Here is a 288,358-nt window from a genome sequence, read left to right as displayed (position 1 = left end):
CCCCTGAAAGAATAAGGAAAACATTGTACATTGAACAGCCTTTTAAAAGTCAATGCATCCTCCAGGGGGCAGTCTCCCTCCATACGAACAATAAATGTAACCGTTTTAGGGAAGTTAAATTCTTTATGCTGTTCCATGTTTGGAGACCAGTTCCTTTGGCCTTCCAGGTCAAGCGATAATGTCAAATAACTAAAAACTTATTAATGACTTAGTGATAATATTGCAAGGATATCAAGGAGGAGGAGCACCAGCTGAGGAGCAGGGAACGTTGAGAGCTGGGGACATTCTCCTTCAAATGAAGATTTAGTAGGAGTGTTTTAAATCCTGAAGAATATAAAATAAAGCTAACAGGGTAAAGGATATAAAATAATGTTAACAGGGTGAAGGATTTAAAATAACAAATAACATTAATAGGGTAAAACTGTTTTCAGTGTCAGGAAAATTGCTTTGCAAAAGACACATTTAAGAAAATTGACAAAAGGAAACAGTAGTCACTTTTTTTTATACAGTCAATGGTCTATCATTTGTCAGTAAGGCTGATTAAGGCAAAGTTATGAAATGTTTTAAAGGATGACTGAATAAGTACTTGAAGGGAAAAGCTTTTACAAGGTTTTGGGAACATGCAGAGAGTGAGATTAACTGAATCTTTGTTTTTGCAGATAGCCAGTACAGGTATGATGGGTGCAATGACCTTCTGTGTACAGTGAGACAGGGGAGATGGGGGTGTAATTGGTAATGCAGAGGCCAGGATAATGCTCTGAGATGTTCAGTTCCAGCCAAGCTGGTGGGATTTATATTCAATGAATAAACCTGGATTTGAAAGCTAATCTCAGTGAAGATGACCATGAAAATATTATCGATTGTTAAAAACCTATTTGATTCACTCATTTCCCTTATGGATGGAAAGCTGCCTTCCTACCCAGTCTGTCCTGCACGTGATTCCAGACAAGCAGCAATGTGGTGGAGTGGACGACCCTCCAAAATAGCCCAAACGAGTCACTCACTTCAAGGATAATTAGCAATAGTCAACAAATGCCAACATTGCCAACACCCACTTCCTAAGAAAAAATCCTTTTAAAAATATTCTATGAAGTTTTTTTTTAACTCATGGGATCTGAGTGCTATTGTTGGGAAATCAATTATTGCCCACCCCTCAGTATCCTTCAACTGAGCTATTTCACAGGGCAGTCTGCTGTGGGTCGCATTGCTGTGGGCCTGGAGTCACATGTAGGCCAGACCAGGGAACGTTAGCAGATTTCCTTCCCTGAAGGACATTAGTGAACTAAATGGGGTTTTTTATGGAAATCAACAATAATTTCATGGATCATCATTAGACCAACTCCTATTTATTGAATTCACATTTCACCATCTGCCATGGGGTTAGATTCAAAACAATATCCATCAGACTATCAGGTGTGGGAGCAGAATTCGGACATTCAGCTCATTGAGTCTGCTCTGCCATTCAATCATGGCTGAATTGTTTCTCAACCCCATTCTCCTGGCTTTTTCCCATAACCTTTGATCCCCTTACTAATCAAGAACCTATCAATCTTTGTCTTTAACGCTCAGAACATTGGCCTGAGGTTCTGGGTTACTAATCCTGTAACTATGCCACAACCTTCTTAGGAAGACATTCAAATCAATTTGCTGAAAATACTGAGTTGGACAGTACAGTTATTAATGTGGGGGTAGCAACTTACAAAGAAACATTGAATGAAAGAATTCAGTGCGGGAATGTGAGATTATCCACTTTGGAGCCTAAGAAAAGATGTAGAGGTGCCTGACTTCACCTGACAAAGGAGCAGCGCTCCGAAAACTTGTGATCTCAAATAATCCTGTTGGACTATAACCTGGTGTCGTGTGAGTTCTGACTTGATCCTAAGAAAGATCAACCAGGTACTTTCCAAACAAAGAGAAGCTGAGAACAATCAGAATGGAGTGATTGAGGTAGACAAGTCATTCAAAAACTTGATGGAATATTGATCTTTACCTCAAGGGTCTGAAATAGGAAGAGGAATTCAGCACAGAGATATTTGGGAATCCTAGTGCATAAAACACAAAAAAAAAGCATCTAAGTTCAGTGACTAATAGGGAAGGCAAATGGAATATTGACTTTTATTTCAAAGGAAATGGTATAAAAGCACAGGAAGGTCTTACTAAAACCGTGCCAGGCACCAATTCAGATCACAGCTGGGATACTGTGAACAGGTTTGGTAACTTTAACAATATGCTGACATTAGATACAGGCCGGAGAAGGTAGATAGCAGGGATGGAGGGACTGACTGCCGAGGAGAGGTTGAGCAGGTTGGGATTGTACGTGGAGTTTAGAGGAATGGGAGGGAACCTTGTTGAAGGCGCAAAACTTACAGGGACCTTCGGGGGTAAATATGGGGAGTTTGTTTCCTCTTGTGGGGGAGTGTTGGACCAGAGGGCGTAATCTCAGAGTAGTGTGTTACACACTTAAGGCAGAGATGAGGAGGAATTTCTTCTCTCAGAGATTAGCCAATCTGTGAAATTCTTTACTATGAGGGCTGTTGAGAGTGGGTCATTCAGTATATTCAAGCTGAGATGGACAGATTTTTAATCAGGAAGGGAATCGAGGGTTACAGGGAGAAGGTAGGAAAGGGGAGGGTTATCAGATCAGCGAGGAGAAAGTGAGGTCTGCAGACGCTGGAGATCAAAGCTGAAACTTTATTGCTGGAACAGCACAGCAGGTCAGGCAGCATCCAGGGAACAGGAGATTCGACGTTTCGGGCACATGCCCTTCTTCAGGAATGAGCAGAGAGTGTTCAGCAGGAGAAGATAAAAGGTAGGGAGGAGGGACTTGGAGGAGGGGCGTTGGAAATGTGATAGGTGGAAAGAGGTCAAGGTGAAGGTGATAGATCGGAGTAGGGTGGAGGCGGAGAGGTCAAGAAGAAGACTGCAGGTCAGGAAGGCGGTGCCGGGCTGGAGGGATTCGGCTGAGACAAGGTGGGGGGAGGGGGGATGAAGAAACTGGTGAAGTCCAAGTTCATCCCCTGTGGTTGGAGGGTTCCCAGTCGGAAGATAAGACGCTCCTCCTCCGACCGTCGTGTTGTTGTGGTTTGGCGGTGGATGAGTCCAATGACCTGCATATCCTCGGTGGAGTGGGAGGGGGAGTTGAAATGCTGTGCTACAGGGTGGTTGGGTTGGTTCGTCCGGGTGGCCCAGAGGTGCTCTCTGAATCGCTCCGCAAGTAGGCGGCCTGTCTCCCCAATATAGAGGAGGCCACACCGGCTGCAGCGGATGCAGTAGATAATGTGGGTGGAGGTGCAGGTGAATCTGTGGCGGATATGGAAGTTTCCTTTGGGGCCTTGGAGAGAAGTGAGGGGGGAGGTGTGGGCGCAAGTGTTGCACCTCCTGCGGTTGCAAGGGAAGGTGCCGGGAGTGGAGGTTGGGTCGGTGGGGGGTGTGGATCTGACAAGGGAGTCGCGGAGGGAGTGGTCTCTACGGAAAGCTGATAGAGGAGGGGAGGGAAATATATCCTTGGTGGTGGGGTCCGTTTGGAGGTGGCGGAAGTGACGGCGGATGATGCGCTGTACATGGAGATTGGTGGGGTGGTAGGTGAGGACCAGTGGGGTTCTGTCCTGGTGGCGGTTGGAGGGGCGGGGCTCAAGGGCGGAGGAGCCTCCACACCCTTCCTGTAATGTGATGACCAGAATTGAACACAATATTCCAAGTGTGGCCTAACCAAAGTCTTATAAAGCTGCACCATGACATCCTGACTCTTGTACTCAATTCCCCGACCAATAAAGGCAGCATGCCGTACACCTTCTTTACCACCCTGTCTCCTTGTGGGGCCACTTTCAGGGAGCTATGAACTTGAACCCCAAGATCCCTCTGTACATCAATGCTGTTCAGGGTCCTGCCGTTAATTGTATAATGACAGTTGTACACCCTTGCATCACTACCCTCTGCCATTTACAGGATGTAAGCCTTCTCCACCGACCATGGCCCACTTGCGACTGAAACTGAATTGTGGTTATTCCGCATCAACTGGATTGTTCAATGGTCCCTACTCCCTGTAGGTTTCAGCTTATCCCTGCTGCCCCTCCAACTTCCTCCAAGTCCCATTCCCCTGATCTCCCGGTCTGGTTACACCTCAACCTACAAATTCCCTTTCCCAAACCTTCCCCACTGCCTATCGCTCTCCATTATTGTCAGTTCTCGTGGTCCCAGACTGCCCTTAGTATTGTTGTATTGCCAAATAATATTGACCAAGTCTGCTGAGGTAAGGTGAAAACAATTACTTTTATTAGCAAACATAACAACAGTGACAGAGTCTAACAGAAATTAGGCTTTGAGGCTATTGGAGAGCAAGATTGTGATCATAGGATGCTACGTCATTCCCTGTGCTGATGTAAACTGTTTTCTCTGTCTGTGTCACTCTGTAACTCCATGTACCCAGGCCTCTTCCAGCTCCCCTGTGTTATTTAAAACAGTTAGTGTCTGAAAGGATTACCTGTCATGACAAGATAAACTCCACACATCAGGCTATAATGGACTGGCGCTGGGAGGAGATAACCAATTCTGTGCTAAATCCACGTCAGTTCTGACAAAGCCTAACTAGACTCATGCCATTGACTCTATTTCACTCTCCATAGCTGCTGCAGGACCTGCTGAGTTTCTCCAGCACTTCCTGTTTTTGTTTCAGATCTCCAGCATTCGCAGTTCTTTGTTTGATTTCATCAAGCTGCTAATTGTAATGTGTAATTACTTTTAAGTCTAGAATCTTGGAATCATAGAATCCCTATAGAGCAGAAAGAGGCCATTTGGCCCATCGAGTCTGAGGCTGCAGAAGAAATGTTATGCAACTCAGGTGTACATAACTAGCTACTGAGTCTTAAACATGCAGGTGAACATATAAAATGGGAGCAGAAGTAGACCATTCTGCTCCTCGTACCTGCCCTTCCATTCATGGAAGATCTGTTGATGCTTTGAATTCCACATCCCCATCGACCCCCAAAACCTCTTAACACTTTAATGCTGAGCCGGGTATCACTGCTGCAAAGTTCCAGTGAAACTCAATGCAAACTGAAGGAACAGCATCTCATCTTCCAACTAGGCATGTTACTGCCTGCCGGTCTCAACATTGAATTCAACAACTTCAGATAATTTTATTTCATTTATTTTATTTATCTTTTTTTATATTTTTTTCACTGTTCTGTACCTCTTATTTCTTGATTGTCTCTCTTTATCTTGCTCCCCACTCTCTCATTACCTTTTTCCTCTCCTCTTCCCCCTTTGCTACCCTTCTCCCCTGTTTTCCATTTTGCCTCTGCTTCACCCATTCCCCCCCATCTCCCACATATTTTGTCACATAGCCCTGGCTTCAGCCTTGGTCATTCCCAGCTCCTATCTCCCTATAATCTCTCTGTGCACTCTGTCATTGTCACCTCTTTATTGCTACCTTTTCTTCTGGAGCCATGACTCACCTTCCCTCAGCCTCGTATAAATACCTCCCTATTTCTCCTCTTTTTTTCAGTAAAGGGTCAGTTAGACTCGAAACGTCAGCTCTTTTCTCTCCTTACAGATGCTGCCAGAGCTGCTGAGATTTTCCAGCATTTTCTCTTTTGGTTTCAGATTCCAGCATCTGCAGTAATTTGCTTTTATCCAGGAGTTAGTTATAGTTCTTCCGGTTAAAGGGATCAAAGGTTATGGGGGAGAAAACAGGAACAGGGGACTGAGTTGGACGATCAGCCATGATTGTATTGACTGGGGGAGCAGGTTCAAAGGGCCGAATGGCCTACTCCTGCTCCTGGTTTCTACATTTCTATATATTTAGTTAACAATGGATTATTTGTTCTTTGTTGTCAGGGTTTTCATAGAAGTATAAGGCCATTTAGCCAACTGATTCACACTGGATAAGTCCCCTCCCACCACTTGGTTTCTCACCCTATCAATATGTACTCCAATCCCTTTTTCCATTGTGTGTTTATTCAATATATCTATTTTATTCACCTCAACTACTTACTGTGATATTCAGTTCCACATTCTCACCACTCTCTGAGTAAGGAAGTTTCTCCTGAATAGATTTTTTGGTGATTATGTTTTATTGTGGCCTTCTTTCTGCTCCTGCCCACGAGGGGCAACACCTTTTCCGTGTCTAACCCATTGAGTCCTTTTGTAATCTTAAAGATTGTTTCTTTTGGCCTTTACCTTTCTAAAGATGTGGAAGTGGGGGTGTTGGCCTGGGGTGGACAAAGTCAGAAGTTACACGACACCGGGTTATAGTCCAACAGGTTTGTTTGAAATTACAAGTGCCTGATGTAAAGTCCAGTGAGCCTTTGTCAAGTGAAGCAGCGCTTTGAAAGCCTGTGATTTCAAACAAACCTGTTGGACTATAACCTAGTGTCATGTGACTTCTGATTTTGTAAAGAAGTCCTGATGGTTTTAACTTTCAGTTCAACTTGTGCATGTTTTAACAGTTGTGATATAACAGTAATGTCACCTAATATTTATAGAAGAGTAAAATGATATTTCTCTTGCCCAGACAATTCTTATCTTCCTTAATATAGTTTCCAACAACTGGGAAGTGATGGACAGGTGGAGACGGAGGTCAAAGTAACAGTCCCATCACTCCCATCGAAGTGGTCTATCTTGCCATGGGTTTGTTGATGTCTTTCATTCTCACAGCATTCCTGCCATCCAAGGAGGCAGGAAGAGGCCCAGCGTTCCCAGTACGCAAATTAAAATAAAAATCCACAGGAAGATACGGTCAATCACCATGCCAACGTACTTCCAGTCTTCCTTCACCTGAAAATCAGAGAACATCATCAATCCTGAGTAAAAGGGCAAACCACAAGGAACACAAGAAAGTATTGCTTTGGGACGGAGGCTAACAACCCGTGGGAACCCTATCCTGAACTGCCCGATCTCAGCAGTGTCAACACTTGCGATGACTCGACACAAAACAGGAGCAAGGCGAACATTGAACCATAGGAAATAAATAGTCCAGTTTCAACTGAGCAACCTATCACTGAACACAGAATATTTCATTCAACCAATAAGGGATCATCTTTTCAACTACATAGGAAGGTTTAAGCTCGCTTGGCAAGGGTGTGAAAACTAGGAGATAATAATAGTGATACCACATACACAGAATACCGGGTGAGACGGATAAGCCTAGGGTAGGAAATAGGATCAAGAGTGTGTTGCTGGAAAAGCACAGCAGGTCTGGCAGCATCCGAGAAGTAGGCGAATCAACGTTTCAGACCTGAGCCCTTCATCAGGAATCATCCTGCCTGACCTGCTGTGCTTTTCCAGCAACATACTCTTGACTCTGATCTCCAGCACCTGCAGACCTCACTGTCTCCTAGCATAGGAAATAGCAAATTATCAGTGAGTTCTGCGGAATTGAGAATGTACTACAATCACTGTGAGTGGATGCACAGAGTGTGCTGAGACCATAAACCGTCCAAGCAGCCCATCTGCTCTGCCAGGCAATGAGATCATGGCTGTGATAATATTCAGCTGCATTTTTCTGACAATTTCCTAAAGCCCCTTGATTCCTTTCCAGACTAAAGACTCTCTCTCAGCCTTAAATAAACTGAACAGCCCAGCTTTAACAACCCTCTGTGGTAAAGAATTTCAAAAATTCACCACCTCCTGAGAGAACTCATTCTCTTTAGCGCTGCGTAATTACATTTTGGAACACATTGGTCAATAAGAGTTTACAGACCCAGATTGCCAGGTATAAATATGATGCTATGGCTATCATGGAGCTGCTACTCAAAGAAAAAGTGGACTGGGTGTTAAATACCGAGAGACAGGGAATGTCCCAGAAAGGTCAAGGACAGAATCAGTATGGCTTTGGTTAAGAAACAAAAAAGGTACAATCATATTGCCCACTGCAGTCTATGAGCTACTGACTAGTGAGAAATGTACAGAGGAACCAATCTGCAAATACATTTCAGAGAGATGCAAAATTATAGAATGGGGGCACTTTAATTATTTGCGTGTAATCTGGGATAGCAGTAGAATAAAGGGAGAGAAGGGATGGAGCTCCTGGACTGCATATCTCCAATTCAACAATAAAGGCGATATTGATTCATAGGAATGAAATGGGGGGAGTGTTTAGAGACAGTGATCTTTATATTGTAAGGTCTGTAAAAAGACAAAGAACTATCCAGATTAAGAATAGTTAACAGCGGGGAAAGTCAACTCCAGAAAGGATCCAGCCGAGGTACATTGTACCACTGGTTGGCAGCAAACAAGGAGCTAAATGAAATACAACCTTTAAAGAAATGAGAGTTCAGGTGCAGCCAAGGAAAATTCCCTGGAAGGAGAATGGCAAAGCAAACAGATCCAACAATCCAGATGAGTAAAAGTAGAAGGATTAAAATGAAGATGAATATAATGCTTTTGTCAGAGTCTGGCAGGAAACAAAGCAAAATGCTGCAGATGCTGGAGATCTGAAATAAAAACAGAAAGGCATAGAGGCCCTCAGAAAGTCTGGCAGGTTCTGTGGAGGCAAATAGTGTTAATGTTTTGAGTCCAATATGGCTTTACTTCAGGTGGTTAAAATTGATAGGGAGGATGATAGCCTGTGTACACCTACAGGTGATTAGGCACTAACACTGGGAGGGATATACCCAATGAAACTGAGGGAAAAGAGAATTATAGTTTGTAGAGTTACTGGCTATAATTCCTCAGTCTTGCGTTGACTTAGGTTGATGACACAGCACTGGGGAACAACAAAGTTTACATCTTTGTTCAAAAATAGTGTGAAGTTGAGTCAAGCAACTACAGGCCAATCAGATTAACCTTGGCAGTGGGGAAACATCTAGAAATATTAATTTGGGACAACACCAAAAGTCACTTGAGCAAATATGGTTTTATTAAGGACATCCAGAATGGAGTTGTTAAGGACAAATGATGTCTAGTTAAATTACTTGAGAGTTTTTTGTTAGGGGAATGCTGTGGATGTGGTGCATATGGACTGCCTAAAGATATTTTTTATTTATTTGTGGGATGTGGGTATCCCTGGTTGGGCCAGCATTTATTGCCCATCCCCAGTTGCCCCTTGAGGAGGTGGGGGTGAGCTGTACTGTGCTATAATGTTCTATGCTCTATCCACAAATTTCAGTTAAGTGCTTCTTCTCAGTTCTGGTGCTGTGCCCCACAAAGCCTTTCCACCTTGATCACTCACACAATTGAGAGTTTTGACTTTGTCAACTTTGAATAACCAATGCTGGTTTCTCATCAAACACTCTATTTCTTAAAGTTTCACAAAGTAAACCCTTTTTCTAACTGAAGCAGCTTGTTTCCTTAACTGATCTGAACAATCTCCTTTCTCGGGGGAAAAGCAATACCTGCATCTAAGTTTAGTCGAGTTTCTTTCAAGTCATCCAAATGCTTTCCAACTCTGTTTTTCTACATTAAAATCAATCCTTGCTTATTCTAAACACAAAAGCAAGCTAATGTCTTTCAATATTTTCTGCTCCTGCCATAATCCTGCTCAAAATAAACTTCCATTAACACTCCTGGAGGCCAGGAGAAAGTGCGGACTGCAGATGCTGGAGATCAGAGCTGAAAAAAGTGTTGCTGGAAAAGCGCAGCAGGTCAGGCAGGATCCAAGGAGCAGGAGAATCGACGTTTCGGGCATAAGCCCTTCTTCAGGGATCTCCTGGAGGCCATACAGGTTTGAAATGGTGGATCTGAGAAGAGTGACCAAGGTAATTTTTAAAGCTCAATCAAAAAAATTAACAATCATCACATATGACTAGTTTGAAATTAAAACTCTAAAAAAATTGACATTTATGTATAGAAATCACACACCTTTCATGACAATAGAGGAAAGATGTATGAGAGTGGTTTCAGGGATGAGGAACATCAGTTATATGTATAGATTGGTGTCCATAGAGAAGAGAAAGCTGTGACGAGATTTTATAGATTTTAAGATTTTAAGATTGAGGGATCAGGACAGAGTAGAGGAAAACAGTCCCTGGTCACAAAGGAATCGTGAACCTGAGAGTCATGATAGGGCGGGCACAGATTTGAGATAATTTACAAAAGCAAATTAATTGTTGACACCAAAATTGGAGGTGTAGTGGACAGTAAAGAAGGTTATCTCGGAGTACAAAGGGACCTTGATCAGATGGGCAAGAAATAGCAGATGGAGTTTAATTTATGTGAGGCACTGCATTTTGGAAAGGCAAATCAGAGCAAGATTTATACACCTATAGTAGAGCCTGGGGAAGTGTTGCCGAACAAAGAGACCTTTGTGCAGGTTAAAGCTCCTTGAAAGTAGAGTTGCAGGTAAATGGAATAGTGAAGAAGGCGTTTGGTATGCTTTCCTTTATTGGTCAGAGTATTGGGTACAGGAGTTGGGAGGTCATTTTGCGCTGAAAAAGACATCAGTGAGGCCACTTTTAGAACACTGCATTCAATTATGGTCTCCCTGTGATTGGAAGAGTGTTGTGGAACTTGAAAGGATTCAGAAAAGATTTGCAAGAATGTTGCCAGGGTTGGAACATTTGAACTCTAGGGAGAGGTGGCACAGACTGGGGCTATTTTCCCGAGAGTTTCAGAAGCTGAGGAGTGACCTTATAGAAGTTTTAAAAAATCATGAGGGGCATGGATAGGATAACTGGACAAGGTCTTTTCCCCAGGGTAGTGGAGTCCAAGGCTGGAGGGCATAGTTTTAAGGTGAGAGGGGAATTATTTAAAAGGGACCCGAGGGGCAACATTTTCACACAGAGGGTGATGCTTGTATGAAATGAGCTGCCAGAGGAAGTGGTGGAGGCTGGTACAATTACAGCATTTAAAAGGCATTTGGATGGGTATATGAATAGGAAGGGTTCAGAGGAATATGAGACAAGTGCTGGCAAATGAGACTAGATTAATTTGGGATATCTGGTTGGCAAGGACAAGTTGTACTGAAGGATCTGTTCTCATGCTGCACATCTCCATGACTCTAATTGATGACAGAAGGAAAACATTGTGGTGATTGAGATCTGTAATGCTCTGCCTAAGAGGGTGGTGGAGGCACGTCAAATCGAGAGGGATTCAAGAGGAAATTGGATTATTATTGGAAAATGAGGGGAGATGGTCAGTGGCGAGACCTTCGGTGTGTTGCTAGTTCTGAGGACTGATATGAATAGAATAGCCCTTATTGTCACTTGAACAAGTTCAATGAAAAATTTGTAATGCCGCCCCTCACGCCATCTTGTACCTCCTGTACCATGTAACCATTCTGTTGGTACAGCGAATAATCACTGTCCCGAGGATAATCTGTTGAACTGATTCTTTAACCACAACACTGGTGGATAACAATTCACGCAGCAGCCACACCAAAGGGAATCTCTAGCAATGTAGCAACTCTGCTGAAAGCCAGACAGTGGTATAAGAGAATTACTATAGAATGACTCCCTTAATGCAATGATAAATCTTTCAGTTTGTAATTATACATTATGTCTGTGGCACCAATGTTGTACAAATTTAGCACACAGTCCTCTGTAGTAAATTTCAGACATTAATCGGTCATTTTACCTCTTTTAAATCTTCCTTGTTTAATGAAACAACCTTAACATTACACTGAATGCTGCTGGCCCTCAAAAATCCAGTAAGAACTGAGGAGAAACACTGTTAGCCAATGAAGGGTGGCAACCCATAACCACAAGGAATATTTGAGGTGAACGGTATTGATAAATATAAGAGAAAGATAAATACAAAAGACAGACAGATGTAGAAGGTTATGCTGATGGTTTGAGAGGTGACCATACAGGATTCTTAAGAGGCTTGACAGGGTAAACGCTGAGAGGGTACTCCCCGTCATGGGAGAGTGTAGGACCAGAGGGCACTGTCTCTATATAAATATAAAGAGGTGCCAATTTAAGACTGAGAAGAAGAGGAATTTCTTCTCTCAGAGGGTTATGAGTATTTGGAACCCCTTGCCACAGAGAGCTGTGGGGGCAGAGTCCTTGTGCAGATCTAAGGCTGAGATCGATAGATTCTTGATCGGTCAGGGAATCAAGGAGAAAGGGCAGGAAAGTGAATGTGAGAGATGTTGTCAGATCAGCCAGGATCGTATTGAATTGGGGGGGGGCCGAATGGCCTACTACTGTTTCTATTAGTGGGCGGCACGGTGGCACAGTGGTTCGCACTGCTGCCTCACAGCGTCAGAGACCCGGGTTCAATTCCCGCCTCAGGCGACTGACTGTGTGGAGTTTGCACGTTCTCCCAGTGTCTGCGTGGGTTTCCTCCCACAGTCCAAAGATGTGCAGGTCAGGTGAATTGGCCATGCTAAATTGCCCGTAGTGTTAGGTAAGGGGTAAATGTAGGGGTATAGGTGGGTTACGCTTCGGCGGGTCGGTGTGGACTTGTTGGGCCGAAGGGCCTGTTTCCACACTAATGTAATCTAATCTAATCTATTTCTTGTGGCCTTGAGATGAAGAGGGTGGAAAAAGACTTGTACAGAGTAGAATCCTCAGTGCAGACCAACTGGACGAAATGGTTCATTTCTGTGTCACTGATATTATGTAGAACTTTGTCAGACTTTGTGATATGATTCACAATCTCTGCTTTTAACCTTGAGAACCATAGATATTGTACAGGTCAGAGTACTGCTGAACTACAGGGAGCAACGCAATATCTTGGTTATTATATTACAGTCACCTTACAGCACAACACAAACATTTTTTAAAATCCATTCACAGGATGTGGGCATCACTAGCTAGGCCCAGAATTTATTACCCATCCCTAATTACCCACAGGGCAGTTAAGAGTCAGCCACGTTGCTGTGGGTCTGGAGTCACATGTAGGCCAGACCAGGTAAGGATGGCTGTTTCCTTCCCAAAAGGACATGATTGAACCAGATGGGTTTTTTTTTTCCTGGCAATCAACATCATTAGACTCTTAACTATATTTTTAAAAATTGAATACAAACGTCACCATCTGCCGTGGTGGGTTTCAAACCCGGGTCCCCAGAAAGTTACCTGGATCTCAGGACTAACAGTTCAGTGGTAATACCACTGGACTATCATCTGAATTTCTTTGCTAAAGTCAGATAGAACTGAACTGCCTTCAATGATCATTATTCAATGTTCTGATCCAACAGACGCTTTGACTCAAATTTGATCTGATGTAAGGTATCTGTACAAAAGATTCTGAGAAGGGAGACTATTTCTGGAGACTGGTTAATGCATATGGCCTCTGCTACACCAGGCTTTATGACAGCTCATTATATTTGACTTAGGAAATGGTTCAATCCCTACTGGAGGGCACAGAGGGCATTTGATTCTGCCTGGTCATGACAATCATCATTTTCTGATACATTATATCTTGCTCAATGCTGTCTAAATATACTTTCCAACTGCTGTAGGAAATTCAATATATTTCTCAGTCCATTTAGCATAACAACTCTCACCTTAAAAAGGGTAAATTGATCTTGGAGGATTACAACGTAGGTTTACAAGAATGATACCTGGGCATCAGGAGTTATGTTATGAGGAGAGGTTGTACAAATTAGGCCAGTTTTCTTCAGATTTTAGAAGGTTATGGGGTGATCCAATTGAAGCTTTCAAGACGTTAACAAGACAGGGTGGATAAATAATTTAGGGATTCTAGAACTAGGGGATGTAAACTGAGAATGAGGGCCAGAGCATTCAGGAGAGATGTTAGGAAACATTCTACACATACAGGGTGGGAGAGATTTGGAATTCTCTTCCACAAATGGCAGTGGATGCTGGAGCAGTTGATAATTGTAAATTGGAGATAGATGGGTCTTTTTAAGGGATTTTAAGGGATATGAGCCAAAGGCAGGTCTATGGTGTGAGCTCATTGAAGGGTGGGACAGGCACGAGGAGCAGAACACCTGTTCCTATCTCCTATCGTCATTTGGCCTTGGTGTCATTTGCTATTGGCTGTGAATAGGTTGCGAAGGGCATAATGTCACATTTGATCTTTGGGTGAATTTAGTTCAAGATAACATCAAATGATTAATCTGGAAATGCGATATCATCACTGACAAGGGAGAACAAAGCATGAGCTAAGAAATTAAAATTTTATCCAAGGATTAACATTTGAGAAGTGGGCTTAAACACTGAACATTTTAAGATGGTGTTTTCCATAATTTGTTTGCAGATCCCTCAGATAAAGATTAGGAGACAGTTTATCAGACATCAGACTTGATATAGTTCTTTACTAACAGGCTCCACATAAACGATGTCCTTCAGAGCTAAGTTGTCAACCTTGATGTGGATCGGTGTAATGTAGCACTTTGTGACCAGGTTCATTGTCCCTGACAGGCTCAGACTGACAAAGGCAAGATGACAAGTTGACAGCAGATTGCTTTCAGAGCATTTTTATTCATGGAACATGCCTGTTGCCGTGAATTAAACCAAAATGCTCTTTTACTCACACTGCCTTTACACTTCCTGTTGTGCTGCTCCCATAACTAACAGGAGTTTGGTGGAACCCCAATAACACAGGTTAGGGCACAAATCAAGGGGGAGAGCCAAGATCACTCAGGCGGCAATTACAGGGACCAAAATGTGTCCCTGTCCAAATAGACCTCTCCCATGGAAAAATCCATCAAGGTTACAGAAAGAGAAAGACTTGCATTTATATAGCACCTTTCATGATATCAGGAGGTCACAAAATGCTTTATGCTCAAAAACATAATCACTATCAAATGCGGGAAATGCTGTAACCAATTTCTCCACCAGGTCCCACAAAAATGTGATATAGACCAGATTATTTATCTCTTAGTGACGTTTGTGAGAGATAAATATCAACCAGGACACGACAGAGAGCTCCATGCTTTTCTCACTCCTCTGGGAGTGTCTACATAACTGTTTGACAGTTCCTCTGACAGTGACGCACTCGATCTGCACTGCACTTGAGTAATTACCTGGAAGATGTGATCAGTTCTCTGGAGTGATGAAAAATATGATGTTCTCCTCAATACTAAGTCTCTTACGACCTTCATCTAACCCCATCAACATTTCCCTTTTGCTCCCTTCTCCCTCATGAGTTTCTCTGGCTTGCCCCTTTAATGCTTCAATCTTATTCAACTCAACCAAACCCTGGCAAGTTCCACGTTTTCACGGCTGAAGTTTCTCCTGATTCCTTACTGGGATTCTGCACATAATCATAACATTGTTACAGTGCCAAAGGAGGCCCTTCGGTCCATTGCATCTGCACTGGCTCTCTGATTGAGCGTTATGACCTAGAGTCAATCTCTTGCCTTTTCCCCGTGACCTTGTTCATTGTTGCTTTTTAAATAATTATCCAGTGCCCTCTTAAATGCCTCAGTGGAACCCACCTCCACCTGATTTCCACACCACTCATTGTGTGAATTTTTTTTGTCACATTGCATTTACTTCTTTTACAAATCACTTTAAATCTATGTTCTCTCATTCTCAATCATTTTACAAGCAGAAATAGTTTCTCCCTATTTATTCTGTCCAGGCCCTTCACAATTTTAAAAACTTCTATCAAACCTCCTCTTGCCCTCTCTGTATTACTCCAATCTTTCTTCATTATTGAAGCCTCTGCTCCATGAAATCACTTTCATAAACCTTTTCCTTCATTCACTCATGGGACGCAGGTGTCACTGGCTGGGCCCAGCATTTATTACCCGTCTCTTGTTGCCCCTTGAGAAGGTGAGAGTGAGCTGCAGACTGTGTGCTGTAGGTAGACCCACATTGTCCTTAGGAAGGGAATTCCAGGTTTGTGACCCAGTAACGCTGAAGGAACAGGAATATATTTCCAAATCAGGATGGAGAGTGGCATGGAGAACTTGAAGGGAGTAGTGACCCCATTTACCTACAGTCCGTATTCTTCTAGATTGAAATGGTTGGGGGTTTGGAAGGTGCTGTCTGAGGTGAATTGCTGCAGCGCTTCTTGTAGATAGCACACACTGCTTCTGCTGAGCAAGAGTGGAGGAGGGAGTGGATGTTTGTGGGTATCAATCAAGCAGGCTGCTTTGTCCTGGATGGTGTTGAGACTCTTGAGTGTTGTTGGAGCTGCCCCCATCCAGGCAAGTGGGGAGTATTCCATCACACTCCTGACTTGTGCCTTGTAGATGGTGGACAGGCTTTAGGGAGTCAAGAACAAAGTTATACACTTCAGGATTCTGGCACTCTCTCTTCTATCTCATTTCTGAAATCTGGAGAGTAGAACTAGGCTTACTTGACACTGACATTTTTTACAAACTCACCGACTCCCACAGCTACCTGGATTACACCTCTTCCCACCCTACCACTTGCAAAAATGCCATCCCAGATTCAAAATTCCTCCACCTCTGCCGTATCTGCTCCCAGGAGGACTAGCTCCACCACAGAACACACCAGATGGCCTCCTTCTTTAGAGACCGCAATTTCCCTTCCCACGTGGTTAAAGATGCCCTCCAATGCATCTCGTCCACATCCCGCACCTCCGCCCTCAGACCCCACCCCTCCAACCGTAACAAGGACAGAACGCCCCTGGTGCTCACCTTCCACCCTACCAACCTTCGCATAAACCAAATCATCCGCCGACATTTCCGCCACCTCCAAAAAGACCCCATCACCAGGGATATATTTCCCTCCCCACCCCTTTCCGCCTTCCGCAAAGACCATTCCCTCCGTGACTACCTGGTCAGGTCCACGCCCCCCTACAACCCACCCTCCCATCCTGGCACTTTCCTCTGCCACCGCAGGAACTGTAAAACCTGCGCCCACACCTCCTCCCTCACCTCTATCCAAGGCCCTAAAGGAGCCTTCCACATCCATCAAAGTTTTACTTGCACATCCACTAATATCATTTATTGTATCCGTTGCTCCCGATGCGGTCTCCTCTACATTGGGGAGACTGGGCGCCTCCTAGCAGAGCACTTTAGGGAACATCTCCGGGACACCCGCACCAATCAACCACACCGCCCCGTGGTCCAACATTTCAACTCCCCCTCCCACTCTGCCGAGGACATGGAGGTCCTGGGCCTCCTTCACCACCGCTCCCTCACTGCTCCCTCACGCCTGGAGGAAGAACGCCTCATCTTCCGCCTTGTAACACTTCAACCCCAGGGCATCAATGTGGACTTCAACAGTTTCCTCATTTCCCCTTCCCCCACCTCACCCTAGTTCCAAACTTCCAGCTCAGCACTGTCCCCATGACTTATCCGACCTGCCTATCTCCTTTTCCACCTATCCACTCCACCCTCTCCTCCCTGACCTATCACCTTCATCCCCTCCCCCACTCACTCATTGTACTCTCTGCTACTTTCTCCCCACCCCCACCCTCCTCTAGCTTATCTCTCCATGTTTCAGGCTCTCTGCCTTTATTCCTGATGAAGGGCTTTTGCCCGAAACGTCGATTTCACTGCTCCTTGGATGCTGCCTGAACTGCTGTGCTCTTCCAGCACCGCTAATCCAGAATCTGGTTTCCAGAATCTGTAGTCATTGTTTTTACCATACTGCAGCTGAGTTCTGATTATAGTCCAATTCTTCGTGAATATCTTATAGTTCTGGCCCCTTATTTTTTAAAGATTTGTGAGTGCATACCCTGAGACCCTGCTGTTTGTCTTATCACATTTAAGCTTATCTTCTAAACAATATGTGCCCTCCTTTATGCTGCCAGCAATATATATGACCTCCTGTCAATACTGAAAGTCGTTTCCATTTACATACCATTCTGTCATCATAAAATGTCTTTGTCATTGTGTTATTGATAAGGTTTGATTAGAATGTGAATGACAAGAAAAAACTGACTGAATCTATGTCTATATCGAAGTTCAATAACATAACTACTTACAAGAAAATCAGCATTCTCTGCTCGTAAGTGGTTTGCAATGTAATGAATACTTTCCACTGCCAATTTCAGAGCTGGGGTTAATGTCGCTTTCTTCTGCTCTCTGCGCTTGGCTACTTTTGACTCTCGCTTTGTGCCTGAGGCTGTTCTCTTGACCTTGTTCCCATGTTTGCCTTTACACAAAGATGGAGCTGACTGGGGTGTATTTCCATTCTCATGGCATTGCGGAGTCTCTCTGGGTTGCCCATTCGAGCAGGGTAGATCCTCATGTAGATGGCTGTACTGGATCCTGCGGGACCTACAGTGGATATTGGCCTCTGGCGAGTCATCCTGCCTGCAAATGTATTGAGGACTCAATGACCTCCCCTTGGGCTGTTCCTTGATACGGTGATGAGGGAGATTTGTGGGTGAAGAACATGGATAGTGAGGTTGGGACTGGTCTTCCTGGCAGGATTGTGATGGGCACTGTGCTTTGGGCTTGCCCTGGTCTTCCTGAAGATAACACGAAGTCGTCAATGATGGGTTAGTACCTGATTGTTGGTCTGATCCTTGGACCAAGATTTGGTTTTGCTCTTCCTTACCTTTGGGAGGGTACATTGGAGAGCTCGAGGCTTCATGTATCGGCATGATCAGTTCATTACAGTTTGTGATCACAGCCATTGGCCGTTGCATGAAGAGAATGCGAGGAAGAAAATCCAGAAAGAACCTTCGGACCCAACCTGGCATGGTGTGTGTGTGGGGGGAGCGATGGTGAACATTCAACACAAACACCGTGATAACAATGGATAGTGTGACAAATATCATTGTGAAGAGAAGGTATTCCCCAATCAGAGGGATGACGAGGGATGTGGACGGAATAATCTCCGTTATAAGGAGTAGGAAGACAGTCAGAGAAAGTAACACAGAGATACAAAGTGTGATCTTTTCCCCACAATCTGAGGGGAGGTAAAAGACCAACACTGTTAAACATGATATAAGCAAACAGGGAATGATGAGGTTGATGGTGTAGAACAGAGGGAGGCGCCTTATCAGGAAGGAGTAGGTAATATCTGAGTAGACTTCGCGACAACATTCGTACTTTTTGATGTTGTAATTCCCAACTGCACTGATAATGACCCATTCCCCACTTTCCCAGTAGTCCTGCTGGTCTACATGCCTGGCCATGCTGACCAGGTCTATCTTGGCTTTGTCAAATGTCCATGATCCAAACTTCATAGTACAGTTCTGCTGGTCAAACGGGAAGAAGGTCACATCAATACTGCAGGAGCTCTTGTAGATGGCAGGAGGAGTCCACTTGATCCTGCCGCTGTGGAACAGGTGGGCCTTGGTCAAGTGGGTGATGGCAAAGTCTCCGTCAGCACTGCAAGTAAAGAAAGCCAGGACTGAGATTTGTCCTAATTTTTCTTTACATATGATTTCTGTTATTAATATATGTGTCAGAGTATGTCAACTTAAACACTTTTCACTGTAGATTTTATAAAAATACAAGTGACAATAAATTACTATTCGATTCTATTCTCGTACCTTTCCCGATCACAAAACAACCTGAGCTAGTTCTGAAAGCAAAAAGCAGAATGTTTAAGAGAAATAACAGGAGAGATAGAATAGAATCCATACAGCATGGAAGCAGGCCATTCAGCCCATCGTATTCACACCGACATTTGGTCCAACCAAGTTGGTGTTTTCCTCCATTCAAGCAATACCTGTTTCCTAATCCCACGTACTCGCTCCACTCCTATGTTCCTCTCTTTAGGAACTTAGTAGCATTAGCACCAAGAAGAGTCCACTCAGCCTGTCCTGCTGGTCAATTAGCTAATAGCTGCTATGCACCTGAACCCTAGTTATCCCACCTACACTGCATGTCGCCCAATGCCTTTAACAGGCATTGCCATGTACCACTGCGGTTTGAAAACTCCAGTATCTACAGGGAAGGAGAACATTGAGATTTTCCATTGTCCTTTGTATAAAAGAGTGCTTCCTGATTTCACCCCAGGATTGTGTCCTCTGGCTTCATAAATCTAGGGCATCATGGACTCTAATCTCTCCTCAGTGAAATCATTTCTTCACATCAATTCTATTAAATCCTTTCAACATCTTAAAACTTTTTATTAGATTATGCCTCAATCCCCTGTAGTCAAGGGAGTACAAAATAGTTCTATGCAACCTGTTCTCCCTAACTAACTTCGCCGGCTGAAGGAGCAGTGCTCTGAAAGCTTGTGATTTCAAATCAACCTTTTGGACTATCACTTGGTGTCGTGTGACTTCTGACCTTGCCCACCCCAGTCTAACATTGGCACCTCCATCACCTGACTGTCTAGACCTTGTTATTCTTCTGGATGGAATGATAAGATTTTCTGTCTCTGTTACATTTTTGCTTTTAGCCTTTCTTTATATAAATCAGGAATTACAATAACAAATATGCATCACAGAGGAAGCCTCTTCAGCCCATTGTGTCCATACTAGCTCCTTGAAAGAGTAATATAATCAGTCTCATTCCCCTGTCATTTCCATGACACTATGAGCTTTACTGTTTTAACTTGTTTATCTAATTTCATTTCTGCAAGTTACTAGTGAAAAGGTTCCTATGTCCTCACCCTCACAGCTCACTGAGTGAAAGGCTGAACTGTTCTTGATGATACTTCAGTGGAATTATTCCTGAAATGTTTGTGTCACTTCCTGAGAGCTCAAATTCTCGGGATCTAATGTTGGGAAAGGTTTTGTTGCCATTTAGGAAATCCTCAAGTCATTCAGGTTGTCATGGTGATTTACTCCTAAGAATTATATTTGGGGCGGCACGGTGGCACAGTGGTTAGCACTGCTGCCTCACAGCGCCAGAGACCCGGGTTCAATTCCCGCCTCAGGCGACTGACTGTGTGGAGTTTGTATGTTCTCCCCGTGTCTGCGTGGGTTTTCTCCGGGTGCTCCGGTTTCCTCCCACAGACCAAAGATGCGCAGGGTCAGGTGAATTGGCCATACTAAATTGCCCGTAGTGTTAGGTAAGGGGTAAATATAGGGGTATGGGTGGGTTTCGCTTCGGCGGGTCGGTGTGGACTTGTTGGGCCGAAGGGCCTGTTTCCACATTGTAATCTAATCTAAAAAAAAAAATTATATGTAGATCCATGAGTTGGTCTTTACACGCCCTCACTGGGTGTGTTTTATAAGGTAGAATGAATAGAAATGGAATTGGGGGATCAATACAATTTGTTAAAAGCTCAATTCACCCCAAGACTACTCTATAGTACAGCAGTGTGGGCTGCTGGGTGGGAGAGAGCAGCCCAGTTTTAAAAAGGTTTTGCAAAGGTTATGAATGAAGGTGGGGTTACGACCTTTGGCAGGTCTCTATACATCAGGGGCTTCCTCACCCTGATGTTAGTAATTCCCATTTGATCCTACCCCTCATCTGCACATTAGTAACCATAACTATTTCCTCTCCACATTGACTTTGAAACCCACCCCCCTTACGTCTGCCTCCCTGAAGTTACCAACCTCTGCCCACCCAATGGCCCTGACCAACAGGATGCAGAATCCATTGGAGCCTTTGTCCTGGGCCCTGCTGCAGTCCCGGCAACCATCACTACAAAGTGCTACACCACTAAAGAATAGCAAAGTTCGGTACCCATGGGGATGGCCTCAACCGGGACCTTGGGTTCATGTCACACTACAGGTGACCCCACTGCACCCCACACACACACAGACACAGACACTCCCACACACACACAGACACTCCCACACACACACAGACACTCCCACACACACACTCTCTTACAGACACACACACTCTGGCAGACTCTCATATGCTCACACATACATTCCCACACACAACCTCTCACAGACCTATACCCCTTTACACTCACATACACACACACTCTCACAGAGACTAATTACCTGCCCCCCACCACACACAGACACACACCCAACCACATGCACACATACACATGTAAGTCTATGGGATGAATTTGTACTTGCAAAATTACATTTTACTTTGCTCAAAAACTGCATTAATCCATGTGAGATTCGGTAAATCCATTTTTCAGATTAGAATCAGTCTGACCATCGTGGTACAGACAGCCCCACAGGGAAGCTCACACCTTCAATACATTATCTGTGCCGACATGATACCAATTGTTATAGTTCACTTGAGAATGTAACTTCTAAAAAAAAAGGTTTTGTGATTTACATATGAAAGAACTGAATCCAACATAGTCATTCTAAAATATGAGAGACTTAACCAACAATCCAGGTCTTTTTCAATATATAATTTCAGTTACATCACACTGTAAACTTTTCCTATAATTTCTGTGTCTTACAGTATTATTCTCCACAACCACCTGATGAAGGAGCAGCCTCTGAAAGCTAGTGCTTCCAAATAAACCTGTTGGACTATAACCTGGTGTTGGGTGATTTTTAACTTTGTATGAAGTGCAGGCACTGTTGGGGACTGCCTGCCCTTCCAGCCAATCAGATTGGCTGGCTACTCCAAGGAAGCAGGGTTCCTGGGGCAGCTCTGCAATAATTTAAAAACTGAAAGAACTGAAGATGCTGTAAATCAAAAACAAACACAGAAATTGCTGGAAAAGCTCAGCAGGTCTGGCAGCATCTGTGAAGAAAAATCAGAGTTAACCTTTCGAATCCAGAGACCCTTCCTCAGAACTGATGGTAGCTGGGAAAATGTCAGTTTATCTGCAGAAGATCGGATAGGGGCAGGGGGTGAGGAGTAAACGATAGGTGGGGATAGAGTCCTGAGAGAGAGAAGGACAGTTGGACAAACAAAGGAGTTGGTTTATCTCTCCAACTGTTCTTCTCTCTCTTTGGGCTCTATCCCTGTCTATTGTTTACTCCTCATCCCTTGTCCCCACACGATCTTCTGCAGATAAACTGACATTTTCCTAACTGTCACCAGTCTGAGGAACGGTCTCTGGACCTGATATGTTAACTCTGATTTCTCTTCACAGATGCTGTCAGACCGGCTAAACTTTTCCAGCAGCTTCTGGTTTGTTTCTGCATTAATTTAGTCGCCTGTAGCACATTATGTCTGGCACAGGGGACTAATTCCAATCCACCACCTTTCTAATATCACCTTTGGAAAGATTATTGCACCTAATCCAGAGCTTAAACTTATACTATGTATAAATGTAGACGGTACTCCAAGTGTGGTCTAAATTCAGATTTGATATAATTTGCCTTTCAATTCTAATGTTTACATATGAACTCCAGCTCTCCCTTAGCTTTATTGTGTCTTTAATTTTAGGGATTCTTGTATCCCAATAATTGACAGCAATCAAGGCCAATACATTCATTTGGTGTGACCCACTTGTTGTAGAGGACAATATCAGGTCTCCAGAGAAACTCCGAGGGGACTCTAATTGAGGTGACATTCCCATATTCCAACGGATTCCAACGGAGTTTAAAATCATGCCATTCCTGAAAATCAAGAGAAAAGGTAAGATATTGGACAAATAAAACATGGAGACTTTTCATAGAAACCAGTGAAACAAAACAATCAAAGTTGATTTTTGACCAAAACTTACCTGTTTGATCCAGACATTAGTGGTCATCATTTGATTCTTTTCATCCTGTGCAGGAAGCAAAAAGCATTACATTTTTATAAATTAACTGATTAACTTGCACAACGACTTATAGTGATGCAGGAACATAATGAAACATCCCGGGGGGCTCTGACATTCAGTCACAGTGATAGGTCAGGTGACCAAAAGCCGAGTCAGGATTGCCATAGTGGATGGAAGGGAGTTACAGAGGTGGAGAGTGGAGGATATTCCAGAGTTTAGGACCTAGACAAGTGAAAGCACAGCCACCAACGGTGGAGCAATTATTATAACTGGGAATATTCAAGAGACCAGAATTAGATGAGTGTGGACATCGGAGAGGATCGTGGGTTTTAGAAATCAGTGCGAGATCATGGTGAGATTTCAGAGCAAGCTTGTGTCTTCTGCAAAGCATTGAAAGAACCTGGAAACAAGGGAAATGGAGAACAGAAGGTCATGGGAATCATAGGGATCCCTTCATCTAATCCTGTGGCCTGGTGGAGTTGAATCATATTTCACCAGTACTTTTTCCTCCATCCATTACACCCATATTGTTTATTTGTTTGTCTGTAAGTGTGTGTATGTGAATGTATGTTAGAGCACGTATGTCAGTATGTGTGAATATAAGTCTGTATATCTATGTGTGTCTGTGCATGCGTTTCTGTGCATGCGTTTCTGTGCATGTGTTTGTGTGCATGTGTTTGTGTCTGTGTATGTGCGTATGCGTGTGTGTATATGCATGAGAGTATGTGTGTGTGTTTGAGAGAGTATGAAAGAGTGCGTGCGTGTATGTGTGTGCGAGAGCATGTGTGTGTGTATGTGTATTTGTGAATGTTTGTGTACGTGTATATGTGTATATGTTTCTGTATGTATGAGTATTGTGTGTGCGAGTGTGTTTGTGTATGTGTAAACGTGTGCGTGTAAATGTGCACATGTTTCTGTGTGTATGAGTATTGTATGTGTGTGTCAGAGTTTCGGCTGTAGAGTTATCTGTTGATGATTCATATTTTGTTTTCCAGATTTCTTTGTAATAAAAAGTAGTTCTTGTTAAGTACAGAAACCTTGTAGAGGTTCTTTAAAGAAACTCTCCAAAACAGTCACTAAGAAAACTCCTTGAACCTTCCATCATGGAAACCTGAAATCTATTGAGCTATTTTCTGTTCTTCACACAATATTGTAATCAGTATTGGCACCAAATCATAGAACTCAAAGAGCAGAGTCCAATACACTGCAGCATTCAACACCAAACAAAGGAATATTAAAGCAGGTTAACAAAGAAATACTAGACAAAAACTGAAAGAACTACAGATACTGGAAATCTGAAGCAAAAACTGAAATTGCTGGAAAAGCTCAACAGGTCTAGCAGTGTCTGTGAAGAGAAATCCGAGTTCATGATTCAGGTCCAATGACTTTTCTAGTTGGGAAATCCTTGGTTGTGGAAGAAGGTGGACACTTCGGAAGGTCCTTTGTCGAAGTTGGCATCATCAGACCCTTTTGAAGAAGGATGCGACCAGAAACATTAACCCTGATTTCACTTCATGAATGCTGCCAAACCTGCTGAGATTTTCCAGCAATTTCTGTTTCTGTAACAACAAAACATAATACAGTGAGTGAGAAACTCCAACATTGACGTTCAGGGCAATGATCGAATTAAAAATTCAACCCTGAATACCATAGACACAGCAGGTAATTCTGGTTCCACTTGGGAGTCAGTGAGTCAAAAGCTAAGAGTCTATACTTTCTTTATCCTCAAGAAAAATAGTTTTGGATCAAAAATACTAGGAAATGTTCAATATTTATGAACTTGGACTGTTTCTAGTTGTTGGTTCTGGGTGGGGTGGTTTGAATGATATTTCTTGACATTGACTTTGTTACACGTTACTTTGGTAATTGTTTCACGTGTACCTTAACTTAACTGTTACCTCCTTCCATGTATTTTAACACAATATCTCTCCGTTTGTAACAATATAACATTGCTTAATATTGTGGGTGAAGTATTAGAGGTTAGTTAACAAAGTTGAATCGGTGAGACCACCATTGCTGGACACTCTAATATCTTGCACGTACCACATCCACAAGTTGTGCAATCGACAAGCCAAAATACACGAGCACAGTGTCAGAGGAGTTGATCACGGGTCGGGACAGTTTGTTGTAGCCAGTGAAGAGAGTTTTCAGCAGCCGTTCCTCAGCCTGAGCCTGAGATTCCAGCTTACAACAAACTGGGGGAAGAAAAAAACACCAGAAAAGTTCAGTTGTTACAGAGGTCAGTGACACCACCTCAGCTCTGCGCAGAGAATAAGGCAGAACTAGCAGGAGGGGAAGCTGGGTCAATGGATAATTTTAAAGCTGAACTGAATAAATTCTTGATGGAAGAGGGAGTCAAAAGGTGGAGGAGAAAGTGAAGATCATGAGCAGATCAGTCATGATCTTAATGAATGCTGTAGCAGGCTCAAGGGGCTGAATGGCCTCCTCTTGTTGCTAATTCATCAGTTCATATGCATGTATTTTAGCTGCTGTGTCCTGGTAGATGATTCAGAAAGCTTGTGTAGGACTAAAGTTAGAAACTGTCCCAGGGACAGATTATGAATGGACATTCTTAAATCCCTTTCTGTCCTGCCCCTTCCTATCCTTGGATATCCTTCAACCCTACAGAATAATAATACAGATCTGCCTGATGTTTCACAGACCCCCCCCCCCCCCCCCCCCCCACAACCCATGGAATTGTTTCCCTCAAAAGCTTCGATCTTCCAGGCTGTTAGTTTATTTAGCTTGAGGCTCATTTTCCTCACAACACCTCTCTATAGGACCATGGAAGTTTAATTATTCTCCATTTTACAAGTAGTTGGTCAGTCAATGAATCTGGAATTGAAAGCTTGCCCATGAGAAACCATTGAGAGTTGTAAAACCCATCTGGTTCAGGGGTACAATTGGAGGGTTTGTTTGAGAGCGGGTGGGGTTGTTGGGATAATGATAAGGGTCAGTTCGAGTTCCCCATCACAATCTGAACTGAACCGCATACAGACAGCACATCAGGAGCAGTGGCTGTGGGAAGCATCTCGAGTTCGGGATTCAGAAAGTCCGTTCAGTTTGAGGGATCCGACAGAATTCGGCGTTTGTAGCTGAGAGATCCGTTTTGCTGCTTCCTGGGGTCAGTGAGCGGGTAATCCCCGCCACTGGGGGCTGTTTATCACATCAAAGGGCAGAAAATCATTAAAACATAACTTTAAAAAAGACCAAGGCAGCAACTTGGGGCTGGTAATATAGTCAGAGTGTGAGAGAGAGTGAGAGAGCAGACTGGGAGAGAGAGAGTGTGTTAGAGAGAGTGAGAGAGCAGACTGGGAGAGAGTGAGTGTGTTAGAGAGAGAGAGAAGACTGGGAGAGAGTGAGTGTTATAGAGAGAGAGAAGACTGGGAGAGAGAGTGTTATAGAGAGTGTGCAGACTAGGAGAATGAGTGTTAGAGAGAGAGAGAGCAGACTGGGAGAGAGTGAGTGTTAGAGAGTATGAGAGTGAGGGAGCCGCTCTCTCGGGTTGTGGGCTGTGGGCTGTGGGCTGTAGGCTGTGGGCTGTGGGGTGTGGGGTGTAGGCTGTGAACTGTGGGGTGTGGGGTGTAGGCTGTGGGGTGAGCTGATGGGGAGGATGGCTCCGGGATGTCCCCTCTCCCTGAGTCAGAGAGTGCTTACCTGGGCACAGCAGGAGCAGCAGGACAGAGTCACCCAACAGAAACGGCTTCATACCGGAGGCAAGTCCCTTTCCCCCCACCCACCCCAGCGCTGCCTCCTTTCCCCCTCTCCCTACTCTCTGTCCCCCGGGAATATCCAGCTCATTCCTGGCTAACCCACAGCCTCACAGCTGGAAGTGAGCCGCTCCTCCGTCTCTCTCTCTCTCACCCTCACTGTCCCCGTCTCTCTGCCTGTCGCTCCCCCCCCCCCCCCTCTGTCTATTTCTCCCTGTCCCTCTCCTTCTCTCTCCGTACTCCTCTCTCTCTCCTGTCTCTCTGTCTATCCCTCTCAGTCTTTGCGTCTATCCCTGTCTCCCTCTCGTTTTCTCTCTTCCTTTCTCTGTATCTTTCTCTTCACTTGTCTTTCCCTTTCTGTCTGTTACTCTGTCTCTCCCCCTATCCCTAGCTCTTTCCTTCTGTCTCTCTTACTTTCTCTGCCTCTCTCTCTCTCTCTGTCTTCTCTCGCTGCTCTGAGTTATCCCAGTCTCTGAGAGGAAACGCCCCCTTCCCATCAGGGTCTGGCCCTCCTCTGTCTGTGATAGCCCCAGTGTCAGTGAGTCATTTCCCGGGAAAAAACGTCAGCAGCGGGAGGGGGGCGGGAAGAAGAGGGACAGGGAGGGGAGATGGAGAGTGGGGGGAGATGGTCGGGGGGAGGGGAGTGAGGGAGAGGGAAGGGGAACAGGGAGAGGAAAGGAGAGGGAGTGGGGAGAGAATAGGGAAAGGGGGAGGAAAGAGGAGAGAGAGGAAAGGAGGGGAGAGCAGGGGGTAGTGGAATGAGGGGGGGGGGAGGGGAGGAGAGGGAAGGGGGTGAGAGGGAGGGAGGGCTATCCTGGGGCCAGCAGCACTGAGCCCAACTCCCTCGAAGTCTCTGAGTCCCAGGTTGGGCCTGTGTGATGTCACATTAACACAAAGAGCTGAAGCAAACCATCAGCAAGGCTACCCTCCCAGGGAGGGTCTCTCTGTCTCTCAGGGTACCCGGAGCTGCATGTGCTGAGGGAGGGCTCTTGAAAAGGACATTATCCTCGAGTGGCTAAACAGATTTACTGTCGGGCTGCACAACTGTGGGTAAACCTTCACATTCTCTCGTCTCCTGCTTCCAAAGATAGCGCAACATTACACAAACTCCAAAACTGGGTAAGTGAAGGGTCACAACCGATTACTGTGTCTGATCATGGGCAATGCACCAGGGATCTCAAGGATCTCTGTGACCCCTGTGACCTTAAAGCGCTGATGAGGCAGGAATTGGAAGATTTTGATGTGGTGACACTGAGTGAGGTCAGGGTGGTGAGTGGCTTCGAGGGGAGCTTGCATCTGCTGCCTTTCTCCTGATGGCTGGTGCTACTTGCAAATCCACCAGCTCAAATCACCATGAGTGGAAGCAGCAACAGTGTTGTTTTATGAGCAAGATGTATGTCACTGGTTAAACAATGCAGCTGTAAGGTCTGATATTCGGCCGTGTTGGAGCTGGAAGGAAAGGAAATGGCAGAATATGGAGCTGGACATGAGCTTGAAGCTGTCCAGGTGAGAATCAACCATCACCTCCCTGCAGTCTCACGGAAAGCAGCACCATTCTTCCCAATAATTTACATCAGTTTGTTGGCAAAGGTGTGTGGGTGTAGGCCCTTGCGTGATCCTGTGAACATTCTGCCATGCCAAGTGGTTATCAGATGAGAATGCTTGAGAATATGAGCACAGAAAACTGCCCACCCAGTGAGCTGTTATTTAGAGATTGGAATTCACAAAGTACACTTCCTGACCTGTTTTATCATTCCCATATTCCCCATGAGATGTGGCATACTGAGTTGACCAGGTCTGGGTTGATAAGAAGTTTGTTTTGTCAATGTTTAAGGACAGGACATGCTTCTTTGACGTAGAATTGAAGAGATCAACAGTAGCCTTGACACTGCAGTCATCTGCGATATGTATATCTGTGGTGGTCAGTTTAATTTTGACAAGAACATAACTGAGGTTAAAGAGGTTTTCACCTAGGCCAGATTTCCAGTTACACCAAGGATAAAGATCAAAGACACTCTATAGAAACAGAACTGTATTGACAGTGATGATTTGCTGTTGATTGTTCAGAGCATGATTGTTCAGCTGAGCCCACACAAGGTCATGGTGAGGCACAGCGGCAGCAGAGAAAAGGAGGGATAGTCTACTCTCCAGCTCACATTGTTCTGGAACGTACTGCCCCATGTATACAATCATTTGTGGGTCAACAATTCGATTGTTCAGTCACAACAAGACCCACAGCAGATAGTTACAATGCTGAGTAGATATCACCCTCAAATCAGGGGACAGCCAATGACAATATAGTCTTCATCTCAGTCTATTTGTCCTGAGTCTTATCTATTTCACCTTGAATCGTATAACTGATAATCTCACTAATCCAATATCTCATTCCTTCATCCCTGCCTCTCCTTCCCTCTCATTCTGTTCTTTTATCATGGAATCCACACAGTGTGAAAGCAGGCCGTGAAAATCAGTGAATTCACACCGCAGACCAATCCCATCCTGACCCACCCCCACTACCCTATCCCTGTAACCCTGCATTTCTCATGGCTAATCCACTTGGACAGATTTTATCTGTCCCTTATTTTCTCCCTCACCCACTCTATCCTTTCTCCTCTTTCAGGTACTGGTAATTTGTGGCTAAACAATGGTTTCTCCGATTGACAAACACGCTCACTCTTTCAAGGTCCTTTGCTAAAACCCCAATGTTCCTGATAATTTGTAATCCTATCTAAGAATGTTGAGTTTGTGAAAGGTAGTTGGGGTGATGCTTCTCAGCCACTTTCAGCTCAATCAATAAAGTCTTGAAATAAAACAGAATGTGAGAGGAAGTTTGTCAAAGTTTATATCATTTCAGGGGTTAAATGTGCAAATCTGTTTGAAAGAATGAGATCTCATCTAACTCTCTTGATAAAAATACAGATTTACTTTTACAATAATTAACTTCAGAGAAAGTTTCTAGTTAGTTAAATCTCTGATAACTGTTGCATTTTATAAATGACTTAGTCCCTTTCCTCTTAAACATGGCTCTTTGATTTTAATTCAATTATTATAACAAAGATATAAAACCTGTGTTTATATCATACCTTAAGTAACATTCATGCCACACAAAGGACAGGCAATGACCATCTCCAATAAGAGAGAAACTGTTGACATTCATGAATCACCCACTATCAATATCCTTACCATTGACAAGAAACAGAACATCTGCGCTCACCACAGAAACACAGTGGCGACAAAAACAAGTCAGAGGCTAGGAATCCTAAAGTGAGAAACTCGCCTCCAGACTTCCCAAAGCTCATCCACCATTTACCTGGCACGCGTTGCCTGTTTTGGGGGGGTTTTAGCTAGGAAGAAAGGTTGGAGACTGGGTTTGTTTTCACTGGAATGCAGGAGGTTGAGGGTGACCTGATAGAAGTTTATAAGATTGTGAACGGTGTGGACAGAGTCAGACGTATGAGGCTTTTTCCCAGGGTGGAGGGATCAATTACTAGGGGACACAGGTTCAAGGTGTGGGCGGAGTCAGGGGGAAGCTTAAAATAGATGTGCGAGGCAAGTTTTTCATACAAAGGGTGGTGAGTGTCTGGAACATGCTGCCAGGGGCGGGGGTGGAAGCAGATACAATAGCAGTATTCAAGAAGCAACTGGACAAACACATGAATGGAAAGAGAATAGAGGGATACGGATCCTGTAAGGGAAGACAGTTTTAGTATGGAAGGGCAAAATGTGTCAACGTAGGCTTGGAGGGTTGAAGGGTCTGTTCCTGTGCTGTATTGTTCTTTTGATCTTTGTCAGAAGGGAGGTGTAATGCTCCCCCCAACAACACTCAAGAAGCTCATCACCATTCAGGAGAGAGCAGCCACATCCACAAGTATTCAGTTGGTCCAACATCAGTAGCAGTAGGGTGTGCCATCTATAAGATGCATTGCAGAAATTTTCCAAAAATCCTCAGACAGTATTTTCCAAACCCATGACCACTTCCATCTAGAAGGACAAGGGCAGCAGATACAGGGGAACACCACTCCCTGCAAGTTTCCCTCCAAGCCACTCACCATCCTGACTTGGAAATACATAACCGTTCCTTCACTGTTACTGGGTCAGAATCGTGTAACCCCCGTGATGTTGACAGTGCAGGTTTCACCAATGGTAATGCCACTGAATGCCACGGGGCAATGATTAGATTCTCCCTTGTTGGGGCTAGTCATTACATGGTGAAAATTTTCCTTACCTCTTGAGAGAGACAGAAGAAGCAAAGTTCAAGAAATGGTGAACAGACAATCTCTGGGAGAAATCTCGATGTTGAGATGGAGAGTGGACTGAAGGAGGTGAAGAATTTCATGTTTTTGAAGTCCTATGAAACATTACGTTAATGTAGGAAAATCTCTGATAACCTTTGATTTTAAAAGTAAGAGGTTGAAGGTAAATGCTTGATGAACGAATAGAAGTGTAACATTAGCACAATTACTCGATCTTCCACATTCTTCCTCAGACAAATCTTGTCCAATCATTGTATTTCTTTGTACATTTTGGACTATTTGAATACTTCAAGTTGCATTAAACATGGCCTGAAAAATCTTTCTCAATAATTGTTTCAGTTGCAGTGATGCCTTTCAGAACTGCCAACCTCAATAAGCTAATGCTAATGACAAAAAAAAATGAATGCATTTTCTTCTGCCAACCTTCCTTCTTCAGCTACATTTCTGATGGTTTCCATTCAGTTATATTTAAGCATGAATAGAAAGATTTATCTCTTGGCCAAGTCATTGCTGTTCAATAGTTCAAATCCACAGAATACTTAATGGACTCACATACTCTTAACATTCGCCTGTACCTGTGTTTTTGCTTTTTCCACTATTTACCTATTATTTACTATCTGTGCTACTTAACTCTGTGATCTGCCTGTATTGCTCGCAAGACAAAGCTTTTCACTGTGCCTCGGTATACGTGACAATAAATTCAATTCAATTCAGTAAATGTGATTACTGCTCCTTGATGTATTGCCTATTATTGATATCTGCTCCCTTATTCCAGACACTCAGCTTCAGGCTGTAATCTGCTCTCACAGCTCCACAGCAAACAGACCTGGCACATTTAAACATCATTATTCATTTGTCTCTATTCTGTGTTTATGCTCATTTGCCAATCTCTCTCTCTCTCTCTCTCTCTCTCACTCTCTCCTCAGTTGAGCTCCTGATGCACATTGTTCACTCCATTCATTGTCATCACTTCCTTGATTTTAAGGTCAGTTGAGTTCAGTAATCTTCACTCTGTTGGTTGCATTCTGTCTTCAAAGTGAAAAGTTTAGGAGTCCAATTCCTGCCCCATTTTCCTGAAAGACACATTGGTGTGGATGGTCCCCATGATGTGGAAGTGCTGGTGTTGGCCTGGGGTGGACAAGGTCAGAAGTCAGAGAACACTAGATTATTGTCCAAATGGTTTATTTTAAATTGCAAGCTTTCAGAGTGTAACCCCCTTTGTCACCTGAACTGACGGTTGGACCATAAGCTGGTGTGATCTGACCTCTCACCTTGGTATGGGGATAGGGCTATACAGGCAGAGGTTCAGGGTAGATTTTCATTTTAGATTAGAGTGGTGCTGGAAAAGCACAGCAGGTCAGGCAGTATCCTAGGAGCAGGAAAATCAATGTTTCAGGTAAAAGCCCTTCATCAGAAATGCTCTGATGAAGGGCTTTTGCCCGAAACATCGATTTTCCTGCTCCTCGGATGCTGCCTGACCTGCTGTGCCTTTCCAGCACCACTCTAATCTAAACTCTGGTTTCCAACCTCTGTAGTCCTCATTTTCACCTAGTAGATTTTCATTTTGACCTCTGTTTGTGAGTTAACCTGGGTCCTTGCACCTCATATGTATTCTTGGTGATCTGTTGACCTTTCTTTCCCCTCTACAAAGGCCCCAAAGTTACCATTGAGATCCCTGATCCCTGCCATTCATCTAGGAGAGAGTGCTCCTCTCCAAGCCACAATGATGTTCCTGCTGACAGATCCTGGCTGCTGCAAGTCCTGCCCATTCAGCAGGTCCCAAGGCTGATAACAAATTGCACATCCCCCAACTGTTCTCTGATCTCTGACGCAACTCTTCAGATATTGTCTGGTCAGGTTGGCCAATCCCCGCTTTGGAATATAAGCCCAATCTTTGGCTGGTGCAGTATTAACATAGCTTAAGAAAAACAGATAGTCTTTCGAAACAGGACAGATCCCACCACTCAGAAGAGGTAATTTATACCTGTTTAAGCTCTTCAATAAAGCTTGTCCAATACACCTACTTGCTTTATCCACTGTGTGGTAAGGTGGGCCAATGGTTAACACTGCTGCCTCACAGCACCAGAGACCTGGGTTTGATTCCAGCCTCAGGCGACTGTCTGTGTGGAGTTTATGCATCCTTCCCGTATCTGTGTAGGTTTCATCCCACAGTCCAGATGTGCAGGCTAGATGGTTTGGCCATGTTAAATTGCCCATAGTGTCCAGGGGCATACAGGCTAGGTGAATTATGAGGTTATATGGATAGGGTGGGGTTCTGGGTGGGATGGTCTTCAGAGGATAGGTTGGTGCAGGCTCAATGGGCTGAATGGCCTCTTTCCGCACTGTAGGGATTTTACATTTTCCCAGACTCTCTTCTTATGACATTTTGTTTTGTAGGTTCTCAATTTGAAAGCGAAAGTCAAACCTGGTTCAGAGAATGTTTAGAAATAACTGAATGGAAGCTGTCAGAAATCTAACTGTAAAAAGAAGATCAGATGAAGAATGTGAGCTCTGATTATAGCAACAACTTACATTTATGTAGCACCTTTCATGTCAGAAAATAACCTGGGCTCTTCACAGGTGTTTATCAGACAACATTTGAAACCACTGTGAGCCACGCAAGGAGACTTTGGGACAGGTGACCAAAGGCTTGGTTAAAAGACAGTAAATTCCAGAACTGGGAAAGGCTGCTTGTGGGATCTTGCTGTGCATAAGCTGACTGTCATGCCCTGACACTTCAAAGTGATTGTTTGTGCAGTGCCTTGAGATGTGGCTGAGTGCTGTGATAATGCACATTGTATAATTAGAAGCCTCTATACAGTTAGCGATGAGTCTTCATATCCATCTTTTTAATGTTGTTGGACTTTGTTTCAATCACACCTGACTTCCCTTGACTACAGTTTATGAGATATTTACCTCACTGAAAGCTGCTCAGTTTTCCTCATGACTGTTTAAAATATTTTAACAGGCATAATTTTCAACATGCTCCAGGGGCTCCTTGTTTCAAAGCAAGAACAACAACAAAGACATGGAGAGAAGGCCAAGGAGAAACTGAGAAGTTACTGCAGCTGGTGGGATAAATAAGAATGGAGATGGAAATGTGTTGCTGGAGAAGCGCAGCAGGTCAGGCAGCATCTAGGGAACAGGAGAATCGACGTTTCGGGCATTAGCCCTTCTTCAGGAATGGAAGAATGGAACTGAGTGAGAGCTGTTTCCCCCACTCCACAGCCTTAGCCCCACCCCTGTCTGGGTGATGGTGGAGATAGATTGTAGGAAGCTGAAGCATTATTATTTGTTATTTATCAAATGCAAATCACTAGAAACAAGCAATTGTCTCATTGACAAGCGTAAAGATCACATCTTTTTACATTTGATTGTGGGCTAACATGGAAAAAGGACTATTATAATAACCAAAAGACTATTATAATAACTATTATAATAAGGACTATTATAATAACCAAAAGAAGGAATTGCTGCACTTTTGAAAACAAGTTACTAGAACTTATTGTGAGTTGTGTTTACACAGCTGCTTTGGAAGCATTGCCAACTGAGATATAAGACATCACAACACCAGGGAGGTAGGCACAGGGTGAGATTCATCCGGCAACAGATTGCTGATTGATTTGTGCAATTGTGACCCAGTTGTAGTTTCCAGAAGTTATCTCATCTTCCGCCTAGGACCCCTCCAACCACAAGGGATGAACTCAGATTTCTCCAGTTTCCTCATTTCCCCTCCCCCCACCTTGTCTCAGTCAAATCCCTCGAACTCAGCACCGCCTTCCTAACCTGCAATCTTCTTCCTGACCTCTCCGCCCCCACCCCACTCCGGACTATCACCCTCACCTTGACCTCCTTCCACCTATCGCATTTCCAACGCCCCTCCCCCAAGTCCCTCCTCCCTACCTTTTACCTTAGCCTGCTGGACACACATTCCTCATTCCTGAAGAAGGGCTTATGCCCGAAACGTCGATTCTCCTGTTCCTTGGATGCTGCCTGACCTGCTGCGCTTTTCCAGCAACACATTTTCAGCTCCAGAAGTTATCAACACGACAACAATTCTCTAATTAGCAGCTGGGCAGATGAACAGCCAGAACGTCTATGATGGAGAGGGAGAAGCATCTGGACTGCTGAAGGAGAAAGTTCTGTCTCTGCCTCTATGCAGTAAAACTAACTGACGTCTGAAGGAAACCAGCTATTTTCTTCCACTAGTTGCTGTCAGCTGATGTCTTTAACCAGTAACTAAGAGGCTTTATAATTAGAGTGCCAATCATCCAATGTCTCCTGGAAATAATTGAATGAAGTCCAAAAGGAGATTGGAAAACAGAAGGAGTTGGGAAGTAAAAGGAGACTGGTGCTATTAAACTGTATCCCCATGAGTGTATTTTTTTTTCCTCCACCATCATTATTTTTTTGTTTGTCTGTGTGCCTGTATATGTGTGGGAGGCTAGAGTTTAGCTACTATTTATTTCTTGATTGTCCATAATTTCGTTCATTTGGTCATTATTTATTTGTAATAAAGAGTAGTTTGTGTTCAGTACAGGAATCTGGGCAGTGTTGAAATAACTCGCCAGGGGCTGGTATCATGTCACCCAGTCCCCTTTATTTACACGGGGAGAGACCTTGACCCTGATCCAGCTCCCTTCAGAGCCAGCTCTCAGAGTGAACAGAACCTCTGACACTCCTGCTTCTGTCTGTCAGCCAGGGCTCCCTGATTGGACCAGGTTAACAGCCCCAATCAGGTAACACATACTCTCTGAGATCCAGCTGGCTGACCTTGTTACAATCACTTCGAGTGTGCTCTGTTAACTTGATTCCATCAGACACTTAAATAGGGGACTTTGTGAACTTTGTTTAAATCATTAACTTTAATGCTGACCCCCATAGTAATGATGCTCGAGAATCAGACTCGTTTCCATGACATTGTTCTGCCATTGGGTTTTTTGAGGGGACACTCTTAGGTAAAGTGTTATCTGTGTTATCTGAAAAATGCATCAGGTAGTTGCATTGAGGTCCCAGTGATTGGATTTGACTGCTCAGAGGCCCCAGTTAGGCCTGAACTTGTAATAACAAGGACCACTGTTGCCATGGTAGCTCAAGCCTTCAACTTGACAATGGGGTTTGTCACAAAGAGGATGAAGTTGTCAATCGTGTCAAGAGGGATCAAGAGAAAGGAGGAAAAGGAAAGCTGTGTGATGGGGGGGGCTTGTGGAAAAAGCCTGATTTTGCCACAGTGTCCACAGGAGGTCCTTCCTGAAAGGTTCAGCCTTAGGCCTGGAGCATTTTAACCCATTAAGTTTCAATCAATTCTGCTGAACTGCCTCCCTCCCAATGCTAAATGAGTATTTTGCATTGGTGGAAAAGGACAGGGAGGATATAGAATGGAGAGAAATACATGGTAATATCTTGAAAAATGTCCATATTACAGAGGAGAAAGTGCTGGATGTCTTGAAACACATAAAAGTGGATAAATCCCCAGGACCTGCTCAGGTGTACCCTAGAACTCTGTGGGAAATGTTTGCTGAGCCTCTTGCTGAGATATTTGTACTGCTGATAGTCACAGGTGAGGTGCTGGAAGACTAGAGGTTGGCTAACATGGTGCCACTGTTTAAGAAAGGTAGTAAGGACAAGGCAGGGAACTATAGACCAGTGAGCCTGACGACAGTGGTGGGTAAGTTTGGAGAGAATCCTGAGGGACAGGGTGTACATGTATTTGGAAAGGCAAGGACTGATTAGGGATAGACAACATGGCTTTGTGCATGGGAAATCATGTCTCACAAACTTGATTGAGTTTATTAAAGAAGTAACAAAGAGGATTGATGAGGGCAGAGCAGTAGACGTGATCTATATGGACTTCAGTAAGGCGTTCGACAAGGTTCCCCATGGGAGACTGATTAGCAAGGTTAGATCTCAGGGAATACAAGGAGAATTAACCATTTGGATGCAGAACTGGCTCAAAGGTAGAAGGCAGAGGGTGGGGTTCAGGGTTGTTTTTCAGACTGGAGGCCTGTGACCAGTGGAGTGCCACAAGGATCGGTGCTGGGTCCACTACTTTTTGTCATTCATATAAATGATTTGGGTGTGAGCATAAGAGGTATAGTAAGTAAGTTTGCAGATGACACCAAAATTGGAGGTGTAGTGGACAGTGAAGAGGGTTAAGTTGAAAAATGTGGTGCTGGAAAAACACAGCAGGCCAGGCAGCATCTGAGGAGCAGGAGAATCGACGTTTCGGGCATAAGCCCTTTTTCAGGAATGAGGGTTACCTCAGATTACAACAGGATCTTGATCAGATAGGCCAATGGGCTGAGAAGTGGCAAATGGAGAATAATTTAGATATATGTGAGGTGCTGCATTTTGGGAAAGCAAATCTTAGCAGGACTTATACACTTAATGGTAAGGTCCTAGGGAGTATTGCTGAACAAAGAGACCTTGGCATGCAGGTTCATAGCTCCTTGAAAATAGAGTCACAGGTAGATTAGATGAGATTCCCAACAGTGTGGAAACTAGCCCTTCAGCCCAACAAGTTCGCACCAACCCTCTGAAGAGTAACCCACCCAGATCCATTTCCCTCTGACTAAGGCACCTAACACTATGGGCAATTTAGCATGGCCAATTCACCTGGCCTGCACATCTTTGGATTGTGGGAGTAAACCCATGCAGACACAGGGAAAATGTGCAAACTCCACACAGACAGTCACTGGAATTGAACTCAGGTCCCTGGTGCTGTGAGGGAGCAGTGCTAACCACTGTGCCACCCCCTGTAGATAGGATAGTGAAGAAGGTGTTTGGTATGCTTTCCTTTATTGATCAGAGTATTGAGTACAGGAGTTGAGAGGTCATGTTCCAGCGGTACAGGACATTGGTTAGACCACTAATGGACTATTGCGTGCAATTCTGGTCTCCTTCCTATCGGAAAGATGTTGTGAAACTGGAAAGGGTTCAGAAAAGATTTACAAGGATGTTGCCAGAGTTGGAGGATCTGAGCTACAGGGAGAGGCTGAACAGGCTGGGGCTGTTTTCCCTGAAGCATCGGAGGCTGAGGGGTGACCTTATAGAGGTTTATAAAATCATGAGGTGGATAGGGTAAATGGACAAAGTCTTTTCCCTGGGGTGGGGGAGTCCAGAACTAGAGGGCATAGTTTTAGGGTGAGAAGGGAAAGATATAAAAGAGACCAAAGGGGTTTCTTTTTCACACAGAGGGTGGTACGTGTATGGAATGAGCTGTCAGAGGAAGTGGTGTAGGCTGGTGCAATTGCAACATTTAAAAGACATCTGGATGGGTATATGAATAGGAAGGGTTTGGAGGGATATGGGCCGGGTGCTGGCAGGTGAGACTAGATTGGGTTGGGATATCTGGTCGGCATGGACGAGTTGGACTGAAGGGTCTGTTTCTGTGTTATACACCTCTATGACTATGACTCTAATTGGACTCTAATTTCCCCAGTCACCTGCAGATGAGGCTGTTTACAGTAAAAAGCAAAAAGCTCCTTGTGGAAAGTATAAAAGAATGCCACTAGAAATGAGAGATTAAAGCCATCAGGGAAGATTGAACATATCACCATTCTCTTCAGCAGTTTGACTTGATAGGCGTCCTCATTATTATGCATGTGTTTGGCAGGATCAACGTGGAAAGATTGTTTCCAGTAGGGACAGATTCCAAAGCAAAGGCCTATGAATACAAGACAGTTAGTCATAAATCCAACAAGGAGATAAAGAGGAATGATTTTACCGAAAGAATGGGTGGAAATATGGAACTCACCACCACAGGAAGTGTTTGAGAAAAATGACCGAGATGATTTCAGAAGGAGCCCAGAGAAGTGGATGGAAACAGAAAGAGAGGCTGACAGGCTGAGAGCTGGTTGGAGTCACAGTACCTCAAAGGAAGATAGTCGTGGTTGTTGGGGGTCAGTCTTCTCAGCTCCAGAGCATCTCTGCAGAAGTTCCTCAGGATAGTGTCCTAGGCCCAACCATCTTCAGCCGCTTCATTGAATATTTTCCCTCCATCATAAAATCAGAAGTGGGTTGTTCACTGATGATTGCACAATGCTCAGCATCATTCAGCCCTCTCAGGCATTGAAGCAATCCATATTCAAATGGAGCAAGATCTGGACAATATCCCCATTTGGCCAAAAAGTGGCAAATGGCATTCATGCCATCAAATGACCATCTCCAACAAGACAGAATCTAACCATCACCCCTTGACATTCAATGGCATTACCATTCCTCCATCCTCCACTGTCAGTATGCTAAGGGTTACCATTGACAAGACACCAGCCATAGAAGTACTGAGCAAGTCACAGGCTGGGGATCCTATAGCAATTATCTCACCTCCTGACTCCCCAGAGTCGGTCCACCATCTACGACACACAAGTCAGGAGTGTGATGGAATACACCCCACTTGTGCAGCTCCAACAACACTCATGAAAGTCAACACCATCCATGATGAAGCAGCCTATGTGATTGACACCTCATCTACCCCTGCATCCATTGCCTTCATCACCAATGCCTCCACAACATTTCCAGGCAGCGCAATCCATACCTTAACTACTCGCTGTTTGAACGAGTGTCCCTCATTTCATCTGTGCTTCTTTTGCACATCACTTTCAAACTGTGTCCTCTCATTTACATTCCCTTTACAAACAGGAACAGTTCACTATCTACCCTACCAAAGTGGCTCATGGTTTTGGGAATGTGAATCCAATCTCCCTCTCAGCCTTCTTCTCTCCAGGGAGAACAGTTGCAACTTCTTCAATCTATCCTCATCACTGAGCATTCTCATTCCTAGAACCATTCTTGTCAATCATTCAACGTGTTCATTTCTTTCCTACAACTGTACACAATACTCCTTATGAGATCTAGCAAGTGTCTTAGACAAATTCGACATCACCTTGTTGTTATGGTACCCTGTGCTTCTATTAATAAAGCCCAGGACACAGCATGCTCATTTTACTGCTCTCCCTACCTGTCCTGCCACCTTCAATGATCTGAGCACATACACACCCAGGTCCCTCTACTCCTGCACTCCCTTTAGAATTGCACCCTGATATTATGGCTGGACTTGTTCACCTACCTTCTCATTCAATCTGGCAACGGCTTGATTTTAAAATGGTCATCCTCCTCTACAAGACCCGTGAACAGTGGAAGGGAAACATGATTCTATCTGACAGGACAAAGGGGTTTAGGTGGGCCGTTACAGTCAGAGAAGATTTAATGTGCAGTCTGGCCTCAGAGGCAATATAATGCAGGGGAAGTGTGTACAATCAACCTGGAGGGAACTTGACAGAAACCAGGAAGCTCGAGTGTGCCTTGTAAGTGGTGCATGGCCCGTCACAGAGCACAGGTTGTAACCTCATGCCAGATGCTGGAGATTTGCAAAATCTGTGTAATTGTTGCTTCAGCAGGCAGATCGAATAAGCTGCTTAAGTTCTTTCCGCAGTGTAATAGTTATTGAGCAATCAGTTTCATCAAGCACTACAGTGTTAGCACAAAACAAGCAGGAGTCAGATGTGGTTCAGCAGGTAGCTGCTGCAGCTCTGAGTCAGGAAGTCATTGGGTTACTGCACACACTGTGATTTCAGCATCTAACCCAGCCAACACCTTCTGGCGATTTTAGCGAGAGAGTTACGCTATTGGGAGAAATGAGGTTTCATGGAAAATTGAGAGAGCCATCAGCTTTTGCAGGTGGATGTCAAATATCCCATGATGCTGTTTCAAAGAATAGCAGGGAATTTCTCCTTAGTTGCCCATTCAGTTTTTATCCTTTTGCCAACACTAAAACTTGCCATTATCACATTGCTGTTTTGTAACATCCTGCAGTGTGCATTTTTCTGAATGTATCTTCAGCATTATTGATCACAAGAGCCAGCAGACTTCAAAATGTATTTCATTGGTTGCAAATTACTTGAGATTGTGTAAGTTATTTTTTGGAAAATCTGTAAGCTTTGATATGACTACCTTCTCTGTATCACTTGTGCCCTTTCTCTGACATTTGTAAGATCATTTTCTATCAGCTTGATGCTCTCCCTGACCTTGTTTATGGACCATGTTAGCTACACTGCAGGATTGAAGAGTTTTGACTTCGGGAGGCATGTGCTGCCTATTTTATTGCAGGAATTAATTCTTTGAACACTTTGCACTATGTGTGGATTTATTCTTGAGCAGCACACACAAGTTCAATGCAGACAATTCATTCCTCATCCATTAATAGCTCCATAGAAAGAAAAGAGAGGCTGCCTGATTAAAGTCTGATCAAACTTGTTATGTTTGACAAGTTCAGATTTATTACGGTCACAGTGATTTGACCGTAGAAGATTAACCAAGGATTAAAGAAATCCTCATGATATAAAGATGTTGGAGCATATTGAAAATTTTCCGGTGATAAGCCAGAACAAGCAATGGATCTCTCAAATAATTAATGGAAGGATGTCAGGATGGAACACAAGGTCACTTTACAAAACAATCAATGAATCCTGGAGCACAAGGACAGTGGATGATTTAGGACAGGAGGAACTAGATAGAATTTTTTTAAGAAAACCTAAAAGATAAAAGGGAAGATAAGAAAACAAGTCATTTTATTACAGCTAAACAAACTTAATAGTTCTAAGACAGAGTTTGATAGAGAATGGGGAGGCAACGGGTGTTGTCACTTGAACATTAATCCAGATGTTAGGAGAAAAGTGTGGCACTATAAAAGCGCAGCAGGTCAGGCAGCATCCGAGGGGCTGGAGAATCGACTTTTCAGGCGTAAGCCCTTCATCAGGATAAGCCCTACTGCTCCTTGGATGCTGCCTGACCTGCTGTGCTTTTCCAACACCACACTTTTAGACTACTAATCCAGAGACCCAGGTAATGTCCTGGGGACCTCGGTTTGATTCAATTTTTTTTCAAATCTCTGAAATTAAAATGACCATGAAGCCATTGTTAATTACCAGGAAATCCCTATGTAGTTGACTCATGCCCTTTTGGGAAAGAAACTGCCATCTTTACCTGGGATAATATCTTTTATTGTCACATGTACAAAATACAGTGAAAAGTGTGTACTGTCTCCCTACATAGGTGCCATTCACATTAACTTAGCATAACATTTTTTAAAATAACTGAAATATGTAACTCCAGACACACAGCAATGTGGGTGACTATTGCCCTCTGGGCAATTAGGGATGGGCAATAAATGCTGGCTGAGCCAGTGATGCCCACATTGCATTAAAGAATGAAAGGAAATAATTCATACATGTCTTCAGCAGCCATTCCAAACTCTGTTCCCAAACTACCAACCACATCCCTTTCCCAGCAACCCTGAGTTCTAGGTGTCCCACACTAAACCATTCCAACTTTCTTCCTCACTCCTTCTTATAGAGTTGTGAGGAGTACGAGGGCACAGATTAACTTGGTTGGCCAGGCAGCCACAGTGTGATGTCAATGCCATAGGTTCAATCCCCAAATCAACTGTGCCCATTCAGCCTTGTGCCATGCTTGTGAATGTGTTTATTTTTAATATTCATTTGCGGATACGGGCATTGCTAGGCCAGCATTTATTGCCAATCCATAATTACCCAGAGGGCAGTTAAGAGTCAACTACATTGCTGTGGGGTCTGGAGTCACATGTAGGCCAGACCAGGTAAGTATTGTAATTTCCCTTCCCTAAAAGACATGAATGAACCAAATGAGTTTTTCTGACAACCAATAATGGATGGATGGTTATCATGGGCAGCACTGTGGCTCAGTGGTTAGCATTGCTGCCTCACAGTGCCAGGGACTGGTTCGAACCCACCTTCACGCAAATGTCTGTGTGGAGTTTGCACATTCTCCCCGTGTCTCTGTAGGTTTACTTTGGCTGCTCTGGTTTACTCCCACATGGATGTGCAGACTAGATGGGTTTACCGTGGTAAATTCTGGGTTACAGAGATAGGGTAAGGGGTGCGTCTGGGTTGGATGGTCTTTGGAGGGTCAGTGTGACTCAATGTGCTGAAATGGCTGACTTCCACTCAGATGATGTTTCTACAATTAGACTCTTTATTCAAGTTTCACCAACTGCCGTGATGGTGTTCAAATCCAGGCCCCCAGAATATTACCTGGGTCTCTGAATTAACAGTTCAGCGATAATATGACTAGGCCATCACCTGAAACTATACATAACCAACCATCGCTCTGTAGTAATGGCAAGAGGTCTCTGCTCTTTTCAGGATAATGGGTTATTACCATTAACACTTCTATCAATGCCTTATGTGGCTTGGTGTTCAATCTTACTTTGATCACACTCCTGTGAAGTACTGTTTCATTAAATTAACAGTACCCATATAACGATAAGTGGTGGTTCTTATCACCCGATATGTTGGCAGGATTCTATGCACTAAAGCTCCAAAACCTTCCCCAGTCATTGTGTCTAAATGTAACTGGTGTCTAATTTCACTTTTTACATAAAGCTACACATCATCCATGATTCAGGGATGTGGGACTAGACTTGTTGGTGCTAAAAGGGTTAATAAAATCTGGTATTTCAAAGCAGGAATCCTGTTGTTGCCTGTTGGGGGTAACGCAAGCAGCTGCAAGATATTAGAAAAGAATTTAATTAGAACTTAAATGTCATTATGTACATCAACTTTTTAAATTGGGAAAGAAATCAATAACATTAAGTATGGATATGAATTGAGAGCAACATCAAGAGGATTCCTAGGTTAAAGCCCACAGGACAGCAGAGCAGAGACACTTTTATTTCACAATAAAACATGTTTCCATTGAGGGAACAGCTGTGAATAGCACACTCGTGTCTGAAGGTGCAAACTTCAAATCCCATGACATGAGGTTTCACGGAATAATCCAGATTGATACTCAGAGTTCTGAGGAAAGGTCACTGGACCTGAAACTTTAACTCTGCTCTCTCTCCACAGATGATGCCAGGCCTGCTGAGTTTCTCCTGTAATTTCTGCTTTATATCTGTTTCAGTCTCTGCTTTGGTTTGTTTCAGATCTTGACTATCTGTAGTTCTTTGATTTACTTTATGACGTTCAGAGTGCATTATTGAGGGAGTACTGCACTTTCAGGTGAGTCTTTAACCCAAAACCCGAGACATTATCTCAAGTGGGTGCTAAAGACAGAAACGAAAACAGAAATTGCTGGAAAAGCTCAGCAGGTCTGGCAGCATCTGCAGAACGAAGTCAGAGTTAATGTTGTGGGTCAGTGATCCTTCCTCAGGATGGGTGGTAAAGGTCTCCTGGTAGTGGTTTGGAAAATAGTAGAGATATTTATGGCCAATTAACATGTTCCAACATCGGTGAAGGGGTTATGCTCTACACATCGACTCTCCTGCTCCTCGGATGCTGCCTGAGTGGCTGTGCTTTTCCAGCTCCATACTTTTCAACTCTGATCTCTAGCACCTGCAGTGCTCACTTTCTCCATGTTCCAGTGTAGACCAGGCAATGGCCAGTTTTCACACAGCGAAGTCTCACAGACAGAAATCTGATAAATGGCCATTTTCTTTTTAATGATATTGGTTAAAAGGTGAATATTGGTTACAACACCAGACAGAGTTCCAGACGACGTGTCAGTTTAATGCCTAAGCTGAAAGCAGCAACTCCAACAGTGCAGCTCTCCCACAGCACTCCCTCAGCAGCCAGAATGGGCTCACGTCCATGGAACAGGATTGCTCCTCTGAAATTGAGACAAAGGTTTAGCTCATTGAGCGCCTAATTGTGGTTTCAGGAATTCTTAAAGTGCTCTGTGCTCAGTTCCCATGAAAAACTTCTTGGTGCTACTTGATGTTGTGCTCTGTCTGATGTCATGAGCACATCCTGTAATGAGCTCATTGGTCCTGCCATTCTTGGTTTCTGGGAAACACTGGTAACACACTCTGCGAAAAGCAAACTGAGATTTGTGAGTCAATACACTTGTAAAAAAATCAATGGAGCTGCACAACATGAAGACTTTCAGATGAATCTTGATGGAAATTGTGAGAAAGATTTCCAGGAGAGTGTGCTGCCCAGCGACAGGGCTTGGGACAGTTTGAAAAGAATTTAAGAAGATTAACTGAGACTAGGGTCCTGAAACTTAATAAGGAAAGATTATGATTGTATGAGGCGTGAGTTGGCCATGATGGATTGGGAAATGTTACTGAAAGGAATGATAATAGATAGGCAGTGACAAACATTCATACAGCAAGTAGGTGAATTCCAAACATTGTTTATTTCTATCTAGTACAAGAGTGCGAAGAGAACAGTGGCTGATGCATGGCTTCGGAGGGAAGTCAGAGGTAGTATTAGACGCAGAAAAGAGACATTCAAATTGGTACAAGAAAACAGGAAACCTGAGGATTGGGAGCAATTTAGAAGTCAACAAAGGAGGACCAAGGAATTGATTAAGAAGGGGAAAATAGAGTGTGAGAGTAAGCTTGTGGGGGACATCAGAATGATTTCTATAGGTATATAAACAGAACGAGATTGATGAAAACTAATGTAAGTCCCTTACAGTCAGAAAGGGAGGTAAAGAGAAAACAGGAATTATAGACCAGTGACTCTGACATCAGTAATGTGAAGATGCAGGGCCAATATCAGGATTAGGGTCATGGTCCGCGATAGGGTTGAATTAGGGTTAAGGTCAGCATCAAGACTTGGGTTGGGGTCAGGGATAGGTTTGGGTTAGGGTTAGGGTCACTATCATGATTAGGGTCAGGGTCAGGGATAGAGTTAGGGTTAGGGTCACGGTTAGGGTTAGGGTCAGAGTTCGTGTTAGATTCCAGCAGTGAAGGATTCAGGCTGTTTGAAGTAGACATGACTGCAGTGGACAGACCACAGGTCGGGTAGAGACAGAGCACCTAATCTGGGAGGAAGAGTGGCAAAGATTGATCAGGAAATGGAGAAAGATGATAAAGGGAGAAAGAGGAGAGAAAATGGCACAAGGCAAAAAGCAGGGAAAGTATCGAGAAAGCATGGAGAGAGGCAGGAGGGGAGAACAAAGAAGTAGGTAACCTGCATGGATTCAGAAAGAAAACTGGAAAAGTAGACACGGGTGTAGACAGAAGGAAGGAGACAACATTAAGGAGACAGCAAGGAATATGATGAGAAAAGACATTCTGTAATCCAAACTTTATGTAAGTGATGCAACATTTGATTAGATTACTTACAGTGTGGAAACAGGCCCTTCAGCCCAGTAAGTCCACACCGACCCGCCGAAGCGCAACCCACTCATACCCCTACATTTACCCCTTACCTAACACTACGGGCAATTTAGCACGGCCAATTCACCTAACCTGCACATCTTTGGACTGTGGGAGATTTATGCACATCTGGATAGGAATAATGTGATCAAGGATAGTCAGCATGGTTTTGTGAAGGGCAGGTCGTGCCTCACAAACCTTATTGAATTCTTTGAAAAGGTGACGAAGGAGGTTGATGAGGGGAAAGCGGTAGATGTGGTATATATGGATTTTAGTAAGGCGTTTGATAAGGTTCCCCATGGTAGGCTACTGCAGAAAATACGGAGATATGGCATTGAGGGTGAGTTGGAGGTTTGGATTAGGAATTGGCTGGATGGAAGAAGACAGAGGGTAGTAGTTGATGGCAAAGTTTCTTCATGGAGTGCCGTCACTAGCGGTGTTCCGCAAGGATCTGTTTTGGGACCATTGCTGTTTGTCATTTTTATAAATGACCTGGAAGAGGGGTTAGAAGGTTGGGTGAGCAAGTTTGCGGATGATACGAAAGTCGGTGGAGTTGTTGACAGTGAGGAAGGATGTGGCAGGTTACAGCAGGATATAGAGAAGCTGCAGAGCTGGGCAGAAAGGTGGCAAATGGAATTCAATGTAGCTAAGTGTGAGGTGATTCACTTTGGGAAGAATAACAAAAAGATGGGGTACTGGGCTAATGGTCGGATACTTGGTAGTGTGGATGAGCAGAGGGATCTTGGTGTCCATGTACACAGATCTCTGAAAGTTGCCACCCAGGTAAATAGTGCGGTGAGGAAGGCATATGGCGTACTGGCTTTTATTGGTAGAGGAATTGAGTTCCGGAGTCCTGAGGTCATGATGCAGTTGTATAAGACTCTGGTGCGGCCGCATCTGGAATATTGTGTGCAGTTTTGGTCGCCATACTATAGGAAGGACGTGGAGGCACTGGAACGGGTGCAGAGGAGGTTTACCAGGATGTTGCCTGGTATGGAAGGAAGATCGTATGAGGAAAGACTGAGACACTTGGGGCTGTTTTCATTAGAGAAAAGAAGGTTTAGGGGTGACTTGATTGAGGTGTACAAGATGATTAGGGGGTTAGATAGGGTTGACAGTGTGAACCTTTTCCCGCGTATGGAGTCGGGTGTTACAAGGGGGCATAGCTTTAAATTAAGGGGGGGTAGATATAGGACTGAAGTTAGGGGTAGGTTCTTCACTGCCAGTAGCAGTGGTGGACTCTCCCTCTTTATGGGCATTTAAGCGGGCATTGGATAGGTATATGGAGGATAGTGGGTTAGTATAGGTTAGGTGGGCTTGGATCGGCGCAACATCGAGGGCCAAAGGGCCTGTACTGCGCTGTATTCTTCTATGTTCTATGTTCTATGAAACCGGAGCACCCGGAGGAAACCCACGCAGACACGGGGAGAACGTGCAAACTCCACACAGTCAGTCGCCTGAGGCGGGAATTGAACCCGGGTCTCTGGCGCTGTGAGGCAGCAGTGCTAACCACTGTGCCACCGTGCCGCCCTATCCAGTTTTTCTATCCATGCTATTGCTTCCTTATTTTGTCATTTCTCCTTCAATGCTTTTTGGGGAATGTTACAGCCAGGAGGAGCCTGACAACGCTCTGGAACAGAGTGTGTTGTGATCAAGGTCTATTTCACACCTGCCAAGTCCTGTTCTCTGCAATTTGTTAATACACTTCCAACACCTGGAGAGATCTACCTCTGTATCAATCTGTCATTTCCCTCGCTCGGTTACGAAATAAGTATCATGGTGGCTGATTATTAGCCGAGGGTCTGGATGGGAGAGCTTTCTCAAAATAATTTATTTTTACATTCTGGCACAGAGATGAATGTTACAGATAAGGCAGGCAATTGTAGCTCATCACTAGTTGCCCCTTGAGAAGGTGGGGGTGAGCTGCCTTCTTGAACCTTAGCAGTCCATATGCTGTAGGTAGATCCACAATGCCCTTCGGGAAAGAATTAAAGGATTTTGACCCAGCAACGACTTCACATTATGTTTAAGACATGTGTCCCAGTTAGGATTAAACTGAATAATCTTTAAATAATGTCAGGACACCCCATTTCACATCTGTTATGATAATGGCAAACAATCAATATTGTCCGATTTTAATTGTGAGAATTTTTCGGATGAAAGTGATTTTCAAAAAGGACAAGTGGTTGCTCTGATCACCTGACCACAAGCCCTTTGAACCCAGTGTGAGATATGCAAAATCCATCTGTACTGAAATTACCATTTCATCTGCAGGCAATTAAACCAGCTGAGAAAATCAGGTCAAGAAATTCTATCTTTTTAGTTACACTTTCATGATAAATTCAGATCATGGAAAATGAAAACTTTTCTGTGGAATATTCAACTTGTGAAAATAATGAAGGCAAACTCTGGCATATATAAATGGACCTTATTTCAGTCAACTTTTATTTTACCAGCAGAGAGAATAAAAGTTGATTTGTATGGAAGAACAGGAAGACTTTCTCTCTCTCTCTGTCCCTCTCTCCTCCCCGTCTCTCTCTATCCCCCCATCTCGCTCTCTCTCTCTGTCTCTCTCTCCCCCGTCTCTCTCTCTCTGACCTCCTCTTTCCCTCCGTTCTTTTTTCTCTTTGCATCTCAAAAATAGTGTCCAGTGGAAAAAAAATTTGGAAAGGAACGTTCACTGAGAACTGAGGATTGGACAGCAGCTAAACAGATGTGTACGCTGGCTTCGGTCTCACAACTTAATGACCCTGAGAACTTTTCATGTTCCTGTTTGTACTGAGACCATCCCCTCCTTCTTTGCAAACTGATGGTTGTGTGCCTGTGTTATGTTGTGTTTTTATTATTTTTTGCAAGATGAGTAGATAATAACATTCCTTTGTTTCACTTAGCCAGTTCCTTCAAATTGACTTCTTCATGTTGATTTGGTTTTAATGAAATGTGATAACCAGGCACTAAAACATAAATAAGAAGTATTTATTGTGACCAATCAAGAGGGTTAGAAAGAGGGGAGCTGATCATTCCTCTTGACTGTTTACAACAATCAGACCATTTTGCTCTAGACTTGAACATAATGTCATAAAAAAATCAAGAGTGGAAAATGCTGTCCTACCCATCAAAAACAACTGATATTTATGTGCTGCCTCTAATGAAGCAACAGCTTCACACAAATGTTATCAGCTACAATATGACACTCAGTCACATCAGAGATAATGGTGTTTAGTACACCGTCACTCCCTCGAAAACATCTATTTGTATAACTGTGTCCTTCATGTTCCTGTCTGAGAGGTAAACACATATACATTTCCTACAGTTAACTTGCACATCGTATCTTTCATTGAGCAAATGTTTGGAGTTCGGCAGGAAGAGAAGTGGGTATAGAGCAATAAATAGGAGGGACCTGAGCAAATTCCTGAAAACATGATCAAATGTTTGGAGGAGGGTTTTGAAGATTGGAGAAGGGTTTCAGTGAGGAAGTCCCTCTGGAGAGAGAGAAACTCATTTGGGATTAAGACCTGATTCAAACTGACACTGATACAATGAATTACTATAAACGGGTTCAGGAGATAATTAAATGTGTTTTCTTCGAGGGTTCTTTGCTGTGACTCCTAGAGCAGGAGATCTATCAATGCATTGGGGCTGATCACTATTCTATGTATTTTCTGTTTGATATGTAAAGATTGACTGCTGCCAAGAAAAGTTTAGAGTCAACCCACCCCCCCCCCTCACCCCCCCCCCCCCCCCCCCCGAGTGGATCTGGTGTCACCTATTGTTCCAGACTGGGTATAGGCATTAATCTCCTTCCCTAAACAACTATAGTAAACCATTTGAAGAGTAAAGGACTTATATAGTCATCTCAGCATGTCCCAAAGCTCCTTACCATTAATAAAATATTTATCACATTTAGTGACTATCACCATCATCATTGCTGTCAGCAATCACTCACTAACAAGTCTGATTGTCCACCCGGGAAACTCCGTGTCATTGTTCATGGGCTCTGTGTGGCCTTGTGGAGCTGATGAGTCTGATCCTAGAGCCCCTTCTCCCATCCACACACTGGGAAGGTTTTTCTGGGAGGTGGGAATGGTCCTTGGCCTTAAGATTGTTCCTATTCCTTTCACTGGTTCCTTTTCTGTACTTGCTCCTGCCACTGGGTGTTCTCAAAGAACTCGGTCCCTTCATCCAGGAGTTTCCTCCAAGTCAGTTTTTCCTGAATGAGGGTCTCCCATGCATTGACACCTGTGGTGCATTTCTGGAGGGAAACTCCAGAGAGTCTTTGAAACAGTTCCTTTACCCTCCTCTCATTCAAGTACCTTCCTGGAGCTGGGTGAAGATGATTTGCTTTGGTAGATAGAACTCAGGCATCTTAAATGGCCAGCCCAGTGTAGTTGGTTTCAGATGATTCGGCCTTGATGTTGCTGCTATTGGCTGTTTCAAAGATACTGATGTTAGTGCACCTATCCACCCAGAGGATGTGGAGAATCCATCTCAAACAGCATTGATGGGACTTCTCAAGGAGGTCACATCTCTATATAGTCCAAGTATCAGAGCCATATTGAAGGGTCAGAAGGATGACTGCCTCAGGCAGAAGGATCCTGGGCTCAGCACAGCCATCGCAGTCACTGGAGACTCTCATCCTGAGGCGTCGGAACATGGTGCTCACTGATTTGAATACAATGTTGGAACTGTCATATTCACAGCGTGAATTTGTGAGTAACTGTCTTCCCAGTAGATGATAATGGGCATCCTGAACTGAAATAGAAATGGAAGATGAGGGATAAGCATTGGTCAGGACCCCAGGGTAACTCCCCCACTCATTTTCCAGGGAGGACAGACAGAGGAGCACTTTAACATCTCATCCAAAAGACAATGCTCCGACAGTGCAGCACCACCTCAATCATGTCTTGGGAGCAGCAGCATGAATTGTCTTTGCACAAGTCTCTACAACGCTCCTTGAACCAATAGCAGCAACATCAAGGCCGAATCATCTGAAACCAACTACACTGGGCTGGCCATTTAAGATGCCTGAGTTCTATCTACCAAAGCAAATCATCTTCTGACTCAAAGTTAGGAACGCTGTGAACCAAGTCAGGAATGATGCAGTCATTGTACAGAATGAATGTTTCACCAAAGCACTGCCGCTGGGGACTGAAAACCGCTGTAAAACATTGGCTAGAAGTTTCCACAGATGGTGAAGACAGCAAGTGACAAACCACAGCAGAGGGAAGGTGCTGGACTCTATTTCCATGATCAAATCAGTAACTGGGCAAGTAATAAAACATTAAAGCTACCTCTGCCAATCTCAGTAAGACTTACACAGATCCTTTACTGACTCGTTGGCTCTTTGGAAATATCACACTGCTTTCTCCAACCATTGCCATGTCCTCATTATTATCACAAAGGCATCTCTCAATCTGTCAGCCAGTAAACCAGGACAGCGTGGTGGCTCAGTGGTTAACACTGCTGCCTCACAGCACCAAAGTCCCGCGTTCGATTCCAGCCTCGGGCGACTGTCTTGTCTGCGTGGTTTCTGTGTGGTGTCTGCGTGGGTTTCCTCCCACAGTCCAAAGATGTGCAGGTCAGGTGAATTGGCCCGTAGTGTTAGGTGCATTAGTCAGAGGGAAATGGGTCTGGGTGGGTTACTCTTCAGAGGGTCGGTGTGGAGTGGTTGGGTTGAAGGGCCTGTTTGCACACTGTAGGGAATCTAATCTAAACAAGGGACTGTCCTTAGCTTTTTCAGTTAAGGAATGGAGCATAAAAGCGAGGAGACTATTCCCAAACCTTTCTAAAGCTCTGGACAGACCTTAGATTGGATTTGAGATTAGATTCTCCTACAGTGTGGAATCAGGCCCTTCGGCCCAACAAGTCCACATTGACCCTCCGAAGAGTAACCCACCCAGACCTATTTCCCTCTGACTAATGCACCTCACCTATACACCCCTGAACACTATGGGTAATTTAGCATGGCTAATTCACCTAACCTGCACATCTTTAGATTGTGGGAGGAAACCGGAGCACCCGGAGGAAACTCACACAGACACTGGGAGAATGTTAGCTCGAGCATTAAGAACCTTAGTATGTAGGGCAGGACTGTGCCTACTGGTGAAAAAATAAAGAACCAGAGGAGAGTGCTTCAAAATTGTGAATAAAAAATATGACAAAACATATCTTTTCTCTAAAGTGAGTTGTTTGAATGTGAAAAGCACAACCCTTTGGTTCTCAAAAAGGAATTGAATCTGCAGTTTTATAAGAAACTTGTCGGGTCACTGGGAAAGGAAGTGCCCAGTGGGACTCAGTGCAGAGGAGCAGCAGGAACATTGTGGGTTTAACAGCTTCATTCTATGCTCTCAGTTATTCGATTATTTTAAATTCAAGTCTGGGGATTGCACATTAGAAAGGAATATGGTTCTTTGAAGAAGTTGCAGATGAGATACGCCAGAATAGTAGTGAAGGCTGTGAGACGTCCCCTCAGTGTCCACTGGGCGTTATCCATTATTCCCACAGTGTCCATTGGGAATTGCCTGTGGTCTCTGCGGTGTCCATTGGGCATTTCCCGTGGACTCCATTGGGCATTTCCTGTGGTCTCCATTGGGCATTTCCCGTGGTCTCCATTGGGCATTTCCTGTGGTCTCCGCAGTGTCCATCGGGCATTTCCCGTGGTCTCCATTGGGCATTTCCCGTGGTCTCCATTGGGCATTTCCTGTGGTCTCCGCAGTGTCCATCGGGCATTTCCCGTGGTCTCCATTGGGCATTTCCTGTGGTCTCCGCAGTGTCCATTGGGCATTTCCTGTGGTCTCCGCAGTGTCCATCGGGCATTTCCCGTGGTCTCCATTGGGCATTTCCTGTGGTCTCCGCAGTGTCCATCGGGCATTTCCTGTGGTCTCTGCCGTGTCCACTGGGCATTTCCTGTGGTCTCTGCCGTGTCCACTGGGCATTGCCTGTGGTCTCTGCAGTGTCCACTGGGAATTTCCTGTGGTCTCCATTGGGCATTGCCTGTGGTCTCTGCAGTGTCCATTATTGCATTGTGGCAATTTTGGGACAGCTTGACTGCGAGACCATTCCTGATGAAGGGCATTTGCCCAAAACATCGATTTTCCTGCTCCTCGGATGTTGCCTGACCGCTGTGCTTTTCCAGCACCACGCTAATCTTGACCACGAGCCCATTAGATTGACTGGCAGCTCTCAAGGGAGGGATGTCCTGTTTCTGAGGTGTTGGGGGGGGGCGGGGAGGAGAGGGGGTGTGAAGTACTGCCCTTTCCTGTTGATACAGTGCCTCCCCCATACCAAGTCACTGTGCAACTGCTGGCCAACACTTCCACCACAGAGGGAGGTGAGAGCTCTGTGTTCCTTCCCTAAAGTTCACCCCCAGTTGCCAGCAATCTCAGATACTGGAACCAGACCAAGGGGGAGAAGTGTGTGAGTGTGTGTATGAGTGTGTCTGTGTGTGTGAGTGTGAGTGTGTGCATGAGTGTGAGTGTGTGTGTGTGTGTGAGTGTGTGTGTGTGAGTGAGTGTGTTTCTGTGTGAGTGTGTGGGAGTGTGAGTGTGTGCATGTGTGAGCGTGTGAGAGTGCGTGTGAGTGTGTGTGCATGTGAGTTAGTGAGAGTGTGTGTGTCTGCATGTGTTGTGTGTGTCTGTGTGTGCGCGCATCTGGGTGTGCATGTGTGAGTGTGTGTGTGTGTGAGTGTGAGTGTCTGTGTGTATGAGTGTGTGTGAGAGAGAGAGATCTGAGACATGACACCTGGAAGGGCAGTGGGAGCAGATTCAACCGGGTCTTTCCAAATGGAATTAGAAAAGTTAATTACAGGGCAGTAGGATGAATTGGAGAGCACTTTCAAAGAGTTAGTACAGACACAATGGGCCAAGTGACCTCCTTCTGTGCTGTAAATTAAATCCTGAATGGAAACAAAGCTAAGTCAAACTGTTCAGAGTCTGTTATACTGCAGCCTAAGTATATGTTTGGCCAATGGAAAGGTTAACTGCTTTCCTACTTTTTACAATCTAGTCTGAAATTATTGTTAAATTATGCAACATTCTTGCATTCTGTTATAATTCCCCACAGCTTTGGGAACCTTTTGTTTGACTCACCGTGCGCATGATTTGTCACTTCAATGTTTTCCAGATGAGCAGGGGCAGTCTCCCTAGTCAATATTTAATGCTCAGCTAAGTTATTTGGTCATTCTCTTATGCAGAGGCGGGTGTCACAGTGACAATGTCATAGAATCAAGGGATGATCTAGAAATGTGAGTTCAAATCCAACCAGAGCAGGTAAAGAAATTTAAAACAAACAAAAATGCAACATTAATGGCAGCCACTGTCAGTTGTTGTTTAAGAAGCTGGCTAGTTCACTAACATCCTTTAGGGAAGGAAATCGGCTGTCCTTACCTAGTCTGGCCTACATGTGACTCCAGACCCGTAGCAATGTGTTGATCTTGAAGCGGCTGAGGATAACCATTACATTTGAGGCAAGCAATGCCTTCAACTCATGCAAGATTTTTTTTTAAAGTCTCAAAGAACCCCTACAGTGTGGAAGCAGGCCATTCGGCCTAACAGTCCAAAGATGTGCAGGCCAGGTGAATTGGCCATGCTAAATTGCCCATAGTGTTAGGTGCATTAGTCAGAGGGAAATGGGTCTGGGTGGGTTACTCTTTGGAGGGTCGGTGTGGACTTGTTGGGCAGAAGGGCCTGTTTCCACATTGTAGGGAACCTAATCTAACCTACCAAAGAGCATTCCATCCATACCCACCCCTTCCCATGGCTAATCCATCCTAATCTGCACAGTTTTGGATTGTGGGAGGAAACCAGAAGAAACCCACACAGACACGGGGAGAACGTGCAAACGCCACACAGACAGTTGTCTGAGGCTGGGATCAAACCCAGGTCCCTGGTGCCATGAGGCAGCAGTGCTAACCACTGAGCCACCGTGTTACCCTCTTTGCTCAGTGTGGGAGTTCTCTGTGTATGAGTTATCTGCCACAATTTCTGTGTTACAGGAGTGGTAACATTTCCAAAGAACTGTGTTTCCTGCAAAGCACTTTGGAGTAAAGGCAAAGGTCAAGTTGCTGTAGTCCCAGATGACCAAGGAGCTGCTCTCTCATTGGAGGAGATAACTGGTGGTGATTTAACCTGAGGGTCACAGTGCCTCAGGTGAAGGGAGAGGTTCCAAAGGAGAGTCCTTCACAGGAACATCAGTGAGAGCAGGTGTTGAACACAAGGTGTTCCCATTACTCTGCACTGCAGCCCTGAATGTGCTGTGGAAATGTAATTTCTTATTTCTCTACAGGGAGCCAGAACTTCTCTCCAATGTAATGAGATCCTTCGTGACTATTCTGGCTGAGTTATTCATTCTGTCAGGTAGTTCACACTGTGTCTTTAAACACCATTAACCTTTTTGAGGATCACCAGGAATTGTTTCTGTGATGTTGTGCATCTCTCTAAGGTTCAGCTCACCTGTCAAGCTGAGCAATGGTCACCAGTCAGATCTCAAAACAGTTTGGGTGCCAGCCAGGGAGATTCTATCCTCACTGGCTTTCTGGGATTAGTTAAGAAACTAAACTTAATTGTAACTTCAGTCAACATTGTAATATTGATAATATCCAATTAAGACGCTGATGTACTCCTCACTATCATGTCCACTCAGTTTAGAGATCTGTGTGACTTTTATAAATACCTAAACAAGCAAATTCTCCTTCAGTTTAGAGTCCTACTAGAGTCAGTGTAAACACAGGATCTCCAGTAGCACAGTACTCCCACTGTACTGCCTCCCAGATAGTGCAGCACTCCCTCAGTACTGAGGTTTTGAAAGTGAGTGCTCCCTTAATGCTGTCACTCCAACAGTGCGGCACTCCCTGAGCACTGACCCTCTGACATTATGGCATTCCCTCAGTGCTAACCCTGTGATAGTACGCCACTCCCTCAGCACGTGTAGGCCAGGCCAGGTAAGGATGACAATTTCCTTCCCTAAAGGGCATTAGTGACCCAGATGCGTTTTTCTGACAATTGACAATGGATCCATGGTCAGCATTAGGCTCTTCATTCCAGATTTTCTTTTGAATTGAAATCAAATTCTACTATCTGCTCTGGTAAGATTTGAACCTGATCCTGACACATGAGCTGGGTATCTGGATTAATTGCCCATGCGCCAATGTTTCCCCATAGCTGTGTGACCATCCCCATGTGTGTTGGCAGTACAGGAGGGAGGCAAAGCTTGAGGAATAGTTCACTGCACAGGTTACAAACAAAACACATATCAATCAAGGGGGTCTACAAACCTTCATTTTAACAATTGCTCTCTCTTTCTCTCCCTCTCCCTGTAGATGTTGTCTCAATCACTGAGAGTTTTCTACAGTTCCTGTTTGTACTTCAAGTCGATGTCATTCGTAGATTTTTGATTTCTTTTCAGATGTTGCTCTATCTATTTATATTTTACTTGCAAATGTAATTGCTCTGTGAAAATAACACCACAATTAGCAAAACCTACATTGCTGTCACCCAGCTTTTGTAAATGGGTTTGAAATCACTGCAGCAGCTGAAGGTTAATTGAGACCATTCGCACCATCTGCCTTAGGTTGGGCTGGAACAAAGTGAACTGACATTCCAAATCTGAGGGGACACAGTTATTAGAAGTGAATCTGCATTTAACTCTGGTGCAAGATTGGTGCAGATGTGCCGGACCTGAAATAGTCTCCTCTGCTTTTTCTTTTCATGGTTGCCAAAGTTCCTTTTTATTCATTTGCAGATGCGATTTCCATTGTTTTGAGTTAGATTAGATTAGATTACTTACAGCGTGGAAACAGGCCCTTCGGCCCAACAAGTCCACACCGACCCACCGAAGCGCAACCCACCCATTCCCTTTCAATTACTCCTTTACCTTACACTACGGGCAATTTAGCATGGCCAATTCACCTAACCTGCACATCTTTGGACTGTGGGAGGAAACCGGAGGACCCGGAGGAAACCCACGCAGACACGGGGAGAACGTGCAAACTCCACACAGTCAGTCACCTGAGTCGGGAATTGAACCCGGGTCTCTGGCGCTGTGAGGCAGCAGTGCTAACCACTGTGCCACCATGCTGCCCAATTGTTGGGCCAGTGTACACTGCCACGTAGTTAGTTAGTTGGATATAACAATGCAGTGCTTACATTACAGAGCTGGTAAATGAGCAGGTCAGAGACTAAGGATCCTGAAGTCAATAACTCATCTCCTGACTCCCCAAAGCCTGTCCACCATCGACAAGGCACAGGTCAGGAGTGTGATGGAATACTCCCCACTTGCCTGGATGGGTGCAGCTCCAACAACACTCAAGAAGCTCAATACCATCCAGAACAAAGTGGCCCACTTGATTAGCTCCACACCCACTCTCTCCACCACTGATACACAGCAACAGCAATGTGTCCCATCCGCAAGATGCACTCCAGAAATTCACCAGAGATCTTTAGATTTTTCCTTAGCACCTCCCAAACCCATGACCACTTCCATCTAGAAGGACAAGGGCAGCAGATACATGAGAACGCCACCCCGTGTCGGTTTCCCTCTAAGCCACTCACCATCCTGACATTGGCCTTTTCCTCTCTGCTCCTCCACAACAGCTTCCTCCCAATGCTCCTTATCTCACCCACTAACAGATCACATTCCGTTTCTACCTCCCATGCATTTCTCTAACTTTCCTTTCAATGTATCTCTGCTCCTTTATCAGCATTCTCTGAGCAGAGGCTTCTCCTGACTTTTTAATTGAATTGATTTGTGACAATCAATTTGAATGGTTTGTATTTCTTGTTTCCTGTACAAGTGGATCCTTTTCTCTATATCTAACCCTACCACATGGTTATGATTTCAGCCGTAGCCTATCAATTCACCTCCCCTCAATGTTTTCCCTGCTCCATGCCATCCCAGTCTACCTTGCCCCTCCTCTTCTTTCACATGTTCATGTCACAGAATGGGAGCAGCTCAGAAGGTAACCATTTGGCTCTTTATGTCTGTGCTGGGTTTCTGAAGGAAAGGTTCACCTAGTGTCACTTATCCACCTTCAGCCCTGCGCATTCCCCCTTTACAGAAAATAACCCAGTTCCTTCTTAAATGGCTTGATTGAACCTTCCTCTACCACCCTCTCAAGCAGTGCATCTCAGATGCTGACCTCTGATAGGGTGGAATTTTTTTCCTCAGTCTGCGCCCTCTTCTACTGTAACCCTTTGTGATTGGGGACAACATTTCTCTGCCTGCCGTGTCCAGTTCTCATGATTTTCAACAAGATTTGCTTCTACTAAGAGATCATAAAACCATAAGAAATAGGATCAGGAGCAGGAGGTTTGGTCCCTCAAACCTGCTCCACTATTCAATAGGAGTGTGGCTGATCCAACATACCTCATGTCCATTTTCCTGCCCTTTCCTGAACTGTTCATTCTCCCACATCAAGAATCTAACTATCTCAGCTTTAAATATATATAAAATCTCTGCCCCCACAACTCTCCGAGACAAAAAGTTCCTCCTTATCTCAGTCTTAAATTGGCACCCACTTATTCTGAGACTATGCCATCTGGTCTTAGACTACCCCATGAGGGGAAACATCCTCTCAGTATTTATGCATGTTAAGCCCCTTAAGAATCTTTCAATGAGATCAGCTCTCATTTTTATAATCCACGGTGAGTAGAGACCCAACCTATTCAGTCTTTGCTTATAAAAAAATCCCTCCATACCAGAGATAACCCTAGCTGACCTTTCTCTGATCTGCCTCCAATGAAATTATATTGCTTCTTAAATAAGAGGATTTAAGCAGCTGACAATGCTCCAGATGTGATCTCACTAGCCCCCTGTACAGCTGCAGTAAGACTTTCCTACTCAGTCTTGTATTCCAGCTCCCTTAAAATAAAGACCTTCCTGATTGCATGCTACACCCTTCTACCAGCTTTGTGCATGTACCTCCAAGTTCTTTTGTGTTCAGCTTTCTGCAGATTTTCTCTTTCAATAATTTTTCTGCTCCATTTCAAAATGAACAACTTCATATTTGCGAACTGTTTGTCTATTGACAGCTTGTCAATTTATCTCTGTAAACTGTATCTCTCTCACCCTCCCGTTCCATCTACCTTTTTCATCTGCACTTTTGCAACAGTACATTCACTTCCTTCCTCCAAGCCAGATATGTTTTAAACAGTTAAGGTCCCAGCACTGAACCCAGTGGCCAAGGGTCACCAACCTGAAAAAGAAACTCTTATTCCCCATTGTTGTCTCCTGCCCTTGAGCCAATTTTTATCCTTGCCAATATACTGCCTCCAACACTGTGGATGGATCTTTTTATGAGGTATGTTTTGTACACTTTCTGGAAATCCAAGTACAATCCATTCACTGGTTTCCCTCTGTCCACTCTGGTTGAGACTGCCTTCAAAAACTCTAATAAATTGTCAGACATGATTTCCCTTTACGAAGCCATGCTGACCCTCCTTCATTAGATTATGGTTTTCTAAATGTTCTGCAACTACTTTAATAATTGATTCAATACTTTTTTAACAATAGATGTCAGGTTAATCAGCCTATAATTATCTGGGTTTTTTTTTGGCCTCACTCCTTTTTGGAATAGAGATGCCACATTGGCAGTTTTCTGATCTCTGATACTTGTCTAGAATACTTGTCTAGAATACAAGGAGTTTTGGAAAAGTACAGCCAATGCATCCGCTATTCCTGTTGTTATTACCTTGAGGATCTCAGGATGCAAGCCATCAGGGGCCAAGTCATTATCTGCTTTCAGTCCCATTAGTTTGTCTAATACTACGTTTTAGTGATGGCGATAATACTTAATTCCTCCTTTAGTATTCTTAGGTATGAAAGGAATGTTCAAAATATCTTCCAGATTGATGGAAAATAAGTGTAATTCCTCTGCCGTTTCCATATTTCCCAAAACAGTCTCCCCAAATTTATTTTCTAACGCAATATTCATGCACAGAAATGGCAGACAATGATCATCTCTATAAGAGAGAATCTAACCACTGGCCCTTGACATTGTAGCATTATTAACAATGCATTCCATATAATCAACATCCCTGGTTACCATTAACCGAAACTGGATGAGCTTTGTAAATACATATGAACATAGTGGGTATAGTTAGTACGTTTACAGATGACACCAAAATTGGAGGTGTAGTGGATAGCAAATTAATTTACCTCAGAGTACAACAGGATCTTAATCAGATGGGCCAATAGGCTGAGGAGTGGCAGATGAAGTTTAATTTAGATAAATGAGAGGTACTGCATTTTCGGAAAGCAAATCTTAGCGGGACTTACACATATAATGGTAAGATTTGAAGGAGTGTTGCTGAACAAAGAGACCTTCGAGTGCAGGTTCATAGCTCCTTGAAAGTGGAGTCATAAGTAGATAGGATTGTGAAGGAGGTGTTTGGTATGCTTTCCTTTATTGGTCAGAACATTCCGTATAGGAATTGGGAGGTCCTGTTGCAGCTGTGCAGGACATTGGTTAGGCCACTTTTGGAATATTGCGTGCAATTCTGGTCTTCCTATCGGAAGGATGTTGTGAAACATGAAAGGGTTCAGAAAAGATTTACAAAGATGTTGCCAGGGTTGGAGGATCTGAGCTATAGGGAGAGGCTGAATAGGCTGAGGCTGTTTTCCCTGGAATGTCGGAGGCTGAGGGGTGACCTTATAGAGGTTTATAGAATCATGAGGGGCATGGATAGGATAAATAGACAGAGTCTCTTCCCTGGGCTGGGGGAGTGCAGAACTAGAGGGCATAGGTTTAGGGTGAGAGGGGTAAGATATAAAAGGGACGTAAGGGGCAACATTTTCACAAAGAGGGTGGTACGTGTATGGAATGAGCTGCCAGAGGAAGTGGTGGAGGCTGGTACAATTGCAACAGTTGAAAGGCATCTGGAGGGGTATATGAATAGGAAGGGTTTGGAGGGATATGGGCCAAGTGCTGGCACATGGGACTAGACTAGATTGGGATATCTGGTCGGCATGGACGGGTTGGACCGAAGGGTCATTTTCTGTGCTGTACGTCTCTATGACTCTATGACTTTATGACCTTGAACAAATCTCCTTGCAATTTTTTCATCTCCAAGTATATTAATCCTAATTTCATTAAACTCTGAACATTACTGAGTTTCTCGAACCTGGATCTACTCCTACTCTCGCCAATACATTCACGTCTTTCTCATAATATAGCACTCACAACTCTACACAATCCTCCAGCTGTCGTCTAACAAGTGTCTTGTACAAGTTCAACATCACCTCCCTGCTCCTGTACTCTGCGCCCTTATAAATAAAGGCAAGGATAATGACTGTTTTATTAACTGCTCTCTACCTATCCAGCCACCTTTAATGTTCTGTGCACATATACACCCAGCTTCCTCTGCTCCTGCACCCCTTTAGAATTGTTCCCCCAATTTTATATTATCTTTCAGTGTTATTCCAACTGAACTGAAAATTGCCTTCCATTTCTCTGCTTTAAATGTTATCTGACAGCTGTCTAGCCAAGCCACCTACTTGTTTATGTCCTCTCGAAATTCTACGCTTGCATTTCATGTTTCCAAGATTTGTGTTATCCACAAATTCTGAAATCATTCCAAGTCATAAGTATATATCAGGAAAATCAAAGGTCCCAACACTGACCCCTGGGGAAGTCTACTACAAACCATTCCCTAGCCCCAAAAATATCCGTTGACCATACATTCTGGTTCTCAAACCATTCTATCCCCATGTTGCTTCAGGTCTTTTCAATCAATGGGCATAAATGGAGGACAGAGATTGCCATCTTAATGATTCCTCCTTTGCTTAGCATCTCCAAGTGTTTCTGTGTTTTTTTGTAGAGTACAGTTGAATAATTAAAATATATGTTACACATCGGTTGGTGAGGAATGATTTGAATCAGGATCTTCTGGTTTTCAGGCCCAGCATGCTTCCATTGTGATATCCTGTTTTTATCTTTTCGTACACACATGGTAATATTCACTAGACTATCACAATATATTAAAAATGTAAAGAACTAAGGATGCTGTAAATCAGAGATAAAAACAGAAATTGCTGGAAAAGATCAGCAAGTCTGGCAGCATCTGTGGAGAGAAATCAGAGTTAACGCTTCAGGTCCAGTGACCCTTCCCCAAAACCCGTCATATTTTTATATCACAATATATTCCTGATTTTCTGAAATTAAGGAATTCAGTCAAACTGATTCTGTTCCTTTGATTCCCCACCAGCCTCAATGAATTTCCTAGTTATTCTCACCAGGAGAATTGGTGGGACAGTGGACAGTGAAGAAGGCTATCAAAGATTACAAAGGGATCCTGATCAATTGGGTCAATGGGCTGAGGAGTGGCAGATGGAGTTTAATTTGGATAAATGTGAAGGTGCTACATTTTGATAAAACAAACAAGAGCAGGACTTACGCAGGCATTTTCTAGATACTGTGTCCAGTTCTGGTCAATCTCTTACAGAAGGATATTGTGTAGCAGGAGAGGATTCAGAAAAACTTTACCAGGATGTTGCCGGGAATGGAGAGTTTAAGTTATCAAAATAGGTTGGACAGGCTGGGACTTTTTTCACTGGAGGTTAGGAAGTTGAGGGGTGACCTTTTGAGGTTTATAAAACTATTCAATGCATTATCTGGGCCAACATGGCACCAATTGTTAAAGTTCACTTGAGAATGTAACTTTAAATTCTGGGATTTACATTTGAAAGAACTGAAACCAACATGGCCATTCTAAAAGATGAGAGACTTAACAAACAATCCAGGTCTTGTCAATGTATAATTTCAGTTACATCATACTGTAAACTTTTGCTATAAATTCTGTGTCTTATGATCTTATATTCCACCACCACCTGATGGAGGAGCAGAGCTCCAAAAGCTAGTGCTTCCAAATAAACCTGTTGGACTATAACCTGGTGTTGTGCGATTTTTAACTTTGTCCACCCCAGTCCAACACCGGCACCTTCAAATTATAAAATCATGAGGAGTGTAGATAATATGACTGGTGGGTGTCTTTTCTCTCGGGTGTGGGATTTCAAGACAAGGGGGCACATGTTTACGGTGAGAGGAGAGAGATTTAAAAAGGACAAAAGGGTCACTTTTTTTGCCCAGAGAGTGGGTCACCTGTGGAATATACTGCTGGAGAAAGTGGTGCTTGTGGGTACAGTTACAACATTTAAAAGATATTTGGATACGTTCATGAATATGAAAGAGTTGCAGGCAAGTGGGACTAGTTTAGTTTGGAAACATGGTCAGCATGGACTGGTTGGACCGAAGGGTCTGTTTCCTTACTGTATGACTCTATGACACTAATTGCTGCTGGTCACTTTGGTTTCACCCCAATAGCATAATAAGAGCCACAAATATCATCACGGGGTTCCTATTGAAGTTAATGCATTCTTGCATAAATAGTTTCTCCAAGACTGCAAAGATTGAAATGAGAGTGATGGGCCCAGTTCTACAGATCCGTCCTTGGGAATGAAACTGGCTCTTTGGGCAGTTACCTGTCGAGCTGCGCTTTGCTGCAGCTTCTATACCCTGCACATGTCCAGAGGCACACAAGGACCAGCTGGAACTGATCACATTCACTGTGCCAGAGGGTCCGTCCACCATCATCTCAGTGAGGCACAGCAGGATCCCAGGCACTGAGGCTGAACTACGTACTGACGCTGCTTGAGCCTGATCTGAGATGAAGAGCGAGCCTGGGAGAATCAGGTGCAGCTCACAGAGAAACTGAGATTAGACCATCAGGCCTCAGAGCACAAGTAGGCCATTCAGCCCATTAAGTCTGCTTCACCATTCAAAGAGATCAGGGCTGACCTGATCATCCTCAACTCTAGTTTTCCCCATAACCCTCGATCCCCTTCCTGATTAAAGATCTGTCTCTCACAGCCTTGAATATACTTCAACCTTGAGAGTACTTTGTAGCAAAAAGTCCACAGATTCACTGCCCTCTGTGAGAAGAAATTCTTCCTCATCTTTGTCCTAATTATGTGACTGCTCGTTCTGAGATGATGCGCTGTACTCCTAGACTTTCCCACAAGGGGAAACCATCTCTCCACATCTACCCATCAAGCTCTTAAGAATCTTATATGCTTTAATAATGTCAGCTTTCATTCCTCTAAACTCCAATAAGTACATGGTAGACATCAAACGCAAAGTCCAGCCACAGTCATGCAGAAAGGAAATTACTAATTTTATAGAGGCAGATGCTGGAGATTAGAGTCAAGGTTAGAGTGGTGCTGGAAAAGCACAGCAGGTCAGACAGAGTCCGAGGAGCAGAAAAATCAACGTTTCAGGCAAAAGCCCTTCATCAATTCATTCAATGCTTTTAGTGTAGAAACACTTCCTAAAATTTGACACTGAGCCACATAAAAAAATCTCAATACAGGAGCTGAAAGGAAAATGCTTGATCATAAAAGCAGATTTTAAAGAATATATTAAATGAGGTGAGAGACAGAAAGGTTTAGGAAGGATATTATTAAGCTGGAGAGGGTCCAGAAGAGATTTGATTAGATTAGATTCTCCACAGTGTGGAAACAGGCCCTTCGGCCCAACAAGTCTACACTGACCCTCTGAAGAGTAACCCACCCAGATCCATTCCCCTCTGACTAATGCACCTAACACCATGGGCAATTTATCATGGCCACTGCACCTAACCTGCATATCTTTGGACTGTGGGAGGAAACTGGAGCACCTGGAGGAAACCCACGCAGACACAGGGAGAATGTGCAAACTCCACACAGACAGTCGCTCGAGGCTGGAATCGAACCTGTGACCCTGGTACTGTGATGCAGCAGTGCTAACCACTGAGCCACCGCTTACCAGGATATTGCCAGGAATGGAGGGTCTGAGTTAAAAGGATAGGCTGGGAATTTTTTCACTGGAGCAATGGAGGCTGAGGGATGACCTTATCGAGGTTTATAAAATCATAAGGGGCATGGTTAGGGTAAATAGCAAACATCATTTCCTGAGGGTAGGGGAGTTTGAAACTGGGAGGTGGGGGGGGTGTTGGGGGGGAGCATATTTTTAAGGTGAGAGGGGAAGGATTTAAAAGGGACCTGAGGGGCAACTTTTTCACTCAGAGTGTGGTTCACGTGTGAAATGAACAGCCAGAGGAAGTGCTGAATGAAGTTACAACATTTAAAGCACACTTGGATAAGTCCATGAATTAGAAATGCATGGAAGGGTATAACCCAAGCAATAGGCCAAGGCAAAATCCCACCTGGGTCACTAATGTCCTTTAGGGAAGGATACTGCCATCCTTACCTGGTCTGGCCTACATGTGACTGTAGACCCACAGCAATGTGGTTGATTCTTACCTGCCCTCTGGGTAATTAGGGGTGGACAATGAATGCTGCCTAGACAGTGATGCCATCATCCTGTGAACAAATAATAATTTTAAAAAGTGTATGCAGGTAGGACCAGCTTAGTTTGGGATTAAGGTTGACGTGGACTGATTGGACCAAAAGCTTTGTTTCCGTACTCCATGACGTTTTGACCTTTTGGCACTATGAGGCAAGTCCACTGTCTGAGACTTTGTCACTGCCCCAGTGGTGGATTGGTTAAAATTGGAGATGTTCAAGAGGTCAGAATTGGATGAACCAATCCTCAATCAATTCAATCAGGAATTGATATTTTAAAGGATTATTGGACTGGACAAAGTAACAGAAATAGGGAAGGGGCAAGGCTACAAAGGGAGTTGAGAACGTGGTGACAATTTTTAAGATCAGTAGATCTTGACAAGATAATAGTATAGGTCAGTGACAACAGGGCAATGGGACTTGTTCAAAGTTAGGGTATGACCACAGAAGTTTGGTTTGGCTCATGTTTGTAAACAATGCTCACTGGGGAGAGTGACAGGTGAAGGTTGAAGTAGTGAAGGCTGGAGGTGATTAAAATAGAAATGAGGAGCCTGAGACTGGGCAAGGCCTTGGGTGCTGTTCCCAAGGTCGTCTCAGTGTGATGAGGAGGATCTGGGCTTCAAGTGAAATGGAAAACAAGATATATGAGCAGTTTAGTGTAACTGGAGAGTAGCCAGGCAGAGGCATGGAATTAATCAGATACTTCAAAATGTAGTATCTGAGAGACTTCAGACACATAGGCAGCCACCACAGGCATCAGGAGCAGCAATAATGGGTGATGAATTGACTGGTTTATTGCTGGTGAGATTAAGATGCTTGAGCATTGGTCTAGACACATGGGCACTTTTTCTTTATGTCCTGGAAATTTTAACATCCACTGGCTCTGAGTTTAACCTCTCATACTTGGTGAATATTGTGCCAAATTATTTACTCAAAACTTCAAAATAGTCTGATTTAGAAGCGAAGGTGAATCCAATGCAGTCAAAAAACTACAAATTAGATTGGATCCTAGATTTAATTATGAATCTAACTATAAAATGCAAAAACAAATAAATGCTTGAAGGATTGAAATCTTTCCTTGATATTGCTGGGGGTGCTGCCGCCTGGGAAAATGTTCAGGATCAAGTGTGTGAGACAATAACCAGCCTCATGTCCAATAAGATGAGTCTTGCAGAGAAAATGGGATGTAGTTTGTTGCATCTTGGCAACTGTTCAAAGGACATTAGAACATTGTGACATGGAGGATCTCATCTTAATGGGAAATGCTGGGTTATATAGATAGGATGGGGGGAGTGGCCCTGGATGGGATGCTCTTCAGAGGGTCAGTGTGGATTCAATGGGCCAAATGGCCTGCAGGGAGTTTATGAAGGTGTGACTCCAGTGAGGTTCTTCTTTACTCTCCAAGCAAATCCCATGATATCATCACAGTAGATGGTGTTTATTGCAGTCCATGAAGTATTGACTCTTTCTGACCCATTTACACAAATACCTTTGCAATTTTGAAAACTTTTAACACTAACTGAAGTAAATCCAAGTCACTAAGTCAAAGGAACTAAATTTGCTTTCCCTTGACCAACACAACCTTCTTGAAGGGGGTCATTCACTCCACTGTGGTGCACAGTAGCAGCAGTGTGTACCATCTACAAGATGGTTGCCAAAGCTCCTCAGCCAGCACCTTCCAAACCTACAGCGACTACCATCTACAAGAACAAGGGCAGCAGATACATGGGAACGCCACCCCCTGCAAGTTCCCTCTCCATCCTGATTTGGGAATATATTGTTGTTCCTTCACTGTGGCTGTGTCAAAATCCTGGAATTTCATCCCTAAAGGCATTATGGGTCAACCCACAGCACATGGCCAGCAGCGGTTCAAGAAGGCAGCTCAGCCCGACCTTCTCAAGGGGCAACTAGGGACAGGTGATAAGTACTGGGCCCAGCCAGAGACGCCCAAAAAAAATCACAACCTTCTGTAAGACAAAAAAAATACTCTCTTGATCTCTGTTTTTAGCTGTCATTGTATTTGTGAGAGTTCATTAAAGACAGACATTAGCTTCTGAAGCACCAATCCTCCAGGAAAATGTACAATGTTTGCAGGTCATTACGCATACTGCCTCTCTCTCTCGTGGCTGGAGAGATGGTTTTATGTAAGGGCTAACAACAAGTGTTAGACCTCACATGGAAAATTATACAAAATCTTTCAGGCACATTGCATAGTGGTGAAACATCCTTGGGGCAGGGAGAGGGATGGATGGATTTGACAGCAATGGCGGGGGAGGTGTTCGGGATTTGGATCAACTCACATGGTGTGGGAGAAGAGGGGACGGTTAGTAAACAACTAGTGACTGAGTTGGGGGGATTGGGCCTTGATTCTGGTGACTGTGGTCAGGGTTTGAGTCAAGTGGAGGAGGCATTCAGTTGTGTGTCAGGGTGGGATTGCTGACCCCACCCTGGGTCCCTCAGGGCTGGCATCAGGTCCAGGTCTATGGGTGTTAAGGGGTCTGACGGAGTCCGATGTTGGGGGGAGGGGGTGAATGAGCTAAGAATGGGATCAGTTTAATAGTTATTCAGGAGTTAAGTTAGGTATTTAGCGTCATTTCTCCTACTCCTCGGATGCTGCCTGACCTGCTGTACCTTTCCAGCACCACACTCTCAAATCCATCAATCTTGATAAAGGTCTCAAGGGAAGTGGAGCATGAGATTTGATGACAAATCAGCCATAATCTCATTGAATAACAGTCATGATTTGGAGATCCCAATGTTGGACTGGGGTGTACAAAGTTAAAAATCACACAACACCAGGTTATAGTCCAACAGGTTTAATTGCTTCCAATTAAACCTGTTGGACTGTAACCCGGTATTGTGTGATTTTTAACAGTGAATAACAGAATGGGGTTGTAGTTCCTGTTCTTCCTGAAGTCTCTGTTCAGTGCTGTGTGTTTACTCTGCCACTGAGTGGACATTCAGTGAACTTCAAGCTGGTCAACTTGGCATTATGTGATTTTTAACTTTGTCCACCCCAGTCCAACAACGGCACCTCCACATAGAGTCATAGAGATGTACAGTATGGAAACAGACTCTTCGGTCAAACCCATCCATGCCGACCAGATATCCCAACCCAATCTAGTCCCACCTGCCAGCACACGGCCCATATCCCTCCAAACCCTTCCTATTCATATACCCATCCAAATGCCTCTTAAATGTTGCAATTGTACCAGCCTCCACCACATCTTCTGGCAGCTCATTCCATACACATACCATCCTCTGCGTGAAAAGGTTGCCCCTTAGGTCTCTTTTATATCTTTCCCCTCTCACCCTAAACCTATGCCCTCTAGTTCTGGACTCCCCAACCCCAGGGAAAAGACTTTGTCTGTTTATCCTATCCACGTCCCTCATGATTTTATAAACCTCTGTGAGGTCACCCTTCGGCCTCCGACCCTCCAGGGAAAACAGCCCCAGCCTGTTCAGCCTCTCCCTATAGCTCAAATCCTCCAACCCTGGCAACACCCTTGTAAGTCTTTTCTGAACCCTTTCAAGTTTCACAACATCTTTCCGATAGGATGGAGACCGGAATTGTGTGCAGTATTCCAAAAGTGGCCTAACCAATGTCCTGTACAGCCGCAACATAACCTCCCAACTCCTGTACTCAATACTCTGACCAATAAAGGAAAGCATACCAAACGCCTTCTTCACTATCCTATCTACCTGCGACTCCACTTTTAAGGAGCTATGAACCTGCATGCCAAGGTCTCTTTGTTCAGCAACACTCCCCAGGACCTTACCATTAAGTGTATAAGTCCTGCTAAGATTTGCTTTGCCAAAATACAGCACCTCGCATTTATCTGAATTAAACTCCATCTGCCACTTCTCAGCCCATTGGCCCATCTGATCAAGATCCTGTTGTAATCTGAGGTAACCCTCTTCACTGTCCACTACACCTCCAATTTGGGTGTCATCTGCAAACTTACTAACTATACCTCTTATGCTCGCATCCAAATCATTTATGTAAATGATGAAAAGTAGTGGACCCAGCACCGATCCTTGTGGCACTCCACTGGTCACAGGTCTCCAGTCTGAAAAACAACCCTCCACCACCACCCTCTGTTTTCTACCTTAGGGCCAGTTCTGCATCTAAATGGCTCATTCTCCCTGTATTCCATGAAATCACAACTTTCCAGAGACAGGCAGTCCCCGAGTTACAAACATTCAACTTGCAAACAAGATGCAATACAGAAGTGTATTAATATTCATTCTAAAGATCCAAAATGCAAACATCTGATTCTACTTACAAACAGCTATTCTATATTGATAAAAATCACACAACACCAGGTTATAGTCCAACAGGTTTGTTTGGAAGCACTAGCTTTCGGAGCGCTGCTCCTTCATCAGATGGTTGTGGAATATAAGATCATAAGACACCGAATTTATAGCAAAAGTTTACAGTGTAATGTAACTGAAGTTATATATTGAAAAAGACCTGGCTTGTTTGTTAAGTCTCTCATCTTTTAGAATGACCATGTTGGTTTCAGTTCTTTCACATGTAAATCACAAAACCTTTTTTAAAAGTTACCTTCTCCAGTGATGACTATTTTATATTGGGTGATACTGAGTTCCGACTTGTGTACAAATCAACTTATGAGCACGCAGTGGTCCCAGATTTACAAACATCCAACTTACGAACACACGTAGTTCCAAACATTCCCACATTTTATTTTTCCTGACAAATAATCAATCACTGTTGATCAAGATCTTAAGGGAAGTGGGGCATAGGACTCAATCACAAATCAGCCACAATCCTATCGAATAACAGAATACAGGGGGTATTAATATTAACTGTAATGATCTAATGTACAAATTTCCCTCATACTTAGGAAAAGCGAGTTTATATTGGCCTATGTTGTGTTCAGATTTTTTTTACACATGGTCTTATAAACAGTCAGGATCAGATTCCGGGCTGTGCCTGCATTAATACTGAACCCATTCAGAGATATTCCTGCACACATCCGGAGCAGATGGGGCCTCTGGGCTCAGCGGTAGGGACACTACCACAGGAGCCCCCGGTGAACACTCTGAAAGAAATTTGGGCCACAGTTCTCCGATTTGAAATCTAACTGTGACGATGGAAAGCCCACCAATTGGCAAGACCATAAGCTTGCTGCCATCTGATTGGGCAGCTTCTCAGCCAATCACACACCTGGGCAAAGAAGGCCCACTTTGTCAGAATCTGCTGGCCAATTGGAGATCAGCATTGCTGGGTCTGCAAGACCACTGCTGGAGTCCTGTGAAGGGGGACATCCTGATTGAGTGGATCACTTCAGGGTCTTTCACTGCTGGCAAGTCATGAATGTTCCTAATTGACCGCCTCACCCTGCGTTTAATTGGATGTGGAGGGTGGGGAATGGATATATCTCCAGGGTCAATCTGCCCAACTTTATCCCTTCTAACCACCTCTGGGGAAAGAAACATTCCACCCTTACATTTTGATAGCACTTTTCACAACCACAGGATGCCCCAATCAACATTATTATTCTTTTCTGGAATGGAGTCACTGTGACAAGGCCTGCATTTGCTGCCTATCCCTAATTACCCCTTGAGTGTGTAGCTTGGCTTTACCAGAAGACTGTTAAGAGTCAATGTTATCATTGCGGATCTGGAGTCTAGTGGAGACAAGACCAGGTAAGGACAGCAGATTTCCCTCCCTATAGAATAATGAAGGAGCTGATTGGCTGACAGATCCAACACTGCAGACAGCACCACAGCTCCGTCATGGTGGCTGCAGGTACTGCAGGCAGCACAACTCAGGAGGCTCCTTGGGTCCACGTAAATCAAGGGAGAGTGGAGGAGAGGGTGAGCTTCAGTCACACAGGTTCTTGTCACTGAAGGTAAGCAGGCGAAGTGGTGAAGGAGCCTGGTGGTTGGTGGAGGAGGGGTAGGTTTCCAAGGCCATGCTGGAAGGTCACAAGGTAGGTACCAACCTGTGTGTGTGTGTTGGGTGGGGGGGGATGGTGGGACGCACTCTGCCCATGACCCTGCCACATTTGTAACACACTCCTCTTTCCCACCATCTTAAAAATTTTAAAACATAAACTCCTGCCCAAATACTAATTTTGGTGGCATTATGATGTGGCCAATTCAATTTTAGGGTCAACTGACGTTAAATTATTGAGTTAGTGATGTTGGGTATGCTGCCATGTTGGTTACCCCCACTCCCAAGTTTATGGGGAACCTCAGGGGTAAATTGGGAGAGCAGGGCATTCACTTCCTGATGGGGGCATGTAATCTCCACCTGAATGAATCCTTTGATTAAGCGACAGACCATTTGGCCTGTGCTGGCCCTTATGTAGAAACATAGAAAATAGTCACAGGAGGAGGCCCTTCAGCCCTTTGAGCCCACTCAGTCACTCCACATGGTCATGGCTGATCATTCAATTCAGTTGTGGTCCCACTTTCACGCCTATACTCTTTGATCCCTACAGCCCTAAGAACTATACCTAACTCCTTCTTGAAAACATTCAATGTTTCAGCCTCAACCACTTTCTGTGGCAGAGAATTCCACCGGCTCATAGGGCTTTTAATGAAATAGTGGGGAATGGGTTCAGTTGCAAGGAAAATGGCAGGAAACGTTCAAGGAGGGAAGGGCTCAGCAGAGGTTATTAAAGTTTCCAGAACAAGTAACAGCACAGAGAGTGTGCGAAGGGTCAGGAATTTAACTTCAGGCACAGCAGGTATTGGGACAACCATGAGGAAGGGAGCAGTCAACGCAGGACTGAGGGTGTTCTACCTAAATACACACAGTATACGAAACAAGGTAAAGGAGCTTGTAGCGCAGATTGGAATTGGCAGGTATGATTTTGTAGGGATCACAGAGACATGGCTGCAAGGGGACCAGGGTTGGGAACTAAATATCCAAGGATACACATCCTATTGAAAAGACAGGCAGATGGGCAGGGTAGGAGGGTGCTGGTGGGGATGGTGTGGGGTTGCCTTGTTAGTAAGAAATGAAATTAAATCAACATCAAGAAGTGAGATAGTATCGGAAGGTGAAGAATCTGTGTAGGTAGAGTTGAGGAACAGCAAAGGAGTAAAGACCCTGATGGGAATTATGGCCAGGCCTCCAAACAGAACAGTGATAGAGTCATCCAGCACAGAAATGGACCCTTCGGCCCAGCCAGTCCATACCCAATGTAATCCTAAACTAAACTACACCCACCTGCCTGCTCCTGGCCCATATCCTGCCAAACCCTTCCTGTTCATATACTTATCTAAGTGTCCTTTAAACATTATAACTGTGCCCATATCCACCACTTCCTCTGGATATACATTCCACACACAAACCACCCTCTGTGTAAAACATTTGTCCTTCATGTCTTTTTTAAATCTCTCTCCTCTCACCTTAAAAACATGCCCCAGTCTTGAAATCCCCCATCCTAGGGAAAAGGTACCTACCATTAATCGTATTAATATCCCATCATGACTTTATAAACCTCTATAAGATCACCTCTCAAGTTCCTATGTTCCAGTGAAAAAAGTCCCAGCCTATCCAGCCTTTCCTTATAATACAAACCTTCCAAACCCGACAACAATGTGCTAAAACCATTCTGAACCCTCTCTAGCTTAATAATATCCTTCCTATAACAGGGAGACTGCAACTGCACACAGTACTCCAGAAGAGGCCTCACCAATGTCTTGTACAACCTCACCACGACACCCCCAACTCCTATACTCAAGGATCTGAGCAATGAATACATCCTTAACCACCCTGTCTATATGTGATGCAAACTTAAAAGAATTCTGTACCTGAGCCCTTTGGTCTCTCTGCTCTACAACATAATTCAAGGCTCTATCATTAATTGTATAAGTTCTGCTTGTTGTACCAAAATGTAATACCTTGCATTTATCCAGATGGAACTCCATCTGCCATTTTTCAACCCATTGACCTATTTGTAAACTTAGAAAACCTTCTTCACTGTCTACTATGTCCCCAATTTTGATGTCATCTGCAAAGTTACTAACGATGCCTTCTAAATTCTCATCAAAATCATTTATATAAATGACAAACAAAAAAGAGCCCAGAACTGATCCCTATGGAACACTGCTGGTCACAGACCTCCAGCCCGAGAAACAACCTTCTACCACCGCCCTCTGTCACCTGCTGTTAAGCCAAGTAGTCAGGATGTAAGGAAGAAAACACTTCAGGAGATAATCAATGTATGTAAGAGAGGCACTATTTGCAGATGACACTAAGATAGGTGAACGGACAGGTAATGTTGAGGAAGTGAGAAACTGCAGAAGCACTTGGACAGGCAAGGAGAGTGGGCAAAGAAAGTGGCAGATGGAATACAGTGTGGAAAATTGAGATGTTATACACTTTGGTAAGAGGAATAGTGGCATCGATTATTTTCTCAACAAGGGAAGTTTTCAGAAAGCTGAAGCTCCAAGGGACTCAGAGTCCTAGTTCAGGATTCCTCTTAAGGTTAACTCAGTTGACAGTTCGGAAGGCAAATGCAATGTTAACATTTACTTCAAGAATGCAAGAATACAAGAGCAGGGATGTAATGCTGAGAATGTGTAAGTCAGATCGCATTTGGAATATCGCAAGCAGTCTCTGGCCCCGTGTCTAAGGAAGGATGTGCTGGCCGGGAGGGGGTCCAGAGGAGGTTGACAGAGACTGACCCTGGGATGAAGGGTTTGTCATGTGAGGAGTGATTGAGGACTCTGGGACTGTACTCAATGGAGGTTAGGAGGATGAGGGGGGATCTGATTGAAACTTACAGAATACTGAGGGGCCCTGGATAGAGTGGATGTGGAGAAGATGTTTCATCCAGGAGGAGAGACTAGGACCCAAGGATCAGAGTGAAGGATGGCTCTTTAGAACGGAGCTGAGGAGGAATTTCAGAGGGTGGGGAAACTGTGGAACTCATTGCTGCAGAAGGCTGTGCAGGCCAAGTCACTGAGTGTATTTAAGAAGAAATAGATAGGTTTTTAATTAATAAAATGGTCAAAGGTTATGAGGAGAAGGCAGGAGAATGGGGTTGAGAAACATATCAGCCATGATCAAATGGAAAAGCAGACACAATGGGCTGAATGGCCGAATTCGGCTCCTATATCTTATGGCAACCACATTCAGGATGAAGAACTTTCTTCTCTTCATCCTACCCCATATCCCTAGACTTTGACCCTTGGTTATGGACTCCCTGATTATCAGCAATATCCTTCCTACATTTACTCTGTTAGAATTTTATATGTTTCAATGGGATCATTCCTCATTCTTCTATATTCTAGGGAATATAGTCCTAATGGTCCACACAAACCTTCTCCCACCTCAATTTCATCTCATCCTATCACCATATCCTTCCTTTCCTCTCTCCCCCATCTTCATCCAGATTCCAGTGAAATCCAGGAGTGTTATTCAATCAATTGCTGCCAGAGCAACTTCTAACTTTTCTCCGTTTTCTCAGAGGATTCTCCTGAATTCTTCATTGGATTCATGAAGGCCTATCTTTCTTAAAGATTTTGTGCTTTTTAAGATTGTTGACTGAAATAAGTAAGAAATGTTTCAAAATTGGTGCCTTCAAGGATTGCTGTGGATTTTAACCTCCATTGAGTACAGTCCCAGAGTCCTCAATCACTCCTCACATGACCCTCATGGCAAGCAATGTTGAAACAGCTGCTGGAACAAGCAGTGATTTCTGACAAACTGGAGACGAGGGGCTCCGTATTCAGGGGGAGGTCTGCCTGGCAACACAACATTTTTATTGGTCTATGGACTGGTAACTAGTTACTGATGTCAAAGGCTAGTTGCTTGCTAATTCTCTGCAGTCAAAGCTGAAGCAAACCATTTTATCATTCCTTCAGCAATTGCTGTAAGCTGTGACTTTTCACTAATGATCTAGAGACATGTGACAAGTGAGGGAGCCACCCTGTGCATCTTGGAAACCAATGGAAGATTCTGGAAAAGGAAAGTCATGAAGAAACATTTGGAGTAGCAGCAAACAATTCAATAGAACTTGGGAGTAATGACCACAGAACTACCTTTCTGGTTTTTCCCATTTGTCCATGGATTTTTCTTTCATATGTCCATCTAACTAAGTTTGTGTGTGTGTATATATGAGTGGATTGTATAATGGGGATTAGTGTTTTAGTGTTATATGTCAATGGTTTATGATCGTGGCTAGTGTCTCATTACTTGTAATAAGTAATAATTCTTGTACAGAAATCTAATCCACGCTGGTTCTGAAAATCATGTAAATTGGGAAACTTTGTATACTTACTTTAAAATCTAACTTTTGTGGTGACTCTGGGACTAGCAGGGCCGGATTTGCAGTATGTCCACCTGAATGAGCTGCGACCTCAGTGAATCTAATTGTATTTCATCGTGCTGTAGGTTGGTGGCACATGTTCTGCATTGTTGTGTAAAATTGTAACGCTTAAACTGTGTGAGCATTCATTGACTCTATCCTCTTCCAATCACATAACAGAGATTTCTTAGTCAGCTTTAACATCGCTTCCTCTTTGTATAAGAGGGGCTTTCTTTAATATTCATACATGGGATGTGGGTGTTGCTGGCTGGGCCAGTATTTATTGCCCGTCCCTAGTTGCCCCTTGAGAAGGTGGGGTGAGCTGCTTCTTGAACTGCTGCAGTCTATGTGCTATAGGTAGACCCACAATGCCCTTAGGATGGGAATTCTAGGATTTGGATCCAGCAACACTGAACGAACGGGGATATATTTCCAAGTCAGGATGGTGAGTGGCTTGGAGGGGAACTTGCAGGGGGTTATGTTGCCATGTATCTGCTCCCATTGTCCTTCTAGATGGAAGTGATGGTAGGATTGGAAGGTGCTGTCTGAGGAGCTTTAGTCAATTTCTAAACTGCATCTTGTAATAATATTAATGCAGGAATCAATAGAAAGGTGTAAGAGACAGAGTGAGAAAAAGATGAAGCAAGAAAGAGAGAGACAAAGAAGCAACACCAGACAACATTATGGATAAACACCAAAAAAACCAGTAGGCTCCTGTGCAATTTTTAAGTCGAAAATAAGGATTGGTGGTCCCACTGATCAGGCAGAGCTGGCCTGGGCTTTAGAATCAGTGCATACCCTTTATTTAATAATATATAATTCATGGAATCTTAACAAACTTACAGTCAAACTCGCATACAGTCAAACATCATCCAAACAAATTAAGTTTAATTGCAGGCTCCTGTCTAATTAACTTGAGCCAATAATTTCTGGCAACTAGTTTAAGCTTCCATCAGTAGCTTCCCCTCACATCATGAATTACAACCAGCGCTTCACGACTTTGTAACAAAGAGGGAAAACTCTGCATTCAATGCTCCCAAAGTAAGCAAGTTTTTGATTCTTCTGGATGTAAAGTCCATTCATACCAAGATGAGCTTCTGCTATATCCGTCACTGTCTAGAGCCAAGCTCAGCCGTGTAAGAGAATGCAAATTATACAAATTGTAAAAGTTCAGATAAATATCTTGTTTAAATGATTACCTTTCAGAGTAAAAAGATCTGGGTTAGGAAATAAGATAAAGAAGTATCATTTTCAGTCGATCTCTGCATATTATTAACAATTTCTCTAGTAAATTTTATAAATACAATCAATTATTTGAAGGTAACACTGGAATGTGTGCGTGTGTGTGTGTGTACATGCGCACCAGAATATCATATTCATTGTTAAAACTGTAATTACACTGATTCATGTTCAGCTCTGTGAATTCATGCAATACCCTCTCAGCAACTTCCACTCTCAAAGGCTGTCAGAGATTGATGTCATATAAATTTGACATGAACGTAGTGAATGGGGTGTCGGGGGTCATCAGAACCCAACAGAACTGATCAAGAATTACCAGGACAGCCAGGGAGTGAAATGCAGGGCTGGAATCAAATTGACTTCAGGTGGTTTCTATACAAAATAACACAATCCCAGAAGTGATTTAAAGCCTGGAATCTAACCTATGGCTTTGGGTGGTTTATATATAGAATAATCAAGTACCTGCAATTGCATTAAAACTGAATTCTGCATTTAGAAGCCAGAATTTTCAGCCTTCAGTTAAATTCTGGTTAGAGTCCAGCTTTGATCTGGTCTATGGTCATGACATCTGAGAATATCAGTTTCACAATTTTTGATTGCATTTCTGTGCATCACTGGGTGGATTCTGAAACATGGCTATTGCTTTGTTATATCAGTAAGAAGGTGTGGGACTGTCATAGCAGGAAGCATTCACCAACTGTTGTCCTGGTGTCTCACCTTGGACAATAATTCTCCACATTTATCCATTTTAAAGTCTAAGTTAAAACAGTTAAAATTCACTCATCTACTTTTTAAACAGCACACAGTCAGCAAACTCTCAGCCGATAGGATACTGACCATTAACCTGGATCCAAACAGAGATTAGAGTTCATTTTATCCTCAAAACATCTTGTGATTCCTGCTCAATGAACTGATGCTGCAGTATACAGACATGAGAGAATTTGACATGTTCCATGAAAGTGAAAATAGTCCCTGTGGTGTGTGAGAGTCTGTGTTCATGAGAGTGTGTGGGTCTGTGCATATGTTGGCATGTGCAAAGTAGGTTTGCTTGTGTGTGTGTGTGTGTGTGTGTGTGTGTGTGTCAGTATGTGTGTGAATATCTGTGTATCTGTATGTTAGAATAATTAATATGCACATGTGTTAGGGTGAGTGTGAGTATGTGTGTGTTTGCGCATGACATGGATTAGTGAGATCGAGTGTGTGTCTGTACCTTGAGTCTATTCTGTTAAATCCATTATTCCAAGTAGGATGCCATTCACATTAATGCGCCAGGAACAGTCTTGTGACTCTGAGCAGAATTCTTAAGTGGAGTTGAGGTCTCAGTCAGATCAGCCAGCATCTTATTGAAGGAACTGAATGGCTTACTCCTGCCCTAATTCTGATGCTGATGTACTCTAACAGAGTGGGTTCATGTTTATCGGTCTGAGGATGAGATTTGTATTGTACATGGTTGTGGAATATCGAATGGTTTAAGAGGCTTGGCTTACGAAGCATTACAGAATCATAGGCACAATGTGCATCTGTTTGGGGTAAAGCTGTCTGCCCTTCGCTGGATGTTCCCTTTGCCCTTCCCTCACTCCTAAACTTTTACCCTTTTTTCAAATCTTGTCCCTCCCACACCTTTGTTGATGCACCCACTCTGGTCCTGTCCAATCTGCCGCTTGGTACAAACCGACCAACTGAGAGATGCTTCAGTGTCGATGAATGTAACATACAAAGTCAAACAGTGATTCCAAAAATCCAGGTTGGACCCGTCTTGATTCACATTTCCTTTTAATGCCCCCAGTTCCCAGAATCCATCGACCATGGACATGAGCGTAATCAACAACTGAACAACCACAAGTCCTCTGGGCCACACGTCTCCAGAGGTTCACCATCTGAGTTTGGAAACTTCCCCTTATCTCAGTCAGAAATGGCTAATCAGAGGCTATGGCCATCAATTCTAGACTCTCAGGGGAACAGCCAGTTAGTGTCTCTCCGGTCACACCTAACACACCCACTTACATGTTTCAAACCACTTTAGTCTCTAAACTCCAAAACTTACAGACCCGTTGTATTCAGTCTCTTCTAAAAGAATAAACCTTTCATGTCAGGAAGAAATCTAGGGAGGTTTTGGTACATTTTTTCTCAAACAAACAATCCAGATTAAAGACAAAACTGTTTAGTGTCCCAGGTACAGTCGCATGAAAGCTGTGCACAATTATACCCTTACAAGGGTCTTTTCTTACACCCTCATATCAAATGGGATGAAAAACAGAGTTCTAATGGATGGTTGGTTTCTGGACCAGAGGGAGGTCTGTATTAGGGTTATACAGAGTCAGTACAAGGATCGCTGCTGGTCCTGATCGATACAAATGACCTCCACTTGGGTGTATAAGGTACAGTTTCAAAATCTGCTGTGCCACTATACTCAGAGAGATTGTGAACTGTTACAAGGTAAGAGTAGATAAAGTATTTCCACTGATTGGAAATTCCAGAACTAGGGACATAGTCAAAAACTTAGGGCTAGACAAGTCAGGAGAGATGGTAAGAAGCACTTTTACACTTAAAGGTTCGGAGAGGTTTGGAACTCTCTTCCAAAACTGGCAGTTCATGCTAGATCAGTTGTTAGTTTTAAATCTGAGATCAATACAGTTTTGTTAAGCAAAATTATTAAGGTTCACAGGCCAAAGGCAGGTCTATGGAGTTAGACCACAGAACAATCATGATCTCATTGACTGGTGGAACAGGCCTGTGGGACTGAGTGGCCTATCCTTGTTCCAAGTTCATAGACTTCAGGAGAACACATCGTGGTAGAATGGGGAGTCATATGGCACATAACATTTAGCATAAAGAAGTGTGAAGTGAAATACTTTGGAAGGAAAAACAAGGAGATACGAAAAAGTGAAGGGTACAATTCTACATGGGGCTTCGGAGCAGGGAGATGTGGTGTATGTGTGCTGTAGTCATTGAAGGTGGCAAGACAGATTAAGAAAGTCGAGGCGGCACGGTGGCCCAGTGGTTAGCACTGCTGCCTCACAGCGTCAGAGACCTGGGTTCAATCCCCATCTCCACAAACTGTCTTTGTGGAGTTTGCACATTCTCCCCGTGTCTGCATGGGTTTCCTCCGGGTGCTCTGGTTTCCTCTCAGTCCAAAGATGTGCAGGTTAGATGAATTGGCCATGCTAAATTGCCCATAGTGTTAGGTGAAGGGGCAAATGTAGGGGAACAGGCGTTGCTCTTCGGAGGGTCGGTGTGGACTTGTTGGGCCGAAGGGCCTGTTTCCACACTGTAAGTAATCTAATTATAATGGGCTGTAGTCATTGAAGGTGGCAAGACAGATTAAGAAAGTCTGGGCGGCACAGTGGTTAGCACTGCTGCCTCACAGCGCCAGAGACCCGGGTTCAATTTCCGTCTCAGGTGACTAACTGTATGGAGTTTGCACGTTCTCCCTGTGTCTGCGTGGGTTTCCTCCGGGTGCTCCGGTTTCCTCCCACAGTCTAAAAATGTGCAGGTTAGGTGAATGGGCCATACTAAATTGCCCTAGTGTTAGGTGAAGGGGTAAATGTAGGAGAATGGGTCTGGGTGGGTTGCGCTTCGGCGAGTCGGTGTGGATTTGTTGGGCCGAAGGGCTTGTTTCCACACTGTAACTAATCTAAGCTAAAGTGATTGGAAAGGTATTTGGGTCCTGGGCTTTATAAATGGAAAATATAGAGTGTAAGATGTGAGAAAGTTAGGTTAAACCTGCATACTCAACTGGAGAATTGTGTCCAACTCTGAGCACAACTTACAAAGGATTCAAAGAGAGCATGCAGAAGGATTTACAAACATTGTTCCAGTGATGGGGCTGTCATTTATGCAGATAGATTGAAACCCGCTCTACTTGGACAAGAGGAGTTTGGCAGGAGATTTAATCGAGGTGTACAAAGTCATAATTGGTCTGGACAGAGTGGAGAGGCAGTAACTGTTCCCATTGGTGAAAGGGTTAAGAGCCATAGGAAACAAATTTAAGGTGATTGGCAAAGGTTTGGCCCACAGTGTTGGAGGTAGTTATTGACATGAACAGACAACTGGCTGATGGGCAGGAAACAGCGAGTGGGGGTAAAGGGTTCTTTTTCAGGTTGGTGACCTATGACCAGCAGGTTCCACCAGGGATCAGTGCTGGGACCATAACTATTTACAATAAATATCAATGACTGGGAGGAAGGGAGGAATGTATTGTAGCCAAATTTGCAGATGTCTCAAAAATATATGGAAAGGGAGATTGTGAGAGGGATAGAAACAGGATGTTAGTTGCTCGTTGAGCTGGAAGGTTCATTTTCAGATATATGAGGTAACATTTTCAGTGATCATCCGGTGAAGCACTGGTGGCATGGCTTGCTTTCTATTTATGTGTTTAGGTTTCCTTGGGTTGGTGATGTCACTTTCTGTGTTGGTGGTGTCATTTTGTGTTCTTTTTCTCAGAGGATGGTAGATGGGGTCAAAGTCAATGTTTTTGTTGATAGCGTTCCAGTTGGAATGCCATGCTTCTAGGAATTCTCATGCGTGTCTTTGTTTGGCTTGCCCGAGGATGGATGTGTTGTCCCTCCTCATCCGTATGTGAGGATACTAGTGAGAGAGGGTCATGTCTTTTTGTGGCTAGTTTGATGTTCATGTATCCTGGTGGCTGGTGTTCTGCCTGTTTGTCCAATGTAGTGTTTGTTACAGTTCTTGCACGGTATTTTACAAATGTTGATTTGTTTTGCTTGTTGTCTGTATGGGGTCTTTCAAGTTCATTAGCTGCTGTTTTAGTGTGTTGGTGGGTTTGTGGGCTACCATGATGCCAAGGGGTCTGAGTAGTCTGGCAGTCATTTCCGAGATGTCTTTGATGTAGGGGAGAGAGGCTCAGGTTTCTGGACGTGTTTTGTCTGCTTGTTTGGGTTTGTTGCTGAGAAATCGATGGACTATGTTCATTGGGTACCCGTTCTTTTTGAATACATGGTATAGGTGATTTTCCTTTGTCCTGCGTAGTTCCTCTGTGCTGCAGTGGGTGTTGGCTTGTTGAAATAATGTTCTAATGCAGCTTCGTTTGTGGAATTTGGGATGGTTGCTCCTGTAGTTCACAGTACAGTGAATAGCCAATAGGGAACTTCAAACCAGCGTCTACAACAACACATACGGACCAAATACTGAACTACAGAAGCAATCATCCCAACACCCACAAATAAAACTGCAGGATCTTTGGTGAATTTCTGCAGTGCATCTTGTGGGTAGTACACACTCTGGTACTGAGTGTCAGTGGTAGAGGGAATGCATATTGAAGACAGTGGGTATGGTGCCAATCAAGTGGGCTGCTTTGTCCTTCAGTGTTGTTGGAACTGCCCCCATCCAGGCAAGTGGGGAGCATTCCATCACATTCCTGTCTTGTGCCTTCTAGATTGTGGATGGGCTTTGTGAGTCAGGAAGTGAGTTACTCTTGAAATCCCAGCCATAGACTTTCCCTTATAGACATAGGATTTATATGTGAATAGTTAATATTGTTCCTCTGTTTAAAAAGGGAAATAGGGAAAATGCAGGAAACTAGACAGGTGAGTCTGACATCAGTTTAATTTGGTGTTGTGTTCAGTACAGCATTGTTGGCCAAAGGGCCTGTTCCTGTGCTGTACTGTTCTCTGTTCTATGTCCTATGGTGACGCCAGTCCCATTCCTGGTCAATGGTAACCCCCAAGGTGTTGTTATTGCTGCTAAACCTCCAAGCTAACTTTCCCAGTTTTGTGGATAAAGACATACAAATCCCACAACCATCAACATTTAATAGTTTCTCACTTTTTAATTGGATTCCATTTTCTCAATGTCCAATCTAAGTAAATAACTACACATTTCCCTACAACATATTTCAGCTGCCATCTCCTTTGTCACTCACTTCACCTGCCCATATCATATTCCTTATGTTTTCCCCACCTTCACATTCCTACCCACTCTCCTGAAGTGTCCTTGTCCATTCTACTGTAATAAAAGGCACTGTTTAATTTGTTTATAAATTCAGGTAAGTGGTGGGAAGGTGAACAGGATAAGGGGTAGAACATACATCAATGGCTAAGTTCAACACAGCAACGTAAGGTATTTTATAACATGGCATTATACCGATGGGCTGTGACACAAAGACTGGGTTTTGCCAGGCCAGACTGATGTCAGTATCAAAGGTATCTGTCCAAGGGGAGTCACTCTGGGTAATCAGGAGGGCTCCTCAAACCAGCAGGGTGCACGTGTCTCACTGTCAAATGTTAGCAAAGAAATATGTGCCAAGTGATAGTCTGCTTCTCTCTGTTGTGACTACCTGCAGTCAGCCTGGGGTCTGCAGGAATTGAAGGGCACTTGTCGAATAAACCCCCATGAGAAAATGGAGTTGAGGGGAGATGGGTTATAGCGTCATACAGCACAGAAACAAAGAACCAGTGCAACCAGTGCATGCCAACCATGTGGCCAAATCAAACTGGTCCCAACTGCCCATGCTTGGTCTATATTCCTCCAAACCTGTCCTATTCATGTACCTATCCAAATGTCCTTTAAGCATTGTAACTACACTGCATCCACCACTTCCTCTGGCAGGTCAGTCCACACACTAACCACAGTGTAAAACAATTGCCCCTTGTGTCTTTTTAAAATCTTTCTCCTCTCACCTTAAAAATGTTCCCCCGATATCCCCCACCTTAGGGAAAAGACCCCTGTCATTCGTGTTAACTATACCCCTCATGATTTCATAAACCTCTAAGGTCAGCCCTCAACCTCCGATGCTCCAATGAAAAACCATCCCAGCCTATCCAGCCTTTCTGTATAACCCAAACCTTCCATTCCAGGCAACATCCTGGTAAATCTTTTCTGAACTCTCTCCGCCTTAACAGTATCCTTCCTATAACAAGGCAACCGGAAATGGGACACGGTATTCCAGAAGAGGCCTCACCAACATCCTGTACAACCTCGACATAACGTCCCAACTCCTATACTTCAAGGTCTGAGCCAGAGGGTGATGGGGGGTTTGCTACACACTGCTGCAACTCAGTTCACACCTTCAGCTTATTTAAAAGGCATCTGGAAATGTAGCTGCCATCCTGTCACCTGCAGGGATTGAGCAGGGTCGCTTGTTTCTCGCCTGGTGCACACACGATGGGAAGAGTGGCCTCCTTCTGAACTGCAAATCCTTCCACACTCTTCAACTATCAGAAGTGGAATGTGCAGGAGTTTGGGGAGAGAGCAGGTACTTGTTTTGCTCCTTGGGGATAGGTGTGGCAGGGAGAGGTGTGAAGGGGAGGGGTGTGGCAGGAACTGGATGGGCCAAATGGCCTTCCTATGTGCCATAATGGTGGCATTATCCTACGAGAAGTCATAGTAACATGGAGAGAGTGTTCCCTTTGTAGATTTTTATTTATCAGTTCCACAGTCAGGAGACAGTGTGGGTGTGGGCCATTAACAGTTAATGCATTGGACAAGAAACTGTATCTTCATTTCCAATTGACTTTGAGGACGTGCAGTGGACCAATGACTGCGGGTGTGGCCATGAACGGAAACTTGGAGGAATAAACCCAATAAGCAGTAATGTGCCTGATGCACCGGCTTCCTTTCCGACATGGAACTTGCATTTGTATAGCACCTTTCAGAACTGGAGTTTGCCAAATTGCTTTACAGCCACCTACTCCTTTTTTTTTTAAAAAGTGTAGTGACTGCTGTGATGTGAGAAACACCAGGATCCCACAGCCAAAACACAAGAACGATTGAATGTCATGTTTATCAGCAGAGTTATGGGGGGGTGGGAAATAAAGTTTTTCTTAAAAATCCCTACAGTATAGAAATGGGCCAACAAGTCCACATCAACCCTCTGAAGAGTAACCCACCCAGACCCCTACCCTATTATTCTACATTTACCCTTAACTAATGCACCCTAACCTACGCATCCCTGAACACTATGGGCAATTTGGCATAGCCATTTCACTTAACCTGTACATCTTTGGACTGTGGGAGGAAACCAGAGCACCCAGAGGAAACCCACACAGACACGGGGAGAATGTGCAAACTTCACAGACAGTCGCCCAGGGCTGGAATCGAACCCGGGTCCATGGCACTGTGAGGCAGCAGTGCTAACCACTGAGCCACCGCTCCACCCCATTGGCCTCCAATGTGAACTCCCCCTGCAAATAATGCTGTGGGTACTTTTACATACCCCAATGGGGGCAGACAAGACTTCCGTTTCGCATTTTAGCTAAAACTCAGCAATCCCTCCATCCCCACCTCCCCACCCCCCCCACTCCCCCCACCCTTAACCCCCACCGGCCAATCACAGAGAACTGAAGTGTGAGCTCTGGTTGTTTTTGTTCTGATCCTGCAGTGGGATTTGAAACAAGTCTTTAGGCTCAGAGGCACCTGAGGCCTGTTTGGTTTCCCTTAAGGTGTAGATAAGGCCTGGTTTAAATTCCCACAGCCAAGTGGAATGTTCACTCTGTGGTGTACAGCAAGGCAGGTTTCAGGGTAACAGAGTGATGGACACAACTTAAAAGTGCTCTCTCATTTTGAAGATGCACGCTTGGCCTGTGTAGGGATCAAATCCATCAACGCACTCACTTGCTACTCAAACTGTGGGAACAAGGCACTGGAGAAAAGACTGAGGGAGGATTGATTGAAAGTCAAATTACATCTATAATATGAGAGCCAAATCTGTTTTAAAAAGGGGATTGAGAGTTAGAAGATATGAACAGGATGATTCTAAAAGAGCTAAGTTCTCCTTGCAGTGAGGGGAAGCCATGAACGAGAGAACGTGCACAGATACAGTGCATTCAATGGGCCAAATGGTCTTGTCTTGATTCAGTCCATGTCATTGAATATCAGTTAAGTATAAGATTCTGACCAAAATGCTTCAGGATCAACTCAGAAAGCGGGTTACAGGAGGGGTCCACTCCCTGAAGGATATACACATAGTGCCCCAGCCAGGTAACACTCTCACTAAGGGAGAGACTGCCTGCCACCACTTTCACCCTATCCCTTCCTAGCACTGACCCGACATGTTCCCCTAACCCCAGAAAGATCTTCTCAGCCAACCCGAGCAGCTAAAATATTTTGGGGTAACACGAAATTAAGTTTAAGCAGGTGTTGGTGAGAAAATATCCAGGAATAGTAAACAAAACGTGCTTTACACTGTTCCGAACCTGGCCTTTCTCAGTAATGGCATGACATCAAGGGTTGTTTGCACCCCCCAAGGATTCCTCTACCCCAACTCCCCTTCCTAATTTATAAATAATCTGACACCATCATGTCCCTAATCCAATTCTTGCTCCTTCTGTTACAGCCCACTTTAATGCTTGCATTGTTCAGTGTTTATTGAATGTCCCACCTTCCCAGGGGTTCTCTCCTTTTCCAGGAGTCACGCTTTCTCTCTCCCCATTTTTTTTTGTCAGCTGCATGTGACATTGGGAAGGTGTTCCACATACATTCATTGGTCACAAGCTTGATGACAAATGGGAGCTAGGCCCAGTTTCTTCCTGCGCCACAGGCCATCGCTCCAGTGGTTTCAGAAGGACATCTACCTGATGCGGTGTGAGGGATCGATGGGAGAGGATTCAGGCCATGGCAGTAGCAGCCACCTCAGGAATCCGTGGAGAACCAACATGGGCCCAGCATCTTCCAGTTGGTAGGCCTGAAAGCCTTGCTCACAATCTTCAACTGCACACCCCACACTCCCCCAATTGTATCCTCAACCCTGCTGTTGTATTTGCCAGAAAGATTAAGTACCGTTATCATCAGTGATTGTGAACGTAACCTCTTTCTTGGTGTCACTTTTGCTCGTCGAATGAACAGAGGCCTTGTCTATTTGGATGAGGACCATGTGAAGTCACAGTGTGCCCCCTCACTCGTTGCTGATCTGGGTGGAGGGCCAGATGGGGTGCATGCTTCAGAGTCTGTGTCTGACTCGCCCTCCGCAATGTACAGTCTGACCTTTGACCAGGGCGTGACCCCACCATAAGGGGCATTGTTGACGCTGTCCAGGTTCTCCTTTGATTGCGAGATGCTGAAGCCACTGTAGGAGCGTTCCAGCTCTTCATGATCCACGGATGGAATGGAGATGGAGGTGTCACTGTCTCTTTCTTTCAATGCAGTCTCTTGACGCTTGCAACAGTGGTCATCATGTCGACTGTATTCCGTCGCTCCCCTACCGCAGCCACCATGTCCCGAAATCTTCTCGTGCGACACAGAAGGCGGGGGCGGGATTCTGACAAAGGTGGTGCCGTCGCCAACTGGAGAGGTCATGAAGGTCAGAGTGTCATGGCTCCGCCGGCTCAGGCCATTGGCTGAGTGTTGGTGGGATGAGGTTGATGGTGGACAGCCGTTCGGAGCCAGCGTTGGTACACCAAGTCCAGGGTACGTCTTGTGTGCGGTTAGGCTGCACGACCGCAACATTTTGTTGGTGCTTGTGTTCCTCTCGCAGAGCTCCCGGTTGTCCACGGGACTGTGGTACGGAGGAGCTGGGTCCGGCTCTTTGGAAATAAAGTATGCCTCGGTCTCGGATTGTGGGATCCCCATCCGCTGCATGTATATGTTCACCAGGAAATCCAGCTTCTTCTCCATCGAATGGACCTGCAGCATACAGAGAGCCTGTTACCACCATTCAGAGCTCCTTAGACAGCCCACAATGAGCTACCCATCAACCAGATGCCCAATAGCCAAATACCCACCAAACCATTAACCACTCATATTAGCCAGTCACCCATGACCAACTCTCCCTTAAACAGGTAATCAGCTGCCCATTAACAAGTGCCCATTAATCAACTACCCACAAACCAGTATGTATTACCCAGCAGTTGATTAACCAGATCCCATCCAAACACCAAGTGGAGAATTTCTATATATTTCACTGAAGTTCCCTTTGAATGACTCCTTGACATTTACAAGGTAGTTAGGGGACATACAACTCAGGACAAACACAATAAGTGATCAACTTACCTTGTTCATCATCTGAAAGCTATTCCTTCATCAAACTCCAATTTCTCACCCATTAAACCTTGGGATTCTCTGGTGCTTTTGCTATGGACAGCCTGCCTGCATTTGAGTTCACTCTGTTCTTTTCAAATTCTCAAAATGTGTCACTCTATAATCTTTTCCTCCTCATTCCTTTGATCTTCATTCTTTGGAAAGACTTATAACCCTAATCCTACACTGAATCCTAATTTCCACATATCGAGGAAACCCCTAATCTCCCTCACTCCATCCTTAAATTCACGGAGACAACTAATGTTTATGTTACAGACACAAATCTTCTGTAGATACAGGTTCAGTGGCTTCAATCTCTCAAGTAACCAGTGTGAACATTTTAATTTTAGGAAACTGGTTCCCACTGGACTACATCAACTCAAAGGCCACATGTCCTGCAATCCAACAAGATGACAATTACCACCTGGGTCAGAGCTCCATAACCTGTTTGAAAATGGATTTAGTGAACTCCAGATTAGGCTCAAACTGTGCAATTATCTTATTCATAAATACATGAGCAGATTTATAACCAGCCTTGTGTTTGTCAAGTAGCAAGTGATATTCATGCCAAACTACTGCCTGGCAATCACCTTCTTCAACAAGACAAGTTCTTTGAGGAGGTATCAAGGCAGGTCGACGATGGTAGAGCAGTGGATGTGGTGTACAAGGATTTCAGCAAGGCATTTGATAAGGTTGCCCATGGTAGGCTCATTCATAAAGTCAGGAGGTATGGGATACAGAGAGATTTATCTCTCTGGATTCAGAATTGGCTGGCTGACAGAAGGCAGAGAGTGGTTGTAGTTGGAAAGTATTCTGCCTGGAGAATAATGTTGAGTGGGGTCCCGCAGGGCTCTGTTCTTGGGCCTCTGCTCTTTGTAGTTTTAATAAATAACTTGGATGAGGAGGTTAAGGGATGGGTTAGTAAATTTGCAAATGACACAAAGGTTGGAGGTGTCGTCGATAGTATAGAAGACTACTGCAGGCTACAGCGCGACATAGACAGGATGCAGAGCTGGGCTGAGAAATGGCAGATGGAGTTCAACCTGGATAAATGCAAAGTGATGCATTTTGGAAGGTCGAACTCAAATGCTGAATATAGGATTAAACACAGGATTCTTGGCAGAGTGGAGGAACAGAGTGATCTGGGTGTGCAAGTACATAGATCCCTCAAAGTTGCCACCAAGTGGATAGGGTTGTTAAGAAAGCATGTGGTGTTTTGGCTTTCGTTAACAGGGGAATAGAGTTTAAGAGCCGTGAGGTTTTGCTGCAGCTCTACAAGTCCCTGGTGAGGCCACACTTGGAATATTGTGTCCAGTTCTGGTCGTCCTACTATAGGAAAGATACAGAGGCTTTGGAGAGGGTGCAAAGAAGGTTTACCAGGATGCTGCCTGGACTGGAGGGCTCGCCTTATGAAGAAAGGTTGAATAAGCTCGGACTTTCCTCTCTGGAGAGAAGGAGGAAGAGAGGAGACCTGATCGAGGTGTACAAAATAATGAGTGGAATAGATAGAGTCAATAGCCAGAGACTTTTCCCCAGGGCAAGATTGACTGGTACGAGAAGTCATAGTTTGAAGATATTAGGAGGAAGGTATAAAGGAGAGATGTGGATGCATGGAGATGTGGATGCATGGAGTGCGTTGCCAGTTGAGATGGTGGAAGCGAAGTCATTGGGGACATTTAAGCGACTGCTGGACATGCACATGGATATCAGTGAGTTGAGGGGTGTGTAGGTTAAATTATTATATTTTACATTAAGATTAAGTCTCGGCACAACATCGTGGGCCTAAGGGCCTGTTCTGTGCTGTACTTTTCTATGTTCTAAGACTAAATCTAAACACTGTCCCTTGACATCCAATGGCATCACTGTCACTGAATTACCCACCATTGGCATCCTGGGGGTCACAGTGGATCAGACACTGAACTGGACTAGAGTCGAGTATGTGGTGCTGGAAAAGCACAGATGGTCAGGTAGCATCCGAGGAGCTGGAGAATCGATGTTTCAGGCAAGAACCCTTCATCAGGAATGGTCTAGCCATATAAATAATAAGGCTCCAGCTACAGGTCAGAAGCTGGGAATACTGCAGCAAGTAACTCAGCTCCTGACTCCCCAAAGCCTGTCCACCATCTCCAAGACACAAGTCAGGAGTGTGATGGAATACTCCCCACTTGTCTGGATGGGGGCAGCCCCAACAACACTCAAGAAGCTTGACCCTATCCAGGACAAAGCAGCTGCTTGATTGGCACCACATCTACAAACATCCACTCCCTCCACCCCCGATGCTCAATCGCAGCAGTGTGGATTATCTACAATATGCACTGCAGGAACTCACCAAAGATCCTCAGACAGCACCTTCCAAACTCACAAGCACCACTATCACGAAGGACAAGAATAACAGATACACCTAAACACCCTTAAGCCATCCTGACTTGGAAATATATCGCCATTTCATCACTGTCAAGAGTTAAATTTCAGAAACTTCCTCCCTAAGGGCATTGTGGGTCTACCTACAGCACACGGACTGCAGTGGTTCAAGAAGGCAGTTGACTCCCACCTTCTCAAGTGGGCAACTAAGGATGAGCAATGATTACTGGCCCAGCCAGTGATACCCACATTCCATGGGTGAATGACAAAAAGACTGTGTCTCAATTGGGAAGATTTATCTTCCACAATGATATAAAACAATGAAAACACTCATATCCCACATCAATGGACCATCTTAACTTAACTTAATCTTATTTTTGGGCAGAACTTCTCTTTCTTGTAGTTTCCTGTTCTTTACAAACTTCACACAGAAATCCTCAGGTGATAATCGTCCATGTACCAAACTATTTCTCTATAAGATACCTTTCAGAGAGTTTTGAGAAGATTTGTAGCTCAGGTTAAGGTTCTGGATGTAGGTTTGCTCGCTGAACTGGTAGGGTCATTTCTAGATGTTTCATCACCCTACTGGGTAACATCTTCAGTGGGCCTCAGGCAAAGCAGTGTACATGATTCCTGCTTTCTATTTATATGTTTGGGTTTGTTTGGGTTGGTGATGTTATTTCCTGTGATGTCATTTCCTGTTTTTTTTCTCAGGGGTGGTAAATGGAGTCGAATTTGAGTTAGAGTTAGACCCCATCTACCACCCCCGAGAAAAAGAAGAGGAAACAACATCACCACAGGAAATGACATCACCAACTCAAAGAAACCCAAATAGAAAGCAGGAGTCATGTACACTGCTTCGCCTGAGACCCACTGAAGATGTTACCCAGTAGGGTGACAAAATGAACCTCCCAGCTCAGCGAGCAAACCTACATCCAATACCTTTCAGTCAAAACTGACAATTACTCCATGCAGAGCAGGATCAACTAATCAAATGTTTCCAATTCTCCCGTTAAACACCATAAATAGGCCTGCCACAGCAAGGATGGGTCCCTGAAAAGCCTTCACTCAGTGTAACTTTATCCTTCACTATTGAGGTGACACTGACTGGAGGAATTCTTTCAGATGTCTCCTGAGTAAAGTTAATGACAAAGTACATTGAACAAACAGTAAAACACACTGCTAATTTGCTACTGTCAATTTTCTCTGTGGTAAAAATTCCTGTTATTTATAAAATGCTAACTTTGATGCACTCTGAAACTAGTCCACTCCTGAAATTAACCATAAGAGGAGCCAAGTGTAGCAGCATTTGTACCAACCCTAACAATTACAAATTCCCAGGTCAACCATGGACAACAAAAAACAAACTGGTTTCTTGGTTAATCTGAGCTTCCCTGAATCCTGTCATGGTTCCCTGAGCCTAATCACAAAACCTTGCTCCACAAAAACATGTATAAACTATTTTACGTAGAAATTCTACCTAAGAACAGAAGAAACAGCAGTCGGCCCTTCAGCCCCTCAATCCTGCACCACCATTTAACAGGATCATGGCTGATCCGATATTCCTCACGTCCTCTTTCCTGCCCTTTCCCCTGAATTCCCCGACTGATAAAGAATCTGTCTCTGTCTTAAATCTACACAAGGACTCTTCCCCCACAGCTCTCTGTACCAAGAAGATCCAAAGACTCATAACCCTCTGAGTGACGAAAGTCCTCCTCATCTCAGTCTTAAATTGGCGCTCCTTTAATTTGAGACTCTGCCCTCTGGTTCTAGACTTTCTCACGAGGGGAAACATCCTCTCAGCTTTTACCTCATCAAGCCCCTTCAGAATCTGATATGTTTTAATAAGATCACCTCTCATTCTTGGAAACTCTAGGGAGTAGAGTCCTGTTTAACCTTTGCTTGTAAGACAATCCCTCCATACCGAGGATCATCCTAGTGAACCTTCTCTGAACTATCCCCAATGAAATGATATCTGCTCACAGTGCTCCAGATGTGGTCTCACTAGCCCCTTGTACGTTACAGTAAGACTTCCCTTCTCTTATACTCCAACCCCCTTGAAATAAGGGCCAACATTCCATGACCCTTCCTGAATACCTGCTGCCCCAGTGTGCTAAGTTTCTGTGTTTCATGCACAAGTCCCATCAAGTTCCTTTGTGTTGCAGCTTTCTGCAGTTTCTCTACATTTAAATAATACTCTGTTGTTTTGTTCTCTCTTCCAACGTGAACTATTTCACATGTTCCCACATTATACTCCACTTGCCAACTTTTTGCTCATTTACTTAATCTATCAATCTCTCTCTGTAAACTGTTCCTATGTCTCTCAGAACCTTTCCATGTATTTTTCTGTCATCTGCAAATTTGGCCACAGTACATTCAGTTTAAGCACTGATCCCTGTCGCACCCACAGGTCACCAATCTGAAAAAGATCCTGTTACTCCCACTCGTTGTTTCCTGCCAATGAGCCAATCCTCTTTCCATGCCCAAGATATTACCACCAACACCTTAGGCTCTTATCTTATTACTAAACCTTTTTGTGAGGTTCCTCATTGAACACCTTCTGGAAGTTCCAATACAACACATCTACCGATTCTCCTCTATCACTTCTGGTTGAGACATCCTTGAAAAGATTTAATAAGTTAATCAGACATGATTCCCCTTTCATAAAGCCACACTGACTCTGCTTGATTAGATTATGATTTTCCAAATGTTGTGCTACTTCCTGAATAGTTCATTCCAATACTTTCCAACAATAGATGTTAGGCTAACTGACCTATCTTGACCTGTTTGCTGCCTGCGTCCAGTTTTGAATAGGGATGCCATGTTGTCAGTTTTCCAAGCCTCTCATTCTGCTGCAGAATCCAAAATTACAACCAACATATCCACTATCTCTGTAACTATCTCTTCAGGCCATCAGGTGACTGATCTGCCTTTAGCCCTATTAGTTAGTCTAATGCTTCTTTAATGAAGGTGAATAGTAATGGCAATTTCTCAAGGAAAACAGTTTGTGTCTTTGATGTATTAATAGACTGAACTGGATCTTATCCCATGTCCAATTCAAGTGGATGAAATTCCCGGAGAGAGCAGGTAAAGGGAGTCACAGCTGTATACAGTTGTGGATGGAATTATTCCAAGGTTGGAATTGGGTACCTTCCAAGGAGCAGAGAACTCGATTTCAGAAAGTGGGGGAGATTTCATCAGGGTCACCACCAGGTCTACAGCTCAAACTGTAATGCTAACACAGGACAATGACGGTACATCACAATCCACCTCTTTACACCTGGCACCTAGTACAAATGCTGCCACTCTAGGTCTATCTCTCACACTCCTGCTGGGGTCTTTTCAAGATGGCAAACAGAATTAGCATTTACGGATCTCCTGACACGACCTCAGGACTTCTGCTCACATTACAGCCAATGAAGTCCATATGATGTTTAGCCACTATTGTAATGTAGGAAACACAATAATCAATTCAGACACAATAAGCTCCCAGAACACTGTGTAATCTTCTTTAGACAATACCCTTCCTGGTATCACATTTTCGGCACTGTGTAATCTTGTCTGGTTAACCTAATTTTAATGGTAATTTTTTATATAATAATGATAGTCCCCTTCATTCCAAGGCTGGGGAAATAGAGAGAGGGGAGAGGGAGAGAGAGACAGACAGACAGACAGACAGAGAGAGAGAGAGAGAGAGAGAGAGAGAGAGAGAGAGAGAGAGAGAGACGGAGACGAGAAAATAAGGCTATTTGTGTGTAGGTCAGCACTGATTGGTCAGGCTGTTACCATGGAGAATACAGTAGTAAACTATTGTTTCCCCATGCTTTTGCTTTATTTAAAACAAGGAACAATACCTGGACAAATTTCTTTTGCTTTCAGAGGACTGGCCCCTGCATTTGAATATGTGCGTCCGAGAAACAGTAAGCCGCATTTTGATCTCTTCTGATCTTGTTAAATTGGTTGTTGGTGTAATTCCTACCACACTCCAGCACAAAGCTTACCTGGCCTTCGAAAGCACTTCAATATAGAGAGTCTCTATAGAGACTGATAGCTCAGCTGTCACTGGGAACGCTAAGGAGGCTGCGGACGTTCTGGCCATCTACCTGGGCCATCAGCAACTCTGAAAAGCGGTCCTTTCCCTTTAACTGGATGACAGTCTCAGTGATGGCCTCATAACTGGGTATCTCCATTCAATTTGTCCCCATATTCCCACCAACTCCAGCCTGTGCTCAGGATCAAATTTCACTTCCAAACTGGGAGTTCCTTAATTCAGTAAATATCCAACCAGAAATTCCTAAGATATCCTTGGAGCATCACTCTCCAAATCTCTACATGCCAATTTTGATGTGCTGCATCCAAGCAGATCATCATTCCTCGGTCCTCCTAGAATATTTTGGAATTTCTACATGCTATAACCAAATCATAGAATCTCTACCGTGTGGAAACAGGCCATTCAGCCCATCAAGTCCACACCGACCCTCCAAAGAGCATCCCACCAACTCTACCCTCACATTTCCCATGGCCAATCCACCTATCCTGCACATTTTTGGACAGTGGGAGGAAACTGGAGCACCCAGAAGGAACCCACACAGACACAAGGAGAACATGCAAAATCAACATAGACAGTCGCCTGAGGGTAGAATTGAACCTGGGTCCCTGGCATTGTGAGGCAGCAGTGCTAACCACTGAGTCACTGTGTCGCCTAGACTCTTTAAGGCTACATTGCCCATTACTATTCTGTAAACTTTATGTAATTCTATGTGATTGATGTTTGGTTTGTGGAGCAGAATCTCAGCTCCCAAGACATTGAACAGCTCCCCATGGTCTAGAGTGATTTTAAGATCAACTGTTACCTGTCTTTCCATTTTCCCAAGACGTCCCATCATACTCGGGTCTTCAGGGACCTCAGGCTCCGTTGGGATCTTGGTGCGGTCCTTCTCCTGGAGTTGGGGACCGCGGCCTACAATCTGGTCGACTCTACCATGGAAGAGAAACAGATACCAGAGATAATAGGGTAGACAGTAACTGTGCCCTTCACATACAAAGCCTAGCCCAATTGTCAGTCCAGAGGTTAGTGTCAGCAAGTTGGAAAATGCAAGGCCATTGGACAAAAGTGATCAGAACTCTTCAAAGGGAAAGTTTCTCTCAAGGTAAAACAAGATTCTTTCTAGGGAAGGGATGGGTTGGAATTTCTCTTGGGTTTTCTCGTTAAGTGGAGAGGAGGGTGGAGGAAACAGTGGAGTCAATTCCTAAAATATAACTCAACAGTTATTAAGCGGGCATTACTGAGAGATGCTCCATACACAGTTACAACTGGCATGCCAACATGCACATGATTCAAACAAGACAGCAAAGAAAGTCGCATGCAGACATGAAGCAATGAAAGGTTGGGGTTAGAGGTATTAATAAGGAATAGCACAACAGGGTCAAACATGTCTCTAAAAGGAAGGTGATGTTTTGTAGCTGGGCAAAGGCTGGCACTCCATGGACTCATCATCTACCTTGGCATGTGTGTGGATTCAGAATGGATATCCATAGACAAGCACAGGGTGATCACTGAGAGAGGAAAATGATCCTTTTCAATCAGAAGATCCCCCATGGAATCCAGCAATCATAATTTGAATCAACTGCTTATTCAGCCAAGGTTATATATCCAGAATCATCATGTTTCTCTTCGGGGAGGATGGGTGCAGTAACATCAACCTTTGTGCACAATCTCCAAACCCCTGCCCTCTGAGGAGAGCTTGAGTAGGTTGTACCTTTATTGATTGGAGTTGAGTGGTGACCTTATTGAAATATACAGGATTCTGTGGGGCCTCGACAGGGTCAATGTGGGAGGCTGTTTCCCCTTGTGGGAGACTCTCAGACCACAGTCTCAGAGTAAGGAGTCACATGCTTGAGACATAGATGAGGAGGAATTTCTACTCTGAGGCTAGTGAATGAGTGGAATTATTTACCGCAGAGGGCTGTGGAGGTTGGATTATTTGGTATATTCACGATTGAGAGATTTTTAATAAGGAAAGGAGTCAAGGGTTACAGGTCAAAGGCAGAAAGGGAAACTGATGATGATCAGATTAGCCATGAACTAATTGAATGGCGGAGCAAACTAGATGGGCTGAATGACCTTCTTGTTCCCATGTCTTCTGGTCATAAGATCTATCCCCAGTTGGAGGAGCCAATGGAGAGCAGCATGGACATCAGTCACTGTTGTAATGTTCAGGTGCTGAATCCTTTTCCCAATGAGGGATCCCAGGAGCTGACATTCTGGGGCTCTGAGCTGTCCCTATACTTATTTTTTGCTGAGCCTCCACACGAACTGTACCACAATGGCCTGATTGATAGTTTCCATATGTGGCCTCGTGGGAGTTGAGTCAATCAGCAACTGGGTTCCAATTTCTTTTTCTTAATTTTTCACAAGATGGAGGCATCATTGAGAATGCCATTGGTCATTACCCACGGTGATGATGGTGAACCACCTTCTTGAATCTAACTCAGTGGTTTACAAGATTATTCCTGAGGGCAGCTAAGAGTTAACCACATTGCTGTGGCTCTGGAGTCAGGGCAAGGGTGGCAGAGCTCCTTCCCTCAGGGATGGCAGTGAACAGATAGGATTTTCTGGTGGCTTCAGTATTATCATTACTAAGATTACTTTCCTTATTCCTGATCTACTTATTTAGCTAATTGCACTGAGCTTCCTAGCTGCCATAGAGGGGGTTGAGCCCGTGCCTTCAGATCTAGATGGTCTGTAACATAATCATTTTGCTCCCATCCTCTCTGGTTCATAGATAACCTCATCCCGCAAAGGAACTAATACCCACAGCTGGTAAAATTGAGATCTTCCACGAGTTTTATAGAGGAGTCACATTGAACCTAAACTCTGTTGCTCTCTTCACAGATGCTGCTAGACCTGTTGAGTTTCTCCAGCACACGTTTTGCTTCCTTCATTCTATGGGATGGACTAGATTTGAGGCCAGATCCTGAGAGGTGGCTGTGCTGTGTAACTTCCAACCATCTACCAATGCAGAGAAAGGCTGTGGCTTGGGATTGGCTTTGCTTCACGTGGGAAGTAAGTGCTCCCTGCTGAGATTGTTCTTTGCAATGGTTGTACCAACACTCATGGATGTGTATGTACTTGTTGGAAGGCTGGGTAAATTCTTATCTCTCCAGAAATGGACATGCCTCGTGTCCATCCCCCTGTGGTGCAACCTGTATGCCTTACTCTGCCCAAGTGTCTTTTGCACACTATGATCTATATGTCCATGGTTACTATGATCTGCCTGTGCTGCTTGCAAACAAATCTTTTCACTGTACTTAGCCTACACGTGACAATAAAATAAGTCAAATTAGGCGAAAAAAATAAACTGAGAGTCAAGAAAAGATATTCATTTGTAAACCAGGCTTTTCCAATGGTAGATAAAAAGCTATCACTGTGTGCTACACGGTAGAAAGACTAGGGACACCCTGGAAGAACCATTGGTCTATGGTTTTAGCTGGATCAACAAATAGAAGAAGGGCTGATAGAAGCCTGAAGAAGGGCTTATGCCCGAAACGTCGATTCTCCTGTTCCCTGGATGCTGCCTGACCTGCTGCGCTTTTCCAGCAACACATTTCCAGCTCAACAAATAGATAGGATAGCAATCTCTCCCTGGCCTCATCACTCCTTCTGTCTGTAACATCCTTCCAGCCATACAACCCTCCAACATCTCTGCAATGCTCCACATCACTACCTGGTTCTCCACACTGTTCCTTGTTCATTTCATTTGTGCCCTTAGCTTCTGAGATCCCAAGCTACTGAATTCCCATGTTTCCATCTCTTTGAGTCCCTTCCCTTCTGTAAATTGCTCCTTAAAAACCTACCCTTCAGTCATGTTCTAGATACCTCCTCCTGTGTCTGATAACATTTCTGCAAAGATGTTTTGGGATACTTTACTGCAGTGAAAAGGAACCTTATACCAACCCACAATGTTGCGATGGGAAAGAAAATAACAGGCACCTCTGATGCAGTAAGACCTCTCAAAGTGCTTCTCAGGAATCAGAGACTGAGCCAAAGACAGCGATACTAGGACAGGTATAATCACAGCAACATCCTTGAGGAGGAGAGGGGGAGCAATTTGGAGATGGAGTTCCAGAGCGTAGGGTCCAATCTGGTGAAGGGACTGCCACCAACGGTGAAGTGAAGAAAGGAGAGACCACAATTGTGGAGGAGTGCAGATTTCTCCCAAGGTTGTGACAGGCTGGAAGCTATGATGGGATTGGAAAAGAAGGATGGGAATGTTGTATACTAACCTAGAGGCAGAACACTGTGGATTCTGGAAATCTAAAATTGTTAACTCTCGCTGCACGGATGCCGCCTAACTCATTGCGTTTTATTCCAACACTTACTTTTCATGTGGGAATTTTAAAACTCACAAGAAACATAGCTGAAGGCCCTCACCCAATTCATTCTTTTCAGGAGAAGCTGTCCAGGTTCAGGGCTGTACAGTTGGGGGAGATTCAATTATTTAGCAGATAGTGCACTCGGCTTCTCTCTCACCAGACAATGTGTTTGTTGCTTTCCTTGTCCAAATTCTTTTTTGGGTTTCTGCTCAATGTTAAATTTGGTTGTCCACCATTTGCCCAATCGCAGTCACAGCGTGCAATATCGTTTGTTCTTTAGTTGAATGAAAGGTGGCCTGTCACATTTCACGTTGCCCTCGCCCTCAGAATGTATCCATGCCTCATATGCCTCATGCTTCCATGCAAATAATGAATAGCAAATTCAAACCCAAAAGCGCAAACAATGTTAGTTCTTGCCCACTGCCTGCCATTAGAATCATAAGCATTCCCAGAAAACATCAAAAAGCTTTCTCCAGTTTTACACAGTGCAATACAAACACTTACAGCAAAACCCCTTCATCAATCTCTTTGGTTCGCACTTACCCTCCCATCTATACCCTTTGGGTGATAACATCAAATGCTGAGTGAATTTTAACCTGAACTTGCAACAAATCCTTTGAAGAAACCGAGAATGAATTTTAATTTTAGGTTTTTTTTTTTACGGTTCTGTGCCCAAAGAAGGGGGTTGGCTGTGTAAGTAATAACTCTTGAGTGAGACAAAGTAAGCATTCTGTCGATGAGTCCTAACCTAGGAGAGTATTGGATTGAATCTTTAGAAGTGGTGAGGATTCCCTTTAACTTCTTATGCCGGGGAGTTGAAGGGGGTGGGGGACCCACAATCATATCTATCCTGGCAGAGTGAAATAAAAGAGAACACCAGCAAAAGGCATAATGAAGCAAAGTGAGGAGACAACAAAATTACAACACGGCAGTACATTAATCAACCGAGTGACACAGACAGTGTTGAGAACATTCCTGGGAATGGTCATCTTGGAAGAATCCATCTCATTAGCAGGATTTTTTTCTGTGACCTCACCATAACTCTGCGAAACAGTCAGCACCTGTAAAATGTCAATACACCAGCCCCTCAGCATGCAAAATACAGGCAGAATGTTTCACACGCTGGAAATCGGAACCAAATACAGAGATTGCTGCAGAAACTCAGCAGGTACGGTGGCATCTATGGAAAGAAAGTGGAGTCATTTTGAGTCCGGTGTGACTCTTCATCAGAACACAAACGCAAAACATTCACTCTCCATAGATGCTGCCAGACTTGCCGAGTTTCTCCAGCGTTTCTCTGTATTAGTAACAAAAACAGGGGTTGCTGGAAGAGATCAGCATCTGTGAGGAGATAGCAGAGTTAACGTTTCGGGTCCAGTAACCCTTTCTCAAGACATTGACTCTGATTTCTCTTCACAGATGCTGCCAGACCTGTTGAGCATTTCCAACAATTTCTGTTTTTGTTCCTGATTTACAGCATCTGTAGTTGTTCTAGTTTTTCTCTGTGTTGGTGCTATGTTAAGACAGCTCTGTTTAGTTCCAGCCTGACAATTACATCTTACTGTTCAATGACTGTATTCCATACATAGTCAGACATGTTGGTTGTGTCCATGGGCCCCAGATACAACATTCAGCTTGTGATATAAAATCTGTGGAATGATGATGTGAAACCGAGGATAAAGGATTGAGGTAGACATATCCCACTGATGTTACATGAAATTGGGTAGAGCCCATGCTTAATATCCCAGCTACAACTCAACGACTGTCTCCTGAAAGTTATACAGTAGCTTATCATCTCCTCCAATACATCAACAAATTTCAGACTCAGAAACTCTCAGCTCTGACACAGAGACAGCAAACTGCAAGCCCGACCTCTGAAGCACTGAGTAAAATGTACTCAACAGAGTATGCAATACTTTCTGTTAAATTTTCACAAGGACTTAAATGTGAAAAGTTCTTTACAATGTTTCATAAATGGTCAAATGAGTTTTGGCAAAATGGTTAAATCTTCTGCAATGGATTTGATCAAAGGTGGTGAAAGCCCTCCCTGGTCAATATGATGGTTTAAATGTTGCCATGTACAAGATGTGACCCATTCACGAGCTAATTCTGGAAATGGTGCAAGTGAAAGTCAATTGTAAGACTAACTACTAAGTGCCTTGTACCAATAAATGTCTCAGTCTGCAGTTTCATGTTTACTAGTCAAAACGCCCCCTGTGTTGTACTTTGTCGTAATCTCAATGTCTGGCAGCTTTCCATTCATGTCAAAGGGAGGAAAAAAGTGAGGTGTTGTTGGAATACGTATCACAGCATTTCCCAAAATCTCTGCACTCTCTCTACGTTAATTCTGATTTTGCCAGAGTTCTGTCCCCTTACTGAATCGATCATGTGTCTTTTTGTGGCTTATCCCCCCCAACACTGTGTCAATGAACTTAATGTCAGAAAACATGGATCGATGGATCTATATTGCTTGATCCAACTCAATCACTGAATGGTACCCACACAGATCTCTAGAGAACCCCACCAATCACATCCTGTCAACTTAGTACATGATCATCTCCTGCCACAATATCAATTCTCTCGCCAATTTAATTGCTCCAGTTCTATTCTCCTCCATTTTGTCAATACCTGTGGAGTCCTAGGTAAAAACAATGACTGCTGATGCTGGAAACCAGAGTCTAGATTAGAGTGGTGCTGGAAAAGCACAGCAGTTCAGGCAGCATCCGAAGAGCAGTAAAATCAACGTTTCGGGCGAAAGCCCTTCATCAGGACTGTGGAGTCCTGTCAAACCTGCAATATTCACAGAATCATAGAATCCCCACAGTGCAGACACAAGGCCATTCGGTCGATTGAGTCAAGTTTTGGAACAGGCTGCCAGAATGAATAGTAGAGAGGGCTACAAATACAGTATTTGGACAGGTACATGGATAGGAAAGGTTTAGAGGGATGTTGGCCAAATGGGACTACTTTGGTTTGGGAAACCTAGTCAGCATGGACAAGTTGGGACAAAGGGTCTGTTTCCATGATGTATGATTCTGAGTCTGCACCAACACTCTGAAAATTATCCCACCCCACCCCACCCCATCGGGTTTTTGCCATGGCTAACCCGTCTAACCTGTACACTATGTGGTAATTGAGCATGGTCAGTCCACCCTAACCTGCACATCTTTGGACTGTGCAAGGCAACTTGAGCACCCGGAAACCCACACAGATACAGAGGGAACGTGCAATCTCTACACAGACAGTAACCCAAGGCTGGAATCGAACCTGTTGTCCTGGTGCCTGTGAGATAGCAGTGCTAACCACTGAAGCACCCAGCATTATTTTGTGTTGCCATTGTTCAGCCCTCCTCCTCTCCTGAAGATGCTGACTCTGGGTGGGATTTGGATGCTTGAACCTCTCAGTCACTTAAACCAAGCAACCATTCACTTTGTGTGACAGTTAGCATTTATTGCCCACCCCTAATTGCCCAGAGGGTAGTTAAGAGTCAACCACATGTGGGTTTGGAGTCACATGTAGACCAAACCTGATTAGGATGACAGATTCCATCCCTAAAGGATGGTTAGTGAACCAGATGGACATTGCCTGACAATCAATGGATTCATGGTCATCGTTAGAGTCTTAATCCCAGACTTTGATTGAATTCTTCTACCATGGCAGGAGTTGAACCCAGGTCCCCAGAACATTACCTGGGTCTCTGGATTAATACTGAAAAATGTGTTGCTGGAAAAGCGCAGCAGGTCAGGCAGCATCCAAGGAGCAGGAGAATCGATGTTTCGGGCATAAGCTCCTTGGATGCTGCCTGACCTGCTGCGCTTTTCCAGCAACACATTTTTCAGCTCTGATCTTCAGCATCTGCAGTCCGCACTTTCTCTGGATTAAAAGTCTAGAGATAATAGCACTGGGCCATCACCTGAAATTTAGAAAGTGATAGGGTGATTTGATCAAAACATTAAGGAAAATTAATCAAATGGATAGAATGAAATGAAATCTCTAATTTTGAAGTATCCAGGAGCACAGTCTAAATATTGGGACCAGACCTTTCAGGAGGGAAGTTAGGAAACACTGACCTTCACAAAGGGGGTATGCAGGACTAGCTGGATATCCTACTAGTTGTTAGTTTTACATTTATTCATTGATAGATTGTTGCTAACCCAAGTTATTAAATAGTGATATATATTGAGGTCACAGATTGATCATGAGCTCACTGAGTACTGAGACAGATTCAAGGGGCTGATTGGCCTTCTCTTTGTCTTATGTCATTAACATTAAACTGAAACTGGATTGAACAACTAACGTAATTTTTTAAGCATCGCTGAAATGTATGTTAAAGGTTTGCTGTGCTGATTTCTGCCTGCCCCAGCAGAAGGCGGCTGTCACGTCGTGAGTATCCAGCAAAGAGACTGTATTCTACTTCAAAGGTTAAAAATACTTTAGCAGCAGGTGGGAAGCTTCAGAAGATTTACAAAACATAATTAAACGCAAAGTTGAATGCAAAACTTTGGCAGTTCCTTCGGACACATTAAGGATGGCAGAACAGGATGTGTCACAGTTGCAGCTCATGGTTTGGTTCTGAGCAAACTCATGTGCAGCACATTACAAACACAAGCAGCTTTAACTTAAGCCTTGTGTTGCAGGCTGAAACACAGGCACTGCGGTGTATCAGGGAGGCTTCTTTGTACCAGGAATCCTGATGAAGGGCTTTTGCCCGAAACGTTGATTTTTCCTGCTCCTCAGACGTTGCCTGACCTGCTGTGCTTTTCCAGCACCACACTAATCTTGACTCTGATCTCCAGCATCTGCTGTCCTCACTTTCACGTTGAGGAGAATTGACACACATCCCCCAGCAAAGAGGTAACTGTGCTGTCTGCCCAATGTCAGCGATTGGAACACCTGCCCAGAGTGAGAGAGGAACCTGCACCAGGATGGGGAGGATCCAGTCACTGTAGTGCATGGAGATTCTGCATTGTCAGTCTGAGGACCCAGATGCCACTATAAGGCGCAGATCCTCAAATAATTGCAATCTCTGCATTACTCCCTGAGCCACATGTAAATTGGCATAGGTTAGAATGGTGAATGTGTGATTCAAAGACAGGTGTGAGAGAAGTGGGTTCTGGTTCATGGGGCATTGGCACCAGCACTGGGGGAAGGTAAGCCTGTACTCCACATCCTGAGATGCCTTCTGCAAGTGCCCCACCATGTCCTTCTGCCTGCTGTACAGGAGATTCCTGTATGGGCTAATGCTGCACACCACCCACTTTGACTCCTTCCTCTGTCCATGGTGTTCTGTTTTATTGCAGAGTAGCAAGGCTCCCCAACGGAGGGCTCTGTGCGGGAAACTGCTGGGAAAACTCAGCAGGTTTGGCAGCAGCTGTAGAGAGAAAGCAGAATTAACCTTTCGGGCCTAAAAGTGTTCTGAAGAAGGGTCACTGGACCTGAAACGTTTACTCTTTTTCACTCTCCACGCATGCTGCCAGATTTGCTGAGTTTTCCCAGCAATTTCTGAGATTTATAAAAAAAACCTTGTAAATCCCTGAATGTCTTTTGCTGCTTTGTTTAACATATGGATATTGATGTGTTAAATATGAACTCTTAGACAATTTGAGCTCCCTTTGGTGGTAAAGAATTCAACATGACCTGGCTGCAATACAGGAAAAAGACTTATTTCTGGATATAGCACTATCTCCCCCCATACCATCTCAAGCAAAAACACTATCCGTTTTACAGGGTGTGAAAATAAACATTTATTAGTGGTACACGCTAACAGAACTAATAATTTTGGAATAAATATATTTGATTCGAAAATATGCATTTTTCAGACTGTCTAATTAAATGCAGTCAGAAGTCTACCAGGTTTTCCCCTTTAGCATTTCATTCTTTAGGTTCAACTGAAGCTAATTATTTTGAGGATGAAGTTTTCATAATGAAAATGTATTTAAAATCTTACATCAATGTACTTTCTCATTATAAAGTCTACATCAAAACTTTGTTTGAAGTTTTTGTTTTGTACTTAGCACCACTGTACCCATCAAACAGAAACATCGTAAATAGGAGCAGGTGTAGGCTATTCAGCCCCTCAAGTCTACTACGTCATTCAATATGATCATGACTGATCATCCAACCCAGGCCCCTGTTCCTGCTTTCTCCCCCATACCCTTTGATCGCTTTAGGCCAAAGAACTGTTATCTGGCCCCTTCGGTGACTTGGGCCTCAGACCATTTCTGTGGCAGGCTCCCCACTCTCTGGGTGAAGACATTTCTCCTCATCTCAGTCCTAAATGGCCTACTCCATGTCCTTAACATTAATGTGTTATAATACGTCTTGTACAGTCTCACTCAGTTCGATGGACAAATGGAGAAATATAGGAATCACACTTAATAACAGAACAGCACCATCCAATCTGCCTTCTACCATTCTGGTTAGAATGTTATAATGGCTAACCACAGTGACCAATCTCTATCACAGACTCAGGCATGAGGTGAGGAGAGCCCTCTGGTGGACAGCTCTGGGAATTATAAGCCCAATGTCACCTGTGCCTTGCAGGTGAGTTACACACCACGCAACATGGAAAAAACCTAGACTTAAAAAGCACCTTTTCACAACTTCAGGATGCATCAAAGAAATTCACAACTAATGAAATAATGTTATAGATGCTGTCACCATTGGAATGTCGAAAATATGGCAGCCAACTTGCTCACAGCAAGATCCCATAAATAACAATGTGATATTTTCGTGGTTAGGAGATTGGGAAGAGGTCCCCTGTTGTTATAGTCACAGTGAGGTATAGCACTGAAACAGACCCTTGGGTCCAACCCGTCCATGCCGACCAGATATCTTTGAATACTGGCCATGTGGCCTCCATGTGAGATGCTGGACAAGGCCTTGGTGTAATACCCTATTTAAAAGATAGCACCTCCAACAGTGCAGCACTCCCTCAGTACAGCAGTGAGTTGGCCTGGATTTTGAGCTTAAGTATCATATATTCCAAAAATGCTATTTTCTGAAATAGTGGTTTAGCACTGTTGCCTCACAGCGCCAGGGACCCGGGTTCGATTCCAGCCTTGGGCGACTGTCTGTGTGGAGGTTGCACATTCTCTCCGTGTCTGTGTGCGTTTCCTCCGGGTGCTCCAGTTTCCTCCCACAGTCCACAGATGGGCAGGTTAAGCTAAATTGCCCATAGTGTCTAGGAGTGTGCAGGTTAGGTGTGTTAGCTGCGGGAAATACAGGCTTACAGGGTGGGGGTGGGACTGGGTGGGATCCCCTTTGAAGATTCAGTGTGGACTCAAGGGGCTGAATGGTCTCCTTGCACACTGAAGGGATTCTATGATTCTAAGATAAGTGAGATCAACTCTTGAAATACTCTACTGAGTAATAATTGGATAGAAATCTGGTCAATGTGACAAGTATGTACTGTTGGGGTGTGTCACTGTGTTTCACAGATTCTGACAGGGATGGAGCTGCTCACGGGCAGACGGGGACATGACCAAGGGGGATAGGGGCAGCAGTTGAATGAAGGGTGGATGCTTGCCTGGATTGAAGGTTTTTGATTCTGGAGAGCATGTCCAAGTGGCCTGCGGAATACTGCTCGATCACATCCATGACATCGTACGGCCGCAAACTCTCCTTGAACTTCCGTTTCGAAACAAGAAATCGCATAATGCTACAAAGAAAGTTTCCTCACAGTTAGAGCTAGCTGACGAGAGCAGAAAGGAAAGCCAATCAGTGTGTCTGGTTCCTCCAGCAGTATCACCCTCCACCCTCCCGCTCCCGCTCCTCTGCATGGTTGAGTCGTGCTGGGTTTACACTTCATTACATTCCTTCACCTTGTGAGCCTCAGCATTGGTCAGTGGAGCAAGTTTGTTATGTATCAGATTCTCACCTCCCTGTACTGGGTCACTGGACAATAACCAGCCACTGGGACCCTCCCCAATTCTACTTCTTTTCCTAACATCGAGAATGAACTGCTCCAAGCAAAATTGATGCAAAATTTCCCTCACTCATCTATTTGAAAGCACTTGGGACATCTTCATCGTATCCTAGCCCCTGTTACTTGGAGAGCTCATCACTTGGAAGCCATAAAGATTGCTTTCTTTATTCGTTCACAGAATGAGGACATCACTGGCCAGTGAGTGTTTATTGCCCATACTTAATCACTTCAAGAGCAGTTCAGAGTCAACATGGGTGGCTCTGAAGTCACATACAGCCCAGACCAGGTAAGGATGGCAGATTTGCTTCCCTAAAACCAGATGGGTTTTTCCTAACAATGGATTCCTGGTCACCATTAGATTCTTAATTCCAGATATTTATTAAATTCTAACCCCATCATCTCTGTGTGAGTCTCTGGGTTAACAGTCCAGTGATAATACCACTAGGCCGTCACCTCTCTATGTGCACTGTTAATGCTAGCTTTCCAAAAGTCTATTCTTAGATGGACAAGGCCAGTATTGGCTGCTGTCCCTAAATGCCATTTCAGGCAGCAATTAAGAGTGAACCACACTGCTGTGGTCTGGAATCACATCTAGGTAAGGCCAGGTAAAGACAGCAGATTCACTTCCCTGAGGAACAGCAGTGAACTGAATGGGATTTCCCTCAGCAACCAATGGTAGCTGTAACTGACAGCAGCTTTCAACTCCAGATTCACTCATTAGCTGCTGCTGTGGGATTTGAACCCATAATTCAGGGCCATTAACCAATGGGATTACTAGGCCAGTGCCATTAACATGAGACAGACAGCTCCCCTCTGAAAAGGGAAGGGGTCACAAAACAAAGACCGTGGTTACCGTGATCAGCAAGTCATGGTCCCGTGACATAACTGAGAGGCTTCTTTGTGAATTAGGTGTGGGGGGTGGGGGAGGGAGATGAAAACGGGCTAGGCTAGCACCTTATTTAGCTTAAAGGCACTGTCAGAGACTGCTCGGAGGTCAGTGCAGGAAATAACAGGTACCCGATGAAGCCAGGACGGGGAACCCTACACCCACTGTATTATCATTCCCCACATTGTCACACTCTTAATACTGAAGGGGTCCATCGCTAATTGGCATGCCCTGATTTCTGGGCCACATTACACAGGAAAAGTCTCAAAGCAGCTTGAGGCAACACCAGCTGAATATTATATTTGCCAGTGAGCCAGTGCACTGGGCATCATCCCCCTAATCCCCTACCCTCACAGTTTGCATCTCACCAGGTTTGACTCACTCCAATTACTGCAGTATACCAGTGGAGACATCACTGATTGGCCACAGCTCAGAACATAGCTCTCAAAGACACAACGTAATATTCGGTCAGTCTTACCACATGGCTCGGATTGAAACCTTCAGTCCAGGGGTGAGGTCATCTGTGATGAACTCACACTGACAGCTCCTGTTGTCTGGCATGTCCTCTTCAGGGAGACTCGAATGGTCTGAAACACAGAGCGATTACATTGGAAATCGACCCAGCTGCTACTCTCAAGCCAGTCACTGCCAGGCCATATGTGAGAATACTCCCCTCTTCGCCAAAATACTGTCACGATCGGCAATACATTACCCCCAGTAAATAGAGGGAACAAAGCTTCAGTTGGAACATATTATCTAGCATCATGCAGCACTCCCTCAGCACTGACCCTCTGACAGTGCAGCGCACCCTCAGCACTGACCCTCTGACAGTGCGGCACTCCCTCAGCACTGACCCTCCAACAGTGCGACGCACCCTCAGCACTGACCCTCCGACAGTGCGGCGCTCCCTCAACACTGACCCTCTGACTGTGCGGCACTCCCTCAGCACTGACCCTCTGACAGTGTGGCACTCCCTCAGCACTGACCCTCTGACAGTGCGCACTTCCTCAGTACTGACTCTCCGACAGTGCGGCACCCCCTCAGCACTGACCCTCTGACAGTGCGGCACTCCCTCAGCACTGACCCTCTGACAGTGCGGCACTCCCTCAGCACTGACCCTCCGACAGTGCGGCACTCCCTCAGCACTGACCCTCCGACAGTGCGGCACTCCCTCAGCACTGACCCTCTGACAGTGTGGCACTCCCTCAGCACTGACCCTCTGACAGTGCGCACTTCCTCAGTACTGACTCTCCGACAGTGCGGCACCCCCTCAGCACTGACCCTCTGACAGTGCGGCACTCCCTCAGCACTGACCCTCTGACAGTGCAGTGCTCCCTTAGCACTGACCCTCCGACAGTGCGGTGCTCCCTCAGCACTGACCCTCCGACAGTGCGGTGCTCCCTTAGCACTGACCCTCTGACAGTGCGGTGCTCCCTCAGCACTGACCCTCCGACAGTGCGGCACTCCCTCAGCACTGACCCTCTGACAGTGCGGCACTCCCTTAGCACTGACCCTCCGACAGTGCGGTGCTCCCTCAGCACTGACCCTCCGACAGTGCGGTGCTCCCTTAGCACTGACCCTCTGACAGTGCGGCACTCCCTTAGCACTGACCCTCTGACAGTACGGCACTCCCTTAGCACTGACCCTCTGACAGTGCGGTGCTCCCTTAGCACTGACCCTCTGACAGTGCGGTGCTCCCTCAGTACTGACCCTCTGACAGTGCGGCACTCTCTCAGCGCTGACTCTCTGACAGTGCGGCACTCCCTCGGTGTTGCACTGTTAGTCTGGATTTTGAGCCCAGGTGTCTGGGTGACTAACCCACCGTGTCTGGGTGACTAACCCACCGTGTCTGGGTGTAATTGGGGAGGACCAGCCCTGGGCTGATAACTGAATAGCAGCAGGGAATGGGCCAGGATTGATGTGCCAGTCTGTGCCATGCACGCACCCTCGGAGTTCTGTCGTGAGCCTGCTCCTTTCAGCCGGAAGGTGTGCCTGAAGCGTGTTCTGTCGGTGAAGCTCCAGCTTTTGTGCACCTTGTCTGGACTGTCCTCGATGGCCTGCTCTGTACTCGGTGAGCGGCGCACGGTGCTCTGAGGGGAACCTTTCCCTTTGCTGCTGGGGCCCTTAGGGCTGGAAAACCGCTCCCTCAGGCTGACCTTGTTGCTGTAAAAACACACAGACTCTTCATCAACCCCGGCCTCAGCACAGCACTCCCCCCTCCCCGCAGCGCAGGCACAGTCTGCAGCCTCACCCGGAATGCCAGCCCCTGCTCCCAGGGTTATTGGAAACACACACTCATACACTCACATATATACATGTTCACATACACACACACTCACATATACACAGGCTCACGTACACACACAGGCACTCATATATACACACGTATACACACTCACGCATAGACACACACGTATACACACGCACTCACGTATATACACATACACATGAATACACACGTACACACACGTACACACACACGTATACACACTTACACACATGTAACACACATGTATGTGCACTCACACATACACACACAGACCAGTGAAATCAGATTGAATTCATCGTTAAACCTCCCACAGACATGATAAATCTAAATGATTATAGCCATCATAGATGCTGACTCAGTACACCTCTCTGACCTCTCCTAACCAGTGCCACCTCCGTCTGTCTTTCATTCTGACTACCACCCCCCTCCTCACTGCATCACACCAGCCCACCTCCTCAAAAGCAGGGTTTCTCACTGACTGCCAAATGCAGCAAAGTGCCAGTTGTCACACGTGGTACATAGAGGCAGCTTCCTAAAGGAGCTGGTACCCCTCAGGTATGAAGGAGTGTTCCACCTCATCCTGTAACTGTCGAGGGCCTGGGTCTCCCTCCTCCTGAATAACACACCCCACCCAAAAATAACAACAAACACCCTGGGGACTGACAGTGAAAAAGAGCAAAGAGTGAAGATGACAAAGAGAAAGTAGGGAAGGCAGCGACAGGAAATTAGAGGTGACAGAGAAAGAGAGGGAGACAGAGAGAGAGTCAGAGGGGGACTGAAGAGATCGGAAGGAGAGAGCTAGAGAACAGGGAGTGCAGTGAGAGCTCAGGAGAAGGAAAGTAGACAGGCAGGAGGCTGGGAGAACACAGCAAGCCAGGCAGCATCAGGAAGTGGAGAAGTCAATGTTTCGGGTGTAACCCTTCCTCAGAACTGGGGGTGGGTGTGGGGGGAGCTGAGATAAAGGGGGTGGCGGGGGCAGAGTGGTGAGGTGGGAATAGAGGAAGACAGGTAGAGGGTACGATCTGGTTGATCAATGGGAGGAATGGATCTGTTGGTGGCAGGGAGCAGTGGAAGGAAGGGGGAGGGGCTGAGAAAGGAGTTGAAGGATGGGGAGGGAGGTTATTTGGAATTGGAGAACTCAATGTTGAGTCCTCCGGGCTGTAGGCTGCCCAGGTGGAAGATGAAGCGTTGTTCCTCCAATAGGTGCTGTGGTTTGATTTGACAATGGAGGCGGCCAAGGATGGTCATGTTGGAAAGGGAGTGGGAAGGGAATTGAAATGGATGGTGACTGGGAGGTCCGGTCAGCTCCTGTCGGCCCGGCTGAGATGATCGGTGAACCATTCCCTGAGTTTATGTTCAGTCTCCCCAGTGTAGAGGAGACCACATCGGGAGCACCAGATACAGTAAACCAGGTTGGAGGAGAGGCAGGTGATCCTCTGTCTCACCTGGAAGGACTGTTTAGGGCCCTGGATGGAGGTGAGGGGGGTGGTGTACTGGCAGGTTTTACATCTTTTCCAGTTGCAGGGAAGTACCTGGGGGTTCAGGGGGGGTTGGTGGGGAGAGTGGCGCAAACCAAGGACTTGCAGAAATCAGTAAGGGGTGGGGAGGGGAAGATGTTCTTGGTGGTGAGGTCTAATTGGAGTTGGTGGAAGTGTTTAAGGATGATGTGTTGGATGCAGAGACTGGTGGGGTGGTAGGGGAGGACAAGGGGAACTCTGTCTTTATTGTATTTGGGTGGGGGTGGGTTTAGAGCAGTGGAGCGGGGAATGGGAGGTGGTGCGGTGGAGGGCTGTCTGGACGATGGGGCGGGGGGGGGTGAAGCACGTTGTTTGAAATAGGTGGACAACTGGGATGCTCGGAAATGGAATGTCTCTTCTCTGAGCAGATGCAGCGGAGGCGCAGGAATTTGGAAAACAGGATGGGGTTCTTGTAGGATACTATGTGGGAGGTGGTGTAGTCCAGATAGTTATGGGAGTCTGTATGTTTGTACTAAATATTCATCTGGAGACTGTCACCGGAGATGGAAATGGTGAGGTCAAGAAAGGGGAGGGAAGCGTCCAAGATGGACCAAGTGAATTTAAGAGCAGGGTAGAAGTTGTGGGTGAAGATGATGAACTGCTCCAGTTCAGCCTGAGTGCAGGATGCTGCACTGGTACAGTCATCGATGTAATGGTGGGAGAGGTAGGGCACAGTGCCTCTGTACGCACTGAAGAGGGACTATTCAACATAGCCAACAAAGAGGCAGGCATTGCGAGAAACAGGAACACAGAGAAGGTAGATTGGCAGGAAGGTTAGAAAAACAAACTGAAAGATACAGAACACATGCCAGGACTCCCAAAAGTAATTGAATCCCTATAATATAGAAACAGGCCATTCAGTCTACACCAACCCTCTGAAGAGCATCCCACCCCTGTAACCCTGCATTTCCCATGGCTAACCCACATAGCCTGGACTGTGGGATGATGCCCACACAGGGAGAATATGCAAACTCCACACAGTCCAATGACTGAGGGTGGAATGAAACCCGGCTCCCTAGGACCGTGAGGTAGCAGTTTTAACCACTGAGCCACCATGCCACTGTACGGGACCACAAAGTAAACACTCCACCACACAGTCCCTGGATCAACAGTCCTCCAAACACTCGAAGCAACATCAGTTATGTTTTTAACAAGTACATTTGTAGATTTTAATCATAGGATCAAACATGATTCTAATACAGCACTAAGTAAGGAGCTTCTCTGCCCCTTCAAACTCCAGCAAGTGTCTAAACTGTCCACCCCCATTCTACTCTCAAATACCTCTGTCCCTCTATTCCCCCTTTTCAGACAGCATTGATAGAAGTGTCCCCTGATGTATACTGCCAGAGACCCTCAGAGCTGATGAACAAACTGTGTTGACCCTGAGCTCTGTTCCATAAATACAGTCTCCAGGCCAGCATTGTGAGAACATGACCCAGCTTCAGCATTCACCCTCTAAGATCGATCTGAAGAGTGTGTGCGCATGTGCCTGTGTGAGTGCGTGCCTGTGTGAGTGCATGTCTGTGTGTGTGTGTGACTGTGTGTGTGTGTGTGAGTGTATGTCTGCGTGTGAGTGTGTGACTGTGTCTGTGTGTGCGCCTGTGTGTGTCTGTGTGTGTATGTCTGTGTGTGTGTGTGACTGTGTCTGTGTGTGTGTGCATGTGCCTGTGTGAGTGCATGTCTGTGTGTGTGTATGTGCCTGTGTGAGTGTATGTCTGTGTGTGAGTGTGTGACTCTGTGTGTGTGTGCCTGTGTGAGTTGTATGTCTGTGTGACTGTGTCTGTGTATGTGTGTGTGTGCGCATGTGCGTGTGAGAATGTGTCTGTGTGTGACTGTGAGTGTGCGATTGTGTGTGTGTGTGAGGCAGTGCATGTTTGCATGTGATAAAGTGTGTCTGTATGTGAGTGTGAGAGTGACTGTATGTGCGTGGGAGAGTGTGTGTTGCATACGTGAATGTTTGTATGTGAGAGTGTGTGTGGAGGGTAGGTATTTAACTTTGCCTCTCCTGGAGAATGGGAAAGAATCTGAAGAATAAGTTAAATTGGTATTACAATCATTTACATGACAGGCTGTTGTCTACAAAGGTGACACAACGTATTCATAGAGCTATCACCTTGTAACAGGAAATGGGCCTGATTCAGTGGAATTGGAGTGATTCCTGTTCCTGAGATCTGCTTAATTGTCTTAAATATGATGGGGTTTGGAAATGTCACAGGATATAACAGGAAGAACATTGTGGCCAATATAAAGCCTGAAGTTTGTATATCTTTGTAAACTCCCCTAGCAATGACCCCATCAGCTGATGTTATATCTCCTCCCATGGTCCAGGTACACACTCTCCTAACATGGACACCACTCCACTGTTAACATTTCGATTGCCAAAGATAATAGTTTAGCAAAATGCCAAAGATACATTTACCCTCACACTATTCAACCCAAGTCTGTTTTCCCTGCCATTAATCCCGTTTCAGGGATTTGGGATTTCCAATGCCATGGCAATGATGTCATTAATAAATAGAGTCAAGCACCATCATCAACATCCCCATTCCAAAAGTAACCACTCAGAGACTGGGACCCTGTGCCATGTACTGTACGCCCTAAACAACCAAAATAGAAAGCAAGAGAGATTTCAAAACCAAAATCTATTGTTCATTTTCTACCGAGACTTGTAGGAATCCATGGTTCATACTAGGAATAAATACTTGGACAGAGTTAACACAAAAGGTGGATCGAAAGCGAAGAGCATGGAACTTTGTGAAGTGCAAACCAGGTCTTGTATTCCAACAGGCATTGTCTGCAACGGAACTTACTGAAACAGCCCATCACTTAAAACACAACATGCTGAGCTCTCCACTCCGAGGTAATGGGCATGCACACAGGCAAACTGCAGTGTTGGGGTCAGGCTTGGGAAGGAGGGAGCGGCAGTTTTGGGGATTTGAGGTGGACTAAAGACTGGAGATGGGGATGGGGCACTGGCTGAAGGAGAACAGAGAGACAGGCAGAAAGAAAGGCTGTCAGCAAAGGCAAACCAATGCAAGGACCATTCAAACAGCTCAGAGTTCATGCAAAGAAATCACCATTACCAGAAATAGAAGCAGTCCTATCCCTTTACTTAAAGAACTTTTCTTCAAGATAATCCAGAAATAAATTAAATTACTTGATTCTAAAACTGACGTCTGAAGTGAGCAGTCATCTCTTGTCTGCTGAATGACAAGAGATGTTTTTTATGGTGTTTTAATTGTTCAAATAGTAATGGAAGTATTCCTGTATAATTTATCTATTTCACCTCTGCATTCTCTCTGATGCCCATTAACACTTTCTCTTCCAATGAGAAAGCAATCGCACTGTCCTAACTCCTCCTTAGCCTTTCTAGTCATTCTCTAGTTGACACAACCCTTAACTTCCAATTTCATGGGATCATCATGGTCTCTAATGACAGCCTAACTCTACTGGACACCTAGATTTCAGTGAAGGTCAACACACCTTTGGTTGTATGACCACCAGGGACTGTATCCTCCCCACCATGGAATGAGGTAACTTTGACACATTGCAAGAAACTTCATGTGGAGTCTTAATCCTAATTCTATCGCACCTACTGCCCGTGCTGGCTGTATCGGCAGTATTACCAACGGTTTACCTATTTATTTGGCTGCTTCACACCTTCCTTGGTCATCAAGTCCCAGAGTGGATCTCCTGCCCCAGAGATACTATCCACTGTACCACAAGATGTCCTCACTAGAAACTACCTCCAAACTGGACATCCAATTACAGGAACTGACTACCACTTTATACAATATGGAAATAATATGAAACCATTCATTTGGCACAGAAATTTTCAGTAAAAGGAAATTCAGCATTTTGAAGCAACTTTTTTTTTTCTTAGAATTTGATCCCTTAGGAATCTGGGCCTCCTCAATCACTTTCCGCACTTGATTCATTGCAAACTGACCTCCTGATAACGTGAAGAGCCAAAGAGATCTTCAACACGGAGAGGTCAGCTTCCACTTCCTGAATCTGGGCACAGTCTACACTGGTAGGGTGAGGGAGTTGGGTAGCTTAGAATGTTCTTGCTGGTGAGTTAGTGACAGTGATGTGTTTGAAAGTACAGAAGGACGGACAAGGTTCAAACACAGCACTGCTACAGCAAGGGTCATCTGGTTGCCTTGTACAAACCATGGGGGAGAGGGTGGTAACGCCACTGTGCTAATAATTCAGGAACATCACAAAAATGTTCCAAGGTATGGGTTTGAATCCCACCATGGCAAATGGTGAAATTGAAATTCAATAAATCTGGAATTAAAGCTAATCTAAAGCTAACCATGAAACCACTGTCAATTGAGAAACAGAGTTATCGTTTTGAGTCCGACATGATTTTATTTCAGAACTGGAAGATGTTTGAAAATGGGCTTTTTATAGTTTTGACAGAGATGGAGGAGAGGGTAAAGGGAGCAGATGGTGTTGAGGTTGACTGTTCAAGACCAAGGGGTTGTGCAAGGCCACCATCATCACTCCATTCCAGCTCACTAGCATTCACAACCCCTTAGTCTTTAGCAACAAGCCTTGACATCCCCAGCTGTTCAATTTAGCCCCTCCTCCATCTCAGCCAAAACTATACAATAAAACTTCCCAACATCTTTCAGTTCTGAAGACGAATTGTACCAGATTCGAAACATTAGCTCTGTTTCTCTCTCCGCAGATTCTGCCAGACTTCTGAGATTCTCCAGCATGCTCTGTGTTTGTTTCAGATTTCCAGCATCTTGTCTTAATATATACACTTCTTATATACAATTCTTGTAAAAACCCATCTGGTTCACTAATGTCCTTTAGGGAAGGAAACTGCCATCCTTACCTGGTCTGGCCCACATGTGACTCCAGACCCTCAGCGTTGTGGTTAACTCTTAACTGCCCTCTGGGTAATTAGGAGTGGGCAGTAAATGTTGGCCTAGCTTGTGATGTCCTCATTCCATGAATAAATGCAAAAAAAAATCAGATTCAAGATGGTGAAGGAAGCATTTTTTTAAAAAAAAAACAAAGCCTGACTCACTGGTCTGCGTGGAGAATTGACTGTTCTTCCTGAATTGGGAATACTGTGGCCAGGATGGTCTGTTGTTTGAAAATACAGCTTTTTTCCAACGTCGGATGCTTGTCTGTCAGAGATCAATTCATTTTTTTTGTCAGTCAAATGCTGTTACTTATAAATCTGAAATTTGGGGAACTAACCACACTCTGACCTCAGATCTAAACAGTAACATTAGAATGTAGAACTCCCCTAGTCTGCCGTTCATTGTTAACCAACAATTAGAACTTTGTGGCATTTTAAAACTGACCTCCACAGTTTTATGTCTCTCTACCTCTCTGATTTGCTACTCTCTCTCTTCTCTAACTGGCTAAGTGGTTATGAAATTGCTTTTAAAAATTCAAAATGCCACTAGTCTCCACGAGAATGCACCTGGAGGGGGTGACGTGATTCTGGAATCCTCTGGTTTTTGCTGATCTTTTACTTGTGATTGTTTCATCAGGCATTGACTATATCGGAATAAATCAGCCCCCACATTCAAATTACCTACACATCCTTCAACAGACCCAGCAAGCCACTCACCGTCCTGACTTGGAAATGTATCACCGTCCCTCTACTGTTTCAGAGTCAATACCCTGAATATCCCCCACCTTACCAGCACAGTGGAGTGCAGTGTATCGTCAATGGGGGGGTGTTATAAGTTAATTATATTTAGGGATTGTTCCTTTAAATCCAGATAACATCAGGAAGTAAACAGGATGTTTGTGAATTCTAGCCAGCCACAGGAATAGTATACCTTATTACTATGGAAGCAGAGAGGCACTGAGTGAGATTCAGTGGGAATGTTCACATCTGCAAACAAAGGCAAGAGCTTACTGGGCTAAGTGTGGCTAGACTTAGTGATTCCGAATAATCTAACACAGGCAGAAGTCTCAGAGAGAGAGAGAGATGAAAGGCTGCAGAGAGTGATCGGCAGTGAGGAGATTATGTACCTGCTGTAGATGACCAGGTAGAATGAGGGAGAGGAGAAGGTCTCTGGTTACATACAATTCCAACTGGAGGAATCCAGAAGATTCATCCCTGTAGAATTTCCACCAGAATCAACCTTATAACTGATAGTCACTTCAGAAATCTACTCAAAACTGAGAAAGCAACCTTTTGATAATCATTCAACACAATGACTCAATGATACAGTTGGAAATATGGATGTTGGATTGATTTCTTTAAAACTGTAAATCTTCAGCGAGTGAAGGACAATTTTCGGGTGCTGCAGTTCAGTATATTCATTATGTACTAAGTTGTGTTTAGCCTGTGTTTATCTAAGCTGGTTTGTTACAGTAAATGTCTTTAAACACACAACCCTGTGTGATCTGTCAAAGTTGATCACTTTTGGTCTCATGCTTGAGGCTATTGGTCCTCACGGGGATTGGAACAAGCTGCTCAAAAAGGTGTCGCACTCTCACATTCACAAGGAGAATTAGGGATGCGCAGTAAATGCTGGTTTTGATAACAACATCCCCAACCTGTGAGCAACTAAAGAAAGGGGATAGACAACGTGTCACGGCAGAAGGAAAGAACAACATGATGCAATTAATTGCTAACTTCTTTCAAAGTGGCTTCACAGGACAAAAAGCCTCACTCTGTGCCGTGGGTTTGTGTGAACTAACAACAATATTAACTAAGGTTACAGTTTAGATTACTGTTGAGCCGTCCAACAGCAATGTTACCTCACCCGCTATTTTAACTCAGTGATGTGAGGAATTTCATAGGAAGAGAATTAAGAGTTCTCCCAGAAACCACAGCCTTTGGCATCAAAACCCAGGGATTCCTCCTCAGAACAACGGCAGCATTTGGCAGTGAACTTGCTGCAATCCAGTCTCAGGACAGCGATATTGGCCAATGTTTATTGCCCTCTGTCTTCACCCCCCACACCCACCCCCTGAGCGCCTTTTCACAGAATCCCTACAGTGTGGAAACAGGCTATTGGGCTCAACAGACTGACCCTCTGAAGAGTAACCCATCCCAATGCTATTACCCTACATATATCCCTGATTAATGCATCTAGCCTGCACACCCCTGAACACTACCAGCAAATTCCCATGGCCCATTCACCTAACCTGCATATCTTTGGATTGCGGGAGGAAACCGGAGCACCTGCAGGAAACCTACGCAGACACGGGGAGAATGTGCAAACTCCACACAGACAGTCGCCTGAAGCTGGAATTGAATGTGGATCCTGGCGCTGTGAGGCGGCAGCGCTAACCACTGAGCCACTGTGCTGGCTGGTGGAGTGAGGCACCTTTCTTACTCCCAGCAGTGATGGGGTGAGGCTGCCCTCAGGGAATGGCCAGGTACAGAGTTGCAGCATTCTGACCCAGTGATAGTGAAGGTGCAGACAACGTTTTTCAGACCTGAGTCAGTTACTGTGTTCACAGAGGTGGAGAAATGGAATCCTACTTCAGTTGAGACATCTGGAAAGACAGAGAACAGGAATTGCTGTCAGGGCGGAGGACTGGATAATATTTTTATTTGGAAACTGGAGAGGTGGTGGAATAGAGAGCTCTGATTTTAGTGACAGGCGCAAAGTGACTAAATTGCTGGTTATAAAGAGCCAGGTTTACCATCTACCAAAGTGTCAGCAATAACAGTCAGTGACTAATCTCAACACTCAGGTAGGAATCAGTTAGTTCAATGGGTAAAGTAAATATTGGCCATGGGACACAGGGAAACGAGATTCACTACACTACTTTAGTGATGGATAAACACCACCATGGCCTGAACTGCTTGTTTCGGTTTTACAATTCTATCCCTTACTGGAATGGCCTTCAGCCGATCATTCACCGCACCTCTGATGGGGGCCGTGTAATATTGAGACACCACCCCTGACAAAATAAAACATACTTCCACAGTCTGCCACTGGGGGCAGCAATCTATTTTACTCTCGATAATCACCACCGGTGTGTGATCACAAACCCCTAATGAGCTGGAAGCAGTATTAATGACAGACGCAAGGAAGAAGAATGCAGTTCCTAGCAAAATTCTGGAACAGGAGTTAAACTGAGCTAGTGATGTCAAGAGAAGTCACCTTCTCTTTAAGCCGATGTAAATCGTGAACTACCTACAAGATGCACTGCAGAAATTCAGCGAAGATCCTCAGACAGCATCTTCCATACCCACAACTACTTCCATCTCAAATGCAAGGGCAGCAGATACATGGGAACACCACCCCCTGCAAGTTCCCCTTCGAACCAGTCACCATCGTGACTTGGAAATATATCACCGGTCCTTCACTGTCACTGGGTCAATATCCTGGAATTCCCTCCCTAAGGACATTGTGGGTCAACCTACAACCAGTGGACTGCAGCAGTTCAAGGCGGCAGCTCACCCCACCTTCTCAAGGAGCAACTGGGACGGGCAATAACACCCACATCCTGCAAGTGAATTTTTCTTTTAAATGCATTTTATAACAATTAGAGTCATAAAGTAATAGAGATATACAGCATGGAAACAGACCCTTCAGTCCAACTCATCCATGCTGACCAGATATCCTAAATTAATCTAGTCCCATTTGCCAGCACTTGGCCCATACCCCTCTAAACCCTTCCTACTCCTATATCTATCCAGATGCCTTTTAAATGTTGTAATTGTACCAGCCTCCACCACTTCCTCTGGCAGCTCAATCCATGCACGCACCACCCTCTGCGTGAAAATTTGCCCCTTAGGTCTCTTTTATATCTTTCCCCTCTTACCCTCAACCTATGCCCTCTCCCTGGGGAAAAGACCTTATCCCAAGCTCCAAATGATTTTATAAACCTCTATAAGGTCACCCCTCAGCCTCCAATGCTCCAGGGAAAAGAGCCCCAGCCTATTCAGCCTCTCCCTTTGGCTCAAATTGTCCAACCCTGGCAACATCCTTGTAAATCTTTTCTGAACCTTTTCATATTTCACAACACCCTTCCGGTAGGAAGGAGACCAGAATTGCACGCAATATTCCAAAAGTGGCCTCACCAATGTCATGTATATCTGCAACATGACCTCCCAACTCCTGTACTCAATACTCTGACCAATAAAGGAAAGCATACCAAATGCCTTCTTCACTATCCTATCTACCTGTGACTCCACTTTAAAGGGGCTATGAACCTGCACTCCAAGGTCTCTTTGTTCAGCAACTCTCCCCAGGACCTTACCATTAAGTGTATAAGTCCTGCCCTGATTTGCCATTCCAAAATGCATCGCCTCACATTTATCTAAATTAAACACCATCTGCCACACCTCAACCAATTGGCCCATCTGATCACAATCCAGTTATACTCTGAGGTAACCCTCTTCACTGTCCACTACACCTCCAATTTGGGTGTCATCTGCAAACTTACTAACTGTACCTCTTATGCTCACATCCAAATCATTTATGTAAATGATGAAAAGTAAAGGACCCAGCACCGATCCTTGTGGCACTCCACTGGTCACAGGCCTCCAGTCTGAAAAACAACCCTCCAACACCACCCTCTGTCTTCTACCTTTGAGCCAGTTCTGTATCCAAATGGCTAGTTCTCCTTGTATTCCATGTGATTTACATTTTGGAAAAAAATTCAAAAACTATTTATTTCAGAAAATACTCATCAAGTCAGATGTGTCTGGGGGCAGAGGAAGAGTTAAAATGTCAGTTTCCACAACAGTGTAACTTTTTCGATTGGTGAGGCCTGATTTTCTGCGTTGTGCCAACATTTCTTGGTTTTAGCTCCGAGCTTTTTAACACCTGCAGGATTTTGCTTCTGTTTCTATTTATTTGTGTTTCGACAACAGATACATTTCATTAAATGCTCCGATGATTCTCAAATAATGGAAAAGTTAGTGCTAACAGTCGTTAGACTGGAGAGACAAGATAAATAAAGGAAAGGAGGGAGACAGATTTATCTTTCTCATCACTGGCAACAGGCACAAAATGAGAGGTCTGAGAGAGAGTAAAGAAAGACAGATAAACACACAAGGGGAAGAAGGGAACGAGGAAGGGTGCGAGGGAGGAGGCGAGCAAGGAGGCAGCGAGCAAGCGAGGGGACCAGCCGGGCCGTGCCAGGGATCATCTATTAAAGGGAAAGTTTCACACGGATACCTAGGATCTCCCGAGCAGCACATTCCACACATGGAATCACGACGTGATTTGTGTTTACTGAAAACAAGGGGAAAAATGGGAATTAATACCAATAATTCCCTGTGATTCCGCCACAGAATCAGTAGCTTAGCATTCTCCAAACAAAGCAACTTAGCTGGAATGAGCAAAACTTCCATTTGAACGTCTCCTTAAAGGATCTATGTTGTCTCATAAGTTAGATTTTATTCAGGAATCTATGATAAAAGGGAGGTCTCAGGGTTGCTGTGGTGACAGTCCCAGCCTCTGAGCCAGAGACTTCTGGGACTAAGTCCCACTCCAGGACCTGTCGACCTGGAGTTTGCAATATCTTTCAACGGGTGATCAACTTGCTTATTCTTCCAATGTTACCCAGAGGGTAATCAGGCTTACTTGTGGATGTCAGGCTATAACACAAACAGATGTTGTCGCAAATAAACAAACAAACTCAAACTGCAATTAGTGACTGAGGCATTCCCTCATTATCACCACGTGAGACAGGAAGAGGAGTAGGCCATTCGGCCCTGTTCTGCCATCAAACAAGATGACAGCTGATCTGTTTGCGTTTTGAATTCCACGTTTTGCACCAACCCCTCCTGTGATTCCCCCACCCTAATGAGAACCTAGCTCCCCATCTCTTAAACCTTTCAGTGACCATTGTTTTGTGATCTTGAAGATGTTGTTGCAAGGCCCATTTAGCTCCTTCCATTTCAGGGTCAGCAGATTATCTTTGCTCCCAGTGATTTGGGTGTACAACCTAATCCTGAGCAGAAAAGCCACAGGAGTGAAATGCCCAGTCGATGGACGATAGTATCCTATAAGGCCCTGCTCTGAAACATCAGCTATGGGTTTGGGTTTGGGTTTGTGGGTGCACTGCTGCTGTTGTGACTGTATTGACAGGATTGTGCCACCTAGGATCTGAGCACCTCCTAGTAGTCACACGTCATGTATCATTGATGTTTGCCTGTTAGCTGAGAAGCAGTTTCCGGTCCTGCCCTCATTCACTACCTGCTGATCTGAACTCCCAACATGAACCACCGAACCTTAGTGCTTGTTTCCACCCCCAACCCCGTGTAAGGAGTACTCAGGATTAATATACACCCCACACCACTGCCCCAGGACAATCAGCTGTAGCAGTGTAGACTGGGAGCGACTTGCCCATCCATGTTCTGTCTTCACTGCACCATCAGCGAGAGGAAGTTCGGTTACTGGGAGGCTGCTAGAGCCAAGGTAGGGGGTTAGAGGTTTCACAAAGCAGGTCACTTCACAGAGATCGTGGATGTCTGGCTACAGCGGGTCTGCAAAATGCTGCCTGTGCCACAGGCTGCACAGTCAATCCTCAAACCCACCTTGTGGATGATATTCTGGAGTTATCAACTGTATGTAGAGCAGAGGGGAGTTCATATTTGGAATTGTTGGACATTTCATTTCATTGCCAGCTTTAGGCATTCCCACTTTTTCAAAGTCTAGTTGGATCATTGCAGAGTAAAGCTTCCACTGTTTGAAGCGAACAATGTAGCTTAGATGGAATCTAATTGGCTCCCTGTTTTCATGTGGCATTATCCTCTTCCCTGCACATGTAGCTGCCCATTTTTATACACCAAGCCCAAGTCTGCCAGGAACGACAGAATCACAGAATGGGTTAGAGCACACCATCCTGCCAGGAACAATTAAGCTATTCCCACTATCTACATTGCAAATCTTTTCTGATCAGATGATTAACCAGTTCTCTTTTGAAAGCCTCAGGATCAGTGTATTCCAGATCTGAACCAATTACCAACCTTACTGCTCTGTGCACCAGATTAGACCTTACTATATTCCTCTTACTCTGGCTATTCATCTGCTCAATCCACCAATTCCTACAGCCACAAGCTCGCCGCACTGGAAGACATCGGCGATGATACATTGTTTTCCAGGTTCCTGCCCAGTTTTCAAAGGTAAGATAGCAGCACCTCATCTCACTTGATACCTTATGGTGTGCCCATAAATGACTAGAGTTGACCATTCATCCTCTGTGCTCAAGAGTGCACTGCAACCACCCAGTACTATCCTTGACCTTGGCACAAGGCCAAATACTATCCTGGATTCACATCCCTAGCTGGAGAAATATCTGCTCTTCCCCACCCCTCCTGAATCCCCCAAGGTTAACCCTTTCTGAACCTTCCTCCTCCACCAGCTGGTGCCCTGGCTTGGTTCTGGCGGCGTTTCACGAGGCCTCCATGACCCTTAGCTGCACTCCGCCTGCAAAAGGAACTGCCTGCCCGAGATTCCTGACACATTACATGGCAGACAGTCCAATCCTCTCTGCCTGCGCATCCTTCAGCTGCTGAATAGGCCACTGGAGCCTGAATTCAGCCTGGAGCTGCCTGAGAGAGATGTGCAGCTAACAACCAGGGCTAGACCTCAGTGCACATACCCAGGTGTAATGGTGGCTTTGTGCATTTCTGTTCTCCATCAAAAACAAAGCCCACACAATTTTTACTTCTCCAAGAGAAAGGAAGGTCAGGCGTATTTTTAACCTGTGTTCGATTGAAGAGAACAGCTTGACTCTTGGCTGACAGGGTGAGAGCTTATCCTGATATTAACCACATGAAGGAGAAATTGGACAAAGCTGCTAACTGTAGCAGTGATTATGAATTAGACATGTTGAGCAGGGATGCAATAGTGATCGATAAATACACAGGAGAGAAATTGTACTGAGACACAGAGCTGATGAATCCTGTGTGATCTCTGACACACAAAGCATATGTGACACCAGCTGGGCATGAAGCAGATATCAGGGCCACCAGGCTGAAATGCAACTGGGAATTGGTTGTACGTCTTTTGCGGCTGAAGTTAATCCAACACGACACTTTGATATATTGTTGTGTTTAAACAGGAATTTGTCTGGGCGCCCACAGCTGCACAGTTAGAAAAGACTCCAAAACCATTTTGTCATTTCAGCGCAGGTTCCTTTCAAAGCAGTGAGGAGAATGGATCTTTTCCTCTCAATGAGAACAAGATTGCTTTGCTGAGCATTCCTGCTTTGAACATAACTATGATAGAGAGGAATTGGAGGCTCACTTATCCAGTAAGACACCGCAACGTGGACAGACCATCCTTTCATCTCTTGGGCATGGGTTGGAAATTTATCAGAGACAGTGAGAAAAAGGAGCGGTTTGTATTTATATGGCACCTTTCACATAGCCTTGGGACATTCCAATATTCAGTCACTTTTGCAATGCAAAAAATGAGAAGTTATTACTGCCAGATGTGTTCGGCCAATGGTCATCACCAACCTTACTTTCTCTAAAGGGTACTTTAGGTCCAGTGATATGTGAACCTTGGCACTGCCATGACAATGGACCCAGACAAGAAAGTAAACATTCAGTGTCTGATTTTACGATTAGTGGGAAGGCTAGTCCCCACCTGAAGTTTTGAGGTGATACATAGATCCAATTGGTTCATTCAGATGCAAATAAAATCTCTAATTGTGAGAATTGACAAGAGGGAAGACAACATTTTAATGGGAGCCTCTTAAACTGCACCAATTTATGACCAGACATGTTCTGCTCACTCTGTGGAAACTGTATTTGTCATTGCTTCAATTTAGTTTTGTTGTCATGAAGCAAGAGGACAACGTGGATTCCAATTCTGACAGAACCCTTAGCAAGGAGGGCCAGGAGCAGACACCCACAGACCTGAGATCAGCAGGATCCATTGGTGAAAGTGAGGAGAGCAGCAATAATGATTGTCACTGCTCAGGGATAGCTACTGGGATTAAGGAGATGTTGATAAGACTGTGGGAGCCTCAAATCACACCAAATCCTTCCACAATAACTTCAGCTAATATTTTAACACCAACAGATTACTAACTCAATAGTTTTTACTTCTGTTGTTTCTTTAACTTAATTAATTTTCTGATTTTGAGAATGCCTGAAGCAAACCAGGAAGGAATATCTGTTCCAGAACCTTTACTGAAGAAAAGCCTTAGCGAGGTGGTCATTTGAGGCGGGAGTGACCTCACTGAGAAAGTCTGGAAATTGTTGCTGCTGAATCTTCGAAATCCCACTGGGTCGTACACTCGTGGTGAGGATAAAACATCCCACTTACTGTCAAAGCTCAGTCCTCTGCTTTAGCAAAACAGGAAAGACATTATCCAACGAAATGAGTAAACTGTACACTGTCATATCAATCCACCGTGAAGTATCCAGAGTGGTCCTCTGCTCCAGAACTGTACATAAATCCTGTCCACTCACATCAGAAATCTCAACAGATCCATCATTCGATTTCAGACAGTATGGAGAGCTGACAGGTCAGTTGGAGGTCAGACACCACCCAAGAGGGAAATCCAAATAGTAGTTGGCAATCTATCTAAAGCACTGATGCTGTGTCACTGACAGATTGCCAAACTCACCCCGACCCACTACACACTCAGTCCCTGCAGATTCCCTCATCCTGAAAGCGCCTGCTGAGTGAAATCTGTCATCAAGGGCAGACAGCACCCTGCAGAGAGCAAAGTATCTATTATCTCAAAGACCTGGGCTGGTCTTGCTCAGCTGGTATCGCCAAGTTCAAACTCCCTTAAACACTCAAACTCTGTCATTTCATGACCCTGGAGTAAACAATAGGACCCTGTGGGGAGTGGGGAAACACCCTGAAAATAACAGCCCATGCTTTGTATTTGGGGAGCTTTGGAATCCACAGAATTAATTAAACACAGCAATGAAACAATGAGGCTGACGTCCCATTGCAAACAATAAATGATTCACTACGTCTTATCTACTGGGGGTGGGGAGCAAGCTTCTGGCTTTTCTCGTTTAATCAGGGCTTTAAAATCGAGCAAACCTGGGTGTGGTCTCCAGAGTCTCCTTCCTGTGGAAATAAAAACAGAACAAACACAACAAATTAACTGGGAGATACACTGGGAGTTCATCAACCTGCCTGGAACATAAGGCTAGCTGAGGTCACCCAAGGAGACGTGCTGACAAGGTCAGAGGTGACTGAGATCTCCCATCAAACTTGTACAAGTGGTTAGATAGAAGGTCCATATAAACCACAGCTACAAATTCCCCCAATATGAGCGAGAGACAGAGTAATCGCACCACGCTTTGAAACCGAAAGTTAAGCTATTTTGACACTGTCCCCATCGAACACTCCTGGAACATGGACAGCATCGGGTTACATCCAAAGTAAAGCTCCCTCTACTCTTTTAAACACAGAGTAAAGCCAACTCTACACTATTCCCAACTAACACTCCCAGGTCAGGGACAGCACAGGGCTAGATACAGAATAAAGCTCCCTCTACACTTCCAGGACAGGGACAGCATGGATGAGCTAAAGAGTAAAGCCCTCTCTACATCGTCCTCATAAACTCCGAGGATAGAGACAGCACTGGGGTTAGATACAGAGTAAAGCTTCACCTCACTGTCCTTTAGCATCGCTTTTTCTGAAACATCAGTAAAACACAGGACAGATAATGAGCTTTTGAAAGCAGAATGAATGTTACATCTTGAGGCCTTCCCCTTCACATTCTCTTTAACCAAAGCTCCTCGCCCAGCTTTATCAACGTTCTGATCACAAACCAAACCTCCGAACGGATCCAGGGTGAGTATGTGGGATACTTCCCCTGAACCACTCCAAGAGCTGCTTCTGGTCACAGGCTGCCTCCCCATTTTAAGAGAATACCTCAATAAAGTCAACTTATTTTTAAGTTTAGAAAATAAAATTGCTGGAGAAAGTTAAGAAAACTCTGGAATTTAGTACAACTGACATTAATAATTGCATTCATTCACCTTGAGGAAAGGAGACATCGGGCTAACGCTAAAATGTCGTCCAAGCAGAGGTGAGGAACTTTACCATCACCTGAGGGTCAGCTAGTAGTTACCTCCAATAAAACACAATTGAATGTGATAACCCACTTGGGAAAGCACCTGATTTTCAAAATCTCTCTACTCCCAGGGTTACCACAAGAGTTAATAGCTTAATCAAAGTCCACAAATTTATCTGGAATCAGGTTATTAGAAAACACTGACCAGGTTCCTGAGCTTAACAAGAACTAACAAATAAATAGATTCTAATCAGCAGTAAACAGCTAAGAGTTATCACCATTTCGATCTATTAGTTCACACTTGACAATACTTTAAAGTTCCTACACACACATATGGACAGGCATAGACAAAGAGAAAAAAAACATTGGTTTTATTGATGGAGGGAAAAGCAGTTGGGAAGCAGAGTTTAATAGCACCCATCCACCGAATTCACTGAGATGATCCTTTTGGCTTGCTCAGACTGTCTGCTCTTCAAATGCTACTCTCCAGGTTCCCTCACTTCCTTGCAGGAAGCACAGGATGGCTAATACACTAACTACAACTCGTTTAGTTATAACAAGTGATTGTAGAAAATTACTGCGTTTTTTTCAGGTCTCTTTATTGCAGGAAGAGAGAGACTGCCGCTCTTCCAGCAGTCCAAAGGTTTCTCCCTGTATCGTTCACACCCACAAGCTGTTCAACTGCCCTGGGACTCTGCGTAAACAATTGAATGGTTCTTACATTAAAATGTTGTTTGATAAGCTAAGCTATTCTTAATTTTCAGACCTTTCAAATGAAAACAGAAAGGCAAAAAATAAATGTGAAAGAGAAACACGATCAAACAAAGAACTTGGTTCCAGAAGACAGAGATCTGAAACAAACAAGAACAGAAATTGCTGGAGAAACTCAGCAGGTCTGACACCATCTGCGGAGAGAGAAACAGAGTTAACATTTCAAGTCCAGTGACCTGAAAGAGTAGAGAAAACTTGAAACTCTGTTACAAAAGTAACTCTGTTATTCTCTGCACAGATATTGCCAGATCTGATGAGTTTCTCCAACACTTTCTGTTTTAGTTTATTTCAGATCTCCAGCATCAGCAGTTCTGTGTTTTATTATCTCTCTCTCTCACATTATTTTGCCTTTTGTCACTGCCCCACTGTTAGGAATGTAGGAACTGGAGGAGATTGTTCAGGCTCTCCAGATTACTCTGTTGTTCCATTAGATCACTCATGCATGAGGAATAAGAGAGTGATCAGGGAGAAGGTAGGGCCGATCAGGGATAAGGGAGGGAACCTGTGCGTGGAGTCTGAGCAGATAGGGGAAGCCCTTAATGAGTTTTTTGTTTCGGTTTTCACAAGGAAAGGGACCTTGTTGTGAATGAGAACTTTGAGGAGCTGGGACACAGACTTGAACAGATCAAGATTGATGAAGATGATGTGCTGGAAATTTTGGCAAAAATTAAGATTGATAAATCCCGAGGGCCAGACCAGATTTACCCCAGGTTGCTCCGGGAAGCGAGAAAGGAGGTTGCTAAGCCGTTGGTGAAGATCTTTGCCTCCTCACTCTCCACGGGAGTCGTACCGGAGGATTGGAAGGAGGCGAATGTTGTTCCTCTTTTCAAGAAGGGTAATAGGGAAATCCCTGGCAACTACAGACCAGTCAGTCTTACGTCTGTGGTCAGCAAGGTTTTGGAAAGAATTCTGAGGGATAGGATTTATGACTATTTGGCAAAGCATAGAGTTAAAAATCACACAACACCAGGTTATAGTCCAACAGGTTTAATTGGAAGTACTAGCTTTTGGAGCGACGCTCCTTCATCAGGTGATTGATGAAGGAGCGTCGCTCCGAAAGCTAGTGCTTCCAATTAAACCTGTTGGACTATGACCTGGTGTTGTGTGATTTTTAACTCTGTACACCCCAGTCCAACACCGGCATCTCCACATCATGGAAAAGCATAGCGTGATTAAAGGCAGTCAGCATGGCTTTGTGAGGGGCAGGTCATGCCTCACAAATCTTATTGAGTTCTTTGAAGAGGTGACAAGACAGGTCAACAAAGGTCAAGCAGTGGATGTGGTGTATATGGATTTCAGCAAGGCATTTGATAAGGTTCCCCATGGTAGGCTCATCCATAAAGTCAGGAAGTATGGGATGCAGGGAGATTTGGCTATCTGGATTCAGAATTGGCTGGCTGACAGAAGGCAGAGAGTGGTTGTAGATGGAAAGTATTCTGCCTAGAGGTCAGTGTTGAGTGGGATCCCGCAGGGCTCTGTTCTTGGGCCTCTCCTCTTTGAAGCTTTTAGAAATGACTTGGATGAGGAGGTTGAGGGATGGGTTAGTAAATTTGCCGAAGAAACAAAGGTTGGAGATACTGTTGATAGTATTGAGGGCTATTGCAGACTGCAGCGTGACATAGACAGGATGTAGAGCTGCGCTGAGAAATGGCAAGTGGAGTTCAACCTGGATAAATGTGAAGTGATGCATTTTGGAAGGTCGAACTCAAATGCTGAATATAGGATTAAAGACAGGATTCTTGGCAGTGTGGAGGAACAGAGGGATCTGGGTGTTCAAGTGCATAGATCCCTCAAAGTTACCACCGAAGTGGATAGGGTTGTTAAGAAAGCGTATGGTGTTTTGACTTTCATTTACAGGAGGATCGAGTTTAAGAGCCGCGAGGTTTTGCTACAGCCCTAGAAGTCCTTGGTGAGACCACACTTGGAATATTGTGTCCAGTTCTGGTCGCCCTACTATAGGAAAGATACAGAGGCTTTGGAGAGGGTGCAAAGAAGGTTTACCAGGATGCTGCCTGGACTGGAGGGCTTGCCCTATGAAGAAAGGTTGAATAAGCTTGGACTTTTCTCTCTGGAGAGAAGGAGAAAGAGAGGAGACCTGATCGAGGTGTACAAGAAAATGAGAGGAATAGATAGAGTCAATAGCCAGAGACGTTTTCCCAGGGCAGGATTGACTGATATGAAGAGTCATACTTTTAAGATATTAGGGGAAAGGCATAGAGGGGACGTAGAGGTAGGTTCTTTACGCAGAGAGTTGTGAATGCATGGAATGCATTGCCAGCGGTGGTGGTGGAAGCAGAGTCATTGGGGACATTTAAGCGACTGCTGGGCATGCACATGGAGAGCAGTGAGTTGAGGGGTGCGTAGGTTAAGTTATTTTATTTTACATTAGAATTAAACCTCGGCACAACATTGTGGGCCCAAGGGCCAGTTCTGTGCTGTCCTTTTCTATGTTCTATCACTGTCATTCCAGGTCTCAGCTCCATTGATCTGATTTGGACCCAGAACCATATCTGACAGATACCTTCTTCAAAAGTAACAAGAGTTCTTCCTAAAATCAAAAAACACCCTCCAACATGCCGGTGACCTCTCCACAATCTTTATAATTTCTTATTTTAAACCAATTCAAGACCCATCTTCATTGCCTTGACTGAACCTTACAAAAGAGGTGCATTTCTATAGCAACTCTCAAGACTCCAGGACATCATAAAATGTTTTTGATGTTTAGTCACTGGTGTTGATGAAGGAACCTAAAATTGCTTCCAGCAACAACAAAACTGAATGGTGTGAACAATCTCTACTAGGTGCCTGAGGGAAAAATATCCATCAGGATGTAAGAAAGAAATCTACCCTCAAGATCCTTCAAAAATGCCCCATCATTTTGGAGTAGTCCATCAGAGGATATAACATTGCTGTATCTATGCCTATACCCTTTAATCATAAGAACAGGAGTAGGCCATTCAGCCCCTCCAGCTGATCTGTGGCCTAACTCCATAGACCTGCCTTTGGCCCACATCCCTTAATCCCTTTGCTTAACAAAAATTAATCTACCTCTGATTTAAAGTTAACAACTGCTCCAGCATCTGCTGCCATTTGGGGAAGAGAGTTCCAAACCTCTCCCACCCTTTGTATGTAGAAGTGCTTCCTCACATCTCTCCTGAACGGTCTGGCCCTCATTCTTGAATTACACCCCTCGGTCTGAAATCCCCAACCAGTGAGAATTGTTTATCTTTTAACTACCCTGTCTTTACATGTTAATATCCTGAAAATTTCAATCAAATCACCCCGTAAACCTCTAAATTGTAGAGAAAACAGGCCTAATCTGGATAAGGTAAAAATAATGACTGCAGATTCTGGAAACCAGATTCTGGATCAGTGGTGCTGGAAGAGCACAGCAGTTCAGGCAGCATCCAAGGATCAGCGAAATCGACGTTTCGGGCAAAAGCCCTTCATCAGGAATAAAGGCAGTGAGCCTGAAGCGTGGAGAGATAAGCTAGAGGAGGGTGGGGGTGGGGAGAAAGTAGCATAGAGTACAATGGGTGAGTGGGGGAGGGGATGAAGGTGATAGGTCAGGGAGGAGAGGGTGGGGTGGATAGGTGGAAAAGGAGATAGGCAGGTAGGACAAGTCCGGACAAGTCATGGGGACAGTGCTGAGCTGGAAGTTTGGAACTAGGGTGAGGTGGGGAAGGGAAATGAGGAAACTATATCATTTATTGTATCCGTTGCTCCCGATGCGGTCTCCTCTACATTGGGGAGACTGGGCGCCTCCTAGCAGAGCGCTTTAGGGAACATCTCCGGGACACCCGCACCAATCAACCACACCGCTCCATGGCCCAACATTTCAACTCCCCTTCCCACTCTGCCGAGGACATGGAGGTCCTTGGCCTCCTTCACCGCCGCTCCCTCACCACCAGACGCCTGGAGGAAGAACGCCTCATCTTCCACCTCAGAACACTTCAACCCCAGGGCATCAATGTGGACTTCAACAGCTTCCTCATTTCCCCTTCCCCCACCTCACCCTAGTTCCAAACTTCCAGCTCAGCACTGTCCCCATGACTTGTCCTACCTGCCAATCTCCTTTTCCACCTATCCACTCCACCCTCTCCTCCCTGACCTATCGCCTTCATCCCCTCCCCCACTCACCCATTGTACTCTATGCTACTTTCTCCCCACCCTCCTCTAGCTTATCTCTCCACGCTTCAGGCTCACTGTCTTTATTCCTGATGAAGAGCTTTTGCCCGAAACATTGATTTCGCTGCTCCTTGGATGCTGCCTGAACTGCTGTGCTAATCTGAATAATCTCTCTTCATGATAAATTAAACTCCCTTAGCTCATTAAGCTCAAAAGAAGACAAGCAACTTTATGCAACTTGTCCTCAGAATGATTTGGAATGTTGTGTGTTTCTCTCTGGACATCCAAATCATGATTGAAAGGGTCATGTTATGTCCAGATGTGGTCAGTACCTGAAAGTGAGTCCTGATTTGCTCTTGAGGTTCCGTAGTAAGTCAAGCTGGTTGAGTGGAGGGATCAGCCTGTGACAACAGCACACAGAAGAGGAGATGATGTGGGTTTGAACACAAGAATTGATGAAAACCAGGACTTCAATGAACAGACTCCATCTGAACTCTGAAGGAACACTCTTCCCCAACTACATCATCTTGCTGTGTGAGTAGATTCACAGTCCATCAACTTTGAGCTCTTTGAAATCACACCCGCACTGTTTGAAAACTTATAATCAGTTAAATAATCCCACAAAGAACCTGCTAGATTATTGCAAAACCATACTTGGTTTCTCAAGGGAAGCAAACAGGCAATCCCTAGCCAATCTGGGTGTATATGTGACTCCAGCCCCATACTAATTCAAGATGGTAACACATACCCACTTCTCCAGGGGGGAGTTGGGGATGGGTGATAAAGAACATGCTTGCCAGCGATGGTCACCTCCCCAGGAATCAATTTCATAAGAAACAAATTCTAAACAACTGACAAGAAAATCAAGATTTCCTTTGCTCAAAAAAAATTGCTAAACCTCTCTCTCTATTTTGCCTCAATTAGCACAGATTCTGGTGGTCCTGCAATCATTTTAAACCGAACAGGGATGAAACATCTTCCAGCATCCTTTGGAGAAGATCCTATGCTAAAAGAACATGAAAGAAAGAGATAGAAAGCTTAATATTACACAGCTCTTGAAAGTAGCAGGATACATTCACACAGTTCTGAATTAAACATGCAGAACCCTTGGGCTTTGTGAGCAGAGGCATTGGGCGCATTACCAAGTTATAGAGACACAGAGACATTCAGCATGGAACAGACCCTTTGGTCCAACTTGTTCATGCTGACCAGATATCCTAGTTCCATCTGACTCATATCCCTCGAAACCCTTCCTATTCATTTACACATTCTTTTAAGTGTTGTAATTGTACCAGCCTCCACCACATCCTCTGGCAGCTCATTCCATACACACAACACCCTCTGTGTGAAAGAGTAGTCCCTTACATTCCTTTTAAGTCTTTCCCTTCTCACCTTAAACATATGCCTTCTAGTTCAGTAATGGTAAACCTTTGCAAATCACTGGTTAGACTTAGGCATAAATTTGCTGCTTTTTACCCAAACCGACTTACATTATGTTTTCAAAACAACCTCAGAATTCTGAGCAGGAATTTGTCAGACCCAAAATGTTTGGAAATTTGGGAAGACCACTTTAAATCCTGTTCCAGCTCAACAAGAGGTTCCTTGTAAAACCCAGAGGATAAAACACAGCCTGTATAATCGTGGTGTACACCTGGGGCTGAAATGTGGAATGGTAAGAGTAAATGACTCTGGAGCCTGTAACACACACAGAATCCCTACAGTGTAGAAACAGGCCATTTGGCTCAACAAGTCCACACTGACCCTCTGAAGAGCATCCCACCCGGTCCCACCTCCCTACCTTTTCCCTGTAACCCTACATTCTCCATGGCTAACATACCTAACCTACACATCCCTGAGCACTACGGACAATTTAGCATGGCCAATCCGAAGAAAGTGAGGACTGTAGATGCTAGAGTATCAGAGTCAACAGTATAGTGCTGGAAAAGCACAGCCAGTCAGGCAGCATCCGAGGAGCATGATTCCTGATGAAGGGCTTATGAGTGAAACGTCGATTCTCCTGCTCCTCGGATACTGCCTGACCGGCTGTGCTTTTCCAGCACCACAAACTCCCCCAGCATGGCCAATCCACCCTAACCTGCACATCTTTGGATTGTGGGAGGAAATCGGAGCACCTGGAGGAAACCCACACAGACACAGGGAGAACATGTAAACTCCACACAGATAGTCGCCCAAGGGTGGAATCGAACCAGGATCCCTGGCACTGTGAGGTAGTAGTGTTAACCACTGAGCCACTGTGCTGCCAGGAAGTGATTGATTTGACCAAGCAGGCCAGGGAGAGAGGATCAAAGGAGATAACCAAGGTCCAGTTTAAAGGATTCAATCCTATTTTTAATCGGACTGGCCAGTTATAGGTTGCATTGTCAATCTTGGGAGCATCACTCACATTTCTCAGCGTTTGACCTCCAGGTCATGTTGGCAAGCAACACCCAAGGAGAAACACAGGAACACGTTATTTGAATACTCCCACTTGTAAAATTACTGGAGGTGGAAGAAAGGCTGCCCAACGTGCTAAAACCTCTAGTAACACATTCAAAGAGCACCATGACCCATAAGGAGTCCTTCGGGAAGTTAGATTTATAGATATGATTAAATAATCTGCTCAGAGATGATAATACACACTGCCAGAGCAGGTGGGACTTGAACCAGGGCCTCCTGTCTCAGATATAGGGCACTACCATTGTGCCACAATACATACCCTGACCCATTCTGGCTCCCACGGTTGGGTTTGTTTTTGTGGGGATCTAAATGTTTTCATTAGCCTCGACAACATGACATCATCAGGTAGCAACTTTCCACAGTAAAGAAGGACCCGTCATGTAGTGATTAAGATGAGCCTGTTATTTTGAGGTGGAATTTGATTTGTTAGGAGGTGTGTTCACCTCAGGAAGAAACAGAAATGTGAAATAGGAACTGGAGGTGGCCGTTCAGTAAGCTTCAGCTCAGCTCATCTTCTACTATCCCTCAGTTCTGAGGACATTTTGGCTCGGTTTGCAGGTGATACAAAGATAGGTGGAGGGACGGGTAACATTGAGGGAGATGGGGAGGCTGCAGAAGGGTTTGAACAGGTTATGATAGTGGGCAAAGAAGTGGCAGATAGAATACAATGTGGGAAAGTGTGAGGTCATGCACTTTGGTCAGAAGGATAGAGGGACGGACTATTTTCTAAATGAGGGGAAAGTTCAGAAATCTGAAGTGCAAGAGTCTTGGGAGTTCTAGTCCAGGATTCTCTCAAGGTAAACTTGCAGGTTGAGTTAGTAGTTAGGAAGGCAAATACAATGAGAGCATTTATTCTGAGAGGACTTGAATATTAAAGCAGGGATGTACTTCTGAAGCTCTATAAGGCTCTGATCAGACCACACTTGGAGTATTGTGTGCAGTTTTGGACCCCATATCTCAGGAAGGCTGTACTGGCCCTGGAGCAGGTTGAGAGGAGGTTCCCAAGAATGGTCCCTGGAATGAAAAGCTTAACACATGAGGAACATTTGAGAACGCTGGGTTATACTCAATGGAGTTCAGAAGGATGAGGGGGGTGATCTAACTGAAATATACAGAATATTGAATGGCCTGGACAGAGTGGATGTTGGGAAGATGTTTCCATTGGTTGGAGAGACTAGGGCCCGAGAGCACAGCCTTACAGTAAAGGGAAGACCTTTAAGAACAGAGATAAGGAGAAACTTCATCAGCCAGAGAGTGGGGAATCAATGGAATTCACTGCCACAGAAGGCTGTGGAGGCCAGGTCATTGAGTATATTTAAGATGGAGATAGGTAGGTTCTTGAGTATCGAGGGGATCTAGGGTTACAGGGGGAAAGCGGGAGAATGGGATTCAGAAACTTATCAGCCATGATTGAATGACGGGGCAGACTCGATGGGCTGAATGGCCCAATTTCTGCCCCTATGTCTTTTGGTCTTAATACACTTTGTACCCAGAAATCCATTCATCTTAGTCTTGAAAAGACTCTGACACTATCCACAACCCTCTGAAGTAAGATTGCATAAAGAATTCAATGTGGGTTGGCTCTGAACTGCACTCTGGGAAAGTAGGAATGGGCAACAAGTGCTGGCCTAGTCAGCGACACCCTGTGAAAAAATATTCCCTCTTCTTGATCCTAAATAGTCAAAGCTTTAGTCTGAGACCGAAGTCCTACATATTAGGTTCTTCAGAAGGAACTTGCTTCACTCTAACTTTCCACCTGGCTGGGGGTATATGAAAGAAACATCTCTCCTTATAGTTTTAAATGTGATGATGCTGTGATTTTTGAAATATTTACAGAAAGTGTATGTGTTGTTCAGCGAAAGGGAGTTTACCACCAGGAGGCACACTCAGAAAGCACGGCGACACAAACACATACAATGTACCTACTTGTCCGACTGTCACTTATCACAAAGCCTCGCGTGTGGAATCCAGGTTTCTATGGAAACACCTGCATGACAACGGCATTGACACTACAATGAAGAGATGGAGCAAAAATAAACTTGTGCGGAACTGAACTAAAATGGAAGGAAATAAAAAGAAATTTGAAATTAAATAAATAAATAAATAAATGGAATTAAATCATAAAGCCAAGTCTGATCTTGTTTTGGAGAGAGGGGAGGACTTGCCCCCACACCTACCTGTACATTGGGACGGTTAGCGTCTGCTCAAAGCACTGCCAAGTGGCATGGAGGTCTGTCCGGCCCAGACTGGTGGAGTAATATCGCCAGGCAGCCTTTGTGTGAAACATAGAAACACAAAGATTATCAGATTATTCTTCTTAGATTGTGCATTTTCCCACTCTTTATCGCTGCAACTCCTGAATCAGTGTTCAAACTAGCTGAAGCCACTCCCTCAGTTAGTCCCTGCGCTGAGCAGAACCCAGGAATTGTCCTGTTCAAACTCGGTTCCCTCTGACCCGTGCAAGCCTGAGTCAACCTTGGCCATCCCACTCGGGACAGACTTTGCTGAAGGATGGGAGAAGACTTTCACAAACATCCTTTCACCCCCTAGTGTATATGAAATGCGTTCCCTCAAGGCGATCAATTCAATTCTCCAAAGTTATCAATGTCATTTAATGAGGCACCATTGGTCCTTCCAGCCCAGTGCCCTTTCACCGTTGCCTGTAAGCTCGGAGCTCATTTGCCTTACCTGGATGAGACCAGCCGCGGGATTCCGCCGCTTCTCAAAGTGTTTCTGTCGATGTTGCTCCTGAACCTTCAGAGCAAAGCCAGAACCCAGAATCCCCTGGATAACAAGAAAAAACATCAGGAAGAGCTCCTCTGTAATTTCCTTCTCAAGCACAAAGGCCAACAAACTGTTGTTGGGCAGGGATTTTAAGAGGAAAGGAAGCAAAGAGGGTAGAGGGAGTTGAGATAAACATTGGCCACGATCTAATGAAATGGGAGGAGATTGAGGGGCTGAAGAATCTCCTGTTCTCGTGTTTTGACAATTGCATCTGGAAGGAAGTAGATACGGCCTGTAATCTGGAGCTAGCAATAAAGACCTGACAGTAAAGAACTCTCAATTCTAACTCTGTAGAAGTTAGTTCTAAAGGGACAAGAGGCTGAGGTGGAGTTATGATGTGGAGGTGCCGGTGTTGGAATGGGGTGTACAAAGTTAAAAATCACACAACACCAGGTTATAGTCCAACAGGTTTAATTGGAAGCACTAGCTTTCGGAGCGCTGCTCCTTCATCAGGTGGAGTTAGTGTGGGCTCAGGAAATGAGCTTCTCAATGTGGCAGCAAAGATCAGATCAATAAAGACGTTAAACAGGAGTACAGGCTGCTGTTGATACAAACCTAATCCTGGATCATCGGCAACTACTCTCCTTATGTCCCCACACACACACACACTCCTACATTCACTGTTACCCACTGAATTGTAAATTACCTTCACTACACACTCCGGACCAAACATCCAGAACAGCGCATTCCCAAAATGGAGAGGTTTGCTGAAGTATTACACTCAATGTCCAAACTCCTAATTTTGGTGAATTAATATCCTGGAGAATGTTTATATTTATTTCAATATTTCAAATCCCTAATTTGCTCGTGAGCCATTTAACCTGACTTCTGCAACAATCAAATCAAATCTGATCAAAATCAAATCCCACCATGGAATTCCTAAATGATTTACAAGCAAACCCTTCATAAAACATCCCCTCCCTCAAACCGATGACACAGGCATTAGCAATGTTGGAATTAATCACTCATTATCTCTCACTTTTTCTATCCTCCTTCCCCTCAGTCATTCCTTTCCTCATTTCTCTCTTCAAATCTTTCACCCTCTTCTCTCTCAGTTTAATGATTAGATCTTGACCCAGTGACAATGAAAGAAAGATCAATAAATGTTCAGACAAGTCATGAAGGAACCTTTTCCCTTTGAGGTGAGGGAGGTCAGATCCACACAGGTTACAACCTGTCCAGAGTTGGAATCTAGATCAGAGTGGTGCTGGAAAAGCACAGCAGGTCAGGCAGCATCTGAGGAGCAGGTTCCTGCACCTCTGATGCTGCCTGACCTGCTGTGCTTTTCCAGCACCACTCTGATCTAAAGTCTAATTTCCAGCATCTGCAGTCCTCACTTTTGCAGAGTTGGAATCTAGCTGGGGATCAGGATCGGGATCAGCTCCCAGATGGCAATCAAGATCTGGCTGGGGATTCAGATCTGGATGGAACTGGGATCCAGATAGGTTGGGAGCCAGATCAGAATCTGGGATCCAGGTGGAGATTGGGATTCGGTGGGGAGATCTGGATCCCGTTGTGAGTCGGTAGTCAGATCCGGTCAGCAGTCAGGATCCAACCAGAGGTGAGGGTGGGGGGAAAGGTCTGGATTCCCAATGGGAGTCCAGGCTGTGTCAGCACACCATGGTATTCACCCTTCCCTGTGTTCTGCTTACCGCTGGCAAGGCAAAGAAAGAGACCCCGATGAGAGTAAACGTCGCAGCCAAGAGTCGACCATTCCATGTGACTGGATACTTGTCTCCATATCCAATGGTTGTCAGGGTGATCTGTAGAGATACATCAGGCCACAAATAAAAAGCCAGTCACACAGAAATGACAGTGAAGCTGCTGGATTATGTGAAGTCCCAACTTCCTCACTAATGTTTGAAACGATACACAACTTTAGATTTAGTTGAGAAATATTTTTGTGTTCAGAAGTGGGGGAGACGTTACTTGAGTTTCATTTTCAGAGTTGTGCTTGTGAGATCGGTGCTGAGAATTCTGGAGGACTTTGCATGCTAATTTAAAAAGACTTTACAAGTCTTGAAGTGAAGAGATAGGGGTGCAAAGTTTAATGCATTAAACAAGGAGATTGGGTAAACTGCACTGTTGCCTAGAAACAGGAATCCAGAGGCACAAACATGCAGAAAGGTCCAGGAGGGAGGGTGTACATGTGTGAGAGAGAGTGGAGACCCAAGTATTTATTTAAATCTATTGTTGGGAACTGAGTTTAGGAAACTTGCTCTGATGTTAACAGTGAATACTATTTGTGGTTTATTTTAGGTGTCTTAGGGAGAACTACCAGCTGAAGAAACATCACCTACTGAACTTGTTGAAATTTACAGAAATGAAACCAATTGCCAACCTGAGCAAGAAGCCTTGGTATAAAGCTGGTGATGAGACTGAGCTGTGTTTTTGTTACAGATAAGGAAATTGCTGAGAGAAAGGAAGAGCATAAGTTTGAATCCTTTTCTGACATTTGTGATGAAATCATTCCAATCTTTCTGCTCAGTGTAATTTTTTTCTTATTTAATGCACATTTTCTTCTTTGTGTTAAAAGTACAGTGTCACACTGTGATGAATAATTAACCCTCCACAGTTAAAAAATAACTCAAAGTTAGGGTCTAAAAAGTCAGTTTCACTCCTGATCTGACTTGCCTATATTCATACCAGCTGAGATAATAACAAGGGAAAGAAAACTGCTATTCTCACCTCGTCTGGGTCTATATGTGACTCCAGTCCCATGGCAACAAGGTAGATTACCCATCTCAGGGCAATAAATACCAACCTTGCCAGTAATGCCCATGTCCCAAGATTGAATAAAAAGTGAAGAGATAACAGACAAAAAGCTTGTCTAAAGGAGAATGTTCCGGGGTGGGATCTGAAGAGGTGAAGGGGATAGTGAAGTGGAAAGAGTTGGTACGGAGTTTGAGTGATTGAAGAGTCGTTACTGAGCTGTTAGCTGCTTGCCTCTCCAGGCATCACAATCAAATTGGATGGTATACAGGGCAACACGAGTGGGGAGTATTTTGTTCAGATATCAAATGTTTGGATAATTGAATGTTCAGATAATTGAATGTTCGGATAACACAGTTTACCCAAGCATCGGGACCTTGAAATCTTGTTCGGATAATCCAAAATTTGGATCAAGTGTTCAGATAATTGAGGTTGTACTGTAGTCTGTCACTGGAACATCTTGAATCAAACAGCATCCCCAAACCATGTCAACTCCTATCAAATTGCTGAACTTCAGTCAATGAACACAGCTCACAGTTCCTGAATTGTTTTATCCACTCAGGAGACCCAGCCACTGGATCTCCCCACTGGGCGAATGTAGACCCAGTTCATAGAATCCCTACAGTGGGGAAGCAGGCCATTCTGCCCATTGAGACCACGCCATACCTCCGAAGAGCTTCCCACCTAAATCCAACTCCTCTACCCTATCCCTGTAACCCTGCGTTTCTCATGGCCAATCCACCCGAATCTGCACATTTTTGGACTGTGGGAAGAAACCGGAGCACCTGGAGGAACCCCACGCAGACACTGGGAGAATGTGCAAACTCCACAGTCGCCTGAGCGGGTTTGTGGTACTGAGAGGCAGCAGAGCTAACCATTAAGCCACTGTGCACAAAGTGGCCAGTTCTGGCTGACCAGGATGGAAACATAGAAAATAGGTGCAGGAGCGGACCATTCGGCCCTTTGAGACTACCCCACCATTCAATATCATCTTGGCTGATTATCCAATTCAATCCTCTAATCCCACCCTCCCCCATATCCTTTGATCCCTTTAGCACAAAAGATATATCCTTCTTGAAAACACATAATGCTTTGACCTCAACCTCTTTCTGTGGTAATGAAAACCACTCTCTGGTGTAAGAAATTTCTCCTCATCTCTGTCCAACAAGGTTTATCCCTTATCCTTAAAATATGATCCCTGGTTCTAGATTCCCCCCACCATCAGGAACATCCTTCTTGCATCTGACCTGTCTAGCCCTGTTAGAATGTTATGGGTTTCTATGAGATCCCCTAGGCAGAAGTGGGTACTGAAGATCCTGGAGATTAGAATCAAGGTTAGAGTGGTGCTGGAAAAGCACAGCAGGTCAGGCAGAGTCCGAGGAGCAGGAAAATTGACGTTTCAGGCAAAAGCCCTTCATCCTGATGCTGCCTGACCTGCTGTGCTTTTCCAGCACCACTCTACTCTTGACTCTATGAGATTCCCCCTCATTCTTTTGAATTCCAGTGAATACATTCCTAACCGAGTGAATTTCTCCTCATACATCAGTCCCGTCATCCCAGGAATCAGTCTGGTAAACCTTTGCTGTATTCCCTTGACAGAAAAAATGCCCTTCCTCAGACAAGGAGACCAAAACTGCACACAGTATTCAAAATGTGGTCTCACCAGTGCCCTGTATAATTGCAGCAAGATGTCCTTGTTCCTGTCCTCAAATCCTCTCGCAATTTGCCATCTTTACTGCCTGCTGCACCTGCACATTTACTCTCAGCGATTGGTGCATGAGGACACTCAGGTGTCATTGAACATCACCCTCTCTCAACTCCTAGTCATTTCATCAATCAGCTCCCCATCACAAAGCAAAGCTCAGAACTCGAGCCCTACAATTAGTACAGAGATAAATACACTCACCAAACCCCACCAGAGGGCATCCGCATACGTTGCAAAATCTTGGTTGTCATCTTTCTCGGCGAGATAGACCAGGAAAGAGGCGAGAATGAGGCACAGGAAGCCAATATACCAAGCAGTGATCAGCTCCTGAAAGGCAGTGGGTACAGCGAGGAGATAGAGGGAGTGAGAGAGGAAGAAACAAGACAAACAGCTGGAACTGAAGTGTGAGAATCAAGGAAGTGAGACATGAGACATGGAAAGAAAAGAGAAGACTTGCATTTATATCGCGACTTTCACAACCTCACCCAGTCTCAAAACACTTCACAGCTAACTGAGCTTCTTATGATGAAGAGTTACCCCAGTCACTTAGCCAATGCAGAAAGTACCTACAAATAGTAATGTGACAAACCATTAGGTTATACCAACAGGGAGCAAGAATTGGCCATTCAGGCCCCTGAGCCTGTTCTGCCAGGTGACAACACCGTGGATTGTTCGGTTGTGGTCGTCATGCTGCTGTCCTCTTCATCCTAATACTCTGATTCCTCCATCAGTCACTAATCTATCTCCACCTTTAGAATATCCAATGATCCAGCCTCCACCGCTCTCTGGGAAAGTGAATGCCAGAATAGCCAATCCTAGAGACATTAAAAAAACAATCCTGGTCTCTGTCTCAACTGGCAATTTTTTTTTAAAACTGTGTGCCCCACTTTCACAAAAGTATCCATTTTAATAATGCTGACCCAATGAATTAAACAGTGACCCAGGATTCTAGGCCAACTATCCCTTTTCTTCTTCAAAATAGTACAGTTGGACCTTCTGCAAGGAGAGAGCCTGCAGAAAATCTGATGCTTTTACAGTCAAATAGCCCACAATGCACATGCACAAATGGCCATTTGGCTGTTAGCAAAGGCCTGTTAGTCAATGCAAAGCCTGATTTTAATCTATCCACATACAAAGAGTTCAAATTGCTGCAAGGAATTCACTTAGAGAGGAGAAAGGGCACAGGGAACAGACCAGAGCAATCGCTGGATTACTGGACTGAGGGAGTGTGTTGGTCACCCATCGCATAGTCCACCCAGTACTGACCAATTAGGGCCCGGGAATGGGCTGCTGAGGCCTGGAGGGCCAATCAGAATGCATGAGACAGTGGGCAGCAACAGCAATCTCACTGGGAGAGGCAGACGTGACCCAGGTAGCTGGGAGAGCACGGCAGGGGCTGGGAGTTGGGGGTGAGGAGGTGTTCTCTAAGGAATGCAAGGACAGGTCACATCATGGGTGAGCTGGAAACATCACCTCTGAGCAATATATACAGTGCTCTGTATACAGGAGGCTCCCCCACATTAATAAAGTCATCACCATAGGATCATAGAGTTCTTCAGCATGAGAAAGGCCCTTCAGCGCTAGTCAGAAACAACCAATTCACTATTCTCTTATCCCATTTTCCAACACTTGGCCTGCCCACTCACCTATCACTATCACCTCCACCTGCATCCACCTTCCCATTGACCTTCACCCCCCCACCCCGTCCCATCCCCCTATTTATCTTTCAGACCCTTTCCCCATCCACATTCCTGATGAAGAGCTTATGCCCAAAGCATCGACTCTCCTGCTCCTCGGATGCTGTGTTTTTCCAGCACCGTCCTTTCTGACCACAGCCTTATCCATCTTGATGTCACACTGCACATCTAAATACTTCCAAATAATCCCTGGAAGGAGCAGACCGTCTCCAGAGAAAAGGCTGGGCCTGTATCCTCTGGAGAAACTGAGGGAGCTGCACCGGGCGGATTGGGAAAGGATGGTTCCTCTTGTAGGAGATTCTAGAACTAGGGGTCAGAGGTTAAAAAGGAAGGATGTACTCATTTAAGACAGAGACGAGAGCTGAGGGTGACCTTACATAGGTTTATAAAATCATGAGGGGCATGGATAGGATAAATAGACAAGGTCTTCTCCCTGGGGTGGGGGTGGAGTCCAGAACTAGAGGGCACCGGTTTAGGGTGAGAGGGCAAAGATATAAAAGGGACCTAAGGGGCAACTTTCTCACACAGAGGGTGGTACATGTATGGAATGAGCTGCCAGAGGAAGAGTTGGAGGCTGGTACAATTATAACATTTAAAAGGCACCTGGATGGGTATATGAATAGAAAGGGTTTAGAGGGATATGGGCCGGGTGCTGGCAAATGGGACTAGATTAATTTACAATATCTGGGTGGCATGGACAAGTTGGACTGAAGGGTCTGTTTCTGTGCTGTACATCTCCAGGACTCTATGGGGAAACATTTTTTTGTCTCAGAAGATTGAGAGTCTTTGGAACTCCCCTCCTCAAAAGGCAGTGGATGCAGGTTGATAAGATTCTGGATGACCCAGGGGCTGAAAGATTATCAGGGAAATGCAGGAAGGTAGAGTTGGGGTTAAAATCAGACACAATCTAATCGAATTTTGAAACAAGTTCAAAGGGGCCAAAGAGCCTATACGTGTTCCTTGTGCATATTTCCATGGACTGTCCTGGACTGGGCCACGTACACGCTCACTGCTCCCCCCCTCCTCCCTCCCCATCACGTGAGGCTGCTACAGGAGCAGAAATGAACACAGGAACCTTCTGATATCCAAACACCCAGCCCACCCTCCCCCATACCCCATATTCATAGCCTCTAGCTCCCTCTCCACAGGCCTACAAGCGTTAACTCCAGAATCCACCTCTCCACAGTGTTTTCTCATTGTCGGCAAGTTTCAGTGCGAGGCTAAAGTTTAGAATCAGTGCCACAGCCTCTGAAGGGTGGACTGAGAGCAGTTTTGGTCATTATATCGAAGCAGGATATAGCTGCACAGGAGGTTGGGGGGGAATGGAATGGGGTTGTCCTATGACAAGAGGTTGAGCATTTTGGATCGATAATTCCCGGAGTTTAAGAGAATGAGAGGTATTCCCATTGAAACCTCCCAGATCCTGAGGGACTTGACAGGGTGGATACTGACAGAATGTTTCCCACAGGCTGAAGAATCTCAAACATGAAGGGGGCACAGTCTCGGGACTAGGGGCTGATCATTTGGTACTTTTTTTATTCATTCATGGGAGGAGGGCATCACAACAGGTCAGCATTTACTGCCCATCCCTAATTGCCCAGAAGGCAGTTAAGTGTCAACCACATTGTTGTGGGTCTGGAGTTACATATAGGCCAGACCAGGTAAGGATGGCAGATTCCTTCCCTAAAGGATATTAGTGAACCAGATGGGCCTTTCTTTCCCCCAACAATCATTTCACGATCAGCACTGGATGCTCAATTCCAGATTTTATTCATAACTCCACCATTTTCCGTGGCAGGACTTGAACCGAGATCTCCAAAATGTCGCCTGGGTCTCTGGGTTAATAGTCCAGTGACAATGCCACTAGGCCATTGCCACCCCACTGAGATGAGGTGAACTGCCTTCACTAAAAGCATTGGCTGAGAGCCTTGGCTGCTCCCAGTTGGTGAGAATCTTCAGGATTTTGGGAGCTGGGTTTTGGATCTCACTGGGAACAGAGGAGTGAGAACCAACAGCTCAGCCTTTGTCCTGGTGAATGGCACAGCAGGCCCAACGAGCCAATGGCCTCCTCCTGTTCCCATTTCTCCTGTCAGTATTCCCAAAGTCCTCCTCGCCATCCCTCTCACAGAGTTACCTTGCTGTGTGCATAGACGACCGATCCCAGCAGTTTCCAGGTGCCCCCTCTCCGGTCCATACGGATCATCCGTAAGATCTGGAGAAACCTCAAGCTCCTCAAGGCTGACGTGGCAAAGACATTGCCCTGTGTCCCTGCTGCAAGGACAGCGATGGAGGCCACAAGAACCATGACATCTAGATGGGGAAAGTCAGGTCAAACAATGTCACTCCCCTAAAGTGCCAACTATCCATCAAATCTAACCTATTGGACCTTGCCATAAAGTCTTCCAGTTTCCCCCACTCCCTTTCCCTAACAACAGGAGTAATTGATATCTCTCTAAACTGGGAAGTGCCAAGGATTACACTGTGGGAGAGTAAAGTTGCGAGTTTAACTAGCTCCTGCTTTTTGATTTGAATATCAGCAACTTGTGAAGGAGAGAGGGGGAGGGTATCCCAGCCAACAGAGTCAGGGGATGGGGACTCAGGTGTGGGTTTGTGGAGTTATCCTGTATCAGTCAGTAAATGTAATAGAGTGAAACCAACTGAAAGCGGGATTTACTGGAACAAAAGAGAGACAGAGAGAAAGAGAGAGATAGAGAGGGAGACAGAGAGAGACAGACAGACAGAAGGGGAGGGAGAGACAGTGGGATAGACACAGACAGTGACAGACAGAGAGAGACATAGAGAACAAGACTGAGACAATCACATGATTTGGAGGTGCCGGTGTTGGACTGGGGTGTACAAAGTTAAAAATCACACAATACCAGGTTATAGTCCCAACAGGTTTAATTGGAAGCACACTAGCTTTCGGAGTGACGCTCCTTATCACCTGATGAAGGAGCGGTGCTCCAAAAGCTAGTGTGCTTCCAATTAAACCTGTTGGGACTATAACCTGGTATTGTGAGACAATGACACAGAGAGAGATAGAGAGGGAGACAGAGAGACAAAGAGAAAGAGAGACAGAGAGGGAGGAAGAGACAGTGGAATAAACAGAGACAGTGAGGCAGGAACAGAGAGAGAGAGAAAACGAGAACAAGTCTGAGTCAATGACACAGAGAGAGACAGACAGAGAAGGAGACAGAGACACAGAGAACAAGCCAGAGAGAGAGAGAAGAACAGGCAGGTGGAGAAGGAGACAGAGACACAGAGACCAGCGAGAAAGAGGGAGAGAGAGAGAGAAAGACAAACAGACAGACAATGGGAGAGAGACACACACATAGATAGCAAGGCAAAGAGACAGTGGGAAACAGAACAGGCAGATGAAAAGGGAAATAAAGACGGATACTGAGGAAGGGAGAGACAGTGGGAGAGACAGAGAACAAACAGAGAGAATGAAAGAGTCTGACATACAGAGAAGGGACTGAGGCAGAGGCAAAGACAGACAGAAGCAGAGAGAAGCAGAGACTAACAGTGAAGCAGACAGATGAAAAGGAAAATAGAGTTATAGAGCAATAGCGACAGGTGGACCCATCAGCTTAATGTGTTGTATGTTTTCTCAGGGTGAGAAAGTGTGAGAGAGAGAGTGTGTTTATGTGAGAGTGTGTGTGAGAAAGAGTATGCGCGTGCGCGCGCGTGTATGTGTGTGAGTTGAATTGAATTGAATTTATTGTCATGTGTACCAGGACACAGTGAAAAGCATTGGCTTGCGAGCAATACAGGCAGAGCACAGAGTTACGTAGCATAGATAGTAACGATTAGAGAGGCAGTTAGAGGCAATGAGGAACTTACAACAGCAAGGGGATGTGATGGATGGCAATTATAGGAAGCGACAGAAGTCTCAGGTACAGTCACATAGATGAGTTAACTCCAGGAAAGGTAAGAGAGGTAGGCAGGTAGTGCAGGAGTCTTCTGTAGCTATCCCCATTTCAAACAAGTATGCTGTTTTGGAAAATGTAGGGGGTGATGAATTCTCAGGGGAGTGTAGCACGAACAGCCAAGTGTCTGGTATTGAGACCGGCTCTAATGCAACGAGGGGTACAGCAGGTTCCAAGAGATCAATTGTGTTAGGGGACTCTCTCGTCCAAGGTACCGACAGACGTTTCTGTGGCCAGCAGTGAAACAGCAGAATGGTGTGTTGCTTCTCTGGTGCCAGGATCAAGGATGTCTCGGAGAGGGTGCAGAATGTTCTCACAAGGGAGAGGGGCCAGCAGGAGGTCATTGTACACATTGGAACTAACAACACAGGAAGGGAAAAGGTTGAAATTCTGAAGGGAGAATATAGAGAGTTAGGCAGGAATTTAAAAAGGAGGTCCTCGAGAGTAATATCTGGATTACGCCCGGTGCTATGAGCTAGTGAGGGCAGAAATACGAGAATAGAGCAGATGAATGCATGGCTGAGGAGCTGGTGTATGGGAGAAGAATTCTCATTTTTGGATCATTGGAATCTCTTCTGGGGTAGAAGTGACCTGTACAAGAAGGACGGATTGCACCTAAATTGGAAGGGGACTAATATACTGGCAGGAAGATTTGCTAGAGCTGCTCGGGAGGATTTAAACTAGTAAGGTGGGGGTGATGGGACCCAGGGAAATAGTGAGAAAAGATTTCAGTCTGAGACTGGTACAGTTGAGAACAAAGACAGTCAGGGCAGGCAGGGACAAAGCAGAGAACGAGGTAGGACTGATAAATTAAACTGCATTTATTTCAATGCAAGGGGCATAACAAGGAAGGCAGATGAACTCAGGGCATGGTGAGGAACATGGGACTGGAATATCATAGCAATTACGGAAACATGACTCAGGGATGGGCAGGACTGGCAGCTTAACGTTCCAGGATACAAATGCTACAGGAAGGATAGAAAGGGAGGCAAGAGAGAAGGGGAGTGGTGTTTTTGATAAGGGATAGCATTATAGCTGTACTGAGGAAGGATATTCCCAGAAATACATCCAGAGAAGTTATTTGGGTGGAACTGAGAAATAATAAAGGGATGATCACCTTGTTGGGATTGCATTATACACACCCAAATAGTCAGAGGGAAATTGAGAAACAAATTTGTAAAGAGATTAGATTAGATTACTTACTTAAAGTGTGGAAACAGGCCCTTCGGCCCAACAAGTCCACACCGACCCTCTGAAGAGCAACCCACCCAGACCCATTCACCTACATTTACCCCTTCACCTAACACTACGGGCAATTTAGCACGGCAAATTCACCTAACCTGCACATTTTTGGACTGTGGGAGGAAACCAGAGCACCCGGAGGAAAACCACACAGACACGAGGAGAATGTGCAAACTCCACACAGTCACCTGAGGCGGGAATTGAACCCGGGTCTCTGGCACTGTGAGGCAGCAGTGCTAACCACTGTGCCACCGTGCCACCCAGTTATCTATAAGATCTCAGTTATCTATAAGAATAATAGGGTGGTTATGGTAGGGGATTTTAACTTTCCAAACATAGACTGGGACTGCCATAGTGTTAAGGGTTTAGATGGAGAGGAATTTGTTAAGTGTGTACAAGAAAATTTTCTGAATCAGTATGTGGATGTACCTACTAGAGAAGGTGCAAAATTTGACTTACTTTTGGGAAATAAAGCAGGGCAGGTGACTGAGGTGTCAGTGGGGGAGCATTTGAGGCCAGTGACCATGATTCTATTAGTTTTAAAATAACGATGAAAAAGGATAGACCAGATCTAAAAGGTGATGTTCTAAATCAGAGGAAGGCTAATTTTGACGGTATTAGGCAAGAACTTTCAAAAGCTGATTGGGCGCAGATGTTTGCAGGTAAAGGGATGGCTGGAAAATGGGAAGCCTTCAGAAATGAGATAACAGAGAAAGTATATTCCTGTCAGGGTGAAAGGGAAGGCTGATAGGTATAGGGAATGCTGGATGACTAAAGAAATTGAGGGTTTCGTTAAGAAAAAGAAGAAAGCATATGTAAGGTATAGACAGGATAGATCGAGTGAATCCTTAGAAGAGTATAAAGGAAGTAGGAGTATACTTAAGAGGGAGGTCAGGAGGGCAAAAAGGGGACATGAGATAGTTTTGCCATATACAGTTAAGGAGAATCCAAAGGGGTTTTACAAATACATTAAGGACAAAAGGGTAACTAGGGAGAGAATAGTGCCTGAAAGATCAGCAAGGCAGCCTTTGTGTGGAGCCACAGGAGATGGGGGAGATACTAAACAAGTATTTTGCATCAGTATTTACTTTGGAAAAGGATATGGAAGATATAGACTATAGGGAAATAGATGGTGACATCTTGAAAAATGTCCATATTACAAAGGAGGAAGTGTTGGATGTTTTGAAACACATAAAAGTGGATAAATCCCCAGGACCTGATCAGGTGTACCCTCGAACTCTGTGGGAAGCTAGGGAAGTGCTGAGATATTTGTATCATCGATAGTCACAGGTGAGGTGCCGGAAAACTGGAGGTTGGCTAACGTGGTCCCACTTTCTAAGAAAGGTGGTAAGGACAAGCCAGGGAACCAGTGAGCCTGACATCAGTGGTGGGCAGGTTGTTGGAGGGAATCCTGAGGGACAGGATGTACATGTATTTGGAAAGGCAAGGACTGATTAGGGATAGTCAACATGGCTTTGTGCGTGGGAAATCATGTCTCACAAACTTGACTGACTTTTTTGAGGAAGTAACAAAGAGGTTTGATGAGGACAGAGCGGCAGATGTGATCCAGATGGACTTCAGTAAGGCGTTCAACTAGTTTTCTCATGGGAGACTGGTGAACAAGGTTAGATCTCATGGAATACAGGGAGAACTAGCCATTTGGACAGAACTGGCTCAAAAGTAGAAGACAGAGGGTGGTGGTGGAAGGTTGTTTTTCAGACTGGAGGCCTGTGACCAGTGGAGTGCCACAAAGATCGGTGCTGAGTCCACTACTTTTCATCATTTATATAAATGATTTGGATGTGAGCAGAAGTGGTATAGTTAGTAAGTTTGCTGATGACACCAAAATTGGAGGTGTACTGGACAGCGAAGAGGGTTACCTCAGATTATAACAGGATCTGGACCAGATGGGCCAATGGGCTGAGAAGTGGCAGATGGAATTTAATTCAGATAAATGTGAAGTGCTGCATTTTGGGAAAGCAAATCTTAGCAGGACTTATACACTTCATGGTAAGGTCCTAGGGAGTATTGCTGAACAAAGAGACCTTGGAGTACAGGTTCATAGCACCTTGAAAGTGGAGTCGCAGGTAGATAGGACAGTGAAGACGGCGTTTGGTATGCTTTCCTTTATTGGTCAGAGTATTGAGTACAGGAGTTGGGAGATCATGTTGCGGTTGTACAGGACATTGGTTAGGCCACTTTTGGAATATTGTATGCAATTCTGGTCTGCTTCCTATCGGAAAGATGTTGTGAAACTTGAAAGGGTTCAGAAAAGATTTACAAGGATGTTGCCAGGGTTGAAGGATTTGAGCTATAGGGTGAGGTTGAATAGGCTGGGGCTGTTTTCCCTGAAACATCAGAGGCTGAGGGGTGACCTTGTAGAGGTTTATACGATCATGAGGGGCATGGATAGGATAAATAGACAAAGTATTTTCCCTGGGGTTGGGGAGCCCAGAACTAGAGGGCATAGGTTTAGGGTGAGAGGGGAAAGATATAAAAGAGACCTAAGGGGCAAATTTTCACTCAGAGGGTGGTACATGTATGGAATGAGCTGCCAAAGGAAGTGGTGGAGGCTGGTACAATTGCAACAGGGTTCAGAGGGATATGGGCCAAGTGCTGGCAGGTGGGACTAGATTGGGTTGGGATATCTGGTCGGCATGGATGGGTTGGACCGAAGGGTCTGTTTCCGTGCTGTACATCTCTATGACTCTTTGACTGTAATAGGTAAACAGTAGCAAAAACAAAAGACACAGGTACAGGCGAATGTTAAGGGTTTGTGAGTCCATTCAGTATTCTCACAACAATAGGATAGAAACAGTTTCAAAATGGCTGGTGTGTGTGTTCAGGCTTCTGTACCTTCTCCCCGATGGTAGAGGTTTTAGAAAAACATTGTCAGGGTGGGATAGATCTTTGAGAATGTTGGCAGCCTTCCCTCGACAGTGGGCCTGGTAGATGGATTGCATACACAAACACTCTACATACTCCATTCAGCGTGTGTGTGTGTGTGTGTGTGTGTGTGTGTGTGTGTGTGTGTGTGTGTACGTGTACGCATGCGTGAGAGAATCTATGTGAGACAGAGACAGAGCGAGTGTGTGTGTGTAAGAGGTAATGTATGAGACAGTGTGTATGAGAGAGAGTGTGTATGAGAGAGTGTGTATGAGAGAGAGAGCGTGTATGAGAGAGAGTGTATATGAGAGTGTATGTATTGTGTATGAGAGTGTGCATGAGAGTGTGCGTGTGTATGAGTGTGTGTGTGCATGAGAGAGAGTGTATATGAGAGAGTGTGTGCGCGAGAGAGAGCGTGCACGAAGAGAACGTGCGCGAGAGTGTGTGAGAGAGTGTGCATGTGTATGAGAGTGTGGGTATGAGAGAGAAAGTGTGTGTGAGTGTATGAGAGAGAGTGTGTGTATGTGAGAGAGAATGTGTATGTGAGAGTGTGTGTGTATGAATGTGTGTATATGAGAGAGACAGTGTGTGTGAGAGAGAGAGAGAGTGTATGTGAGAGATTAGATTCAGTGGCAACCACACAGCCCCTATTATTGTTGCTCCCTGGATGTGGCCTGTTGTTATTGTTGCTATTCTGTCGTTAGCAATAACATCATTATGAAAACTGCGGAATTGGTCTACCTTTCAGAAAGTCTGAAACACATTTGACTAAGTGTGGCTTCACAACTCAGAACACTGCTCCTCATCGGGAAACATTCCCAGTTGCATTTCCCAGCAGCGTTCAGCAATAGTGACCGGAATAGAAACCACAGCCAGCAGGTTTATCATTCCTGTGGCCCAAAGGGAGGATGAGAGTCAAGTACCCAAGGAACAAGCCCGGGATCTTCCTGTGTGGCATTCTTCAGGGGCAAAGGGGTAAGTAACTTCATCCACTCACCGATCACACAGAACGGTTTCCGTGCAAACTTCAGTCGCCCTCGCCATCCTCGGTACCGACAGCAGCAGCCAGCAGACCAAATTCGTACCATATACTCCACACCAAACACCACGATCGTCACGATTTCCTGCAGTGGAGGGTGGCGGAGTGGAGAGATACAACAATTCTCGGATCACCCTGAACCTGGGAACTCAAGCCCTTTCTTCTGAACATCGGCAGAATCTTGGCTAGACTGCACTAGAACTCTTGCTCTGAGAAAGCCTTTTGGAGGTAATAGAAAGAACCCATTGACAAAGATAAGGCCAAGATTGAGGGGTCATGGTTCTCAGAAAAGTGTGAACAGGCTCCAGTTGAGGAGTAGTTGAGTAAAATTTAGAAGGGAATTTTAATCAGACAGATGTAGGGAAGATGTTACTATTTGTCTGGGGACCAAAGCTAAGGAGTTTTCAATGTATGCTACTCACTTTGAAATCAACATGGAATTTCGGAGCTGCTCCAGGTGGACCCAAACATATTGATACATTGAAGGGAAGCCAGACTAACACATGAAGCAGAAAGGAATCAGAGGACAGTATAAGATTAATGAGGTAGACTTGAGAACCCTTTTGAGGCATAAACACTGAGATAGACTCATTGGGCTGAATGGCCTGTTCTTGTGCTGTAAACAGTTCAGTAAGTAATCTTAAGTAATTACACTCCTCAACTATCTTCCAGCCACATGAGAGAGTGAGAGCGCGAGAGAGGCTCCATGACACAAAAGACATGACTTGCATTTATATAATGTATTCACGTCTTTGAGAAATTTTTCAAACATTGTGAGAGTCTGACAGTGAGGAGATGTCAGCTGCTGATTCATCCCCTCGGAGTACAGGGATTTCTGGGCAGCTCTGATCCACATGTTCTCAAGGATTGGATCGATATCCTTGACAGAATGGTAAAATCCCTACAGTGTGGAAGCATGCCATTCAGCCCACATCGACTTTCCAAACAGCATCCCATCCATCCCCTATCCCTGTCACCCTGCATTTCCCATGGCTAACCCATCTAAACTGCATATCCCTGGACAATTTAGCACAGCCAATCCACCTGCACATCTTTAGATCTTCTGAGGAAACTGGAGCACCCGGAGGAAACCCACACAGACACGGGGAGAATGTGCAAACTCCACACAGAGAGTCATCCAAGGCTGGAATCGAACCCAGGTCCCTGGTGCTGTGAGGCAGCAGTGCTAACCACTGAGCCACTCCGACTGCAATATTGAAAGCTCTTGCTGACCCACACCCTCCTTCTCAGGAAGAGATTCCCAGATTTCCACTCCAAGCTGTGTATGAGAAAGTGGTTCCTAACATCACCTCTCACCATCCTGGCTCAGATTTTACCGCTGCGCCCCTTGGTGTGGACTCTCGCCACAGGAAACCGTTTATCTCTCCATCCACCCAATCAAACTCTTCAACTATCTTAAACACCCCCATTAGCTTACCCCCGAAGGTGGGGCTCCTCTCTGAAGATGGTTCCATCCTGCTACTAAAAGTTCTTAGAATCATAGAAACCCTATAGTGTGGAAGCAGGCCATTTGGCCCAACAAGTCCACATGGACATTCCAGGGAGTATCCCACCCAGACCCACTCCCCCGTACCCTATCCCTATAACCCTGCATTTCCCATGGATAATCCACCCATCCTGCTTGTTCCTGGACACTATGTGCTTTTTAACATGGCCAATCCAACCTAACCTGCACATCTTTGGATTTCTTGTGCTCCCTAATCAGAGCAAGCAGTATCTTCCACCCCACCTGACATTGGAATCTACGCAGGACCAGCTCTGATTAGCCACACGGTTAATGGTTGACGTTACTCACCAGTATATACAGAGCTCCTTCTGATCGCTGCTCATAGTCCTTGATCGTGGAGAAAACTGACAGCACCAGACAAGAGAAGACTAGTAAAAAACTGCAAAACACAAGCGAAGAAATGACAATGAATTAACCATTTATCTGAGGTAACATTTAAACACTTTGTGCTGGAAATCAGAGGGTATCATATTGCCCTGAGTTAAAATGTTAGGATGACGTAAAGGAGGAAACAAGGAGCAGAGAGAATTTAGGGAAGACATGAGAGAGTCCTGGGTCTGGATCATTGACAGCATGGTTACTGATGACGGAGCAATGAAAATCAGGCAACTCATGAGGCCAGAGTTAGAGGAGCGCAGAGACTGCAGAAGGCTCTGGGGCTGTAAGAGTTTACAAAGATTGCAAAAGGCAATGGATGGATTTGAAAACAGTGATAAGAATTTGAAAACCGAGGCAGTACTGTAGTGGGAGAAAACGTTTGTCAGTGGCAGAGGGGTGATTGTAAGATAAAGCTCCATCACATCCCCAAAACAATCAGATCTGGCCAAGTGCTGTTTGTGGAAGCTTGCTATGTTTATATTGGCCTTCATATCACTGTCACCAGACTTACAAAGTATTTCATTGGCTGGAAGAGCTTCAGAATATTCTAAAGTCAGAAAAGTGCAAGCTTTTACCTTTTGTGTCAAACCAACTGAATAAATATTTCAATGACAATACCATTTTTCAAATTCACATCTGGATCTGTGTGAGTCACAGCTTTCTTTCCAAACTGTTTCCTCTCTGATTCTCAGTTTTCTTAAAAGTCTAATTCCACGGCCACATTGCTTTGTCCATTTTTCACCTATTTTCCACATTCTTATTCACTTCTGTTAATCTGCTTCTTTCATCTTAAATCACCATCTCTTTGAACTCAGCCATCTTGCTTCAGTCCCCACCCTTCCCTGTAAATCAATGTGTACTGTCACTCCAGACTCCACGCGCTTGTTATAATTATAAGGACACAAGAGATTACAAAGGTCATTCGAGCTGTTCAAATTCAGCTCTTGAATGTATTAACTCTCCCTCCATGTCATCAGCAGGCGTCTTCCTGAAAATCTTGAAGCATTGCCTTCCGTGATTGATTACTCCAAACATTCATCACTCTAGGAGTGAAGCTGGTTTATCAAATGTCAGGTGGAAATTATTGTTAGCCATTTCTATGTTCATCTTGAAGTAATATTCTATCTACCCTATTTCACATTTTATTTATCTTGATCAACACTCCCTTTAACTGTTTCCTTTCCAGGCTTTAATCTGGAGTTTTGTTCTGGGTAAACGTTCCTGAAGCTCTGCTCTTGGACAGGCTGACTCTTCACTCCAATTTTAGGCTATTCAGTCTGTTACACCCATGCAAAGAAAGAGCTATCCAATTAGACCCACTCTCCCACCTGATCTTTTCCCATCGGCCTGCAAATCTTTCCCCTTCTGCTATTTTTCCAATTCTTCCTTTTGAAAATTCCTCTTGAATTTGTCTAGATCATGACAACTCACTGCTGAAACAAAATTCCTATTTTCACCCCCACCTCCTCCTTTAGTTCATTACTTTAAATCTGGTGTCCCTCTGGTTATCAAAGGTCCTGTGACTAGAGACAGCTCCTCCCTATCTCTTCTGCAAAAAGCTTTTGTGATTTTGAATGCACTGATTAAATATCTGTGAAAGGGTCACTGGACCCGAAACATTAACTCTGTTTTCTCTCCACAGATGCTGCCAGACCTGCTGAGGTTTTCCAGCAACTTCTGCTTTTGTCTCTGATTTACAGCATCCACAGTTCTATTAGTTTTTATTAAATGTCTTTTCCCCTCTGCTTGAGGGAGAGCAATCCCAGCTTCTCCAATCTCCACATCATTGAAACTCCCTCAATGTTCCACTCCAGTCAATCTCCTCTGCTGTTTTTCCAAAATCTTGACATCCTCCTGAAGTTGTGCTGCGCAGAATTGAACACAATACTTCAGCCCCTCCATCGGGGTCAAACTAGTATTCTGAAAAGGTTTGGCAGCATCTTCCTTTGTGTTTTTTATTCCCTTTCTTTCCTGATGAAGTCGTTTGTGTGCTTTTTAACAGTGACCTCCATGTGACCTGCTACGATCAGGGATTTCTTTGTTGTTTCTCCTGTTTTGAAGCCATTTCTCTCTCTGCAGGTCCTGCCGAGTTTCACCAGCATTTTCAGGTTTTATTACAGGAGGCGACGGAAGGACACAAAAGCTCAGTGCGCGGCCAGAGAACAACTCAAAACCTTATTTTTCTGAGAAGGTGATGGTGTCACAAGGAAGCATGGGGAAAGTCCCAATGACACAGGGGAGAGCTTCACATCATTTCATTTCCAGTGGGAAGGCCAATGAATAAAAACTGCATCAACTGACAGACAACCATCTTGAGAACTCTAGAGGTGATTCAAGAGTAGGAAGAATGGACATTTGAGTGAGCAGTATGGTAGCTCAGTGGTTAGCACTGCTGCCCCACAGCAACAGGGACCTGGGTTTGGTTCCCACCTCAGGCAACTGTCTGTGTGGAGTTTGCACATTCTCCCCATGTCTGCATGGGTTTCTTTCGGGTGCTCCGGTTTCCTCCCACAATCCAAAGATGTGCAGGTTGGGTGAATTGGCCATGCTAAATTGCCCGTAGTGTTAGGTGCATTAGTCAGAGGTAAATAGATGTTAGGAGAATGGGTCTGGGTGGGTTACACTTCAGAGGGTCAGTGTGGACTTGCTGGGCCGAAGGGTCTGTTTCCACACTGTAGGGAATCAAGTCTATTTATATAGCAACTGTCACATCCTCCAAATATCCCAAACGACTTCACAGTTAATGAATCATTCTTAAATTATAGCCATTGTTATAGGTGGGAAATGTAACCTGGGTGCAGCAAGCTCCCATTAATCTATTTGCTTTAATGATTGTTTGAGGGATTAGTATTGACTCAGGATTAAACCCCTGTTCATCTTCAAAATATTGTCTTTGGATATATTGAATTCACCCAAAAGGGTAAACAGGGCCTCAGATAAATCCCTCATCTGAAAGGCAGCCCCTCCAGCAATGTGGCACTCCTGCAGTTCTGAGGAAGGGTCACCCAACCCAAAATGTCAGCATTGGTTTCTCTCCACAGATGCTCCCAAACGTGGTCAGTTTTTCCAACGATTTCTGCTTTTGCTCCCGCACTACTGTATTAGAGTGTCAGAGTCAACTCTTGTGCCTAACTTCAGGTGGAAGCCTGGAACCCCGGATTAACCGATTCAGAGCTAAGGAGGTAGCACCCAGTCAGCCTTGGACGGGGACAGGAGCTGAATGGTCCCAGGCGATCATCTACAGGTACTGGGTGGGTAGGAATTGATAGTGTCAAGGTCACTGACTTTGTAAGCTGGAAGTGTACAGACCAGGTACTGGATGGTGGGATTAGAAGAGCAAACAGTTCTCATTTTCCACCCGTAACTGGATTGAATGATCTCCTCCCATGCTTCCACAGATTGGTGCCAGTCAATATTGTGCAGGTTCTGTCTGTCTGTCTACCACTTGAACAGTCAAATCCATCAACAGCTTTGAGCCTAGGAGGTTCCATCTACTGACAGACAGATCCATTAACAGACATTCCTGGAATTAAAACTGGTTACCATAAGGAGGCACAGGGCTGATTAAATCAACCTGTTCAACCATTATAACAAGCTCATCTTTGTTTCCTCTCACGCTCTAGTTCATCTCATCACTCAATTGTTAAAGTTAATCAGAAAGAGCAAGCCTTAGCTATATTCTTTTTTTTAATAGCATTGCCTATCTTCGATTTAATTTGCAAGCCAACCTATTCCGCGTTTCCAGACTGTTCCGTTTGTTCAGCGTTAACAATGGCCACCAGCTGGAATCATTCAAAGGGATTATTATTGTCTGACAGAATGATGAGAGAGTGATTCAGTGATGCACAGAGAGGATTGGAATAATCTTTATTCCACAAACAATTGAAACAGGAGGGCAGCTCCAGTCGCTCAGACCAGAATATTAGAGTTATTTATGGGAGAGGGTCTTGCACAACCCAAGGATGTGCTAAAAGTGTCTTACAGACAATGAGTCACTATGGTAATGTAGGAACTGTAGCAGCCACAGAGCAAGCTCCAAAAAGCAATTAAATGTATGACCAGCTCATCTGCTTTAGTGACACTGGGGGATAAATCTTGTCCAAGACACCAGGTCCCTCCACCATCAAGGGCAGACAGGTACTTGTCTTAGCACAAAAGCAAAATACTGCAGATGCTGAAGATATGAAATAAAAACAGAAAGTGCTGGAGAAACTTAGCAGGTTTGGCAGCAGCAGTGGAGAGAGAAAGAGTTCACTCTTTGAGTCCAGTGACACTTCCTCGGAATAGTTCCTAAGAGGAGTCTACTAGACTCTGTTTCTCTCTCCACAGCTGCTACCAGGCTTGCTGTGAGTTTCTCCAACAATTTCTGTTTTTATTCCTGTGTTTAACATCTCCTTTCAAAGATGGAACCTCAGCCAATGCAGCATTCTCAAAGCACTACGCTGTAGTTTCAGCCAAGACTTGTTTCTCAAGAGTCTGCATTTGGATTTGAACCCACAACTCAAGGGTTACAGTTGTCAGTGAAGGGTGTGATAATAACGCAGGAGAGTTGGTATCATGGAAAAACAAGATCAAATGATTCCCTACACCTCAACTGATCCTGCTCTACAATTGCCCAATATCCTGTGATTGGTATACCTGCCCCCAATCACATTGGACACAGTGAAGGAAAGATTCACTAAAATACTTCCAGGTATGAGGAATTTCAAGTGTGATAACAGCCTGGAGAAGTAATTGCTGTTCTCCTTGGAACGGGATAAGTTGAGAGGAGGTTTTGATCAGGCTATATATGGTCAGGTGCATCCAGAGTATCTCAGGGGAAACTGTCCCCAGTAGAGGAAGGATCAGAAACAAAGTATGGGAAAAAGAAACAATCGTGACACATGGAAAAACATAACAGGAAGGTGGAATCTGGGAATACTGTGAGAGGCTGGAATCTGGGATAGAGAGAGATCTGGAATCTGGGAAATGGTGAGAGGCTGGAATCTGGGATGCGGTGAGATCTGGAATCTGGAAAATGGTGAGAGGCTGGAATCTGGGATGCAGTGAGAGACTGGAATCTGGGATAGAGAGAGATCTGGAATCTGGGATGCAGTGCCTGAAAGTCTGTAGGAGCAAGGTTCCATTGAGACAGTTAAGAAGAAATTGGATCTCTATTTGGAAAGAAAGAGGACACAGGGACATGGAGCAAAGGCAGTCAAGTGGCACTTGGTTATTGGCTCCTTCAATGAGCCAGGACAGACACAACAGGCCGAGTGGCCTTTTTCTGCACTGTAACCATTCAGTGATTGTATCACAGCCAATTAAAGCAAATACCATTCCTTGAACTGACAGGTGGGTCCACATGCTCTTTCAACAGGAGAAAACATGGAGTCGATCATGCAAAGCAAGGTATCCATCGCCACTTTGTGCTGGATCCTTTGGGAAGTGTTGGTGAGGAGAATTGTAAGAAGATGCTGGATTTAGTTGAGGCATTCAGTGAAATGGTCAGAGCTTTTGGAGGGACTATCCTGTCAGCTTATCACCGTGAGGATAATCATTACTGTCACTCACGCAGATACAGCAACTCAGAAGAGACTATTCAGCCACACGTCTGTTGCTGTGCTGTTCTTTAAGAGCTTGACCAAACCCATTGCATTTAGAATCACACATTCCCATCAACTTCCCTGGTGGGTGAGAATCTGTCCATCATCTACCTCCAACCCGAGGCTGCACAATCACACACTGCCCTCAGAAGGGGTGACCCCTTCTTCTCATTGTAAATCTGTGAACACTCTCTCTCTCTCGATCTGGACTGACCCACACCAGGAGAAATCCCATCCCCTGTCCAGGCCACTTTTGGAATATTGCATACAATTCTGTTCACCCTGTTATAAGCAGGATGTTGTTAAACTTGAAAGGGTGCAGAAAAGATTTACAAGGATGTTACTGAGACTGGAGGGTTTGAGTTATAGGGAGTGGCTGGGACATCTGTGCAGCATCGGAGGCTGAGGGCTGACCCTAGAGAAGTTCATAAAATCATGAGGGGCATGAATACAGTGAATAGCAAAGATCTTTGCCCCAGGGTGGGGGAGTCCAAAACTAGAGAGATTAAGTTTATGGTGAGAGTGGAATGATTTGAAAGGGACCAATGGGTCAACTTTTTCATTCAGAGGGTGATGCACATATGGAACTAACTGCCAGATGAAGTGGCAGAGGCTGGTACAATCACAACATTTAAAAGACATTTGGACAGATACATGGATAAGGAAGGTTTAAAGGGACACAGGCAAAAAGTGCTACAGCGGGCGCACAGAGAGGGGAGCCGGAAGGTAAGCGGAGACCAGTTTAAATTAACATTTTTCTTTTCGCAGTTTGTGTTTTTTTATCCAACTAGGAGCAGGAACCCAGAAGTCGTCAACATAGGCTTCTGGGAAGGTAAGAAGTTTGAGTGGAGAAGGAACCCGAGACACTACACGTGTAGTGTCTCCCACCCTCCCTCCTCCTCTAACCTAAAACAAAGGACTCAGTCGGCTGAACAGGTAAGATACTTAGTGTTCTTGTTTTGGAGACTAAGTGTAGAGTAATGGCAGCGCAGGCAGTGGAATGTTCCTCCTGCAGGATGTTTGAGGTAGGGGTGACCACCGATGCTCCTGCTGACTTCACCTGCAGGAAGTGCAGCCAGCTCCAGCTCCTCACAGACCGCGTTAGGGAACTGGAGCTGGAGTTGGATGAACTGAGAATTATTCGACAGGCTGAGAGGGTGATAGATAGAAGCTACAGGGATATAGTTACGCCAGAGAACAGAGGTAGCTGGGTAACAGTTAGAGGTGGGAAGGGGAGGAAGCAGGCAGTGCAGGGATCCCCTGTGGTCGTTCCCCTCAACAATAAGTATACCGCTTTGGATACTGTTGTGGGGGATGGCCTAGAAGGGGTAAGCTGCAGTGACCGGGTCTCTAGCACGAGGTCCGGCTCTGAGGCCCAGAAGGGAAAGAGGGAGAGGAGGAGAGCGCTAGTTATAGGAGACTCTCTAGTTAGAGGGACAGACAGGGGGTTCTGTGGACATGGGCGAGACTCTCGGATGGTTTGTTGCCTCCCGGGTGCCAGGGTCCGAGACGTCTCGGACCGTGTCTTCAGAATCCTTAAGGGGGAGGGTGTGCAGCCAGAAGTCGTGGTGCACATTGGCACCAACGACATAGGTAGGAAGAGGGGTGGGGAGGTCATTCAGGAGCTCAGGGAGTTAGGCTGGAAGCTAAAAGCTAGGACAGACAGAGTCGTCATCTCTGGGTTGTTGCCAGTGCCACGTGACAGTGAGGCAAGGAATAGGGAGAGAGTGCAGTTGAACACGTGGCTGCAAGGATGGTGTAGGAGGGAGGGCTTCAGGTATTTGGACAATTGGACTGCATTCTGGGGAAGGTGGGACCTGTACAAGCAGGACGGGTTGCACCTGAACCAGAAGGGCACCCATATTCTGGGGGGTAGGTTTGCTAGCACTCTTCGGGGGGGTTTAAACTAATTTGGCAGGGGGATGGGATCCGGACTTGTAGTCCAGCAAGTAGGCTAGCTGTTTGTCAGGATGTCCAAGAATGTAGGGAGGCTGTGGAGAAGGTAGCACTGACAGGGAATACTTGCGGACACAGAGATGGGCTCAAGTGCGTATACTTCAACGCAAGGAGTATCAGAAATAAGGTGGGTGAACTTAAGGCGTGGATCGGTACCTGGGACTACGATGTTGTGGCCATCACAGAAACGTGGATAGAAGAGGGACAGGAATGGTTGTTGGAGGTTCCTGGTTACAGATGTTTCAGTAAAATTAGGGGGGGTGGTAAAAAAGGAGGGGGGGGTGGCGTTGCTAATTAGAAATGGTATAACGGCTGCAGAAAGGCAGTTCGAGGGGGATCTGCCTTTGGAGGTAGTATGGGCTGAAGTCAGAAATAGGAAAGGTGCAGTCACCTTGTTGGGCGTTTACTATAGGCCCCCCAATAGCAGCAGAGATATGGAGAAACAGATTGGGAAACAGATATTGGAAAGATGCAGAAGCCACAGGGTAGTAGTCATGGGCGATTTCAACTTCCCAAATATTGATTGGAAGCTCTTTAGATCAAGTAGATTGGATGGGGCGGTGTTTGTGCAGTTGTGTCCAGGAAGTTTTTCTAACTCAGTGTGTAGATTGTCCGACCAGAGGGGAAGCCATATTGGATTTGGTACTTGGTAACGAACCGGGACAAGTGATGGGCTTGTTACTAGGTGAGCATTTTAGTGATGGTGACCACAATTCTGTGACTTTCACCTTGGTTATGGAGAGAGATAGGTGCATGCAACAGGGCAGGTTTTACAATTGAGGGAATGGTAATTACGATGCTGCAAGACAGGATCTGAGGGGCATAAATTGGGAGCATAGGCTGTCAGGGAAGGATGTCGTTGAAATGTGGAACTTTTTCAAGGAACAGATACGACGTGTCCTTGATATGTATGTACCTGTCAGGCAGGAAAGAGATGGTCGTGTGAGGGAACCTTGGTTGACGAGGGAGGTTGAATGTCTTGCAACGAGGAAGAAGGGGGCTTACATAAGGTTGAGGAAACAGGGTTCAGACAGAGCAGTGGAGGGATACAGGATAGCCAGGAGGGAGCTGAAGAAAGAGATTAGGAGAGCTAAGAAAGGGCATGAAAAATCTTTCGCGAATAGGATCAAGGATAACCCAAAGGCCTTTTATGCGTATGTGAGAAACATGAGAATGACGAGAACGAGGGTAGTGGGAGACTGTGTATTGAGTCGGAAGAGATAGGAGAGGACTTGAATGAGTACTTTTCTTCAGTATTTACAAATGAGAGGGACCGTATTGTTGAAGAGGAGAGTATGAAACGGACTGGTAAGCTAGAGGAGATACTTGTTAGGAAGGAAGATGTGTTGGACATTTTGAAAAACTTGAGGATAGACAAGTCCCCCGGGCCTGACGGGATATATCCTAGGATTATGTGGAAAGCATGAGAGGAAATTGCAGAACCGTTGGCAATGATCTTTTTGTCTTCACTGTCAATGGGGGTGGTACCAGGGGACAGGAGAGTGGCGAATGTTGTGCCCCTGTTCAAAATAAGGGAACAGGGATAACCCCGGGAATTACAGGCCAGTTAGTCTTACTTCGGTGGTAGGCAAAGTAATGGAAAGGGTACTGAGGGATAGGATTTATGAGTATCTGGAAAGACACTGCTTGATTAGGGACAGCCAGCACGGATTTGAGAGGGGTAGGTCTTCCCTTACAAGTCTTATTGAATTCTTTGAGGAGGTGACCATGCATGTGGATGAGGGTAGAGCAGTGGATGTAGTGTACATGGATTTTAGTAAGGCATTTGATAAGGTTCCCCATGGTAGGCTTATGCGGAAAGTCAGGAGGCATGGGATAGTGGGAAGTTTGGCCAGTTGGATAGAAAACTGGCTAACCGGTCAAAGTCAGAAAGTGGTGGTAGATGGTAAATATTCAGCCTGGAGCCCAGTTACAAGTGGAGTTCCGCAGGGATCAGTTCTGGGTCCTCTGCTGTTTGTAATTTTTATTAATGACTTGGAAGAGGGAGTCGAAGGGTGGGTCAATAAATTTGCAGACGATACGAAGATTGGTGGAGTTGTATTTAGTGAGGAGGGCTGTTGTCGGCTGCAAAGGAACTTAGATATGATGCAGAGCTGGGCTGAGGAGTGGCAGATGGAGTTCAACCCTGTCAAGTGTGAGGTTGTCCACTTTGGAAGGACAAATAAGAATGCGGAATACAGGGTTAACGGTAGGGTTCTTAGTAAGGTGGAGGAGCAGAGGGATCTTGGGGTCTATGTTCATAGATCTTTGAAAGTTGCCACTCAGGTGGATAGAGCTTGTAAGAAGGCCTATGGTGTATTAGCGTTCATTAGCAGAGGGATTGAATTCAAGAGTCGTGAGGTGATGTTACAGCTGTATAGGACCTTGGTAAGGACACATTTGGAGTACTGTGTGCAGTTCTGGTCGCCTCATTTTAGGAAAGATGTGGAAGCTTTGGAGAGGGTGCAGAGGAGATTTACAGGATGTTGCCTGGAATGGAGAGTAGGTCGTAGGAGGATAGGTTGAGAGTGCTAGGCCTTTTCTGATTGGAATGGCGAAGGATGAGGGGTGACTTGATAGAGGTTTATAAGATGATCAGGGGAATAGATAGAGTAGGCAGTCAGAGACTTTTTCCCCAGGTACAACAGAGTGTTACAAGGGGACATAAATTTAAGGTGAAGGGTGGAAGGTATAGGGGGGATGTCAGGGGTAAGTTCTTTACCCAGAGAGTGGTGGGGGCATGGAATGCGCTGCCTGTGGGATTGGCAGAGTCAGAATCATTGGTGACCTTTAAGTGGCAATTGGATAGATACATGGATGGGTGCTTAAGCTAGGACAAATGTTCGGCACAACATCGTGGGCCAAAGGGCCTGTTCTGTGCTGTATTGCTCTATGTTCTATGTTCTAAATGAGACTAGTTCAGTTCAGGAAACCTGGTCAGCATGGTCGAGTTGGGCCGAAGGGTCTGCTTCCATTCTGTATGAATTTGTGAACCAGCGACTTTAACTCCTGACTGAAATAACACTGGATCCAGTATTTCTCTATCCAAACTGGGGGAGCCAGTATGAAAATGTGAACATGTAGTAACAGGAAAATCTGACTGACCTCAACAGGCCAGATCCTTTCTCAAACGTCATCTCACCACCCCCTCTGCTCCCCCCTCACTCAATCCCACTCATTCACTCAACCCCATTCACCTTATCCCCCTACATTACTCAATCCCACTCATTTACCTTATCCCCCTCGATCACTCAATCCCACTCATTCACTTTATCCCCCTACATCACTCAATCCCACTCATTCACCTTATCCCCATATCCCTCAAACCCACCAACCCACCTCCTCCCTATATTATTTTGCATTCTCTTGTCCCTCATGTCTTGGATCCATGTTGAAGCCAATGCCCATCTGGAATGAGCTCACTGGTGCATATTGTACACCTTGAATACACTTCGATGTAAAAGATGTCCTGAACTTCAACTCTTGTCCCGAATGTGTTCAGTATGTAGTCCAACTGACATTGAACTGCACCATAGTGAACGTGGACCCAACTCTCCACTGCCCTGCATAACCTTTGAAGCTTCAGTTAAGTCACCTTAATGTTTCTCCTTTCACAGGAGAGTAAACCTCTCTGTATGGTCTTTACTCACAATGACCTTTTCTGCCTGAATGAAGAAAGCAGATTCACTCAAACAAATACCATGGGTATTCTGTGCTTGGTATTCACACCCTTGGCCAATACCTTCACAACCTGCAACTGATTCTGATGGATCACAATATCTGGAATGCATCTCCAATCTCAGCTACCCATACGGGTGGATGCATGAGCAAAGAGTGAAGATTGCCACCCATTCAAATAATATTCCAGAATACAAAGAAAATGTGCTTGCAGAAAGGGAGCAAAAACATTGACAATATAATTTTGGCAATGCGTCCAATGACAAGAAACAAAACTGCTCCTGAAAATCATTGCTGAAACTGTAGGAAGTGAAGCTGAGTCGGGTTTGAGGGTGTAACAATATAGATATTACAAAGATGACCTTCTCAGGAATGAGTTTCTCAGGTTAGTCAACGTATTTGCATCTATTGGCAACAGAAATCTTCTATTCAGCAGCTGCCAGCCACTCCAGCTAAGATGCATTACACTTTCTGGGTTGTGGGCAGGTCTGCAGAGATAATTAAAGCCAGCAGTGTTCAGTTTTATATAAATCACAGCTACAATAGAGCACTGAAATCTGCTCGAGTATTTTTATCCTATTCCCTTTGTAAAGCATTGGACTCTATTCCTCTTGCAGGGGCACTGGTTATACAGCTCAGGTATTGTTGCATCAAACTACTTTCAGACAACAGCATAACCAGCAGAGTGCATAATTAGTGCAATGGGATTGAAATGTTCAGAGGTTAGACTGACCCAATCGTTGCTGCAGTTTAGAGGAAGCATTTCTCTGTATCTAATCTAGTATCAACCTGCAGAATGTTTGATGGCATAGTGCACATGGAGCTTTACTGTGTATTTAACTCTGTGCTGTACCTGTCCTCAGAGTGTTTTATGGGGACAGTGTAGGGGGATATTTGAAACAAACACAGAGAATGCTGGAGAAACTCATCAGGTCCGACAGCAGCTATGGAGAGAGAAGCCAAATTAACATTTTGAGTCCAGTATGACTCTTGTTCAGAACTGAAAGGGGTTGGAAAATGCTTTTTAAATAGTTTTGACAGAGGCAACACGAGGAACAGAGGGTGTGGAGGCTCAGGGTAAAAGACAAAGGGGTGGTTAATTGAGGTGAACTGCTACCAAAGTAACTCTCTCAAACTGTTTTAGAAGAGATCACCATTGTAACAAGTTAATTATTAGCTACAGACACACAAAAACCCATTTGTCACTAAGTTAAACTTAAACTAAGTTATATTATAAATATACAAAATCATGTAGTTTATATCATAAATGCCTCTCCAAGAACTGAATTACTAAGAATGAACTAGGAGTCCCAACAGCAAAGAAAACTCAAGAGATGATAAAATATGGTGCAAAAACAAAATTATTTTGATGTAGGCTGGGTCTAAAGAAGTGGAGTTGGTTGCATTCTATGAAGAACTAAGTTGTGTGTACTTGTCTGACAAAGGTACGGTTATAAAGTTCATTTTTATATAAATCACAGCTACACCAGGACACTGGAACCTGGTCTTGAGTATTTTTAAGCGTTGGACTCTATCCTTCTTGCAGGGGCACTGATTACACAGCTCAGGTGTTGTTGCATCAAACTACTTTGAGACAATAACATAACCAGCAGGGAGCTTTAATTATCCCCGTAGACCTGCCCACAACCCAGATAGTGCAATGCATCTTAGCTGGAGATGGCTGGTTTACTGGGAGCTGCTGGATAGAAGGTTTCTGTTGCCAATAATCAAACCTGAGCTTTAGGTGGTTTTAGTAAATACAGATATAGAATACACAAGCAAAAACATTTTGCTGAATGTATGTATATCCGCCTGGCGCCACTGTGATTATGGTTTCCAATTCTGAGCTTTGTCGAACATCCAAAGCTTTTACTGGTGTGGCTCAAAAGATGAGGAATAATGGGAACACTGAGATCACACTCCTAACAGCAGAGCGCCCTGAAGACTGTTTTAACAATCTGAAGGGTTTCAATAAAATAAACAAAAACTGTTTCCAGTGGCTGCTGGATTGTTGGGCTATTTCCCAGATTTAACTTCATTTACCTTGATTTGTTTAAATAAAGCAAAGGTTTTGATTTTTTCCAAAAAGCCAAAATGCACACCCTCCTGGATATTGAGGTGGACACAAATTCTAAATTAGCATTCAAACAGAAAATGAATGAATACTTGGAAAATAATTTGGGAAAAAAATGGATGGAACTGGGCAATGGTAGGACTGACTCAACTTTTCTTCACAAGAACTGTCACAGACTGGATGTACTGAATGGCCTCCTTAGGCTATTGGACCCATGGTGCATTGCAAAGCCGTTGAGGGTTCAAAAGGATTGGGGGGAGGTAAAGTGAGAAGAGACCCAGAAACAGGAGAAGCATCAGGATCCACGATTTCTCTCCTTAGCCCTAGTTACATTCCACAGAATGTCCTAGCTCACCAGGGGAAGTGATTGTTAATCCAAAGACCCAGGTAATGTCCTAGGGATCCAGGTTCAAATCCCTCTACAGCAGATGGTGGAATTTGGATTCAACAAAAAAAAATTGTAATTAAGAGTCTAAAAATGACCATTGTTGATTGTCGGAAAAACCCATCTGGTTCACTAATGCCCTTTAAGGAAGGAAACTACCATCCTTACCTGGTCTGGCCTACATGTGACTCCAGACCCACAGCAATGCGTTTGATTCTTAACTGCCCTCTGAGCAATGAGGGATGGGCAATAAATGCTTGACCAGCAATGCCCACATCCGCGAATGAATATCTAAAAAAAGTCTGACCAAGCACCAACACAACTAAAAGGAAACACAGGCTCCTTGCCCCTATGTTTGACATCACTGACCACTTGATTTAACAGGAGAGAACAGGCCATTCGGCCCACCTACTCAATGCAGGCATTTATTCTCCACATGAGCATTCTCCCACTCTCAGATACCAGATGCTTGTCTATTTCCTCTACTTCATTTACCATTCTAGATACATTTTCTTTTTATAAAGTACAAAATTAAATTAGAAATCTTTGCATCTCTTATGGTAGATAAAATCAATAACGCTTTAAAAAAAGGTATGTATTTCCCTGGAACAAAAAAAAAGTCACACAACAAGATTTCACATTTAAGACTTTTACCATAACAAGAAAACTAAAATCAATATTGAATAGACAACAAACAGCATTCTCATTAACTTTGTTTGTCCGAGGTCCATGCGTGACTAAGTCTTTGGGAAGTTAATGCTGTGGACTGCTTTGGTGCACTGACTGCCTTATGCTGACCCCTGCAGCCATGCAGGTTAAGAGGGAACATTGTAACACACTACAGAAAAGGAACTTCCCCGTTAACTAATTCACACATTCAAAAATACTTTCTGATCCATACATACATGAGGCCATACTCCCAGCAACTATGTAATCACATGGATGAACTTCCACACTCCTCCCAACCTTTCAGCATGATCCAAACTCCTGACAACACCAGGGAGAGTCTTACAGTATCCCTATGGAAGGGGCTTCCTTCACTCTTCTGGGTATTCCTGAACCCTGGCTTCAAGGCCCATTCCGATAAATCATTGCTCCTTATAGCTTCATGCATTCCCAGTTTGTTAAACAGGAAATCAGTTCTGTTCAGCATCCCACTCAGCGGTTAACACCAAAGAAGCAAATGTTCTTCTCAATGCTGCTCTGTGAGTTTCTGAATCTGAGCGGCTGCAAAGTCTAGCTGCCTTTCTTTTGTGTCAAGCCTTAAATCTGACATTTGATTTTCTAAGGTTTCAGTCTACCCCTCAATCCCCATGACAACCAAATCACATGGACCGGTCTCTACAGAATTTAGCTTGATCTCGCTGTGCCCTGTTAGAGGACAGTCAGTTTTATCTTAAATTATAGGAGGCACAACCACCTTACAATAGAATCTAATAAGAACAGCAGTCATTCCACCCATTAAATGCATCACACACATCTTCTAACTAACTCCTTTGAATAATCTTTACCACCTGGAAGAACAAGGATAGGAGCAACACTACCATCACCACCAAGTTTCCTTCCAGACCACACACCATCCTGACTAGGAATGATGTTGCTGTCCCTTCAGTGTTGCTGAGTCAAAATAAATCCAAGATGGCAGCAGTGGATTAACAGCATTCCGGCTCCCTACTCGTCACTGCTTTCTTCCAGCCATTTTTTTTCTTTTCTTCTTCCTACTTTTCTTTTCCCTACAGCTGTCTCTTACCTTTCACCATGAGGAGCGGAGCTGTGCTGGAGCCAACGGCATCACCGACAACAGTGAGTGTGGGCCCAGCAGCAAGAGTTGGCAATGGGAAGAGTGGCGACTTGGACATCAGTGAGCCCGGCACAGGACTCCAAGATGGTGACGGCAGCACAAGTTCAAAGGGTCAGGCTCTTCCATTTGCTCAGGAAGGTTGTGGACTCTGATACTTCAATTGTTTCCAAGATGGCAGCAATGACAAGGTGGGGAGTGATGGCGCTGGAGCACGCAACTTCAGCATTGGTGGGTCTGGCTCAAGACTCATGGTGGTGGCGAGGGTGATCTGGACATTTCCTTTTCCTTTTGTTTCTGTTCCTTTAATTTCTGCTCGTTTTTAGTTCTAACTATTGTATTCTAAGATGGTGAGTGTGAACCTTTCCACTGTACTCCCAGATTCTTGTACTCAGGTACACGGTGCAATGAAATCTAATCCTTCTGCAAGATTCTGCAATTCCTATCTAAACAGAGATAAGGAGAAACTTCTTCAGCCAGAGAGGATGGTGAATCTGTGGAATTCATTGCCACAGAAGGCTGTGGAGGCCAGGTCATTGAGATAGATAGGTTTTTGAGTACCAAGGGGATCAAGGGTTATGGGGAGAAAGCAGGAGAATGCGATTGAGAAACTTACCAGCCATGATTGAATGGCAGATCAGACTCGATGGGTTGAATGGCCTAATTTCTTCTCCTATGTCTTATGGTCTAAGCAGCATTCTGGCTGTAACTAGACCACATGGTCAAGAACAGTTTAAGAAGACAGCTCACTACCACCTTCTCAAGATGAACACAACCATTGGCTTTGCCAGTGAAGTTTACTTTGGATGAAATTTAAGATAAAGCTTGGGTGCCGTTCTCCAGTGGGAAACATTGACCTTCACCTATTTTACAAATGGGGGAGAAAGGTCATTGTAATATACAGGCTGAGAATCCATCCTTGCAACACAGCTCACCAAACTGAATGATATTTATAGTCACATCACAGTTCACAGCGAAACAAATCTGCGCCCAAACAGCTGCACAGTGCTGGAATAATGAATAATTAAAGCTCTTGGAATAAATCACTACTGTCACAGAACCTTTCCACACCAACTCCAGGAAGTCTGTGTTAATTACAATAAACATTATTGTCATTGTCCCAGTCTCTCTGACATTCCTGCTCCTTTCTTCAAAAATACCAGCCATCCAAATGTTCATTAACAACTGCAATGATTGCAGATTTACATCTCAACATTTAATTGTTTAAATCCGATCAATTTTTTTCTTAATTATTATTAATTGCTTTGAGCCATTGAATGGTGTAAAAATAGTTCAGTAATAAAAGCAGATTCGCTGTACATTACATCAGCATTGTCCTGCAACCCGTTCCACTGCACAGTATGGAGCAAAAGATTTTATTTTCCTGAAAACCAGTGACGTGTAGGAATTCACAGAATTGTAAAAGTCTACATCACTGAAAAAGACTCCTTGACCCATCGAAATGGTCTTGTGGTATTGTCACTGGACTGATAATCCAGAGAGCCAGGGAATGTTCTGGGAACCTGGCTTCATAATCCCTCCACGACAGATGGCAGAATTTGAATTCAATAAAAATCTGGCATTAAAGTCTAATGATGACCATGAGTCCATTATCGGTTGCTCCAAAATCCCCATCTGGTTCACTAATGCCCTTTAGAGATGGAAAGTGCCATCCTTACCAGATCTGGCCTCTATGTGACTCCAGACCCACAGCAATGTGGCTGAGTTCCATCTGCCCTCTGGGCAATTAGGGATGGGCAATAAATGCTGGCCCAGCCTGCTATGCCTACATCCTGCGAATGGATATTATATCATGCCCATTCTAGCTTTTTGAAAGAACAACCACTCTTAGTCCCAAACTTTCTTGTTTTTGACAACACCTTGCAAGTTTCCCATCCTCAAGTGACCGTCCGATTCCCATTTAACGCAATCACTTTTATTCATTCACAGGATGAGGGTGTCGCTGGCTAGGCTAGCATTTATTGCCCATCCCTAATTGCCCAGAGGGCAACCATATTGCTGAGAGTCTGGAGTCACATATAGGACAGAGCAGGTAAAGAACAGAGTTTCCGTTCCTAAAAGACAGATGGGTTTTTCAAACAATTGGCAACAGTTTCATGATCATCACCTACCTTGGCAAGATTTGAACACAAGTCCCCAGAACATTACCTAGGTCTTGGGATTAATAGTCTAGTGAGAACAACACTAAGCCATTGCCTTCCCATCAGCACTTTATCACCACAAACTGTACATTTCAGACACCAGCAATTATACTTTTTTCCAAATGAAATGGGTCAAATGAAATGAGAGTTAACAACACTGAAAATAAAGTGTTCTCTTTGTCATTGTGGTCACACTATGGGTACTCAACATACCAAAAAGACCAGATCCATCCACCATTTACAATCAGCTCTTTAACCTTCTTGCTTGTTGCACTGTGAAAGCTGAGGATGAATCAATTTTGATTCCAATTCCCACTCTACCCTCATTGTCATCTGGTCCATCTCTGACTCCTCTCTCCTTTCCTCAACATCTGTTTCCATTTCTGGGGACAGACTGGCCATTAATATCCACTATAAACCCATCGATTCCCACAGCTATCTGGTCTATACATCCTCACACCCTGCTTCCTGTAAAGATTGTCTTCCATTCTCCCAGTTCCTCTGTCTCTGTTGTATCGGTTCTGATGATGCCAACTTCAACAAGGGAGTCTCCAAAATTTCTACCTTCTTCCCCAACTGAGGATTCTCCAGCTCTGAAAGGGCCCTCAGCCAGGTCTGACCCAGCTCCTGCACTTCCATCCTCACCCCCTCTCTTCCCTCCCACAACATAGAACATTACAGCATAGTACAGACCCATAGGCCACACCAGAGTTTTGTACAGCTGCAGCATGACGTCATGGTTCCGAAACTCAATCCCTCTACCAATAAAAGCTAATACACCATATGCCTTCTTAACAACCCTATCAACTTGGGTGACAACTTTCAGAGATCTATGCACATGGATACCAAGGTCTCTCTGCTCATCTACACTACCAAGAATCTTACCATTAGCCCAGTACTCTGCATTCCTGTTACTCTTTCAAAGTGAATCACCTCACACTTGCTTTGCATTAAACTCCATTTGCCACCTCTCAGCCCAGCTCTGCAGCTTATCTATGTCCCTCTGTAACCTGCAACATCCTTCAGCACTATCCACAACTCCATTGACCTTTGTGTCATCCGCAAATTTACTAACCACTCCTGCTATACCCTCATCTAGGTCATTTATAAAAATGATAAACAGCAGTGGCCCCAAAACACCAAAGCCTTGTGGTACACCACTAGTAACTGAACTCCAGGATGAACATTTCCCATCAACCACCATCCTCTATCATCTTTCAGTTAGCCAATTTCTGATCGAAACCACTAAATCATCCTCAATCCCATGCCTCTATATTTTGTGCAATAGCCTACCATGGAGAACCTTATCAAATGCCTTCCTGAAATCCATATACACCACATCCACCACTTTACCCTCATCCACCTGTTTGGTCACCTTCTCAAAAAACTCAGTAAGGTTTGTGAGGCATGACCTACCCTTCACAAAACTGCATTGACTGTCGCTTATCAAATTATTCCTTTCTGGATGATTATAAATCCTATCCAAAACTTTCCCCACAACCGGAGTAAGGCTCACTGGTCTATAATTACCAGGGTTGTCCCTGCTCCCCTTCTTGAACAAGCGGACAACATTTGCTGTAGACAATAATGACATAAAGATCAAAGCCAAAGGCTCTGCAATCCCTTCTCTAGCTTCCCCAAGAATCCGAGGATAAATCCCATCCAGCCCAAAGGACTTATCTATTTTCACTCTCTCCAGAATTGTTAACACCTCCTCCTGATGAACCTCAATCCTGTCCAGCCCAAAAGCCTGTTTCTCAATATCCTCAACATCATTATCTTTTTCCTGTGTGAGTACTAATGAAAAATATTCATTTAGCATCTCTCCTATCTCTTCATACTCCACGCACAACTTCCCACTACTATCCTTGATTGGCCCCACTCTTATTCTAGTCATTCTTTTATTCCTGACAGACCTATAGAAAGCGTTAGGGTTTTCCTACCTCTCAAAGACTTCTCATGTCCCCTCCAGGCTCTTCTTAGCTCTCTCTTTAGATCCTTCCCAGGTAACTTGCAACACTCAAGTGCCCTAAGTGAGCCTTCATGTCCCATCTTTACAGAAGCCTCCTCCTTCCCCTTGACAAGAGATTCAACTTCTTAAGTTCCCTTGCTTGACCACTTCCTCCCTGCCTGACAGGTGCATACTTGTCAAGGACCCGCAATAGCTGTTCCTTGAATATGCTCCACATTTCAGTTGTGTCCATCCCTTGCAGTTTCCTTCCACATCCTACGCAACCTAAATCTTGCCTAATCACCTCATAATTGCCTTTCCCCCAGCTATAACTCTTGCGTTGCAGTATATACCTATCCTTTTCCATCGCCAAAGTAAATAACCGAATTGTGATCACTATCACCAAAGTCCTCATCTACTTCCAAATCTAACACCTGGCTGGGTTAATTACCCAGTACCAAATCTAATATGGTCTCGCCTCTTGTTGGTCCATCTACATACCGTGTCAGGAAACACTCCTGCATACATTGGATAAAAACTGACCCATCTAAAGTACTCAAACTACAGTATTTCCAGTCAATATTTGGAAAGTTAAAGATCTCATAACAACTATGCTGTTACTCTCGCTCCTATCCACAATTATCCTTGCAATCCTCTCCTCTACATCTCTGAAACTTTTCAGAGGCCTGTAGAAAACTCCGTACAGAGTGACCTCTCCTTTCCTGTTTCTAACCTCATCCCAGATTACCTCAGTAAACGAGTCCTTATCAAACTTCCTTTCTGCCACCATAATACTGTCTTTGACTATAAAGCCACATCACCCCCTACTTTAACCACCTTCCCTGATCTTACTAAAACATCTAAATCCTGGAACCAGCAACAACCATTCCTGTCCCTGCTCTATCCATGTCTCTAAAATGGCAACAGCACCGAAGTCTCAGGCACTGACCCATGCTGCAAGTTTACCCAACTTATTCCGGATGCTCCTGGAGTTGAAGTAGACACACTTCACAGTGAAAACAATCTGAGTTTATCCAACCTTTCCTTGTAACCAAAACCCTCCAGACAAGGCAACATCCTGGTTGGCTTCTTCGTACCCTCTACAAACAATCCACATTCTTCTGATAGCATGGCGACCAGAACTGCACACGATATTGAGCTGAAAAACATGTTGCTAGAAAAGCACAGCAGGTCAGGCAGCATCCAAGGAGCAGGAGAATTGACGTTTCAGGAAGGGCTTATGCCCGAAACGTCGATTCTCCTGCTCCTTGGATGCTGCCTGACCTGCTGCGCTTTTCCAGCAACATATTTTCAGCTCTGATCTCCAGCATCTGCAGTCCTCACTTTCTCCTTGCATACGATATTCCAAAGGTAGCCTAACTAAAGTTTTGTACAGCTGCAACATAACTTGCTAACTTTTACATTTGATGCCCTGGCCAGTGAAAACACGCATGCTGTATGTGCTCCTGACATGAAGGTTAGGACAGGTATCTGGAGACTCCAGCTCAGTCCTCCATCTTGGACACCAGGCACCAACATCTCAGGGAACACTCCATGGGCAGTCAGCACCCAGAGGCCCCTCTCCACAGATATTGGCATTAGACTTACTGCATCATCAGGGCACATCTCTGACCTACCTATAATAGGGCTCAGTATTTCAACAGTGCCCCTTTGAGCAGCCCAGCACTGACAATTGACCTGCTGCTTCCAGCGCACAATGACAGGTTGGATCGGCTCAGGTTTGCAGGGCCGAAGGGCCTGTTCCTGGGCTGTAAATTTTCTTTGTTCTTTGTAAATAGACAAAGTTTTTTTTTACCTGGGGTCGGGGAGTCCAGAACTAGAGGGCATAGGTTTAGGGTGAGAGGGCAAAAATATAAAAGAGACCTAAGGGGCAACTTTTTCACGCAGAGGGTGGTACATGTATGGAATGAGCTGCCAGAGGAAGTGGTGGAGGCTGGTACAATTGCAACATTTAAAAGGCATTTGGATGGGTATATGAATAGGAAGGGTTTGGAGGGATATGGGCCGGGTGCTGGCAGGTGGGACTAGATTGGGTTGGAATATCTGGTCGGCATGGACTGGTCTGTTTCCATATTGTACATCACTATGACTCTCTGACCTGATGAAGGAGCAGCGCTCCTAAAGCTTGCGATGTCAAATAAACCTGTTGGATGATGACCTGGTGTCATGTGACTTCTGACTTTGTCCACCCCCAATCCAACACTGGCACCTCCACATCACGGCTCTCCCTGGCCAGCCCATCAGCCAATTGCCCACATGATTCTGTACCACCAGGGCCATCTTCAACTCCTAACATTACCCCTGATGCCCCTACCCAGTACATTCCTCCTGTCCATCAGCATATTGCTGCACAGAGCCCCCTGTTCAGGGACCTGTGCTGGTGACAGCCAATAACTGTTCCATTTCCCCCCACCCCCAACAAACTCCCAAGATCCATGACCTCCCATGCACTACCATCCCTTCTCTTAGATATCGTATTTACCCCCACATTCCATGTCCCTCCTCCCAGACGGTCAGTCAGGGAGCTGCACAGAGGTCTGTCAGGGGAATGCAGCCACACACGGTCCTGGGTGGGGGGAGTCAGTAGAGTGAGGGTCAGGGGGAGGTGATCGGGGTCACTGCAGCAGTTATGAAGATGGGCAGCAACCAGGCACGTACACCCTGGACAGTCCAGTCACACTACTCACAGAAAGTCAATCCTTGGAATTGCCTTCCTCGAAAGGCAGAATCTTTCAGCCCTGGTCGTATTCTCATTGGACTGTTCATCCAGAGACCCAGGTAATGTCCCGAGGACCTCCATTCAAGTCCTTCCATGGCCCAGTTACAACATTTAAAAGATATTTCGGTAAGTACCTGAATAGGTAAGATATGGGCCAGGAGCAGGTACTTGGGACTAGTTTAGTTTGGTATTTTGGTCAGCCTGGACTGAAAGGCCTGTTTCCCTGCTGTATGACGCCATGATATCAGTAAATGACAGAGAAAGCATGAGGGACTGAATAGCCCACTGCTGCTCCTATCTCTTCATGTCCTTTTAGCAACTTGTCTCAATATTGCCTTCAGTGGATCAGTGTCAGATTTTGCTCTGTACTCCTGCGAAATGGTGTGAGATGTTTCACAATGTTCACGGCGTTAGATAAATGCAGGCTGTTGTGAATGACAATGCAGCCTGACTATTCCTGAAGCACGCTCTCTTTCTCTCTCTCTCTCTCTCTCCTTTTTTAATTAAAATGAAGCAGGTCGAGCTTGGAGCTGTTTGATTAATGGGATCTGGATTAACACTTTTTAAAATGAGTTTTGCTAATTGCTTTGCCTGCCCTGGTGGGTGAGTCATTAAGTATGATATTAAAAACCTCGAAGTCATCACACTTTAAACCCTAGTTCATGAATAATTAAGGTTTCTGAGTTATCTGCACATTCTGCACTCCCATTTCACAGCCTGGGTTACATGGCCTTTCGTGTTTCTCATCACTCTCTATCACTGCATTCTCCTCTCTCAGAATGTTGGGGATTGAAATCCCACTCATGATATTTTGAGCATGTTACGAGTCATTGGTGGAGTTTGTGGGATAACAAACCCTGCTATTCCCAGAAAAATTGCAAAAGCTAAACATTTTCAAAAGTATGCACATTTCTCAATTTTAGACCGAGGTTGACACAAAGCATGACCCAGGTTTTTGTATTTAATTACTACCAATGAGTGAAGGAGTGGCAAATGGTGCTGAACATTGTGCAAACATCAAGGAACATGCCCAGCTCTGACCTTCAGATGTCAAACAGCCACTTTTCTGTGTGAGGGATGGGACCAAGACTGCCATCTCAGACAGAAGTCAAACATCTCAGGGTCACTTTGCAAAGAAAAACCACAGTGTCCTCCAACGATGTGTTTCAAAACCAGTGCTCGACTGTAAAATCTCCATGGATACGTGTGACACTTTACAGAGAAGTGCACAAGGTGATAAATCATTCTGTTGTTCAGCTTCCCACAGCTACAAAAGTTATATAATGTTATATCAAACAACAACACATAACTTGCACTTATGTAGCACTTTTAAACAAATAATTCAGGGGATGTGGACATTGCTAGCTGGCCAGTATTTATTGCCCATCCTTAGTCACTCTTGAGAAGGTTGCTTCTGGAACCGCTGCAGTCCATGTACTGTAGGTAGACCCACAATGCCCAGGGGGAGGGAATTCCAAGGTTTGACTCAGCAACAGTGAAGGAACGGTGATATATTTCCAAGTCAGGATAGTGAATGGCTTGGATGGGAATTTCCTATTCATGTACCCATCCAGATGCCTTTTAAATGTTGGAATTGTACCAGCCTCCACCACTTCCTCTGGCAGCTCATTTGATACACACACCACCATCTGCATGAAAACGTTACCCCTCAGGTCCCTTCTAAATCTTCCCCCATTCATCTTAAAAGTACACCCTCTAGTTTCGGACTCTCCCATCCTGGGGAAAATACCTTGTCTATTCCCCCTATCCATTCCCCTTATGATTTAATAAACTTCTATTTAGGTCACCCCTCAGCTGCCGACGCTCCAGGGAAGATGATGGCTGAGCGTAAATTGGGATGAGAGCAAGAGCTTTTGACCAGCTCAGTGTTATCAGGGGTTCAAAGTGTTACACCTGCCAAGAAAATCTCAGTTAGTCCAAAACACTTCCTTGTTCCAAGCTTGAAAATTCCAGCTTAATAAAGCCAGTAAAATAATACCATCTCTATCGTGGTCTCTGTGGGTTACAGACCGGCCTGACTGAGGATGACTAAGTGCAAACTGAATGGTGCAGGACACTGAAGGCAATCTTCATCAGTTAAAGCAACTCATTAGGAGGGAATCTGGTTTCTGTCTCTGCTGCTTCTGGAACCATCGTCTGGAGAGGGAATTGTCAAACTGAAGTAAAATTATTGCTGGCCTACTGATTGAATTTTGTCGATAATTGATCAATTCTTCATGGTTCCTTCACAGCAACTGCGGGTGTTTTTATCATTGAGCTGGAGTTGAGTGGAGCATTTTAATTAACCATAACGTAGATTATAATCTGAATATGGGCACCTTATCCCAAACCAGCAACAATTCATAGCGGCCCATGGACAAGAATATCAATCTCTCTCTCAATATTCCCCACGCTCTGAATTAAAACCAAAACACAGTGGATGCTGGAAATCTAAAACAAATACACAAGACCACAATCCCACAGCTCGTCCCCCAATACCACAACCCCGACCCCAATCCCACAACCCCGACCCCAATCCCACAACCTGCCCCCTATCCCACAGCCCAGCCCCCTATCCCACAGCCCCGTCCCCCAATCCCACAGCCCAACCCCCAATCCCACAACCTGCCCCCTATCCCACAGCCCCGTCCCCCAATCCCACAACCCGCCCCCAATCCCACAGCCCATCCCCCAAAACCACAACCCCGACCCCAATCCCACAACCCTGTTCCCCAATCCCACAGCCCGTCCCCCAATCCCACAACCCCGACCCCAATCCCACAACCCCGACCCCAATCCCACAACCCAGCCCCAATCCCACAGTCCCGTCCCCCAATCCCACAGCCCCGTCCCCCAATCCCACAACCCTGTTCCCCAATCCCACAGCCCGTCCCCCAATCCCACAACCCCGACCCCAATCCCACAACCCCGACCCCAATCCCACAACCGGGCACCAGTCCCACAGCCCGACCCCCAATCCCACAACCCGCCCCCAATCCCACTGTCCCATCCCCCAATCCCACAGCCCCGTCCCCCAATCCCACAACCCTGTTCCCCAATCCCACAGCCCGTCCCCAAATCCCACAACCCCGACCCCAATCCCACAACCGGGCACCAATCCCACAGCCCGACCCCCGATCCCACAACCCGCCCCCAATCCCACACCCCGCCCCCAATCCCACAACCCCGCCCCCAATCCCACAACCCCGCCCCCAATCCCACAAACGTGTGTCCCAATCCCACAACCGGGTCCCAATGCCACAGCCCCGCCCCCCCCCAATCCCACAGCCTGGCCCCAATCCCACAACACGGCCCCAATCCCACAAACTGGCCCCAATCCCTACAACCCGGTCCCAATCCCACAGCCCGCCCCCCAATCCCACAACCCCGCCCCAATCCCACAACCCGGCACCAATCCCACAACCCGGCACCAATCCCACAACCCCGCTCCCAATCCCACAACACCATCCCCCAATCCCACAGCCCGTCCCCAATCCCACAATCTGGCCCCCAATCCTACAACCCTGCACCCACTCCAACAACCCCGCTCCCAATCCCACAACGCAGCCTCAATCCCACATCCCAGCACTAATCCCACACCCTGGCCCCAATCCCACAACCGGGTCCCCAATGCCACAGCCCGCCCCCCGAACCCACAGCCCAGCACCAATTTCAAAGCCCGCCCACCAATCTCACAGCACGTCCACAAAAACACAACCCGGTCCCAATCCCGCATCCGGGCCCCAATTCCACAGCCCGCCCCACCCCCCCCAATCCCACAGCAGGCCCACAAACCCACAACCCGTCCCCAATCCCACAACCCCGTCCCCAATCACACAACCCCGCCCCCAATCCCACAACCCGGCACCAATCCCACAACCCGGCTCCAATTCACAACCCGGCCCCAATCCCTACAACCCGACCCCAATCCCACAACCCGGCACCAATCCCACAATCCCGCCCCCAATCACACAACCCCGCCCCCAATCACACAACCCCGCCCCCAATCACACAACCCCGCCCCCAATCCCACAGCCCGCCCCCCAATCCCACAACCCGGCACCAATCCCACAACCCGGCACCAATCCCACAATCCCGCCCCCAATCCCACAACCCGGCCCCAATCTCACAACCGTGTCCCAATCCCACAACCCAGCCCTCTAACCCCATCCCACAGCACGCCCCCCCCCCCCCCCAATCCCACAACCCGGCACCAATCCCACAACCTGGCCCCCAATCCCACAACCCGGCCCCCAATCCCACAACCCCGTCCCCCAATCCCACAACCCCGTCCCCCAATCCCACAACCCCGTCCCCCAATCCCACAACCCCGTTCCCAATCCGACAACCTGGCCCCCAATCCCACAACCTGGCCCCCAATCCCACAACCCGGCCCCCAATCCCACAACCTGGCCCCCAATCCCACAACCCGGCCCCCAATCCCACAACCCGGCCCCCAATCCCACAACCAGGCCCAATCCCACAACCGGGCTCCAATTCCACAGCCCGCCCGCAATCCAACAACCCAGCCCCAATCCCACAAACTGTCCCCCAATCCTACAACCCCACCCCCACTTCAACAACCCCGCTCCCAATCCCACATCCGGGCCCCAATTCCACATCTGGGCCCCAATTCCACAGCCCGCCACCCCCCCAATCCCACAGCCCGGCCCCAATCCCACAACCAGGTCCCAATCCCACAACCGGGTCCCAATCTCACAACCGGGCCCCAATCCCACAAACCGCCCCCCAATCCCACAGCCCGTCCGCAATCCCACAATCCGACCCAAATCCCACATCCGGGCCCCAAACCTAGAACCTGACCCCAATCCCACAGCCTGGCCCCAATCTCACAACCCAGCCCCAATCCCACAACCGAGCCCCTATCCCACAACTTAGCCCCTATCCCACAACCCAGCCCCTATCCCACAACCCACCCACAATCCCACAATCTAGCCCCAAACTCACAACCGGGCCTCAATCCCACAACCCCGCCCTCAATCCCACAACCGGGCCCCAATCTCACAACCCGCCCCCAATCCCGCCCTCAATCCCACAACCGGGCCCCAATCTCACAACTCGCCCCCAATCCCACAACCCGCCCCCAATCCCACAACCCGGCCCCCAATCCCACAACCCGGCCCCCAATCCCACAACCTGGTCCCAATGCCACAGACCGCCGCCCCCAATCCCACAACCAGGCCCAATCCCACAACCGGGCTCCAATTCCACAGCCTGCCCGCAATCCAACAACCCAGCCCCAATCCCACAAACTGTCCCCCAATCCTACAACCCCACCCCCACTTCAACAACCCCGCTCCCAATCCCCCATCCGGGCCCCAATTCCACATCTGGGCCCCAATTCCACAGCCCGCCACCCCCCCAATCCCACAGCCCGGCCCCAATCCCACAACCAGGTCCCAATCCCACAACCGGGTCCCAATCTCACAACCGGGCCCCAATCCCACAAACCGCCCCCCAATCCCACAGCCCGTCCGCAATCCCACAATCCGACCCAAATCCCACATCCGGGCCCCAAACCTAGAACCTGACCCCAATCCCACAGCCTGGCCCCGATCTCACAACCCGGCCCCTATCCCACAACCGAGCCCCTATCCCACAACTTAGCCCCTATCCCACAACCCAGCCCCTATCCCACAACCCAGCCCCTATCCCACAACCCACCCACAATCCCACAATCTAGCCCCAAACTCACAACCGGGCCCCAATCTCACAACCCGCCCCCAATCCCACAACCCGCCCCCAATCCCGCCCTCAATCCCACAACCGGGCCCCAATCTCACAACTCGCCCCCAATCCCACAACCCGCCCCCAATCCCACAACCTGGTCCCAATGCCACAGACCGCCGCCCCCAATCCCACAGCCCGTTCCCAATCCCACAACCAGGCACCAATCCCACAGTTGAAACTTTATTGCTGGAACAGCACAGCAGGTCAGGCAGCATCCAGGGAACAGGAGATTCGACGTTTCGGGCACAGGCCCTTCTTCAGGAATGAGCAGAGAGTATTCAGCAGGAGAAGATAAAAGGTAGGGAGGAAGGCACCAATCCCACAGCCCGCTCCCCTAATCCCACAACCCAACCACAGTCCCACAACCCTGCCCCTGTCCCACATCCCCGGGCCCCTGTCCCACATCCCCGGGCCCCAGTCCCACATCCCCGGGCCCCAGTCCCACATCCCCGGGCCCCAATCCCACATCCCCGGGCCCCAATCCCACATCCCCGGGCCCCAATCCCACATCCCCGGGCCCCAATCCCACAACCGGGTCCCAATCCCACAACCGGGTCCCAATCCCACTGCCTGCCCCCCAATTCCAAAGCCTGGCCCCAATCCCACAACCCGCCCCCTATCCCACAACCCGCCCCCAATCCAACAAACCCTGCCCCCAATCCCACAACCCCGTCCCCAATCCCACAACCCCATCCCCAATCCCAAATCCAGCCCCCAATCCCACAACCCGGCCCCCAATCCCACAACCGGGCCCAACCCCACAACCGGGCCCCAATCCTACAGCCCGCCCCCAATCCCACAACCCCACTTCCAATCCCACAACCGGACTCCAATCTCATAACCGGGCTCCAATCCCACAGCCCGCCCCCACTCCAACAACCCCGCTCCCAATCCCACATCCGGACCCAATTCCACAGCCCACCCCCCCAATCCCACAGCCCGCTCCCCAATCCCACAACCGGGTCCCAACCCCACAACCCGACCCCAATCCCACAACCTGGCCCCAATCCCACAGGCTGCCCCCCAATCCCACAAACTAGCTCCCAATCCCACAACCCCATCCCCAATCCCACAACCCCACCCCCAATCCCACAACCGGGTCCCAATCCCACAACCGGGCCCCCAATCCCACAACCGGGCCCCCAATCCCACAACCGGGCCCCCAATCCCACAACCGGGCCCCCAATCCCACAACCGGGCCCCCAATCCCACAACCGGGCCCCCAATCCCACAACCGGGCCCCAATGCCACAGCCCGCCCCCCCGAACCCTCAGCCCAGCCCCACTTCCACAGCCCGTCCATGAATCGCACAGCACATCCACAAACCCACAACCTGCCCCCAATCCCACAACCGGGCCCCAGTACCACAGCCCGGCCCCAATGCCACTAACTAACCCCCAATCCCACAACCCAGCCCCCATCCCACAACCCCACCCCAATCCTACAACCGGGCCCCCAATCCCACAACCCCGCCCCCAATCCCACAACCCCACCCCCAATCCCACAACCGGGCCCCAAACCCACAGCCCAGCCCTAATGCCATAGCACGTCCACAAAAACACAACCTGGCCCCAGTCCCACAACCCGGCCCAGTCCCACAACCCGGCCCCAATCACACAACCCCACCCCCAGTCCCACAACCGGGCCCCGAATCCCACAACTGGGGCCCCCAATCCCACAACCGGGGCCCCCAATCCCACAACCGGGGCCCCCAATCCCACAACCGGGGCCCCCAATCCCACAACCGGGGCCCCAATCCCAAAACCGGGGGCCCCAATCCCAACACCGGGGGCCCCAATCCCACAATCGGGGCCTCCAATCCCACAAACGGGGCCTCCAATCCCACAAACGGGGCCCCCAATCCCACAAACAGGGCCCCCAATCCCACAAACGGGGCCCCCAATCCCACAAACGGGGCCCCCAATCCCACAAACGGGGCCCCCAATCCCACAACTGGGCCCCAATCCCACAGCCCGCTCCCCCAATCCCACAACCCGGCCACAGTCCCACAACCCGGCCCCCTGTCCCACAACTGGGCCCCTGTCCCACAACCGGGCCCCTGTCCCACAACCGGGCCCCTGTCCCATAACCGGGCTCCTGTCCCACATCTGGGCCCCTGTCCCACAACCGGGCCCCTGTCCTACATCTGGGCCCCTGTCCCACATCTGGCCCCCAGTCCCACAACCCGGCCCCCAACCCCACAACTGGGCCCCCAACCCCACAACTGGGCCCACAACCCCACAACTGGGCCCCCAACCCCACAACTGGGCCCCCAACCCCACAACCCCGCCCCCAATCCCACAAACTGGACCCCAATCTCACAACCCGGCCCCAATTCACACCCGCCCCCCCCAAACCCACAGCCCGCCCCCAATCCCACAACCCAGCCCGAATTCCACAGCCCACCCTCCAATCCCACAGCACGCCCACAAACCCACAAACCCACAACCCAGCCCCAATCCCACAACCTGGCCCCAATCCCACAATGCCGGCCCCAATCCCACACCCTGGCCCCAATCCCACAATGCCGGCCCCAATCCCACAACACCGCCCCCAATCCCACAACCGGGCCCCAATCCCACAGCCCGCCCCCAATTCCACAGCCCGGCCACAATCCCACAACCCGGCCCCCAATCCCACAGCCCGGCCACAATCCCACAGCCCGCCCCCAATCCCACAGCCTGTCCTCAATCCCACTGCCCGGCCCAATCCCACAACTGGACCACCAATCCCACGGCCAGGCCCCAATCCCACAACCCCGCCCCAATCCCACAACCCGGCCCCAATCCCTCAGCCCATCCTCAATCCCACAACCCGACCCCAATCCCTCAGGCCGTCCTCAATCCCACTGCCCGGCCCAATCCCACAACCCGCCCCCAATCCCACTGCCCGGCCCAATCCCACTGCCCGGCCCAACCCCACTGCCCGGCCCTCAATCCCATAGCCCGTCCTCAATCCCACTGCCCGGCCCAATCCCACTGCCCGGCCCAATCCCACAGCCCGGCCCAAATCCCACAGCCCGACCCAATCCCACAGCCCTACCCAATCCCACAACCCGCCCTCAATCCCACTGCCCGTCCTCAATCCCACTGCCCGTCCTCAATCCCACTGCCCGGCCCAATCCCACAACCCGCCCCCCAATCCCACAGCCCGGCCCCAATCCCACAGCCCGGCCCCAATCCCACAGCCCGGCCCCAATCCCACAGCCCGGCCCCAATCCCACAGCCCGGCCCCAATCCCACAGCCCGGCCCAATCCCACAGCCCGGCCCAATCCCACAGCCCGCCCCCCAATCCCACTGCCCGACCCAATCCCACAACCCGGCCCCAATCCCACAACCCGGCCCCAATCCCACAGCCCGGCCCCAATCCCACAGCCCGGCCCCAATCCCACAGCCCGGCCCCAATCCCACAATCCAGCCCCAATCCCACAACCTGGCTGAACAGTAGTTTCTGCTTGAGCTTCAGATTCCATTCTGCACTTTCGAAAGATGTCTAACTTTTTTGCTGCTGATAGTTTGTGGTCTGTAAAGTACCTACATTATACAAACATAAAAATGAGCAGAGAAGACCATTTGGTCCCTCACGCCTGCTCCACCATTCAATAAAATGCTGACTTAAAACTTTAATCCAAATTCCCACCTAATCCCAATAACCGTCCACCCTCTTCCTTCCGCAGAATCTCTCCACCTCTGCCTTGAAATTATTCAGGGAGTCTGCCTCTACCACCTCTTCAGGAGGAGAGTTCCAAAGATTCATGATCATCTGAAAGAGAAAAATTCTCATCTCTATCTTCAGTTGGTGACCCCTAATTTTTAAACTGTGACCACAAGAAGAAATATCCTCCCCACTTCAATCCTGTCAAATAGCACCTTTTGTGTTTCAATCAGGCCACCTTGTAATCTCCATTTGCCACTTTTTTGTTCACCCACTTTTCTTTACATTTTCCCTTCAGCCCGTCCACAATTTATTACCAAACTATCTTTATTTCATCAGCAAATGTGGTAACTATGACTCCGATCCTTTATTGGTGAAACAATTTGTAGACAGTTGAGGATCCAGGACCTGTCCCTGGGCCACACCACTTGTCAACCTGAGAAAGACCTATTTAAGACTAATCTCTGCTTCCCATTCACTAGCAAGTTGTCTAACCAAGACAGTGAGAGAAAGTGAGGACTGTAGATGCTGGAGTGTTTGAATCTAAAAGTGTGGCACTGGATAAGCGCAGCAGGTCAGGCAGTATCCAAGGAGCAACAGAGTCGATGTTTCAGGCTTAATCACTTCATTAATAAAGGCTTGATGAAGGGCTTATGCCCAAAACATCGACTCTCCTGCTCCTCGGATGCTGCCTGACCTGCTGTGCTTTCCCAGCGCCACACTCTTCGACCCTAACAATGCCAGTATGCTATTTGCTACATCATCAGCTTTTATTAAATAACCTTTGATCTTCCTCCTCATCAAAAGCTTTCTGGGAATCTAAACACATACATCAACCAGTTCCCCTCTATCTACAACACTGGTTACCTCCTCAAAGACACTGATAGATTAATCAAACACAGTTTCCCTTTTACAAAATCATGTTGACTCTGCCTGATTGTGTTGAACTTTCCCGAGTGCTCTATTATAACTGTATGCATAATATCTATGAATGCCTACTGCCTGATTCGAGGAGGTTTTTGCAAGTGCATTTACATTATTGTACATAATGCTGTTTGCTGTAAATACATCTCTCATTCAGGCAGCCTACTCTATCCTGTCATCACAGACTCTTGCACGTGACTGCTGTTGCTGTTTCCTAATGCTGCATATCACCATCTCATTTCCTTTCTCACGACACTGAGGGTACTCTATCTCCTTCAGCCAGGGGCATGATGCAGCATAGGCAACAGCCAATAGGAAGTCAACAGCCAGAGAGGATAGATATCCACATGTTCTTGTGTCTATGCTTTCTTCACTTGGAGTAAACTGTGAAGTAAACTGCAAAGATTCGCAGACTGACAGACTAACAGGCTGCGGTGCCTATGACTGTAACTATCCTCATACCTCAAAGCAAGCAGGAGATGAGGATTGTACACAGAGGCGGCAGGTTGGGGATCGACATGCTGTTGGTTGCACCCAAACTCACCGGAAACAAATATCCTTTTTTATTCATTCACTGGATGCGAACATCATTGGCTGGGCCAGGATTTATTGCCCATCCCTAATTGCCCAGAGGGCAGTTGAGAGTCAACCACATTGCTGCGGGTCTGAAGTGACATCTACAGCAGACCAAGTCAGGATGGCAGTTTCCTAGAGCATAGAATGGTGGCACAGTGGTTAGCACTGCTGCTTCACAGCGCCAGAGACCCGGGTTCAATTCCAGCCTCAGGCGACTGACTGTGTGGAGTTTGCACATTCTCCCCGTGTCTGCGTGGGTTTCCTCCGGGTGCTCCGGTTTCCTCCCACAGTCCAAAGATGTGCAGATAAGGTGAATTGGCCATACTAAATTGCCCGTAGTGTTAGGTAAGGGGTAAATGTAGGGGTATGGGTGGGTTGCGCTTCGGCGGGTCGGTGTGGACTTGTTGGGCCGAAGGGCCTGTTTCCACACTATAATCTAATCTAATCTAATGTAAACAGTATAACACAGAGCAGGCTCTTTCACCCTCGATGTTGTGCTGGCCTTTTATCCTACTCGAAGATCACTCTAACCTACATACCCTACATTACTGAACTAGATTGGTTTCCCCCAAACAGCAGAGTTGTCATTAGACTCTCAAAACCAGGTTTTAAATCAAACTCTCCATTCCCAGACATGGCAGGATTGGAATTCAGGTCCCCTGGAGGCTCTGGATTGATAGTCTAGCAATGATACCACTAGGCTATCACCATGTTAGGCACTCACTCAGTTTTAAAACTACTGGCACAGAATGGGTTAAACATTAATAGGAAATTCCTCTCTTCCCTAACTTAATAAAGGTTCAAAGTCGGAATGCACACACAATGAGGTATTTAGCGATAACAACAACTGGGATCTTCTCCTTTGACCGCAAGACTAGCTCTGACCTTTGACCCTCCCTTAGCATGGACATGCTACATTAAGTGCCACTCAACTCTTCCATGCCCCATGGGTCAGCTTGTTGGCTGGTAGCAGAATGAAAACACATAAGAGGTCAGATGGCAATGACACAGCAGAGTGTAATCACTGCAGGGGACAATGTACCTCTCCAGGGAGTTGACTGGGCAGTGGCAACCTTCACTAGGATTAAGGAGGGTGGGTGGAGTCGGGGGATGAGGGTAGAGTCCTGCCTACTTACAGCTGTCAGCTAATCAAAGGTTCAGCAGAGCCACACAGAAGGGTGTGCTATCACCTGGTACTACACCCTCTTTAGACCAAGGCACAGATACCTGATGGACCAGGATAGGGCATTTGAGTGGGTTGGGAGGAGGTGGTGTTGGTTGGAGCAAGGGTGGGGAGTCGGTGACTCTCAGCTTGTCCCTCCCAATCCCTGTTCCCAATCTGAGAGCCTGGATCAGGCACTCGGTGGTTTTAAATGAGGGACTCCATCGGGGGTTCACTAGCAAAAGTGAAGTGAGGAAAGTCTTTTTGCACAGCGAGTTATTCAAATATGGACTGCACTGCCTAAATACGATGGAGGCAGGTTCAATTGAAGGCATTCGAGGAGGGAAATGGACAGTTATTTGGATAGAAATGTGTGCAGAAGTGTAGGGAAAAGAGGATAGATCAGCACGAGGTAATGTTTGAAGAGACAATGAATGCCCGATGGGCTGAATGGCTCCTTTCTGCATCGTAACTGTTCTGTGAATAGTCCATCAAGCTGGGAAAGGTCTTCCTGTTATTAAACATCGAAGCAGAAGTGGGGGCTGCAGATGCTGGAGATTAGAGTCAAGATTAGAAGGGTGTTGGAAAAGCACAAAAGGTCAGGCAGTATCAGAGGAGCAGGAAATTCAACATTTCGGGCAAAAGCCCTCCTCATTCCCGATGAAGGGCTTTTGCCCAAAACCTCAATTTTCCTGCTCCTCGGATGCTGACTGACCTGCTGTGCTTTTCCAGCACCACTCTAATCTAGACTGTCATAAACATCGTCAGGTCCCCGCCCACAGGATTAAATGCTTCTCCCACCCATCCTCACTTCCTGCCACCAATCTCACTAGGGGACAGGAGGTCATTTGATTCTGTCTGAGCTTGGATGTCAACCACATGGTGCAGACCCTCCATGCTAAAATACTCTAATGTTAATACTTTGAAATATCATCATTATTGGGACACAGAAATGTCCATTTGCACCCAGCAAGCTCCCGCATGGACTAATATTGAGATAATGATGAGATAGATTAACATTTATTTCCCTTGGACATCACACCAGGGATAACTCTGCAGCTGTTTTCAAAACAGGACTGTAAGATCATACACACCCACCTGAGAGATGAATATATTCAATATTGTTAAGGCAGAGATTACCAAGGGAACGAACAAATTATCAGGGGCTTCTGAGGTGACATGGTGGCTCAGTGGTTAGCACTGTCGCCTCACAGCGCCAGGGACCCAGGTTCAATTCCAGCCTCAGGCGACTGACTGTGTGGAGTTTGCACATTCTCCCCGTGTCTGCGTGGATTTCCTCCAGGTGCTCTGGACTCCCCACCCCAAGTCTGAAGATGCGCAGGTTAGGGTGGGAAATTGACCATAGTGTCCGTGGATGTGCAGACTAGGTGGATTAGCCATGATAAACGCAGGGATATTGGTCTGGGTGGGATGCTTTTTCAGGATTCATTGTGGACTAATGGGCTGAATGGGGATTCAATGATTCTATACATTAAAATCAGGACAGTTCCCCATTGGCTGTTCACTCTACTGCAGACAGCAGTAATGCAGAGACTCAAACAAACAGCTCTGCCGACCATCCAATCCAAACTTTGGGTCCGCTACATGAATGACACCTTAATAAACGGAGTAAGTTAGAGGAAACCTTCAAGACCATCAATAATACCCTTACTCGCATAAAATTCACTAAAAGGGAGGAAAACAACAACAAACTGCCATTCCTAGATGTGGCAGTAGAGCAAACAGCCAATGGGGAACTTCAAACCAGCATCTACCGGAAAACAACACATACCGACCAAATACTGAACTACAGAAGCATTCGTCCCAACACCCACAAACGAAGCTGCATTCAAACATTATTTCAACAAGCCACTACACACTGCACCACAGATGAACTACGCAGAGTAGAGAAAAATCATCTATATCGTGTATTAAAAAAAATGGGTACCCAATGAACACAGTCTGCCAATTTCTCAGCAACAAACCCATACAAGCAGACAAAACACAGAAAGAAACCCTAGCCACTCTCCCCTACATCAAAGACATCTCGGAATTGACTGCCAGACTACTCAGACCCCTTGGCATCATGGTAGCCCACAAACCCACCAACACACTAAAACAGCAGCTAATGAATTTGAAAGACCCCATACAGACAGCAAGCAAAACTAATGTCATTTACAAAATACCATGCAAGGACTTAAACACTACATTGGACAAACAGGCAGAAAACTAGCCACCAGGATACATGAACATCAACTAGCCACTAAAAGACATGACCCTCTCTCACTAATATCCTTACATATGGATGAGGAAGGATGCCATTTCAACTGGGACAACACATCCATCCTAGGACAAGTCAAACAGAGACAAGCACAAGAATTCCTAGAAGCATGGTATTCCAATCGGAACTCTATCAACAAACACAATGACTTGGATCCCATTTACCACCCCCTGAGAAAAAGAACAGGAAGTGACATCATTACAGGAAATGAAGTCACCAACCCAAGGAAACCTAAACACGTAAATAGAAAGTGGGCCATGCCATCAATGCCTCATCCGGAGGCTCACTGATTATGTTACTAGTATGGTGACGAAACATCTGAAACTGAACCTTCCAGCCTAGCGAGCAAACATACATACTGATTTCATACTAAAATGCTAAACATGAAAAATACTTTGTAAATGACAAAACAAAGAATGCTGCCTTTCAAATTCTCAGGTTTTGCGGAACTAATCTACTAAATTTCCGACCTCCCCAAGTGTATGCCGGTGTGAGGCATCTTGTTTGTGTTACTTCTGAAGGTTACAGTCAACTTAATGTGACTTCACTCAGAAAGTGAGGAGTGCAGATGCTGGAGATCAGAGTCAAAACGTTGTGGCACTGGAGAAGCACAGCAGGTCAGGAAGCATCCGAGGAGCAGGACAGTTGATGTTTTGGACTTATGCTCGAAACATCAACTTTCCTGCTCCTCGGCTGCTGCCTGCCTGCTGTGCTTTTCCAGCACCACATTTTTTGACTCAATGTGGCTTCACTGCGGTTTGAGAATTTGAAGTTCCGTTAAACTTACTGTTTGCTAAAGCTCTATTGCACAGTCACATCTCCTTCCTCAGTGATTGTCTTCAGCTCTGTCTCAGCCCATCCGGATTCCAAATGAAGTTCCATTCTTCATGTTCCAAACCCACCTACGATCTCCAAGTCTTCAGACAGCTACATCCAGAGATCCACACTCAGTCCCAGGCACTGCCACATGCACACTCTCCACCTCAAATTAACCCAAAGGTGTTCCAATCCCTACTTCCATTTCATTCCCTGTCTTATTTAACACTTTAATGAGAACCTTTTTCTCTTCCTTTCACATGTTAGGAATGCAAACTCCTTTTTTAAAAGTTCTGAAGAAGTCATACCAGACTTGAAACATTAACTCTCTCTCCACAGGTGCTGCCAGATCTGCTGAGTTTCTCCAGCATTTCCTGTGTTAATTTCAATTAGCACCAGTAGGAATGGCCATCAATTTGACAGATCATCAATGTTCTGTTATCAGAAGGGAACCTAAAAATCTTAAAACATAAACAATAAGAGCAGGAGTTGGCCATTCAGCCCCTTGAGTCCGTTCAGTTGCTGCCAAACTGTCAATTCTTCTCCAGTCCAAATTCCATCTGACAGAACCTGGGATATATTCCATCGCTCCCTCAAAAAGAGATTTTCAAACATGAACAGCTCTCAGAAAGAAGAAATTCCTTCTCCTCTCCCTCCAAAATGGAAAACCTCTGATGATGAAACTGTGCCCAGATTCCCTTACAAGGAGGACCCCCTTCCCCCAACATCTATCCTGTCAGGCCCCCTTAGAATCCAATAGTTTGATCACCTCTCATTGTTCTAAACCCTAATGAGTATAGGCCGAACCTGCTCAACATCTCCTCTTCATCTCAGGAGCCAGCTGAGTGCATTTTCTCTGAACTGTGTCCCATGCAATATATCTCCTTAAGGAAGGAGATTAAAGTGCTCTCAGGCTGTGCTCTTGTCAATGTCCTCTACAGCCTCAGCAAGACTGACACGTTCTTATCTCCAAGGTAAACATTGAATGGATTGTAATGGTTGGAGTGGAGCATATTAGAAACACAGGGTGATATAGGAAAAAGTACAGGCGATGGAGAGAATACTCAATGAATACTTTGTATCAGTGTTTACTAAGGAGGAGTGTGCTGAACAAATGTTGGAAGTAGTGAAGATAGTAGAGACATGAAGGGGGTGGAAGTTAGTTGAAAAGATGTACTTCAAAGGCTATCTACACTGAGTGTGGCTAGGTCCCATGAAATGAATACATTATATCCCAGGTTGCAAAAGGAATTGCGGACGGCGATAATGCTCTAATCCTCTCTTGTCGGTAACAGTGGAGCATTATCTCCGTCCTCACTTTCTTCAGCAATCCAAAGATGTGCAGTTAAGATGATTGGTCATGATAAATTGCCCATAGTGTCCAGGGATGTGCAGGCTGGATGGATTAGCCATGGGAAATGCAGGGTTGTAGGGTGAGGGTAGAGGAGTGGATGTGAGTGGGATGCTCTTCAGAGGGTTGATGTGAATTCAATGGGCTGAATGGCCTGTTTCCACACTGTAGAGAATCGATGATTGTACAGGGAATGTTTGACTTAGAGGTGAGATTCCTATCACTCTGTTGAAACACCTGAACCTCTGCTTGATTGACAACTCTAACTCACTGATCTCTTCCATCGATTTCATACAGTTTAGATCATTTTAATCAAGCTGTTTGGACATATCTGTGGCAAGTGGAACTTGAACACAGCCTATTTCACAAGGCACATTCAATCTCTTTGTAAATACATTTAACTTCTAAGCAATTTTTCTTGATTCCTTTCTAGAAATATATGCAATTGTTCTTGAGCTGGTCTACATTGTCTCCTCCAGTTCTGTTCTCCAATAGCTTATCGATTGACTTTCCATCACGTTCCCAGCTTCCTAATATTTAGCTTCTATTGCATTGCATCCTATCACTGCTTTGACATTATAGATCCCATCATCAATATTTCTCATCAATATGGTCAGACAGGTTTTGAACATTGCCGGAGTAGATGGGACTTGAAACCGGACCATCTGGCCTGGTTTCTAAAGAATCTGTTCAAAGATGTTATGGCACACCCTGGGATGGGTGGAACTTGAACCCAGATCTTCTGAATTGGAGGTGGGGACACTCCCACTGTGCCACAAGATCCCTCTAGTTCACAAGGTTGCTAATTAGCAGGCATCTCTGGAGAGACTGGGACCTGAACCTGGACCTCCTGAATCACTGACTCAAGGTTTCACCTGCTTGGAATTGTTAAACTGTAAAGGGTCTGGAAATAAGGACATGAATAAATACATTCTCTACTTTCCTTCAAAACGTAAGACACAAGTCCTCCAAGTTATATATAAAGCATCTACATAACAATGAATAATGAGCATAGGGTGACACGGTGGCTCAGTGGTTAGCACTGCTGCCTCACAGCGCCAGGGACCTGGGTTTGATTCCAGCCTTGGGTAACTGTCTGCGTGGAGTTTTCACATTCTTCATGTGTCTTTGTGAGTTTCCTCCTGGTGCTCTGGGTACCTCCCACAGTCCAAAGATGCGCAGGTTAGGGTGGATTGGCCATGGGAAATGCAGAGTTACAGGGTTAGGGTAAGAGGCTGGGTCTTCAGAGGGTCAGTGTGGACTCGTTGAGCCGAATGGCCTGTTTCCACACTGTAGGGATTCTGTGAGCTGGAGCAGGATTTCTGGCTGATTGTTTTGTGTTGTACTGGATCAGAGCTCAATTCATGCAGCAAATGATCACTACCAACTCAGGGCAGAGACGGTTTTAGAGGTGTCTGTACTTACATAGTTCTGTTCTATATCCATCTGACTACTCGCCAACTGAACCACATTGCAGACAACAATGGCTTATTAATGAATGAGATACTTTAGAACTGTGGTAACTTTATTGACAATGTTTAATGTCCTGTTAATGATAACTGATTGCAAGTTAAAATTGTAAATATAATTACTGAGCAGGAAAAAGGCCAGCAGAGCTGATATTAAGTTGCTTGCTTCCAATGCTGTATCTTCCAACCTCTGAATAATCTGCCGTCGGGTTTCTTTACCCGAGGAAAGGTCGTGTGGCTTGTGAGAAATGCAGCACAGGTCCATCAGACTAATTCCTGGGATTGTCCTTTGAAGAGAGGAATAGGGCTAGACTGGAGATGATGGGTGAGTGGCTTCCTTCTGTTCTGCAATTGGAGAAATCATAAAATTCCTACTGTGTGGAAGCAGGCCATTTGGCTCATCAAATGCATACCAACCCGCTGAAGAGCATCCCACCCAGATCCATCCTCTCTACCCTATCCCTTTAACCCTGCATTTCCAATGGCTAACCAGCACAACCCTGGACACTATGAGTAATTTAGCATGGCCAATTCACCTAATCTGCACATTTTTGGACTTGAGGAGGCAACCAGAGGCCCCAAAGGAAACCCATGCAGACACAGGGAGAATGTGCAAGCTCCACACAGACAGTCGCCTGAGGGTGGAATTGAACCAGAGTCCCTGGCGCTGTGAGGCAGCAGTGCTAACCACTGAGCCACCCAACTGTTGTATGATTCTGTGACTCGAGATTCTCTGGTGCTTCGGAGAAGGAGAGATGATTTCTCTGAAAATTGTGAAGTGTTTTGAAGTAAAGACCTGACAGGGTAGATGCTGAGAGGCTGTTGCTGCTGGCTGGATGGACTGGAGCTACTGATCACAATCTCATGACAGAAATGCCTCTTTCTGCTTGTCACAGGGCTGACAAGATAAAAATCTTTGAAGCTTCCTTCTGTGAATGTTTTGTCTCAGAATCCATTCAGAGAGTAACACACGTTTGGACTGAACAGGGAGTCGAGGGATTCGGAGAAAGGGCAGTTGAGGGACAAGGTCAGAAGAACGTAAGGAATTGGGGCAGATATTGGCCACTCCAATAAAAACAAAATGCTGGAAATCTGAAACAACCACAGCAAAAGCTGGAGAAACTCAGCAGGTTGGGTAGCATCAGTGGAGAAAGAAACAGAGCTAACATTTTGGAACTGAATTTGCAGATTAGTGAAATCATAGAACATACATAGAACATAAAACATAGAACAATACAGCACAGAACAGGCCCTTCGGCCCACGATGTTGTGCCGAACATTTGTCCGAGCTTAAGCACCTATCCATGTACCTATCCAATTGCCGCTTAAAGGTCACCAATGATTCTGACTCTGCCACCCCCACAGGCAGCACATTCCATGCCCCCACCACTCTCTGGGTAAAGAACCCACCCCTGACATCTCCCCTATACCGTCCACCTTTCACCTTAAATTTATGTTCCCTTGTAACATTCTGTTGTACCTGGGGAAAACGTTTCTGACTGTCTACTCTATCTATTCCTCTGATTATCGTATAAACCTCTATCAAGTCACCCCTCATCCTTCGCCGTTCTAACGAGAAAAGGCCTAGCACTCTCAACCTATCCTCGTACGACCTATTCTCCATTCCAGGCAACATCCTGGTAAATCTTCTCTGCACCCTCTCCAAAGCTTCCACATCTTTCCTAAAGTGAGATGACCAGAACTGCACACAGTACTCCAAATGTGGCCTAACCAAAGTCCTGTACAGCTGCAACATCACTTCACGACTCTTGAATTCAATCCCTCTGCTAATGAACGCTAATACACCATAGGCCTTCTTACAAGCTCTATCCACCTGAGTGGCAACTTTCAAAGATCCATGAACATAGACCCCAAGATCCCTCTGTTCCTCCACCTTACTAAGAACCCTACCGTTAACCCTGTATTCCGCATTCTTATTTGTCTTTCCAAAATGGATAACCTCACACTTGACAGGGTTGAACTCCATCTACCACTCCTCAGCCCAGTTCTGCATCATATCTAAGTCCCTTTGCAGCCGACAACAGCCCTCCTCACTGTCCACAACTCCACCTATCTTCGTATCATCTGCAAATTTACTGACCCACCCTTCGACTCCCTCTTCCAAGTCATTAATAAAAATTACAAACAGCAGAGGACCCAGAACTGATCCCTGCGGAACTCCACTTGTAACTGGGCTCCAGGCTGAATATTTACCATCTACCACCACTCTTAGCCAGTTTTCTATCCAACTGGCCAAATTTCCCTCTTCCCATGCCTCCCGATTTTCTGCATAAGCCTACCATGGGGAACCTTATCAAATGCCTTACTAAAATCCATGTATACTACATCCACTGCTCTACCCTCATCCACATGCTTAGTCACCTCCTCAAAGAATTCAATAAGACTTGTAAGGCAAGACCTACCCTTCAAAAATCTGTGCTGGCTGTCCCTAATCAAGCAGTGTCTTTCCAGATACTCATAAATCCTATCCCTCAGTACCCTTTCCATTACTTTGCCTACCACCGAAGTAAGACTAACTGGCCTGTAATTCCCGGGGTTATCCCTATTCCCTTTTTTGAACAGGGGCACAACATTCGCCACTCTCCAGTCCCCTGGCACCACCCCCATTGACAGTGAAGACGAAAAGATCATTGCCAACGATACTGCAATTTCCCCTCTTGCTTCCCACATAATCCTAGGATATATCCCGTCAGGCCCGGGGGCCTTGTCTATCCTCAAGTTGTTCAAAATGTCCAACACATCTTCCTTCCTAACAAGTATCTCCTCTAGCTTATTAGTCCGTTTCATACTCTCCTCTTCAACAATACGGTCCCTCTCATTCGTAAATACTGAAGAAAAGTACTCATTCAAGACCTCTCCTATCTCTTCCGACTCAATACACAGTCGCCCACTACTGTCCTTGATTGGACCTACCCTCATTCTCATGTTTCTCACATACGCATAAAATGCCTTGGGGTTATCCTTGATCCTATCTGCCAAAGATTTTTCATGCCCTCTCTTAGCTCTCTTAATCCCTTTCTTCAGGTCCCTTCTGGCTATCCAGTATCCCTCCACTGCTCTGTCTGAATCTTGTTTCCTCAACCTTATGTAAGCCTCCTTCTTCCTCTTTACAAGACATTCAACCTCCCTCGTCAATCAAGGTTCCCTCACACGACCATCTCTTTCCTGCCTGACAGGTACATACATATCAAGGACACGTCGTATCTGTTCCTTGAAAAAGTTCCACATTTCAACGACATTCTTCCCTGACAGCCTATGCTCCCAACTTATGCTCCTCAGATCCTGTCTTACAGCATCATATTTACCATTCCCCCAATTATAAAACCTACCCTGTTGCACGCACCTATCTCTCTCCATAACCAAGGTGAAAGTCACAGAATTGTGGTCACCATCACCAAAATGTTCACCCACTAACAAGCCCATCACTTGTCCCGGTTCGTTACCAAGTACCAAATCCAATATGGCCTCCCCTCTAGTCGGACAATCTACATACTGAGTTAGAAAAGCTTCCTGGACACACTGCACAAACACCGCCCCATCCAATCTACTTGATCTAAAGAGTTTCCAATCAATATTTGGGAAGTTGAAATCGCCCATGACTACTACCCTGTGGCTTCTGCACCTTTCCAAAATCTGTTTCCCAATGTGTTTCTCCACATTTCTGCTGCTATTGGGGGGCCTATAGTAAACACCCAACAAGGTGACTGCACCTTTCCTATTTCTGACTTCAGCCCATACTACCTCCAAAGGCAGATCCCCCTCGAACTGCCTTTCTGCAGCCGTTATACCATTTCTAATTAGCAACGCCACCCCCCTCCTTTTTTACCACCATCCCTAATCTTACTGAAACATCTGTAACCAGGAACCTCCAACAACCATTCCTGTCCCTCTTCTATCCACGTTTCCGTGATGGCCACAACATCGTAGTCCCAGGTACCGATCCACGTCTTAAGTTCACCCACCTTATTTCTGATACTCAGATTCAACACTGATTTGGAGGAGCCGGTGTTGGACTGATGTGCACAAAGTTAAAAATCACACAACACCAGGTTATAGGTTTATTTGGAAGCACTAGATTTCAGAGCACTGTTCCTTCATCAGGTGATTGTGGAGTATAAGATCGTAAGACACAGAATTTATAGCAAAAGTTTACAGTATGATGTAACTGAAATTATATATTGAAAAAGACCTGGATTGTCTGTTAAGTCTCTCATCTTTTAGAATGAGCATGTTGGTTTCAGTTCTTTCATATGTAAATTCCAGAACATTTTAAAAGTTATATTCCCAAGTGAACTTTAGCAATTGGTGTCATGTCGGCCCAGAAAATGCATTGAAGGTGTGAGCTGTCCTGTGTGAGACTGTCTGTGCCCCAATGGGCAGACTGATTCTCATCTAAAAACCAGGTTTACAGAATCTTACATGGATTCATGCAGTATTTGGGTGTGGTACACTGGAGTGACCAAGCAGAGGCTACGGCAACAGATGAATGGACACCATACTACCGTCAACAGACAGGAGGGTTCCCTCCCAGTTGAAGAACATTTAAACGGTCCGGGACATTTGACCTTCAACCTTCGGGCGACCATCCTCCAAGGCGGACTTCAGGACAGGCAACAACGAAAAGTGGCTGAGCAGAAGCTGAAAGCCAAGATCTGTACCTATGGGGAGAGCCTCAACCGGAACCTTGGGTTCATGTCACACTACAGGTGACTCCATTGCACTATACACACACACAGATACTCCTGTACACATACACATACACTCACGTAGACCCTCTCTCATACGCTCACACATACACTCCAACACACACCCTCTCACCTCTTTACCTCTTTTCACTCACACACATACACACACTGTCTCACAGACATTCATAACCCCCGACCCCTACACACACACGTACATTTTGTGGGTGAATTTATACTTGAGGATTACATTTTACTTTGTTCAAAACCTGTATGAATCCATGTAAGATTCCGTAAATCCGGTTTTTAGATGAGAATCAGTCTGCCCATTGTGGCACAGACAGTCTCACACAGGACAGCTCACACCTTCAATGCATTATCCGGGCCGACATGACACCAATTGTTAAAGTTCACTTGAGAATGTGACTTTTAAAATGTTCTGGAATTTATATGTGAAAGAACTAAACTAACATGGTCATTCTAAAGGATGACAGACCTTAACAAAAAATCCAGGTCTTTTTCAACATATAATTTCAGTCATGTCACACTGTAAACTTTTGCTATAAATTCTGCTATAGATTCTTATGATCTTATACTCTACAATCACCTGATGAAGGAGCAGCACTCCGAAAGCTAATGCTTCCAAATAAACCTGTTGGATTATAACCTGCTGTTGTGTGATTTTAACTTTAGACTCAACTCTGTTTGTCTCTCCACAGATGGTAAAAACAATAACTGCAGATGCTGGAAACCAGATTCTGGATTAGTGGTGCTGGAAGAGCACAGCAATTCAGGCAGCATCCAACGAGCAGCGAAATCGACGTTTCGGGCAAAAGCCCTTCATCAGGGCTTCCTGATGAAGGGCTTTTGCCCAAAACGTCGATTTCACTGCTCGTTGGATGCTGCCTGAATTGCTGTGCTCTTCCAGCATCACTAATCCAGAATCTCCACAGATGGTGCTAGACCTACTGAGTTTCTCCAGCACTTTTTCCAGAAGAGGAGGCCATTCAGCCCCATGAGCCTGTACTTCCATTCATTTAAACTGTAGCTGATTCTCTGCCTCAATTTCAGTTTCCCACATTCTCCCCATTTCCCTTAAATCCCCAAGAATCCAACAATCTATCAAACACAGTCTTAAATATACTCAAGAATGGAGCGCCATATCTCAGTTCAGTAAAGAATGCCAAAGATTTTGAACACTGTCTCTGAAGAAATTTCATCTCATTTGAAGAGTTGGACCCGAAAACTTAACTTCTCTCATTTCTAGAAGCTGCCCAACTAGCTGAGATTTTCGAGCACTTCCTATTTTTGTTCCATCTCATCTCAGTGTGAGCTGATCAGCCCCTTCTCCTGAGACTTGATCCCATGTTCTAGATTCCCCATTCAGGGGAAACAACCTTTCACTGTCTACCTTGTTGAGCCCCTTCAGAATCTTGAATCTTTCTATGAGATCACCTCACATTCTTTTAAACTCCAGGCAATAGAGACCCAAATTACTTAAACCTTTCATCATTGGACAACCCTCTCAGCCTAGAGAGGAATCTAACTAGCCTTCACTGGACTATGTCCAACGTGAGGATATCCTTTCTTAAATATCCAGGTGTGGTCTCACCAAAGCCCTGTACAACGTAGCAAGGCCTCCCTGTATTCCAACCTCTTAAAATAGGGCAGCATGGTGGCACAGTGGTTAGCATTGCTGCCTCACAGCGCCAGGGACCTGGGTTCAATTCCCACCTCGGGCAACTGTCTGTGTGGAGTTTGCACATTCTCCCAGTGTCTGCGTGGGTTTCCTCCGGGTGCTCTAGTTTGCTCCCACATTCCAAAGATGAATTATGGAGAAGCTGAAGGTGGTCAGGTGAATTGACTGTGCTAAATTGCCCGTAGTGTTAGGTGAAGGGGTAAATGTAGGGTTGCTCTTCCAAGGGTCGGTGTGGACTTGTTGGGCCGAAGGGCCTGTTTCAACACTGTAAGTAATCTAATCTAAAAATAAAGGTTACTATATCATTTACTTTCCTGATTGTTTTTGCTGCACCATATTTTAACTTCCTCTGCTCCTTGTCGCTATTTAATTTTAAATTCCTTCCCCTGCTTTTACTTACATCCTTATCTCTTCCGCATTCTTCCTCCTTACCATATCATCACGGTGCAATTAAATCCAAATTCAAAATACTCTTACTCTAATATCTAAATTCCAAATTCAAAATACTGTGTCTAACATCTGAAATCCAAATTCAAAATATTCTAACAAACATTTGAAATGCATTCCCTGCCTCATTCCTGCCATCCCACAATTTTTAAATGTTTAAGTTGGATGTTAGCACTCAGAGATATTACTCTCAAATCACCTTCAGCTTCTCCATAATTTTCTTCACCTTCCTGGTGTCTCCCACTTTATCTTTTGACCAATGAAGTGGTGAGCCATGTTATTGCAGATATTTACAGAATTGATGTTACACTCTGTGGAAGGTGGCTGCCTCGGTTCAGTGGGGAGCACTCTTGCCTTTGGGTCAAAAGACTTAGGTTCAATCCCACTCCAGAGATGCAGCACAATGTCCAGACTCCCGATGCAGTAATGAGGTATAACCACATGTCAGAGCGCTCATTATTCAGGTGAGATGTTACCCTAAGGCTCCATCTCTCCTCCTGGGTGGATGGAAATGGTTGATGGTCACTACTTTAAAGGGGTCAATAGTTGTACATTGACTGAGACTATTACCTTTTGGTTTACCCCCACACATCAGGCCTTGTTAACACATGGTCTGCTATTACACACAACCCATTGTTGACTACAACTCACTAATAGCTTTTCACCAGCCAGGTCATTATCGACTCCTTTGTCTAACCAACTGTCGTCCTTCTCTTTGGGCTCTATCTTCACTTATCGTTTACTCCTTATCCCCTCCCCCCATCCTATCACTTGCATATAAACTGGCATTTTCCCAGCTACCATCAGTTCTGAGGAAGGGTCACTCAACCCAAAACATGAACTCTGATTTCTCTCCACATATGCTGCCACACCTGCTGAGCTTTTCCAGCAATTCCTGTTTTTGTTTCTGATTTGCAGCATCTGCAGTATTTTTACCTTTTACCTTTCTTTTGATGTTCACTCCAAACACATGAGCATCGCTGGCTGGGTCAGCACCTACTGCCCATCCTTAGCTACCCTTCAGAAAGTTGCCTTCCCACACCATTGCAATCCATTAGCTGTAAGTAAATCCACAATATCCTTATGGAGGCAAGTCCAGGATTTAGTTTGCAGCTACTGCCTTTGTTAGGATCACTGCTTTTGGAAATCTAGGAAAAGACAGAATGAAACCTGGCTTGATAGATCATTTAATAAATTTAAACGGTGGCCCAATTGGTTACTGCTTACCGGGAAGGTAAGCAGTGAGTATAAATACTCACCCTTGGACGCCAAAGGCCATTTTAAGTGCGAGTAGCAGCGGAGGGAGGACGAACTCGGAAGACTGCAGATAAGGTAAGGCAGTTTTTATTAAAATTACTTACCGGTAGCGGGCAGCGTTGTTTTTCTCTTTCATAGAAGGAGCGGGAGCAGCAGAGGAAGTGACGGGGACCAGAGAGGTAGCCGGGAAGGTAAGCAGTGAGTATAAATACTCACCCTTCGACGCCAATGGCCATTTTAAGTGCGAGCAGCAGCGGAGAAGGAGCAGGAGCAGCGGAGGAAGTGACGTGGACCAGAGGGGCAGGCGGGAAGGAAAGCAGTGACCATATATATCAGCAAAGCGGCTAAACCAGAGACTCTACTGCTGTAGTGTCTCCCACCCGCCCTCCTCCTCTAACCTAGTTAATAAGTAGGAAGAGCGGGAGCGACGACCAGGGGACTGCCGGTAATATATCTGGGCAGTGGCTGAACCCGAGACACTACACGTGTTGTGTCGCCCACCCACCCCCCCCCCACCCTCCCAGCCCCCCAGCCCCCCCCCCCCAACCAAAAATAGGACTCTGGTTTGTTGAGGTAAGGATTTTCTATTTCTTTATCGGTGAATCGTTAAAAACTTACTTTTTATGGTTTATCTATTAATTGATTTTTAGAAAAAGACTATAGCAGAGAGGTATCAGAAAGTATTTTAACTCAAACCTATAAAAGTAATAAAGTAATTAACTAAGCAGAGATGGCTGGGCAGGTGATGTGCTGTAGCTGTATGATGTGGGAGCTGGCTGATCCCATTGTGAATGGCAGTGACCACATCTGCAGCAAGTGTTGGTTGCTGGAAGAACTCCGGCCCAGAATTGATGATGGAATCTGAGCTTCAAACACTGCGGCACATCCGGGAGGGGGAGAGTTACCTGGACGCTTTGTTTCAGGAGGCAGTCACACCTGGGAGATTAAGTAATTCACACTCAGTTAGTGATCAGGGACATCAGAGTGTGACTGTAAGTGAGGCAGGTAGGGGGAACCTGAGTTCAGGAGTGCAGGAGCCTCAGCCCTTGACCTTGTCCAACAGGTATGAGATTCTTGCTCCCTAAACAGATGAGGAAAAGGGCTCTGGACAGGATGAGCCAGCTGACCATGGCACCATGGTGCAGAAGGCCATTCAGGAGGGGGGCAAAAAAAAAAGTAGTTGTTATAGGGGATTCTATAATTAGGGGGACAGATAGTATCCTATGCAAGCCGGATCGGGAGTCTCGCATGGTGTGTTGCCTGCCCAGTGCCAGGGTGCAGGACATCTCTGACCGGCTTGAAAGGATATTGGAGCGGGAGGGGGAGGATCTAGTTGTTGTGGTCCACGTTGGGACTAACAACATAGGTAAAGCTCGGGTGGAGGACCTGTTTGGGGATTATCGAGCACTAGGAAGGAAATTGAAGTACAGGTCTTCAAGGGTCATAATCTCCGGATTACTGCCCAAGCCACGTGCCAATTGGCATAGGGATAAGAAAATTAGGGAAGTAAACACGTGGCTAAGGGATTGGTGTGGGAAAGAGGGATTCCACTTCATGGGGCATTGGCATCAGTTTTGGAACCGGGGGGATCTGTACCGTTGGGACGGTCTCCACCTGAACCGATCTGGTACCAATGTACTAGCGAAGAGGATAAATAGGGTGGTCAGCAGGACTTTAAACTTCTGAGTTGGGGGGAAGGGAAAGTGAAAGTGACAGGGAGTATGGAGTTAAATGGAAAGATAAGTAGGAGGATAGCATGTATGCAGGCGGATTTAAACTGGAGGCAGATTAGGAATGCAACAAAAAGGAAGGATAACTTAGGACATCTTATGACTTCCAATATCTCTAATGATAAGAATGTTAGCATTAAGGCACTTTACCTGAATGCTCGTAGCATTCGTAACAAAGCAGATGAACTAATGGCACAGATCATCGTGAATGATTATAATGTGGTAGGAATTACAGAGACGTGGTTACAGGGGGGTCAGGACTGGCAGTTAAACATCCAAGGATTTACAACTTATCGAAAAGACGGAGGTGGACAGAGGGGGCGGGGTGGCCTTGTTAGTTAGGAACAAAATTAAATCTATGGCACTGAATGACATAGAGTCGGATGATGTGGAGTCTGTGTGGGTGGAATTGAGGAACCACAAAGGCAAAAAAAAAACCATAGTGGGAGTTATGTACAAACCTCCTAACAGTGGTCAGGACCAGGGGCGCAACATGTACCAGGAAATAGAGAAGGCATGTCAGAAAGGCAATGTCACGGTGATCATGGGGAACTTCAATATGCAGGTGGACTGGGTAAATAATGTTGCCAGTGGATCCAAAGAAAGGGAATTCTTGGAATGCCTACAGGATGGCTTTTTGGAACAGCTTGTCATGGAGCACATAAGGGAGCAGGCTATTTTGGACCGAGTGCTATGTAATAAACCAGACTTTATAAAAGATCTTAAAGTAAGGGAACACTTAGGAAGCAGCGATCATAATATGGTAGAGTTCAGTCTGCAGTTTGAAAGAGAGAAGGCAAAATCAGATGTAATGGTGTTACAGTTAAGTAAAGGTAATTATGAGGGCATGAGAGAGGAACTGACGAAAATCGACTGGAAGCAGAGCCTAGCAGGGAAGACAGTAGAGCAAAAATGGCAGGAGTTTGTGGGTAAAATTGAGGACACAGTACAGAGGTTCATCCCCAAGAAAAGAAAGCTTATCTGGGGAGGGATTAGACAGCCATGGCTGACAAAGGAAGTCAGGAAATCTATCAAAGAAAAAGAGAGATCCTATAAAGTGGCCAAGAGCACTGGGAAATCAGAAGATTGGGAAGGCTGCAAAAACAAACAGAGGATAACAAAGAGAGAAATAAGGAAGGAGAGGGTCAAATATGAAGATAGGCTAGCCAGTAATATTAGAAATGATAGTAAAGTTTCTTTCAATACATAAGAAACAAACGACAGGCAAGCGTAGAGATTGGGCCACTTCAAACTGATGCTGGAAGCCTAGTGATGGGAGGTAAGGAAATAGCAGGAGAACTTAATAAGTACTTTGCGTCAGTCTTCACAGTGGAAGACATGAGTAATATCCCAACAATTAAAGGGAGTCAGGGGGCTGAGTTGAGTATGGTTGTCATTACAAAAGAGATAGTGCTAGAAAAGCTAAAAGGTCTTAAAATTGACAAATCTCCTGGCCCCGATGGGCTACATCCTAGAGTTCAGAGGGAGGTGGCTGAGGAAATAGTGGAGGCATTGGTTGAGATCTTTCAAAAGTCACTGGAATCAGGGAAAGTCCTGGATGATTGGAAGATTGCTGTTGTAATCCCCTTGTTCAAGAAAGGATCAAGACAAAAGATGGAAAATTATAGGCCAATTAGCCTAACCTCGGTTGTTGGTAAAATTCTAGAATCCATCATTAAGGATGAGGTTTCTAAATTCTTGGAAGAGCAGGGTCGGATTAGAACAAGTCAACACGGATTTAGTAAGGGGAGGTTGTGCCTGACAAACCTATTAGAATTCTTTGAAGAGGTGACAAGTTGGTTAGACCAGGGAAACCCAGTGGATGTGCTCTATCTAGACTTCCAAAAGGTCTTTGATAAGGTGCCACACTGGAGGCTGCTGAGTAAGGTGAGGGCCCATGGTGTTCAAGGTGAGCTACTGGTATGGATTGAGGATTGGCAAATGACAGAAGGCAGAGAGTTGGGATAAGAGGTTCTTTTTCGGAATGGCAGCCGGTAACAAGCGGTGTCCCGCAGGGTTCAGTGTTGGGGCCGCAGCTGTTCACGTTATAAATGAATGATCTGGATGAAGGGACTGGGGGCATTCTAGCAAAGTTTGCTGATGATACGAAGATAGGTGGACAGGCAGGTAGTACTGAGGAAGTGGGGAGGCTGCAGAAGGATCTGGACAGTTTGGGAGAGTGGTTCAGGAAATGGCTGATGAAGTTCAATGCGAGGTCTTGCACTTTGGAAAAAAGAATACAAGCATGGACTATTTTCTAAACGGTGAGAAAATTCATAAAGCCAAAGTACAGAGGGATCTGGGAGTGCTAGTCGAGGATTCTCTAAAGGTAAACATGCAGGTTGAATCCGTGATTAAGAAAGCGAATGCAATGTTGTCATTTATCTCAAGAGAGTTGGAATATAAAAGCACTGTTGTGCTACTGAGACTTTATAAAGCTCTGGTTAGGCCCCATTTGGAGTACTGTGTCCAGTTTTGGGCCCCACACTTCAGGAGGGACATACTGGCACTGGAGCGTGTCCAGCGGAGATTCACACGGATGATCCCTGGAATGGTAGATCTAACATATGAGGAATGGCTGAGGATCCTAGGATTGTACTCATTGGAGTTTAGAAGGTTAAGGGGAGATCTAATAGAAACTTACAAGATAATACATGGCTTGGAAAAGGTGGACGCTAAGAAATTGTTTCCGTTAGGCGAGGAGACTAGGACCCATGGGCACAGCCTTAAAATTAGAGGGGGTAAATTCAGAACAGAAATGCGGAGACATTTCTTCAGCCAGAGAGTGGTGGGCCTGTGGAATTCATTGTCACGGAGTGCAGTGGAAACCGGGACGCTAAATGTCTTCAAGGCCGAGATTGATAGATTCTTGTTGTCTAGAGGAATTAAGGGCTACGGAGAGAATGCGGGTAAGTGGAGTTAAAATGCCCATCAACCATGATAAAATGGCGGAGTGGAATCGATGGGCTGAATGGCCTTACTTCCACTCCTATGTCTTATGGTCTTACTGTGGTGTTTGATCACCAAAACTCATTCAAATGAAACTGCAGATATGCTTTGTCAGCTGAATGTACATTTATAATGCATGAGAAAAAAATTGACAGTTATGTATAAACAAAATAAATATACATAAGACAGTTAAAAAGATTTTAACATAAACATGAAAACAATGTTGAAACCCATTTCCCAACATCTTCCATTGCAGAGACTCAATCCCAGAGAAAACACAACTTTTTAAAATCTTGACGTAACTAAGTGAACTATGAAAAACAATGATATCTCTCAGAGTCTGATAGCATGAAACTTTCACCATTCAGATGACCTAACCTTTCTCAGTTTTAACAATTAAAGATTTTTATCCAAACTGTCTTGGCTTGAAAGATTCACCAACTAGAAACCATTTTTGCCGAGGTTTCCCTGAACTGACTAAGTCTGAGTCTTCTGCTGGGAGAAACTATTCTCTTGTCTGAACTGAATTTTGGATTCTTCAGAATGAAAACTATCAACCTCCTGTTCTGAAGTTAAAACTTTAGGATACTGACTAAGGATGATCAGCCATGATCATATTGAATGGTGGTGCAGGCTCGAAGGGCAGAATGGCCTACTCCTGCACCTATTTCTATTATCTATTGTCTAAAACTAAACTCAGTGTAAGCAGTCATTTGGACTTTGTCCAATATGAGTTTATCCTTTCTTAAATATGGGAACTAAAGCTGCGCCCAGTCGTCATGGATGTGGGTACGTTGGTTGAGCTGGGAAGTCGGTTTGCAGAAGTTTCATTCCCCTGTCGAGGTGACATCTTCAGTGCTCCAGGCAACCTCCTGGACAAACAGAACAGACAACACAACGGGGAACCCATCAACAAGGATTGCGTACACAAATTACTAGACCTGTGCTTGACGACACACATCATATTCAACAACCAAATATATGAACAGATCAATGGGACACCTACAGGCGCACCCATCTCTGGGCTCATAGCAGATGCAGTGATGCAATGAGTGAAATAAACAGCCCTCCCACAAATCCAATCCAAACTCTGGATCAGATACTTGGATGACACTTTTGTTATTAAGAAAACAGAAATCGAGAACACACACTGGTTTATCAACACCATACTCACAGGGATCAGATTTACAAGAGAGAAGGAAACCAATAATCATCTCCCGTTCTTCGATGTGATGGTCGATAGAAAAAGGAATGCGATTGCACTGCAGGATGTACAGGAAAGCCCCACACACCGACCAGGTCCTGCACTACAACAGCAACCACCCGAACACACACAAGAGAAGCTGATTTAGGACCCTGTTCAAAACAGCTACAACACACTGCAGCCCTCCCGACCAATGAAGGGAAGAGGAAGAACACCTCTACAGCATCTTCGCCAAGAATGGGATATCCCCACACCGTCATTCACAGATGCCTAACAGACAGGCAACGCGATGAGGACATACCATGAACTATCTCACTAAACACTCTACTTTTTATAAAAAAAATCTCGGAACTGATAGCCAGCCTTCTCCGCCCACTCAGTTCCATGACAGCCCATAAACTAACAGGCACGCTCAGACAGCAACTCACCAGGATCAAACACCCCATACCCAGACGAATGTAATTTACAGGATTCCAAGCAAAGACTGCACGAAACACTGAATAGGGCAAACAGGCAGACAACTAGCAACCCACATCCACAAACACCAACTGGCCACTAAATGCCATGACCAGCTATCCCTACTGGCCCCACACATAAGTGACAAGGACCACAAATTAGGACCACAACCCAACAATCACTGGACAAGCTAAATAGAGGACAGCCAGAGAATTCCTAGAAGTGTGGCACTCATCCACAGACTCTATCAACATACACATAGACCTGGACCCAATATACCAGCCAGTACAATGAACAACTGGAACCAGCAAACAGAAGCAGCAAAAACTGAACCAAATAAATTTCCAGAAGACACAGCATAGCAGCTCTTCACAGGAGGCTCCACAGCCCTGGGGATGTCCCTCAGATAAGGGATGAAACACCTAAAAATCAACTTCCCAACTCGGGGGTGAACACACCCACAACCACAGCAACCGGCACGCAGGCTACAAATCTTTATACAAACCCTGCACCCAAAATTCCAGGCATGACCTCACCAAAGCCCTGTATAATGTAGCAATGCCTCCTTGTTCTTGTAACTTATCTCTTAACATAAAGGCAGAGACAGAATGGGCCTTGCTGAAGAAGGGTACAATTGATCAAAGCTTTATATAGAGTCACAGAGATACACAGCACAGAAACAGACCCTTCGGTCCAACGTGTCCATGCCGACCAGATATTGTAAATTAATCTTGTCCCATTTGCCAGCATTTGGCCAAAATCCCTCCAAACCCTTCCTATTCATATACCCATCCAAATGCCTTTTAAATGTTACAATTGTACCAGCCTCCACCACTTCCTCTGGCAGCTCATTCCATACACACACCACTCTCTGTGTGAAAAGGCTGCCCCTTAGGTCTCATTTAAATCTTTCCCCTCTCACCTTAAACCTATGCCCTTTAGTTTTGGACTCTCCAACCTTGGGGAAGAGACCTTGGCTATTCACCCTATCCATGCCCTTAATGATTTTATATACCTCAGTCACTCCTCAGTCTCTGATGCTCCAGGGAAAGTAGCCCCAGCCTATTCCAGAACAAAGATGATCCTCGATAGGAGCGAGCATGATGGGGTAGTTGTTATGGGGGACTTTAACTTTCCAAATATTGACTGGGAATACTATAGTTCAAGAGAAAATGAGGTCTGCAGATGCTGGAGATCAGAGATGGAAATGTGTTGCTGGAGAAGCGCAGCAGGTCAGGCAGCATCTAGGGAACAGGAGAATCGACGTTTCGGGCATTAGCCCTTCTTCATTCCTCATTCCTGAAGAAGGGCTAATGCCCGAAACGTCGATTCTCCTGTTCCCTAGATGCTGCCTGACCTGCTGCGCTTCTCCAGCAACACATTTCCATACTATAGTTCAAGTACTTTAGATGGGTCAGTTTTTGTCCATTGTGTGCAGGAGGGTTTCCTGACACAGTATGTAGATGGACCAACAAGGGGGATGCCATATTGGATTGGGTACTGGGTATTGAACCCAGCCAGGTGTTAGATTTGGAGGTAGGTGAGCATTTTCGTGATAGTGACCACAATTCGGTTATGTTTACTTTAGAATGGAAAGGGATAGGTATATACTGCAGGGCAAGAGTTGTAGCTGGGAGAAGGGCAATTATGATGCAAATAGGCAAGATATAGGATGCATAAGATGGAGAAGGAAACTGCAGGGGATGGGCACAATTGAAAAATGGAGCTTATTCAAGGACCAGCTAGTGTGTGTCCTTGATAAGTATGTACCGACCAGGCAGGGAGGAAGTTGTCAAGTGCAGGAGCCGTGATTTAAAAAGAAAGTTGAATCTCTTGTCAAGAGGAAAAAGATGGCTTATGTGAGGATGAGATGTGATGGCTTATGAAGGGTGCTTGAGAGTTTCAAGTTAGTTAGGAAAGACCTAAAGAGAGAGCTAGCCAGGAGTCATTGGCGGATAGGATCAAGGAAACCCCTAAGGCTCTCTACAGCTATATCAGGAATAAAAGAATGACCAGAGTAAGATTAAGGCCAATCAAGCATAGTAGTGGGAAGTTGTGTGAGGATTCTGAGGAGTTGGAGAAGTGCTAACTGAATAATAGTATTCAGACTAGAAAAACACAAAGATAATGTGGGTGAGGAGAATACGGAGATACAGGCTACTAGACTAGATGGGACTGAGGTGGATAAGGAGGAGGTGTTATCAATTCTGGGAAATGTAAAAATAGATAAGTCCCCTGGGCCAGATGGGACCCACCCCAGGATTCCTTTGGAAGCCAGAGAGGGGATTGCAGAGCCTTTGGCTTTGATCTTTATGTTGTCATTGTTTACAGAAATAGTGCCAGAAGACTGAAGGATAGCAAATGCTGTCCCCTTGTTCAAGAGAAGAGTAGAGACAACCCTGGTCATTACAGACTGGTGAGCCTTACTTCAGTTGTGGGTAAAGTGTTGAAAAAGGTTATCAGAGATAGGATTTATAATCATCTCGAGATGAATAAGTTGATTAGGGATAGTCACCACAGTTTTGTGAAGGGTAGGTCATGCCTCAGAAACCTTATTGAGTTCTTTGAGAAGGTGACCAAACAGGTGGATGAGGGTAAAACGGTTGATGTGATGTATACGGATTTCAGTAAGGCATTTGATAAGGTTCCCCACGGTAGGCTATTGCACAAAGTACAGAGGCATGGGATTGAGGGTGATTTCGCAGTTTGGATCAGAAATTAGCTAGCTGAAAGAAGACAGAGGGTGGGGTTGATGGGAAATGTTCATCCTGGAGTTCAGTTACCAATGGGGTACCACAAGGATCTGTTTTGCGTCCATTGTTTGTCATTTATATAAATGACCATAGAAGGATGGATTAATAAATTTGCGGATGACACTAAGGTCAGTGGAGTCATGGATAGTGCTGAAGGATGTTGCAGGTTACAGAGGGACATAGATAAGCTGCAGAGGTGTTTATAGATAGATCTCTGAAAGTTGCCACCCAGGTTGATAGGGTTGTTTGGAAGACATATGGTATGTTAGCTTTTATTGGTAGAGGGATTGATTTTTGGAACCATGAGGTCTTGCTGCAGCTGTACAAAACTCTGGTGCGGCCACACTTGGAATATTGTGTACAGTTCTGGTCACCACATAATAGGAAGGATTTAGAAGCTTTAGAAAGGGTTCAGAGGATATTTACTAGAATGTTGCCTGGTATGGAGGGAAGGTTTTACGAGGAAAGGCTGAGGAAACTGAGGCTGTTTTCATTAGAGAGAAGAATGTTGAGAGATGACTTAATTGGGACATATCGATAATCAGAGGGTTAGATAGGGTAGACAGTGACAGCCTTTTTCCTCGGATAGCGATGGCTAGCATGAGGGGACATAGCTTTAAATTGAGGGGTGATAGATATAGGACAGATGTCAGAGATAGTTTCTTTACTCAGAGTAGTAGGGGCGTGGAACGCACTGCCTGAAACAGGAGTAGACTCCAACTTTAAGGGCATTTAAATGGTCATTAGATAGACATATGAATGAAAATGCAATAGTGTAGGTTAAGTGGGCTTCAGATTGGTTCCACAGGTCAGTGCAACATCGAGGGCCGAATGGCCTGTACTGCACCGGCATGTCCTATGTTCTATTCAGTCTCTCCCTATAGCTTACACCCTTCGACGCTGGACATCCTTGTTAATCTTTTCTGAACCTTTCAATTTTAACAACATCTTTCCTATAGCAGGAGACCAGAATTGCATGCAGTATTCCAAAAGTGGCCTAACCAGTGTCCTGTACAGCCGCAACATGACCTCCCAACTCTGATACTCAATGCACTGACCAATAAAGGAAAGTGTATCAAACACCCTCTTCACTGTTCTATCTATCTGTGCCTCCACTTTCAAGGAGCTATGAACCTGCACTGCAAGGTCTCTTTGTTCAGCAACACTCCCTAGGACCTTACCATTAAGTGTATAAGTCCTGCTCTGATTTGCCTTTCCCAAAATGCAGCGCCTCACATTTATCTCAAATAAACTCCATCTGCCACTCCTCAGCCCATTGGACCATCTGATCAAGGTAATCTGAGGTAACCTTCTTCACTGTCTACTACACCACCAATTTTGGTGTCATCTGCAAATTTACTAACCATACCTGCTATGTTCACATCCAATTCACTTATATAAATAATAAAGAGAGAAAGTGAGGGCTGCAGATGCTGGAGATCAGAGCTGAAACTGTGTTGCTGGAAAAGCGCAGCAGGTCAGGCAGCATCCAGGGAACAGGAGAATCAACGTTTTGGGAATAAGCCCTGAAGAAGGGCTTATGCCCGAAACATCGATTCTCCTGTTCCTTGGATGCTGCCTGACCTGCTGTGCTTTTCCAGCAACACATTTTCAGTATATAAATAATAAAATCTTGTTAGCATCAGGATAATTCACAAGAATACCAGTTCAAGAGGAAATCCAACATATGTACTGCACAAGAGGATAGAACTGATTAGTTGGCAAGTGGACTTTTATAGGTAGTTGTGTTGCCATAGAGAATGGATCCATAACCACTGATTGACAGTTAACTGCCAGACTTTGTTTAAGTTTTAAGCCTGGCAGGTTGACTGACTGGTTCATTTTCTGAACAGAGAATAGCTGCCACTTGTTTTGCCAAGTTCAAACAGGTTCTGTGCATGTTCTTTCTGTCTACAAAGAACAGTGTCCTATGTATTAATGCAGGTAGATTCCAGCTCAGCCCAGAACACATTGCAGCTTTCTTTCACACTTGGGACTGTCCAGTAAATATTGCCCAATTGCAGAGATATTGGACAGTGTGCTGTAAGTTTTGCAAGTGAAGTCTGCTTGGACATGGTTAATACCTCGTTTACTGTGAACAGTCAAGTAGCTACCTGTCAGTTTTAGGGATATCCTACCAAATATCCGGTACCTCACTGACATTGAAATTAATATGCCACATTATTCATTTGTCTGATAGGCTGTGTATCTTTTTGGCTTGTTGGCAGGATCCTGTTCGTGGTGAAGACCACTTGTTTTTTTTTTGCTGCAGAGTAGCAATATGGAACACTTGCTCAAACAATTGAGGTATTCGTTCTCACTGACTTTGTTTTTATTCATTTAAGGGACGAGGAGATCATTAGCTAAACCAGGATTTATTGCTCATCCCTAATCGTGCAGAAAGCAGTTTAAGAGTCAACCACGTTGCTGTGGGTCTGGAGTCACATGTAGTCCAGACCAGGTAAGGATGGTAGATTCCTTCTCTAGAAGATTAGTGAGATTTGAATCCAGGTACACAGAACATTACCTGGGTCTCTGGATGAACATCCCAGTGATAATACCATTAGGTTATCACCTCTCCTGCAGCAGAATCTCACACAAACTCAGGAGAGGTTCCTAGGGTGGTCTCTTGTGATCTTGAGAAATACCCACACCACCTCAGATTACTGACTGAACCCAATCAAACTGCACATACAAAACTGCTAACATAGTGTCCAGATTAGATGTGATTCTGTAATTGGACAATATTTGCTGGATAATCCTGAGGGTGCACAGAATTACAGCAATATCAGACAGTCAGGCAGACCCCCACTACAATACACTTGAGTGGGTGAGAACCTGCATAGATTTTTTTTATCAACCTGTTCAGGGATGTTATCACACAGATTTGGAGCAGGTGAGGCTTGAACCAGCTCTCCTGGCTCAGAGGTAGGGATGCTACTACTGTGCTACAAGAACTCCTGGAATCTGCATGTATTATGACAGAGGGCCCTGTAGTTTGCAGATGGAGAGGACATGTACCCCCCACCCCCGTGCCTGTTTCAACTCAACAAAAATAGTGACATCCATTTTCTGGTTCTTGCCTCAGAACAATAACTTGACCATCCAGTGTCAACATGCCGGGTTTAAAATGTTAAACAAAACCCTGGCAATTCAACAAAACAAAAGCAAATCATTTCACTGTTGTGCAGTTCATTGGGTTTGGATGTTGCGCATTGTATTGTGTCTCATCAAACCATCTATCCATCCAGACTGATGGAGCCATTGCAGCTCTGTGAAATTTATAATCAAAGTTTCTTCTGCTCACACACTCACTAACAAGAACCTGCATTTAGATAGCACTTAAAACGATGAACTATCCCAAGGTGCTTCACAGAAGCGCAAAGAAAAAAAAACTGAGGTGGAACCACACATGGAGATGTCAGGGAAGGTAATCAAAAACTTGGTCAGGACTTGGTTTGTAAGGAGTGAGTCAAATGAAACAGGAAAAAATAGATTCAGAGAAGGAATGACAAAGCTTACGGCTTTAGTAGCCACATGATCCACCCCCCCCCCCCGCCCCCGTACGTCCCAGATCGCCACCTCCCAGCATCCCTTCTACTGAAATACTTCCGAAAACTCATTTCTTAGGCCACTCTATTTAACCTTTCCTTTGGGGACTGTTTTGTGGGGCACATCTCAGTGCACGCTTCTTCATTCCATTTATGTGATCTGGAGTCCCCCGTGCTCAGTGTTAGTTCCGAATGCGAAGCAATTGCTGAGCACAGCAGGAAAACTTTTCAATTGTTATTGGCAGCTCAATGCTGCAAGAGGTTTGTGTTAAATTAATTTAAAGGATGTTGTGATGGTGAATGGAATAGTTGGAGGAATCAGCCATCAAACATTCCCAGGACAGGGACAGCACAAGGTTAGATACAGAGTAAAGCTCTCCCTGTACTGTCCCCATCAAACACTCCCAGGACAGATACAGCACAGAGTCAGAGACAGAGTAACGCTCTCTCCACACTGTCCCCCCCCCATCAAAAACTCCCAGCACAGGAAAAGCACAGGGTTAAACAGAGAGTAACACTCACTCTACACTACCTCCCCAACAAACACTCTCAGGACAGAGAGTGCACAGGGTTAGATACAGAGTAAAGCTTCCTCCACATTGCCCGCCATCAAACACTCTCAGGACAGGGACACATGGGGTTGGATACAGAGTAAAGCTCCCACTACACTGTCCCCCATCAAACACTCCCAGGGACAGGGACATACGGGGTTGGATACAGAGTAAAGCTCCCTCTACACTGTCCCCCATCAAACACTCCCAGGACAGGGACACACGGGGTTGGATACAGAGTAAAGATCTTCCAGCTGCCCTCCAGTATAAGAACAATGTTCCTTATTGGGCCAGACAGACAACCATCATTTCCTACCACCCCCTGTGGTCTTTCTAAGAACCGCCAAATACGAGCAAATACAGTTGAATGTTGTCGTTAGGTTGCTGATCACTACAATCTCCTCACAGTGTCCTGCCCAATTCCAAGAAAAACTGCATACCTTAACATTACAGAGCACAGAAAGATCCCACCTGTCTCACTGAGCCGAATGCAGCTCTTCAAAAGAGCAATCATGCTGAGAATAATCAGCTGTTGGATCAGCACTATGTCCATTACCTGCAACATTCCATCCCCCACCCCACCAGTGTGTACCATCTACAGGATGCACTGCAGAAATTCATTCAGGATCCTCAGGCAGCACCTTCCAAACCCAGGACCACTTCCATCTAGAAGGACAAAAGCAGCAGATACATGGGAACACCACCCCCTGCGAGTTGCCCTCCCAGCCCCTCACCATCCAGACTTGGAAATATATCGCTGTTCCTTCAGGGTCGCTGGGTGAAAATCCTGAAATTCCCTCCCGAAAGGCACTATGGATCTACCTGCAATAGATGGATTGCACTGGTTCAAGAAGGCAGCTCACTCCCACCTTCCGAAAGGCCATTGGGAAAGGGCAACAAATTCCTGCTGAGCCAGCAGCCCCCAGGTGCCCTCCAGGTTTGTTTTTAAAGTCACTCTGGTCCGACCTCCTCTGCTGCTTTACTACTGCCTAAAGTGGGGCTTTTTGAACATTCTCCCTGAATCTCCCTTACAGAGTGCTGCACTCCAGATGTAATGTCTTGCTGCATTAAAAACCTTCTCTCTTAACTCAACAATCTGGACTCTGTTAAACACCTGTTCCAGGAGTTTAATGATAGTTTTCCAACTCATTGCATTATCTAATTCCCCAGGTACTGCCTCGAAAATGTATACCACAAAAGGATAACTGTCTCCATGTTTTTCCAGATATTTACTTTACAATATCACTGTAAGCATTTTAACAAACTCTTCAGTAATCTTAGAATCCTGGCTATAGTGCAATGCGGAACTGATAGTAAATCGATTGTACAGGAGCATGTCTGCAAATGAAAGGAAATTGTGGAATAAACCCCTTTGACAGTATGTGTCCCTTTCTAATCCTCACCCCCACAATCTTCAGTCAGGTCTGGAACTGGAAGCTGCAAAGCATTGCAAGCTCAAAGCCATAAGTGTCACTTTTTCTTTCCTAATATACTTCAACTAAGGGGAACAGCTCTCCACTTTCTCTATGCTCCTTCTAATCTAATACACTTCTCTGCTCCAAAGAAAACAACCTGAGCTTATCCAGCCTCTCTTCATCGCTTAAACGCTCCATCCTGGGCAATACCCTGGTGAAAATCCTCTGCACCCCACCCCCAATCCTTCAGAGTACGGTGTCCAGAACTACACACAGTACTTTAGTATGAGCAGTTCTGATGAAGGGTCACTGGAACTGAAGCATTAACTCTGCTTTCTCTCCACAGATGCCACCAGGCCTGTTGAGTTTCTCCAGTAATTTCCATGTTTTGTTTCAGACCTTCAGCATTTGGTTTTATGTCAGTCCACAGCAAGATGATCATTCTGATCCCTGCTAGCTGGTTTAATAAAACAAAGAATGTATATCTGTACAGCACACTCTCAAAACCTCAGCATAGCCCATAGCACCTCCACACTGCAGCCAATTGTTGGCATGTAGAAAACACAACAGACAATTAGCACAAGCCTTGGTCCCACACACAACAATGAAATAAACTTTCTTTACTGATTTCAGTACAGGTTAAGATTGGTTCAGGACATGGTAGAGAGACTTCTTCTCTTCATAGTTACCTGATGAAGGAGCAGCGCTTTGAAAGCTAGTACTTCCAAATAAACTAGTGGTGGTCACTAGGACTTCAAACTTGTGAGTCGTGGAAAGGGAAAGGGAAAACAACAGGACGTACAATGATAAATGAAAAGGTAAGCAGCAGGTTAGCATGTGTGCAAGAGGGTTTCAGTTCAAGGCAGATTTTGAAAGAAGCAAAAACGAAGGATACCTCAGGAGATATTAGAGATGTTGTGAATCATGACAGTAAGACAGCTAGCATAAAGGCACTTTACCTGAATGCTCACAGCATTTGTAACAAGGTCGATGAGTTAACAGCACAAATCATTAGTAGCCAGCACAGAGACATGGTTGCAGAATAGTTATAACTGAGAATTAAATGTCCAGGGGTACCAGGCTATTCAGAAGGACAGACAGGAATGTAAGGGTGGTGGTGCAGCTCTGGTATTCAAGGACAACATCGGGGTGTTACTGAGAGATGATATACATTCTATGAAGCATGAAGGAATCCATTTGAGTGGAAATTAGGAATTCCAAAAAGAAAAAGTCATTGATAGGCGTGGTCTAGAGGCCACCAAATAATATCACATTGGTGCGGGCAATAAACAAGGAAAAAACTAATGCCTGCAAAAATGATATGGCCATTATCATGGGGGATTTTAATCTACATGTAGATTGGTCGAACCAACTCGGTCAGAGTAGCCTCGAGGAGGATTTCGTTGAGTGCATCCATGATAGTTTTCTTGAACAGTGTGTAATGTGAGCCGATGAGGGAGCAAGCTATCCTAGATCTGGCCCTGTGTAATGAGACAGGAATAATTAATGATATCATTGTTAGGGATCCTCTTGGAAGGGGTAATCACAGTATGGTTGAATTTAAAATACAGCTGGATAGTGTGAAGATAAAATCCAATACCAGGGTCCTCCCTAGCTTCCCAGAGAATCCTCAGATAAATCCCATCCAGCCCAGGGGACTTATCTACTTTTACTCCTTCTAGAATTGATACTACTTCCTCTGTACTAACCGCGATCCTTTCTAGTCTAAAATCTCGTACCTTATTCTTCTCCTCTACAATATTCTCCTTTTCTTGAGTGAACACCGATGAGAAATATTCGTTTAACACCTCTCTGATCTTCACAGGGTCCACACACAACTTCCCACTTCTCTCTTTGACTGGCCCTATTCCTATCCTAGTCATCCTTTTATTCCTCACATACCTGTAGAATGTTTTAGGGTTCTCCTTTATTCTATTTGCTAAAGACTGCTCATGTCCTCACCTTGCTCTTCTTAACTCTCTCTTTAGATCCTTCCTAGCTGATCTGTAACTCTCCATCGCCTCATCTGAACCATCTCGTTTCATCAACACATAAGCCTCCTTCTTCCACTTAACAAGAGATACAATTTCTTTAGTAAACCACAGTTCCCTTACCTTATCACTTCCTCCCTGCCTGACAGGGACATACCTATCAAGGACATAAAATATCTGTTCCTTAAACCAGCTCCACATTGCGATTGTCCCCATCCCCTGCATTTTGCTACCCCATTCTCTGCATCCTAAGTCTTGCCTAATCGCATTATAATTGCCCTTCCCCCATCTATAACTCTTGCCCTGTGGCAAGAACCTATCCCTTTCCATTGCTAAACTAAATGTAACTGAATTATGGTTACTCTCTCTACAGTGCTCAACTACAACTAAATCAAACACCTGGCCTGGTTCATTACCAAGCACCAGATCCAGTGTGGACTTCCCTCATTGGCCTTTTGACATACTGTGTCAGGAAACCCTCCTGCACACATTGGACAAAAACTGATCCATCTGACGTACTAGAGTTATAGTATTTCCAGTCAATGTTGGGGACGTTCAAGTCCCCCATAATGACCACCCTGTTCCTTTCACTCCTACCTAGAATCATTTTGCCGATTCTCTCCTTCCACCTCCCTGGAACTCTGTTATACTGTCCTTGACTAACAAAGCCACACCTCCCCCTGTTTTACCACCTTCCCTGATCTTAATGAAAGATCTAAACCCTGGAACCTGCAACATCCATTCCTGACCTTGTTCTATCCATGTGTCCGAAATGGCCACAACATCAAAGTCCCAGGTACCCTTTCCATGCTGTAAGCTCACCAACCTTATTCCAGATACTCCTGGTGTTGAAACCAGCTTGCTGACTGCCAGCACACTCCTGTGACTGTGAAATCCTATCCATGCCCTCTCTATTCTCATCCTCCTGTGCACTGGAACTACACCTCAGGTTCCCATCCCCCTGATGAGCTAGTTTAAACCCACCCGAATAGCACCAGCAAATTTCCCACCCAGGATATTAGTATCCCTCTGGTTCAAGTGAAGACCGTCCTGTTTGTGGAGGTGTCACCTTCCCCAGAATGAGCCCCAATTATCCATGTACCTGAAACCCTCCCTCCTGCCCCATCCCTGCAGCCACATGTTCAGCTGATATCTCTCCCTACATTGTGACTTTATGGTACAACAGCTGATGAGCAGTGGAGGACCTTCAAAGAAATTTTTTAACATGCTCAGCAAAAGTATATTCCAGTGAGAAGGAAGGACTGTAAGAAGAGGGATAATCTGCCATGGGGTGTCTAAGGAAATAAGGCAGGCTATCAAAGTGAAAGAGAAGGCATACAAAGTGGCCAAAAACAGCAGGAAACTAGAAGATTGGGAAAACTTTAAAAGTCAACAGAAAGCCACAAAAAGGGCTATAAGGAAAAGTAAGATAGAGTATAAGAAAAAGCTAGCACAGAATATAAAGACAGATAACAAAAGTTTCTATAAATGTATAAAACGAAGAAGAGTGGCAAAAGTAATTGTTGGTCCTTTAGAGGACGAGAAGAGGCAGTTAGTTCTGGGATATGACGACATGACAAACTGGCCGAGTCACTAAACAGGCATTTTGCATCGGTCTTCACAGTGGAGGACACTAAAAACATGCCTGTAAGGGATGAAGAGACAAAGGTAGGTCAGGACTTGGAAATGATTATTATTATGGAAGAGTTAGTTTTGGGTAAGCTAATGAAACTAAGGGTTTAGATTAGAGGGGTGCTGGAAAAGCAGAGGTCAGGCAGCATCCAAGGAGCAGGAGAATCGACATTTTGGGCAAAAGCCCTTCATCACTTTGCCTGCTCCTCGGATGCTGCCTGACCTGCTGTGCTTTTCCAGCACCATTCTAATTTAAACTCTGGTTTGCAGCATCTGCAGTCCTCACTTCTGCCTAATGAAACTAAGGATAGATAAGTCTCCTGGTCCTGATGGAATGTATCCTAGGGTACTAAAAGAGGTAACAGGAGAAATAGCAGATGGACTGGCAGTAACTTTCCAAAATTCTCTGGTCTCTGGGACAGTCCCAGCAGATTGACAAATAGCAAATGTGATGCCACTGTTTAAAAAAGGAGATAGACAAAAGATGGGTAATTATAGACTGGTTAGCTTAACCTTTGTCATGGGGAAGATGCTTGAGTCTATTATCAAGGAAGAAATAGCAGCGCATCTCAAAAGAAACTGTCCCATTGTACAGGCACAGCATGGGGTCATGATGGGCAGATCATACTTCACAAATCTTTTAGAATTCTATGAAGACATTTCAAGCAAGGTGGACAACAGTGAACCAGTGAATGTGGTGTACCTAGATTTCCAAAAGGCCTTTGACAAGGTGCTGCACTTGAGGCTGCTGCATAAGATCAGAATGCATGGTGAGGGGGGTAGACTATTAGCATAGATAGAGGATTGGTTGCCTGACAGGAAGCAAAGAGTGGGGATAAATGAGTACTATTCTGGCTGGCAATCCAGTGGTGTGCCTCAGGGATCAGTGTTGGGACCAGAATTATTTACAATTTATATAGATAATTTGCAGTTAGAGAGCATGTGTACGGTTTCAAAATTTGCTGATGACACTAAGATGTGGTCGAGCGAAGTATGCAGAGAATTGTGAAACTTTGCGAAGGAACATAGATACATTAAGTGAGTGGGCAAAGGTCTGGCAGATGGAATACAATGTTAGTAAATGTGAAGTCATACATTTAGGTAGGAGTAAAAGCAAAATAGATTATTACTTGAATGGTAAAAAGTTGCAGCATGCTGATTTGCAGAGGGACCTGGGTGTCCTTGTGTGTGAATTGCAGAAGGTTGGTCTGCAGGTGCAACGGGTAATTAGGAAGGCAAGTGGAATTTTGTCCTTCATTGCTAAAGGTGCTGAGTTTAAAAGCAGAGAGGTAATGTTGCAGCTGTACAAGGTGCTGGTGAGACCACACCTGGACTAATGTGTGCAGATTTGGTCTCCTTACTTGAAAAAGGATGTACTGGCACTAGAGGGGGTGCAGAGGGGGTTCACTCGGTTGATTCTGGAGTTGAGGGGGATGTCTTATGAGGAGAGACTGTGTAAACTGGGATTGTATTCATTAGCATTCAGAAGAATGAGGGAGAATCTTATAGAAACATATAAAGTTTTGAAGGGAATCGATAAAATAGAAATAGACAGGATGTTTCCACGGGCAGGTGAAACTAGGACAAGAGGGCATGGCCTCAAGATTAGAGGAAGCAGGTTTAGAACGGAACTGAGAAGGAATTTCTTCACCCAGAGGGTTGTTAATCCCTTGCCCAGGGAAGTAATTGACACGACTTCAGTAATCACGTTTAAAGCTAAGGTAGATACTTTTTTGAAAAATAAAGAAATTAATGGGTATGGTGAAAACGTGGGTACGTGGAGCTGAGTCCACAAAAGGATTGGCCATGATCTTATTGAATGGTGGAGCAGGCTCGATAGGCCGAATGGCCTACTCCTGCTCCTAGTCTTTATATTCTAAACATGTTAAACTATAACCTGATGTTGTGTAATTTTTAACTGAATATAAAAAGCAGCCCTCGCCCATGTTAGTCAGCATCCCCAACCTTTTCTGGTGCAACTATATACAAGAGATAGGGTCTTGTAACACAAGGTTAGTGCCCTACCTCAGAGTCAAAATATCTGGGTTCGAGTCACCAGCCTTGGAGATGTGTCAAAACATGTCTGAGCAGGTTGATGAAAATAAATATTCAGTAGAGACTGAGCGAGAGGCCTTGGGTCACAGTTCAAGATCATCACGACATAGCTCCTTCTGCACACGTCCAATAGCTATTGAGAGTGTTGCGGTGTGATTAACCTTTTACCCCTCAGGATTACGGGGTCTCGATCCAATGCCCTGTGTAGGAAACAGCACGGCTCAGTGAATCTTCAGAGAAGGTTTTGTATTCAGGTCTCCAGAGTGGAACTTAAATTTGCAAGCTCCATGGCCTGTGGAGCTGTGCTTGATTTGATATACTGGGTCTCAGGGCTGTCTGTCAAAGAAAACACTCAGAGGGTCAGCTGGGCTCAACCAGTGTCAGAGAGCCATGGGTTCAAGTCTCACAACTGGGCCAAGCATTAAGATCTAGGCCGACACGGCAATGCCGTTTGACATTGCTGTTAATTGAAGCTTCCTCCACGCAAATTAACTCTGCTGCTATGATTCCTACATTACAACACGGAGTAAATTTCAAAACTGTGAGAAACTCCTGGAGACATCAGATGGTCATGAAAGGAATTACATGAACACAAGCTTTTCCTCCCTCTTGGGCAGCTGTGTGCAGAAACTCTCACTGGAAAGAGCACACAAGTGGAAATGTACAATGTTTGAGGAATTTCCTCAGCCACAGGATGGTGAATCTGTGGAACTTATTGCCACGGAGTTCTGTGGAGGCCACGCCATTGAGTGTATTTAAGATAGAGTCTTAATTAGTCAAGATAATCGATGGTTACCAGAAAAAGGCAGGGAATTGGGGTTGAGAAACACCTCACCATGATTGAACGGTGGAGCAGACTTGATAGGCCAAATGGCCTGATTCTACCCCAATATCTTAAAGCATTATGGATGAAAATGCTCAGAGAGCAGATCCCTACAGCACGGTTGATGGAAAATGCTTCAGGAGGGAGTTTGCAACAAGTTATTACTCTCCCACAATGCCTGAAGCACACTACTTGTGGAGAATAATGAAAGTGACTCATGTTGTACTATCAATCACTCAGCCCGAGTGGTGTCTGAAACTCTAGTATCCCTTACATGAACATACATGTGGAGTTGAGATCAGCCATGATTGTATCTAATAGTGGAGCAGGCTCCAAGAGTTAAATTGTCTCCTCCTGCTCCAACTTATGTGCATCCAACTTTGTATTCCCCTCCAAAGAATTGAATAATTAGTGGGTAGATTGACTGCTCACCTATGCTTGCAGAAATGAAACATCTGTCCTGCCACCATTTCCAGTCTCCAAGCCAAACTAGATGCAGCAAAGTTGAGGTCAAACAAGAGATTAAAGATCGCCAGCTTCAAAACGAGCAAAACTGTCTGAGCCCAGAATGTTAAACTGAGACCAGAGGCACACCCAGAACACTCCACTCACCAAAGAGATCTCACACCCAGCTGTGAACTTGCTGCTATTACACCAAAGCTACAAAATGACAGCAGCATCTCCTGCCCTTCCACAACCAAGGTCAGCACTTTCAACAACTGTATCTTGTATTTATGTTGTGTTTTTGCACAATGGGAATCGCTTCATGAAATAGCCCACTCCTGCTCTTGATTTGTATGTTCATATAAAGGTCTTCACTCAGAGGCTGATGAATCCGTGTAATGCTGTATCCCAGAGACTCTGAAGGGTTACAAGTTAGGGTTAGGGTTAGAATTAGGGTTAGGCAGTGGCTGTCATCATGTACATTCAAAGCTGAGATTAACAGATTTCTACAAATTAAAAACATCAAGAGGAGTGGAGTAGGAAAATGGTTCTGAGGTAGAAGATCAGCCATGATATCATTGAATGGCAGAGCAAGCTTGAAGGGCTGAATAGCCTCCTCCTATCCCTATTTCTTGTGTTCATTCATATTAGGAAGTATTAAGGCAAATAGCAAATGTGTGGTTCAAAAGGTAGTTTCTAAGTAGAACAGAGAGATAGAAAGGTGTAGAGAAGATATCGAGAGCTCGGAACCAGGAACTTGAGGCCACTCTCTCTAATAGTGGAGCAATACAGTCAGGTATGTGTGAGAGGCAATGCAGAGATCTCAGAAAGTTGTATTAAAATGGTTAGTAATATGGGGCATATAGAACTAAGGATGATGAAGTCAAGGTATTGCTTAACCAGGGGCCAATGCAGGTGAACAAGTGCAGGGCTAATAGATAACTGGAATTCATTGTGAGGTTTGGATGACTTCAAGTTTACAAAGGGAGGTTGGCCAGGAGTGTGTTTGAAAATCCAAGTCTAAACAATATATCTACACTGAGCCAAAAAACACTTTGAAATAGAGATTTGGGTCACATTTTAAAAATAATATCTTTATTATATGACAAATATGGGTTGCCTAGAGAAGCATCATGATCAAAAGCTGAAATTAGGCTCAGTCTGTGGAATGAAGCCAATCAAATCAGAAGGAAAAATTGGTCACATGTGCACCCTTTTTTTTGACATTTGAACAGGTGGTTGGTCCAGGGTAGGTTTTAAAGAGCAGCTTAGAGGTTTTAAGGAGGTAATTTCAAAGTTGAGTGTCGTAGCAGCAGAAAGCATAATCATGATGATGGGGTCTCTAAACTGAGGATGTTCAAGAGGCCAGAATTGATGGCACATTGAGATCTTGGTGGGATTTTGAAGCTGGAGGAGATTAAAGAGAGGAGTAAGGCCATGCAGAGATAAGGTCTGAGAAACTTGAATTAAACTGGGATTCGCTGCAGGTTAGTGAGTTCTGTAACTATGGGACCTGGCCCAAAGTAAGATCCACAACAAGTAAGCAGAAAAGCCCACAACCATTCAGTCAAGAAGTAACATAGGCATGGTTTCAGGTTCTAACAGCAGCAAGGTGATAACACACAGGAGAAAGCAACCAGTTCTAGTGACAGAAAGGATATGAATTCCAAAACTTAGCTCAAAGTCAAAACAGGATGCTGAAGTTGCAAAGAGTATAGTTCAGTGTGAAACTGTGGTGACGGAGAGAGATAGAGTCCATGATAAGGAGTCAGAGTATGTGGCAACAACTAAAAACAATGAAAAACTTTGTCAAAAGTGAGGACTGCAGATGCTGGAGATCAGAGTCTAGATTAGAGTGGTCCCTTCATTCCTGATGCAGGGCTTTTGCCCGAAACTTCGATTTTCCTGCTCCTCGGATGCTGCCTGACCTGCTGTGCTTTTCCAGCACCACACTACACTAATCTAGACAATGAAAAACATGCAGAGTTAGCTCCAGAAAAACACAGTAATCCTTCTCTACTTCATTGTGCTGCTTTTAGACCAGTTCACCATGTCATCAATGCAGTCAACATTTTTTTCCTGTCTTTTTTGTGCTGCAATGTTAAATCCAGGAGCAACTCCACTACCTCTGTGGTTTCAGACAAATTAGGAGTGTATTCATTACCTAACTCTTCCGGATCATCTGGTGATAATCTTACTTTTCTTCCACTAATCTATCTTTCCCACTTTCCCCATCCACACCTCAAAAATGAAGGTGGCCATCTCGACCATTTTGCTACCCTCCTGTGTGGGTTGCGTCTGGACCTTCACAAAGCAACATAGTTACTTGGACTTTGAGTCACAAGCAGCAGCTGCTGCTACTTGGTGCTGTGCACATTGACTCAGATTACGCAGTCACACATTTTCCGCCATCACATGTTTCATCTTTAAGCATTACAGAGCAATCTGGTAAATGTTGGTAAAACAGTCCAGCTTTATTCGTATTAACATCTCTTGTTGATTACTTGCTGCAGAAAAGAGTCGGAGTTGGGGGATTACATTTTGCAATCGCCTCTGTAGATTTTGTCTGTGATTCCTTTCTCTAACTCTGCTTCAACTGGTCAGCATGCTTGCCAAATTCAGATAATCCCAGAGTTTGCATTCCCAAACCTTGGCTTATCACAGACATCGTTTGCTAACCTGCCTGCAGGAATGGCTGCCAACTTCATCACAATCAGAGTTTCAGGTTATCTGAAATTGATTCATTGTAATTTCACTGTAAACTTTGATGTTTGTGTCAAGTGCCTCTGGTTGGTAACAGAATCATTGTCTTGTGACAGCCAGACTGACTTGGACCATCAGCACCTTAACCTGGGGAGTAATTATTTTGAGTGTGAATGAGGACTTCAGAAATCAATAAATAATTAGTTTATTGAAAAGTCATCATGGTGGCAGGTGATGAATTGTGATGATAATACATTAAAACAACCCATCATAACATGGTAACATTTTTATGATTATTAGAATAAAAATGAGGTATAATTTAATATAAGGCTTACAATCATGAATGCTTCAGATCGCAAATAGCTACAGTAACACTCAAAGAAAAACAAACAGTGTTTTGTAAAGTCCATTGATCATAAAAATGGTTTGGAAGGAGATGCAAAATATATGAAAAGGTTTGTTCGAGACATGATCAATGGGACGATGAGAGGACAGCAAGGAAAAGCAGTACAGTACACCTGTCCAGGACATAATAAACACACTTGGTCATTGATATGACCAACAGGGTTGACCTAATAATAGAAAAGTCTGATTGAAAGAAGAGGCCATGGAAATATTTGGCACCTTATATATTAGAAGTCAGATTCAGATTTAGATGATGGATAGCAGAGCTTCCAGCACAGAGCAGTTCAGGCAAACGCCATGTTAAATGTTGGGGAGCTGTCCGCGATCCTGAAACCTGTACCGGAACAAATAACACGACCTTGTCTGCTCATCCTCCTTGTAGTTTTTCAACTCATAACTCTATCATCTCTACATCTAAACATTCTAGTTCCACAGCCTAATTCTCTCAAACAGATGCTGCAAAGCTCTGAGTGCCAGTAACAAAGTTGCTCATCTTTTTCGTGTCTTTGATGAGTTAAAAATATCAAAAAGCTCGAAAACATATCATCCAAGCTGTTTGGTATTAACAAATCTGAAGGCAGAGAAGGAGGCCATTCAAGTCTTGGCACCCTTTTCCCTCCTTCAAACGACCATCCAATTAATTACACTTGCCTCCTCCCTCCCAGTCACCCTGAAGATTTTCCTTTCCAAATTTTGTTCCTTTCATCCCTTTTGGAGCAGTGTCTTGTGTTTTCACTGTCATTTCAAGCAGTACATGTCAGATCACAACTAATCTGCTGAGAAAAATATTTGCATCCTTCCTCTGACATTTTGCCAATTTTGTGAAATCTGAGCCCTCTGGTTACCAGCTCTCCTGCCATAGGAAACAGTTCCACCTTATCTACTTGTCTCAACAAAAGTCCATCATAATTCCGAATATCTCCATTAAATATCAAAGTTAGAGGTCATGTAGTTGTGAGTCTTTCTAGATCACTCAGTTCTAGCATCTCTGTAAGCCTTCTCTGCATGTTTTCCAAGGCCTTGACATTCTTCCTAAGTGTGGCACCCAGAACATCCAAACTAGGAGGGCAGTAGGCCATCCAGTCCCTCAAACCTGCTCCACCATTTAATACGATCATGTCTGATCTCATCTCAGCCTCAACTCCACTTTCCTGCCCACTCCAAATAACCCTTCGATCCACATGAACCTAGAACTAGATTGAGACAATATTCCACCAAGGATTAATAATGATAATTTGTTTTTAAGCTGTATTCCTCTATTAATAGAGCTAAGGATACCACACTTTTCTTTCCAAGTGGCCTACTCAAATTCTACTGCCAAACTGAAAGACATTTATACACGTCACCAATATTTCCATCTTTCTGTGATTTAAGGCATGTGATTTTTATTTGCTTTAATTTCAGTTATTTTAGATTTTGAACTAGTGTTATATATGTTTTTGTGTGTCTGAAGGAGCTTCATGAGTAACTTGCAAATAGGTATTTATGTGGCAATTTCTTTATTCAAAACAGCCAGACAGAAATAGTTCAAGGAAGCTAATGGGAACTTGTTTATATTGGGAACTTTGTACAAATAAAGAAAACACTTTTGCACGGAGTTTCCTGGTTAGATGGTCAGAGATTGATTTTTTTTTCCTTTGATGAGGGAAACATCCATAACCTGGAAACAGCTGCTGAGTTTCAGATGGGCAGCTTTGCAGAAATCTTAGCTGAAGATGGATGTGCAAAAGGGGGCAGCACAATGGCTCAGTGGTTAATAGTACTGCCTCACAGCACCAGAGACCCGGGTTCGATTCCAGCCTAGGGTGACTGTCTGTGTGGAGTTTGCACATTCTCCCCGTGTCTGTGTGGGTTTCCTCTGGGTGCTCCAGTTTCCTCCCACAATTCAAAGATGTGCAGGTTAGGTGAACTGACCATGCCAAATTGCCCGTAGTGTTCAGGGATATATAGGTTAAGTGCATGAGTCAGGGGAATGGGTTTGGGTGGGATACTCTGCGGAGGGTTGGTGTGGACTTGTTGACCCGAAAGCTCTGTTTCCACACAGTAGTGATGCTAATTCTAAAACAGTTGCTCCTGAGAAAGAGGGGAGTTTACGACTGTTAAAAAAGAGATTACCTTGATGTAAATAATTTTACTTTAAAAGTTGCTGACCAGAAGAGTTTGGTTAAAACCCTGCCGTGATCATGTGAAGCTGAGAAAGTGTATGCTCAGTTTTATGACAAATCTAGGAAGAAGCCATCACATTAACATGACCAGAAATTGTCAAACCTGGTGTGGAATAGTGAATGGAATTCTCTCTGCTCTGAGTGCGATAAAGGAGTGCTCCTCGGGCTGATATGATTGTTTCTTTCCATATATTTTGAAATCTTTAAAAATTTGTGTTATATGTTAAGTTTGATTTCTTCTATTTTATCTACATTTCTTTTTCATAATAAACTTCTATTTTATTGTTCAACAGAAGTTACAGAATTGTATGTTGGTGTTTGAATGAAAAAAAAACCCTCATTAAAACTAAAACAAAAAGATGAAATATGATCAATCAAGCACCAGATCTGCATTGTCTAGTAATAACATCGACTGGGATCATAACTCTTGATTTAGGTAGTGCCTACTTCATGCTCTAGTTGGAGCAGTCTTCATATTTATCTCTACATCCAAAATTAAACTGATCCATTTATAATGTGTAACCAAGAATGAGGATTAGACAGGGGATGGGGTGGGGGTGGGGGTGGGGGTGGGGGGTGGGGGGTGGAGAAGAAGACACAGAGAACAAAAAAAAATTCACGTCCAAGACAGAAACAGTGAACAGGAATGAGTGAGCATCCTAGACGTTCTGTGAGAAAGCAGAGTAAGATGGAGCTCTGGTGATCACAGGAAATGTCACAGTGTGTAGTGAGACTGAGTTCGATTGCTGCCCAGTAGATCTCCACACTAATAGTGAACAAAATTATTCAGAACAAGGAACATATCCTTAATATTACAGCTAGCCTGCTCAGGGATAAGGTCTTTTTCTTAATTCATTCATGGCACGTAGGTATCGCTGGCTCAGCCAACATTTGTTACCAGTCCTTAGTTGCCCTTGAGAAGGTGGTGATGAGCTGCAGTCTTGCTCAAGCTCCTCAATGCAATTCATGAACAAATTTAACTTCAATGCAAACAGCAACATGTGATTCACTGTGTACAATATAACTGCAGTCGAAGAGTATGGTGCTTGAAAAGCACAACTGGTCAGGTATTATCTGAGGAGCGGGAAAGTTGACGTTTTGAGCATAAGCTCTCATAAGGAATGAAGAGCTGATGAAGTGCTTATGCTCGAAACATCAATTCTCCTGCTCCTCGAATGCTGACTGACCGGCTGTGCTTTTCCAGCACCACGCACTTCCACTCTGACCTCCAGCATCTGCAGTGCTCACTTTTTCCTCCAGTATAACTGCAAACACCCCCAGCAGTGACTGCTGTGAGTATTTATAGATGTGTTACAGGTCAATGAGTATGTGGGATTGATTGATCTCAGTGCTTGGGTGGGTGAAGTCACGCATTGAAATGAATGGCATTCTTCCACGACTTGGAGTCAGAATCTCTCCACAATGTAAGAGGATTCACTGACTGCTACACACAGGGGAGTGGGATCAGGACTAGACAGTAAATGCAGGAAGGATGTTCCCAATGACCAAGCAGTCCCGAACCAAGGCTCATTGTCTAAAGACAGAGGGTAGACTATGTCAGACTGAGATCAGGAAAATGTCTTCATCCAGAGAGTGGGGAGCCTGTGGAATTCTCTGCCACAGAAAGCAGTTGAGGCCAAAATATTAAATGTTTTCAAATAGGATTATGTTCAGCATGAATTGGTTGGACCAAAGGGTCTGTTTCAGTGCTGTATGACTCTATGATTCTAAGGAGTTAGAAATAGCTCTTAGAGCCAAAGGGATCAAAGGGGAGAAAGTGGGAACAGTGGACTGAGTTGGATGGTCAGCCATGATCATAATCAACAGCAGATCAAGCCCAAAGGGCTGAATGGCCAATTACTGTTCCTATTTTCTAGGCTTTTATGTTGGTCAGAGTTTGAACAGAACTGTTTTTGACAATGAAGAAAATTGGGAGGGAAGGAACTAATTCTGTTCCTCCAAACTCAGAAGGAAGCCTGAAAACATGGGAAGTGGAAGTGGTTTATCTGGAAGCAGTCGGGAGGAGTGGGGGGAGACTAAAGGGGGAAGACAGTACTGAACTGCCCAGAAATACAACATTTAAATAAAACCCACAGATTGCAACATTTAACAAGCTGTAAATCTGATTTTATTTGAGCCAGTTTTTATTTGAGCCAGTTTTGATGCAAGCAGTTTATTATCTTGTGGATGTGCTTGCATTCTGACAGCTCCCTCAATTAATGTGTCCTATTTCTTAACAAACTGTTCACCAAATGTTTCTAGGGCACCATAATCCTAATGTATTCACATGTGATGGAGGCACAGCCTGTCTATTCTCACATTAAATTAGAACTCACTTCACAGACTGCAAATTGGAGAATCTGCAAGACTGTATTTAGGAATTTATGGTATTCACGTAAAGGTGTACATTCTTATAATGTTGTGACCAAGTCTGGAGGGCGGGGGGGGGGGGGGGGGGGGGGGGGGGGGCTGAATAAATTCTATTCTTTTTACTCCTTAGGTTAGTAAAGCAGAGCTGGATCATTTGAAGAAATGTGTTTTTCCTTCCCTAATATACTTCAAATACAACATGTCCCTGACCATGGTAAAGCTATGAGCCAACAAGTCAACCATATTGAGTTAGCAATTAAAGAATGTGGTTTGTTATTTTTAAAACAAAAATCTCACTCCCAGTTAAAAGTATAACATTACTTAGGAAAGTAAAAGCCATCCTGAAGACCCATGACATATATACACACCAAAGCACAAAAGCAAAGACAATAAGATTATGGGTTGGGAGGTTGGAACTGGAAACATTCGATGACCATAATTTAAAGGAGTAAACATTTTAATGATGGTGTTGAAATTCCATTGAAGTTACAGACAATGTAAGCTGGTTGTTCTCTGCCGACAGACATTTGAAACCTGCAAATGGTTTCTTCTCCCAGATTCAGTGCTCTAGCACTTGAAGTTTCTTCCATTTTTAAATTCCCTATTCCTCGGATATATTCCAACCTGTAACAATGATATAATCCAAGCTGTTGTGAGAGAGCTGCTGTGTATTACATCCTGCTGGCCTTATTGCTCTTCTGTACTAAATAGACAAACTTATAATGCTAGCTCTTCCTGTGTGGGGTTTCAGTTATGCGACAGTTAACTATGGATACACACAGAAACAATCGATATTAACAAAGAAGTTTTGATCTCCCATTGTCAAACCTATAAATATTCAATTGAACCAGCTGGAGAGGTTTGCAGCTCCCTCTTTGGAGAATGGGTTTCAGGAGCCCTCTTTTCCTCTTTGGCCATTCCTGCAGACAAGGGGTCTGTCGTCCATTGCCAGTGGTACAAATCTTAAAGCAATTCCGTTCTTTGTTAATCGTGTTTTGGCATTCAATTTTAATGCCCTGAGATGCCTAGGTCATGTAGATTTTGCATCCATTTTAAGCAGTGTCCTGGCTCAGTTAAAGGTGGTTTGTTTCAAACTGAAGTTCCCAGGAAGGAAATTGGGCAATGGAATACTCCAAATATTACAACTTCGTAACAACATTCACACTTCTAGTTAGACCCAAACTCCAGAGATTGAAGTGACTGTGATCCAATTTTGGACCTTATCAGATTATTGCCATCTCTACAGGTTGTTAATCACAAACCAAAGCACTCAGTTCAATTGTACCTATCTGGTTGTGAACTGACAGGCCTCATTAGGCTAATACCCAGAATAAAGGATGAAATTCTTATGTCTGTCTGACCAGAAATGCAGATTCATAGGGATGAACAGGATGGAAACAGACCCTTCGGTCCAACCCATCCATGCCGACCAGATATCCCAACCCAATCTAGTCCTACCTGCCAGCACCCGGCCCATATCCCTCCAAACCCTTCCTATTCATACACCCATCCAAATGCCTCTTAAATGTTGCAATTGTACCAGCCTCCACCACTTCCTCTGGTAGCTCATTCCATACACGTACCATCCTCTGCGTGAAAAGGTTGCCCCTGAGGTCTCTTTTATATCTTTACCCTCTCACCCTAAACCTATGCCCTCTAGTTTTGGACTCCCCTACCCCAGGGAAAAGACTTTGCCTATTTATCCTATCCATGCCCCTCATAATTTTGTAAACCTCTATAAGGTCACCCCTCAGACTCCAACGCTCCAGGGAAAACAGCCCCAGCCTGTTCAGCCTCTCCCTATAGCTCAAATCCTCCAACCCTGGCAACATCCTTGTAAATCTTTTCTGAACCCTTTCAAGTTTCTCAACATCTTTCCGATAGGAAGGAGACCAGAATTGCACGCAATATTCCAACAGTGGCCTAACCACAGCCGCAACATAACCTCCCAACTCCTGTATTCAATACTCTGACCAATAAAGGAAAGCATACCAAACGCCTTCTTCACTATCCTATCTACCTGCAACTCCACTTTCAAGGAGCTATGAACCTGCACTCCAAGGTCTCTTTGGTCAGCAACGCTCCCTGGAAGTATGATGGAAATGAATAATTATAATTTCAAGGCTGATTCCAAATTGGAGAAGGTGCAATGTCCAGCAAAGTCTAAATAGGTCACAATTTCTTGCTCAAGTAATGTTTTGTTCATAATCAATGATTAGAAAGGAGCCAGAAATCATGGATGTGATTTCGACCTCCAGGGGTTGGCAAAATGATGTATGAAGTATGATCTTGTGAAAGATGTGGCTCACAGGGAGCTGGGGTTTGGGTTTAAACTCCAACCTCATTTGGTATAGTCCCTACCAAAACAGGATGAGCGCAGAAACCTTGGAAGGTTCGAGAGATAAAATAACAAACCCCCAGCACACCCCAGCAGCTGCATAACTTTACAATTTCAGGACCAGACCATGGTGGCCTGGTAGCTCAGTGGTTAACACTGCTGCCTCTCAGTGCCAGGGAGCCAGGTTCCAGTCCAGCTTTGGGTGATTATTTGTGTCAAAAGTTTGCACGTTCTCCTGGTTTCCTCCCACAGTCCAAAGATGTGCAGGTCAGGTGGATTGACCATGGGAAATTGTCCAGAGTGTCCAGGGATGTGCAGACTAGATTGGTTAGTCATGGGAAATGCAGGGCTATGGGGATGGGGTGGGGTGCTGGGTCTGAGTGGGATGCTCTTTAGAGGGTTGATGTGGACTTGATGCACTAATTGACCTCTTTCCATACTGTACGGATTCTATGAACAGCAGTATGTCTCGTGAACTCCCATAGTCACTGCAGCTATTGGTCCATCAGTCCAAATACGTTTGTGTAATTGATTACTGGACTCATAATCCAAAGGATGTGATCTTAAACCGTATCACAGTGTCTTGAAAATATTTATTTTACAAATAAAGGATTAAATAAATTGTAATCGGTAAAAGTAAGCACAAAGCTGATGGATTGTAATCAGAACTCAGCGGATTAACAATTATCCTTCAGCAGTGGGAACCTGCCATCATTGCCTCATTTGTAGCTACAAGTCACTCCATGCCCTTGAAGACGTGACCAAGTTTCACCCACCACGTGAAGTGACTCAGCACGACATCAGCTGTCTCAAGAAGTATGACCATCATCTCCCCAGGAGAAACCTAGCAAAAACATTAACTCTGATTTCTCTCCACAGATGCTGCCAGACCTGCTGAGCTTTTACCAGCAATTTCTGTTTTTGTTTCTGATTTACAGCATCCACAGTTCTTTTAGTTTTTATAAAGATCAACAATTGTCAGGCATGCTAATGAGGTCCATAGTTCAAAAAATTAACTCTTAAAAAGTGGTGACACCCTCTCTTTAGGTCCTGCTGTCCAAGTCATTCCATTATTTTCCTCATTATTATCACAGCAGTAACTGATCTGGATTTAACAGTTTTTAGGATAGTTTCCATTTCTCCATCAAAAATCTCAAAGCTATTTCTCCTTTTGCCTTTCTTCCCACATTTTTCTGACCTGCACTTGATCCATTAAGAACAGGAGGATTTTAACTCAAATCATATCGATGCACAATGTGCAGTTGATTACTAGAAACTATGCTTCCCATAAACATTAAGTACTAACAAACTCAATCATTCATCAGATTGGTGCAAGTTGGCTTAACTCTATCTGAGTGGTGTGAGAGATTCAGACACATGACACACAGACACTGAAATTAAACAATGCTGGAAATCTGAAATAAAAACAGAAACTCAGCAGGTCTGGCAGCATCTGTGGAAAGCGAAACAGAGTTAATGTTTCAAGTCTGATTAACATTCATTAGAACACTCAGATACGACTTGCCCTTGTCTTCATTTACAGCCATTGGCCGTGAGTTATAGAGTCATACAGCATGGAAACAGACCCTTCGATCCAACCAGTCCATGCTGACCAGACCTCCCAAACTAAACTAGTCCCATCTGTATGCACCTGGCTCATACTCCTCCAAATATTTCTTATTCATGAACTTGCCCAAGTGTCTTTCAAACGTTGTAACTGTAGTCACGTCCACCAAGTCCTCTGGAAGTTAATTCCACACATGAACCATTCACTGTATAAAAAAAAAGTTCCTCCCCGTGTCCTTTTTTAAATCTCCCTCCTCTCACCTTAAAAATATGCCCCCTAGTCTTGAAATTCTCCACCCTAGAGAAAAAATACCTGCCATTCACTTATCTATCTCCTCGTGATTTTATAAACCTCTATAAGATCACTCCTAAATCTCCTACGCTCCAGTGCAAATCGTCCCAGCCTATTCAGTCTCTCATTATAACTCAGACACTCCATTTCCATCAACATTCTGGTAAATCTTTTCTGAACCCTCTCCAGCTTAATAATATTGTTCATGTAGCAGAGTAATCTGAACAGGACACAGTACTCCAAAAAAAGTCTCACCAATGTCCTGTACAACCTCACCATGACGCCCCAATGCCAAAACTCAAAGGACTGAGCAATGAAGGCAAGCATGCTCAATGGCTTCTTAATCACCCTGTCTACATGTAATGCAACTTCAAAGAATTATGAACTTGAACCCCCTCGGTCTCGCTGTTTGACAACACCGCTCAAGGCCCTACTTTTAATTGCATGGATCCTGGATGGAGACGGTAAGGAGATGTCACCCACAGCTGAACGGGCAGGCCCCCCTAAAGAAGTGAGAAAGTTGCGATTTCAAGTCCCAATCCAGAGATCAAACTCTTGGTTGACAGTTTCAATGCAGTACCGAGGCAGTGCTGTCTTGCAAGAGGTGCATGCTGCTATTTCTGATGAGATATTAAGCTGAGGCCCTACAAGGTCTCACAGGTGAATGCAAAGGATTCCTTAATCCTCATGCGAAGAAAAATAACAATGTTTTCCCCAGTGTCCTCCTGTCAATAATAATGCCTTGACCTACATCATTAATATTGATTAACTGGGTTTTAACACCTTGCTGTTGGCAGGAAGCTGGGTAAATTGGCTATTACAGTCCCTACATTACACCAGCGACCACTTCATTCGGCTTTATGAATCCTGAGATCAAGAATAACACTGTCGTAATTCACATTTGTTTTTCTGTAGAATGGAAAAGACAGTCTGATACAGTGGGAACTTCTACAAACCATCGACCATTAGCTAAGACCAACCCAGGCAAACCTCTGAGGGCATATTCTATACAAATGCACAAAGTACCAAAGGACTCATGTTTTATACAGGGTAACATCACTCACTAATCAACTCAAAATAACTAATTACTTTGAGCTACCATTATGAAGGCTCACACTCCCACTATCTTACACACAGTAAAATCTTACATAGATAGTAATAAGCTGAACGAGGGAAAGCATTGATGAATAACGGGATGGTGACGATGACCTATAGACTCTACAGAGGCATATGTTCATGTTAAGCAAATAATCATAGAATCCCTACAGTGTGGAAGTAGGCCATTCAGCTGAGCAAGTCCACACCACCCCTCCAAAGAACATCACACCCTATCCCTGTAACCCTGCATTTCCCATGGCTGATCTACTTAACCTACACATCCCTACACAATATGGGCAATTTAGCATGGCCAATCCACCCGAATCTGCATGGCTTTGGACTGTGCGAGGAAAGCGGAGCACCCGAAGGAAACCTACGCAGACACGGGGAGAATGTGCAAACTCCACACAGTCGTTCAAGGCTGGAATCGAACCCGGATCCCTGGTTCTGTGAGGCTGCAGTGCTAACCACTGAGCCACCTGTATTAACATCTAAATAGTAGAAATACTCAATAAGTACTTTGTCCAGTATTTACCAATATAGACACTAATATGGTGGACCTGACATTAATTCAGTGAGTCGGTAAAAATATAAAAATGATATGCAGAGAGAAGATAATTGATAAACTAATCAAACTTAGAAGAGATAGATTATATTTATACAAATTCAAAGAAGTTAGGGACAAGACAGACACAATTGCATATATACACACACACACATATATAAATCTATTAGAAAACAGAGTAATTAGAGCTCTGACAGCCAGCTAATATGATTTATATATGAAGAAATGGAGAAAGAACAAACCTAGAGAGTTACTATCCATTTAGCTTTTTATTGATGATAGGAAAGATAATGGGATTCTTCCTCAAGGATGGAACAGAAAAACCATTTAGAAATTGTGACTCTATAAAGACCAAACTGCAAGACTTCAAATTGCAAGAAAGAAATGTTAAATAAAAATAAACCAGGAGCTGATTTGTACCAGAGTATGCTTGAATTTACAAAAAAAAACTTTAAAGTTCCACAGATTTATTCCTGATAACCATTTGGTGAAAGATGAAACCACTTGGGGAAGTTTCATTCAGACAGTGAAGTGTTACAGGATAGATCTGACAATTTCAGGCAGCCCCTGGGTCAGTCTGCTCAGAAATGTACAGCTGGATGACAAGTAGCAGAACGGATAGCATGCTGGATTCTGACAGAATAAAAAGGATGAGAGACTGAAGTTGTTAATCTTCTCAGTGAATGGTGGAATGTAACATTCCACAAAGATCAGTGCTGTTCAGCATTTACAGAAACATTACAGATTCTCAACTGTGAAACAGAATTACAAAACATATGAGTAACACCAAACTGGGGAGTGTGGTAAATGCTGAAGAGGACTACTGCAAAATTTACAAAATATTGTTAAACTTGCTGGATGGACTTTGTCTTTAGCAACGGAATTTCAAAATATTCGGGTTAGGGAGGTATGGGACCCATATGCTCCTTGGAAAATATTGGTCTCAGTGTGTTCAAAGAACAGAGAAGTGTTTGTGCATTGATAGTCAGATTACTAAAAGAACATAAGAACTAGGAGCAGGATAGGCCATTCAGCCCCTCAAGCCTGCTCCACCATTCAATACTGGCGCCAATGGCTGATCTCATCTCAGCTCCACTTTCCTACAATCCCTATCATGCAGAAAGAGGCCATTTGACCACTGAGTCTGCACCAACCCTCCAAAGAACATCCTATCCAGACCTAGACACACACCCTATCCACATAACCCCACATTCACCCATGGCTAATCCACCTAGCCTGCACATCCTTGGATACTACAAGCAATTTAACGTGGTCATTCCATGGATTATGGGACTAAACCGTAGCACCCAGTGGAATTATACACAGACACAGGGAGAACGTGCCATTCTCAGTCTGTTTCCTACACTCTCCCCATAAGCCTTCAACCTACTCTTAATTAAAAATCTGCGTATGTCCCCCTTAAATTTATTCCACGCCCCTGCATCCATCACACTCTGGGGCAGTGGATTTCACAGGCTCATGAGAGAAGTAATTTTGTCCTCATCTCGGTTTTTAATCTACCACTCCTTTTCCTAAAACTGTGACCTCATTCTAGAAAGGTCAATGAGGTCATGAAAAAGGCAAAAGATAAAATAAAAACTCACTGGGATAGAATTGAAAGAAGTTAAGTTCAACATTTAGAAACAGAGAAAGTAGGAGCAGGAGTAAGATACATGGCCCTTTGAGTTTGCTCCAACATTTCCTGCCATCATTGCTGACCCTCTACCTCAATGTCATATACCCTACTATCTCTCCATACTCCTTGATGCTTCTGAAATTGTAAGATGTACCTATCTCAGCCTTAAATTTTCTCACAGACTTGGTCTCCACTGCCTCTGATGATAGACAACTCCACAGATTCACTATCATTTGACTGAAGGAATATTTCCTCATCTCAGTCTGAAATGGTCTACGCCGTATCCTGAGACTGTGCCCCTCGGTTCTACATTCCCCAACCAGGAAAGCATCCCCCTTGTATCTAATCTGTCCGTCACTGTTAGAATTTTATCCATTTCAATTAAGTCCCCTCTCATTCTTCGAAAGTCAGGTGAATACAGGTTCAATTGAACCAATCTCTTCCCATGGGACAGTCATGCTATCCTCAATATCAGCTGAGTGAACCTCTTGCGTTCCACCGTACTGAGAGTAAATTCTTTCTGAGGGAGGCAGACCAAAACTACCTACAATACTCCAGCTGTGATCTCACCAAAGCCTTGGATAATTTCACTAAAACATAATGAAAATTAGTTAGACCACACTTGAGGTACTGAGAATAATTCTGGTCTCCATATTATATAAAAGGAGGTGGAAAAATTGAAAGAAAGATTTAATAGAATAATACCAAAACAGAGGTTTAATTAATCGAGAAAGATTGACCAGCCTGGAACCCTTATCTCCACAACAGGAAAGCCTGAAAGCGGGGGTGGGAAGAGCTCCTCAAGTTTGTGAGAAAGGACCACTCTCTCGACTCTAATCTCCAGCATCTGCAGTCCTCACTTTCGCCTATGAGATACAGAAATGATGTTTTGCTTGAGGAAATGCTAGAGGCTATAAATATGAAATAGTCACCAATAAACACAATAGTGAATTCAGAAACAAAATGTCTTTCCCAAAGAGAGCTACTAAATAGAATAGAAGGAGAAGCTGGTTTCGCATGTCCTGGGAGAGAGACATGTTGACAGGGTTAGAAGATGACAGCTGGGCTTACAGTCCTGGAAAGGCATGTATGAACCAGATGGGTCGAAGGGCCTGTTTCTGTGCTGTAAATTAGTAATAATGCTTATTATTAGCACAGTCACTAAACTTCAAGTAGGACCTGATTGGTGATGGACAGTTTCGACAGCACAAGGTGATGTTTGCCGTTGACGGTCTGGTCTCAGCAATTGGAAACATCATTTGGCACGTGCTGCAGTTCAAAAAGGCAGCTGATCATCAGCTTCACCGGTACAGTCAGGGATGGCCAATAAACGCTTAACCAGCCAGCAACACTGCCATCATATGAACAATGCTTTTATTTAAAAAGTCACCCTGTTACCAGGGCCTAGACATCAATGGCAACGTTACTTTGGGATTGAGGCTGCTGAAAGACTGCTGACACTCCTTGGCCTTTTCACACTCAGTAGCTTCAGTGCAAAAGCGCAACAAACAAATCAATGTCAGACATAGCATATACATTGTGTTGTCACATTTAATATGTTGCAGTCACAAAGAAGGTCAGGGTGTGAAATGTGAACCCGCTGACTGTCATTATGGGAAACAACTGATACCAGCGAGAGATTTAACCAACAGTCAGGTTACTGGACGGAAGCAGCTCTTGTATGAAGACCTGGTCAAGCTGGTGAGTGAGACAGGTATTTAAGCTTCTTACAACTACAGAGTAGAGAACCCTGCAACCTTCAGGACTTAGTACTAAATATCGACTTCAACAATTTGAGGTCTAACACCTGCTTCCATGTCCTTTTCCCCACCCCATCCCCCAGGCCCCATCAACACCTGGGCTGCTTTCAACAGTCAACCCATTCTCACCTACACATGGTCCCCATTAGCAGCTTTTCTGTCTCCCTGTCTTCTCATTATCCATCCCCTTTGTCTGCCTGTCTTTCTCACTCTCTGGACTCCATCTCTGGCTGTTTACTCACTCCTTTCCCACCCCACCTGGCTTCAGCATATACAGGTATACCTTTTTTTCCAGAGGTCCTGATAGTTCTGAAGAAGGTCACTGGACCCAACATGTTAACACAGTTTCTCTCACCACAGATGTTGCCAGACCTGCTGAGTCTCTGTGGTTTTTTGTTTAATTATAGGGTGAAGGTACCGTTCACATTGCACTTCCCTTCACATGGTATTTCTAGCAGAACAGGAGGAGGCTATTTAGCCTCTGCCCTGCTATTCCCTTAGAGTATAGATGATCTGTATTTCAGCTCCACTTATCTGTCTTATCTCCTATCACTTCTGAATGAAAATCTATCGACGGAACTGATCACTGGCTTCAGGAAGGAAAGGAGGACACAACCCTATCTCATCATTGGGATGAGGTGGAGAGGTTCAAGAGTGTCAAGTTCTTCGGATTGACACTAACCAACAATCTGGTCTGGACCTTCAACGTAGATGCGATGGTCATGAAGACACAACAGCGTTTCTTCTTCCTCAGGAGGCTAAGGAAATTCAGTATGTCCTTAAGGACCCTCACCAACTTTTACAGATGCACCACAGAAAGTATACAATCCAGGGGCATTATGTCCTGGTACGGGAACTGCTCTGCCCAGGACTGTAAGAAATTACAAAACATTGTGAATACAGCCCAGAACATCATGGAAGCCAACCTCCCATCCACAGACTCCACTTATGGCTGCGGAAAGGCTGCCAATATCATCAAACACCCCTCCCAGCCCAGTAATGCTCTCTTCCAACCTTTTTCATCAGGCAGAAGACATAGAAACTTGAACACATGCATCAACAGGTTCAAGAACAGCTTCTTCACTGCTGATATTAGACTGCTGAATGGACTCTCAAATTTCAAATTTAATATTGATCTTGTTTTGTGCAGCTCCTGTGCAGCCATAACCTTGTGTACCTCACTCTGTCAAAGCACACCATGATCCATATGTCGTCGTTTGCAATGATTTGCCTGGGTACTGCTCGCAAAACAAACCTTTTCACTGTATTTAGGCACATGTGACAACAATAAATCAAATCAACAAATTCAAAAATCAATCTCATTCTTAAAATATCCCATTAAACCAGCACCACAAGTTTCTGCAAGAACAAGATCTTAACTCCACATTACTTGCCTCCTTCTCTCTGGAATGTTCTGTTCTCTGACGGTAAATGTCCGATGAGCAATCCACCCCATTGCTCTCCATGTTGTGGCAGCTCTCTGCTCTACAGCTCACTAGAAGATCGATTAGCTGTCAGGACCTTCTGGCAGATGGAGTTCAATTAAGCAAGTGGGAGGTTATCCATTTTGGACTGAAAAAAGGATAGATCAGGGTAGCTTCTAGATGGTGTGAAGGCAAATATAGTGGACATCCAAAGAGACTTGGGGATTCAGGTTCAGAGATCTTTAAAATGTCAGGAACAGATGCATAAAATAATCAATAATGCTAATGGAATGCTAGCCTTTATATCTACAACACTGGAGTACAAGGATAGAGACGTTAGGCTGCAGTTATACAAAACCCTGGCTAGGTCCCACTGGGAGCACAGTGGGCCGATCTGAGTATTACACCATTGGAAGTACAGATTGTCCTTGGAGAGAGTACCACTTAATTTTACTAGACTTCAGGGGTTTAATAATGAGGAGAGATTATACAAATTAGACCTGTTTTCTCTAGAGTTTAGAAGGTTAGGGATTGATCTGATGGAAGCCTTCAAGCTTTCAGGGCGGCACAGTGGCTCAATGGTTAGCAATGCTGCCTCACAGCGCTAGGGACCCGGATATGATTCCAGCCTCAGGCGACTGTCTGTGTGAAGTTTGCACATTCTCCCAGTGTCTGCATGGGTTTCCTCCCACAGTCCAAGGATGTGCAGGTTAGGTGAATTAGCCATGGGAAATTGCTCATAGTATTCAGGGGTGTGCAGGTTAGATGCATTAGCCAGGGGAAATGCACAGCAATAGGATAGGGAAATGGGTCTGTGTGGGTTACTCTACAGAGGGTCGGTGTGGACTTGTTGGGCCAAATGGTCTGTTTCCACACTGTAGGTGTTGAAGAAAAGTTTGGAAACAGATCTTCAGAATTGACCAATTTTATTACATATATATGATCAAAGATATTAGTAGGATTTTAGATTTTGCCTTCTGATTGGGTTCCACCATGGGTTTAAGGAGACTGAAATCATCTATTAGTTTTCCTTTGACCAGCTGTTCCATCACTAACTACTCCTGAAGCAAACTCCTTAACCTGCTGTTCCACTTTGGCACATTTTCTGAAACCTATCAATTGTTTTTACAAATAAAACTTTTTAAAAGTTATTTCTGTGCACTGCTTTTGCCTGTAGGGTTTCTTTGTTCTACATCATTGACAATGACACTTGGTATCTGGAGCCTGTTTATTTGCTAGGCTGGTTTCCAGTGTGCATTTTCAATAATTTTGTATGTTAAAAACTGAACGGATTCTAATTTTCTGCAATAATATTGATCTTTCCTTCTTAAGGCTAATCTATGTTGCTCCTGGAATTCAGCATCACTCATTATCTGAATGGCTTTCTCTTGAGTCAAGTTTTATTTTGGTTGTAATTAATCTGACAAAGACTCATCAGCAATTCCAACAACAATTCTGACTCTTATGAACACTGATACTTCAAATCCTCATAGTCACATTGTTCCATTGAAGAGTAATATGAAAGAGGTTATTGATACTCATGGATGCTGAACTTGTATATTAAATCTTGGTGTTTCAAGAAACTTCTTTATTCTGACGGTAAATCAATTGTCAAAAATCTTCAGAAGTAGCTGTTGCCTCTTTTTTTCGAGGAGAAAGTGAGGGCTGCAGATGCTGGAGATCAGAGCTGAAAATGTGTTGCTGGAAAAGCGTAGCAGGTCAGGCAGCATCCGAGGAGCAGGAAAATCGACGTTTCGGGCATGAGCCCTTCTTCATTCCTGATGAAGGGCTTTTGCCCGAAACATCGATTCTCCTGCTCCTTGGATGCTGCCTGACCTGCTGCGCTTTTCCAGCAACACATTTTCAGCAGTTGCCTCTTTCTTGTTTGGTAAATTATAACAACATTAGCAATAACCCCAATTCTATATAAAAATATATTAACTTGTTCAGCCTCTTATTTAGCTTTAATTTGGAAGCTATTCCATCTCTTAAGAATTGTTTTATCTAAGATGTCCAAATTTGTGTTTTGTTTGGCTTATCCCCGAAATCAAATCTCCTGACAGCACCTTTTCCTGCTGCAATTTGTTCCAAAAGTGAGTATTTATTTTCCTTGCTTTCAGAGTTTTTATTATTGTCCAGCAAAGTAAGGCTGCTGTGCACGACTGTACTGGAGAGATTTACCACATTCCTGTGGTCAAAATGAAGGATTACCAACTTATGCCAGTAAAATGAAGGACTTGAGCCTTTTTTGCAATTTCTGTGGATGAGTCATGTCAAATACAGCCTTAATAAACAATTTTACTTTGCCTAATATCATTAATAGTGTCCTGCGGCTTTAATAAACAACTTCATTCTGAAGTATAGTCTCAGTAAATGATGACTGCAATATATGGCTTTAGAAGATGAATCCCAGTCTTTAACAACTTTGCCTTGGGTTCTGATCCCACCAGATGGCAATACCAGCCAAATCCAATCATTGAATTAGGCCAATTTGTTTAACATGGTGGTCAGTCACAGTACACACTCAAGTCAGAAAGAAAACTTGCATTATTTTACATAATACAAGAACTATTTGAAGCAATCTTATTACATATTTCAAAAATAAAGATTCAACCTTTTTAACCCCACCAACCACCTCAAATCTCAGTGAGAGATCAGCCTGTTTCCATTTCAAAGGTCCTTGTTCAATGGCATGGCTGCAATTTATTTCTTTTGGCAAACTTATGCATTCACTCAGTGATATTTTATTAGTTAATATCTCTTCCTGATATCCTTAAACAAAAAGTGCTAAAACAGCTTACTTACCGGCAGTATGGTGACTCAGTGGTAAGCACTGCTGTCTCATACTGCCAGGGACCTGGGTGCAATTCCACACTCAGATAATGTCCTTGTGGGTTTCCTCCGGGAGCTCCGGTTTGCTCCCACAGTCCAAAGATGTGTTGGGTGGATTGGCTTTGCTAAGTTGCCCACAGCATCCAAGGATGGGCAGGCTAGATGGATTTGCCATGGGAAATGCAGGATTATGGGGACAGGGTAGGATGCTCGTTGGAGGGTCAGACAGATTCAATTGGCTGAATGGCCTCTTAACACACTTTCCTTAAATGCTTCTTGCACAGCCTTCTGTTTCTGGAGTTTTCCCCTCCTGATATTAAGCCATTCGGGAATCTTTACTTCTGCCCCAGTTGCTTTGAAAACTCAAACTGCACTACTGCTGTACAAAGCTCTGTTCTCGAAATGACCTGCTACTCTCTCTGAAAGAAACTCGCACTCACTGACCTTCTGGATAAGCGACCTTTCTAACTTGCTTAGGTCTCTGTCTCCATTTGTCACAGCTGAACAGCCTCTCTATTGGCTTTTCTGCACTTGTCTGTAAGGCACCAATCTCTTCACCTCAATGGTTTTCAAAAGCCTCATTTAAATGCGCACAAACAAATTTCCAGACAATTGTGCATCACTCAGTAATTAAAAATTAAATAAAACTATGTCTCACCTTCTTATCACACACAAATATAGATTTACAAATCAAACTGAAAGCTATGCATGGCTCTATCCACTTTAGAACCTGAATTTCCAAATAATTGTATCATCTTTCTAGATCATGTGTGAGGTCTAAACAAATGCTTCCTGCCTAAACTATGTTTAAATAACAGATCTCCTGCCTTTTCTACAGTCCCAGTCTTGTAAATCTTGTCTTACATTAGGCCTGGTCTGCATAGGTTTGTAAAGTATCCTTTTATAGAGTCATAGAGGTGTACAGTATAGAAACAGATCCTTCGGTCCAACCCGTCCAGATATCCCAACCCAATCTAGTCCCACCTGCCAGCACCCAGCCCATATCCCTCCAAACCCTTCCTATTCATATACCCATCCAAATGCCTTTTAAATGTTGCAATTGTACCAGCCTCCACCACTTCCTCTGGTAGCTCATTCCATATACGTACCACCCTCTGCAGGAAAAAGTTGCCCCTTAGGTCTCTTTTATATCTTTACCCTCACACACTAAACCTATACCCTCTAGTTCTGGACTCCCCGACCCCAGGGAAAAGACTTTGTCTATTTATCTTATCCATGCCCCTCTTAATTTTGTAAACCTCTATAAGGTCACCCCTCAGCCTCTGACGCTCCAGGGAAAACAGCCCAAGCCTGTTCAGCCTCTCCCTGTAGCTCAAACCCTCCAACCCTGGCAACATCCTTGTAAATCTTTTCTGAACCCTTTCAAGTTTCACAACATCTTTCCGATAGGAAGGAGACCAGAATTGCACACAATATTCCAACAGTGGCCTAACCAATGTCCTGTACAGCCGCAACATGACCTCCCAACTCCTGTACTCAATACTCTGACCAATAAAGGAAAGCATACCAAACGCCTTCTTCACTATCTTATCTACCTGCGACTCCACTTTCAAGGAGCTATGAACCTGCACTCCAAGGTCTCTTTGTTCAGCAACACTCCCTAGGACCTTACCATTAAGTGTATAAGTCCTGCTAAGATTTGCTTTCCCAAAATGGAGAACCTCGCATTTATCTGAATTAATCTCCATCTGCCACTTCTCAGCCCAGTGGCCCATCTGGTCCAGATCCTGTTGTAATCTTAGGTAACCCTCTTCACTGTCCACTACACCTCCAACTTTGGTGTCATCTGTAAACTTACTAACTGTACCTCTTATGCTCGCATACAAATCATTTATGTAAATGACAAAAAGAAGAGGGCCCAGCACCGATCCTTGTGGCACTCCACTTGTCACAAGCCTCCAGTCTGAAAAACAACCCACCACCCCCCTCTGTCTTCTACCTTTGAGCCAGTTCTGTATCCAAATGGCTAGTTCTCCCTGTATTTCATGAGATCTAACCTTGCTAACCAGTCTCCCATGGGGAACCTTGTCAAATGTCTCACTGAAGTCCACATAGATCACATGTTGCAGTTGTATAAGACTCTGGTGCGGCCGCATCTGGAGTATTGTGTGCAGTTTTGGTCGCCATACTATAGGAAGGATGTGGAGGCACTGGAACGGGTGCAGAGGAGGTTTACCAGGATGTTGCCTGGTATGGTAGGAAGATCATATGAGGAAAGGCTGAGGCACTTGGGGTTGTTTTCATTGGAGAAAAGAAGGTTTAGGGGTGACTTGATAGAGGTGTATAAGATGATTAGGGGTTTAGATAGGGTCGACAGTGAGAATCTTTTACCACGTATGGAGTCAGCTATTACAAGGGGGCATAGCTTTAAATTAAGGGGGTTAGGTATAGGACAGATGTTAGGGGTAGGTTCTTTACTCAGCGAGTCGTGAGTTCATGGAATGCCCTGCCAGTAGCAGTGGTGGACTCTCCCTCATTATGGGCATTTAAGTGGGCATTGGATAGGCATATGGAGGATAGTGGGCTAGTGTAGGTTAGGTGGGCTTGGATCGGTGCAACATAGAGGGCCGAAGGACCTGTACTGCGCTGTATTCTTCTATGTTCTATGTTCTATCTACTGCTCTGCCCTTATCAATCTTCTTTGTTACTTCTTCAAAACACTCAATCAAGTTTGTGAGACATGATTTCCCACGCACAAAGCCATGTTGACTATCCCGAATCAGTCCTTGCCTTTCCAAATACATGTACATCCTGTCCCTCAGGATTCCCTCCAACAACTTGCCCACCACCGAGGTCAGGCTCACCGGTCTATAGTTCCCTGTTGTCCTTACCACCCTTCTTAAAAGTGGCACCACGTTTGCCAACCTCCAGTCTTCCGGCACCTCACCTGTGACTATCGATGATACAAATATCTCAGCAAGAGGCCCAGCAATCACTTCTCTAGCTTCCCACAGAGTTCTCAGGTACACCTGATCAGGTCCTGGGGATTTATCCACCTTTAACTGTTTCAAGACATCCAGCACTTCCTCCTCTAATCTGGACAATTTGCAAGATGTCACCATCTATTTCCCTACAGTCTATATCTTCCATATCCTTTTCCTCAGTAAATACTGATACAAAATATGCATTTAGTATCTCCCCCATTTTCTGTGGCTCCACACAAAGGCCGCCTTGCTGATCTTTGAGGGGCCCTATTCTCTCCCGAGTTACCCTTTTGTCATTAATATATTTGTAAAAACCCTTTGGATTCTACTTAATTCTATTTGCCAAAGCTACCTCATGTTCCTGTTTTGCCCTCCTCTTTTCCCTCTTAAGTATACTCCTACTGCCTTTATACTCTAAGGATTCACTCGATCTATCCTGTCTATACCTGACATATGCTTCCTTCTTTTTCTTAACCAAACCCTCAATTTCTTTAGTCATCCAGCATTCCCTATACCTACCAGCCTTCCCTTTCACCCTGACAGGAATATACTTTCTCTGTTATCTCATTTCTGAAGGCTTCCCATTTTCCAGCCATCCCTTTACTTGCGAACATCTGCCTCCAATCAGTTTTAGAAAGTTCTTGCCTAATATCATCAAAATTGGTCTTTCTCCAATTTAGAACTTCAACTTTTAGATCTGGTCTACCCTTTTCCATCACTATTTTAAATCAAATAGAATTATGGTCGCTGACCCCAAAGTGCTCCCCCACTGACACCTCAGTCACCTGCCCTGCCTTATTTCCCAAGAGTAGGTCAGGTTTTGCACCTTCTCTAGTAGTTACATCCACATACTGAATCAGAAAATTATCTTGTACACACTTAACAAATTCCTCTCCATCCAAACCTTTAACACTATGGCAGTCCCAGTCGATGTTTGGAAAGTTAAAATCACCTACCATAACTACCCTATTATTCTTACAGATAGCTGGGATCTCCTTACAAGTTTGTTTCTCAATTTCCCTCTTTATAATTTTAGTTCTGGAACTGTGGTCTCGAAATTGGTTCCTTGCCCTTGGATTTCCCTCGCAGCAGTTAGTTTCATGGTGCCCCCTCACCCTGGCAATGACACCCAATGTAGGTTCTAAGTATGCGTAGCTTTCCCAGCCTGTAAAAGTGTGCTAACATAAGAACCTAACGTCCTGGAGAAACTCAGCAGGTCTGACAGCATCTGTGGAGAGAACGACAGTATTAGTGTTTTGAGTCTGATATGACTCTTCTTCAGAAGAAATTAGTTTTGCTGCCATTATCTTCTTTCAGGAGAGGGATCTACATGACCTGTTTGGTCTGATGTGGTAGAGGGAGACCACTTGGCACTCTAATGAGAAGAAGAAAATGATAGTAGTTTATTGCATAAGTTATATTAATGTGATAGACCATGTTACAAAGGCTTTGAGGAAGACATGGATAATAAGCCTTAATAAAGTTATAGAGATGTACAGCATAGAAACAGGCCCTTCGGCCCATCACGTCTATGCCAACCGACAAACACCAAGCTCCTACTTACACACATGTTCCATATATCTACTGCCATCTGGGTGAGAAACATTTCCCTCAGATCTCCTCCGCTTTAGAGTCAGAGAGTCATAGAGATGTACAGCACGGAAACAGACCCTTCGGTCCAACCCGTCCATGCCGACCAGATATCCCAACCCAATCTAGTTCCACCTGCCAGCACCCGGCCCATATCGCTCTAAATCCTTCCTATTCATATACGCATCCAAATGCCTTTTAAATGTTGCAATTGTACCAGCCTCCACCACTTCCTCTGGCAGCTCATTCCATACACGTACCACCCTCTGCATGAAAAAGTTGCCCCTTAGGTCTCTTTTATATCTTTCCCCTCTCACCCTAAACCTATGCCATCTAGTCCTGGACTCCCCCACCCCAGGGAAAAGACTTTGCCTATTTACCCTATCCATACCCCTCATGATTTTATAAACCTCTATAAGGTCACCCCTCAGCCTCCGACGCTCCAGGGAAAACAGCCCAAGCCTGTTCAGCCTCTCCCTGTAACTCAAATTCTCCAACTCTGGCAACATCCTTGTAAATCTTTTCTGAACCCTTTCAAGTTTCACAACATCTTTCTGATAGGAAGGAAACCAGAATTGCATGCAATATTCCAACAGTGGCCTGACCAATGTCCTGTACAGCCGCAACATGACCTCCCAACTCCTGGACTCAATATTCTGACCAATAAAGGAAAGCATACCAAACGCCTTCTTCACTATCTTATCTACCTGCAACTCCACTTTCAAGGAGCTATGAACCTGCACTCCAAGGTCTCTCTGTTCAGCAACACTCCCCAGGACCTTACCATTAAGTGTATAAGTCCTGCTAAGATTTGCTTTCCCAAAATGCAGCACCTCACATTTATTTAAATTAAACTCCATCTGCCACTTCTCAGCCCATTGGCCCATCTGGTCAAGATCCCGTTGCAATCTGAGGTAACCCTCTTCGCTGTCCACTACACCTCCAATTGTGGTGTCATCTGCAAACTTACTAACTATACCTCTTATGCTCACACACAAATCATTTATATAAATGATGGAAAGTAGTGGATCCAGCACCAATCCTTGTGGCACTCCACTGGTCACAGGCCTCCAGTCTGAAAAACAACCTTCCACCACCACCCTCTGTCTTCTACCTTCGAGCCAGTTCTTTATTACTTTTGCCCACTGGTGTTATGGAGATCCTGAGCTGCTTTTCCCTTTAGCTCATCTGACATTATCATAGCGGACAGAGCTTGAAGCACTGCTCGGCATTATCTCTTAAAAATCCTTCCACTGTTGTACAACAGCATAAACCCAAAGATTGTGTATAAGTTCTTGCAAATCGAAATGAGATGAATTATCAGTGAATCTGTTTTTGGCAGTGTTGGAAGCTTGGGACTAAACCCACTGATATTCCTAGAAGGACAAGGGCAGCACATACGTGCATCCACATACATACACCCTCTGCAAATTCATTTCCAAGCCACTCACCATCCTGACTTGAAAATATATCACCGTTCCTTCACTGTCACTGGGTCAAAATCCTGAATTCCCTCCCTAAGGGTATTCTGGGTCAACCTACAGCACATGGACTGCAGTGGTTCAAAGAAGGCAGATCACCCCCATCTTCTTAAGGGGCAACTAGGGACGGGCAATAAATGTTGGACCAGCCAGTTACACCCACATCCCATGAAATAATAATATTTTAGATGACTGTGAGGCAGGAGGAAATTACAAAGGTTGGAAGGGAGATTACCACAAAGGGATTTGAAAATGAGTTTAAGAATTTCGACATGGAGCTCAATGGGGAGCCAATGTAAAATCGCCATTGGCCCACCATCTCTCAGGGCTGTTTTCTCATTAGCAATGGTGGTTTAGCCTGAGGGTTACCAGGCCTCAGACGAGGGGAGAGATTGGGAAGGAGAGTCCTTCATGGTCCCCTCAGCTGGTGTGGGAGTTGAACCATTGGCATCACTGTGTGTCACAAAGCAGCCATCCAGCCAACTGCAGAACCAAAGTAGGTTCACAAGAACAACTGGAAATCAACACAACTTGATGTGTGAAAAGATATAGGTTGCAAAATGAGTACCAGTGTAGGGTGGAAGATGGGAGCGTACGTAATAACCAACAGCTGACAAAGGTGTGGATGAAGTACAGAAATAATTAAATGACATCAAAACAGCTGCCAACTCATTTTACACCATTACACACTGCTAGAATTCAGTCAATGGATTGGCATTGATCAAATAAAGACTAAGTTCTGTGGGTATTTGGAATCTGAAATAAAAACATGATGTGAAGGTGCTGGTGTTGGACTGGGGTGGACAAAGTCAGAAGTCATGTGATACAGGTTATCATTCAACAGGTTTATTTGAAACCACAAGCTTTCAGAGTGCTGCTCCTTCAACCTGTGGTAAACAGGCAGCACTCTGAAAGCTTGTGATTTCAAATAAACCCATTGGACTATAACCTGGTATCATGTGACTTCTGAAATAAAAACAAAGTGCCAGAGAAACTTGGCACGTCTGGCAGCAGCAGTAGGGAGAGAAACAGAGTTAATGTTTCGAGTACGATAATGACCACTTTGAAATGTTTCGAAGATGGAGAATGATCACTGTGGCTAATCAACATCTCCAGGCTCACTGCCTAAAAACCAGGATGAAAAGTGAACAAGGAGAAGCTCAGAGAGAGTGTGGTAATAGCCAGGAGTATAATTAGCAACCAGGAGGATCCAGTAAACTCACAGAAGGAAAGCAGAGGTTAATTCCACCAATTGTTTTGGTTATTGCAGTTGATGGAGTGCAAAACCTGCAAAGGAATCAATTACCCATTAGCAGTTTATCTCTTCCCAATCAGAAAAGGTCAGCACTCCCAGATAATTCAAACAGAAAGAAAGATTGTACTGAGCACATTTATCAGAATATAGGAACAGGAAGATGCCATTTCATCGTCCCAGGCTTTGTCCACCATCCTACCATTCCGTTTATTCACAGCTGATCTGTATTTGAACCTCATTTGCCCACACCTGCTGCATATCCATTAATCCCCTTGGTAACAAAAGCTAATCAGTCACAGTCCTGAAAGCCCCAGTGACCCTCAGCACCAACTGTTTCGAAACAGAGAGAGAGAGAGAGAGAATGCAAGGATTTTGTCCCTACAATCTATAAAACAACACTTCCTGATGTCAGTGCTGACCCTTCGGGCTCTATGTTTTAGTATATGTTCACTATCACAGGACTTGCTGACCAGAAGAAATCGTTTCTTTGCTCAAACAGTTTATCACATTCAAATTACAATTTGATAACCCCTCCACTTTTAAAATACTCCCAGGCCACATACAGCACTAGCTTAGATACAGAGTATATCTTCTGCTATTCATAGAGTCATAGAGATGTACAGCATGGAAACAGACCCCTCAGTCCAACTCGTCCATGCCGACCAGATATCCCAACCTAATCTAGTCCCACCTGCCGGCACCTGGCCCATATCCCTCCAAACCCTTCCTATTCATATACCCATCCAGATGCCTTTTAAATGTTGTAATTGTATCAGCCTCCACCACATCCTCTGGCAGCTCATTCCATACACGTACCACCCTCTGCATGAAAAGGTTGCCTCTTAGGTCCCTTTTATATCTTTCCCCTCTCACCCTAAACCCATGCCGTCTAGTTCTGGGCTCCCCCACTCCAGGGAAAAGACTTTGCCTATTTACCTTATCCATGCCCTTCATGATTTTATAAACCTCTATAAGGTCACCCCTCAGCCTCTGACACTCCAGGGAAAACAGCCCCAGCCGATTCAACCTCTCCCTGTAGCTCAAATCCTCCAACCCAGGCAACATCCTTTTCTGAACCCTTTCAAGTTTCCATACACATACCACCCTCTGTGTCAAAAGGTTGCCCCTTAGGTCTCTTTCATATCTTTCCCCTCTCACCCTAAACCTATGCCCTCTAGTTCTGGGCTCCCAGACCCCAGGGAAAAGACTTTGTCTATTTATCCTATCCATGCCCCTCATAATTTTGTAAACTTCTACAAGGTCACCCCTCAGCCTCCGATGCTCCAGGAAAAACAGCCCCAGCCTATTCAACCTCTCCCTAAAGCTCAAATCCTCCAACCCTGACAACATCCTTGTAAATCTTTTCTGAACCCTTTCAAGTTTCACAACTTCTTTCCGATAGGAAGGAGACCAGAATTTCACGCAATATTCCAACAGTGTCCTGTACAGCCGCAACATAGCTTCCTCTATATTGTCCCCATTAAAGACTCCCAGGCCAAATTGTAGCACAGGGTTGGATATGGAGTAAAGCTCACTCGACACTGTTATCATCAAAACACTCCAAGGACAGAAACAGCACAAGGTTGGATACAGATTAAAGCTTCCTCTACACTTTTAATCTCCTGATTGAGACTTTTTGAGGAAGCGACAGATGATTGATGAGGACAGGGTGGTAGAAGTTGTCTTTATGACCTTTAGCAAGGCCTTTGGAAGCACCTCACAGCAGGCTGGTACAGAAGGTGAAGTCCCATGGCATATCTGGTGAGGCAGCCTCCTCTTACCCTGGTTCCTGGGCTCCTATTGGATCTTACACTTCTAATGACTCTAGCATGGACATGTTCCCAGCCTCTGACTGATCCACAGCCAAATGGAAGCTAGGAAAGTTTCCTGAAGGTCCTGAGGACCAGGGTAATCATTGTCTGATTGGTAAATTACACCCAGAGGCCAGCAGTTCTCCAGTTCAGGTCATGACCTCCTGGCAATACACCGACCTGAGACAGAATTTAAGGCCACTGGGAGTCGGGGGAGGGTCACCACCATGGAGTAGGGGAGGGGGTGTTGGTTATGAGGAAGGAAGGAAGGGCCAAGTGTGATTTTCAAAAGGGCCCCCCTCTCCCCGAAACCATGTCCTTTGATCAAACAATGAAGACCTGACAATGGAGGCACACCCTCAGCCCCAACATCCAGAAACTGACAAAGAATCTCGGCAGAGCTCACTTCTCATATCCCCTGCACACAGCAACTGCCCCATAAATGTTGGTCTTATCAGCAAGACCCACATCCCATCAAGTGCTGGACTTGGGCTCTGAACTCAGTGCCAGAGTATGACAGACTCAGGGTAAATAGCAAACACTGCAGTTATTGGTTGGAATGTGGTCGAGCTGTAATTCCAAGAACATCAGTATCCCAGAACAACTAACAGAGATAAGCTTTGATCATAAGTCAGTCCGGATGATGAAGGTGATCTGTGAGGATCACTGCTGAGACCAATGGTTGTTCACAATTTACTTAAAAGATTTGCACCAAGAAATTGGAAAGTCAATTTCAGTGTTTGCAAACTGTCCAAAATTGGCTGGGAAATGAGTGACATTGTGCAGAGAGATGCGGGGTATTGGTGTGTGATTGACATGTGGTTTCCCTTTAGCTGGGGAATCCAGAACAAGGGGGCACCATCTCAGGACAGGAGGAAGATCATTTCAGACTGGGGAGTTGTGAATCTTTGAAATGTTCGACCATAGAGAGCTGTGGACATGACATCATCGAATATCATTAAGGCCGGAGTCACCCAATTGTTGGTCCCTCCATAAATCAAGAGCGTATTGGAAAGTGAAGTTGAAGCTGAAGGTCAGCCATGACTGTACTGAATAGCATAGCAGGCTCGATGGGCTGAATGGTCTTCTCATTCTATTTTCTGCCTTCCAATACTCTTAAATGAGCTTCACTAAGGATACAAGAGCCAAATATTGTGGATGCTGGAAATCCAAAACAAAATCAGGGGATGTTCAGCAGGACAAGCAATGTCTGTGGAGCAGGAGAATTGACATTTTGGGCAAGAGCTCTTCATCAGGAATGGGTTTTTGCCCAATACGTCGATTCTCCTACTCCTTGGATGCTGCCTGACCTGCTGTGCTTTTCCAGCAACACAATCTCGACTCTAATTTCCAGTTTTTGCATTATTCACTTTCGCCTAATGTCTGTGGAGCATTCTGATAGAATAATCACCAAAATCATGACATTAATTTCAGCCCCTCTCCAAAGATACTGCAAAAGAGTTTCTCCGCTTTCTCACCAGACATGAACAAGAGGTTATATCTTGTTTAGAAAAGCAGGAGACCAATTCGTCTGTGTAAAAACAATCAAGGAGCAGAAGGAATTATGCGCAAACACACAAGTCCCTGGAAGCAGCAACACAGTGTAAAAAGGAGGAAGAAAATACTGGGAACAAAAACAGAAGTTGCTGGAAAAGCTCAGCAGGTCTGGCAGCATCTGTGGAGTGAAATCAGAGTTATGTTTTGGGTCTGGTGACCCTTCCTCAGAATTCTGTTTTTCTAAATTTATTTATTTTGTGGGGTGTGGGTGTCGCTGGTTGGTTTCGCTTCTGATTTATGGCATCTGAAGTTCTTTCAGTTTTTGTTAAGAAAACATTGGGATTCAGTTCTAGTGAAGTGATAAGGAAAGAACACTGGTTAGACTGCTTTTGGAGTGCAGTGAGCAAGCAGTTCTGGTCTCCAGGTTATAAAAAAGATTTAGAAGCACCAATGTTGAAGAGAAGATTCACTAGAATGATTCCCACAGAGGATGCCTTTGATAAAAAGAAAGAATGAGGTGAGCTATTAATATGGTCAGTGGAGAGATAATGATCTCCAATTCTGGGCAAGAGAAGAACTAGGGACCATCATATTGTGTTCTTGTGTACGTATGGTAGACTGTCACTTTAAGAGCCTGATCATGTGACAGGGAGGAATATAGTTGCTGCTTGCAGAGTGAACACCTCCTTAATAAAGTTCCTGCTATTTAACGTTTCAACCATCTGGTCCTTCTTGAGATGTAACACAAGGATATAATCATCAAAAAGGAATCCAACAGGAAGCTTCTTTATCCAGACAGTGGTTCTAATATGGGGGCAGGAGGAGGGGTGTAGGGGTTTACATGAGGCATATTTAAGGACAGGAGAAAGTGAGGTCTGCAGATGCTGGAGATCAGAGCTGAAAATGTTTTGCTGGAAGGGCTTTCCTGAAGAAGGGCTTATGCCCGAAACGTCGATTCTCCTGTTCCCTGGATGCTGCCTGACCTGCTTCGCTTTTCCAGCAAAACATTTTCAGCATATTTAAGGACAGCTTCAGTAAGCACCAGGACGATAAAGGTATGAAAGGAAACATTAATGGCCTGAGGTCACAACTTTCCAAAGTGGGGGTTGAGACCCCATTTGGGTCACACACTGAAACGTGGCAGCCACATGTTCTGAAGCAACCATGACCACAGCAATGTTCTGCAATGCACACTCTCCCAGTTTCTGCCAGTCTCCCAGGACCCCGCCTCACCCTCACTGGTCACTCCCAGTCTTCACCAAGGGGATCACATGAATGTTCAAGGCTTGAGTGGTGTCACCTCAGGAACTGCTCTGCACAGCACTGTTTGAGATGTAGCAGAATGCAAGGGAAGTTGTGTGGAACATAAACACTGGCAGAGAGCTGTTGGGCTGAATGGCCTGATTTTGGGCTGTAATTACTTTGCATGCAGCTAAATTTGAAGCAAAAGCAGGAATAAAGGGTTTCAGTTCTGCTTTTTACATTCATTCATGACATCAGTGGCTGGACCAGCTTTTATTACCCAGCCCTTAATGGCTCCTTGATTGGAGTGGCTTACTCGGGCGATTTCAGAGGGCAGTTAAGAGTTAGCTAAATTGCTGTGGGTCTGAAGTCACATGTAGGCCAGACCAGGTGAGCATGGCAGATTTCCTTCCCTGAAGGACATTCATGTACCAGATGGTTTTTTAAGCAACAATTGGTTGCTATTTATTTGATTCAGATTTCACCATCTACTTTGGCAGGATTCAAACCAATATCCCAAGAACATTAAGTATCATCTGAATAACCATCCCAGTGACTTTGTCATTACATCACTGCCTCAGGGTAGAGAATATGAGGTTGTTCTCCATACAATAAAAAAAGGGGTAAGGGTAGATTTCAGGAGATGGTTAAGATGATAAGTAGTTTGATAGAAAGTGGAAGAAAGGTCACTAGAAAAGGCAGATCTGTGGCTAAAAAAAGCCATGAAGGTGACAAAGATTATTTTATGCAGCAAGTTATTATGATTGGAAATGTAGGGCCTCAGAACAGTAGAAGCAGATTCAATAATAACCTTCAAAAGGAACAGGATAAAACTGAGGAAATTAAACATTTGCAGAACTGGAGATAGTGCAGAGAGAGTGGGACTAATTGGACAGTTCAGTTATAGGCTGGATCCATTGCTGTGTTGTTTGATACTCTGATAAAGAATAACCATCACCTGAAAATGAGGTTAGAGCCTTAAATTTGTTCCAGGATGTAATTTATTGAGAACAATGCACACTGCAGTCTGCAAGGCAGAGTTTTTATATAATGCCAAATCTTCTTTGCTGATAGTGATTCTCAGCAGATTACCAGCATCATTGATAATAGCACTGCACAGTAAGTCTGACAACATTCACTACCCAGCAATTGGTCATTGATTGCAATGATATAACACTGTTGTGTTCAGTGCCTTTTCTATAGGAATGATTAGGATACTGTTTTTTTAAACCAAAAAAAGATTGTCATTTTGACTCTGACATCCGATAAGGAACATTTGGTATCAATCTGGTCAAGTGTGGGTTTCACCAGAATATCTGAACACTCTTCCAATTAACCTTCGACTCAATCTTCTGCGATTGAAGGCCCTGTCAGCTGTCTCTGACCTCTCACCCTTGTTTCCGCACTTGCCCCTTCCCATCACTCACAACAATATCCTCACTTTCCATCCCACCAGCCTCCGCATTCAAAGGATCATTCTCCGCCATTTTGGACAACTCCAGCAGAATGTCACCACCAAACTCATCGTCCCCTCACTCCCCCGCCTGCATTTCACAGGGATTGATCCCTCTGCAACACCCCAGTCCATTCCACAACCACCAACACCAAACCCCACCTTCCCATGGCACTTCCCCATGTAACTGAAGAAGGTGCAACACCTGCCCCTTCACCTCCTCCCTGCTCACCATCCAAGCACCTCATAGTCCATAAGACTATAAGTCATAGAAACAGAAATTAGGCCATTCAGCCCATTGAGTCTGTTCAGCCATTCAATCTTGGCTGATAAATTTCTTAACCCCATTCTCCCCGTAACCCTTGATCCTCAAGAACCTACCTATCTCAGTCTTAACTATACACAATGACCTGGCCTCCACAGGTTTCTGTGGCAATCAATTCCATAGATTCCCCACTCTCTGGCTGAATAAGTTTCTCCTTATCTCTATTCAAAAAGGTCTAAGACCGTACCCTCAGGTCCTAGTCTCTCCTACCATTGGAAATATCTTCCCAACATCTACTCTGTCCAGGCCATTCAATTAGATCCCCCCTCATTCTTCTAAACTCCATTGAGTATAGACCCAGAGTCCTCAAGCATTCCTCAACCTTTCCAGGTGAAGCAGCATTTCACCTGGACCTCCTCCAATCTTGTGGATTTCATTCACTGCACCCAATGTGGCCTATTCTACATCGGAGAAACCAAACACAAACTGGGTGACCACTTTGTGGAACACCCCCGTTCCATGCGTAAGCAGGGCCCTGACCTTCCCATAGCCGCTCAGTTGAACACAGCGTCCTGCTCACATGCCCCACGTGTCTGTCCTTGGCATGCTGCGGTGTTCCAGTGAATCCCAGCACAAACTGGAGGAACAATATCTCAGCTTCAGACCAGGCACTTTACAACCTTCTGGGCTTAACATGGAGATCGACACCTTCAAATTGTGAACCCACTCCCATTCCTTCCCTTTCTTTTAGCTTTACTTGTACATTCTCTGTCACGATGTCCTCTCTCTCTCTCCCCTTCCCCCACCCCAGTGGGACTGTCTGTTCTTTCCAATCTAACGGTTAGACACACCGTTGTTCAGTCGTTCTCCCATTCCAATCATTTAATCTGAACAATCTGCACCCGTACTCCTCCAGATCTCTTCCAGCCCTCCAGGCGTTGCCCCTTCCACACTTCACATCAGCTCTGGGTGAAGAGTTAACTGGATTTGAAACGTTCGCTCGCTCTCTCTCTCTATGGATGCTGTCTGACCCGCTGTGATCTCCAGCGTTTGTTGTTTTCACTACAGATTCCAGCATCTACAGAATTTTGCTCCTTCCATTTCCAAAGTACCTTTCAGAACCTCAGGACCATCCCAAACCACTTCACAGCCAATGACGTGTTTTTCTAAGTGTAGTCACTACTGTCACGTATGAAATGTAGCAGTCAGATTGTGCACAGCAAGCTCCCACAAACAGATAATTAGATAAGACCTCAAAAATCAATATTTTAATGATGTTAGTTTCAGAATTCCAAACAGGAACAGTACAATTCCTAATCTCAGCAATTTATAGTCCAGCTCACATATTTCCTGAACTATAGTTGAGGATGAACTTCCTGAAAGGACACTGAAAAAAGATTCAAAATTAACTTTCAGAAAGGAATTGGATATATCATCAAAATTTAGAAAAAATTGCAAGACATTTGGGAAAAAGCAGGAAAGAGGGACTAATTATCTCACTCTTTCAAAGCACCAATACCATAACAGTAAGATTTTCATCATTCTCAGAGTCCCGGATGGAACTCTAGCATTATCCTGCCTCCATTAAACTCGAGAACATTTGACATAATCCAAATGTAAATAAACACTGTGTAGTTAGTGGTAAATAAAATCTACTCGAGAACTCTAACAGCTAGAACATCACATGGAATTATCCCTTAGCACATAACCAATCAATGGTTAATAATGTTTTACAGATTGGAAAAAGACAATCGATCCAATTCTGTCTTTCCGATGATAGAAACACAGCATTTCACTCCTAAACCTGCTTAAAATGTACATGGACCTGCTCTGCTACTTCTCAGTGGATGGGAATTATTCAATCAAAGGATATTTTGACTTATTCAGAGGCAGTTACAATCAGGGATAATTATTTCCTCATTGACTCCAAAATACTGAAGAACAAAATAGTTATTTACACAATTCACAGGCTTTATATTGATGAGCTGAAACACAAAGAAACCAATCACAATCTACTCAGAGATGATTAAGTCAGCAATAAAATGATCATTGATTCAACTTTCCAATGACCCAATCAAAGTTTTTGCCCATACAAAACAAAGGAAGAGGAGGCCAGTCAGTCCGTCAAGCCTGTTCCACCATTGGATGCAATGACTGCTGATCTGTGACAGAAGCTCATGTGCCTATATCCCATCATACCTCTTTTCAAACATAAGTCTGAGATTGTTAGATTAACAATTACAGGTAATCCAACGTCAACTGATGGGTAGAAGAGAACTACACTATTCTACCATCCTTTGCATGATGAAAGGGTTTGTTCTAATATCTACAATATGTGCTTAGCTCTAGACTCCCCATCCAACAAACATATCGATTGGGAGAAACTATGGGCTCCCCTGAATACCAATTCAATGAAATCACCCTTTAATTAATCATCTAAACCAGTGGAATGTACTTCCTTAGCTTGCGTTACCTCTCCTAGTAATTTAACACTTGAACTCCAAGTTTTATTCTGGTAAATCCACACTCTACTCCCTCCAAAATCAATTTATTTTTCCGAAGATGTCATGTCCAGATTTGCTAACGATGCTCCAATTGTGGTCTAACCATGACTTTGCAAGTTGCTGGAGAAACTCAGCTTATCTCACAGATTATTTGGGACAGAAATAGAGTTTAGAGTCCAATATGAGTTTTCTTCAGCACTGAAGTGGGCTGTAAATTATGGCTTATAGATACTTTCTAGTCAGATATGTTATGACACAACATTAGATGATATGGGGCTTGAACCCAGGCTTTCCTATTCCAGAGTACACCACAAGAGTTTCCTAAAATTCTGGCTTGTGTATTGTGGAAACAAGGAAGAGAGGTGAGTGGAACTGATAGGAAAGCTGCCCAGAATAAAAGGCATAACGAGCACTAATGCAGTAGACCCCTCTCCCAAGTAGTAAACTGTAATTTTCCAGACTCCTTCAGTTCTGAAGAAGAGTCACAACAGACTCAAAACATTAACTGTGTTTCTCCCTCCACAGATGCTGCCAGATCTGCTGAGCTTCTCCAGCATTTCTTTCAGATTTCCAGCATTCACAGCACTTTGCTTTTATATTTGTACAATTCAAACATAGCTCTTATCCCCTTGTGACCCCATTCCCTCGACATTAAGGTGAGCAGCCTATTAGCCTTTGCGATCTCCAGACCGGTTTGTGTATTTTTCTCAAACTACCTGGCTCCCTGGCCTTCCGCTGTTTCCAACACTTTCAGCCTCCCTGGCCTCCGAGTTTTCTCAGGTCCAAAGTGAGTGACTTCACATGTGTGCACTTACAATCAGGGTCTGTTAGCTCAGTTGAAGTTACCATGAAGGACACTCCTTCTCAACCTCTCCCCTTCACCTGCGGCACAGTGAACCTCAGGTTAAACCATTCCCAGGCATCTCTTCCTAATGGAACTGCAGGACTATGGTAACTTTACCTTTAGCATTTTTACATAGGATTCTATCTGCCACATTTCGCACATTCACCCAATCTATCAGTATCTTTTAATAACTTTATCCTTCCAATTACAACACCACAATGTTTCCGTGCTAGTGACGATTTTGGCTGCCTGGCTTCTAATCCCATCATCTAATCCCATTATGGTGAGTAATTGAAGCCCCAGAACAGATCCTTGGAGATCACATTCTGCTGAGTCCAGGAGGCACACATCATCCCTACTCTCCATCTACTACTGTTTAGTCAAATTTCTAACCAAACCAACAATTCATCTTCAACACCTTGAATTTCAACTTCAGCTAACAATTTTCAGAAGGGACATGACCAAATACCTTCTGGACATCTCTAAGAATAACATTTCAGGTCAAAATCCTGGAATTCCCTCCCCAAGGGCATTGTGGGTCTATTTACAGCACATGGACTGCAGCAGTTCAAAAAGGCAGCACACCCCCACCCCTAGGGTCAGCTCTTCAAATACAATGCAGAGTTCTGTCTAGGATTTCCAAGTCCTGTTCATGTGTGGCAAAATGGTACACTTGCATGGACCAACACCACAGCATTAACTAGTGGTCACTGCCTGCAACTACATCATTACAGGAAGTGTTTACATACAATTATTTGCATTCTAAACATTTGTTTATTTTGTCTGGCCAGCAAAGCCCACATTCCAATAATGCACAGTACTGTACACCAAAAATCTACCAAGACAGGTAACCTGAAACAGATACTAAAATTCCCTCCTGAGTTCACTGCATTATGTTGAGACTAATATGTTAACAGACATAATGAAACCCCACCAACATCATAAATCTGCCAAATACAACTCAAACCCCCATTGCCAAACACTTGGATTGATTGTCTGAGCTTGCAAAATTACATTTAAATCAAAGATGCTAAATGTTGACTGGCAGCTAGTCAGGGAAATTGTGATCATCCCTGATTCTCAGGGCCCTGATCAGGAGCTTATTCACACTCTCTATCCCTTTCTCTGGGTATTTCACACTCTCTCTCTGAATCTCCCCCTCTCTCCCCCTCTGTTTCGCACTCTCTCTATTTCTGTCTCTGTGTTTCACTGTGTCATTTTCTCTCTCTCTGTCAGTTTCTCTTTCTCTAACTCTCATCGATCCAAAGGATTTTTTTTTTGCTGATTCCTCTAGTTTACACTCAGGCTTCACCGATTCTCAAGACGCTGAGAGGGGGAAAACGTGAAATTTTGCAGCAACAGATTCCCACAGACAGAAACGGACAGGAATATGCTAAAACATGGACTGACACAGGAAATAAAGCAGCAGCTGATATTTTTTCCCCGCTCAGTCAGTGGAGTTGCATGTTACCAATGATCAAAGCCGTGTGTGTTTCTGCCTGTGTCTGTCTGTGTGTCTCTATTTGTGTTTGTGCCTGTGTGTCTGTGTGTATGTATTTGTGTCTGTGTGTGTCACTATTTGTGTGTGTCTGTGTGTGTCACTATTTGTGTCTGTGTGTCTCTATTTGTGTTTGTGCCTGTGTGTATGTATGTGTCTGTGTGTGTGTGTGTGTGTGTATGTATTTGTGTCTGTGTGTGTCACTATTTGTGTGTGTCCGTGTGTGTCACTATTTGTGTGTGTCTGTGTGTGTCACTATTTGTGTCTGTGTGTCTCTATTTGTGTCTGTCTGTGTGTCTCTATTTGTGTTTGTGCCTGTGTGTCTGTGTGTGTCTGTCTGTGTGTGTGTGTATGTATTTGTGTCTGTGTGTGTCACTATTTGTGTGTGTGTGTGTGTGAAAACCCTCAGACTGCGACAGAGGGAGGATTTTATTCCGCCCCATCCCCAGCCCCAGCCCCAGCCCGGACCCTCACTTACACATAAGCGTGGTAGATGAATGCCCATCCCCGGGGTCTCTCCAGGACATTGTACATAAAGTTCTGCAGTTTTCTGTAGAACGCGTTCCTTTTGGGTCGCTTGCGCCCACCGGAGCGCGGTTTGCCCAGAATGCTGCCGCGTTTGGTGCCCTCTGAGCCGGCGATGAGCAGAGCACCGTCCCGGGTACAGGAGGAGTCCGCCCCGGCGCTGAGCGCAGCCTCGGGGCCTCCATCGATACCGACGAAGCCCACCCGGAGCCGCTTCTCCCCGGGGCCAGCGCCAGCCTCCCCGTTCCTCTTGGGTTTCTGCACCATCTCAGCTCGCCGGCCGCCTCCAGCGGGGATTCCCTGGGATCATGCTGTGCACTGGCTCTGCCCCCCCTAGAGGGGGGGGGGGGGGGGGAGGGCGTGTTTCCTCTGCTCTCTCTCGGTCAGCCAACTCCCCTCCCACCCCCAAACCGAGCTGGAGACAATGAATCCAGGCTCAGAAACCTCTCAGCACCTCCTCCTCCATCCGCCCATTCATCCCCAGGAAAACTGCACTTGCGCAGCGCAGGCACACAGAGAGAGAGAGAGAGACACACACACACACATAGAGAGGGAGACACAGAGACTCGCACACGCAGAGAGGGAGACACACAGATACAGAGAGAGAGACAGAGAGACGCACACACACAGAAAGAGAGACACAGACAGACAGACATAGAGACACACACACAGAGAAAGAGAGACATAAATACAGAGAGAGACAGACAGAGGCACACACACATTGACAGATAGACACATTCACAGAGACACAGACACCCATGCAAAGATTGGGACAGGGAAGGGAGAGAGAGCAAATCTTTAACTCCACAGCCACACCCATGGGGGGAAATCTCCCTCCCAATCCGGATTGACTATGCTGGAATCTCATTATGCAGGAGGCCGTTCTGTCCATGTCCAAGAAATTTACAAGGATGTTGCCAGGTTTGGAGGGTTTGAGCTATAGGGTGAGGCTGAATAGGCGGGGGCTGTTTTCTGTGGAGCATGAGAGGCTGAGGGGTGACCTTATAGAGGTTTATAAAATCATGAGGGGCATGGATAGGATAAATAGACAAGGCCTTTTCTCTGGGGTGGGGGAGTCTAGAACTAGAGGGCATACATTTAGGGTGATAGGGGAAAGATATAAAAGAGACCGAAGGGGCAACCTTTTCACACAGAGGGTGGTGCGTGTATGGAATGAGCTGCCAGAGGAAGTGGTGGAGGCTGGTACAATTGCAACATTTAAAAGGCATTTGGATGGTTATATGAATAGGAAGGGTTTGGAGGGATATGGGCCAGGTGCTGGCAAATGGGACTAGATTTATTGAGGATACCTGCTCAGCATGGATGAGTTGGACTAAGGGTACAGCTCTGTAAAGCTCTATGACCTCCCTATCTTCCCCTCTCCTCTTGCCCTCCAATGTCTTCTTTATTCCTTCAGGAATTGATCCATCCCCCTTCCTAATGGAATCTGCTTTCATCTGTTTCAGGCTCGAGATCACAGTAAACTATTTCAAAACTCCCCCACCAACCACCCCTTGCTTATTTAACTATTTCTGTTTGATACTAATAACAGCAGGGTTCTGAAGAAGGGTCACTGGAAACGTTAACTCTGTTTCTCTCTGCAGAGATGCTGCTAGACCTGCTACGTTTCTCCAGCCATTCCTGTTTTTTTGTTTCAGATTTGCAGCACCTGCCATTCTTTATTTAATGGAAAATCAATGGTCTGTGGGCACCAACCTTCCTCTCAATGGAAACTTTCACTGCAGTGACTCCAGACACTCTCCCTGGCTTAATTACCAACTCAGAGATACCTACCTACTGAGACAAGGCTGACCTTTAGTAGGAGCTTTTGGGAGCAGCCCTTTCACCCCTCGTGATTCACCACTCATCAAATACTCCTATTCTGATCCTATTTCCCAGCACTTGGCCTGTAGTCTTGTTTCCTGTGGCATTTCAAGTATTCACCTAAATAAATCTTCAGTGACTGAAGGTTTCCCCACTTTCAGACACAGAGTTCCAGATTACTCACAGCCCTCTGGGTGACAAATTGTTTCCTCAAATCTCCTGTAAAGCTCCTGCTCCTTATCTTAACCCCCTGGTTACTGACTCCTCTACTAAGGACAAACATTTTCTGTATCTAGTTCTGAAGAAGGGTCACTGGACTAAAACTGTTTCTATCTCTGTTTTTCTCTCTCTCTCCACAGATGCTGCCAGACCTGCTGAGTATCTCCAGCAGTTTCTGTTTTTGCTTGTTTCAGATTTCCAGCATCTGTAGCTTTTATTTTTGTTTCTCCCTATCTACCCAGTCTATGCTCCTCAATTAGATCTCCCCTCAGCATTGCCTGGGCAATACGTACTCTCTCTTCATCGCTGAAATACTCCATCCCAGACAACATCCTGGGGTACGTCCTCTACACCCCCTCCAGTGCAATGACTTCCTTCCTACAATGTGGTGACCAGAACTGCACACAGTACTCCAGCTGTGGCCTGACTAACATTATCTACAGCTCCACCACAAGCTCCCTGCTCTTGTATTCAATGCCTCAACTAATTAAGTTAAGTAGCGCATATGCCTTCTTAACCAGCGTATACTGCCTGTCTTACAGCCTTCACAGATCTATGGATATGCACAGCTCCAAGTTACTCAATCCTCTGTACTTCCTAGGGTTCCACCATACAGCATGTACTCCATTGCTTTGGAAGTCCTCCACCTCATACTTTTCAGGATTAAATTCCATTTGCCTCTGTTCAGTACTTAGTCCATCTGACCTGTCAATCTCTAGGCGCTGCTTCCATCACACTTTCCAGTCAAATATTTGACCATAGGGAGCACTACGACTAAGTCTGACCCTGTATTTCCCTGTTGTTGAGATTGTCTCCCTTGAGTAAATAATGGACACCGTAACAAAGCAGTTTCGCGACAGGAGAAAGTGAGGACTGCAGATGCTGGAGATCAGAGTCAAAAAGGATGATGCTGGAAAAACACAGCTGGTCAGGCAGCATCTGAGGAGTAGGACAGTTGACATTTCAAGCTTAAGCTCTTCACCAGCTACGGGATCAATGAAGGGGAAATGTGACTTTAATTTCCATCACATCAAACAGAGCAATTTAAATTCAGTGAATTCAATAAATCCAGAATAAAAGTTTTTCGTAATTTTGAAAACATTTTCATTTCCCCTTCAGAAACTCTTCTGCCAATGCAATCCAGCTTCTCCGGTCTCAGCATCAGCTGTGTACTGGGACTGGTCTGCCTGTATTTCACTTATAAATCCCTCTCTTGTTGTTATCCATCTTATTGTTATGCAAACGGAGTTTTCAGTTGATCTAACTCCAGATAATGGAGGATGCTGATCCAGTGGATTCATTACTCATCCCTAATTGCCTTCAGAGGTTGCAGTGAATTATCTGTGTGAGCCTCTGTGTATTCTGCATGTTGAAGATGAGCTCAAAATAGTGCGAGTGAGGAAATAGCTGCATATTGCTACAGTATTCCTGAAGGAACGATGACTTATGTATTCCCACATCAACAACAACAGTTTTCATTTCTATAACAGCAGCAATATGGTCAACCTTCCCAACACACTTCACAAGAGAACTATCAGGATAACATTTGTCATCAGGCCAAACAAACAGATATGATGACAGGTGACTGACAACCTGGTCAAAGAGATATGTTGTAAGGAGCATCCTACAGGAGGAAGGTGAGGCAGAGAAACAAAGAGGAACTCTGGAGCTGAAGGACCAGGCCCTGAACACCGCTCACCATGTTACTGCATGTTGGTGATTTAAGGAATACCTTCCATTGTAGGGTGTGGGGGAGAGGGGGCACAGAATCCCTCAGGTGGAAACAGGCCATTCAGCCCAACAAGTCCACACCAACTCACCAAACAGCATCCCACCCAAATTTACCCTATCCCTGTAACCTTGCATTTCCCACGGCTAATCCACCTGACCTGTTCATCCCTGAACACTGTGGGCAATTTAGCATGACCAATCCGTATAACCTCTACTTCTTTGGATTTTGGGGAGAAACCGGAACAAATCTATGCAGACACAGGGAGAACGTGCAAACTCCACACAGACAGTCACCCAAGGGTGGAATTGAACCTGGGTTCCTGATGTTGAAAGGCAGCAGTGCTACCACTGAGCCACCCTCAGTTATTCCTCATCCATCTGGGAGTGATGGTCTTTGTGTCTTCAGTTCTTCTACCTGTGGATCACTTATTTGCTGTGGTTTGATGTGGAAACAGTTAGAGGAGAGACCCCCATGTGCCCCCATTATTCTCCCCTCTTTTTGAAATTAGATTTTTCTCTTTCTGAGGTGATGAAAAGTGCTAAATAAATGTAGGTCTTTCTTACCTTTGGACAGCAAAGTTCCTAGTTATTACCATTATTGACAGCACAAGGCTTCATGATCATTGAGTTAACAATTAGGAGCTTCCTCCCCAATAACACTGTGAAAGCACCGACACTGATCACAGAGTCATCACAGCACAAATGGAAGCTATTCGACCCATATTGTCCGCATAAGTCAAGAAATGAGTCTCTTTACCAAATGCCAATTTCCTGCCTTTTCCCCAGAGCCTTGCCCACTGTTTCTATCCAATTAGCCATCCAATATCCTCTTCAATGCCTCAACTGAGCCTGCCTCCACCACATTTCCAGGCAGTGCATTCCACACCCTAATAACTCGCTGAGTGAAACAAACTTTTCCTCACATCACTCTTGCTTTTTCACGTCACTTTAAACCTGTGCCCTCTTGATCTTGTTCCTTTAACAACTGGGAACAGCTTCTCCCTATCTCCCCTTTCGAACTGCAGCCCTGATTTTGTATTGTTTTTCCACCCAAAGTGCTTCTCCTCACACGTCTTTGCATTGACCCTCATCTGCCACCTATCTGCCCACGCCATCAACTCATCCATGTCTTTCTGGAGTTCTACATTGTCCTTCTCACGGTTCACAATGCTTTCAAGTTTCTTGTCATCTGCAGACTTTGAAATAACCCCCTGGACACCAAGATCCAGGAGAATTAATATTTATCAGGAGAAGCAAGGGTCCCAATACTGATCCCTGGGGAACATAGAACACAGAGCATAGAACAATGCAGCGCAGTACAGGACCTTCAGCCCTTGATGTTGTGCTGACCTGTGAAACCGATCTGAAGCCCATCTAACCTACATATATTCATTCAATGGACATTTAAATGCCCTTAAAGTAGGTGAATCAACTAGTGTTGCAAGCAGGGGAACTCTACTACAAACCTTCCTCCAGCCTGAAAAATATCCATTGCCCATTACTCTCTGTTTCCTATCGTTCAACCAATTCTGTATCCATGTTGCTACAGTCCCTTTTATACCACGCCCTATAACTTTCCTCTCGAGTCTGCTGTGTGGCATTGTATCTGGAACCTTCTGGAAATCCATGTACACCATATCAACAGTGTTAACCTCATTCAGCCTTTCTGTTACCTCAAAGTTTGGGTGAAGATTTGTAGCTCGGGTGCGCGTTGCTGTGGTTCTGTTCGCCGAGCTGGAAGTTTTTGTTGCAAACGTTTTGTCCCCTGTCTAGGTGACATCCTCAGTGCTTGGGAGCCTCCTGTGAAGCGCTTCTGTGATGTTTCCTCCGGCATTTATAGTGGCCTGTCCCTGCCGCTTCCGGTTGTCAGTTTCAGCTGTCCGCTGTAGTGGCCGGTATATTGGGTCCAGGTCGATGTGTTTGTTGATGGAGTTTGTGGATGAGTGCCAAGCTTCTAGGAATTCCCTCGCTGTTCTTTGTTTGGCTTGTCCTATAATAGTAGTGTTGTCCCAGTCAAATTCATGTTGCTTGTCGTCTGCGTGTGTGGCTACTAGGGATAGCTGGTCGTGTCATTTCGTGGCTAGTTGATGTTCATGGATGCGGATCGTTAGCTGTCTTCCTGTTTGTCCTATATAGTGTTTTGTGCAGTCCTTGCATGGGATTTTGTACACTACATTAGTTTTGCTCATGCTGGGTATCAGGTCCTTCGTTCTGGTGAGTTGTTGTCTGAGTGTGGCTTTGTGTGCTGTTATAAGTCCTAGTGGTCGCAGTAGTCTGTCTGTCATTTCAGAGATGTTCTTGATGTATGGTAGTGTGGCTAGTCCTTTGGGTTGCGGCATGTCCTCGTTCCGTTGTCTTTCCCTTAGGCATCTGTTGATGAAATTGCGCGGGTATCCTTTTTTGGCGAATACCTTGTATAGGTGTTCCTCTTCCTCTTTTTGCAGTTTCTGTTACCTCTCTAAAGATCTCCGGCATGTTAGTTAAACATAATCTCCCCTTCTTTTTAATCAACCCTCCTTTTCCACATGACTATGTATTCTATCTAGAATAATTGCTTCTGGAAGGGCAGCTTCAGTGGTTAGCACTGCTGCCCCCCAGTGCCAGGGCCCTAGATTCAAGTCCACCCTCACATGGCTGTCTGTGTGGAGTTTGCATATTCTCCCCGTGTCTGCACGTGTTTCATCGGCGTGCTCTGGTTTCCTCCTGCAGACCAAAGATATGTCGGTTAGATGGATTGGCCATGCTAAAAATCACTGTACTGCTGAGGGAATTGCAGGTTGGGTAGATTAGACATGATAAAATGCAGGGTTACTGGGATAGGATGGAGGGATGAGGGTCTGAGTGAGATGCTCTTTAGAGAGTCGATGCAGACACGATGGTCCGAATGGCCTCTATCTGCACTGTAGGGTTTCTATGGTCCCACCACTGAAGTTAAACCATCTGGTCGATAATTATCCTTACAATCTTTGCTGAACAGGGCTATGAAGTTTGCAATTAACCTATCTTCTGGTACCTCCCCAAGTCCAGGGGTCCCGATGAAGGGGCCCAGATCTGAAACGTTGACTCTCCCTCTCCTCTGATGCTGCCTGCCATGCTATGTTTTTTTCAGCTCCTCACTTTATCGACACCCACAATTTCTACCCTCACTTCCATCAAAATCCCTGGGTGCATCTCATCTGTTCCTGGTGTCTTTGGCATCTTCAATGACTAACTGTCCCTCTAAGGCTGCTTCCTTGTCTATTTTGAACCTGTTTAGAGACAGAACATTTTCCTCTGTCATCATGGCCTGGGCAGCATCCTGCACTTTTGTAAAGATGGATGGAACTTATTCATTCAACATCTCTGCTATGGTCCCTGGCTCTGTGTGCAATGTAGAACTCCAGAAAGACATGGATGAGTTGATGGTGTGGGCAGATAGATGGCAGATGAGGGTCAATTTTGGTTTTGAATCAACCCTACTCCTCCTCTAATCTTTATTTTGTATTGTTGTGCCTATAGAAGACTTGGGCTTTTCCTTTTACATTCACTGCTAGGCTTCTCTCACATCCCTCTTTGCTTCTATTTGCTTCTTCACCTCTCATCTAAACCTTCAACATTCCTCTTGGTTCTCAAGTTTTTTTTAACCTTACACCTATCATAAACACACCTTTTTTGTAATGCTATTTTCTACCTCCTTTTGCCAAACAGGGAACTCTAGATTTGTTTGCTGTAGTTTTTTCATTCAAGGGGATCTTCTGCAACTTTTTGAAGGTTCATTGTTTCATTACTGATCTTCCTGCCAATCCCTTATTCTACTGTCTCCCGCCCAGATCTGTTCCTGCCCCATTGAAGTCAGCTCTTCTCCAAATGAGTTTTCTTACTCTGCATTGTCATTCTCCACAAACATCCTGAGCTTTATGAAACAATGACCACTGTTTTCTAAATGATCCCCCATCTGATATACTTGATCATCCAAGGACTAGATCCAACAATGCATCCTTCCTTGTTGGACTGGACACAAACTGCTGTCAGAAATTCTCCTACAATCCAGGAACACTTGTCCCTTATTGCAGCTCACACGAGCAGTATCCCAGTCTATATTTGGGTAATTGAACTCCTCCTTTAAAACAGTTCTATGACGCTGTCCTTTCTCTGTAATGTCCCTGCAGAATTGTTCCTCTACATCCTTCCCAGTAGTTGGTGTTGATAGACTGCAGTGAGCAATGTAACTGCTTCCATTTTAGTCCTTATCTCCAGCTGAACTGACTCTGTCCTTGAACCCTCAAAGACATCACCTTTCTCCAGCACCACAATGCTCTCATGAGCTAACACTTCTACCCCTCCTCCTTTCCGTCCTTCTCAATCATTCCTGAGCAACATTTACTCAGGAACCTTTATACCCAAGCTGAAAATGTGTTGCTGGAACAGCGCAGCAGGTCAGGCAGCATCCAGGGAACAGGAGAATCGATGTTTCGGGCATAAGCCCTTCTTCAGGAAGGGCTTATGCCCAATCTTCTATTCCTGGAGCCAGATCTCTGAGGAAATGTCACAGTGTCAGAGGGTCACTGCTGAGGGATAGTGCTGCACTGTCAGAGAGTAAGTGCTGAGGAAGTTCTGCACTGTTGGAGGGCAGTACTGAGGGAGTGCTGCACTGTTGGAGGGTCAGAGGGAGCACCGCACTGTCAGAGAGTCAGTATTGAAGGAGTGCAGACTGTTGGAGGGTCAGTGCTAAGGGAGTTTATTTTATTCATTCATTGGATGTGGGTGTCACTGGCTGGGTCAGTATTTATTGCCCACTTCTAGTTGCCCCTTGAGAAGGTGTTGGTGAGCTGCTTCTTGAACCACTGCCCTTGTCCATGTGCTATAGGTTGACCCACAATGCCTTAGGGAGGGAATTCCAGGATTTTGCCCAGTGACAGTGAAAGAACAGTGATATATTTCCAAGGCAGGAAGGTGAGTGGCTTGAAGGGGAACTTGTAGAGAGTGATGTTCCCAAGATTCTACTGCCCTTGTCCTTCTAGATGGAAGTGGTCATGGGTTTGGAAGGTGCTGCCTGAGGATCTTTGGTAAATTTCTGCAGTGCATCTTGTAAATAGTACACACTGCTGCTACTGAGCATCGGTGACGGAGGGATTAAATGTTTGTGGATGTGGTGCCAAACTAGTGCACTGCTTTGTCCTGGATGATATCGAGCTTCTTGAGTGTTGTTGGAGCTGCCCCCAACCAGGGCAAGTGGGGAGTATCCCATCACACTCCTGACTTGTGCCTTGGAGATGGTGGACAGGCTCTGGGGAGTCAGGAGTATTCCTAGCCTCTGACCTCCTCGTGGAGCCACTGCATTGATGTTGTGAGTCCAGTTCATTTTCTCATCAGTGATAATCCCCCAAGACGTTGATAGTGGGGGATTCAGTGATGGTAGCACCATTGAATGTCAAGGATTGGTGATTATATTTGCTCCTACTCAGATGGTTATTGCTTTACATTTGTGTGGAGTGAATGTCACTTGCCAATTTTTAAGCCCAAGTATTGTCCAGATCTTGTTGCATTGAACATGGACTGCTTCAGTATCTGAGGAGTCGCAAATGGTGCTGAACTATTTTCAGTTCTTCAGTAGTCTCGTTGGGAATTTAGAACTGTGGGAATGGAGGTTAGGGCAGTTGAATGTTCCTCCTGCAGAATGTGGGAGGTAAGGGTCACCACTGACTGCATCTGCAGGAAGTGCACCCAACGCCACCTCCTCGGAAACCATGTTAGGGAACTGGAGCTGGAGCTGGATGAACTTCGGATCATTCTGGAGGTGGAAGGGGTTATTGAGAGGAGTTACAGGGAGGTAGTCACACCTCAGGTAAAAGAAGAAGGTAGATGGGTGACCATCAGGGATGGAAAGGGAACAGGCAGACAGTGCAGGGATCCCCTGTGGCCGTTCCCTCAACAACAAGTATACTGTTTTAGATATTGTTGGGGTGGGGGGATGACTTACCAGGAGTAAGCAATGGGCCACAGGGCTCTGGCACAGAGTCTGTCCCTGCTGCTCAGAAGGGAAGGGGGAAGAGGAGCAGAGCATTAGTCATTGGGGACTCCATAGTTAGGGGGACAGATAGGAAATACTGTGGGAACAAGAGAGACTCACGGTTGGTGTGTTGCATCCCAGGTGCCAGGGCTCATGATGTCTCTGATCGTCTTTTCGGGATCCTTGAGGGGGTGGGGGAGCAGCCCCAATTCATGATCCACATAGACACCAACAACACAGGTAGGAAAAGGGATGGGGATTAAAGGCAGAAATTCAGGGAGCTAGGGTGGAAGCTTGAGCTAGAACAAACAGAGTTGTTATCTCGGGTTTGTTGCTTATGCAATGTGCTAGCGAGGTGAGGAATAGGGAGAGAAAGGAGTTGAACATGTGGCTACAGGGATGGTGCAGGAGGGAGGGATCCAGATACCTGGATAATTGGGGCTCATTCTGGGGAAGGTGGGACCTCTACATACAGGATGGTCTACACCTGAACCAGAGGCTACCAATATCCTGGGGGAGAAATTTGCTAATGCTTTTCAGGTGGGTTTAAACTAATTCAGCAGGGGGCTGGGAATCTGAATTGTAGTTCAAGTATATAGGATGCTGAGGGTAGTGAGGTCAGAAATAAGGTTTCAAGATCGCAAGAAGGCACCAGCAGGCAAGAAGTTGGTTTGAAATGTGTCTACTTCAATCCCAGGAGCATCCAGAATAAGGTGGGTGAACTTACAGCATGGGTTGGTACCTGAGATTTCGATGTTGTGGCCATTTCAGAGACATGGATAGAGCAGGGACAGGAATGGTTATTGAGGATTCCAGGATTTAGATATCTTAGTAAGATCAGAGAAAATGGTAAAAGAGTGGGTGGAGTGGCACTGTTAGTCAAGGACTGTATTGCAGTTGCAGAAAGGATGTTTGAGGACTCATCTACAGAGGTAGTCTGGGCTGAGATTAGAAACAGGAAAGGAGAGCTCACCCTGTTGGGAGTGTTCTACAGGAATCCAAATAGTTCCAGGGATGTAGAGGAAGAGTGAGAGTGTTATGGTAGTTGCTTTGGGATCTTTAACTTTCCAAATATTGACTGGGAATATTCTAGTTTGAGTACTTTGGGTAAGGTCAGATTTTGCTCAATGTCTGCAGGATGGTTTCCTGACACAGTATGTAGACAAGTTAACAAGGGGCGAGGCCACATTGGATTTGATATTGGGTAATGAACCCGGCCAGGTGTTAGATTGGAGGTAGGTGAGCACTTTGGTGATCGTAACCACAATTCTGTTATGTTTACTTTCGCAATGGAAAGGGTCAGGTATATACTGCAGGGCAAAAGTTATAGCTGGGGGAAAGACAATTACGATAAGATTAGGCATGATTTAGGATGGGGAAGGAAACTGCAGGGGATAGGCACTATTGAAATGTGGAGCTTGTTCAAGGAACAGCTACTGCGTGTCCTTGATAAGTATGTACTGGTGAAGCAGGGAAGAAGTTGTCAAGCACGGGAGCCGTGGTTTATTAAGGAATTTGAATTTCTTGTCAAGAGGAAGAAGGTGGCTTCTGTTAAGATGAGATGTGAAGGCTCAGTTAGGGCACTTGAGAGTTACAAGTTAGTCAGGAAAGACTGAAAGAGAGAGCTAAGAAGAGCCAGGAGGGGACATGAGAAGTTGTTGGTGGATAGAACATAGAACATGGAACATAGAAGAATACAGCGCAGTACAGGCCCTTCAGCCCTCGATGTTGCACCGATCCAAGCCCACCTAACCTACACTAGCCCATTATCCTCCATATGCCTATCCAATGCCCGCTTAAATGCCCATAAAGAGGGAGAGTCCACCACTGCTATTGGCAGGGCATTCCATGAACTCACGACTCGCTGAGTAAAGAACCTACCCCGAACATCTGTCCTATACCTACCCCCCCTTAATTTAAAGCTATGCCCCCTTGTAATAGCTGACTCCATACGTGGAAAAAGATTCTCACTGTCAACCCTATCTAAACCCCTAATCATCTTGTACACCTCTATCAAGTCACCCCTAAACCTTCTTTTCTCCAATGAAAACAACCCCAAGTGCCTCAGCCTTTCCTCTTACGATCTTCCTACCATACCAGGCAACATCCTGGTAAACCTCCTCTGCACCCGTTCCAGTGCCTCCACATCCTTCCTATAGTATGGCGACCAAAACTGCACACAATACTCCAGATGTGGCCGCACCAGAGTCTTATACAACTGCAACATGACCTCAGGACTCTGGAACTCAATTCCTCTACCAATAAAAGCCAGCACGCCATATGCCTTCTTCACCGCACTATTTACCTGGGTGGCAACTTTCAAAGATCTGTGTACATGGACACCAAGTTCCCTCTGCTTATCCACACTACCAAGTATCCGACCATTAGCCCAGTACCCCATCTTTTTGTTACTCTTATCAAAGTGAATCACCTCACACTTAGCTACATTGAACTCCATTTGCCACCTTTCTGCCCAGCTCTGCAGCTTATCTATATCCCGTTGTAACCTGCCACATCCTTCCTCACTGTCTACAACTCCTCCGACTTTCGTATCATCCGCAAACTTGCTCACTCAACCTTCTAACCCCTCCTCCAGGTCATTTATAAAAATGACAAACAGCAATGGTCCCAAACAGATCCTTGCGGAACACCGCTAGTAACTGCACTCCAAGATGAACCTTTGCCGTCAACTACTACCCTCTGTCTTCTTCCAGCCAGCCAACTCCTAATCCAAACCTCCAACTCACCCTCAATGCCATACCTCCGTATTTTTTGCAGTAGTCTACCATGGGGAACCTTATCAAACGCCTTACTAAAATCCATATACACCACATCTACCGCTTTACCCTCGCCTACCTCTTAGTCACCTTCTCAAAGAATTCAATAAGGTTTGTGAGGCACGACCTGCCCTTCACAAAACCATGCTGACTATCCTTGATCACATTATTCCTATCCAGATGTTCATAAATCCTATCCCTTACAATTCTCTCTAAGACTTTGCCCACAACAGAAGTGAGACTCACCGGCCTATAGTTACTAGGGTATCCCTACTCCCCTTCTTGAACAACAGAACCACATTTGCTAGCCTCCAATCTTCTGGCACTACTCCTTAGACAACAAGGACATAAAAATCAAGGCCAATGGCTCTGCAATCTCCTCCCTTGCTTCCCAGAGAATCCTAGGATAAATGCCATCAGGCCCAGGGGACTTATCTATTTTCACCCTTTCCAGAATTTCCAACACCTCTTCTCTACATACCTCAAAGCCATCCATTCTACTTAATTGTGACTCAGTATTCACATCGACAACAATGTCCTGTTCCTGAGTGAATACTGGTGAAAAGTATTCATTCTGTGTCTCTCCAATCTCTTCAGCCTCCACACGCAACTTCCCACTACTATCCTTGACTGGACCTATTCCTACCCTAGTCATTCTTTTATTCCTGACATACCTATAGAAAGCCTTAGGGTTTTCCCTAATCCTACCAACTAAGGACCTTTCATGTCCCCTCCTTGCTGCTCTTAGCTCTCTCTTCAGGTCCTTCCTGGCTACCTTATAACTCTCAATCGCCCCAATTGAACCTTCACGCCTCATCTTTACATAGGCCGCCCTCTTCCATTTAACAAGGTATTCCAATTCCTTATTAAACCACGGCTCCCTCACACGACCCTTTCCTCCCTGCCTGACAGGTACATACTTATCAAGGACACTCAATAGTTGCTCCTTGAACAAGCTCCACATATCAATTATGCCCTTGCCTTGAAGCTTACTTTTCCAAGCCCGCATCCTAAGTCATGCCTCACCGCATCATAATTTCCCTGCCTCCAGCTATAACTCTTGCCTTGTAGTGCACACTTAACCCTCTCCATCACTAGAGTCACCGAATTGTGGTCACTGTCCCCAAAGTGCTCACCTACCTCTAATTCTAACACCTGGCCTGGTTCGTTACCCAGAACCAAATCCAGTATGGCCTCACCTCTTGTTGGCCTGTCTACATATTGTGTCAGGAAACCCTCCTGCACACATTGGACAAACACTGACCCATCTAACGAACTTGAGCTATAGCTTTCCCAGTCAATATCTGGAAAGTTAAAGCCCCCATAACAACCATCCTATTACTTTCACTCTTCTCTTGAATCATCCTCGCAATCCTTTCTTCTACGTTTCTAGGACTATTAGGAGGCCTGTAAAAGACTCCTAACAGGGCGAGCTTACCTTTCCTATTCCTAACCTCAGCCCAAACTACCTCAGATGGAGAGTCTTCATCCATCGTCCTTTCCACCACTATAATACTATCTTTGACAAGCAATGCCACACCTCCCCCTCTTTTACCCCCACCTCTGACCCTACTAAAACATTTAAACCCTGGGACCTGCAACAGCCAATCCTGTCCCTGTTCTAGCCATGTCTCCGTAATAGCCACAATATCGAAGTCCCAGGTACCAACCCACGCTGCAAGTTCACCTACCTTATTTCGTATACTTCTTGCATTGAAGTATACACACTTCAAGCCACTTTCCTGTTTACAGGCATCCTCCTTTGAAATTGGTGCCATGTTCCTAACCTCCCTACACTCCAGGTCCTGCACCCTAAAGCTAAAGTCTGGGTTCCCATGCCCCTGCTGAGTTAGTTTAAACCCCCCCCCCCCCCCCCAAGAGCACTAGCAAAACTCCCACCAAGGATACTGGTGCCCCTTAGGTTCAGGTGTAGACCATCCTGTTTATAGAGGTCCCACCTTCCCCAGAAAGAACCCCAGTTATCCAAATACCGGAATCCCTCCCTCCTGCACCATCCCTGTAGCCACGCATTTAACTGTTCTCTCTCCCTATTCCTCGACTCTCTATCACGTGGCACGGGTAACAAACCAGAGCAAACAACTCTGTTTGTTCCAACTCTGAGCTTCCAACCTAGCTCCCTGAAAGCCTGCCTAACATCCTCAGCGCTCCTCCTACCTATGTCATTGGTGCCAATGTGGACCACGACTTCGGGCTGCTCCCCCTCCCCCTTAAGGACCCGGAAAACACGATCAGAGACATCACGTACCCTTGCACCTGGGAGGCAACATACCAAACGTGAGTCTCTCTCGCCCCCACAAAACCACCTATCTGTGCCCCGAACTATCGAGTCCCCAATTACTATTGCTCTGCTCTTCTCCAACCTTCCCTTCTGAGTAACGGGGACAGGCTCCGTGCCAGAGGCCTGAGCCCCGTTACTTACCCCTGGTAAGTCGTTCCCCCCACAAGTATCCAAAACGGTATACTTGTTCTTGAGGGGAACGGCCGCAGGGGGTCCCTGCACTGGCTGCTTCCTCCTAGTCCCCCTCACTGTCACCCATCTATCTGCCATCTTTGGAGTTACTACTTCCCTAAAGCTCCGATCTATGACCCCCTCTGCCTCCCGAATGATCCTAAGTTCATCCAACTCCAGCTCCAGTTCCCTAACACGGTCTTGGAGGAGCTGGAGATGGGTGCACTTCCTACAAGTGTAATCAGCAGGGACGTCCATGGCATCCCTCACCTCAAACATGTTGCAAGAGGAACATTGCACTGCCTTCACTGCCATCCCTCTAAAAGTAACCTTTTTTTAAAAAACTGGGTATAAAGAATACAACAAGCAAAATGCAGCACTTACCTACTTACCACAACGGGTCTTATTATTTAGGTTAGAGGAGGAGGGCGGGTGGGAGACACTACCTCTCTAGTGCCTCAGGTTCTTCTCCTGCGCGCTTTTAAAGGGAAAAAACCTACCCAGGTAAGCTTACGCTCTACCCGCTTCCGGGTCCCGGCTGCCCCTCTGGTCTTCGTCACTTCCCCCTGCTGCTCCCGCTCTTTCTGTGAAGAGAAAAAAAACACCGCTGCCCACTACCGGTAAATAATTTTAAAACAAACTGTCTTACGTTAGCTGCTGCTCGCACTCAAAGCGATAGGATAGGATCAAGGAAAACCCTAAGGCTTTCAGTCGGTATATCAGGAATAAAAGAATGACTAGAATAAGATTAGTGCCAATCAAGGATAGTAGTGGGAAGTTGTGTGTGGAGTCTGAGGGGATGGGGAAGCACTAAATGAATTCTTTTCATCAGTATTCACACTGTTCGAGGAGAATACTGAGATACAGGCAACTAGACTAGATGGGATTGAGGTGCATAAGGAGGAGGTGTTAGCACTTCTGCAAAGTGTAAAAATAGATAAGTCGCTTGGGCCATAAGACATAGGAGTGGAAGAAAGGCCATTTGGCCCATCGAGTCCACTCTGCCATTCAATCATGGCTGATGGGCATTTCAACTCCACTTACTGGCACTCTCCCCGTAGCCCTTAATTCCTTTCAAGATGAAGAATTTCTCAATCTCTGCCTTGGACACAATTAACACCCCGGCCTCCACTGCGCTCCATGGCAATGAATTCCACAGGCCCACCACTCTCTGGGTGAAGAAATCTCTCCTCATTTCCATTCTAAATTGAGCCTTCTCTAACTCTAAGGCTGTGCCCACGGGTTCTGGTATCCCCACCTAATGGAAACAACTTCCCAGTGTCCACCCTTTCTAAGCCATGTATTCTTAATCGGATGGGAATTATCCCAGGATTCTCGGGGAAGCCAGGGAGGACATTCCCGAGAGCCTTTGGCTTTGATCTTTGACGTCATTGTCTACAGGAATAGTGCCAGAAGACTGGAGGATAGCAAATGTTGTCCCCTTGCTCAAGAAGGGGAGTAGAGACAACCCTGCTAATTATAGCTTGTGAGCTTTCCTTCGGTTGTGGTTAAAGTGTTGGTAAGGGTTATCAGAGATCAGATTTATAATCATCTAGAAGGGAGTAAGTTGATTAGAACATAGGACATAGAAAAGTACAGCACAGAACAGGCCCTTTGGCCCACGATGTTGTGCCAAGATTTAATCCTAATGTCAAATATAGTAACAACCTACACACCCCTCAACTCATTGCTATCCATGTGTATGTTCAGAAGTTGCTTAAATGTCCGTAATGACTCTGCTTCCAACACACCACTGGTAAAGCATTCCATGCATTCACAACTCTCTGTGTAAAAAACCTACCTCTGATGTCTCCTTTATACCTTCCTCCTAATATCTTCAAACTATGGCTCCTCATACCAGTCAATCCTGCCCTGGGGAAAAGTCTCTGACTATTGACTCTATCTATTCCTCTCATTATCTTGTACACCTCGATCAGGTCTCCTCTCTTCCTCCTTCTCTCCAGAGAGAAAAGTCCGAGCTTATTCAACCTTTCTTCATAAGACAAGCCCTCCAGTCCAGGCAGCATCCTGGTAAACTTTCTTTGTACCCTCTCCAAAGCCTCTGTATCTTTCCTATAGTGGGGTGTCCAGAACTGGACACAATATTCCAAGTGTGGCCTCACCAGGGACTTGTAGATCTGTAGCAAAACCTCGCGGCTCTTAAACTCTATTCCCCTGTTAATGAAAGCCAAAACACCATATGCTTTCTAAACAACCCTATCCACTTGGTGACAACTTTGAGGGATCCATGTACTTGTACACCCAGATCACTCTGTTTCTCCACTCTGCCAAGAATCCTGTGTTTAATCCTATAATCAGCATTTGAGTTTGACCTTCCAAAATGCATCGTTTTGCATTTATCCAGGTTGAACTCCATCTGCCATTTCTCAGCCCAGCTTTGCATCCTGTCTATGTTGCACTGCAGCGTGCAGTAGTCTTCTATACTATCAACGACACCTCCAACCTTTGTGTAATCTGCAAATTTACTAACCCAACCCTCAACTTCCTCATCCAAGTCATTTATAAAAACTACAAAGAGCAGAGGCCTAAGAACAGAGCCCTGCGGGGCCTCACTCAACACTGTTCTCCAGGCAGAATACTTTCCAACTACAACCACTCTCTGCCTTCTGTCAGCCAACCAATTCTGAATCCAGAGAGCCAAATCTCCCTGTATCCCATACTTCCTGACTTTATGGATGAGCCTACCATGGGGAACCCTATCAAATGCCTTGCTGAAGTCCATATATACCACATCCACTGCTTGACAGTCGTCGACCTGTCTTAACACCTCCTCAAAGAACTCAATAAGATTTGTGAGGCATGACCTGCCCCTCACAAAGCCATGCTGACTGCCTTTAATCACACTGTGCTTTGCCAAATAGTCATAAATCCTATTCCTCAGAATTCTTTCCAAACTTTGCTGACCACAGACGTACGACTGACTGGTCTGTAATTGCCAGGGATTTCCCTATTCCCCTTCTTGAAAAGAGGAACAACATTCGCCTCCTTCCAATCCTCCGGTACGACTCCCGTGGAGAGTGAGGAGGCAAAGATCTTCACCAACGGCTTAGCAACCTCCTTTCTCGCTTCCCGGAGCACCCTAGGATAAATCTGGTCTGGCCCTCGGGACTTATCAATCTTAATGTTTTCCAAAATTTCTAGCACATCAACTTCATCAATCTTGATCTGGTCAAGACTGTATCCCAGCTCCTCTAAGTTTTCATTTATAACAAGTTCCCTTTCCTTGGTGAAAACCAAAGCAAAAAACTCCTTTAGTGCTTCCCCTATCTGCTCAGACTCCATACACAAGTTCCCTCCGTTACCCCTGATCGGCCCTACCTTCTCCCTGATCATTCTCTTATTCCTCACGTATGAGTAAAATGCCTTTGGGTTCTCCCTAATCCTTCTTGCCAAGCCTTTTTCGTGCCCCCTCCTGGATCTCCTCAGTCCATTTCTGAGCTCCTTTCTAATAAGTCTGTTATCCTCTAAAGCTGTGCTAGATCTTTGCTTCCTCCACCTTTTGTAAGCTGCTTCCTTCCTTTTGACGAGAACTTCCTCTGTTCTCGTCATCCAAGGTTCCCTAATGTTACTCCTTCTTACCTGTCTCAGAGGAACAAATTTGTGCATCACTCGCAACAACTGCCCCTTAAACAGTCTCCATATGTCTGCTGTGCCTTTCTGTGGAACAATTGCTACCAGTCTGTACTTCCCAACTCCTGTCTGAAAGCGTCATAATTTCCTTTTCCCCAATTGAATCCCTTCCCTCAGTAACTGCTCCTTTCCCTCTCCAAGGCTATGGTAAATGTGAGGCAGTTGTGATCACTGTCACCAAAGTGTTCTCCCACCGCGAGATCTGACACCTGTCCTGGCAAGCACCAAATCCAAAATGGCCTCTCCCCTCGTCGGCCTGTCTACATACTGAGTAAGGAAACTCTCCTGAACACACCAGACAAAAACGGCTCCATCCAAACCATGTACACTTATGAGGTCCCAGTTGATATTGGGAAAGTTGAAATCACCCATAACAACAACCCTGCTCCTTCTGCATTTTTCCAGAATCTGCCTGCCTATGAGATCTTCAATCTCTCTGCTGCTATTAGGGGGTCTGTAGAAAACCCCCCCAATGCGGTGGCTGCTCCCTTGCTGTTCCTAACTTCTACCCATACTGACTCAGTCGACAAACCTTCCTCAATAACCTTCATTTCTGTAGCTGTGATGCATTCTCTGATTAACAATGCTACACCCGCTCCTCTTTTTCCACCCTCCCTGTTCTTTTTAAACGTTCTAAACCCTGGAAGATCAAGCAACCATTCCTGCCCCACGTCTCCGTTATGGCCACAACATCGTAGCCCCAAGTGCTGATCCATGCTTGTAGTTTGTCACTCTTATTTCGGACACTCCTTGCATTAAAGCATTCACACTTTAACCAATCCCTTTGTTTCATTGCATGACAAATCTTCCTTTTAGAATCAATATATCCTGACACTGTCACATCTGCAACTGACCCCCTCTCAGACATGTGGCTCTGATTCCCACACCCCCTGCCAAATTAGTTTAAACCCTCCCGAATCACACGAGCAAATCTCCCACCCAGGACATTTGTACCCCTCCAGCTCAGGTGCAACCCATCAACATGGTTTTGTGAAGGGTAGTTTGTGCCTGACAAACCTTATTGTATTCTTTGTGAAAGTGGCCAAACAGGAGGATGAGGGTAAAGCAGTTGGTGTGCATGGATTTCAGTGAGGCGTTTGATAAGGTTCCCCTTGGTATTGTACAAAATACAGAGGCATGGGATTGAGGGTGATTTAGCGGTTTGGATCAGAAATTAGCTAGCTGAAAGAAGACAGGGGGTGATGGTTGATGGGAAATATTCATCCTGGAGTTCAGTTACTAGTGGTGTACCACAAGGAAACTGTTTTGGGTCAACTACTGTTTGTCCTTTGTATAAATGATCTGGAATAGAGCGCAGAAGGATGGGTTAGTAAATTTGCGGTTGACACTAAGGTCGGTGGAGCTATGGATAGTGACAAAGGATGTTGCAGATTACAGAAAGACATATATAAGCTGCAGAGCTGGGCTGAGAGGTGGCAAATGGAGTTTAGTGCGGAAAAATGTGAGGTGATTGACTTTGGTGGGAGTAACCGGAATGCAAAGTACTGGGCTAATGGTAAGATTCTTGGTAGTGTCGATGAGCAGAGAGATCTCAGAGTCCAGGTACAAAGATCCCTGAACATTGCCACCCAGGTTGACAGGGCTGTTAGCTTTTATTGGTAGAGGGTTTGAGTTTTGAAACCATGAGGTCATGCTGCCGCTGTAAAAAAGACTGGTGCGGCCGCACTTGGAGTATTGCATACAGTTCTGGTCACCGCATTATAGGAAGGATGTGGAAGCTTTGGAAAGGGTTCAGAGAGATTTACTAGGATGTTGCCTGGTATGGAGGGGAGGTCTTACGAGGAAAGGCTGAGGGACTTGAGGCTGTTTTCGTTAGAGAGAATGAGGTTGAGAGGTGACTTAATTGAGACATATAAGATAATCAGGGGGTTAGATAGGGTGGACAGGGAGAGCCTTTTACCAAGTATGGGAACGGCAAACACGAGAGGGCATAGCTTTAAATTGAGGGGTGATAGATATAGGACAGATGTCAGAGATAGTGTCTTTACTCAGAGAGTAGTAGGGGCATGGAACGCACTGCCAGCAACAGTAGTAGACTCGCCAACTTTAAGGGCATTTAAATGGTCATTGAATAAAAATACGGATGAAAATTGAAAAGTGTAGGATAGATGGGCTTCAGATTGGTTCCACAGTTTGGTGCAACATCGAGGGCCAAAGGTCCTATATTGCGCTGTAATGTTCCATGTTCAGTTAACATCCCCACTTCTGATCTTATGATGGAGGAAAGGTCATTGATGAAGCAGCTGAAGATGGTTGGGCCTCGGACACTACCCTGAGGAACTCCCGCAGAGATGCCTGACCTCCAACACCCATGGGGTAAAAACAATGACTGCAGATGCTGGAAACCAGATTCTGGATCAGTGGTGCTGGAAGAGCACAGCAGTTCAGGCAGCATCCGAGGACAGGCAAAATCGACGTTTCGGGCAAAAGCCCTTCATCAGGAATAAAGGCAGAGAGCCTGAAGCGTGGAGAGATAAGCTAGAGGAGCCTTGAAGAACTTGCAAGGATGCCTGCCTTGAAGAACTTGCAAGGATGCCTGCCTTGAAGAAATCCTCTTGCAAGGATGCCTGCCTTGAAGAAGTTTTCCTCCTCTCTCTACAAGAATCTCAGGGAGTCTCTCTCTCACTGCAACTCCCAGGTCATTTCCTCAGCCCTGAAGCTCTTCCCTGACCTATCACCTTCATCTCCTTCCCCACTGACCTATTGTACTCTATGCCACTCTCTCCCCACCCCCACCCTCCTCTAGCTTATCTCTCCATGCTTCAGGCTCTCTGCCTTTATTCCTGATGAAGGGCTTTTGCCCGAAACGTCGATTTTGCCTGTCCTCGGATGCTGCCTGAATTGCTGTGCTCCTCCAACAACCATGACCATCTTCCTATGTATCAGGTTTGATTCTAAGCAGCGAAGAGTTTCGCCCCTTATACCCATTGATTCAAAATTTTCTCAGACTGCTTGATGCCACACTGGGTCAAATGTGGCCTCAATGTCAAGATATATCATTCTCACCTCACCTGTGGGAGTGCTGCACTGTCGGAGGGTCAATGCTGAGGGAGTGCCGCACTGTCGGAGGGTCAGTGCAGAGGGAGTGCCGCACTGTCGGAGGGTCAGTGCAGAGGGAGTGCCGCACTGTCGGAGGGTCAGTGCAGAGGGAGTGCCGCACTGTCGGAGGGTCAGTGCAGAGGGAGTGCCGCACTGTCGGTGGGTCAGTGCAGAGGGAGTGCCGCACTGTCGGTGGGTCAGTGCAGAGGGAGTGCCGCACTGTCGGTGGGTCAGTGCAGAGGGAGTGCCGCACTGTCGGAGGGTCAGTGCAGAGGGAGTGCCGCACTGTCGGAGGGTCAGTGCTGAGGGAGTGGGGACTGTCGGAAGGTCAGTGCTGAGGGAGTGCCGCACTGTCGGAGGGTCAGTGCTGAGGGAGTGCCGCACTGTCGGAGGGTCAGTGCTGAGGGAGTGCCGCACTGTCGGAGGGTCAGTGCTGAGGGAGTGCCGCACTGTCGGAGGGTCAGTGCTGAGGGAGTGCTGCACTATCGGAGGGTCAGTGCTGAGGGAGTGCCGCATTGTCGGAGGGTCAGTGCTGAGGGAGTGCCGCATTGTCGGAGGGTCAGTGCTGAGGGAGTGCCGCATTGTCGGAGGGTCAGTGCTGAGGGAGTGCCGCACTGTCGGAGGGTCAGTGCTGAGGGAGTGCCGCACTGTCGGAGGGTCAGTGCTGAGGGAGTGCCGCACTGTCGGAGGGTCAGTGCTGAGGGAGTGCTGCACTGTCGGAGGGTCAGTGCTGAGGGAGTGAGGATTGTCGGAGGGTCAGTGCTGAGGGAGTGGGGATTGTCGGAGGGTCAGTGCTGAGGGAGTGGGCACTGTCAGCGAGTCAGCGTTGAGGGAGTGCTGCACTGTCATTTCAATGATGCGCTAAACAGAGTCCCCAGCCATCCTCCTTTCAGTGGCTGTATACAGCCGATGGCACTTTTGAAGAAATTCTGGAGCATTGTCCTCAGTGTCCTTTCAAATATGTAATCTTCAATTAATGTCATAAAAACCGATTGTCCAGTCATGGTCACATTGTAAATTGTGGGATCTTGCTGTGCAGATAGTACCTGCTGTCTCTCCTACACACCATCATTTAAAGTGATTTTCAGCAACTAAAGGATAAAGACAGCAAATCAAAAGGATTAGTTGAAATTAAAAGGTTTAAGGTTCCATTTTGTAAGACTGAAGTTTTTCTCAGTTGTAGGATGATCATTTATTGTCACTTACCCTGGTCATGTGATGGAACCATAATTACATTTGATGCTGTGAAGCCTTCATGTATAAATCATTCCGACACAATACAGATAAGTTTCAGAACAGCAGCCAAATCTTCAAAATCACTGACCAGTTTTCATACTTTTCTTCATTTCAGTTTTTTTTAGATTCTTTAATTCTATATGCCTGTTTATTGCCAATCCATAATTGAGTTGAGAAGCTTGGGCTGTGCCTTCTAACTGAGTTATTTTCACATTCCTGGGATGTGGGTATCACTGGCTGGGCCCAGTACTTACTGCCCATCCCTAGTTGCCCCTTGAGAAGGTGGGGGTGAGCTGCCTTCCTGAACTGCTGCAGTCCACCTGCTGTGGGTTGACCCACAATGGCCTTAGGGAGGGAATGCCAGGATTTTCACCCAGTGACTGTGAAGGAACAGGAATATATGTGAAGAAATGGTAACCCAGTGTTATTATCACCGGGCTAATCCAGAAACGTACGTAATGTTTTTGGAACAGGGCTTCAAATCCCATAGATGGCAGAATTGTGAATTCAATAAAAATCTGGAATTAAGTCTCAAAATGACCATGAAACCATCATCG

At 45.0% G+C, this 288,358-nt stretch overlaps 2 protein-coding genes across 5 annotated transcripts; both read right to left on the bottom strand.

Annotated features, from left to right (window-relative positions):
- Positions 1-4,263: 4,263 nt before the first annotated feature.
- LOC122560319 (neuronal acetylcholine receptor subunit alpha-4-like) lies at positions 4,264-27,027 on the bottom strand. Its single transcript, XM_043710919.2, has 6 exons — positions 26,976-27,027; positions 25,362-25,513; positions 23,280-23,324; positions 23,063-23,172; positions 17,755-19,111; positions 4,264-6,774 (listed from the first exon to the last, which is right to left on the bottom strand). Exons 1-6 carry the CDS (start codon positions 27,025-27,027, stop codon positions 6,649-6,651), a joined length of 1,842 nt encoding a protein of 613 aa, XP_043566854.1. The 3' UTR covers positions 4,264-6,648.
- A 58,594-nt stretch (positions 27,028-85,621) lies between these two features.
- On the bottom strand, positions 85,622-265,182 carry kcnq2b (potassium voltage-gated channel, KQT-like subfamily, member 2b). Of its 4 annotated transcripts, XM_043710920.2 has the most exons (17): positions 264,798-265,182; positions 154,717-154,807; positions 152,859-152,985; positions 145,939-146,114; positions 142,309-142,434; positions 139,343-139,453; positions 137,595-137,690; positions 137,084-137,178; positions 132,782-132,850; positions 126,569-126,595; positions 121,727-121,783; positions 109,759-109,976; positions 108,292-108,400; positions 106,529-106,660; positions 99,749-99,850; positions 95,478-95,601; positions 85,622-87,870 (listed from the first exon to the last, which is right to left on the bottom strand). In XM_043710920.2, exons 1-17 carry the CDS (start codon positions 265,109-265,111, stop codon positions 87,103-87,105), a joined length of 2,742 nt encoding a protein of 913 aa, XP_043566855.2. In that variant the 5' UTR covers positions 265,112-265,182; the 3' UTR covers positions 85,622-87,102. The 4 variants fall into 4 exon arrangements, with proteins under 4 accessions (XP_043566855.2, XP_043566858.2, XP_043566856.2 ...); XM_043710923.2 differs by lacking the exon at positions 99,749-99,850; XM_043710921.2 differs by lacking the exon at positions 121,727-121,783.
- Positions 265,183-288,358: the final 23,176 nt, after the last annotated feature.

The sequence above is a fragment of the Chiloscyllium plagiosum genome, unplaced genomic scaffold, assembly GCF_037043375.1.
Source record: "Chiloscyllium plagiosum isolate Xiang-an unplaced genomic scaffold, Cpla_swu_hap1 HiC_scaffold_15, whole genome shotgun sequence".
Taxonomy (NCBI): domain Eukaryota; kingdom Metazoa; phylum Chordata; class Chondrichthyes; order Orectolobiformes; family Hemiscylliidae; genus Chiloscyllium; species Chiloscyllium plagiosum.
The sequence above is the reverse complement of the archived record's forward strand: the minus strand, read 5'-3'. Positions and strand labels throughout refer to the sequence as shown.

Coding starts and splice junctions, on each gene's coding strand:
- LOC122560319 (XM_043710919.2), bottom strand. CDS start 27,027: ATGAAGCCGTTTCTGTTGGGTGACTCTGTCCTGCTGCTCCTGCTGTGC. Junction 25,514..26,975: donor GCTGCTCCTGCTGTGCCCAG/GTAAGCACTCTC, acceptor TTCTTCCCCCAG/TTTGTTGTAAGCTGGAATCT. Junction 23,173..23,279: donor CTAATGTCTGGATCAAACAG/GTAAGTTTTGGT, acceptor CTTGATTTTCAG/GAATGGCATGATTTTAAACT.
- kcnq2b (XM_043710920.2), bottom strand. CDS start 265,111: ATGGTGCAGAAACCCAAGAGGAACGGGGAGGCTGGCGCTGGCCCCGGG. Junction 137,691..139,342: donor CTTTCTTTGCCTTGCCAGCG/GTAAGCAGAACA, acceptor CTTGTTATCCAG/GGGATTCTGGGTTCTGGCTT. Junction 109,977..121,726: donor TGCTGCTCGGGAGATCCTAG/GTATCCGTGTGA, acceptor GTGTTTTTACAG/CAACAAGGTCAGCCTGAGGG.